Source organism: Columba livia, chromosome 4 (assembly GCF_036013475.1).
Source record: "Columba livia isolate bColLiv1 breed racing homer chromosome 4, bColLiv1.pat.W.v2, whole genome shotgun sequence".
NCBI classification, from domain to species: Eukaryota; Metazoa; Chordata; class Aves; order Columbiformes; family Columbidae; genus Columba; species Columba livia.
Genome location: NC_088605.1, coordinates 6,521,647 through 6,805,460, shown reverse-complemented (window position 1 = coordinate 6,805,460; position 283,814 = coordinate 6,521,647). Strand labels below are relative to the sequence as shown.

The 283,814-nt window shown below is 44.4% G+C and overlaps 6 protein-coding genes, 1 long non-coding RNA gene and 1 other non-coding gene across 28 annotated transcripts; 3 read left to right on the top strand and 5 right to left on the bottom strand.

The window, feature by feature from the left end:
- Positions 1-53,956: 53,956 nt before the first annotated feature.
- On the bottom strand, positions 53,957-78,201 carry ST3GAL5 (ST3 beta-galactoside alpha-2,3-sialyltransferase 5). 9 transcript variants are annotated; one of them, XM_065060280.1, is made up of 7 exons: positions 78,055-78,201; positions 65,358-65,469; positions 63,510-63,624; positions 61,322-61,665; positions 59,757-59,943; positions 57,837-57,995; positions 53,957-56,577 (listed from the first exon to the last, which is right to left on the bottom strand). In XM_065060280.1, the coding sequence occupies exons 1-7, from the start codon at positions 78,089-78,091 to the stop codon at positions 56,314-56,316; spliced, it is 1,218 nt and encodes a 405-aa protein (XP_064916352.1). In that variant the 5' UTR covers positions 78,092-78,201; the 3' UTR covers positions 53,957-56,313. The 9 variants fall into 9 exon arrangements, with proteins under 9 accessions (XP_064916352.1, XP_064916353.1, XP_064916355.1 ...); XM_065060281.1 differs by having other exon boundaries at positions 63,516-63,624; XM_065060283.1 differs by having other exon boundaries at positions 65,348-65,469; positions 78,055-78,183.
- Positions 78,202-98,771: 20,570 nt separating this feature from the next.
- LOC110364279 (uncharacterized) lies at positions 98,772-101,444 on the bottom strand. Its single transcript, XR_010472034.1, has 3 exons — positions 101,311-101,444; positions 100,500-100,586; positions 98,772-99,503 (listed from the first exon to the last, which is right to left on the bottom strand). It is a non-coding gene; the product is annotated as an uncharacterized LOC110364279 (long non-coding RNA).
- A 14,616-nt stretch (positions 101,445-116,060) lies between these two features.
- On the bottom strand, positions 116,061-155,010 carry POLR1A (RNA polymerase I subunit A). Its single transcript, XM_005509948.4, has 34 exons — positions 154,768-155,010; positions 153,588-153,792; positions 151,757-151,906; positions 151,555-151,662; positions 150,503-150,588; positions 150,284-150,393; positions 147,468-147,554; positions 146,697-146,799; positions 146,066-146,225; positions 144,807-144,980; positions 144,480-144,602; positions 143,076-143,303; positions 141,202-141,456; positions 140,436-140,627; positions 139,533-139,676; positions 138,912-139,095; positions 137,154-137,236; positions 136,881-137,039; positions 136,464-136,562; positions 134,671-134,823; positions 134,398-134,480; positions 132,845-133,010; positions 132,066-132,287; positions 129,965-130,179; positions 129,156-129,323; positions 128,143-128,278; positions 126,993-127,150; positions 125,971-126,085; positions 123,618-123,734; positions 122,550-122,825; positions 121,666-121,866; positions 120,774-120,891; positions 119,049-119,213; positions 116,061-117,038 (listed from the first exon to the last, which is right to left on the bottom strand). Exons 1-34 carry the CDS (start codon positions 154,842-154,844, stop codon positions 116,938-116,940), a joined length of 5,121 nt encoding a protein of 1,706 aa, XP_005510005.2. The 5' UTR covers positions 154,845-155,010; the 3' UTR covers positions 116,061-116,937.
- PTCD3 (pentatricopeptide repeat domain 3) lies at positions 154,979-179,125 on the top strand. The gene is made up of 24 exons (XM_065060265.1): positions 154,979-155,131; positions 156,451-156,500; positions 157,575-157,614; positions 158,589-158,634; positions 159,335-159,403; positions 160,707-160,811; positions 161,222-161,345; positions 162,350-162,468; positions 163,226-163,299; positions 163,592-163,679; positions 163,770-163,830; positions 164,113-164,195; positions 164,832-164,976; positions 166,479-166,529; positions 167,478-167,561; positions 170,406-170,434; positions 170,934-171,037; positions 172,127-172,205; positions 172,292-172,382; positions 173,396-173,481; positions 174,583-174,731; positions 175,530-175,571; positions 177,729-177,887; positions 178,549-179,125. Exons 1-24 carry the CDS (start codon positions 155,037-155,039, stop codon positions 178,616-178,618), a joined length of 2,043 nt encoding a protein of 680 aa, XP_064916337.1. The 5' UTR covers positions 154,979-155,036; the 3' UTR covers positions 178,619-179,125.
- Positions 163,907-164,048, top strand: LOC135579488 (small nucleolar RNA SNORD94). The gene has a single exon (XR_010472637.1). It is a non-coding gene; the product is annotated as a small nucleolar RNA SNORD94 (small nucleolar RNA).
- Positions 179,126-179,777: 652 nt separating the features above from the next.
- Positions 179,778-203,602, bottom strand: IMMT (inner membrane mitochondrial protein). 2 transcript variants are annotated; one of them, XM_065060263.1, is made up of 15 exons: positions 203,418-203,602; positions 196,602-196,678; positions 195,988-196,177; positions 193,788-193,908; positions 193,089-193,169; positions 191,913-192,014; positions 189,728-189,864; positions 188,709-188,812; positions 187,118-187,253; positions 186,163-186,292; positions 184,577-184,591; positions 182,882-183,105; positions 181,543-181,674; positions 181,053-181,182; positions 179,778-180,735 (listed from the first exon to the last, which is right to left on the bottom strand). In XM_065060263.1, the coding sequence occupies exons 1-15, from the start codon at positions 203,460-203,462 to the stop codon at positions 180,128-180,130; spliced, it is 2,232 nt and encodes a 743-aa protein (XP_064916335.1). In that variant the 5' UTR covers positions 203,463-203,602; the 3' UTR covers positions 179,778-180,127. The 2 variants fall into 2 exon arrangements, with proteins under 2 accessions (XP_064916335.1, XP_064916336.1); XM_065060264.1 differs by lacking the exon at positions 184,577-184,591.
- A 187-nt stretch (positions 203,603-203,789) lies between these two features.
- On the top strand, positions 203,790-206,554 carry MRPL35 (mitochondrial ribosomal protein L35). Its single transcript, XM_065060278.1, has 4 exons — positions 203,790-203,946; positions 204,059-204,236; positions 204,985-205,129; positions 205,891-206,554. The coding sequence occupies exons 1-4, from the start codon at positions 203,913-203,915 to the stop codon at positions 206,077-206,079; spliced, it is 546 nt and encodes a 181-aa protein (XP_064916350.1). The 5' UTR covers positions 203,790-203,912; the 3' UTR covers positions 206,080-206,554.
- A 437-nt stretch (positions 206,555-206,991) lies between these two features.
- On the bottom strand, positions 206,992-274,955 carry REEP1 (receptor accessory protein 1). 12 transcript variants are annotated; one of them, XM_065060266.1, is made up of 10 exons: positions 274,777-274,955; positions 247,853-247,925; positions 244,695-244,771; positions 242,540-242,660; positions 240,837-240,950; positions 233,327-233,377; positions 227,691-227,859; positions 221,389-221,424; positions 212,755-212,894; positions 208,469-210,675 (listed from the first exon to the last, which is right to left on the bottom strand). In XM_065060266.1, the coding sequence occupies exons 1-10, from the start codon at positions 274,806-274,808 to the stop codon at positions 210,604-210,606; spliced, it is 885 nt and encodes a 294-aa protein (XP_064916338.1). In that variant the 5' UTR covers positions 274,809-274,955; the 3' UTR covers positions 208,469-210,603. The 12 variants fall into 12 exon arrangements, with proteins under 12 accessions (XP_064916349.1, XP_064916338.1, XP_064916342.1 ...); XM_065060270.1 differs by having other exon boundaries at positions 212,755-212,828; XM_065060268.1 differs by lacking the exon at positions 233,327-233,377 and having other exon boundaries at positions 240,831-240,950.
- Positions 274,956-283,814: the final 8,859 nt, after the last annotated feature.

The window sequence follows — 283,814 nt, the reverse complement described above, 5'->3', positions numbered from 1 at the left end:
TAGCCGTTAAAAGTTTTAAAAACACTTTGTTTTGCTTGGTTTAAGTGAGCAAGGCTCTGCAAGAGGCTGCGTAGATGCTTTTGCATCACAGCATGAGGAGCATCAATGTGCACCCCTAATGCTGCCCTGTGCTTCCCGGCCTCGTGCCACCAAACAGCACTGGCAACAAGAAGGAGGATAATTTTTTACCAAAGGGTAGCAAACGCATGAGTTTGAACACTGTAGTGGAGGTGACACTCTGCTTTCTTGGTTGGGCACACAGCCAGGGTCAGGCAGAGCCAAAGCCTTTGCTCCTGGTTGTCACCAAGCTCCAGCTCCACATCTTGGATGGGAGGGCACAATAGCCCCGGTAACACAGCCCATATAGGGCAATTTGCAGGAGCTCAGCTGACCATGATCCATCACAAGACAAAGGGGAAACAATGCTTATTTTGTTTTTTATCCCCAGATCCTGAGTGCTGTATTAAACCAGAAATCACACACTAAACCAGTAACACCATAGCATTGTAGAATCATAGAATCACTTAGGTTAGAAAAGACCTTTAAGATTATCAAGCTCAACAATGAACCTAGCACTGCCAAGTCCACCTCTAAACCATGTCCATAAGTGCCAGATTGCCTGAACATAAAGCACTGCACCCCATTAATGCTCTTACTGCATCCACTCCTCGTATGCCAGCCTCATATCGCATCTCTGATCTATCAATTGCTGCAGTTTAGTGGCCAGGGAGATATCAAAGGTGAGGACCAAGGTGAGGATCATCTCATGAATGTGGCAACACCTCCAGACTTGTTCAAAATATTGCACAGGATTCATAGCAGCAGTCACCATTTACCTGCTTGTTCAGTAAATGTCCTCACAGCTGCCAAGTCCTTCTGGCATGAAGAGCCCTGCCCTGCACAGGTACCTCCCAATCCAAACATCTTCAAGTCAGGTTTCATATCGGCTAAAGTTGCCAGGGGTTGAAAGGCTGTCTACTGAGTCTCAAATATACCGTGTGTAATAATCTGCCCCATAAAGCCATATTCTTTCTCTCAAGGGTTTCCTGTTGCTTGTGGGTGGTGGGATCAGCAGAACAGCAGAGGAGCAGTAGGACCTTTCCTACCATTTCTACCCTTGAACACTGACCACAAAGTAGCTTTTGGTGTTGAAAGTAACCCTTCATAGACCAACACAGTGACATTTGCATGACAACTCCCACCAGGCTTAGCTGAGCGCCTCCATCTGCCCCACATGAACAGAAATGCTCCCACTTAGGCTGACCCATCAGTATGTCCATGACAGGCCAGTGTTGATCCCCATGGTTCCTGTTCATCATCCCTGTTCTAACTGGGCTATTGACATACTGAAATGGGATAGGCAAAGCTAAGACTTCTGCCCAAACCAAGCTGATTCAATGCAAGCCAAGTCCCATCGATAACTCCCAACCACGTACCCCGGAGGATATGCCTCAAGGCAGACCCCAGCCTACAGGTTGTTTCTCCTCATGTTGTCAGTTTGAGGTGCTCTGGAGAGGTGTACAAAATTCCCATTAACATGGATTAGGGTGGTCAACACTTATTCTGTTGCTGTGCAGAAAAGAGACTTGACATGACAAGTTAGTGCTGTTGAAGGTGCTGCTGGGATGCTGCAGACAGCCCAGAAAGCAGATTAACCTTTTGGTGAGGGAAACAGTTTTTCAGCCTAAACCATGCAGCAGATATAAATAGATAGATGTTGAAACAGAAATCACTGCCTGAAGTTTTTTGATACAGTGGTATCAGAAAAAAAGTCCTTGTTTCATCTGCCCTCCATGCCAAGGGCTGAGATGATGCACCTTGGAGTGTCGGGATGGCAATGCCTAAATCAACCTATTAGCCAACGTGTATCAACACAAATCACTCATAAAGGTGCTTGCAAAGGTCAGAACTAACTAGGAGATCCACCATCTAAACAAGACAATGTGGATCCCTCTCCTTAGATGGCTGCTTTGATGAATACAGTTGTCACATATATGCACATGCACACACACACGATATAGAGAGGGTTTCCACTTTGGTTTTCAGATGTAGTATTTCACAGACTAATGTATTTCAGTGGGAATTCCCCTATTTCTGCTATATATCATGGTGACACCAGTTACACTGCAGCTCTAAAATGTGTATTGTAATTATTAGTAATTGTATTCACTTACTCCATATAAAAATATCAGCACAGTAGCATGAATGATTTGTGTAATGATATATTTGCTGTTATTAGGACCTAATATGTTATGCCTGTAATTACATAGTATGTCCCATATAATAGGCTTGGAATTGCTGTGTAAATTTTGGGTAATTGCAGAAAACTATGCTACAAACAGGTCCCCCTAGACCGATTCAAGCATTCACTACCAGGAAATAACCATTATTAAAGGTTCTGCAGTAGACAAAGCGATAGAATGAAAGCCAAAAGCCATATGAATATACAGCAGTAATGATGGAGGAAAAGAAAGAACATGCACGTATGTTAGGGGGAGAAACCAGTGCAGGGGAGAAAGAGAAGTACCAGTCCAGGTAGTGTTAATCCCTGGGGAACATTTCTTCTAACTCTGATTTCAGCAATACTCTGGCAAAAATACAAGGAACCTCCAGTGGGTGCAACATAAGCTCCAAGTAGCACAAGCTCATTCAGATGGAACTGTTTCAAAGGATTTAGAAGCCATGCTCATCATTAAAAAAAGAAAGTTATAACACTTGCATCTAGATTAAAGTCTGCCAGAGGTCATTACAGCTTAATGCATAGTCAGGCTTTTCTAAATGGGCTGGAAACTTTGACATTGATTAAAATTTATCCCCTCCTTCCCAGATCCAAGAGCTTTTCCAAATTTCATTGCACTTTTTTTGTGTGTGTGAAGCTGATCCTTCCCCTCCTCACTGCAATACCTGCACATCTTCCATCTAAAATCAATAGCAATACCATGGTCCCCCATGGGCTTCTCATAGTCGTGAGTGTTTAGCCCAAGGATGGGACGTGATAGGAAGAAATGAGATCAACCATTTTTATGGCTGAGTGAATAGTTATGGGCTTTGAGGGCTTTCTCATGGTCATGAACCTCAGAACAACTTCTGATTATTTTAATTGCACTGCAGCCTTCCAGCTTTGTCATCTATGCTGCCAACTTCTATTAAGGTTCCATTAAAAGGCAATGAAACACAAGGCTTTTTACAATACCCTTGGCAGAACAATTTCCCTTTCTGGATACAGTAAAAAAAATCAGCCAAAAATACATCTTTTTGGTTAAAAAAAGAGAGATAATTTCAAGCAGATCAAAATATTTCATAAAATGTTGTCAGACTGTCTCAGCCAGAAGCAACGATCCAGAAAAGGCTAATTTTCAAAGCAAAACATTGATTTTTTCCTTTCTGTCTGTCATAGTCACATTTGTTTCCACTTGCTTATGAAAAGGCCTAGATAGCAGACAATATTTTACCTTGTGTAGAGCTAGGTGTTTTGTTCAGACACAAATGTTTTCCACAACACTTTGTCATTGATAGATGTTTGGTAATTGAATTTCACTGGTATTAGTTGTACCTTTTCTTTCAAGGATCCTGAGATCTCTTTTCTTTAAGTGTAACTAAACTTAGCAACAGAGAGAAGAACAAATCCTGCCCTCAGATATGACCAGGTGAATTCAAGCAAATCCTGATTGAAACAAAATATGTAGTAAAAGATAAGACCTGAAAGGAGAATAAAATTTAACCCTCAGTTACACGTAGAATAAGCTTGCCAAGACACTGTTTTAGAAGTTTCAACCCACAATACACCAATAACTTATAATTTGGGGGCATCCATGCCCGTGTTTGATCTTCCTGAAGTTTATGGGACTTCCTGTAGCATTAAGCACAAGTAATCAGTTTGGTTTCCCAGTGACCAAGTGTCAGGGATGGTTTTTGCGCAGTGAAATATCACATAGCTTCAAATATTGGTGGATATTAAAATTATAGTAAATTCCTGTTCTCAAGACTATGTTCCTTCTCATTTGGCATATTGCTCTAGAAAGAGATTACTAGGGCTGGTCCCCATCCTGAGCACATGAGAGAGCATAAAACATGGGCTTAAGTATAGGGGTCTTTGCAACAAAGAAGGTTCCATTGCTCTGCCCCTTTCCATGATACACATTACATTAGTATAACATATAACTCATGAAGTAGACCATAAATCACTCCTGGGGTGGCTGTGTTGAGGAAAGCAAGGGAGCTTTTTTGGAAGAAGCCTGAAAGGGCTGAAAGTGAGACAAGTTGGCAAGACCTATGGACAGGCTTGAGCCCCTGATTGAGGAGCTGGCAGAGTAGAGTGGGACTGCAGGGTGAGCAAGACCCCAAACAGCCAGGGCTGGTGTGGGGAGAGCTGTGATGGACTGAGATCTCCATCTCATCCATTGCACATGTGTTGGAGCAACCACAAGACTGACACAAAGTATTGAGTGAGCACTTCTTGCAAGAGTGATGCTCCCTGGGTGAGCTGAATAGAGAGGATCCTGCACAAAAACACTGTGTAATGGTCAGAGAGCACCATGAGACATAGGTTTGTGAAAGATAAATGAAGATGGGAGATAGAAACATAGAATCATTTTGGTTGGAAAATACCTTTAAGATCATCAAGTCCAACCATTAACTCAACACAGTCACTGAACCATGTCCCTAAGGACCTCATGTACACATCTTTTAGACACCTCTAGGGATGGTGACTCGACCACTTCCCTGGACAGATTGTTCCAATACCTGACAACCCTTTCCGTGAAGAATTTTTTCCTAATATCCAAACTAAACCTCTCTTGAAGAGAAAACCTCCATTCTTTCCTAACTCCTCCATGCAGGAGTTCATAGCCTCAGTGCAATTTATAGGCAAATATGCTACCTACACACTCTAACACTGACCTGAGTTTTACAGACTGCAAGTTTGCACGCCTACAACTCAAACCTAATTGCGATGACCTCACATAAAATAGTAATAATCAACTATCAATAATACTTTGAGAATTGGCCAGGGGATATAAAGAGAAAATGCTCATTCTTAATAAAAACTTGTCCTGAGGTCAGGAAATTGAACCTTCTGCTAGTATTAGTTGCAGGAGCCAAAAACATTGCTGCTGAATGTTTCTGGGGAGCATATGCTTTATATACTTGAAAGATACCCTTCAACATCAAGTCCTGGTAATTGCAGAGACATGGAAAATAAAGGCAGAAATCATAAAGTTTTCCTTCTCCTCTGGTAGCTAATAAGCCCAGGATGTATTTATGTACAAGCAGAGAGCTGTCTTCATCCCAGCCTCTCTCCTCCCTGTATCCCCAGGACGCAGCCCTGTGTGCAGTTAACTGACATTCCCCTAATGAATCAAACCATTTGCTCCAGAAACACAAGATGCAGGGCCAATATTTTCAAAAAGCTGCCTTTAAAGCTCTGGCAGCAATTTAGTGTGGTCATGTTTCCGAGTGTGAAGTTCTTCATGTATGAATGCTTGCACTCAGGATTTATTTGCTTGGACTGCACTCACATCCATGCAGGGAGCATGACCGTGAACTCAAAGTTTTCCATGTGCTGTCTACTAGATGGGGAAAAATGGGTTTAAAGGACTAAAAACCAGGTAAGGACTGGAAACCTGGTATGGATCTGCAGATCTGGGGTGATGCTTAGGGCTATAAAACAGGGAGTGAGTTAGAGAAAAAGAAAATGAAAACAAAACAAAACAAAACAAAAAACATTTACATGAAGCAAATCCAACAGCTTTGCTCCATTCAGTACAATCTTTGATTGCGCTTCACCAAGGGGGTGAGGAGTCTGTTTCTGTGCATGTCTGGGAGCACAGTGACACAAAGCATGGGGCACAGATCCCAGAGGTGGCCTCAGACATGGAAACAGCCTGACCCCATCAACATCATCCAAAATCAAGACTAATTAGCGCTTGTGGAAGAGTATCAACTCTGGTGCTGCCTTGTTAACATGGCATGAGACTGCGATCAGGACCTGAATGGGGACCTGCCGTTTGGATGTACTAATTCTTGCTGACCTTGCTTGGGGATCCCTAATATGTCCCTGCCTCACACCTCTGTTATCTGTTTAGAAGGGAAGGAACACAGATCAACCTGAGCAAGATGTTTGCAAGATGTATTTTTGAATTATTAGTGACATGAACTGTCTGGGATGTACAGGGCAGGACCATGCTCCATTGTGCACACTGTAGGTACAAATTAGAAAGATGCTCTTTGCCTCAGCCCACACACAAATCTCCCTCAGCTCTTCACCACCCCACCATCCCCACACACATATTCAGCATTTTCTACTTTAAAAGAAATGCCCAATTTAATACAGAAGCAAAACCACCAAGAGTCTTGCAGCTTTTATGGAGAAAAGTGTGCTTGCTCAGGAAGCGTGAAATTAAAAGCTCTCGAGCGTGCGTTTTGCCCGGCTCCACACCACATGCACCTCGCCAGCTCCGCAACGGGCTGGGAGCTCACTAATTCGCTCCATGGCCTCATCCTGCAAACATGCACCCCTGCAAAGCGAGGCTTACTCATGGAAACACTATGCCTGCATTCCCCTGAGCGAGCGGCTCGGGAGGAACCTGCTCCCTGGGCTGCCCTGGGGACATGGCTGGCACCGTCCGAGCCGTCAGCCTGGCACCGTCCGGAGGGCTCCAGCAGCACAGCGAGCCACCGAGCCTGGCCAAGAGTGAGGGATCTCACATGCTCTGAAGGACACCCTCTGGCCACGCTTGAGGCCACACTTACATGTTTTCTCACAACACAGGTATCAAAATCTCTTCTTGAAACAAAGTGGCTTCAAGCAGCTCTCAACAGGCTCCAGAGACTACCCAGGAGTTTTACTAAAAGCAGCTTGCCTTCCCATTCATCCCTGTGTTATCAGAGTTGACTTTGTGGTGTATTTTCCTTAGGAAAAATTGGATGTTATCATTTCCCAGCCCGCTCCAACAGCCGTCAAGTCCCCCTGACTGGGTGTGACACAGACAAAATGGGCTCCTGCCAGTTGACCCCGAATCACAATAGTGGTTGGGCTCCCACTCCTCAACTTCATGGGTGAGACATAGCAAGACAAGCAGGTCCCTGATCCACAGATCGCATTTTCTGGGGCAAGACAGGATCACACCAGGTCTGGAAGCTACATCACCTCCCAGGACTCCCAGCTCAGACAATCTCCATGGAGGTCATAACCACATGCTGTGACATACAGCCTTCTGTCCCTGCCTGTACACCCCCTCATCCCATGCTGGGAGGCTCAACACGTACAATCTCACACTTTGGAAGAGAAGAGACCTCAGAGCATGCCCTTCCTCGAGAGACGGGGCAGCAAAAAGTTGTTTGCTTGCATTTAAACCCAACAGGGTTTGAAAGGTTTATGTCCCCTGAGGACAAATCCCTCTGCGTTTGAGGTTTGTCCCCACAACAACAGAGGCTGAGGTACTCTCCAGGACCTCAGAAATCCCCTGAGGACCATGGTGTCTTTGCAGAGCTTTGGGGAGCTCCTGCTGTGACCCCCTCCCGCATGGCTACAGCTCTATTGCTAGCAGCGCACCAATGTGCATGTAATACATTCCAGACTCCTTTGGTTTGACTGATGCATATTTTGACATCTCAGAGAAAACATTTTGCAAGATGCACAGTCAAAGGCTCTTTCAAGCTGAGATGTTGTGGAAAGCCGCGTGAGCTCTCCAAGACACTATCTCTCTCTCTCTGCCAGCTGCTGTAATGAAAGCTCCCTGTGCAGGCCAGAAGATACAGCAGGGAATAACACATTCCTTTAAATAGCATCCTAGCTGGCTTGAGGAGGCCATGAACATTTTAACTCACTTATAATTTTCCTGTGGTTCAACCCTCTCTCCCTGCAGCAGTCTGCTCTGGGCACCAGGGCCAAGCAAAGACATGGGAAGCCTTTAAAATGGCATTAACTAACCCATGACAGCTCAGCAAAAACCCCTTTGATTGTAATCCTGCTCAATGTGACCACAGAAAGTAATTTGAAACCTTTTGTTCTAGTTCCTCCACTAATAATGATCTCTGTACACATTGTCAAGCCCATAACAGGTTGTCCAGAGAGATGGGGGATGCGCCATCCCTGGAGACATCCCAGGCCAGGCTGGACGGGGCTCTGAGCAACCTGAGCTGGTGAAGATGTCCCTGCTCACGGCAGGGGTGGCACTGGATGAGCTTTGAAGGTCTCTTCCAACCCAAACTAATCTATGATTCTACATCCTTTCACAAGCAATACTGCACTCCACACAATACCTAGCCTGTACCTTAATTATCTGGAGGTAATTAGCACTGAAGGCACAGTGCTGGGGTCAGCAGAGGAGATGTTGTTCCACCAGGGACTGATCTCAAAGAGGTGATCACTTCAATACTATGTGGCGCTGGCTAGAAAATGCTCGCCCAACATCTTCCACACGACATTTTTCCAGAGGCAAAGCCAGGTAAAGAGGTCCCTGAATGTCCTCCTCCTTAAGGCCCATGCAACCATCTGTAAACCAAGTCAGTGCAAGAAAATATTGAAGGTCAAGGGGCAAAATAGTCAGCTGAGATTTTTAAAAGTGCACAGACCCCACTTGCGGCACAATTTGCAAGCAATTGTTTTGGCACAGCAGCGGGACAACAAACTGCCAAGCAACAGCAGCAAAAATGTTTGGGGCTAACGAGAATTTGGATTATCTTAAAACAGCTTTGCTCAAGGAGAAGACTGAACAGGAGACTGTCTCCAGGATGACTGGAAGGAGCAGCATGACTGCAATGTTGAGAGGTGTAGAATTTCTATATAGAAAGAGTTATTTAGAAAAATTCCCAGTTTCCCACCCCACAGGAAATTTTAAATAAAAAACTGAGGATTCTGTGGCAACAGCAGCATGCAGCCTAAATACAAATCTAAAAGAGTAAAAACTGTTTTGGGGAAAAAATTTCAAAAAGATCATTTTCTCTGCTGAGAGCTGAAGTTCTTCCCCTCCCTCCCCAAACAAAACAAAACAAAACAGAAGTTATTTTTCCACTCCTCAGAAAACCTGAAAAAGTATTATCACTTTTCCATGGGTGATTTTTAATTGTGCCCATCAGCTCATGTACAGCCTCTCCAGGATGGGATGTGTTTCTCTCTCATACAGGTCACTGTGCACCCAGTGTCAGTGTTTTAGTCATATTATGTTCCTGATGGTAATATTCTGACACAGCTATAGCTTTGCAATGCTGAATGTCTGTGTTGCCAGAGCATGTCTAAGGTGCTGCGCTCTCTATCTGGTTTAATTTCTCTGCACTGTCCTGTGCTTCTTATCTTGCTTTGCCTCTGACCCAAAATACATCCACTTCTTATCCAAGAGGTTTGATATTATGGAAATAATTGGTGGCATTGTAATACTTTTCAACATTGTGAGGCAAATGGTGTCAAACAAGTGTCCCATGTTTTACAGGGGCATTTTAAGGACTGTGCCTAGATTTTATTAGGTGTTTTCCTTTGCTATGCAGCTCTACAAAGGATATTTTATGTCACCCATCTTGTCATGGGTTTATTTGCTGGTCTAAATTATTTGTGTTGCATAGGTCTACCAGCAATCTGTTCAAGTTTATCACAGAATATTAGAAAGAATGTTACAGCCTCATGGAAGGGTCAGCAGAACCAGATCTCTTAGCTGGGAAGATCTGGTTTCTTTATGAGCCTGTACCTTGAGAAAAGGAAGTTCTTTATATTTGCTCTATAGTGAGAAATTTGACCTCTTGGAGACCAGAATTACCTTTCCTCACTTATTCCCAGTGTTTGGGAATGGGTTAGTTTGCATTGAGCCAAACCACGGTCAAGGTTCTGAAAACCAAAAACACAAGTCATTTGCTAAAAATTCCTCTCCATGCAGCATTTTCAGCACAAGCAGAGGGCATCAAAACAGCTGCTTGTGGGAACAGAACCGCTTTCACACCTCCGGCTGCAGCTGTGTGAGAAAGGACTCTGGTTTTTAACTGTACTGTGATCTCTCATCTCTTCTGGTGATGGTGAGGACAGGTGGTCTTTCCCCTTTTCGCCGCTTCCCAAACCACAATTACAGCAGCTGCAGCTTTTCAGTTTGTAAAGCAGCTCTTTGGTGAGTTTCTAATGAGGGTGTACACCATGTCCTGTCACCACCCCAGCACAATGGGGACCAGGACACACTGACAGCACACTGCCTCTGGGAGAGGACCCACGTCCTACATGCACTGCCACTGAAACAGTGACAGCACCAGGCATGGACCTGCTGCGGTGGGGATCACCATCACCCACAGATATTTGGCCTTCAAAGCTCCCCCAGCGCCACCCCTGCCATGAGCAGGGACATCTTCACCAGATCAGGTTGCTCAGAGCCCCGTCCAGCCTGGCCTGGGATGTCTCCAGGGATGGTTCATCCACCACCTCTCTGGGCAACCTAGGCGGGGCTCTCACCACCCTCAGTGTAAAAAATTTCTTCTTCTAGCCTGGATCTCCCCTCATTTAGTTTAAAACCATCACCCCTTATCTTATGGAAACAGGCCCTACTAAAAAGTCTGTCCCCATCTTTCTTATTGGCTCCTTTTAAGCACTGAAAGGCCACAATAAGGTCTCCCTGGAGCCTTCTCTTCTCCAGGCTGAACAACCCCAGCCCTCTCAGCCTGTCCTCAGAGCAGAGCTGTTCCAGTCCCATGATCATTTTGCAGCCTCCTCTGGACACCCTCCAACAGGTCCAGGTCTCTCCTGTACAGAGGGTTCCAGAGTCGGATGCAGAGTTCCAGGATTTTTAAGGATTGTGAATGCCGAGGGTTTGAAGCAGATGCTTGGAGACATGCAAAGCAGCCAAATTAGGCACCAAATTTATTGTTTTGTGAACTTCCCATCTCAGGTGTCTCACACAAATGCTGACCAGAGGTGGTCACCTATCTTACTCTCCCCTGCCCCTTTCCCTAAAATTACACATAGCTCTCAACACCACACTTGCTCCGCTCCATGCCTTGTGCAGAAAAAGTCCATTGACTCCAAATCTTTCAGTTCTTTCTTCACCTTCCACATGACTTTCACCCAAGTTTTTCTCTCCCCATGCCACCATCACCCATGGGGCAGTTCAGTCTCTTTTCTTTTTTGTCTTCTGCCCAAGGAATGGAATGACAGAAGTTAAGTATCCAAGAAAAGGAGATTATTGTCGCAGTAAAGCCTGAAGCAGAGACATGTTCCTGCTCTGGGCTGAGTTCATACCATACTAGCGCACAGATAGTTTTGTTTAATTTGGGGATCTTCTGATCACACTGCATTCAGACCCACAGACAGTTTCACATATTAAGTGATGGCACCATTTTAAATGCATGCACAAGACAAATCACTGCAGAAACACCTGCAACATACTCCTTGCATGTCAGCCTATCAAACAAGGAGGCAGCTCGCTCATTTCTGGATGTGTCCTCTGTGGAGAGTACATCGTAGAGTATCTACCCTGTTTCCCCAAAAATAAGACAGGGTCAGTATCATTTTTTCCTCCATAAGATGCTTGCTTTTTTACATGTATAGCTGCCTGGACACTTTTTAAATTGACTTTTTTAAATTAACTGTAACTAGGGCTTATTTTTGGAGTAGGGGTTGTATTTTGAGCATCCTCAAAAATCCTGAAAAATCATGCTAGGGCTTATTTTCGGGGTAGGTCTTATTTTGGAAGAAACAGGGTAGTCTGATATTGGAGCTGTAGTGTGTTCTGCATTATCGCAATCATTTCACTGCCTGAAATTTCATTGCCTATGAATTATAAATCTACTTAACATGAGCACCCATACCCTATAGACTGGCCTTTTGCAACCTCTCTACACCAATCTTTCCCACCAGCTACCGCTCATGCCCTCAGTCCTTGCAAAGCCTCAACCAGCTTGTTCAACACAGAGACACCACTTTCCCCAGGACAGTGGGATGGAGAAGAGGAGCAGCCAGCCAGCCCTCAGAAGAAGGCTGGTACCTGTGGAGGTCCCAGCCAGGGACCCCCCCAGGGTTTGCCATCCCCCTGGGCAAAAAGGAGCAGCTACAAGCACATCCATCGCTCAGCTGCAGGAGCCTGAAGCCCAGCGAATTAAGTCTTCAGCAACCACTAAACTCACAAATAGACAGTAGGCGCCAGAATCCTCAGCTGTGGCTCTTTGGACTACACTGGATTTACGCTGATTTAAGCCAGCTGAGGATCCGCGCCACCGGGCCAAGTCCCGCTGGCCTACCTCAGGCTGATGGCTAGTTGACGTGACTGATGACTAAGATTTCCATTTAGCGTAACTCAAAGCATGAGCAGTGCCTATGTAGTGCTACCATTGTTGACTCCAGCCTTTTGTCTCGGGATGTAACCGATAGGCCTAATAACCGAAATCATACTGCATGCATTCATTCACCCTCTTCGCAAACAGCATGTTATTGAGCTCAGTGGTGAAAAGGCATGCACAAACACAATGGGGCTGGGATTAAGCCCAGCTGCATTACCAAAGTAAATACTTTTGCTGCTGACAGTTTGTCTGTAGGGATTTGGAGAAAAGTTTTGTGCATCTACTTAGGCAACATATGGTTTTATTTTCCCTGTTAACAAAAACAGTAGTGGTCAAAAGTCAACACCCTCTGATGACTGTTTGGTGGCCAATGTGGAATGGGCTTGGTGGTCTAAGTCCAGTTCCTTACATGTCCACATAAAAATGACCATTTTCCTGCATTCATCTCTCACTTGGCACTGAGGTTTATAGTCTCCGCAAGGAAGTCAAGGGGTTTTTGAGGTTAATCTCATCTGTCCTCCTTCCTGATTGAAAGCAATGGGTGACATGGTTTGGGTTAAGATACTTTGCTAGCTTCTTTAATTCCCCTTGTGATGAAAACCCCTCCACAATCTGTTTCCTTGAAGCCTGAAAAGGGTCAGAATTAATCCGCATTAACCAGCAGATGGAGCGTGCCAGCTAGTCAGACTTCTAAAGCAAACACAGAGCCGATGAGGACGAGCGTCATGCCAAGAACACAAATGTTCTGAATTTAGCCCTTCGTCTCCGAGCCGAAAGCATACTGTTCTCCAAAGATCTCTGCAACACTCAATCAACAGCTGGTCACCTTCACATCTGAAACTGAGAAGGAAATCCACAAGGGCCTGGCTTTATATTTGGCGATGACTTCAGTGTGGTGGTAAAGGGCAAAAAGTTGTCCGAGTTCCGCGGGTGCCCATCTCACATAACTCCAGTGAAGTAATTGGCAGATACTGGCACTCAGCATCACTGGGAAGAAAAGAAGCCAACCACCACCACCACCAACCCCTCCAGAGCTGATCACTCTAAAAGATTTTAGAGCTTTCAAGGTGCAAACAGGCCTTGTCTACACTGAGGTAATGAAATTAGAGCAGCTCGAGCACAACTGCTAACACTAAGCATCTGCAGCCTCAGAGGCAGCTCAAGAGCTGCAAAGGGGTGTTAACTCGACGCGCCACATGAAGTAATTGTTTTTAAGGGAGTGTATCCAAGCTGGAACACAGCAATGCATAACATGCACACTAAGACAGGTGTAATCCCAGGCATGGTGGGTGGGAAGCAAGGCTGGAAAATCACAACTAAGAAGCCAAGAGGTGTTGCATAATGCAGACTTCCCTGCCAAGACAAAGGTAGTTTTATTGAGAGCCAAATCCTGCACGATGCCCAGTTACTCCCACAATGCATTTGCCATCCTCAGATGCTACTGACATGCCTGGAAGCTGAAGGAGTGAAGTATTTGAGCAGGACCAGTTGTGATAGGACAAGGGGTGATGATTTTAAACTAAAAGAGGAGAGATCCAGGCTACACATGAGGAAGAAATTTTTTACATTGAGAGTGGTGAAACACTGGCCCAGGTTGCCCAGAGAGGTGGTGGATGCCCCATCCCTGGAGACACCCCAGGCCAGGCTGGATGGGGCTCTGAGCAACCTGATCTGGGTGAAGATGTCCCTGCTCATGGCAGGGGTTGGACTATATGAGCTTTGAAGGTCCCTCCAACCCAAACTATTCTGTGATTCTGTGATTTTGCAAGGGATGCTCAAACCTGCCAGTGATGGGCAGGCAGCCAGTGATGGTCAGGCAGCCAGGACTGGAGGAGCTGAGCCATGAAGAGAAAATGCTGCAGCTCAGGTTGACATGCAAACGGAGCTCAGGAACGGGCCACCACAGTCCCATAGTCGCACATGCATCCATCCATCCACAGAGGAAGAAGGTAAAGCCAGAAATTGTTTCTGTTCCTATGAAAGACAATTGCTGAAAACAAAAGCTCATCTTAACATTTTTCTTCAGAAGTTTGGGGGTTTTCATTCAAAAAGAAAAAACTGGGAAATGTTTGGTTTCTGGCAGTCAAAAACTGGAAACTTTCTGGCCACAAACCAAAATAATTTGGGGTTTCTGGGGTTTGGTTTTGTTTTGGGTTTTCGCCAAACTCCTTAGCTTACTTTTGCCAAAAAATCTGCACATTTTTCAAGCTTTTTCTTCCTCAATGAAAACCCTAAATTTATTGTTGAAATTGGACATTTCCCACAGAATTTTTTTCTTTTTTTTTTTTTTTTTTACAAGAGATTTTCATCAAAAAGAAGGTTTTGAATGAACAATTTCATCCTGCTTGGAGAGACTATCACACCCTCTACTTTTATCTCCTCTCCCCAGCTCACTTTTCTCACCCATGGGACCCAGGGCGGTGACCATGGTGTGGTTTTGACCACCATGTGGCCAAGCACTACAGCTATGGAGCAGCCATGCTGGCCTTCCCAGCAACAAACATCTCTAAGGTGGGAATAGGTTGAGCTTTTTCTATGAAATACCAAGTATCTCTGTGAAAATAAAGAAATATAGCAAAGGAAAATAAGCATCTGGAGTCTAGATTCAGTAGTTCTTGTACTTGGACCACGTTTAGGCCTATGGTTCTGGGAGATGAATGTGCTGTTACCTGTCCTCCGAAGTGCCCAAACATCATTTATCCACAGGTTCGTTAGAGCTGCTGGCCCTGTGTCCACCATAAGCTCCACAAAAATACACAATTCATACAGTCTGCATTGATTTTCAAGGTCTGGCACAGGGAAGGTGGACATGAAAAATGGACAGGAAATAATAGATATTATGGCCTCATGACACAAACACAATACTAGCAACTAAGAAGAAAATTTAAAACTTTAGTATTTTTGTACCACAAGCACCAAACTCAGAGATGGAGGTAAAGAGTGAACCCAGCTCAGAACTGAGAAGGTGTTTGCACCCAGTCTCCGAGAATAACTTTGATCTGACTGAACGCTGAAACCAGAAATTGCACTGAAGTGAGGGAAATTTGGACTGGAGTCTGAGTCACAGAGCTCAAGACTGCACTTTTATGAGGCAGAGCCAAACTACAATAACAAATCTCAGCTTCCTGAAGTTTTGTGAATGTGAATTTGGTCCGGGTTTTGAATTTCACTCTTCCAACCGATCTCCCATTAAATGGCCATTGAAAGAGCCATTCATTCCCCAGTTAAAACTAAGATATCTTGGAGTTTTTATAACAAAATAGATCCATTTCAATGGCTGCTTTTTTTTCCTGGAAATAATCTATTTTGTTGCTTCCAAGGTCTGTTTGGATGTTTTGTTTGATTGAACCGCTGAATTAGGTGTTTGATGACCCTACCAGAGCTGGGACTACTGTGAGGAAGGGCAGGAGAAGGAAGGCCAACACAGACAGGGCAACCATGCAGGTCAGTGGCAAGTGGGAGAACATGCCAGGAGGGACAGGGGAGGCGAAGAGTCTCAAATTTAGGCAAAAATGGGATTGCCACACAGAAAAAATGCCAGCTTGGAGGACTTTGAGCAGGATGTTTGGAGGGTTCAGTCAAGAAAAGAGCTGATGACAGGAAGAGATGGACTTGGGGTGGGTTGGAGAAGGGAAGGAATAAGGAATGTGTGGGTGAGGAGGAGGCAGGTCAGGGGCTGGCTATGAGGATGAAGTGATCTGTCAGGCATTGGGGACAGGTCAGGGATAAGGAGGAGGGTCTGAGAGGCTGGTAAGTTCTCACAGATCAGGTCAAGAGAAGGGGGTAATGAAGGATTAACAAGGCTGGGTGGTAGTGAGGAAGAGGAGCAGATGAGGACTCATCTTTTTTCTTTTCTTTTCTCCTCTTTTCTTTTCTCCTCTTTTCTTTTCTTTTCTTTTCTTTTCTTTTCTTTTCTTTTCTTTTCTTTTCTTTTCTTTTCTTTTCTTTTCTTTTCTTTTCTTTTCTTTCTTTTCTTTTCTCCTCTTTTCTTTTCTCCTCTTTTCTTTTCCTTTCTTTTATTTTCTTTTTTCTTTTCTTTTCTTTTCTTTTCTTTTCTTTTCTTTTCTTTTCTTTTCTTTTCTTTTCTTTTCTTTTCTTTTCTTTTCTCCTCTTTTCTTTTCTCTTCTTTTCTTTTCTCCTCTTTTATTTTATTTTATTTTATTTTATTTTCTCCTCTTTTCTTTTCTTTTCTTTTCTTTTCTTTTCTTTTCTTTATTTTATTTTCTCCTCTTTTCTTTTCTCGTCTTTTCTTTTCTCCTATTTTATTTTATTTTATTTTATTTTATTTTATCCTCTTTTCTTTTCTCTTCTTTTCTTTTCTCCTCTTTTCTTTTCTCCTCTTTTCTTTTCTCCTCTTTTCTTCTCTTTTCTCTTTTCTCTTATTTTCTCTTTGCTTTGCTTTCTTCTTCCTTTCCTTTCCTTTCCTTTCCTTTCCTTTCCTTTCCTTTCCTTTCCTTTCCTTTCCTTTCCTTTCCTTTCCTTTCCTTTCCTTTCCTTTCCTTTCCTTTCCTTTCCTTTCCTTTCCTTTCCTTTCCTTTCCTTTCCGTAGTAATAGTCCTCACACTGTTTTTTTATCTGATTTTCAGCAAAATTTACTTAAGCCTTGACATAGTGCAACGCTGCCTGTCAGCTGAGCCATGGCTAACAGTGCTGTCCCCTAAGCCCAAGACAAGCAAGGCAAGGAGAATAAATTAGTTTAAATCTCTGCAAAAGGTTTCCCAGTTGAAAGAGGGTGAAAGCATAGGCACAGTAAATTACTGCAACCCAGCTCAGTGTTAAGTCATGCATCCTGCACGTACAGAAGAGACTCTGTCATTAATGCAAACCTAGAAAGAAGCTAAAACATTAATACCAGCACAGGCTGGTTTTAGAGGCCCTTAAGCAGAGCAGTTGGCCTGGAAGGGGAGCTGGGGCTGCTTGTGATGAAAGCCTCACACATGGAGAGGTGGGGGAAATGCCAGACAGCCCTGGGAGAGAAGGAAATATTTATATTGATTTACTCTGACATTTGAACTGTAATGTCCTCATAATAAACCATGCCCCAGGAGTGGGTGATATTTGGATTGTCTCGACACCAGACATTGAGAAACTCAAGAAGGGGAAACTGAGGCAGGGTCAAGGTTTGACATCCAGCTGCGTAAGCTCCCTTCTTGGTCCTTTATCAGGACTGTTTTCACCCATCATGTAGTCACATAGTTAAGAGGATCTAGGAAGCTACAATTCCTTTGCTTTCCAAAGCCATTACTCAGGAAAAGACTAATTAAGTGGCAGTGTTATTACAGCAGGTCCTCGAGTCTCCGAACACAACCAACAGCGATTAAGCAGGCGTCAGCTACTGGGCAGGATTTCCCACTGCCCAGCTGTGTAATTATCACGGCAGCTAAGCCAAAATCATTTGACAAAGAAAACCAGCTGCAGGCTGCAGGTCTTGGAGATAGCACATGTCCAGTGGAGAGAGAAACAATAGCCACTTCTCCTCTGTATTTTTCCAAAAGAAAGACCAACAAAGACAAGCAGGCCACATTCCTAGAGGAGTAGAGAGCAATATTGATTTCTGGGGAGCACCTGGAATAAGAATCAGGGGTACAATACAGCTTACTGCCATTTTCTTGGAGAAATGAATGTTCACCGCTGCCTCACTCACTCAAGGACATGGAGCTGGTAAGGGGGGAGGATTTGTTGTACTGCTTTGAAATATGGACCCGTGCTGCAGCATCATCCCTGCAGAGAGGGGCTGAGGGCTGCCTTTAATATCCCAAATAAAGCACTGATGTGGACTTTGAGTGATGGAAAAGCTTTGGGTTTGTTTCCTGAATGGAGAAGCCTGTGACTGTACATAACCTACTGCCTCAGTTTCCCCATCTCTAAAATCATAGGATCATAGAAATAATTTTGGTTGGAAAAGACCTTTAAGATCAAGTCCAACTGTTAACCTAACACTGTCCAGTCCATCACTAAACCATGTCCCTAGAACTTCATCTACACATGTTTTAAACACCTCCAGGGATGGTGACTCCACCACTTCCCTGGGCAGCCTGTTCCAATGCTTCACAACCCCTTCCAGAAGGAAATTTTTCCAAATATCCAATCTAAACCTCCCCTGGCACAACCTGAGGCCATTTCCTCTCATCCTATTGCTTATTATTTGGGAAAAGAGACCAACACCCTCCATGCTCCAACCTCCTTTCAGGCAGTTGCAGACAGTGATAAGGTCTCCTTCAGCCTCCTTTTCTCCAGGCTGAACAGCCCCAGCTCCCTCAGCTGCTCCTCATCAGACTTTTACTCCAGGCCCAACTGACAGCACCTGTGTCAGCTGCCTCGCTGATTGTCTCTGCTACATGGCATGATGCCTTCAAACAAACTGTACAGAGCCAACCCCACAGCTTGGGGGCTTTCTCCTGCCTGTCTGTGCCACCAGGTGCACCTTCAAGAGATGTCTTCCCTCTCTGTGGTCACAAGGCTTTTGATTGCCTGGGAAATTGCTGTTAGCATCTCCAAAGCTGTTCTCCCCTCCAAGCCACAAGCTGTGTGCCATCAGGGGTGGCTAATGCACAGGGGGGAACAGAGAACCAAACACGGGAGAGACAAATTGGGCTGCCAGTGTGTGTGTGGGAGAGGAACTGGAGTTATTTGGAAGAGCATACGCAGCTCCTTGCCATGGATCAACAGAGTGTTTAGTGATGTAGCATGACCAATGCAGGTTAAGGGAAGATGTTGCAGCTAGGGAATGTGCCACTGCCACCATCACCAGCATAGTGACATCTCCACCCTGCAAGCTACCTGCCAGGCTCAGCTGACCCGTGTAGGTAGAGAGTCTTCCCCCAGTTGTTTCAGATAAGTAGGTGTCACAGCACATCGCAGCATGGTGTAGATCTGGCTGTGAGGATCTCAACGTGAGTCCCACATCCAGCACGTGATGATGGCCAGGACTGGACACAGGACTCACCTGGACCTCCTGGCATGAAGGATGGTGTGAGAGGCAAGGTCTTTTGAAAAGAAGAACAAGGACAAAAGACAACATTTTCTAGAGTAGCAGCACAAAGACATCTATCTCCATTTATATGTTTCCTACCCAAGTCCATTTTCATATCATCATCCAAAGCTCTCTCTTCGCTCCCATTTGAATTTATTTGGAGCAATTCTCTCCCTTCTTTCAAACAGCCTGACAGGACCTTTTCTATAGGTCGCTCATGAACACTGTTTGCTTGGTGGAGCCTGCAAGCAGGGACAGATCTCACTTCTGCTGCTGCACAGGGAACTCATCGCTTTCACGAAGGTCAGAGCCCCAGCCTCTAATTGCGTTCTCAGTGCCTGTGCAAATCTGCCAACCATTAGCAAATGCCTTCTCAGAGGGCTCTTCAGCCTGCAAATCCATTTGCACTTAAATTTCCGGCCACACAGCACTTGGCCTAAATGAGTAACGAAGTGTGTGACCTTCCAGCAATCAAGCATTGCTAATATCTCAACTATTTCAAATGTTTAATAACTTAATTTAATGCAGTGAGAATGATTTAATTGAATGCACAATATCTGTAGCAGCTAATTAACCACAGTAGCCCAAAGAGGTCTTGGACTTCATACAACCTTTCAATATAATTACAGATTTTTAACAGCGAAATGAATTTAAATCCAGTCTGACAGAGCAATCCATCTTCATCTCCAGATAAAAGGTAGCACACGCGGTATTAACATTTAAACAAAAGCCATGGGCAGTGGAGAGAGACGAGGAGCATTAGCAGATGTGCAGACTGAATTGCTAACAGCTCTGCGAGAGGGGAGGATGAGTGCGTTGGATTGTGCAGGTTGGACTTACAACACAGCCACTGACATTGCTTGCTCTGCCTGGAATCCATGAGTTCGGACTTCATGGCAAAGGTCCTTTAGGTCTACCTGTATCTCCTCTGGAGGACCAGGGGTGTTGTTACTGACTCAGCACGGCATACACCAGCAAGCACGGGTGATCACGTCCCTGCTGTTATTAGAGCTGTTTTCCACCAAAGTGGATCTGACCACAACAACCCCCTGACTCCTCTGTGCCTGTGTGGGGAAGAAAATGTCCCAATGGTCTTCTTGCACCCATCTTGCAGTGCCTTGTCCTCTACCACCCTCTGACCCATCCCTGGAGCTTCTCCTGGAGATTTCCTCCTCTCTCATCCTCCCGGAGATGGGTTATGTGCCATGGCTTTGCAGGGACATGCAGATTTGGGTACAGAGCTTGCAAGGTCAAAGTTTGACCACACTTGCTAGAGCCATGATGGGGATTAAACTGGACTTTAGGAAACAAGGTGTGATTCATGGCCCCTTAGTGCAGCATTACAAGGTGTGATTCATGGCCCCTTAGTGCAGCATTTCAAGTAATTCAGGGGAGCTGGAGGAGCCTGTTCCTGTCCGCTGGCTGTAAAACACGTCAGAGGTGATTCAGGAAAGGAATATGTTTGGGTCCATCCCACATCTCTGAGCACAAAACTGTTGTTGGCATTAATGGATGCAACAAATGTGGCATGGGGTCACTTCCTTGCAAAGCCCTGACATTCAGTAGTATCTGACCTGAAAACCCAACAGCCATGAGATACCTTCCCAGACACCTCCTGGGTAACAATAACAAGAGGGGAAGAACATATTTGGAGTTTTAATTGGCTTTCTTGGTTTGAGCCTCTCCTGAAAGCCATGAAGGTGAGAAGCGGACTTTAAGTGAAAGGTGAGATTCCTCCTTCAACAAGCAACCACCTGCCCTCAGCCACTCAGATGAGGCATTTTAAGCCTCTCTAGAACCTGTAGTACTGTAAAGCCAGAGCAGTTAATTTCCATGGAAGTGCTCCCAATTTACACTGGTGTAAATAAGAGCAGGACTAGACTGACAGTAAAACAGAAAATTAAAATTTAAAAAAAAAAAAGAAAATAAAACACAGATGTCCTACAATCGTGATAGTGAGTAGCATTAGTGGATATTAGTAGCTCAAAATAAATAGATAGGACATAAAGGAACTATTTGTTCTTGCTGTTAAGAACGTTTCAGATTCCTACTTAGCGTGAATCTGTCAAAGACATTTTTTCCCCCAAGAGTTTGTGAAACATTACCATAAATCTGTCCCATGTAGAATTTTAATTGCCGAGTTCAAAACTAGGCTAAGTCTGCCAAATGTGATAGCATCAGCTGGTGGCGTCATTTGTCATTGTTACAGGCAAATAAACCAGCGAGTTAATCAAAGGGGATGAAAAATGAGGTGGTTTCATTTTTTGGAGTCCTGAATCCAATTCTTTCTCCTTTCTTCTCACCAGTCTGCACCAAAACGCCAGCAGCACCAGCTGGCCAAAAGGCAGTCATTCAAAAATCTATTGTAGACAACACATAGGCACATTCTCAGCTGATAATATCAAGGACAACTGGGAGGAGATAATAGGGAGTAGGAGACAAAGAGAAAGAAAAAAACTATCTGGACGGTGCAGCTGAAAGAGATGAGCAGATAGGCAGTCACTGCTGCTCAAACAGCATTTCGGTCCAAGGTCCCTCCAGATCAAACTGACACAAGGTCTCTCTGGAAGGACAGAGTGGTGGAACATATTCTTTCAAGGGCCTTGGACTACTGCAGAAAACAAGCAGAGATCAAAATCTCAATGGGTCTGGGAGTTTGGGAATCCCATTTGTCAGCAATTTGCTGCCTGGAAGCTCAGATCTGGGCTTCTGCCAATCCTACACGGATCCCAGCCTTGAGGTGTTGATTGACCACACGATCACTGCCCTTGTCTTGCAGACAGAAACAGTTGCCTCTTAATCTTTGCTCTAAATATGCCAGTGCTGGCCTTTAGCAGACTCAAAGTAGACAATAAGATAACATTTTTTGGTCAAAAGGCACCCTGTTTATCTCTTTATTAGATCCCTTTGGTGAAAAGACAGGAATTACTAACCAGATGCAGACCTAATGTGTTTCATGTAGTACCAACTGATAGAGCAGGCTCCCTAACACTCAAGGGATTCAGTCGAAGGTTTCTCTTATCTCAGACTCCTGGTTTCCCTGAACCACTGTGAAGAAGTGATGCAGCCAGCACCACACTGGAAGTCTGTGCAGATGTACAGGCACTCACAAATGACCACAGCGGTGCGTTTAGCATTTGAAATGATAGTTGAGTGTACACAGTCCTAACCTGTTACAAATGCGAAGTAAATGTATGACTGGAACCTTTGCACTTTGTAATTGTCAACACATGCTTCATGGTTGACGCCAGGACAGAGCACAGGTCTTCGAAGTCCATGGCCAATACCAGGAAGAGCATCTCTCTTCATTCTGAATACTTTGAAGACATCTTCTCATACTTTCTTTTCCCAGTTTGTTCGTCCCCCACTACCTCTCCTAACAAACTTTACTATGAATCTAAACTCAATAGTCCTGATCTTACATTTGTGAAAAAAATGGAAGACTAAGAGCAAAACAGGGTATTCTGCACAGCTCCACCCTCATCCTCCACCCAGCTGCTCTTACCCCTGCCAAAAATGCCCCAAAATCTTGCACACGTAACTGTTTTCACTCCTGCCTTTTCTATTGCTTAGTTTTCCCTCTGTTTAATGAGAAAATCACACTTTACTTTCATCAATCTGAAGTTTGCTCAGGCAGGATCAGAACAGATAAAGGGTGAGGACCAGATGCTTCTCTACAACCCGCTGTGATTCCTTTTCACTCCATCTTCTTGGCAATTTCACATGCAAGGGTGGGCAGGTCTGGCCCTGCCCAGGTGCTGCTTTCCTGACTGGGGTGTCTGATGGGGCGAGGTGAGCTACTCAGCTTCACACTTCGAGACGTCAAAAGAAAAAAGCCATTTTCTTCCACCTTTTATATGGAATAGCTTCCTCAATAGATGTGGGAGAGAGGGAAGGAACAGTAACATTCCCTCTTCTCAGAACTCCCACAGTTTTTAGGACATTTAAAAATTCCCCAGAGAAATCAGTGCGGACTTAGCCCAGAACCCAACAGCATCTGTGAAAAGAACCAAAAGGGTAATTTGAAGAAAAACAAAGTTGCCTCTCCCAGGGCTTGATCTTATGTTCTCTGAATTTGACCTCCCATCCACTAATGTGTATGAAAAAACCCTCCACAATGAAATATTTCTTCATAGGCAATTATCTTAATTTTTATTACACAGGAATTCCTTTTCCTGTCAGACAGGGTTTGGGTGAGCTGAGCGTGGCTCATGGCATCTCTAGTTCCTCCCAACAGATATCTCGGCGGATGATCTCGCAGAATGTGCATTTCCCCTTCACACAAGTTTCAAAATGGGACCTGCAGATTTCCTACAGCCTAGAGGAGGGTGCATCTGATTTGTCCCTCCAGCTCAAAAAGAGCAGTGGACAGACATGCCACAAGTTTTCAGGAGGCAAAGGCTGAGAAAGAAGAGAGAAATGCCATTCTAATAAACAAGTGGCAAGCAAGTATATGCTAGAAAGAAGGAACAAACTGCAAGAAAGAAGCAACATGAAGGCAATTTGGCATAATAACTGGTACAGTAGCAAGCTTCTTCAAGTAGGACATATGACCAACGTGTCTTCTGTTTGCCTGAAATACAGCAAGTAGCACTCTAGTATAGTCCGTACAACAACAATTGGCCTCAGAGGTCAAATTATCCTATGAAACTTGAGATCATCTACTTTGCAACAAGTGGGAGATCCTACGGATTAATATCTTGAGCTTGTGTCTACTGAGGATAGTCTTTGTAGCCCCACTTCTGGCATCACAGAACATTGGTCATGGTCTCAGACCCCAGTGCCCTGTGGCAATGGCTCACTACTTCAACATGTTCCAGTTCTGAAAGCAGAAACCAAACCGAAAACATGTGTCATGTTGCCAAAACTCACAACTCCACTCCAAATCTCATGACCTTCGAACTCTCAGATCCTAGAAGCAAAGCTTTTACCTCTACCTGGAAATAATTGCTTGGTGGAGAGCATCCCATCCCATACAAAAAGAAAAATAGTGCATGTTTTCACTCAACCCTACCAATGAGCTCCCATCCCCACTGAAGAGAGCCATTGTGGAGCAACTGCATTGTACAAGATGCTAAGACCTCATCCAGACCATAAAATATGCAACAAAACAGATTGCCAAATACCAGTCCTTTCCATGGTCCAAGACAAAGAGCCGCCCTGCAAAGCATTAATCCCTGCAGCTGCCTTGAACTATTAATGTCTCTTGGCTTTACGTAAGGACCCGCTCCATTTTGGCTACCACTCTCACCGAAACAGAGATTTGCAGGGTCTTTAACACCATTAAAGGTCATTCTGTGAACAGAGAACCCAAAGATTTGAATGGGAGACTGATTTCTTAGCAGCGAAGGCCAGACTATTTATGTTAAGTGGAGAATAAATTTACCCAAAAATGCAGCTATGATTACACACATCAACAGCTCTTTCTTTTATCTAATAGCTTCATGGTTTGTACATGCACTTACACTACAAGGGACCCCACTTCAACTTCCTCCTCCTCCTGGGGCAATCTGAACATCGCACATCTTCCTGCCCCAAACCATCAAACCCCAGGACAGAGCTCCATAATTAAGCATTACCAAAGCCCAGCGAGTTGTCTCCTTGAGGTCAGCTCCACAGGAGAAGTGTGTTTTCCTGTGGGCCAGCTGGGGACCATGCACCACCTCCTACTGCTGGGGATGGCAGCACTCAGCTTCAGATGTCCCCCGAGAGAAGGTGACCTGTAGGAGACACAAAACCACCTGCAGAAACGTGGGAAGCATCATATTTTGTTGAGCTCTGGACAAAATATACTTACAGTCTAGATACAGGCTCCAGTGTGTCGTCTGAGTCACCATGTTATAGACCTTTGGTGGGGTTGGTCATCTTCTCTTACTGACAGTATTAAAATGTTCATATGTGAACATGAATATCAGGAAACCTGATCTACAAGCTAGAGAGAGAAAGCCATGGTCTCTCCTTCTGTGGCAGAAAGGATTTTTACGGTTTTGTCATACGAAGCTCTAAGGAGTCGATTTGAAGAACATCCCCTGCTGAATATCATGTAGTTTTGTGGTGGGGCTGATTGCCTGACAAGCTGAGTTTTGAAGGTGGACCTTCCACCAGTGGTGGAGGAAACTGCATCTAAGCTTCCTTCACTGTGAATAAATGCTCAAATAGATGTGCCTTTGCATATAAAGCAGTTACCACTTCCACATGGCTATTTGGTTCTTTGCTTTTCACACAAAGGCCTGAAAATAAAATGTTTTGCTTTAAACCAAAAGAACATTTGGCTCGACACAAGAATGTTTTTTAATGTGTTGGGTTATTGAAAGAAAGCTAAAAATTTTGAGCTTGGCTGGAGCAAACCCTAAACTTTATACAAATGTTTGGTTCTGTAACTAAGGCACACAAACAAACAAACAAAAATCTGTTTCTCACAGCTTAGCTTCTCATACCAATAAAAGGTCTTTCTCCAAACCACTAGTTTTCAGTGAGTACGAGATGCCACCTTTGGTGGTTTACTTATTTGGAGGCTAGGAGACCTCTGCTTAAAAGCAACTAGAAGGAATTCTGCCTAGTGACAAGAAGCCCATATTTCTGGCACAAAAAGCTGTTTTGCTCCTTCAGGTGGCAGTTAATGGCAAGATCAGTAGTAGTGAAAGTCATCATAGCAGCAGCCAGAACTAATCACATGTATTTTAAGTCAAAACCAGACAAAATGAGAGGCTGTGGTACTACCCTTCCACTGTCCATGTGGTAGATGAGAACTTCTGGCCCCAGGCAATGTCTTATGGGCGTAACTCTGAATAGGAAACTAAGATAAAGTTGTTTCATTAGCAAAGGGACTTATTTTCCCCACCACTCTGGTTCCTGGCTGTCCTGAAGCCCCTCATGGCTCTGCTGCCATTACTTGCAAGTGCTCTGATGAAGTACTACCAAATGCTGGCTCCCAAGCCCATCCCACACCATTTTATGTGACAGCGAACCCTCAGTGTTAGAGGCTCAAAGAAGTTTAATGTGCAGTGACTGAAATAACTTGTCTGTTTGGTGACCCAAAATGGCTTGGGCAATTACATATCCATTAGGATTCTTAGAGCTGTGGGGTGTATGGGAAGTAGTCTATATTGAGCCATCAGCTGTGAAAGCATTTTCGCTCCTAAACATGTGAATGAACTGGGGAAAAAAATCAGGTCGGTGTTTTTCCAATGATTATGGCATTTGCAAGCTGAATTTTTTGGTAAATCTGACAGCAAGCTGGGCACAACAGCAAAAATTGAGGTATGTTGGTGCAGGCTCATCCCTCATGCGTACCAGCTTCAGTGGGGTTAGAGAAGATGTTGCTCCAAACACCCAAAATAAGGGTTATGAAGTACAGGCTGCTTTATACAGTCATGTTTCGGTGTACGCAACTGTAGTGTATTAGGTAACCTGGTCTTAGAGGGGAGCCACAGATGGGGTTATACAGCAGCAATTGACAAAAACACCTTTTGGAGCCCTTCTCCAGCACAAAGGACTACTCAAAAGAGGACATGGAAAAGCAAAACAAACCCCCCAAACAGATATATTTTAAGGTACACTGAAATAATGGATTTTGAACTGTATGGATTAAAAAATTGAGGTGGCAGACCTAATGAAACCTGGTTTACTCAAAGGCTTTTTCCTTACAATTCCACCCTGTCCCAGGCCAGGAAAGGTGTAGCCAGTGGTGCCCTATGCAGCCATAATCCAGGTCCCTCCCATCAGTTTGCACAAATCCTTTAAAACCCAAATGATCTATGAGACCACCTTGCCTTGGTCAAATTTGGTTGCCCAAGTGATTCAGGTGAAGGTAACGACTGAATGGCAGAGAGGCTGCTGAGGAAAGGGGAAGGACCAAAGGGGGAACAAAAACATACCCAAGATACTTGGAAAGATCCCTGGGCTTTGAGCTGGCTACCAATTAAAAACCACAGGCAATGTGACTTAAGCCAGACTTGTGCAACAGGCTGCTTAGGAGTGTCCACAACTATTGAAATCCACAGGCAGGGACACATTTCACTAATATTTCACTGACTTGCACCAACCCTCCAAGATTGAACAGTGCTCAGCTACAAGCCCAAACCCAAACTCTGTTAGTGAAGGCACTAGAAATCAGGACCAGGTTTTGAAATTGTGGGTAGCATAGACTTCAGTTAGGCAGCTTCAAGCAGAGGTGCAAACCTCCCATGGAGGGTGGAGATGCCTCACTCGCTCTCTTCCCCAGGCTAATTCTCTGGATGCTGCAGAAATGCATCAAGCAAAGGCACTTTTAAAGCCTGTGCCAGAGGGTGAATCTACTATTTCCACAACCCAGCTCCTCTGGCCTTAAGGGTTTGCCAGGCAATTGAACACCTGTGGGCAAGAAACCACCCCATGCCACTGTGGGGAAAGCAGGACTTGAGCTATCCCTTGAAATATAAATGCTGATGCCCCAGGGTGGAACAAGCGAAGGTATAATCCCCATGAACTTCCACCCCGCCAGGAAACCACCTCCAAGGCAAAGTTCAGCCACCAAAGTTCAGAGTGGAAACGTTTCAGCCACTTGCTTTTCTTGGGATCCTGGGCTGGTTTTGCCTTTTGTTGGCTTTACCTTCTTGCTGCTTTCTTGTTCTCCCCTCTCCTTCTTCTCCCCTTTCCCAATCAAATCTTTCTTCCGCAGCTCCCATGCTGATCTCTCAGTTCAGTCTTTTTCATGGCATTTCTTCACCTGGGAGGGAAACAAAAGGCTTTATGCCCAGTCTCTGTGCTCATTCCTGCACGGCACATGGCAGCTGTTCCCACAAAACACACTGCTCTCGTCTCCAAAATCCCCATTCAGTCTCCTTCATAGCGGAAGACAGATCCATCCCAGCTCACAGCGTTCAGTGGGGTTGATATGAGCATCGTGGGGAAAACCCTGACCCAACACCACCCCGTTATTAAAATGTGCAGCAAACTCAGCCATAAAAGCCCTGTGGACTGATCGTTGATGTTGCTGCTGAGCGTTTTGCAAATATCCGATGATACGGCCCCTCTCCTACAGACACCATGATATAATTAGGCAAAAACCGATGGAAGGAAAGATAAAACGAAAATATGGGTAGATTTGGCACACAGCCTGCTGCTCTCTTCCTTTGTTTATAGTATGTACGAGGGAGAAAAAGCAGAGAAGAATGAAGGATTTTGTGCATTTGCAGTGCACTCAGGTCTTGCAGCATTATTAAAGGCTAGTTTGGCGATCTGCAGTTTTACATTCTGTTTTTCCCAAGATTTGTGAAAAAGTACATGGGATAGGCAAAAAACACAGTACGAGGGGACTCTAAATCTCCTTCCAAAGACAATTAACTGTTATGATTATTCACTAATAATGAATCTGTGTTCGCAAACTAGCCCGACTGCAGAGTATGCTAAACACGTTATCATCAGCTCCGAGCTCGGTGAAACCTGATAGTGCTTCAAAACACGTCGGGTTCCTCGCTGCGAGGAGCACTGCTTGCTTTTTTATCTCCTGCCTCCACATTTCAGTATTATTTTAAAGCTATAATTGAATTTCAATCGTGTGTGTGTGTGTGTGTGTGTGAAAAAAGGAAACGCTTCTCCCAAGATTTACTGCACGTCTGTTACTGTGTGGGCTGTTTTGACTCCGCAGCATAGCAGAGACCATGCAAACCGCGCACTATTGGAATCAGTTCAAACTTTTACAGTCCTTCAAATTGGGGCTGGAGCCGGAGAGGAAATACTAAAATCCTGTATATACAACTTCTGTCTGTGAGGGGGAGAGAAATTCCATGAAAATTAAGAACTCAATGATGTATAAATTTATATTCTGTTTAAAGGGTGGGTTGGGTTTTTTCTTTTTTCTTTTCTTTTTTCAGTCTTTCTTTTTTTTCTGTTGAAAAAACAATTGAACTCTTATATAAGGAAACCTAGGATCTTTAAATAACACTGTGCTCTGTGAGCTGGTAGTAGAATAGGGGCTCAATCTTTTTAAGCCAAGCCATCTAATTAGCATGTAAGCCAAGTTTTATGAAGGTGAGTCACTTCAGACCTGTTGCTCCTGAGAAAGCCAAGCCAATTTCTTTTAATGGCATGTGCTGTGAGTAATTAAACCGGATTCTGCAATCACCGTATTGTCCTTCCCACCCGCAAACAGCCGCCAGTAGGCTACAGTCAACTGGCACATCCAGAGCAGCTCCTGCCTGGCAGGGATCAGCAAACCCCATGGCCAAGACGGAAAGAGGAGAGGATTCAGGATGCATGTAGCACCCTCTGATGGCTGCACAGCTTTGCCCCAAAAAAGCCTTTAAGTACAAAAGAAAAACTAAATTAAACAACACCATATTGGGGTTCCTATTCCTCCAGCACGATGCCCAGTGCCTGGTACACAACTGGCCACTAGTATGGTCCTAGCACTGCACCGGTTTTGGAAACATGGACACTGTGACCCATCCTCGGTGGCTTTCCAAAGGGATCTCACAGCCTCGGCGCATGGTTCTCACCCAGAAGGAAGCTGCTCTAACCAGGACTATTCCCATATTGTTTCCATTATATTTTTATGATTGTCATGTGGACAGGGGAAAAGGGAAGGCGAGGGGAGACAAATAAAAGAGAAGCAGGATGTCAAGTTCTGCCTTTGAGGAGGGAGCTGACAAAAATGCAATGGTCAACTCCCTCTAGCACATATTTGCAGACACTGAAAATCTGAGTGAGCATTGGCAGCCCCCCGATGGGAAGGACAAAGTGCTTCCCTCAAATGCAGTTTTGCAGCCCTTCTTGCAAGCAAGAAGGTTACACCCTTAGTCCCCCTTTGGGTTTTTCTGGTAGTTTGGGGTTTTTTTTTGGCCTAGGCAATTTGCTCTCTATCATACAGGTCAGATAAAGGTAAGCATTACAGTTTGACAAATTGCTTTTTTCCTGGAAACCCTTGTGCAGCTCCAGCAGGACACAGCGCTCAACCCTTCCCCAGCCCATCCACCCATCCCTGGTGGTGACACCACACGACCCCGTGGGTCACAGCACCGCAATGGGCAGAGCACAGCACCCCTGGCTGTTTGCAGCTCACATCTGCAGGATCATGGACACCAACGTGTGTCTCCAGACCCTTGCTGGCTGCTGGAGTGGGCCAAGCCATCTTGTCCCCTGTTCCTGTGACAAACATCTGACCCTGCTGATCTCCATCTTGGAAAATGGGATCATTTTCTTTCGTCTGGGTTCCTCAACTGGCTTCCACTGGTGCTAATAGGTTAAAGTGCTGCAGCTTGGCTCTGGGTTGATGCTACTATGCTGGAGAAGGAGAGTTCATCTCTCCATCATTACACCACATGAGTGTCCACGTCACCGGGGTTTGGCTCTGCTGCACTGGTCTTTATCGGTCCCTGTCATCCCTCCACGTGCTAAAACAGTTCTGGAGTTTGTCCTGCTGCCAAAGAGGAGAAAAACACAAATCTTGCAGAACTGGTCAGTGGGAAAGAAGTTTGATAACCTGGTCAGGGCATGAAAGGCAGAACTGGAGACTTCTCTTTTGGTCAAGAAATGGGCAGCGATACTGGGACTGGCTATCAAACGAAGAGATGAGAGACAGAAGAAAAGGGGAAATCGTCTTCTCCAAGTACTTGTACTTTGTAAAAACCCTGCACTGTATGCCAGTTCTTTCTATAGCTGGCCCTCACTGTGATATTTGTTAGAGTTGTATGTGATCACCTACCTTATATCTCTAGTACTATATTCATACTGGGATACAGACAAGGCTCAAAGCAGCACATCACGTGCAAAGTGGTTGCATCCAATACTCTTGTCTCTTACAATATGACATGTACATAACTGGTGTGGATTATCTTGTCCACATATGGTCACATGTCCATCAATATTGGTTTCCCCAGAAAATGACATTTTCATCACAGAAAGTTTTCAGCCACAAGCAAATCATCAGACACAAAACACACATTGCAGGGTGTTATGGCAGCTGCAGTTCTTTCTTGGGGTTTCTAGCATCAGGAGGCACAGCCAAACCATCCCCACAAACACAACATGAGAACAGCTTGCGGTGAAAAAGGAAACATCAGGACAGGCAACCAGGTGGCAGAAACAAACCTGGACGGGAAAAGCAAATTACCACTTCCAGTTTTGGCTGCAACATTGTCAGTTCCTTTTTGACAAACCCGAAAAGATTTCCGTTTTCATCAAAAGTTTCTGCAAGAGAAAAATCACTTTCACTCAAGGACTAGTTTTTTCCTTCCTTTCTGCTGAGTGATGACATATCTCACAGAAGCCCCAAGCGTAGGTGAAGTAGGAGAACCACACAAATACAAGCTGAAATGCAGCTATACTTCCTTCCTGTGAAATACTGTCAACTCTTGCAAATTCTGCAACGTGAGCAGCCAGGGCAGAGGTGGCAGGGAACAATAAACAATGGAGGAAGCATTTGCCGGCACTGCTGGAGAAGCTCCTGGAAAGCCCAAGAGTGAGGTCTCCCATGGTGCTGTGTGCTGGGTCTATGTGGTCCCCAGGTGGGTTACGAGCCAAAGAGACCATGAAAAAGCAAAGAGAGCTGGAATAGCTGCCACAGGGTGACTTAACACATCCATGACAAAGCCATGCTCTCCATCCCTTGTCTGGAGACCTGTGTCTGAACACCAGAATGAGTTGAAGATGGGCAGCAACCTTTCACTCCCACAGCTTGTGCCTTTTTCTCCACCCACATGCTCCATGATGGCTGGAGGGAGCAGGTCAGGCTTCAGTACATCTTTTTAAAAGCTGCCCAGAGGTAAAGAGTGTATTATCTCTCCAGCTGAGCAACTTATGGTAGGAAGAGGCATCTCTAGACAGAAGTGTCACGTTCTGGTCTCATGCTTGCACCACTTCTTAAACTTCTCAGGGAAAAAGTAAAAAGATTTGCTTCAGGGTTTCTCAGTTGTTAGTAATTTCTCAGCATCCTTCTGAATGTAGCAAAAAGGCAGCATGACAGCACCACATAATGCCACATGGATTTGATCTTTTGGGCACCATGACACTCATGTGTTGTCACCTAGGATGTACCAACAGGAACAATGGCTGCCCAGGTTGCCCTGGAGCTCTTCGTTGGGACTGCTCAGCCCAACACCCTGAGGCTGCCATGGCCACCAACCACTGCCGGCCCAGCTGAAATGTGTCTCCACATCTCTGCTCCCTAGGTAATCATCTCCTTAAAAAGCTCATTTAGGCCGCAGAATGAAAGCTGAGAAGAGACACGGTTGCTGTCTATAAATACATCAGGGGCGAGCACCAGGGAGGCAGTTGAGCTATTGAAGCTAAAAGACAATGTTGGCACAGGAACAAAGGGGTACGAAGAGGCCAGGAATAAATTAGGCGAGAAATTAGAGAGACAAGACAACCCTCTGAGAAGCTCTCGCCTGGAACAGTCTTCCAATAAGGACTAGAAGACACAAAGCACTGTTCAGTCAGATGGATCTGACTAAACTAATGAAGATGTGGGCTAGACATGGGGTGGCTGTATGCCACTGCTGCCTGAAACACAAAGTGTCACTACGGGCATCCAGGTGTTCCTTTCTAGTCCCACATCCCACGTTCTTATGAATATGTAGGTACAACTATGTCAGACATATAGGCAAACAGAGATAGAGCTATAAATGCCAGATTTGATCTCAGCTGCTCCAGTGTCGCATCAAAGTATCCACATTTGTAAATGCATCTAAGAGAAAAGAAAGGCCACTATAACCTTTTTCATGAGTTTGAGCATTTTTGTTACCTCTTCTGTGCTGATGGCCACCACCACACTGTTGCAACGTGTGCTGATAAGGAACCATGGTCCCTGCTCCACAGACCTAGGCCAGATCTTCTCCAAAGTGCAGGTAAAATTGGAATTCACTGCCTTGATGAGGAAGGGGTAGAACTAGACTGCTCATCCTATGGAAAAAGGTAAGGAAACAGCCCGATCCATCCAGAAGACCAGATGGAGAAAACCAGTAAGACTCACTTTTCAAGAGCCATTAAGATAACACATCCTACCATCAGTGGTTGCCACCACCATGTCACATTTTACTCTAGGTAAGCCTGCTTTAGCAAGTGGGTTGGATTAGATGATCTCCAGAGATCCCTTCCAACCCCAACCGTTCTGTGATCCCCAGCCCTCCATGGACAAAGGTAGCAGGGAAACAAAGCCCTAAGGTGGAGCAAACAGAGAGCTGCTTCCCTTTGCACTGGGAGTGGAAGGAAAGTCACTGCACAGCCCTAACACAAAGCAGTACCAGGCATGGCCATGGTGTTGGAAACCCATGAAACCTTGCAGCCTGCTGCCCGATCTCACCCCCAGCATGGATAGTGCCTCCCTGAAACATCACTCCCTCACGCCTGGGTCTGATTTTCCCCCTCAGGAGATGCACACTGGTATCCTCGGGGCTTTAAACAGTTTTAAAAGGTCCATCCTACACAGATGGATTCTCCCTCAATATCATGCAGGGCTCCCCAAGGAGCCTTTTCAACCCATGTGCTGTAAAGTCAAGGAAGTGGGCAGAGATAGCTGCAGTTCTCTGCATTCTCCATGCACACAAATTGGGGATTTATGGCAGCTGAAAGGGGACATCTCACTTCCCACCAGCCCTCAATACCAACATAAGATTAAGTAATAACATCTGCTGGAGGAAAATTGTAGGTGCTCAAAAAGAAATATTCATTATATATATTTTTTTTCTACTCCTCATGCTATAAGGAAGCTCTGGTTTATCAGCTGGAGATTTGCCAAAAGCCGGCCCCCACTACAAAATGACACTTTTGAAAAGACTGCAGAAGTAGGTTTGTGCTTGAATACTTATAATACATAAGCTTATATGATATATAGGTTCCCTGACATCCCTGAGGTAACCTGAGTATAGCTTAGATATCTCAGGTACTGTTGCTCAGATTTATTCTGTAAACACTTTTGGGCTACATTATCTTTCACATCTGTTTTACTTAAGCTACATTATCACAATCATCTCAAACAAGAGCCAATAAACTCTTCCTACCACACCCCATATCATATATTCCCTTTATACCTCATATTTAACAAAGTTCACCAACAATGTTTTAATCCGATGCTTTTTAAAAAAATACATCTATAAAGCAAATTTAGGGCAGATGAGTAGGTGAAAGGTCTATTTATTAAGCTTAAAATTCATATATAGTTCTCAATTCCTCTATACATTTAGGTTCAATCCAGGGAATGCTGTTACCAAGGTTAGGGCTTGTTGCACATGTGTTTTTTTACAAAAATCAATGGCTGCTCTCACAGGCATAGAATCATCTTACATAAAACCCCACAAGCTCTTGTTCTAGCCCACTGTCTTCAAGTGTTTTTAGGATCTTTCTGACCATCAAAGACTCTGAAAATGTGAGCAATTATTTCTAAGAGATGCTGGATGGGGGAACAACAAGAGCAGGGCCATTTCGTGCAAGTCTCCTGACTCCCAGAGAACCCCAAAAGGCTCCACCACATCTACAAGTGCATCTAGAAGAAAACAAATGAATTTATTTCACTTTAACAACAGAGAGAAACACACTCTTGCAGCTGTGCAATGATCAGCGGTGCAACAGCCCATGTATTGCAAGCTTAATATTTATTCCAAAAACACATTCACCTCAGATGCACTTGGTTTGCAGACTTCAGGAATGTGGTGAAGGAAGGAGACATTTGAAAGTCCTCTCTATTCTGCATTGCCCAAAGATGTTCCCCCCTCAACCAGTGCCCTGAAGGAGAATACATGAGCCCAGGAACCAACCCCACACGTGTGAATTGAGACCATCTTCCCACTCCAGAACACGGCTCTTGCACATTTTTGTGTCAAAACAAAATGGTGTTAAGGAGGCCTTTGGGAAATGAAACAAAAATGGCTTTTTTTTTTTCTCTGTCCATCACTTCTCCTCAAGACCTGAAGTCCCAGGACATCCTGCCTGACACAATCCGAGCTGGCCCCTTCGGGCTCTAAATGAAGTCACAGCTTCAGGCTTTCCAGGCAGAAAGTTCACTGGAAATGCCATGGGAGGGGTTTTGTCCTTCCTAAGGAAGATGAGAAGTTGCAAGTGAAACCCGGATGCTGGTTGCAAAGGTAGAAACCAAACTTTGGCTTTTCAACTCTTTGAGGAGCAGGACAAACCCATGACAAATTTTTCTTCTTGTGTCCGTATTGATGGTGTTTTAACAAGGTATAGCTTAATTCAAAAGTGTTCACAGCAGCTCACAATAGTGACAACAGTAAAAGGGCCATGACGTTTCACTCCAGGAGAAGTAGATGGGGAATTCACAGATGGGAATCTATGAAACCTATGAATTCCCTGCAGCCTTCTCCTCTCTCTGTACTCATCTGAAACACTCATTTTTCAGTTCCCTGTTATAGCACAGGGACAGCTTTCCTTTGCTCACTGGGGAGTCACAAGAACATGAGATGCTTAAATATTCTTGCATGGGAACGTCTCCTATGTACCCGAAGAACATCCTTCCCTCCATGCCCTCCCACAGAGGACAAAGAGCCCCAGCTCTGCCAAAGCAACAGTCTCAAGAAGGAAGAAAGGAGGTGATACCTTCATGCTTTGTATACCCCATAAATAAAGGAACACAGGAGGGGCACACTCTGCGGCTAAATGCGCTTCTGGTTTTGGAGATATTTCTCCTTTTTATGATTATGTGTCACTTTGCTGCCACCGTGCAGGGACCTCAGTAGATGTATACGTTGTGTGTTCAAGCATAACTCTTGGAAGCTACATGGAGACTCAGAAGTCCCTAAATTTCAACCTCAGTTTCCTTGCTTTGTTTATCTTTCATATGCAGCAAGAAACAGGGATCTACCTCAAAAACCAATGACAGCAATTTAGCCCATTTCACCCCCACTCAAAGCAGACAGGAACATACAATCTGGAAATCGTCATTACCTTGCAAGTATGGCCACTTATTTTGAGGACTCAGTAAGTCAGAGTTTACCTCATCTGTGAAGCTTGGCACAGCTTTCCTCCCAACTTTCCTATACGAAATTTCAGGCTTAACACCTTTTTTTTTCTGCAAAATTTGCCTTTGAGCAGTCAACTGTTTTCCTGCTAAAGTATGTCTCATGCTGAGATATGAAAAGCATAGATTTTGGCTAAAAAATCTGTCACTGAGGTCAAAAAGCTTCTACAGACTTCATAAACTCCATAACCCTAAGTGATTTAAGGCTACAATCCTCAGGTTTCTTTTGGGCCAACCTTTGACTGCACCAGGAATTTGGTTGACTGCCTTTCAGTTCCCAGTGGAGACGGTCACTTTGTGAGGTATTTTACAATTTGAGATGGATTTTAAGATGGTGTCTCTGACAGAAACATCTATTGTGTTGAATGGACCACTTAGACAAAGTTTGTTGCAGCAACAGAGCTCTGATTGCCATCCACGAGATTAAGAGGTGCAAGAAGGGAGGAGGGATCCCTCCACAGGCCCCTCTCCTCGGTCTCTGCTCCTCAGCATCATAGGCTACTGGCTTTGCATGCCACGCTCATTATTGCTCCATCCCAGAGCACTGCAAGCTCATTTTTACAAACCTTTCACCATTTCCCTCTAAAACCCCCTCCTCTGCCCACTGAAAGGTGTCTCCCTCGCCTCCCACACTGGGATGCAGAGGGTTCACCCGCCCCAGCGCAGCCACCTGGGAGCCAGCGGGATGCCAGGGCCGCGGTTTCCAGCGCAACAAAAATAACATCAAGACTATCAACCTATTTCAGGACCGTTCCCTCATGCAGGGCCACCCAGCCAAACTATTCCAGGCTGCTACTGTACTTGCTGACGGCCGCGGCCTGCGTGTGCCTGGCATACTGTACGTTCCCTTGTAAGGGCTTGCCCCATTCCCTGCTGTGCTCCAAGTTGTCATCTGGCCATTTGCCCCACACCTGCTGACGGGAAGGTCCCTGCAACACCCACTCTTGAAAACTCACTCTCAAGGCTCTCCTGGGAGCTCCCTGGCAGGCTATGATGGCTTTGAATTGAAGGAGATGCTCCCAGGGCAGAGATGAGGTGATGCGTTGTGGTGGGACAAGGCACTGAAGTGGGATTAGGCACTGGACAAACTGGAGAACTGGGCAATCACCAACCACGTGAAGTTTAACAAGAGCAAATGCTGGATTTTGCACCTGGGACACGGCAACCCTGGCTGTACATACAGACTAGGAGACGAGATGCTGGAAAGCAGCTCCACAGAGAAGGATCTGGGGCTTCTGGTCAATAGCAAGTTGAACGTGAGTCAACAGTGTGACCTGACAGCCAAGAGGGCAACCGTGTCCTGGGTGCATCCAGCACAGCATGGTCAGCCGGGCAGGGAGGGGATTGTCCCCCTCTGCCCTGGTACATCCTCACCTGGAGCACTGTGTGCAGGTCTGGGGACACAGGATAAAAAAGATATTAAACTACTGGAGAGTGTCCAGAAGAGGCTATGAAGTTGGTGAAGGGTTTGGAGGGGAAGTCTTATGAGGAGCAGCTAAAGTCACTTGGTTTGTTCAGCCTGGAGAAGAGGAGACTTGAGAGGAGACCTCATCATGGTCTACAGCTTCCTCACAAGGGGAGCAGGAGGGACAGGTGCTGAACTCTTCTCCTTAGTGACCAATGACAGAACCTGAGGGAACGGCAGGAAGATGTTCCAGGGGAGGTTTAGGTTGGACATGAGGAAAAGGTTCTTCACCCACAGGGTGCTGGACACTGGAACAGGCTCCCCAGGGAGGTGTCACAGCCCCAAGCCTGACAGTGTTCAAGAAGATACTGGACAACGTCCTCAGACACGCAGTGTGAACTGTAGGGTCATCATATGCAGGGACAGGAACTGGGTTCAAAGATCATTGTGGGTCCCTTCCAACTCAGGAGATTCTATGGTTCTGTGGTCCTGCAGTGCAGGGTCATGGTGCTCTGGTCGTGCAGCAGACATGTGTCTCATCAGGAAATTGTTTTAAAAAACACTCCTCTTTTCTAGATCCTCTGCAGTCAGCTAAGGCCTGGGACTGGGGTGCAGGAGGAGGGAGGGGAATGCAATAGCTGCGTCCAACACAGGATCCCCAACTTGGGTCTACATCCAACAGACACTCTGTGGCTTTTTGGCAGCGACATGTCCCTTATGTCTCTGCAATGCTGCTTCCAGACATGCACCGCTTGACACTGAGCACCTTCAAAACATCACCCAGCAATCTCCAGCCAGCTCATTGCCCATCATCCCGTGCTCAGATGAACTGTTTTGCAAAATCTGGAAGCCATTCCCTTGATCCATCAGATAAGGCTGCTGCAGGAGCCAATTTCTCAGCAGCACTCCTGGCCCACAGCTGAAGCGATTCCTGCAGTAGCCCAGCCTGATAAAACCGCTGCTAGATTCCTCCCTTTTTGGCTGAAGATTTAATTTGAGATCTAGTATCCCACTGTGCACTCCCCCAGACTTCCAAAATGTTCTTCTCTAAACAGCTTTAGCGTCTCATGCTGCCAGGCTTTGAACATCTGGAGTCCAGACTTCATTGTCACTGACCCGGGACTCGCCATAGTTCTCCTCCTCCAGCTCAAAATTAAACACACACAGTCATCCTGATCTGAGCAGAACCCTTCTGCCAGGTGGTGTCAGAATCCCACAGCGCCAGGCCCAACAGCTCACATTTATTTTTAATACAAAACAGCCCCAGCTCAAGGCACCCACGCTGGATTTCTAGGAACCCCAAAAAACATCCATTGTGTCCTTAGAAATCACTACGACCTCTCCACCCACATCAGTCTGAGGGCAAAATAAGGGAAAATCTATTATCTGTCTTCTTATTTCTCCCTGAGGTGGGAAAAAACCCCAAATAATCTGTCCAAATGGACTGCAATGGTACCCCTGCAGAAGCATCGGCAGTCACTGGTAATGTTCCCACCGGTGGGAAACCTCTACTTGCAAACACACTGGTGGGTGCTATTTCCGTCCCCTGCCACATAAGCCCATGCACCATTTGGAGTCATCAGGATCAGGCCACAGAGGCCAGGCTGTCCCCAGCCCTATAGGAATTGCAATAACCATCCTCACCTCTGCTTCATGTATTTCTGAGAAAGTTACCCAGCTCCACGCCTGCCTTGTGCAGGGTGTCTTCTGCCAGTGTGTCGCCCCGCCCGGAGCCATCACATAGACGTCGAAGCTGTAGATCCTTGTCATGGCACAGGACCACAAGAAATAATAAAAAAAAAATCTACATTATATAGCCGCTTTGCACTAACATAAAAAACTTTCCCTGCTCCATATGCGACTGCGCATCCAGTTTTGAATTTGTCTTCAGCTTCTGGTGACTTTCAGGGTGTCACTGAAAACATTCAGGAGAGTAAACTTCTGGCAAATAAAAATCTTTCTTTTGCCTGACCAAGATGAATCCGTTTGCTTATGGAGCTTGTCCCCATCCAGACACCCAGCTTAATCAAAGAAACTCTCCAGCTCCTGATTGAGGAGAACATCCTCATCTTAGAACGACAGAATAGTTTGGGTTGTAAGGGACCTTCAAAGCTCATCCAGTGCCACCCCTGCCATGAGCAGGGACACCTTCACCAGCTCAGGTTGCTCAGAGCCCCGTCCAGCCTGGCCTGGGATGTCTCCAGGGATGGGGCATCCACCACCTCTCTGGGCAGCGTGGGCCAGGGTTTCACCACCCTCAGGGGCAAAAATCGCTTCCTCACATCCGGCCTGAATCTCCCCTCTTTTAGTTTTAAACCATCACCCCTTGTAGTATTGCAACAGGCCCTGCTAAAAAGTCTGTCTGCATCTTATCCACCTTCTGCTCTGAATCATCAAGTGTAAATTAGCAGCAATGTTGCCCACAAGTTAGAGTCTGGAGGAAACAGACTGGACAGATGTTCTGCTTTCAGAAGACTGCAAGTGATATATTTGCAAGAGCGATGGGCTCAGTGAGAGGAGTGAGACTGCTGTCTGGCAGCCCTTGGAGGAAAGGGTCAGGATCAGCTACTGTCAGACTGATGCTATCAAGCTAAACAGAGAAGCATAGGGAGCTCCAAATCCCTCCTTCAAAAACTCCTTCCTTTAGCATCACCTAACCTGACCTTTGATGTATTACAAATTTAATCATTTTTGCTCGATACTTGAATACTAAGGTCCCATCCATCACCGGTCAGCGGCGGGTGGCAGAACCTCATCCTGTGCATGTGTCTCTCCTCTTTAGCAAGCACCCAGAGTATCTCAGTGCATCTGATGCTGACTTTGGAGAGCTCCGGGGTACCAGAATGACAGGGCTGAAGAACAAGATCTGCTGCCAGAAGGGGTGCTAGTTCAACACTGACTCAAGAGAGGAAAATACCACTTACTGAACTTCCAACACTTGATTCTCAACAACAAAAGTTACTGGAGCTCTCCCATCTAAATGCAAACCTTGCCCATCGCTGCATGGATTTGAGACCTCACAAGAACAGGCACAGCATAAGGAAGACTGCGTTATTCAGGGCAAACCAGGAGATAGTTTATAGAAAGAGCCTCCTGGATTTTTAATAGACTAATACTGAATGTTTTATTTGAGCTTTACTGCTTCAAATTTCAGCTGTTGGTGGGTCGGTGTGTAAAATACGCAGATTTGTTTGTGTACCTTGGTGTCCAAGTGTGACGATTTGCGCCAGGGGGGTCTGTGAGCAGCAGGGAAACGAAAGGGAGGAGGAGAAGGAGGAGGCGGCTAGTCAAAGAAAAAGGGTATTATTACCTTTATGCAAATTTTAGGGTGATAGTTTTCTCCTGGCATCACCTCCCAAGGTCTCCATCTACAATTTGCTCTCAGTGTACTTGTTCACTTAAAATCAGTCAGAATGTGAGATTTCAGCTGTGTTCCCCCCCACCAACCCACCCTGACACACTCAAAATAAATTATGCCAAAGAAAAAGCCTCCCTAAGAACTGTGCAAGAATTGGCATCCTGCAGGGGCCTCTTTAACTCACCCTCATCCTACCAAAGACCCACACCGAGCTCAGGTTTTATGGACCAGAGCTGAAGACACTGCCATCAGTTGGGGAAAGGGGAGATGGTGCCTTGATCCCACCAACTCCTGGGCAGCCTGGCTTCGTCCAGCAGAGCTGCTAAGTGTGTGGCTTATCTACAGCTTAACTGCTTTGATATCTCTGGCTAAAAGGCCCTGGAGAAGAACAAAATAGCAGTTGGCATACCCTGTGCATCCGTCCGTCTGTCTGCCTGCCACTGCCCTCTGCCGGGGTTGCACAGGTCTGGAACACAGGTGGAGTGAGAGTTGGGCAATCTTGCTGATTGCTTCACCTGGTGGAAAAGGAGCTGGGATGTTGATGGACAGCCAGCTGAACATGAGCCAGCAGTGTGGCCAGGTGGCCGAAAAGGCCAACAGTATCCTGGCTTGTGTCAGGAATAGTGTGGCCAGCAGGACTAGGGAACTGATGTGTCACTGTACACAGCACTGGTGAGGCCCCACCTCAAATCCTGTGTTCAGTTTTGGGCCCCTCACTACAAGAAAGACATGAATGTCTCTGTGGATGGGACATCTCCCACCTCTAGTGCTTGTTTATGTACCAAACAACACCTCCCTTCTCCCTAGGGCAAAGCAACCACCCCAGGACTCAGGCAGGGGATGGCAGCCAGGGGCTGTACTCTCATCCACTGTCTGCAGATCCTTTCTTGTCCCCTTTGGTGGCTTTATTTGTTCCAGAGACCATGAGGAGCACAGCTAGTGACAGGGGGCCAAAATCACATGGTGACCATCAGAGGTAGTTGTCATTTACCTGCCTTGAGGAACCAGTGGCCCTGCACAGGTGCCTGATTCTGCTCCTTGTTCACAAGGGGTTTGGACTGTCACACACACCTTTCTTTGTAAAACAGGTTAGGGAGAAGAAGATGACAAATTTCCTCCCAAATGACATGAGAAGTTACGCCACATAGTCCAGCATCCAGCCTAGAATGGCTTCTCCTTCATTCTGAGAGTGGGACAAGCAGAGCATTTTTCAGAAGCATCTTGTTTATGATCCTTCAGCGAGTCCAAACACTGCGAATGGACAGCCCCAGCAAAGGAAACCCAGAACCGTCATGCTTCCTCCAGCAGACAGTGATGGGAAGGTACAAATAGCTATAAAAGAGGCAGATATTCATTAATTTCATGAACACGAGGGCACCCTCCTAAGCTCTAAGCCCTAGAGAGCAGATGAGGCCTGAAAGCAATATTCAGATCTGCTCCAAAACTTGTTAACCTGATCTTTTATGGGTTTGGACTAGCATTGTGATCCATACTAATATCCGACCTGCTTTCGAATTTTCCTGAGTGCCTGGGATTCAGCAACACGCCACAGTAACACACTCCAGAAAACAATTGTGCTTTCCATGAGAAAACTGTTCAGATACCCCTTGAATGAGGTGTGTGACATAACAAAATACAGTACAATCACATAAAACAGCGGGAGATCCTTACTTTGGAGAGTGTAGCAATAGCTGGATCATCCCAGAAAGGAAATTCTCGATGCTGAGGCCAGGTCCTCAGCATGGATTTTTCCTGAGCTCTGTGCTTACCTAACCACAGAGCCTAGGGAGAACTGTAACTGATAAAGAAGTGAAACCCACCACTTTTTAGCTCCTCAACCCTCCTTTTCATCTGGAAGAAGGCTATTTCAGCACTGAGCTCTAGGATGTAAAGGCCACAGAGTTGAGCAGCGATCAATGGAAAGTCTATCTGAGGGTGTGAAGGAGAAGAAATGCATTCACCCGGGGAAATCTGGCATCAGTAGGAGCAGCAAATGAGACAGAGAGAAAGGTTTCCTCTCTCTTGGGGGGTGAAAGAACTATCACAGCAACTTTTATGGATTACAGTCTTGCAGCCAAACCTGGAACCTCCTGGCTGCTGCAAAGAACTTTATAAGATTTCCCCAGTACATGCACTGAAGTAGCTGGTATCACACACACCACACACCTTTTGATTTACATCCCTCAGACTGTCTGCTGGAAGAAAAGCAGAGCCAGCGGCAGGGGAGGTACTTTGAGGAGAATATGACTGCCTTTTGGAAAGGGCTTTGGAGGAGCAAAGTTGTACAATCGCAGCAGCGAGAGCACAGGAGAGCATCCCATCACTTCTACAGAGCAAATGCAATGTGCAAGACAACAGAAAGCGAGCATGGTCCTTCCATCCCTGTCCAGCCCAACCTGGTGATGAGAGTGGGTTGTGTTTTCTGACTCTGACATGATTCCCTGCTTATTGTTAGCAAAGAAGCCATCAAATCAGATGATGCTCAGAGGGCTGGAACACCTCACTTATGGGAACAGGCTGAGAGAGTTGGGGTGTTCAGCCTGGAGAGGAGAAGCTCTAGGTAGGCCTTATTGTGGCCTTTCTGTACTTAAAAGGGGCCAATAAGAAAGATGGGGACAGACTTTTTAGCAGGGCCTGTCGCGACGGTCGTGACGGTTTAAAACTAAAAGAGGGGAGATTCAGGCTGGACATAGGGAAGAAATTTTTGACAGTGAGGGTGGTAAAGCACTGTCCCACGTTGCCCTCAGAGGCGGTGGATGAACCATCCCTGGAGACATCCCAGGCCAGGCTGGACGGGGCTCTGAGCAACCTGATCTGGTGAAGTTGTCCCTGCTCATGGCAGGGGTGGCACTGGATGAGCTTTGAAGGTCCTTTCCAAGCCAAATTATTTGGTGATTCTATGATTCCCTCTTACTTGCCCTGCCTGCCTGAAGGCACATCAGTAAAAAGGAAACTGCTCTCATATTGAAACTGGGACCCAACCTAAAGGGCTCACAGGGATCACGTAAAAGCAAAGTTTGACCTGCTAAAAGATCCATCAGTTTAACACTTCCCCTAGTGCTCCCCCTAAACAGTTGAAGGTAATTCCATGGCTCTCCTATGGAAACCCACCACTGGACTTATCTCCTAGAGTGACACCAGTACATGCATTCTGGATGAGGGACTTGAACAACCAAGTTGCCTCCTTGTTTCTGTATAAGAAAACACCTGCATGTCCTCTGCCTTTCCAGGGAGCCGGTAACACAAGGAGTGATTGCAGGCAATTTGGGCGATACCACAGGCTTTGGGTTTCAGCTGCTGTTAGCAGGTGGAACCATATGCCAAGGACGGCACGTTTTATCTCCTCTGTTGTTCCTATTCCTTCTTTCATTCCTTTCTTTCATTCAATGATGAATTGAGCATCATTTAGTTCTTGCCTAACAGCCAGTGCAGATGGGAAGAAAAGTCAGAGCCAGAATAAAACTGCTCCAGGTGTATTTTCTTCATTCCTGCATTTTGCAGCAGTATTCCTAGCACTGCTGGTTAAGAAATGATATGTTCTTGGCTTACACTTTTCATGGCAGCTTTACACTGGGAAACATCTCTGTCAAAGGATTGAATGCTGCACAGGAATGTATTTTAGTTGGAGCTCTGTGTGTTGATGATTGCCAGCTGCTGGGTCAAACACCGGGATCTCTTCACAGGTACATCAGAAGGTTGTTGTACTACCAGGTGTGACTGTTTTACATTGACTCTGTCTTTTGTGGACTGCAGAGAGAAATGACAGCAAAGCTCTGATTTGGAAATGCTGTTTGGAAGGAGAGCAGTGGGATTGTCCCTGTCTGGCCCACATCACGAGGAACCAGCGCAGGGTTAAAAAGAGTGAGACCTCCAAGCAGTGTCTGCTGGAACAAGAGCCAAAAAGATGTCATTGTGTTGCCATAACCCACTGCACCCATCACCAGCAGCAAGGAAACCGGTCCAGAGTGGGAGAGGAGACTTGGCTGTCACACATATTAGACCAGCGACAGGCTATGTCCTAATAACAGTCACAATAAGCTCACAAAATGAGTTATGGGCCAGAGTGTACACCAAGAATGGATAATATGGGGTCACACTTGCAAGTGTATCCCAAAACAAGAACATGAGTGGTATGTACACAACCCTTTTGTAGTCAAGGATTGGGACAATGGAAAAATGTGTGAGTTTTGCAGAACAGCACTTCAACCAGTTATGTTTTCCTCTCTTCTCCTCTCCCACAATAAATGCAGAAGTAACACAGTAATCAGAAAACGTTAAGTACCAAAAAGAGCAGAAGTCCTTCAAACACAAGGAAGAGATTCTCCAGGGACTTCAGACATGGCAGTCAGTATCAATGGGTAAACTCACACATCAATCACAGCGGCTCCCAGCTATGCAAAGAACCCACCCCTCACCTCACTTCGATGGCATTGTGTACAATGAGGCATATGTTGTACACAAACCGAACCCGTCCCCCGTGTCACCCCACCTCATCCATGCTGCAGGTTTCACACGGCAGCTCCTTCCGTTGCCACCGCGGCTGCAGGTGAGAGGAGCAGATGAAGCAAAATGCCAACTGAGCAAGCGATGAGCCGTGAAGGAAACCCTCCCTGGACGGGCCGCAGGCAGGATTGAGCAGGGAAGTGTTTTACAGTGTCAGGGTCCATTGCACCCCTTGGCTCCAGCTGGCTTCTCCAGGTTCCACACATTATTTCACAGGAGGGGAGTGAAGCTAAAGGGAAACGCGGGGACCAGGTTTCCTGCAGTTTTTGAGCTTCCCCTTTATTTCTGCACAATGTGGAAGTTCTTTTGTCCCCAGATCTCCTCTCCTAAGCTCACATTCCAAATCACCACCCAAGAAGAGAGCTAAGTTTGAGCCCCAGTGATCAAACATACCTGAAGATGCATCTCCAATGAAATAACAACCTCTGTATGTTGGTAAGGTGGTGGAGTTTTTTTCAAGACTGTACATTTTAAATCAGTCCAAGAGACACTCTAATTTTGGCCATGGTGGGGTTCAAGATGCAGCCCCTTCTGTATCAAGGACTTAGAATTCCCCTCCCTCTACCCCAGCAACACCTTTATCTACAGAAGAGTCCATTCCCATTTGTGTGGCTGGGCTTTGGTTTTTCACAACATGTCCTATAAGCAGAGCTAAAAATGCATCAGGCGGAAGGGTGAGTAACCGCAGCCCCAGCATCAGTGTCTGATATCATACATTGAGACGAAAGGGCAGCAAGAGGGAGGCTGGAAAGAACACTCCCTTCCTCCCTCCGGGGCAGCTCAATCCATCCCCTGCCCACGGTGGGATCAGCTGCAGCTGAGACAGCCCTGGCTGGAGCTCATCCAACACAGTCTTCAAACTTTCCAGTGCTGGAAGACCTCCCAGCACAATCCATGCCAATGCTTCTCCAATCTCATGTTATAAGAATCTTCTTGCTGAACCTAAGCCTTCCAGGATGCCATTTGCATCCATTACATCTTGTCCTTTCTCCAGGATGATGCAGAGGGAAGAAGGGAATCGCTCTCTCTTGCATTGACCCTTTGCACCATGTTCTCTGGATTAGTTGGTCTCTGTTTGCTCGTGTGTCCTGGCCGGGCATGTTTTCAGATGTCTCAGGATTTTTGTTGCCCTCCAAGTCTCTAGTGGAACAGGGGGCTGAGACAGGCTGGACAGACCTCCATGCACTAGTCCAACTAAGGGGAGACCTCATCGCTGTCTACAACTACCTGAAAGAAGGTTGTAGCACAGGGGGTGTTGGTCTTTTCTCCAAGTAGCAAGCGATAGGGCAAGAGAAAATGGCCTCAAGTTGCACCAGGGAAGGTTCTGATTGGATATTAGAAAACATTTCTTCACAGAAAGGGTTGTGAGGCATTGGAATAGGCTGACCAGGGAAGTGGTGGAGTCACCATTCCTGGAGGGGTTTAAAAGACACATAGATGAGGTTCTCAGGGACATGGTTTAGTGCCAGAGTTGGTTATGGTTGGACTCGATGATCCTGAGGGTCTTTTCCAACCAAAATAATTCTATGATTCTAACTCCCTGGGAGATGGAGCAACCTATAATGTATGTACCAACACGCCCTCTAGAGCCCTTTCCTGCCACATTTTCCCTGCAACCACCAGAGAAAGAAAAATAGAGAAGCAACAGACTTAAATACCTCTATGCAAAGACCCACAACCATTTTTCTCCTGGTGTGGGCAGTAGATCCAGGACCGGTGCTGTATTCTGATGACCTGAGTGTCACCAGCACTACAGGCAAGTGTGATGCTCTGCTCAGAGGAGGCACACTTGTGTCTGTGGGGACACAGAGAGCAGGGACATCAGGTCTCCTCCTCCCAGCCCAGGTAGTATAACTCACCTCTTCAGATGGCTTAGCTGCAGCTGTGCCTTTGGTCCCCACCTCGCTCACTCCAAGAACATGCGCCCCACCGACAGAAATATTTCTGTAGAGAAACGAGCTCATCTCTGGATGAGCTACCAAATATCACCCACAAACCCACTACAAGACAGGGAAAAAAATCCCATTATTGCATGCCTTGGTTGCCACTTTACATGCTTCATATTTAATAACTCTACCACCCACTTTGCACCTACCCTGCGCTCTCAGCTCCTCTTTGAATGCCTGATTTAGGCTGATTTGTCCCAGGCAAGGGACACACGGGTACAGAGTCAGACACCCAGGTCCATTAGCGCTCCCAGGTATCCCCACCTTGGTCCAGCTCTCAGACCATCAGTGGAGACTTTTACTCCAAAGAAAGGGAATTTAGAAATATTATTAGATACAGGTTTTGCTACATTCACACCTACACAGAAAAAATAAACTGAATTTGTAACCCAAAAAAGTACTTGGCCCCTCTTGGAGAGCACCAGGCATGGGTGCAGATTGATGTTTGCCACCAGGGTTTGCATCCATCACTGCACTGTGGCTGGGTTTAATATTCATCCATGGGATAAAAGCCCTGACCTTGAGCTTCACTTGTGTGCTGAGCAAGGAAAACAGTTTATTCCCGTGGTCTTCACTTCAGGCCTACCTTTCAGCACCCAGCCCACACGTGTTGCATTAGTGGTTAAAGGGTTATTTGATGCTCTGATACTCCGGAACAGTGCATGGCAGCTGGAGGGAGACCTTGGCTTGAGCGTGTCCTGGCTGAGCAGCACAATTCACACCAAAGCACTAGATGGGGCTACGCACCCGCTTCTCGTTTCCAGTCCTCCTGCAAATATAAAATGTTTCTCTGACACTCAGCTGCAAGAAAATCCCAGGCTGTGTTGATGGACCAGAGGGAGCTTCCTTGGTACTGCTTTCATGGACGGCTCCACCGCAGTGTAAAATTCAGCATCTGTTTCCTGTGAATGTCCAGCTCTGCTGTCAAGCATGAGGACGAATCTGTTAATACCCAGGTATTTAAAATCATTGATATTTCTAATGCAGCCTGAGTCTGAATTATTATAAGCAATGGCTGGGACTGTCCCTTTGCAGCAGGAGGTCCCAGCTCAAGACACTCCTAAGTGTCTCCCCAAGCTGCAGAGCTACAAACCTCATCCATCCATCCATCCATCCATTGCTGAGCAGTGGCCAGACCGGGAGACTAGTCAGCACAAACTGCTGGCTGGTGACATGAGGAGCAGCTGATGTGAGAAATCAAGCCTGGTAAAACTAGACAGGAGAAGCGGTGACAGGCTTCAGACCCTTGTGACCATGAGGAGGAAAAACCCTCAGGGTTTTGAGCTGAGCTATGATCTGTCCCTGTTAACTATTATCTCTATAAATAGGAAAGGACTTGTTTAAAAATAATGCCAGACATCTCTATCTGGCCATAAAACTGAAAATGATCGCAGTAATCATGAGACTTGGCTGCTGGAACAAACCAATGCTTCTTTCTTTTTGAAGATTTTTCCGTTAAAAAAGGCATGACACAACCAACTACGGTAAGCTGCAAACTTCTTTCACAAAATCACAGAATCACAGAATGTCAGGGGGTGGAAGGGACCTCAAAAGCTCATCCAGTCCAATCCCCCTGCTGGAGCAGGAACACCCAGATGAGGTTACACAGGAAGGTGTCCAGGCGGGTTTGAATGTCTGCAGAGACTCCACAACCTCCCTGGGCAGCCTGGGCCAGGCTCTGGCACCCTCACTGAGAAGAAGTTTCTTCTCATATTTAAGTGGAGCCTCCTGTGTTCCATTTTGAACCCATTACCCCTTGTCCTATCATTGGTTGTCACTGAGAAGAGCCTGGCTCCATCCTCCTGACACTCACCCTTTGTATATTTATAAACATTAATGAGGTCACCCCTCAGTCTTCTCCAAGCTAAAGAGACAAAGCAGCACAGAGAGGTCATAAAACTGCCATGAACCCAGCTCTTGATCATTTCCTGCAGCAACAGCAACACCAAGCCCTGAAAAAAAGGAAAAACAAAAATCATACCAGCTGCTTCTCACGAGCATCCGCCTCCCTCAGCAGAAAGGAAGTTGGCCAAAACATTTTGCTGAGCTGTTTTGTAGTCATTTACGTTGCAGCAGCATGAAAGGCCCAGGCATGCGGTGCTACAGGTTCAATCCTGGCAGTTGCTGTCCTGCTGCACTTGAACGTTCCAATGAGATGTGTGTATATTTCTGCCTTCTCCAGCCCACCACCAAGGCCCTGGTTTCTCTCCCCTCCAGGCCACCACGTCCCAACCCTCCTCACACAGAATCACAGAATGTCAGGGATTGGAAGAGACCTGGAAAGCTCATCCAGTCCAATCCCCCCATGGAGCAGGAACACCCAGATGAGGTTACACAGGAAGGTGTCCAGGCGGGTTTGAATGTCTGCAGAGTAGGAGACTCCACAACCCCCCTGGGCAGCCTGTTCCAGTGTTCTCCCCAAGTCCTCTTCTGAGGTTTCACTGCTGCAGCCTCTAAACTTTACAGAAAACACCTTTGTAGCCCTTGGGCACAAGCCATTTCCACCCAAACTTCTCCAGCTGGGCAGCCTCAAGAAGAGGCCAGGGAGACATTGCAGCCCTGGCACACAGGAGCACAACAGGGAGGCAGAGAAAGGAGAAAAACAGCGTGGAAAAGCATAAGACATATTGATGGCCCAAAATAAAGGAGACAGAATCAAAAGGGATGCAATGGGGAAAAAAAAATGAGCAACAATCCAGCTCTTGCAGAGCAAAAACCCCTTTGCAGCTTCTCTACCAGCTCACGTCCTCTCATCCTGAGCTCAGCCTGAAGCGGTGGGGAAATAACTCCACCTCATGCAAACTATGCTTGCTTTTGTTTTTTCAAGATCAGGTAGAAACAGGCTAGAGAAAGTCAGAGATTTGCAAGAAACCTTGTTCCTGTTCCCCTCTCAGGACCAGAAAGAAGTGCGGAACGCTCAGTGCTGCGGCGCCTGCTTGTATTTCTAGTTTCTCTTTGTCAGAAAGGTGGAGGGAAATAGTTTGTTTTTCTGTGTCTTGCCCATCATGTTCCTGCTGGCCCTTGGCAGCTCCATCGTGCCAAAGCCACCCCAGCAGCTCCATTGTGCCCAAGCCACCGCAGCAGCTCCATTGTGCCCAAGCCACCCCAGCAGCTCCTTGCTGCCAACGAGGAGGGAGCAGGAGAGGCTGCACCAAACAAGGAGGTTTTGTTCTCCTCAAAGGCAGATATAGGAGCTTGGAAACAAGTTGGTTTTGGCCCGAGCACAAGAGAGGGAGGCTGTGAAAGCTAATGACCAGGCAGATGACCCCAGAGGGAGGTAAAGCTCCTACATTCAGCCCTGCTCAACCCCTCAAGAGTCAGCAGCTCTAGTTCCAGTTCACAGGCTGGAAAATGCAAGTGCTAACAGGTATGAGAATTTCAAGCAAGATTCAATCACAGGTGGGATTTTTTTTGTTAAACCACAAAGAGGTGACGCACGAATGCCTGGGTGAGAAGAAAAGGGTAAACCAGGTGGAACAGGCAGGTCGCTGCGATTAACAGAATCTGCAGGCACTGGCTCTCCGCTCCACAGCCTGACTTTAATATAACCTACAGAAGGTGTCACAGCACATGCACTTAGTGCCTGTCACCCACCTTGACCACTGGAACTGCCACTGACAGTGTTGTGACCCTACAAGAGTCAGTCACACCTGACACAGTTTCAACTCCGGCTTGTGAGGAACTCACACCAGCTCACCACCAAAAGATCCCCCACCACATGCAAAGCAATGCATCGTACTGAGTTATTTTTAATTAAAAGAGCCTTGTTGCTTTTAGCACATTGGTACAATAAGCTTTATACAGCGAGGCGAAAGAGTAGGAGGATTCACTCATGGCAACATACAGATCCATCACAGACCAGCACAGAGCTATGAGCTACTGCGGCTCCTTCCCAGGCACAGTAGGGAGGATTATTTATGTATCGAATGTGGGATGTTTTGGTCAAATGATGGCTAGGAGACACCAAAATGTAACCAAACACTGCAGACTCAAGTTTATGATTCACACCCCTGATAGACACACGGGTGAGTGATTCAGTCCCCACTCGTAGGGCTGTTATAGGAAAAATAGAACAGCCAAAGAGACAGAGAATGCAGGAGACTCTGCTTGTAGCAAGAAAAGCACTTTCTGTGCCTCTGGAAGGTGATCAGACACACAGGGAGTTTTAGGTGTGGTGTGACCAAGCCCCTCAGGGACTGGTGGAGTGGGTCACCAACCTTCCAACACCTCGCAAGACGTGGGGCAAGGCTGATGCCCAACCGTTCAAACCTGTTGCAACCAGGATGTCCCCACGTTTGTCTACAAACATAACCGCTCGGGCTTCGGCAAGGCTCAGGTCAAGGTCTGCGATGCTGCAGGATGTGAAACGCGTCAGGAGCAAGGTGGCTGCAGAACAAAGAGCTTGCACTTCTCAGCAGGGTTCAGACATCGCTCTTCACACCCCTTCACCTTTTAATTCGTATTTGCATCTGGTCATCTGTCACTTCAGGCAATGGTTTCTTTGACAGCATCTGGCTTTTCATCAGTAGTATTTTTAAATATCAACATACTCTCCAGTTTTGCTGGAGCTGGTAATTATCTCGATTTTGCTGGGCTTTTTTTTGTAACATACAGGCAAGGTTGTTCTTTGCTGGGAAAAAAAATAAAGGCCTTAATTTTAAATGACAGCAACAAATATTACGTTTGTCACCATATATCTGATTTATTTAATAATGAAAGAGTAACGTGGGATACCATTGCTCTGGGCACATCTGGTATTAGGAAAGGTAAGAGGCAACAGAGATTTCAGAGGGCAAGATAAAGGTGCTGCTAAAACCAAGTATTTGTATAAAACCTTGCTGCTGGAAGGCTGGCAGAGGAAGTCACAGCATCACATCTGTGCCAGTCTTTATAGAAGCTCGTGAGTTCTTCCTTCAGCTGCCCTTGGCCACCAGAGATCACACTTGTGCTCCGCAGCTGCCTCCTCTGGTCCCCTCCCAGCTCCTGCTGGAGCTCCAACCACAGCACCAGAGCTGACGGTATGGGCACGCAACCAACCACCCGCTGAAGAGCTTGAACTGCTCTTCAGTTCTTTATCAGCATCTCAACCAACAACCCAACACACTGAACAGCCAGTTCCAATGTCAACCAGTCACCAGCCACAGACCACAAACCACCTGCTTCAGCACCTCCCTGCGCTGAACCCAACCGGCTCCATACGCCTCCTTCTGCAATTCTCGCATGTGTTCATGGCTTCATAAGAAACAAATTGTAACCTCACCCATGGTACTTCTCCAAGGGGATATCATAGAATCATAAAATCATTTCAGTTGGAAGAGACCCTCAGGATCATTAAGTCCAACCATAACCTAACTCTAGCACTAAACCATGTCCCTAAGAACCTCATCTGAATGCCTTTTAAACCCCTCCAGGGATGGTGACTCCACCACTGCCCTGGGCAGCCTGTTCCAATGCCCAGCTGCCATTTTCATGAAGAATTTTTTCCTAATTTCCAATCTAAACCTCCCCTGGAGCAACTTGAGGCCGTTTCCTCTCATTCTATCACTTGCTCTTTGGGAGAAGAGACCAACACCTTCCATACCACAACCTCCTTTCAGGTAGTTGTAGGCAGAGATGTCAGTTTGTCTCCAGCTGAAGATAAAACTACCTGGGTGCAGGATTCCCATAAATACTCAAAAAACAGCACTATAAACTCACACATGGCAGTTTTAAGTTCCGATATGCTTGAATGGATCAGACTTAGCCAAAATGGTGATCGCCGCGTTTGCTGTTCCATACGTGGCCATACTAATCTGAACATATTGAAAGCAAAAGAAAAAGCTTCCTAAATTATCTAAATCTTCAAAAGTGTTTCAGAACTGTTTAGTCCTAACAGAGAATTTCTACCTCTCCCACCTGAAACACTAAAGCTAAAAGATAATGCAAGTGCTTAACAACCACTCTAAACTCAAGGGAGGACAAAGCTGATGCTATTTCCCTGCACAGGAACCACAAAAAAATTTGGAAATCAGAATAGCGCAGACACACAGATAAGTGTCACAGCTCCTACAAAGAGAGAAATTCTGATGTGCAACACAACGGCTTTATCACAGCTCCCAAATCCTTTGTTGACTTTTTAAACAAAGACCACTAAAGCCAGTTTTTGCAAAGCGTAAGATCTGGGCGCAGCAGCACAGACACGCGGCTTTTGTTCTTATGTCACCTCCGGCAGGACTGCAGCACAGAGCAGAAGCTGCGGTCTGTCCCCAGCACCGAAGGGGACACATCCTTGAATTCAAGGCCAGTGATATAACCCCGTCTGAAATATTCTCATCCACGTTCGCTACAAAACCCCAGACACTTACAATCTGGTCGGTGTTAAGACGGATTCTCTCTTCCAGGCACCACGGAGGTGTAAATCCACTGACAGGTATTAAAAAAGGCATAAATGAAAGGAGAAAGAGTTATCACCAGCCACAAACTCCCCTCTCCTTGAGGGCCTGGGATGGCATCAAGACTTTCAACTGGATCAGTAAAACATGTGAAATCCTTAATAGAGGCAGCAGAACAAATTGCAAACTCGGAGACAAACACATACGTAGAAAGTGGTTTCATCAGTTTATTGCTTTTTGCCACCGGAACTTTGCTGCCATTTCACAGATGGTCAAGTCTGTGCAGTGTGTGCTACCCTGGAGAACAAGGTTTTATCACAAGCTATGAAACTGGTGGGAAAACAATCTAATAATCAACATAATTTGAGCATTTGACAGTAAATACAACACCTCAGAAAGTCATCAGCATTTACATTAATTTATAATATTTTTAAGTTACTGAGTAAAGGAAATCAGTAAGGGACCAAGTGCTTAGAAACACGTATTCCCAGTGTATCCAGGATGTTCTCCCACTACACACGTTCCAAAATCTTCCAGAATTTCACTAATACCAAATGAAATTAAGGTACTTTGCTTCCAGTTTTAATACCAGGAGAAAATAATTAGCACGTTTTAATATATTAACTAAAAGACTATCCATATAAAACTCTTCGCACATGAAATATTTTTAAATTAAACAATATCATTATTATACTTACAAGAAAAACGTAGACTAGAAATTTATTGCTAGTACAAAAATCAATGTGTTTCATGGAAAGTCAGATTAACATTATTGCTGTAAACACAAACAGTGCCAGAGACAAAAATGTGATTTTCAAATCCACTCACCATCCACAACTGGCTTTCAAGGCCGTGTAGGTCCACGTGTCTTAGGAAGGATGAGGCCCCCCCACCTTTCTTCAGAGTTCAGCTTTATGATCTGATGTCATTTTATTGCCTTTTAGTATTACGGCCAGAATCAGTCTGCTGCTTCTGCGTTCTAGCATTAAGTCTTTCTTCATGGAAAAACCACCCAAAAATAAAAACCCCGACCACCCTAATCTTGCTTTCCCATATCAGTAGTTTTACAATTTAAAACTATAGCCATATTCATATCTTCACCCATTAAAAAAAGGTGGGAACGTTCGCCATGTGGAGAGTTCCAAGACTATGAACATATTTCTAGGCCAACCTTTGATCAATTTGCTCAACAAGCTTTCATTCCCAAATAAAGCATTTTTCACATACTGTAGACTGAGTAACAACACTACTCAGGGCAAACACAGTCATAGCTACTACTCTACTTGTACCAAAATGAACACCCAAACCTTATAGATCTGCACAGTCCAGTTTCTTTGCAATGCACTGATTTCCAGTCACAAGAACATATATTTATACAGCATGCTGCTTTCAGCGTTAACCTTGCATGCTACTAGATCATATTACTTGCTCAAAGTGATTTTCTTCTTAACTTACACACACTCACCCCATTGCTGACTTAAACTCCACCTCTCCCTTCAATTAAAAAGCCAACACTAGAGCTCATAGGGGTTATCATTGTAAACTATTAAGGTTACAATATCTGTAATTCATTACATAAGGATCATAAAGTAAACCAATGGAAATTTTAGCTTAGTCATAGATTCTGTTATTGCTAAATGGAAGATTTATACAAACCAGTGTTTTATAGAACCAGAAATTGCCACGTCACTCAAAAAAAATGAAACAAAATGGGGAGGGGGCAGATTTGGAGTTAATGCCACTTCTTTAACTGGGGTCACTGAACTCTGCTGCAAATCAACTAGTTAGAAACATTTATCTGGGTCTCAAGGAACAGACGTGACAAAAGATTTGATTCAGGTGACAGCCTTCTACTGGCTAAATCCTCTCGTAATGTGCCCTCAGTGCAAACATGCCTCATAAAGCAGGATTCTAACCCAATATATTAACGCATCAATGATTTTAATATCAATTGTGAATATCAAAGTACTTACTACTTAGTTGTTGTCACAACAGTTCCTTTTTCTTCACCTCCACTCCCACATTTCTCCTCCACCTCCCAAAAAATATTACCACAAAACCAGAAGAATATAAATATTTGAGGGGGAAATGGAACGCTCAAGTTGTAAGAAATGAAAGACTTGAGAAGCATTCACCTTTCTTTCATGGCACGCATGAAAAGGAGTTATACACCAAGAAATGGATCGACAAAATCAGTAGTTCAGTGAAAAATAACTTGTATATCTTGTTAGACAACTCAGGCCAGCATTGTGCGTACAATATACACCTGAAAACAAAAACTCTGCTTTTCTTCAGACAACAAAAAACATTAAATATTTTAAATTGATCTCTTTCAACTCCAAGTTCTATTTACACAGGTATCCACAAAAATGTGCAAAGTAAAATCTGACACCAAAATCAATTTAAAAGTCCAACGAACTGAACTTGACGATAAAAATGGCAGCAGAGATTCCACGTCCGTTCTAGACACACTTTAAAGAACTACTGAAGACAGTGAAAACGTCGCTCCAGCTGAACCTCTGCAAATGGAACAAATCCAAACCAGAGCGCATTTCAGTCACTAGCTGTCTGTGCTGCAGAATTCACAATGTATCCCGCCCGTCAGGTCTTTGACAACTTTTTCTTTGATGAGTTTTTGCAGGAATTTTGTTTCGCTGGTCACGTTGTGCATGGTTTGTCTGTTCATGGCGGCCATGCAGAGGTTGTTGTAGTAGTGCAAAGGTGTGCTGGGCTGATCCAGGTCATAGCCAAACCCTGCTAAGCTCACTTCATCACACAAATGTGTGGCCAGGACAACTGCTGTGACCCCAATTGTAGGTACATTCTGAAAAGGGGGGAAAAAATAAGCCTGCTGAATTCAAATATATTCTCCTTTGCTAGTTTTTAGAAACACTTTACAAAACATAATGGCTTTATCTATTCCCTCTCCTCACTTAAAACTGAAATCAATTAAATAAGCCAGCAATTAAAACTTAATTCCAACTAAAACTAAAAATCAACTAAATGATCAAGTAAAACTAAAAACTTCAGGGCCAAATACTCATTCAACTTGAGCAGTTGCCTCTAACAAGACTTTTGGCTGTCAACACTAGATTTATTTTTTTCTGTGAAGGCAAGATGCCCGATTACTATGTAGTTAAACCACAAGCGAACCCTCACTCCAAACACTCAAATAAATCCTGATATGCAGTTAAACTTGACATTTCTTGATGTATTTTTACTTCAGTCTGGAGCAACAGGCTCTCTGACAGCATTCTTCAGAATATGACTTTTCACTGAAGAACATGTGAAGAAAGCCAGTATATCACAATACACAGCTGGGTATGTTACATTATTTTTATAAATGAATGTGAGAAGCTCCTTCAAACATTTGTGCAATAACACTATCATTAAATACTTTCATGCAAAAGGTGAAAAGATGATGGTTATTCAGTGTTTTTCATAGTTCAAGAGAACTAGTGACATCCAATTTCTCAAGCAAATAATTAAAATAACAAAAACGCAGCGTATCATCAAATTGAGCCACTCAGCACTCCATACTATTGCTGGTGAAGGATGTAGAGGGGGGATATACCCATCCAGTTGCTTTGAGCACGCTTGCAATTTCACCAGCTGGCAGGTTGCTTTACACTGGCCCAGTTTCCATATTCTGCTTTCCCTGCAGCTGGAGACACATCTGTCTACAGCTGACTACTGGTTTGACTTAACAGAGCTGCTCTTAACACACTTAAATATTCAAAACACACATTTGATGTATGTTAACACCAGTCACAATGATGTGTGAGTGAACACACTGCACTGGAATGAATTTATGTCTCACTGCATTCAAATGCTTTGGCAGACGGGCCATTTCATATCAGCATGCACAGACATAACACCTCATCTGAAAAGGTGAGCTGAAATCCTACTTTGATTTTGCACAAGAAAATACAGGAGTCTTCTAAGAAAGTGTTAATTTCACTATTACTTGAGACCAGCTCTGAAACTGCACACAGAAACTATACTGAAGGAAGAGCCACAATTTTTTTTGTTTCTTATTTTACTTTGTATTTTATCATCTCCTCCTAAAAGGAAACCTCTTACCTTATCCCAACCCCAGAATTTTGATCGAGGTTCAGGGAACTGTAAAATGTCCAAAGCCGTCTCTTTGATGATGACTGGATTCAGAATCCGAAACTGCTTTGACGTAAAAGGAATTTTCTCAGCAACCTCCTTCCAAAAGAAGAGTCGCATCCACAGAGGCTAAAAGAAGGAAATAAATAGTTCAGTGAGGGCAAACTCTGAGACTGCAAAGTGTATGGCAGACAGTACACAAGTCCTATAATACATCACTGATTCTGAGAAACTCAGGAAACAGATCACAGCTAAGGCAGTTTAGGAATTCCAGCGTACAGTTCAAGTGACTGACCTAGAAAAGGAAAACATCTTCAGAGTATTTGGAATTGCAGAGAGAAGGGAATTGCAGAAAAAGTTATTTATTCTGAGTATTTGACTGCACTTTGTGTTTAATTAGTCAACATAACCACCAGCGCCTCCAGGTTCTTTGGACCTTCCCCAGCACAACTGAGCAGGCAGCAGTAGCTAAAAAAGCACAAAAATGGAACTGCAGTTTTCCACAAACGTTAACCAGGCATTCTGAATCAAGCATTGGATTTAAAACAATTTTGCCTGGGCTTTGAAGTGAACAGCAGCTGCTCGACAGCATCCACCCAGTGATACATGTAACATTTCAGAAGAGGATTTGCACAGGACTCAGCAAACTAGATTCTCATTTCATGCCACTTGCAGTCACTTAGAAGCATACTAACAGGAAAACAACACTAAATCAGGCTCATTTTACAAATCTTTCCATAATAATGCATAACACTAAGCCACTAAGCAAATTATGAAATTTATACAGCTGCAACATAGACCTGCATTTTTAAAAAGGCTTATTGCTACGCTGACATACAACTCTACAGCATCTTAAACTGATCAAATCTAGGTTGTCACTGTACCACCTTCCCAACCTGTGATCTGAATGAGTTTACTAAAGTACTAATGCCTGCACAGAGAGCTGATCCAACCAACAGCCTCGTATTTGAAAGGAGAAGTATGTTCTCAGTTCACAGAATCACAGAGTGGGACTGGAAGGGATCTCTGGAGGTCATCTGGTCCAAACCCCCTGCTCAAGCAGAGGCACCTAGGGCTGGTTGCCCAGGTCCATGTCCAGGTGGCTTTTGAATAACTCCAAGGATGGAGACTCTATAACCTCTCTGGGCAACCTGTGCCAGGACTCACAGTCAAAAAGTGTTTCCTCACATTCAGAGGGACCCTCCTGTGCATCAATTTGTGCCCATTGCCGCTGGTCCCATCACCCAGTATGACAGAAAAGAGCCTGGCTCTGTCCTCTTTGCACCTTCTCCTCAGGTATTTATGTACATCAATAAAATTTCCCCTTGAGCCTTCTCTTCTCTAGGCTAAACAGTCCCAACCCTCTCAGCCTTTCCTCATAGGAGAGATGCTTTCATCCTTCAAGCACCTTCATGGCCCTTAAGTGGACTCTCCACTACACCCAGTCACAGATCAGTTCCCAGAACTGTGTCTCTGCACCAGCAAAAACACCAGAGCAAGGAAGGAGGTGGGAATGAGCAGTTCAGCTCCTAAGCCATGCAAAGCAAGAAAAAAAAAAAAAAAAGGGCTGGTATCAAGAAATCTCATCTCTATTTCAGGCTCTGCAGACTTGAACGAGTCACTTAAACCTAATGTAAAATGAATTCCACTTTAGTCAGCACTTGATATGTCATGTAGCTCGGTGCAAACCACTAATATCTGCAGAAAATATCTATCAGCATGAGGCCTCAACATGAATGCTGGTACCAATTATAACCACGAGACATAGCTAAAAAAACCACAAGGTTGCATAATAGAAGCAGAAGCAACAGATGAGCCAGCTTCTTAAGCATTAGAAAAGGAAAAACAAACAAAAAAATCACAGGTAGGTAACACTGCCACAGTACATACCAAGGTTTCATTTTTTACCATTGCTTGAAGCCAATTGAAGTCAACACTTTTAAACAAAACAGCCACAAACAAGCTAGCAGGAGGATACTCGTGTTCAGAAAGGGGGGCTCCCTCCGGGTAAGTCATCCGTATAGTAGTTTTGTTACCAACGTGATCTGTGTATCCCTGAACTGGTGCATCATTTAACCTACAAACAAACAAACAAACAAAAACACACAAAAGGGAGAGAAAGTGCATTTAATAAGCACAGGTTACAATCTCATTAAAACATCAGACACTAAGCAAAGTACTTGTATCTGGCTCACAGATTTTTAACAGAGCATGTTCTCAGTATCTCCATGTTCCTTGCCTCACAGGCTCATCCATCCCTTATCTTTGAGAGGAAGCCAATTCTATTTCTGGATTAACTGGCACAAGTTCAAAGCTTCAAAAAGAAAAGCTTGAATAGAAAAGTTATAACAGCGCTGCGGAATTTCACATTCAGCCCTTTGTGCCAACCCAGAGAGAATTAAAAGGGAGAGAAGACACACAGGACGTTTCCTGCATTATCTTTTTATATATAAATATATCTATACACACACAAGTATTACACACAGAAAGGCATTCAAATTATCCCTTCGATGCAATGTAATATAATCCCATGGGTTTATATCCTCCCAGATCATCAAAAATTTCAGGTTCTACCACACTGCTGACAAGAGCAGCATCATCCAGCTCCATCAAGTTCTGCAGAACAGCTTAAGTCCTGCAAACTTTTCTATATCAACACAAAATTGACCTTTACATTGCCATCCTAACTCCAGAGAAGTTCTCTGCCCCTCTACACGCTACCAGGTTTCTTTACCTTTGTATAAGATGTATCAACTCACTGCATCAAGTCATCCCTTTTTAAGAGGAGCAAGTCTTAGTTTACAAAGCAACTTGGGAAAAATGCTTGTATTAGTATTTGTGACTTTACATGACTCAAAATACAAAGAAGAGTTCACTCAGTAATGTTTAGAAGGCACGAATACAGAGTGTGTATTCATTTAATTCAGACAGAAAACATGAGTAGTCACTGAGGGCTCACACCAAGCTTGTAATGATAAGGAAAGATAAGCAAGCTATACAGTGTGTAAACCAACTCTATGCTGAAACACCAATTAATTTCTATTGTGTTTGACATAGCTGTTATAAAAAAAAGTCTTCAAATAAGCATCCCAACTAACCAAGAGGAAAAAGACATACTTGAGTCCTAAAGCCTACCTCTGAAAGCTTAAATATACGAATGGATAAAACCAGGATTGTCTACTTGGCTATGATTTCACTGGCTTCTCGCTCATTTCTGCCCATATTTTTTCAAATCTGAAGCCCACAAACAACTACACTGAATTCCTGTCTTGTGAAAAAGACAATTTATTTTGCTTCTAAAACTTCAAATTCCAAAGTCACGGGCAAACTTCCCAGAAGCCCTTTCAGAAATAGTCTTATAAGTTGCATAAATGTTGGCGATACTTTACTTTCCCCTTAAAAAACAAAGGCAGCTCATAATTGTAGTAGTTGGAATTAGTAATGGAAATACGTACCTTATGACAATATCAAACTGATTCAACAAGTGACCCAGCTCTGATCCATGAAGAATTCCACCACTGCCAACAACAACACAACGCTTACAGTGTTTTGACTTCAAATCTTCTGGTAAATCATGTTCAGGTAAGAGTTCAAGGAGATTTTTAAGCTTATCGAAGTACTTGTAAAATCCAAAAGGAGGCCCATATTTAAATAAAGCTTCATCTTCATTTATATTTTTTGTTACAAAGGGAGATATGTCCATGCTGTATTTCTCCGCAAATAACTTCCCCATCTCTTTCTTCACATAAGAAGGCCGGCACTGTTCCTGCAATGCAGCGCTGGCGTACTGTTGTGCTCTCTAAAACAAAACATATATGATTTCAGCCAGGAAAACCAGCTTCAGGAACATACAAAGCCCTCTTAATGCAACCCACCCGCTGACCACCGGCAGTTTAGCAAACACAGCAGTTTATAAAAAAAGCTGCCACATGGAAATACAAGATATTTAAAGCATTCACTCAAACACAGACACTAACTAATGCAGGGTGAAAACCTGAAAAGGAATATCTCCCCATCCAACCACTGAAATCTGGATAGGAGCTTTTCTAAAGAATAAGCTACTAAAAGAGATAAGTGCCAATGAGCCATTTGAGAGCATTCGGACTGTTACTTAAAACAACAGTTATAAAAAACATACTTCTATCCACCTAATTCAGCAGCAAACCAGCAAGTGCAATTCTACTCCCCTGCTCAAATGCATGACCCAAGTTCTGCCTGCGTGAGGATTTTACCAGAGACACGTCCACTGGGTAAAAATTCTGTGAAATGGCAGGCTGGACTTGCTTACTAACCAAAATGAAGCAACTTGTTCCAGAAGTATTGCTAAAGCAGTACTGCTAATGACTAAAACACGACTTCGAAAGGAATGCAAAGCGGTTGTGTTTCAGGTCTTCTTTCAAAGACAAGTCACCAAAATAAAAGTTTCATATTGCATGAAAAGATTAAGAAGTCAGATAAAACTACAAATTGATGTGTTTCAAAAAAACAAACAAACCAAACACAAACACACCACTAAATTATGCATGTATGTCTTTTAGAAATCTGTAGTGGGAGGCAGGTACTGAAGTAACAAAGAAAAGAAATAGTAAAGGTATTATTTTTATCAGTTAAAATAAAATCGTTTTGCATGTTCTTTTCCCTGATACAACTCTGCTCATCTTTCCCCCACTGTACTAAAAGAAACCATGAGGAAGCACAGGGTCACATAATCAAGACTGAAATCTAGTGGTCAGTTCCCCTTCTGTACTGTTAACAGAAGTGTGTATCTGGGTGCCTAAGGAGGGAAGTTGTGTTGCCTTTATTTTATATATATATATTTTTTTTAAACAAGATTGTTCTACATAACTGCCTCTGCCACCACTGTAACAGCCTCTGCAAATGTGGTCATAACCACCACACTTCTTTCTGGGCAAAACACAACTGAGCAACTTCAGGCTGTACTTTGTGAGCAAGAGTCAGTGCTTAATTAATTAATTAATGGCAATCACTTGACAGTTGCCCCAAACAACATGCAATCAGCTACTACCTAACTAGATAGAGAACAATGCTATTTCCTCATCCTGCATCTAACACAAACAAGATGAATCATGAGACAGAAATAAACAGAGCCCATGCAGTCTTTAGGTTTGCTCAGCTTAAGGTGGTCGTGTTCAGAAGCAAGGATACGTTATTGAGAGAAGAAAGCAGTCAGATAAGAAGGGGAGGCAAGGAGCCTCAGAAGGGGAAAAACATGCACTGAAGAAGGTGGGGGAGGATGGACATGCAGTGATGCTAAGATAAGACTATGTTAAATGAGGGCTTCTGCTCTAAATTGTGTCTTAGCATTGAGACATTCAGAGACAGAAATATAACAACTCTAAGCCAAGGTGAGTGTGGAGCAAACAGGTGAAGCAGCAAAGGCAGAGAAATGTCAACGAGAATGCAGAGACAGCTTTATTTGCATCTTACAGCAGTTTCTCTCTGTGCGTCTGTTGTCACTCCACAAGAACAAAAACCAGAAGTTCTATGGCATGAAATGAAGCAAAATGTATTTTCTTCCCACAGGATATTTTCAGCATCTAGTTCTTTGCTATAGACCCCTGTAACTCTTATATTGTCAACTGGAAACTTTAAAGCCAATTAAAAAAGCTAAAAAATACCAACCCTTACACGATCGAGGTCCACATACGGCATTTTTGTTCTGTCACATTCTTCAGGGCCAAAATGTAACTTGAGGATATAAAGGAAGCACCCTCCAACCACACACAGTGCAAGAAGTCTAAAACCAAACAGGAGGGTGTAGGGGTAGGAGAGCAAAAAATAAATCAATCATTATTTTTTTCCAGCAATCCATCAATTGTTAAATGAGTATTTTTTAAACAAACTGTAGGCAGTTGAAGAACATCAGGTGAATACCTATTGCTTTGTTCACTGTCTTTCATAATTCTTCAGAGCTATCCGTAGGGAAGTACAAGCATTTATAGATGCTTTGATAAGGAAAATGTCGCATATTGACACTGATTTATGCAGTTTTATGCCTGCATCATATAGGTTAAATGTATCTCTGATGGGTCAAACGCTCTCCACACACAAAGAAATCAAAAGTGACTTTTGTTTTCCTACTTTAAAGGGCAATGTTATTTTGAAATATGTCTTTTTCAGGCAAAGAGAACTTCAAATTGCAAGATTTTGGGCCAATGACCATCACTCATATGCAAAACTTTCACCTCACTGGCAGTCTAGAATGAAGAATTTAGGTTATCTGGTTTATCTTGAGAAGGCTAATTTAATTATTACATTCCCCAAACAAACAAAAGAAAAAAAGAAACACCTTTAAAACTGAGTAATACAGATTATCCATATTTTTGATCCACCCATTTGTCATTCCTAAGGAATCTCACAGTTGATCTTCAAGTATTCACATGGCTCATTTAATGTGTAAACTGTTTTGCAAAAATTACACCATTATTTGGTTAGAATTGTGGTTGTTGCTCAAGTATGCTGTTCAAGCTTTATTATTGATTTTAATTTCCTATGGCTTCCTAAAGACTGGACATTTGTTTAAATGTTTGAAAAAACAGACAACCTACTAAGCATTCAGTGTTTCTTGAAATTCTTTCAGATGAAGTTAACACAGGTTTCCAAGATTACTTCTTTTTAAGTTTGTACCATATGTGCTAATAGATGCAACCATGGCACTTAATTTGCAGTACGTGCTGCAAATAAGGCAGCCACTGGAAAAGCAGCACAGTTCTTAGATCTGATTTAACTAAATTATATTCTGCATTGATGGAGGGTCTAAAAACATTCATTAGCATGTTGGGCTTCAGCCCCTGGACATCAGCTGTGTGGCAGAAACAGGATTCACAGGGGATGAATGAGGCTGGTTTTCCTCTATAGAGGTTTATCAAGTATCTCTAGAATCATCTGGGCTGCACCACTCAGGTGCTCAAAACACCAGTGGATATAAGAGTTTGGCCTTGTGCTTTTTTAAGCTTTAAGACCTAAGATTCATATGGCAAAGAAACATCACAGTAGTGAGATGTTTTGGTTTAAAATATGGCTCTGGACGTACATGAGCAAACACACATTAATTCCAATTTGATGTTAACCTGCAAGCAATGGAGTAAAGAAGATTTTGTGATGGGGCATTCCAGGAGTCTTCATAAACAAATTAACTATGAGGGGACACCTCCCCAAAATACCCACTAAACACCCCCTGCTCTTCAATTTCTTCAATTATCAGACAAAAAGCCTCAACATTGTTACTTATCTGGATTAAAAAAAAAGACTGGAAATACTTGTGAGTGTAGTACTGGGATCTTACACTGGCTTGGAGAAACAGGCTTGGAGGCTTAGAGAGCCTCCTCAACATGTTTTAGGTGCCCCAGGGCACTGTCTAACCCTCCCTTCAGTTCCTGTGGCAATCTCAGCCCTTTATTTTTGCATCCTTTTTGTAACTGCCCAGGCTCAGGGACAGCAACTGCCATAATGACACTTACTTGCGAGTACCTTTTAAAAACCAGCTTCGTCTTCTCATCTTCACACGCAACCACCTTACACCATTGCACAGGAGGTGAGCAATCACTTTTCGGCTTCACAGAGTTACTGTCACTGAGCATTGCTGTAAAAAAAAAAAAAAAAAAAAGAAAAAAGAAATCATCATAACCTTTTCTGAATGGAAAAAAGTTCACAGAACATCCAATGACTGTTAATTTACTCTTTCCCAAAGAAGACGGTGATTCTTGGTGTTTGTGTCAGAAATACTGAAGCACTCCTGACCTCCTTGTGATCAAGATCATACTCATTTCAGATGCACTGCCAGGACGTGATTCTAAAAGTACATACATATTGCCAGGTATAGGTTTTTGTATTCTTCATCAGCATGAAGTCTAATAACTGCAACTACATCAGTTACTGTCAAACGCTAATGTTTGATCTTCAAACACCATTTTGTTTAAGCAATTATCAGACTCGAAATAAAATCTACACAGTATGCTCAGTGTATTCAGGATCCCTGAATCCAAGTGTCCAAATATGACACTACTTTGATCCCACCCTCAGAACTGGAGTCCACATCTTGAGTCAACTCCCTGGTTTCCCTGAAGCTAAGCAAACCTGTCTCATCATCAGTCTGAATCTAGTGCAGACCTTTTCAGAAGCCCCAACAACATTGTCAGCAACTTCAACAGCAAGTACCTAGGAAGAAGGGCAGGAAGTTTGGCCTGGTACACAGCAGGAGGCTGTAAGCACAAGGGCAGTTTCTGTGCACAGCAGCAGGTCCCTTCAACCAACACTGTCAACCCAGAAGGAGCTCAGAGTGCTCCCTCACAGATGGGCAAGTCACTTTATCAGCTAACAAGAAGCTGTCTCTCCACTTACCGTTTGTAAGCTCCCACAAGTTTCTATCACCATGTTTAAATTCTGATTTTGGAAAGAAAAATGAAGGTGGGCACATCAACTTCTCCCAGGCTGCTGCAGTTAACCAATGATGTGACCAAACACAGAAAGGCCATGCAAAGCCTACCAGGTTTGCTCTGAAAGGAGAAGGGATGTGGCCACGGGTATTTCCCGCCCTAGTGACCTCCAGGAGCAGCACTCCCTTTACTCCCTTTGAGCAGCCTACCGTGCAAAGACACAGCCCGGTCCTCCACCCTACTTGTTCCCTTTGATCTCGCTCTCTGCTCTCCACTGCAAAGACATTCACACTCTTCTGTTCTACTGCCAAGATCTCCATCTCAAGAACTTTAAAAAAGAAAAAAAGCAGAACTAAGGGAAGGCTTTTATCTAGGGACAATCTTCCACATTCTCTTTTCTGCTCAACTTCTTTTTATTTTATATGGCAATATGACCCATTTGAACTAGCCTCTATTGCCACTTCAAAACACTGCTTGTTTGGACAAACAATCCATGTTCTTCAATACGAGGATGAAGGAGCTGGTAAGATGGAAGCCCACTGAAATTTCAGGGCTATCTAATTCAGAAGATGACTCAAAGTCAACATCAGCCATCTCAAGTTCTGAGGTGCAAACAACAGTTAAGTGATGCTGCAAGTGGCCATAAGCACAAAACAGAGCAAGGCAAAAAATAATTATTAAAAAAAAGCCTAATGGTTTTTGCTAGCAGAAAACTTCACCACTTAACTCAAACGTGCATAACTTGGTTATGATATTAATAACCTCAAATTACCCACCTAGTTGTGTTTATTAATGGCACACTCTGAGCTGTCACACCTATTTCTAAGCCTTTGTCACAAAGAAGCAATACTCTAAAAACCTTTTAGTGAATCTGGAAGCACTGTACAAACCAGAGTCGGTACCACTACATTTGTCTTGGAACAGGGTAAGCCAAGACCCAAGGGGTGACACTACAAGGTCCCCCAGAATGCTAGAAGTTAAGCTGGAAACCAAATCCAGCTCCAGTCTTCCACACAAGCTGTCAGAACACAAGACAGCAGGTCACAGGGAACGTATCAAGTCTTACAAGCTCACGATTTCCTCAGAGCAGCATCTCACCTTCACTGGCTGCATCTATACCGCTGAATAAAAACAGCACTGAAGAGCAAAACTGGGTGTTGACACCACCACCCCAGTCATCTGCACTTCAAGTCCATTTTGCTCTCAGCCAAGATTTGCAGCAAATCAGTCAAGTCCACATGGGTAAACACCTAACGTGCATCAGCAAAATGTGTTACAAGGACCATACCCTAGTGCCAGTTATGGATAACCAAGGTGAACTGCTCCACCTTGACATGTCCAGTGCCAATCCAGCAGGGCTTAGACAATCACCTTACATTCCAGGTAGGACACTCCTGCCATACTACACAGACAAGACAACCAAGCACCTCTCATCATTACACATGATGACAAGTGGCACATGCAACAAGCGGCAATTAGAGGATGCTGCAGAGGAGAGTGAGAACAAGGTCTGCAGACCAGGTGGAAACTCCAGGATTACTGCACGTACCACAGAGAGTACCAATGGCAAGATCACCGCAGAGGAGACCGGCTCAGGCCAGCACAAACAAGGGACACAGCATGGTTTGGCAAAAGGGAAGGGGTTTGCTCACGGACATGGATGGCTTATAGCATGGATGTGACCGCTGAACACTGCATTTGCCTAAGCTATGACATACGTGAAAGCAATAATTACATCTGTCAGTTCCACAAATCTCCCCATACACAGCTGGGGAGAAGTATAAAATTGAACTTTTTCAAATAAGAAAAAGACAAACAAAAAGCAGGAAACAAGCTTCAACCATTTTCACTACAGAACAATGCAGGTAATAATTCTCTCTTGGGTAAACAACAAAAACAGGCAACTTGATCACGCTCTATAGGAACTTAGAATGGATTCTGCACAAAAGCACTGGTCAGACCAGGTACCAGAGGATTGTGCCACCACAAAATCATTGCAACAATGTCCCAAGTGACAACAGGAAGACTGGCCATTGTACTGGTAAAATTTATGAGTGAATACACTCCAGATTAAGCACATATTTTCCAGCAGTTTGAATCAAATCCATAATGTTTTACAGCCAGAATTACAAGGATATGGTTAAAGTCTCACTGCCTCTGCTTTGTTCAAAGCAGATTTTTAGTTCTTTGCAAATTAGTCTTTCCTGTGCTAGGACCTGGGTTCTGTAGTAATTTGACAGAAATGCTTGTGAAAGACTGCTCAAGGTATAGAAAATTGTTTATTGCCGAATGGCACTAACGTACTTCTGGAATCATCCTGCAGCATGGAACAACACAGCAAATCTCCTCCACTGCATGAAATGTCAAGAGTTCTGCTCTGTGAACAGCACTCTTTTAATCAGTTCCAAGGGTGAGAATTTCCTACTACAGAACTGTATGCAGAGATCCTACAACAGATGCACTTTTCCTGAAGCTTTTTGAAACAAAGGGGAAGCTGCAAGAGAACTGAAAGAGAGTAGGAACAGAGGTGGAGACTGATGAACACAGGAGATAAATGAGGAATTCGAGACTGCAAAAACGCAGTGCTACCTGAAAGCCTTCCCTGACTGTGAGCAAAATAAATCCCAGGCAGCCCCAAACAGTTGTCTAACTCATCCTGGATGTGCAAACAGGAAAAAGGAAACACCACAGATTTAATTAATCACCTCAGCACATCCTGAGTCCAGCTCTTATGATTTAGTACGCTCAATGGTTTTGTTAATTTTGTTTTCTTTATAACAGAAATAATGTCAGTTTTCATTTCATTTGCAACCTTCAGGTTGACTTTTGACAGTTGTTTACTTCAGATGATTCCTTGCTAGACCAAGTCTATATATATAAATAGGCAGACAGACAGACCAAGTCAAAATACATCCATCCAGCACAGCATTTGTTTCTAATGACTCAGGGTTTGATCCTGCACTCTTATCTGTGTCAATAAGCACCTTCCACTGGCTGGAATGGTTTAAGAGTGCTCAAAAGGGCAAGGTTGGTGCTAACAAGCATCTAAGAGCCCATCTGTCCCACAGTCTTCCTGAGCTTCAGAACAAACCTGCGAGTTTACAGAGAGAACCACAGCAGTTAAGAAACCAAGGACCAAAGACAGGCTGTGCCTACAGCATCCAAATTCTGTTGTTTGCATGCAAACACCACTGCCAAACACCACTACACCCTTTCAGAAAGGGGCAGCACTACAGTTGTTTTGGGAGCCATAAGTGCAAACGTCTCTATTTGCCTACAAAAGATGCCTCAGTAGTAATGCTGTATTACAATCACATTTTGCACTGACATTTCCATAGCTACTTATCATGGTGTAATTAGTGCAGACTCAAGGGATTTAAATTTGCTTTTCATCTACTGAACTTAAGTGATTTGTGTAAAGCTGCTGCTGGAGCAGTCCATCAGTAGGAATATGCTCCAAAGCTTTTTGTGCTGCTCTTCTATTCACCATAATTTACTTACGTCTCATTGTTATTCTTAAGTAGACAAAATTTCCACACTTGGAGTATTTCAGAAGCAATTAATTTAAGTCTTCAGGATGTCTTTTTATGTGAGAATGCAAAAAAACTAAAAAGCAGCATGTGTCACGTTGTACATGACCAGTGCCACGTCCTCAAAAATCATGTCTGCTTATGTACCGCACCTGAATTTACTCAAAGACAAGAACAAAACCCCCATTGTTTTGAGTGCCAACAGTGTCACCAGGCATGGAAACACGACCAGACCAGCCTGCGTACAAGTGCAGACTGACACACACATCTACAGCCCTCACCAGCCTCTAACACCCCAGAACCGTAATATCCCACGCAGGGGATGTTTCCACTTACCTCCATCACTCTACCAATTCAAGCACAATCCAGCCTCCCCACACACCAAGGGTCCAGTTAACAGCCTCCACAACTGAGCTCAGCATTTTACGTAGGCAGGTACTGGTCCAAATTAACTGCACAGGCAAGGACCAGAGCCACAGAGGAAATACTGGCAGGAACAGTTACTGTCAGTCGGTAACTCTTCATGCAGAAAGTTCTGTCTCAGATCTGCAGGAGCAGCTGCACGTGGGGCTGTTATCTGTCACCTGCAACTCGACAGGCTCTTAGACAGGTCCATGGGAAAGCCACCCTAGGCAGAGCACTGCTTAGAGCCCAGCAGGACAAGAGGAAGAAATTTTTGACACTGAGGGTGGTGAAACACTGTCCCAGGTTGCCCAGAGAGGTGGTGGATGAACCATCCCTGGAGACACCCCAGGCCAGGCTGGACGGGGCTCTGAGCAACCTGAGCTGGTGAAGATGTCCCTGCTCATGGCAGGGGTTGGACTGGATGAGCTTTGAAGGTCCCTTCAACCCAAACTATTCTAGCACCTTCTGTTCTACAGTTGTAGAGCATCTCGCACATGACCTCAGTGTACACCTGAAGCTCCAAGGAACTGAAAATACAAATTAACTGCCCCTCTCACAGTACCATCAGAAGCAGCAGGAACAGCCAGATTTACAAGTCATCCGCCAGGCAGCTCATTTCACAGTCTTGCTGCACAATGCAGCCTTTGTAGTTCACGTAACAAGATCAAGAAGCTTGCAGTGTAAAATCCACAGCAACCGAAACATGAAAGTCACACCTGTATAACGGAATTACTAATCAAATGCAATAGGGCTCAAGCAGGCAGTGAAACAGAAGGCAATACTAATGCAAAAATATCCAGAAACACTTGCTCATTTAATGTCCTCTCCTTTAAATCAAATTACTTAGGAAACGTATTTTTAGAAATGGTAAATGATATAACAAAAACCACTTGATTTTGAGCAACATTTGTGCTTCAAAAACAGAGACAAAGTTAAAAGGCACAGAAGATTTTTTTGCATGGAACAAACTCCAGCAAGATACTCTTCATTGAGATGTTGTGCACATTTTTAATATCGGTGATGAATTCTGCATGAACTTCCTGTTCCAAGGCTTTTTAAAACAACAGAAAAACTCACAGACATACCGCAAAACTTTATGCAAGGAGTAAAAAGAGTGTATTTAAGAAATCTTAAACCAATTACAGATTTGTTTCCTGGGACAAACTTGGGAAAAACAGATGACAAAAATTAAGTGATAACTACAACACTAATGTCTGTGATTACCTGTGAGAGTCGTGCCCATGAAATTACACATTTTAATCTATGCTCATTATTGACCAACTAGATATTAATTTCCATTAAGGTTTTCAAGACTGATAGAATATTTGAATAGAATATTATTCAATTTATGTAACAACATGAAAAATAGTTTGGTAAAATTTATAGTTAGGGCTAATTTTGCTTGCTTCTACAGTCTGAAACCCGTAGAGAGCAAACATAAGAGCTGAGGTGTAAAAAAAAAAAACGTTAGTGTAAAAAAAAAAAAAATGTTAAAAAAATAATGGTTAATTGGGTGGCAGTTTTTCTGATTTTTTTTGGTGGTGGTGGTGGTGGGTTTTTTTTGAAACAGAAGTTTCTAAGCTAAGCTTAAGCCAAACACTTCCCCTCCTCCTCCCTTCCTCGTCTCAAGTGCCCTTATTTTTGACAGAGGTTCCACGGAACCCGTCCCAGCTCCTCTGGGGAAGCCACAGGCGGTGCAGGAGTTTGGGGTCATGTGCACAATAGTTTGTGTCTGCAGATCCTGTGTTTTTCTCACTGGGTTTCCTCTGCCCCTCTGTGCTCACCAGCTTACCTGCCCTGGCACGGGTGGTCCCCAAGTCACCCAGGGTGTACCCCTCCAGGACTGTCCCTCCCAAATCTCCTTATCAACCCACAATACCTTCCTACGCTTTCAAACTTCATCATCGCTTCATTGGAAACAATAAATCACAACTAAATAAGTTTTGCAAATAATCTACCTTGTTTAAAAAAAATCACTATTTTTTTAAAAAACCAACAGTGGATCAAGATCCATCCCAATAATATTCATTATAATACAATAATATAATATTCATTATAATACAAAGAATAAAAAAGCTGAAGTTAAGGATAGTAAGCTGTGCAATCCACTATACATGGAGGATTCTGCAGTTGCAAGCATCCTTATAACTGCAGTACAGCAGAGGTATTTTTATCAACCCAAAACATGGAATATTTCTTAAAGAAAAACAACTTGAAAACCTACTCTCATAACTTAACAGATTTATTATTAAAAAAAACATAACATATGAGCTCCTCTAGCAAGAGGCACTCAAGAAACTGCACCACAGTGAAGGACTGCCTCAATTTCCAGTGACTTCCGCAGACAGGAAGCCAAATTTTTAAGCCAAATTTTAAACACAGGTTTTACAGACTAGGAAAGTCACTAGAAAAATTGCCCGGATGTTAAAATTTGGATTTCAAACCTACACAATGAAACTAAAAAGCCTTTCATCTGAGTGGGCCTATTTGCCCATAGTGACAAAATACTTAGGAAAAAGCAGGGAAAGAAGAACAGACAAGTTATCCCAAAGGAACAGTTTTCAATATGGAGATCTCTTTCTATAACACAATTAGCACTGAAATACCTTCTTTTAGACTCATGTTCAATGGCACATGACAAAAATCCCCCAAAACCACAAGCATGAGGAAAAATTCCAGAGCTACTGAAGATCTGAGGCAGACTTATCAGGGAAATGTGCAGCAATATATTAACTTTTGGGTATTTATCTTCAAATAATCCTTTGATCATCATCCTACCACTTCCTAGCAGAACTAGTCACAAGACATGGCAAGACAGCAGCCTAGGAGCTGTTGCAGATTAGACTAACAGCTTCTCAATGGAGGAATAACTGGAACTGAAGCTAAAAATTAGAGACTTCTGTCAGTTATTTCTTCTGTTGCAACTATCTAAACCCCACAGTAAAGTTGGTATTTAAATATATGTAGGTATTTGACAAACTTTTTAATATTAACTGCTTAGCACCTATTACTGTTAGATCAAAAAAGCAGACATGCCTGTTCTAATTAACAGTAGAGCCCATTGTTACCGTTTATTTAATAGTCAATAGAAAGATGATCACAGAAACAAGTTTAGCCTATAATAGGATTATAAGCAGCTACAACAGGACACTGATTGCATTAGCACCTAATGTGTCTTACAAAATGAACTTTGACTAGTAAGGCTTTTCTAATCAGACAATAAAAAGTAAAAACCAAACGTTTTCTGTACAAGCTACAACTTGGTCAAGATCCATCTCCTCAGAAAATGAGAACAGAACAGTGAATCCCACACATGTGGATGCAATTGGCAAAAAGTGAAACAAGGAAAAAATGATTTTCAGAACAGTTGACAGACACTCCCAAAGGTACCAACAGGACAGCAGGTGGAAATTATTTTGCCTGTAGCCAAGAATACCAGCAAGAAGCAGTCGTACCTTAGAGACATCAGCATTTTCCATTTTTTTGCCTTATGATGCTCTACTTGTACTTTCTTCTAATTTTTTAATGGCTCATTCCTACATGCTCTTTGCAAGATCAACCACCAACTCATGAAATCATTAATTAACTTACATTATTGTGTCTATTTGCCCTGTTCTTTCCTGTAGGAAGGATACACATGGCTAAGTTACAACTTGCTCTTAACCTCGAGTCAGCCAGACAGAACATAAAAAAAATGGTTCCAGCTCAAATCTGGTCCAACTATCAACTTAATTAGAGATATTCAGAGTGTAACATCATCACTTCCTTTCAGCAGCATTTACAAGAAGCTTTTTGGATATTAATAGTGCCTGCTAAAATAATATTATAGGCAAAGAACTCTTAGAAGGGTTCTGAATGTACAGGGATCCCTCTCTTGATTCCACTTCTACCTTGCCACCCCTTTCTCTAGTCAAGCTTTCCAAGCTTTTCTAAGCTTTCCTGTGAAACCTCTTTTAGTAAGGAACAGCTCTAAAGTGAAAAAGAGCAAAAACCCATCATGCATAAACACAAGAAATATCAACAAGCACCAACACTGAGGTCAACTGTATGCGGTTTAACAAGGCCGAATGCCAAGTCCTGTACTTGAGTCACAACAACCTCAGGCAGCTGCCTGGCAAAGAGGGATCTGGGGTGCTGATCAACAGGTGGATGAACATGAGCCACCATGTGCCCAGGTGGTCAAAAAGGCCAACAGCATCCTAGCTTTTATCAGGAATAGTGTGGCCAGCAGGACTAGGGAAGCGATTGTGCCACTGTACTCAGAACCGGTGAGCCCCACCTTGAATCCTGGGGTCAGTTTTGCACCCCTCATGATAAGACACTGAGGTACTAGAGAGAGTACAGAGACAGGCAATGAAGCTGGTGAGGGGTCTGGAGCACAGGTCTGATGGGGAGCGGCTGAGGGAACTGGGGCTGTTCAGCCTGGAGAAAAGGAGGCTGAGGAGAGGAGACCTTATCGCTGTCTACAACTACCTGAAAGGAGGCTGTAGCATGGAGGGGGTTGGTCTCTTCTCCCAAGTAACAAGTGATAGGACAAGAGGAAATGGCCTCAAGTTGTGCCAGGGGAGGTTTAGATTAGATATTAGGGAAAAATTATTCATGGAAAGAGTTGTCAGGCATTGGAATAGGCTGCCCAGGTAAGTGGTTGAGTCACCATCCCTGGAGGTGTTTAAAAGGCATTTAGACGAGGCTCTTAGGGACATGGTTTAGTGCTAGAGTCAGGTTAGGTTAGGGTTGGATTCTATGATCCTGAGGGTCTCTTCCAACTGAAGTGATTCTATAATTCTATGAAAACAGTACATGAAGTTGGGATTTTTCTGACTCCCAAATGAGTCACAGAAAATCAGTGCTCCAGCCAGGCAGGAAGGACCATGTGAGTTAACGCATTGCTCTTTTGAACAGCATGGTATTAAAAAGATAGGTTTATTTCTTGCAGAGGAAGCTTTTGAGGTTCCCTTTGTCCCCCTCCACCTTTTTTTTTTTATAAAAAATGCAAATCCCAGTCTTCCCTTTTAAGTTATTTGTGTCAGAAACAGTGGCCTGTCTGCTTGAGGTGTTCAGAACCTGAGGTCAGGCACTCCTCACAGAATCTGCACGAGCAAGCACGCAAGAAGAACAAATTGCAGCATAACAGCAGGCAGCTGCTCCTCAGAAACCCCTCCGGCACACATCTCGTGCACTCCTTTCTGCAGCGCATCCTCCTCCCCAAACTCACAGACCCCGCACATTTGGAAGTGGTGCTCCACTAGTTTGAGGAAGAGCCACCGCCAGGACAGGAGGAAGAGAGCACAGCGTATCAGCACATCACCCACCATGAGCTGGGTGAGTTCATCTAGCACAAAGTGGAAGATATTTCTGAGCCCCTGCAAGGACGTCAAAATGAATTAGGTCTTTCCCCTTACACGAGAAGTTTGAGGAATAAATCTTCCCTAAAAGAAATGGTCAGAAAAGATGAGGCATAGCATTAATCTTTACTGGGCTAAGGAAACATGCCAGAAGACTTACACAGCCAAGAGGTTTCATATTACATCTGAATTATGCAGCAGAATAGCACCGAACAACTGGTAATTATGGAACAATGTTAACAGTACAGCAGAATTTTTATCACAGGATCATCTAACACAACAAGAGACCACGGTAAAAATCACACTTGAGCCTAAGGAATCAAAAGAGGGGATGCCAAAAGCCTCCCATGAAGAAAAGGTTTAAAAATAAATTAAAATATAGTGGAGGATGTTGTTGAAACTAATTTTAGTGCTTAACTTCTGAAATCAAGACTTCAGGACCAAACAGGTTGCAGAGAGACCTAGTGGGTCAGGTGAAGGAAGAGCATCTCCCAAGGAGAACAGAGCTCAGCTTGTCTTCACAAAACAGGTTGAGAGTTTCTCCTTAGATACACCAAATACGTAAATATGAAAGCCGAAAGCAAACAATTCAAACAAAAGGACACACAGATGGAAAAAGCAGTCATCAATAAATATGGGCTACATGCAAAAGATTCCTGAGCAGCAAAGGAATTACTCCTTACCATAGGAGTAATGGAAAAATAACAGCCAACACAAGTTTCATGGAAAGTCGTTAGTAATTTATGAATGATGTTACAAGAGTTGCCTGCAACAGGGGAGACTCCCCTATGATCCAGATGTCCTATGTCCAAATTACCGTTGTGTTGTTTTGAAGCATTGGATGCACCCACTGCAGAAGCTTTGAGCTGTTGTGTTTGAGTTTCATTCAGACTTCCTTGCAATCTGAAAATCACTCCATGGCAAGTCTGAAGCATTGGCTGGGTCTTGTTGGGTAACATAGCCTTTATAAAAACTCAAGACCTACTTAAGTTTCCCAGGATCTCATACCTAAACAAAATAACCCACTCTCCAAACACCTCAACTCTGCAGCAATCTTGGTACGTTCTGCATCTATCACATAAACAGACATATGCAAAGCTAACAAAATTAAACATTCTTAGCTCATTTTCCTCAGTGAAAGGAAGCTTCTGCTATTGCACTTTGTCTTCCTACATCCTGCCTCTAACTGCCCATCAATCATTTGGTCAATTTAATCAAACAAAGGGAGAATGCGAAATCCGCAGAAGTTCCAGGAAACCAGAGACAGGACAAGTCCGTTTCTCATCAGCCCCTGAAGCAGCCAACACACCAAAAAGCTCCTGTGCACTAACTCTCAGCTGTATTTTGACCTTTCAATGAAACTCCCTGTGTTGGTTGCCTCTTATCGGGTTAGCAGAGGGCTTGGGAGACAGCTCAAGGTTTCCTGCTGCATGATCTAGGCAGGAGATAGTAACCTTGCTGCAGTAAAACAGATAGAATAACACAGTCCGCTGGACAGCTGCACACCACTTCTGAACCGCATCTGTACTGTCCTGTCACAAGCTGCATCTAGAAACATTTATCCACTTTAGACACATTGAGAACATTTATCTAAACAAGTTTTCCTTAAGAAAGTAAGAAATATATATGTTTATTTACCCTTTTTCTCAGAATGACGCAAAACCAGCCATTTACCTCAGGAAAGCTGTTTACCTACAGTAGTTTTATAAGCACTTCCCATTAATTTCCACAACTAAAGACAGCTGCAAAATAAACATCTTTCCTCCATCAGCTTTATATTTTGATTTTATCTACTGGGAAGAAAAACAAAACAAAAAAAAGCTCAGCACAAAACTCTTTTTCCTAAGTAGCGCTGAAGAAAACAAAAATCTTTTGGCAGCAACAGCACAAGTCCTATCTATCTTGCATTCATCACTCCCAAGCAGGAAAAAAAAAAAAAAAGGCTTTAAAAGGCTATCACAACCTGCAGACAAGCAGAAGCCTAGAAATTTTATTTCAGAATAACAACTCCAGACAGCCCCAACGACATTCCTCTCCCTCTCGGGGGAGGCCCGGCACAGATCTGACTCCCATCGCCCATCTGCTCCCGAACTCCCTCCCGCAGAGCCCCCTGGCCCGCCGGCTCCTCCGCTTCCCCGGGGCACCGGTGGCCACGTCCGAACCGCTCAGCCCCGCGGTGGGGTAGACATCGCCTTCCGAGTGACCCCGGAGGCCTCCGGCCGCCCCCGGCCCTCTGAGGGAGCGGCACGGAGATAGCCCCAGGACCCACCGCCCCCTCAGAAAATACCCCTGAACGGCGGCGCCTTCACGCCTCAGCTGCATCTTTTCAGCAGCGCTTCTGAGGGCGAGGCCCCCTCAGCACCAGCGCCCCCTCAGCACCAGCCCCCGCTCAGCACCCGCGCCTCCAAACCGCCCTCCCCACCGCTGGAATAACCACCCGCTCCCCCTCCTCGAATTACCCCACCCCGCGGGCGGGTCTCTGGTGGGTCTCCCCCGGCCCGCCGCCGCCAACCTGTTCGGGGCTCGGGCCGAGCGCTTCGCCTCCGCATGGGGCCGGGGGCGGCGCGGCCCCGCCGCAGGTAACGGCTCCACGGGGCTGACGGAGGGAGCGAGGGGGGTGGGGGCGGAGCCACACGTGACGGGGCGCAGCCAATGGGGGCCGAGCGCGGCTCCGCAGCGGGGTGGGGGGAGCGGGGCCTGCGCCAGGGTGGGCGCGGCGGCCTGAGGGAGGCCGAGCGCCTGCTGAAGTGCTGCGACCCATCCGGTCCGCAGCGTTTTGTGGTGTTTCCCGAAATAAACACAGAATCACAGAATGTCAGAGGTTGGAAGGGACCTCAAAACATCATCCGGTCCAATCCCACTGCCAGAGCAGGAACACCCAGATGAGGTTACACAGGAAGGTGTCCAGGCGGGTTTGAATGTCAGCAGAGAAAGAGACTCCACAACCCCCCTGGGCAGCCTGTTCCAGGCTCTGCCACCCTCACTGAGAAGAAGTTTCGTCTCATATTTAAGTGGAACCTCCTGTGTTCCAGTTTGTAGCCATTACCCCTTGTCCTATCATTGGCTGTCACCGAGAAGAGCCTGGCTCCATCCTCCTGACACTCACCCTTTACATATTTATAAACATTAATAAGGTCACCCCTCAGTCTCCTCCAAGCTCCAGAGCCCCATCTCCCTCAGCCTTTCCTCACACGGGAGATGCTCCACTCTATCATCTTTGTTGCCCTGCGCTGGACTCTCTCCAGCAGTTCCCTGTCCTGATGGAACTGAGGGGCCAGAACTGGACGCAATATTCCAGATGCGGTCTCACCAGGGCAGAGTAGAGGGGAAGGAGAACCTCTCTGTCCTACAATTCCCAGACCTTTCTCTCCTCAGTAATTAGTGGGTTTGGGTGGATTTTTTCCCCCCGCCACGGCCATGCTGGGGGAACCCGGCATCCCCCGTCCCCTCAGCTCAGCTTCACCACCTCATTTCCTCGCCTCCCCACCCTGTGGAAAAACAAGATCGCTCCCAAAATCATAGCGTTTGAGCTGCTTTTATTGCATCTTATGCTCCCAGGAGCTTGGTTGCGTGAGGGTTTTCAGGCCTCTCTGCAGCTGTCTCTGGAAACTCGGGGTGTTTTTCTGACAGGATGTGCCCAACACTATCACAATAAGCATAAGAAGAATGTATGACTTAGTGGTAGACTGGTGTAAATGACCAGTTGACTTGCAAGGGAGGAGAAATCACATTGTGGACCCACCTGACCATGGGTGTAGAAGTCGCAAGTTGAACGACCAAAACAAAAAGAGCTGAAAAACCACTGAAGCAGAGCTAGAAAGCCTGGGCGCTGGCTGTGGGAGAGAGCTGATTAAGCAAGAAAACAGATTAAGTCATTAAAAATTGTGCTAGCTAGGAATTTTTTAAAAATTTTAATATCTGGCTCATTGCTATGGCATCTAAAAATTGCTCTCTAACCTAAAAGGTTGCTCCAAAACAGGAACAGCAATTCCAGACAACTATGCAAAGAGATTTGAAAAGCACCATGATTTTCTGACAGATAAATAGATATATTCTCATACTGCAAAGATTATGTCCTAAAGAAGGGTGGTTCAGATGCTTTCAGTTTTTATATAAGATAAATGCAGATATGCTTTTTATCCATAGATTGGTCTTTTCTTCACATCTCTTGCCAAATTACACCTCTTAGTATCTACACGGATGATATATCGCTTTTGTGTTCTCTTGGCTGTTTGATGGTTTGAGTTATAGTCAGGGCAGATCCTTGATCACTTTTTAGTCCAATTCAAGAGAAAAAATATATATATCAAAACCAAATATTTCCTTCTCCAGTTTTTAAGCCATTAGCATAACTGAGGACATAAGATTAATTTAGAATTAGCTCTTAAATTGGGTCCTCCATGATTGCAAGCAAACATTCATCAGTTTGGACTTTCAGATGAAGCCAGAAGATGCAAATAGAGACACCAGTTTACAGCCAGATGTGCACCAGGGTGTCACAGAGCCCATCACATCGGCCTTTGCCCAGGACAGGCAGCTGTGAATCATAGAATCATTTTGGTTGGAAAAGACCTTTAAGAACATGGAGTCCAACTGTTAACCTAACACCTTCAAGTCCACCTCTAAAGCACATCTCTAAGAGCCACATCTATGGGTCTTTTAAACCCCTCCAGGGATGGTGACTCCACTACTTCCCTGTGCAGCCTGTTCCAATGCTTTACAACCCTTTCCGTGTAGAAATGTTTCCTAATATCCAAAGTCAACCTCCCCCGACACAACTTGAGGCCATTTCCTCTTGTCCAATCACTTGAAACTTGGGAGATGAGACAAGCACCCTCCATGCTCCAACCTCCTTTCAGGCAGTTGCAGACAGCAATAAGGTCTCCCCTCAGCCTCCTTTTCTCCAGGCTGAACAGCCCCAGCTCCCTCAGCCGCTCCCCATCACACTTGTGCTTCACACCCCTCGCCAGCTTCATTGCCCTTCTCTGAACTCTCTCCAGCACCTCAATGTCTTTCTTGTCATGAAGGGCCCAAACCTGAACACAGGTCACCACCTGCAACAAAGATGTGTTATATCCATTTATTTTAAAAAATGCAGGAGTGATATCAGTCAATCAGAAAGAAAACCTTCCTAGATCTGAGAAGAAACGTCATTCTAAGAGAAAAAAATGGCATCTATGGGAAACAACAACAACAAAAATAAATTGCAGGAAGCATTTCAGAATAAGTTCACTTCCAGTGTGCTGAAAAAGTGCTAGGAATAGATTCAAATTGGTTTTCAACTACTATATTTGCTGCTGAATGTGTGCCACTACGTCTGCTTTGACAATGGCAGCGTAAAGCATTGCGGCTGTAACTGTGTTTGGATTTGGGAGCTGGCAGAGGTGTGGAATGTCTGTGCTGGCTCCTGCCGCGGGATGGGGGCTCTGAAACACTGGCAGCTCTTCCCTGGAGCCGAGTGGTGGATGGAGGGTTTGGGGTTCGGATGCGGGGGGTACATGGGGATGTGCACATCGCTCACACCGCTGGGCAGTGCTGGAAGGATGGATGGGCAGAGAGGCAGCTTCTCATCATACAGTATATGAGGATAATTCTGATAATTCTCTGAGATTTGTGGTTATCGACTTAGTGATTCTCAGGGACATCTAGATGCTTATACATATAGTTAGGCATGGAAAGGATTTTTAAGTGCATCTGGGCACTTCTTTGCTGAATCAGCAGGAGTTAGGCACCAGAAAGCCTTGTGACATATTTATCGTTAATATCTTCATTTGAGCAAGCATATGCACCAGCTGCTAACAGAAAATTATTTATTTGGGTCTGGTTTTAGATTTGTGTACACATGTTATTTTCTAAGTTGACTTTTTAGAATTGCCTTCTTACTCCACCTGTATTATTATTATGATTTTAATTGTGAACTTGTGTCTGGCCATTTCCATAAACTTTTCTGTAGTGAAACTGGGACCCTGGCTGCCTCTCAGTTTTTATTGGTGAATTGGAGTGATCTGTTGCTGAATCTGAGACCCCAGAGATCTCAGCTCTGAGCATAATTAGGTCCACACAAGAAAAATGTTTTCAGGTTCAATCATCCTACTTTGATGGGGGGGTTAAGGTAAGTCATCACTTTAAAAGGATGCTCCATTTAAGTATTATAAATGGCTCTCATTACTAGTCTTTGTAATTATTTCTGTGGCACAGCTCTAATGGTTTTACTAAGCTGTGTTATGCATTAATGTTTATTCTGATTGATGAATGAATTACAGAATAGTGACATTGCTGTTGTACTGGAGAAGAAATGCTTGGACAGTCCTGCTGTAAGGGAAGGTTTTTCTCAACAGAGTGCTGTTGTAACTAGGTGTTTCTTGCTAAAAATACAGACTGTTTTCCACAGTAATTTTAAACAGTGAAGTTTCTCCTTGTGGTTATACATACATTGTGTATCTAGAACAGCGTATATAATGACATTACTCATCTGTATACATGGGACCTGCCCAAGTTGCGTGGAAGACAAAGTCAAAACCACATGGATATGTATGATCTTCATGTCCAGTCCCACTCTTCTCCCTGTCAGATGACTTCTTCTGGTGCTGGCCATGAAAGGTGCTTAGTGCCAGAACAGAGAAATCAAAATACATTCTAGAAACAGTTAAGGACAAAGTAACGGAGACAGGACTCCACTGTAGAGATCCATGCACCCCAGCTATGCTAATAGATGACCAATTACTGGTGTAATTATGCAGTATGCATATACCCCCTTGCCATGAACAGCCCATGAAACCATGACCTGCCCATCTTCTTTCAAAATGATACAGGAGCCACAACATTATTAATCCCAGTGGGAAGATAGCCGCAGCTTCTAAAAGCTAATAGGAAAAGTGAACAGACAAATTTGTTATGTATTATATTGTTGAGATGTAAAATATGAAGTCAGGATGAGGCGTGCCAGTGGATGAGTCATGCTATATTTTAAAGAAAGCTTAGAGGATCTTCCAATTACCAGTTAACTCTGTCAATAAATAAGAGTCTTAGTGGACAGAAGTCCCAGAAATAAATAGAAAAATCTTTGTCACCAGTCTAGATAACAAGGAGGGAAGATCTGACAGTCTGCAGGGCAGGAAACACACTCATAAGTGTCTTCAGTAATTCAAATGTAGGTTGGGTAAATGTCACAGGAGAGAATGATGCTGTATCTAACTGTTTAGAAACTGTCTGTGACCACTAGATGGGAAACCAGAAGAGGAAAAGAAATCCCTGGTTTCGTCCTAAACGGTGTCATTATATTACTGACGAAAAACCGACGCTGGAGCAGTAACTGTAACATCCTTGGATTCAACACCCTTGGATTCAACACCTTTGTAGCAGTAAGAAAATCAGTAGTATTCTGCTTTCTTCAAAAAAAACAAAACCAAACCCCAAACAAACAAGCGAACAAAAACCACCACCACCAACAAACAAAATATATAAAACAAGACAAACCTTTCATTTAAAGGTGCCTAAAAGACATATATAAAAGCGATAAGTCACCATGGGTGGCATGGAGAGTGTTTAATGCTGCTGTTCTGGCTGCAGAACAAACGCACCAGAAAAAAGAGAATTTCTGAAAGGAAGTCTGTGTAGGTAAAAACCATGGTAAGTTACATTACTAGATGAAGAAGACTTCCCTCAAGAAGCAGAAGGTGTATCCACATTAGGAAAAGACAAGACTGTAACCTATGATGGGCTAAATACAGAAGTGTGCTAAGCAGTCAGTAAAAGGAGTTTCAGGGTCAACTTGCGAAAAGCAAAACCATAAAAATGATAGCAAGTCTTTCTCAGAACAAATCAGGAAGCCTGCTGGAGTTTGGCTGCTATGCAAGTCAAATAGATAGTTTAAGATGCAGAAGGAATATCTGGAGAAGATACAGCCATAAAAGAAAAGCTGAATGGATTTTTGCATTTGTGAATGGTGTGGATGAGCTTGGGTAAACTGCAACACTGGGAAGATTTTTAAAGGGAGTAATTGGGAAATACGTGTCTTGGATTAAAATATAGGTATTAAAGAGGAAGGAACACGTTAACAAGACGAGAAGTAGCCAACTGCTGAGACCAGATGGTGTTCAACCAAGAGTTTTCAAGCAGCTCAGAGATTAAGTAGTTCAGGTACTAACTCCTGTCTCTTAACTTTTCGCTTAAAACCACCTTGGCATCAGGGCGGACTGGAACATTGCTCGTGTGACACCAGATTTTTGAAAGGATTTCAGAGAAGATTTTGGAAGCTGTACACCTGGAAGCCTGACATCCTTACTAGGCAAATAAATAGAAATTACGCTAAAGAACAGAAAAGACTTAGTGTGCACATGAAGATAACACACTAGTGGAATCATTATGGCTTTTGGTAAAGGGAATTAATGTCTCACAAATCTATCAGCTTTCTTTAAAGAAGTCAACAAGCTCACAGACCAAGGAAGATTCAATTAACCATCTATGGTGATTTCCAAAAGTACTCAGTAACATTCCTTCCCAAAGGAAGTGAAAAAAGTAGGCTGCTAATGGATATGAAACCTGCACAAATAACTGACAGAAATAGAGGTGAACAGTGATTTATGAAATTTGCTGATGATACTAAGCTATAAAGGGTAGGGGTAACTGAGGAAAACTGTGAATGACTTTATGTTACTAATGGACTCAGTGACAAAATGGCAGGTGCAATTAAAATCAGGTAAATATGAAAGGATAACATATGAGGGAAAAAATCCTAAATTTACATATATACTGGGGGATTTGTTTCGGCTTTTACCACTGAGGAAAAAGGCCTTAGGGTTATGAGAGGTGGTTCTGTGAAAACATCAGCTCAGGGCTCAGCAGTGATCAAAATGGAAATGAAGAACTGTTATGATTACTGTTAAAATTTATTGGGAGATAAACAAAGATCAGAAGAGAAAGAATAATTATGCCATTGTATAAACCCCCGTTGCACCTGCATGTTGAATTCACTGTGCAGTTCTAGTATCCCCATCTCAGAAATAACATGGTAGAACTACAAAATATTTTTTAAAGTCTCACTATTAGAAATAATAGGAGGGCTTCCAGATGTGGCAAGGCTTACTCGATTGGGTCTCTTCAGTCTGCAATATAGGGAGAATAATATCACAGTCTGTACAAAATATTCAGTGATCCAAATAAGGAGGAGGAATCAAGACTGTTCACTAACTTACAAGACACAAGAACTGTGGTGCATCAAATGAAAGTAGAACTTGGAAGGCTCAGAAGAAATGAAGGGAGATAATGCTTCCTACAATTTGTGGGTAAGCTATAAGAAGTCTTTTCTTCAGGTTATTGTGGGTACCAAAACTTTGCATGGGCTTAAAAAGCAACTGAAGAATCATCAAAGGCTCTTGATGTAGATCAGCAAGTTCCTGACTTGCAAGTTGCTGAAGCTGGGAAGGTATTTGTGGGAAATCCAGGACATGTTTGCCCTGTTCTTACACCCTTCCTGCTCATGTGCTATCAGCTGCTGTCAGAAACTGGAGCTTTTATCTGACCCAGTATTGTTTTTTATTAATTTATCATTATTTTAACATAGCCATCCTGATAATATTACTTCCCAACCAAGGTGTCATAGTCTCCCCAAACCATTTCAGGTCATTAAATAATTGTGTAGAGTTTCTGCACCCCTTTTTGTCTTTGCCTCAATTCCTTCACTGTTTTGTGTACTTCAATATTATATTTAAGCCCACGTGCATTTTTGGCACTGCCAACCGTTTTGACAAAACATTCTCATTGAAAGTCTTTAATGTCTCCTTCCCAGAAGCATTTAAAACAAATTAATGCCTTTAGGTGTACTAGGCAGTGCAGGTTGTCAGGGCAATCCTAAATCCGACCTAGGTGGAAGGAGTAATGTTATACGTAGTGTGCTGCTCTAGAGGAAAATAAAGCATTGTATTGCAGAGAAGTCAGTGGTCAAAATGAGTGGATGCGAAACAGTTTGCTATTCTTCAAGCATCTAAGTTGGCAGTTTGAATTAAGGGGAAACAGGACAGAAATATTCATACTTCACGTTTTAACTGGTGCAGATAGGCTTGGGACTATTGGAGTAAAGAAGTATCAATACAAATATGTAATTTATGATGATGATAGTCCAGATACGATCTGTGTCCTTGTGAGTTTCTTTTTTCCTAGAAGAAAATTCATGCAGTTCATATCATTTTAAGTCTATTAATAATTGTACAAAGCCTTAACAGCAGAGATTGTAACGTATATATTAATAATGCATTTGCAGAGAAAAATATACTAATGCTTTCCTAAATGCTCAATTAAACAATTACCTAATGCCACAAGGCATTAGTAATAGAGAACAAGTATAACCTTAAATCGTTTTACAAGATTGTAGATGTCTACATGTTTTTCTAAGATGTGTAAGAGAGAAGAGGGTGTGGAGTGAAGCAGCCTGAGAGGAGAAGAGCATCCAGCCGCTGTGACAAACAGCGTTGGGAGGCTGTCACAAGCTCTTTCTCCATGGCTCAGCTGGCCAGGAGATATAGATTGTCACTCCTGGGAATATTAAATATAATCACATCAGCCCGAGCCTAAAGGAAGACACTTCTGGCTTCTTTCTTCCCTTTCTTCCTCCCTCACTCCAGCCCATCCTGGAAATGTCCACATTAAAATGGAAACTGAATTACTCTATTATAAAACACCAAGCAAAAGCAGCAAGTCTGTAGATGTGTTCAGCAAGCTTTCTTTTGAACTCAGGTAAATCTGACCTTTTTTTTTTCCCCTAGAACATTTCTAATTCCGATGCAGCTCCTTTAGCAGTTATCTTTAAAACCCAATAAAAATCACTGATACAATTTGTTATGTTTCCTGAATTTTCTTTAGGCAGATTAGTAGATCTCTTCAGAGTAAAGTATAAGCGCTTATCACCTGCTGGTTTAAGTTTCAACACTGTGGTTTTGGTCAGCCTGTTTACTTAGTGTATCTGCAGTAACCTTTGGCGTATCTCTGAAGCAGGGACCTAAAAAAGGAGTTGTGTAACGAAAAGTATTTACACACCACAGACCACACAATTTTTGTGCCATTCTTTTATCAGTTAAGCAAACTTTCAAGTCACCTGCCTACCATTTTTAGATAAGTAACTCTGCAGATAAACTTAAATGACTTCTCTTAGGATCATAGGGCAATTTAGGTTAAAAAGAACCTCAGGAGGTGTCTTCTCCAATCTCCTCCCCAAAGCAGGGTCAGCTCTGATGTCAGACCAGGTTGCTCAAGACATTATCCAGTCAGGGCTTGAGAATCTCCAAGGGCGAGTTTACAACAGTGGGCAACCTGCTCCACTGTTTGGGTGTTGTCACAGTAAAAAAGTTCTTTCTTATACAGTCAAAACCTCTTGTGTTTCAACTGTTGCCTGTTGTCAATTCATCTTCCCACCATGGACTCCAGTGAGGAGCCTGGCTCCATCTTCTCAGTGACCTCTTCACGGGTACTGTGGGGCTTCTCGTATGACTCTCTTCTCCAGGCTGGACAAGTTTTCAGTTTCCTCAATCTCTCCTCACGGAGCATGTGTTTTAGCACTCAACCATGTTGGTGATCCCCTCCAGATGTCTAATTTAAAGTGCTAGGTGGAAGGGTATAATTGATCTACTGCTTATGATCCTGTTAATATTACCCAGGATGCTTTTTGACCTTCTTCGCTTCTAGGGCACACTGCTGGCTCGTGTGCAGCTTGCTGTCTACCAAGACCCCAGGTCCTTCTCAGCAGAGCTGCTCCCCACCTGGTCATTCCTCAGCCTGTGTCGTTGCCAGGGGTTTTTCCTTCCTTGGTCCAGGCCTTTCCATGTGTCCTTGCTGAATTTCATAAGGTTTCTGTTGTCCCATTCCTCCAGCCCATGTAGGTCCTCCTGAGTGGTAGCCCTGCCCTTAAGTATGTGGACTGGTCCTCCCAACCTGCTGTCACCTGCAGGGTTGGTGAGAGTGCACTATGTCCCCTCTTCCAGGTCATGGATAAAGGTGTTAAACAGGACTAGGTCATAGGATAGACCCCTGCAGTACTCCACATTTTAGCATCCTCCAAGAGGAGCACACCACATTAACTACTCTCTGAGCCTGATCATCCAACCAGGTGTTTACCCATCTCGTTGCCCACCTCTCCAGACCATAACATCCTAAGTTGGATGCAGGAATATTGTTGGAGACATCACTGAAAGCTTGATAAAGTCGAAGTAAATGACATCTGCTGCTCTCCCCTCATCCACAAATCCAGTCATTTTATGATGGAAGGGAATCAAGTTGCTCATTTACCCTTGGTAAATCCAGACCTTCTCCTTCAGATGCCCAGAAATATGCTCCAGGAGGACATGAAATCAAAGTCAATGGCTCTGCTGTGGTAGGAGGGGGATTTTTGCTTACGGGAGACACTGCAGAGTGACCATTAGCCTCCAACCAACCAAACACATCCAAACATTTCTGTTTCTATTGCCATGCGTTGTATTTTCTCTGCTTTCTGACCCCAAAGGAGTAAGGAGGAGGAGGAAAGAGCTGATTTAGCATTGCCTGACAGATGCAAGAGCAATTACCAGAACCCATCAAGGCTTTTCTCAGCTGCAGAGAGCGTGGAGAGCACATTTTGACAGCGTGCCACAGGCAGACAGGGTCCTGCTTTGTGTTATGTTGCAAATAAATAGCGCCTGGCCGTGTCAGGAGTTTATGCAGAGTTCTCAGCATCTGCTGAGGATCTGTCATTGAAGAGTTTCTTTTATTTTTCTGAACTGCAGAACAAATTAAATAAAGCGTGCTGTCCTCAACACACACTTTTACTGTGCCATAATAGGAATCAGAGCAGGACAAAACAATTAAAACACTTGAAAAAAAACAGGCAAGATGGAGGCCGTGCGAGGGGCAGATCTAAACATCCCATTTCCGTACAGTGGAGACGTGAGGCTGCTCTCTGGTGCAAGCTCTGAGACTGGGGAGTTATCCGGGCTACACGCATGGTTCTGACACATCTCATGGACTGAGCATAGAAATCCAACCACTGATTCATCCTCTCCAGAAAATCCACCCCAGCAAATGTCTTCGTTCCCCTTCCCTGTGTCAAACCCATCAGGGCAGCGTGGCCTGGGACCCACCACAGGTGATGTCCGCGTGCTTCTGTCTGCCATCATGTGTGGTCAGACGTGGAGCCCACGCATGACCAGAGCATCTTCTGAGCAGGTATAAACCCACCCTTCCTTCCTTCCTTCCTTCCTTCCTTCCTTCCTTCCTTCCTTCCTTCCTTCCTTCCTCCCTCCCTCCCTCCCTCACTTGCTACCTTCCTTCCTTCCCTCCCTCCTTTCCTTTCCTTCCCTTCCTTCCTTCCTTCCTTCCTTCCTTCCCTCCTTCCCTCCTTTCACCCATTGTCATGATCATGTTTGCGTTTGAAGAGCACTCATCAAAAAGAGGCCACTGCACCTCATTGTTAAGTCAGATTATTTTTTGTTCTACATCTCAGGTCAAAAAGAGCTGCATTCCTCTTGCCCTAATAATACAGAGGCAAGAGGCACGGGGTTGTGTTTAGATCTGGGGGCTCAGCAGTGCTTCTAGAACCCCCCTTTGGAGGGTGGACTCACCTGCCGACCTCTCCACTGCAGTAACACCACCACCAATTTCCGCGTGTGGAAGATCTCTCAACAGGAGAAATAAAGCTGCTCTTCCTAGAAAATGTACAAATGTTCAATCACAATCACTTGCTAATATTGCTGCAGTTGTGCCAGGGAACAAAGGAGATGCCTGGGCCAAGATATATCAACTCAGAAAACAGAGAAGAGCATTATTTGCCAGCTTGAAACCAAGTGCCCTGAGCCAACGCATGCCATTTTTACCCTTCCCGCAGCTGCCAAATGACTTGCTTAAGATGCGGCATTTCAGGTTGAGTAGCAGAAATAATGTGGTTTTGACATTGTAATACATTTATAGAGAATTCTCCCCGCAAAAAGCATGTAACCTGAACACCCAGTTACAGGATTGCTTGGAGACATCTTTGGACTGTCTCCATGCTCTGGATGCTCAGTGTGTTCTGACATGTCTTTACTTTGATTTAAATTTGCATTGTCTGTTCTTTCTATTTTTGTTTCTATTTTGTTTGTATTTCTGTGGAAAAAAAAAAAAAAATAATAGCATCTTTGGAATGCATGTTGGTTTCTGAACACTCTCTTCTTGCTGAAAGGTTTGTTCCTGAGAGACAGTGGCTAAAGCCCGCAAGCTCCTGGCTGAGAAGATGCTGCCCTAATGAACAAGAAGTATAAATTCAGCTCTGTAGCCAGACTGAGAGGTCTTTGCTTTTAAGAAGAGTGTTGAATAAGAAACTACAGAAACAATTCGTAGGAAGGATGCTGTTTTAAAACACAGTCAGAAACATATTTTGCTATTTTTGCAATGTTTGTTAGAAAAAAAGCTGCCATTCACCTTGCTTGAATATTATTCTTATTTTCAAGTCTCGCATAGTAACATGTATGATCTCCATGAGCTGACGACTACAGGATACGGCCATGCTGCTGCATCATTCCCTTCACCGGCATTGCTCTTTCCCTGCCAGATCCCTTTCTGCCCATTATCCCTTCTATCCAAACAGCCATTTCCATCCCTGTCCCCTGGCAAGCTGAGCCAAGCCAAGCCATTTCCTTCTCTGGGATGCAAGCCGAGGTTAACCTGAGCCTCTTTTGTTTTCAGCTGAGTCTTTAACTGCATGGGAATCTGTGTGCTGAGAATGCTAACAGAAAGAGACATCTTTCCAAAACCCATGGGAAATATTAAGGTGGAAGAGAGACTTGTTGTTTGAAAGCCCCTCTATAGACTTTGCTCTGACTGGAGATCAGTGAGCCCTTTCTTAGCCGTAAGGTTAGTTTTTATAAAGACTTAATCATAAAATACCAGGTTGGAAGGGATTTAAAGATCATCTGGTCCAACCTTTCTTAGCAAAGTACAGTCTAGACAAGATGGCCTAGCACCCTGTCCAGCTGAATCTTCAAAGTGTCCAGTGCTGGGGAATCCACCACTTCATTGGGGAGATTATTCCAATGGCTGATTGTTCTCATCAGGAAAAATTACCCTCTTGTGTCCAACTGGAATCTCCCCAGGAGTAACTTGTACCCATTACCCCTCATCTTTTCCATGTGATTCCCTGTAAAAAGGGAGTCTCCATCTTCTTTGTAGCCACTGGATGGTGATGAGGTCTCCCCTAAGATTTCTTTTCTCAAAGCTGAACAAACCCAGTTCTCTCAGCCTTTCCTCAAACTTCCCTTTTTAGGCCTAGGGCAGCGTTCAAAAATCCAAGCAGAGCAGCCAACAGCACGGAGCCAAGACAGTGCACATCGCTGCGGTGCCGGTACCGCGGCGCCGGAGCAGCCGATGACAGGGCGGTTCTTCCTCTTCACGTGGTTTCAATTCACTTGGCAGGAGGTTTTTCTGGCACCAGGGAAAACAAAGCGGCAGGCAGTGAGCTTTGTCGGTAGGACTGCGGGGATGTCAGTCTGGCCTTTGGTGTTGTAATCCCTTATAAAGATTAGAACTGTTTTAATTAGGGTTATGAACTTTTCTGTTTGCTTGGGGTTTTGTTTGTTTTGGTTTGTTCAGTTTGGGGGTTTTTTTGTTGTTTCACAGAGGCATCATACCAGGAAAAGCCACAAATATTTTACTATAAACATGCTCACATCGTTGTAGTTTATTGCCCTCCCCAAATGGAAATGCACTTATATCACTATTAAATACTTACTGCTTTAAAGTTTACCAGTTTAAAAGCTTTAGAGAGAGAGAAAGCAGTGCATTAACAAGTGCGGGGGTGAAGCGGCTTCAGAGGAAATACAGCATTTGTATATTATCTTGATTTTCTGTTCCATAATGAACAATGAGCGCTAAGGACATTCCCTGCCGCTGTGGCCGCAGGGGCCAGGCTCAGTCCTTTAGCTTGGCTAGTGAAACAATATTTTCTGTGACTTTCATAATTTGCCTGAAAAATTGATGGGACAACTCTCCCAGACCGTTTGCTGGAGTATCTTCTCCCAGCGGTAACTGCGCTTGCTGTGGTTATGTTAATAAATGTTTCTACCATAGCCTGTAATGAAAAGACCTTTTAGAATTAATTGCAAATGTCCCCCCTGATTTTAGGAGCTGCTTGATGGGGTCATGGATTTTTGTAGGGCTCCTACTTATGGCACAGAGCCTTCTCACTCTGCTGCAGCCCTTGCTATGTGAAGGAGAGTGAATCTGGCCTTAAACGTGCCAGTTTGGCTGCAAAAGCAAACCCGGTGTCCGGCTCAAATATCCACATCACTGTGCGAGGCTTGGAGGCTGGATCAGATGAACCTCAGGAGAAACCAGCCTCAAATTTCAGATAAACAACGTCAGGCAAGCAGATACACAGGACTTGCCTTAAGCAAGGTTGAATGGTATTAAAAGACTAGAGTGGAAAACAAAAAAAAGAAAAAGAAGCCCATTTAATTAGGCATTAGAGCCTCTGATGGATAGCAACAGGGATCTGCAGAGCTGGAGATGAAAACATGCGATGCTTCAGATGACTCACACAGGAGCCGTGAGTCACCTATTTGCATTTTTTCTTCAGCAGCAGCAGCAACAAGCAGAGGTATAAAAATTAATCTGAATTCTTAGGGAGTAGCCTGTTTGCAAACTACACAGAAGAACCATAGAATATGGCTATTTAAATCAAATTAGAGTCATAAAATGCTGATAATGTAATTGTATTCTCTAGTAGTTACAGTCATATCTATATTCTTCTGATCACTTACCTTGTGTTGGGGAGGGTAAGTGTTTTATTGCATCTGATTAAAGATATGAAGAGTAAGGTGGAGAGCTGTCTTAGAAAATAAGGTCGTCAACTTTCTTTTAAGTCAATATTGCTACTATTTAATTAGTGGCACGAAAACAGAGCTCAGTTTACTTGGATTTTTAATACAGCAGAAAAGCTACTAAAAATTCTGCTGAATATGTAGCCTAATCCAATTCAGGAACCTTTACTGTTTTCTGTCTTTGGAAATGATATAGTTTGACATTTCTGACGTGTGGAGATGAAGGTGGATGAAAAGGTTTTGGCCTAGAAGCCCTAGGACTCTCAGGCTGTAAGAGTTTCTTAGCGTCAGCTTCGTAAACCCCCATGTACAGCAGATACAGCGTGATGGGGACTTTATAGCACCTGAGAGCAACAACTTTTTTCTTTAACCACAAATGACTACAGTTTGTTTTGCAGTAAAACCTACCAAAGCTTCTCATTAGACAAATATCATCTAAAGAAAAGGCAATTTTAATTTTTAAGCCCCTTTTTCATCAGTAAGGCTCTAAAAATGATGTTTTCACATGTTCTTTTAAGGGCCATTTCTCCAACCATCCTGTAGCAAATTGTGGTAGAACCAGTGTGAAACAACACTGCCAAAAACACTTGCCACCACAAGACTTACCTGTGAGGCCAGTTTGACATCCAATTCTGGTCACTCCACTGGTTTAGATTTGCTTTTATCTGATGCTGTACATACAGCTGCTCAGATCCTTCTCTATTCCCCCGTTCTTAGGGCATGTGAGAGAGAGATGTTTCATCCCTGAGGGTGATAGGGCTCCTCATGAAATGCAGTTGCTCTTTTGCCTCCCTCTCCTCCCGACTGTACTTGGTTTTGCTATTAAAACAATACTAAAAAAGCAATTCAAGAATCAGACTTATCTTTATCCTGAAGGAAAGTTTGTTTTGTTCAGACCTGCCAGATAGGGCTTGTGCAGTTCTCTGATGTTTAATTTTTGGCTGGCATGCAGCCACTTTTCAAGTCTCTGGCAGCACAGGAAGAATGTGCATGGAGGTTTCAGTGCACGACCGAGACGAGAAACCTCACCTTCCCGTTGCTGTTTACTTCCTCAGCACATCTTGGCAGCGTCCCCCTGGTTTTCCTGCCATGTTTCATGGCTCCCACATTCATCATGCTGCTCCACAGCCAGCTCTGCTCCGCGCAGACCACCCTGCAAGCCTGGCCAGGACTCCAGGAGCTTTCTCAATGTGCCTTCTGTGGCCCTCCAGCCTGCTTTATTTGTCCTGCCATACAGCAGATGCAGAATGTAGGTCAGGCAGAAAGTGATTACTTTCTCCCATGCTTTGGTTGTAGACCAGGTGCATTGAGCAACCAGCCTTGCAGGGATGGTCTTGCTCCTTAAATCCTCCTTCCTCGGGCTACATTTCTAGGGCTACCACAGCAGCTGAGTGACTCGCTGCCGTCTCCACGTCCCCAGTTCCTTTTGTTCAGGAACAAGAACAGTGCTCTGCCAGAACCTGTTTAGTGATTGGCCCCCTGTACTGGGCACTGGTGAGGCTGCACCTCGAATCCTGTGTTCAGTTTTGGGCCCCTCATGACAAGAAAGACATGGAGGTGCTGGAGGGAGTTCAGAGAAGGACAACAAAGCTGTTGAGGGGCCTGGAGCACAAGTCTGATGAGGAGCGGTTGAGGGAACTGGAGCTGTTCATCCTGGAGAAAAGGAGGCTGAGGGGAGACCTTATCACTGTCTACAACTACCTGAAAGAAGGTTGTAGCATGGAGGGTGTTGGTCTCTTCTCCCAAATAACAAGGGACAGGACAAGAGCAAATGGCCTCAAGTTGCACCAGGGGAAGTTTAGATTGGATATAAGGAAAGATTTCTTCCCGGAAAGGGTTGTGAGGCATTGGAACAGGCTGCCCAGGGAAGTGGTGGAGTCACCATCCCTGGAGGGGTTTAACAGATGTGTAGATGAGGTTCTTAGGGACATGGTTTAGTGCCAATGTTAGGTCAATGGTTGGCCTCGATGATCTCAAAGGTCTCTTCCAACCAAAATGATTCTGTAATTCCCTGTACCAAGATCTCATTGATGGACTGTGTAATGCCCTGGCCCTGCTTCTGATGGCAGAATAGAAAAATGCTTGTCCTGATCTTCTCAACAGTGCTACGGTTTGTAAAAGGTGCTGCTGACTCTTAACATCCCTTAACACTGTCTCTCAAATAACCTTTGTCTTTCCTGGGTTCTATCACATTCACAAGGGTGAGAGTTCCCTTCTGCACCCAGCTGGCGATCATCTCACTCAACCTCTTCCTCTCTTCAGCTGGCTGGGCTATGATGCTCTGTCTGAGGTACCACTGATGTATTGACATGATGTTGGCCACGGTGCTTTCCTACCAAGACCAGCAGCAGATACCTGTCTGTTTTGAGTGCCCCCATGCCTGTTCCCGTCTCCTCCTTACTCATTCTCTACTTCTATTTCGCCCGGATGTTTATCTCCACATATTTGGCCTCCTAGCAAATACTTGCTGGATTTACCACTTCTCCTTCTCCCTTGGGTTTACGTTTATCTTCTTGTTTTCTGGAAGAAAGAGATGATACGTGTCTGGAGAGAGGACAGGAGGGGACTGGAGGTGGTGCCTTTATGTGCCAGCTGGAGGAGAATTCAGTCCACCAAAGGAACCAGGAGGCAATGAGCGATGGAGTTGCCCTTTTTGGAGGGGTGGAGTGACACAGCAAGGATTCCCCTGCCCCCTTCCACTTGAACTTCCAAAATTGCGATCTGCCCCTCTGAAAATGTGCTCAATTCCTAATTAACGAAGTCTTAGTTTGGAGAGCACCCAGCTATCCAGCCCACTCACTGCCATACACAGATAATTTTGGCTTTATTGATTTTCTTTAGCAATGGCAAATACTAGTCAGGCATGGCAATATCGCATTTAATGATAAAAAAGCTGACATGCCTTCATGGGGAGAAAAAAATAACAACGGCAAACCCCTTATTAAAGTGCTCTTTAGCACTTTAGTGCTAAAGAAAAGGCAGCAGAAGAGCCAGCAATTGTGAACTGAAGCTGGACTAACTCAAATGGGAAGCTCAGATGACAGTTGCAGCTGTAGCCATGGGTAGTTGGCACCAATGTGTTCCCTGTTCTTCCGAGATCTTCAGATTGAGACAGGTGCTCTCTGGAAGAGATGTTCTAATAATTTATCCATCCTGTGGCTTTCTGCTGCCCTCTTATTGCAGGGCCCAGTAGCTCCTCCCACATTTTGTGCCTTGTGGTACATCTATCACATGTTGTCACATCCTCACGATGGGGCATTCATGTTAGGTCACTCAACTGAAGGCCACGTGTGTTGTCCACATGGAATGGGAACACATCAGACCACAAGTTCTTCTAAAAGAGTTCAGCATGACCAGTTTATGTGAACATGAAGTAGTGGGTGCTGTATAGATGGAACAAAATGAGACGTCATGGTTCTTGATGGCCTGGCAGTCATTGGCATTTCTGGCCTTAATCGCTGGAGTTCATTAATTGATTAAGCGTATATTACTGGGTGACGTTGGCTGTGGTCTGGCTACATTACAACATGCACTAGGTAGCATTTAATTAGTCTAAAGTAACGCACACCTACACCACAAGGGTACTTAACCTGTCTTAACTCTTTCTTAAATTGCTTTAGCTTCTGCCTGGAAATTACTAAATTCTGTTGTAATTGATTTAAGGAAGGGTTAAATTGGGTTAAGTACCTCTCCATTACATGCTCTTACTGCTTTAATTAGGTCAATTTAAAATCAATTTAGAAAACTTGCACAGGCTGGTTTAGCTAATGTAGATCACAATGTAGATATGGTCAAAGAGCAAAATAATTCACTGAGTCATTAATCATTTTTTATGGCCAAATGTTAGATGGTCTCTGTGACCCAGACTTAAGCTTTTGGTAAGCCTGAGTCTGCTGCGGCTGAAATGGTATTAAATTGGAAACAACTGCTCCATCCATGCTGCCTTAGACTCAAGCCTGGTTGGGCTTGGTCTACTTGTTTGACACTAGAGGTGTTGCTAGCTACAAGGCAGTCGGCAACCTCAGCGTTACTCTGTGACCCTCAGGACAGCCTGCACCCACCTGGTCTGCTCCAGGACTCAGTTTTGCTCCACCAGGATGCTTGTTGAAGCAAGAACCACCATGTAGGTGTTTATTGACAATAAACAGATGGCACAGTTGGCAAAGGTTGGACCTGAAGCCCAAAGCACCCTCATGGCTGTAACACACGATGTAGAGGAGAGTACTTCCATAATCACCCACTTCTGCAGCTCCTCCCTGGCATCAAACTGGGATGCTGGTGGATCCAGAAACAGGGGGGACCACCAGGTAGCACTCAGTCTAGGTTCGCCTCCCCACTGCCGGTGACAACCCATGGACAATGAAACCTAAATGGGAAGAACCACAGGAGATGATCAGTCTGCAGGACTGAGAGAGATCATCCATTCTACCCCCTGCCTCCAGCCAGGACTGGCTATGGCAATGGCATTTATGACACAAGGCTGATCAGCTAGGGATCAACCTGCCAGGAAAGAGATGAAGGTGATGGGGAGGAGAAGCTGTGAGGACCACTGGGCAGAAACCCTGGGGCTCTTGTCCCACAGCCCAGTGGTTTGGACAAGAAAGTTGGGAAAATAATTGCAGGCTGTGCTGAACCCTGGGACAAGACAAAAACAAGATGAGCACCAAGGGACAAGCAGTTGTAAAACACTGCGGTAAAATCAGCCTGATATCTGAAATATATCTGAAACCCCTGAAATAGGCAGGGGTTCAAATAGTTGTGTATCGGACAGGTTCAAGCACAGTGACTTGATCTGGTGACTCCATGAAAGCACCAATGCTGGCTCAGGACAAAACTCTCCATAGGCCACTGTCACCCTCCAACAGTGCCATTAAACAAATAGAATGGGAAAGGTAGAGGGTGATCATTTCTCTGTTTTTCTTCCTCAGATCTTGGCAAGGAGCAATGTGAGAGTTTTCTGAAGCCATCGTGGCCCAGAGATGCCCAGGACCCTCTATCACTTGGACTAAGCTCTTCTTAAAGCTCTTCTTAAATCTCGCAGCAAGGAGTCCCATGGTTTAATGACTTCTGGGTATGAAACCATTTCCTTTCTTGCGGTTAAAGCTGTTTCCTGCCAACATCTCCCGTGGATCACCAGGGCGAGAGCTGCGGTGCTGCCACAGCGGTGGAGAATGCTCAAAGGGAAAGGATTGAGTCTCATGTGCTCGGAGGCTGTTTAAAAAGGCAATTCTTAGCCAAAAAGGAATGGGAATCTGGGAATTTTCATCCAGTACCTGGGCCAGAGGGTGAATGAGCAGGAGGGCGAGCGGCTGCAGGAGAAAATGCAGGTTGCCCCACAGTGCACCCATCCCTTTCTGGCTTCCAGGCTGTGCTTGGAGATGAATGTTTCACATCAAAGCTGAATTTGGGGGAAAGACAGAATTCCCCAGGTCAAATTTCACATTATTTTTCAGGTGTGCATTTCTCTACTGAAAGCAGATGGACTGGAGGAGAAGTCTTTCCTAATAGATAGTCAATAATTAATTTGCTCAACCCAGAACTATGGTGGTTTTGAATTCTCAGCCAAATAAGTGTTTGGGAAAAAGCACTGCTGTGTGATTTTTATCTGCTTGCGGTGGTTGGACCAGCTTGTTCTCCATCCCCAGCCAAACTTCCCAGCTGCAACATTTAAATCTCTTAATAAATCACGTTTCCCATGGCTTTCCATCACTGGGATGTGTCTTTTCCAACTCAAGGCTCTGGTTTTCCATCCTTAGAAGAGCCAGAAAAGCCGCAGCATTAGTTTTTCCAAGGAAATCCCTGCTCTGCCTGTTTGTCAAGCTGGATGTGAAGAGAATCACACGTTCGGAGCTGTGGGGACATTAGTCTCAGGTGCTTCACAACTGCTCATTCGCAGATTTGCAAAGGCACCACAAATATAACCATCTTGTTTCATACAGTCACAAAGCCATTGAACCTGCAGGTGTGCGTGCAATTTTCAAGGAGATTATTTGAATGAACAGTTATTCTTGCTCTGCAAAGAAACTGCTGCAATCAACTTCTGCACTACTGGGTGGGCTCATTTCTATTTATTTGTATTTATATACATAATTGTATGGACACTTACGCTGCACAGATTGTTTAAAGCTACATCAATGGGTCCAACCCTTGTGCTCTGATTCACTCATCAGGAATATTATTGGCATGTAAATCTTTCATGAATAGTCGAAGTGATGTATCAAAAAATATATATATTGCCACACACCTATATCATTACATACATATATATATATACATACATTCGAGATAGTGGTTTGGAGATAGCCCGTTATGTTTCTGCAAACAAAAAGTGACCATGTGATGAGTTTAAATCTACAAAAGAAATAAAAATGGAAGGATGTAGCAGAAAGCAATATCTTTTCTAATAGTCATAAGGAAAAAGGGGGTGTATTTCATCTTAGAGGTTGCACTTTTAAAAATACCACAGCACAGCACACATAGCACGTAATTACCCTTACTGTATTCCTAAGCCTGAGAGCTGACAGTCACAGCTACCTGCAAAGGTACCACCTGATGTTTCTGGGCTGGTACCTGGCAGAAGCCGACCATGAACTGTCACCGGAGATGTCCCCAGCTGCTCCCCACCAGTCCTACCTGCAGCTTGGACAAAAACATGGGAATGCAGCGTGATTGAGAGAGAGTAAACAGCTTGGAATGGGAAGGGGAAGCAAAGTCCTACTTCTCTGCAATCAGAGGCTGCTTCTGAGCGGAGAGAAGAGCTCCAAATTCTGCTCATTTGTAATATGTTGTCAGCTTTACATACAATATGTAATTACATGTCAGCCAATCACAGCGTCCCCATTTCATGAGCTGAAGGAGCAGATTTTATTTAAGACTGCAGAGTCCCTCTCCGAGACAGCTGGTCGTGCATGGGAATGTCCCACAGCCACCGTGGGGACACGGGGGACACTGTGGCCCTGCTGTTCTGCACACACGTACCCACGGAGACGACGAGAAAAAGTGACTCTTGTCATTCCCTCCTGCCCTTGTCTCCGCTCTGTGGGGCACACGCCACTTGCAGAGCGAGGTGATGGGTTTGGGCTGGCGCTGGTAACTCCCTGTCCATCACAGCTGGGTTCAGCAGAGTGAAATCCTGCCCAAAGCATACCTGGAAGTGTATTATTAAATAATATATGGATATATAAAGAACTATTATATATATATTATATGCATTAAAAAGTTAACACAGCTGCTTGTGTTGGGATCCAGCCCAGCAGCAGGGCAGTAGGAGCAGACAGCCCTTTCTAAAGGCACTTTCCTCCCCTCCATCTTCCCTTTCCTCCTCCCTGCTCAGCACCACCACCCACTTACAACTGGCATTTAAGCCCAGCATTGAGCCAGTATCAAATCCTCATCACTTCTTGGTGACTTTTTTTTAAAGCCCAGAGCTCTGGCACATTTGGGGTATAGGAGGTGATTTCAGTCAGCTCTGACAAAGGGGTGGAAAGACTTGGGGTTTGGGAGGTTTTAATTCATTTAAAGAAGCTATGGCCAAATTGGCAGTGAGTGAATCAGCTGCACATTTGCAGTAGCCTCAGCAAGTGTTGACTCGCAGCCCAAAAAAATGAGATGGGAACCATCAGGAGTGATGCCTGGGTCGTGGGTAACGTGCCGAGAGGTGGTGGGAAGGATGAGGATGCAGCCAGAAGTGTTTCAAGGTGAAGAGTAAAGAAGGAACAGAGGTCCCAGGGATGAAGGACACTGGGAATTCAGGACATCTCAGTTGGGGTCCTCTCTGGCCAGTGCTGTGCAGAACAGTGACAGAGCTATGTTGACCACCATCCCTCTCAGATGTTTCCAAACTAAATCTCATGTATTGCTTTTTCCTGGACAGTAAAAATCTCACCTCATGGTCTGACACTTTGTCCCCACAATTAATTATTTACTCTCTCCCCTCACACCAGGGTCCAAAGGCCTGGTCACCTCTGAGAGCGACATGGACCCAGTGCCCATGCAGCAAGTGAAGGGGAGGGCAGAGAGGGTGGGCATTGACCTCCTTCCCCCACAATGATGTACCCCAGAGCCCAGGTCTGGGGGATGCACCAGCATTTGCCATTCAAATATGTGCCAGTAGATTTTCCAAGCAGAAAACAAAAAGACATACCTGGGAAAAGCACTTTCCTGGCAGTCCCACCGAGCTGGGCAGGGGTGGCTTGAGAAGGCAACAGGCAGCAGAACGTCTTGATGAGCACTGTCAGCAGGAGGTTGGTGGTCACTACAGTGACCTGGGACATGCTCTAGCTCTGATACACCCCTGCTACAACCCAGCTTGCTGGTTTGATCTTTGATTTTTTTGAAAGCCTATGGTAACTCACAAATAGATTTCCATAATTTCTGTGAAAATAAAACCACTGAAACCCAAATCATTAATTCATTCTTCTTATTCATTCATCTATATATTTTTCCAGCTTTCAAGCTCTTTACTACTAAATACACAAAGTGTTTCTTTATTTTCAGCATTAGTGATCCCAAATATTCATAATCTCAGGGTACCTGATACCATAATATTTATTGAAAGTAACACTTCTGCAGTTTGCTTTGTTTTCTGCCTTTAATGATCTGAGCGAATATGCTGAAGTCCTTAACAGCAGCTGTCACAGTAAGAAACTTCCTCTTTCAAAAAAGAAAACAAACATTTTTAAGGAACCAGACCTCTGAGAGAAAGTACCCATTGCCACATGACATAACGTTATGTCAAGGGTTTTGATTGCGAGATGACAATAAAACTGTGGCAGATGTATTGTTAACCTCCTCTTCTCCCCCTTCCCTCTTTTGCCCCTCCCTCTCCTCCCTTCCCACTGCGGACAGGCGATCGGCAGGGAAAGAAGGACAGAGAGAAGAGAGTTGGAAAAATTAAAGATGTTTTACTAATGCTACTAATAAGAATAGAGAAAATAATACAAAATATACAAAACCAGTCTTGAAAGTCTCAGCAACTGCAGAGCCGGCACCCGAAGTCCTGGACTGGACTCTGCAGCCAACCGGAGCTGGATTCAATCTCTCACTGGCCTCAGTTCGCAGGGACGACTTGCAAGATCCTCTCCTAATGTCAGCCATAAGCAGAAGGGACAAAGGAAAAGGGAAGGGACGAGATCCTCGTGATCTCCCACTTTTATATGAAGTATTCACATGAATGGGATGTTATTGGTCACCTGTTTCTCGTTGCCCCTCTCACGAGATGTCCATCCATGCTTATCAATAACCTCGCATTCCATTGCTATGTTTACCAAAATATATATCTGGTTCTCCAGGAAAATGCAGCTAATATGAAGCTTTAGCTGACAGGCAAATTCACTAAAAGAGAAACTTGTTTTGTAACAAAACCAGGACACATTATTACTGTTATCACCACGGCAGCTTTTTAAAAGGAGGAACCTGCCACAGCTGGAAAATCAAACACAGATTTAGAAAATTTCAGTTCTGTCACTGTCCGGACATTTGGGACGAGCTGTGGTTTCATGGGGCTGCCTCTGTCCCGTGGATCCCCCCCGGTGAAGGGAACAGCCTGTTTGGAGCCCAGGGGTTTGTGGAATTGCACTGTTGGTGGGTAAAGCCACACAGCTCACATCTGTATCCAAATTCTCCCTAGGGTAATCAAAGAGGTGCTGGAAATACACGCTGGTTCACACTTGAGCATAGCATCTTCCCAATAGAAAACCCCCAAATCCCCAAAATCTTGTTTCTGGATGACCTCCAGCCATCAGTGTTCACATCTGCAGTATGTAGCCATCCCCAGGCCCCTCAGAGGGAGGATGAGGAGTGGTACTGGGGCTGCCCACAACCCCCCATCTCCTTACACACCCCAGAAGAAAGAGCAATCATTGGGCACTCAGCATTGCCAGGAGGGCATGGGACACGGCTGGGACTCGGCAGAGGTTTGGAGACCCATCCCTTGCCACACTGGAACTCTGCAGCGCCATCCTACCACAGCACAGCCACTAACAGCATCCATGTTGCTCATCACACAGCACCAGGAGAAACCGTGCACCTTCACAGCTTGTCCACATCAGCCCTGAAGAAGCTTCTTGTCACGTGCTACCACCTCAGTAAATCATCCGCTGGACCCTACTCCACAAAATACCCCAGCAGAGAAGGAAATGAAAAGGTGAGTGGGGAGTTTTTAGCACCTGCTGCACATCCAACAGCCGGCCAGCGAACACGCTTTGGTCCCTGTTGCTTTTCAAATGTGACTTGGCACTTGCATGCCCATGTGGGAGGTGACACCACTATGCCCAATGCATGTCTGGCTGAAAAGCCTTGAAAACCCTTTTACTAACTCATGTGCAAAAGCCTCGGGATGGTTTGGGCTCATGGTAGTGGTTGGTGCTATTACACAATATCACAGGAAGGCTGGGGTTGGAAGGGACCTCTGGAGATCATCCAGTCCAACCCACCTGCTAAAGCAGGTTCACCAGAGCAGATCACACAGGAATGTGTCCAGGCGGGTTTGAATGTCTCCAGAGAAAGAGACTCCACATATGATGAAAGACAATGAATAGATGTGATCTTGTCATCCCACCCCCCCTCCAAAAAAAACTGATTCTTGTGTTTCATGACAACAAGTATTTTTTCCTTTACCTAGTTGATTGTTTCCCTTCAGCGTGGGGACAGCTGCACAGTATTATAATATAAATAGCATGCATTTGTCCATATGAAATTGTTTCCTGCTCTTTTACAAACTATTTCTTCAGTTTGCTGGAAGTGTACTGAATGGAAATCCTGCCTTCTCATAAACTTACAGCCTTTCCAGTTTGGTGATCCTAAGCAAACTTAATAAGCTATTTTATCACCTAGATCATTAGCAAAAATACACTGAACCCTGGAGGAGTCCCATTTCTGAGTGCAGGCATCTGAGTCCAGTTTTCCAACTGGTTATGTACTCACACTATTTTTTCTAAACTATATGTTCCCTTTTGGTTTTAAATATGTTTTAAGAGAAAGTATTTAAGGTTTAACTTGTCTTAGAAAAGGTTGTAAGGAAACTTTGGGTATTTCTGGCATAACCTGCTTAAAACAGGCAACTTCAGTGTTAAATCAGGTTGTTCAGAGCCTTCACCTTTATCTATAATAGCTCTTGTTGTGTCCTAGAAAGAAATAGTGTTGCTTGGACTAAATTTATTTCATCGGGAAATGCTTGGACTCGGACACCTCTGCTTCTCCTAATAGCAAGAGGCCCCTGAAGTGTGAGAACAGGAACAAAACCTCTCCAAAAGTCACAGGAGAGAAAAAAAAAGCTCTGGGCTGGGTAAGACTGTGCCCTATGGATAGATGGGGAGAGGGACGAATGTGCCAGCAGTGACCTAGCAGAGCATGCGGGGTCTGTTCCAGGGGAAACTTGTTCCTGGGGACATGTTTACCGAGCCCACGTGCTCTCCATCTGCATCAGAGCCCACCCACCAACTATAAACCACCTCAAAATAAGTGTCCTTGCAGTGGTTTGGTTTCTGGAGGTAGGAACTTTCTGCCGCAGGGCTTTCCACACCATGCAGGAGTCATCTATTAGAGCTGAGAAAAAACAGAGAAGTCAGAGAAGTGGTCTAAGCCAGCGTCTTTCTAGGTGACACCAAGTCAACGCCGAGCCAGTGGTTGGACTCTATGATCTTGAGGGTGTCTTCCAACCAAAATGATCCTATGATTCTATAAGCCAAGCTTTAAGTGATGCAGTGATGGGTTTAGCCAGGCCTGGGAGCTCTGCTAGAAACCTAAGCTAGTGACTGATGCAATGTGAAAATATTCCCCTGGCCCTCTCCCTCCTGGGATTTGGCTGCTTCCTGGGTATTTTGCTTTCTGAAAGGTTTAGTGTGAGGAGTAATTGCCTGTAAAGTTCTAGTGAGACCAAGTGTTATTGATGTCTGGGAATTGAGTTAAATCTCTTCAGCGCATCATCGCACCTCTCTCTCCTGGCAGGGGGATTATCTGGCAGATGGAAACTGCATTCGGATGGGCTGTTTGCTTCCCAAACACACTGTTTCTCTCCTCAGAATAGAGCAGAAGGTGATCACAGTCTGCAGCATACGAATGTATGTACTGCCCAAAAATGCCTGAGTCCTCTGCCACGCTCCTAGGACTGGCAGAAACAGAATCACACATCCTCGAGACCTACTGAGCTGACCCAAAATTGAATGGCAAATGCCAGCAGCAAAGATGCAGGAGGACCCCAAGCTCTGGGTCTTCCTTCGATCCATCATCTTGGGGTCTGGATCATTTTTTATTATCCCATATGGCCAGAAGGTAGGAAAGCAGACTGGGAACCCCCGTGCTAAAAGTGCAGGTTGTCCCTACAGCTGACTCAAGAGCTTCTGTGCTAGGAAATGTTCTCTCTTCTTGGACCAGCACAGCAGAGGACTCGTGCATGATGAAAACAGAAACGTTTATAGCCTCTTTTGTCTTTGCTAGGACAATATAATAAGTACAGCTTGGACAGGCTGCTTCCTAAGCATAATTCTTTTCTTGCCACAGTGAGCAAAATTAAGGGTGGCTGTGGTTTGTGGGGTGCTAAAACAAGGACTGACTCAAAAGTGCCAGCAAGCTCTGCACGAGGCTTTCAGAGCTCACGAAAATAGCATTGCACATCTTTGAGGTGATCAGAACTGAAGCAAAGACAGACAGCTAATGCAGCCAGGAAAGAGGTTTATGAGCCTTTATTTAGGAGCAGTGGCTTCCGCTGGCAAATCTCACAGTGTGCTGCAAAGTGCCTCTATTAAAGAAGTATTAACTGTGTTGCTGACGAGGCCCCCCAGTGTCTGGAGGAGGGGTGTGATTTGTCTGAGATCATGAGACATCTGCATTTGAGCTGGGAACAGAGCCCAGATCCTGTGAGCGTTACAAACATTTGCTTTAATCACGTGGCGTTTTGCTTAACGGAAGCTTTGAGTTGCTCCAGCTTCATTGCGCTAAATCAGCCTGTAACAAGAACAACGTGGAACAGGTTTCCCAGAGAGGTGGTGGATGCCCCATCACTGGAGACATCCCAGGCCAGGCTGGACGGGGCTCTGAGCAACCTGAGCTGGTGAAGATGTCCCTGCTCATGGCAGGGGTGGCACTGGATGAGCTTTGAAGGTCCCTTCCCACCCAAACTGTTCTATGATTCCATGGAAGGGAAGGCAGAGATGCTCTGACCTGATGGTAGGGCACTGACAAGGTGATGCCAGCTCTTCCACTAACCAGAAGCAGACACTAAATACTTCAGCAAGAAAAATAGTGATATTTTTGCTACTGAGCCAGAAAAAAAAGAGAAGACAATGCAAACCATAGCAATGAGAACACCCACGATGGCCTAATGCTCCCTCTGGATGTTGCAGTGTGGTATATTTGTGTCACACACCGAGGTAATTAATCACTGGCTGGCAAGCAGTTGTATCACTGTGGAGATGCATAGTTAAGAAATCATTCTTTTCCCCAGCGCACATAAGGGTCAATGGCCGATGGATTTTTCTGACATAGGGGAAAAAGCTTGGCACTGACACACTAACCTTCACCCCACCTTAAAGATATTAGTACCAGCAGGCTTCACTTTAATGGGACTTTAGTCTTTAGACTTAGAATGGACTTTACTGGTCCTTTCCCCTCCTCTCTCGCCCCTTGGTACTGCTTAACTCAGTGTGTTTACCTAGGATTTCTCCGGCTGTCATCCCAAACAGCTACTGTAAATACACTCTTTGACAGATACCCATCTAAATTTGTATCAGTTTCAATCACACCAGGTCTGATGCGACTCTCAGATGATGCTTCTGACTCTGGGAAGGAAAATCAGCCACACACTGGGGGCGCTTTCCACGCCTACACATTCCCCAAACCCTCACTGATCCGAGGTGGTCCCCAAATAAATACAGAGGTGATGGCTCAAACGAGGCACTGGCAAGAGGTGGGTGCCTTGGGTGGGTGTTTGGCTCCAGCATCGGAGTTTTGACCAACCCTGACCAAAATGTTTTGTATTAATCTGCCAGGAGGGACTCTCAGTCTCAAGAAAGGCAAGTTGTATTTTGCGAAGCAGCTTAAGCTCTAGGAGCATACACCCATCACAAGTTTTCCTTATTTAATTCAGGTGGACATTTTTCACATGGTTTATCAGGCAGTGAATAAACGGTCTCTTATCCATAAGCCTCCTCCACTAATTTAAGCTAGATTCAGAAAACAATTTTGTGAAAAAACAAACTAGCAAGAGAACTGCAGATGTTGAAAGTGGCTGGGTTTATTTTATTCTGGAACAAACCTTTTCACACCTAAACCCACTTCAAACATTGTGGGTTATCAAATAACTTCTCTAAGCCAAGGCTCAGATTAAATCTTTTGGTTGACTGCAAACAAAATGTCAGGTTTCGTTATACCAGGAAAACTCTTATCTCTTAGTTTGATGTATCATGTTCTGGGGTTTGTTTGGGGTTTTTTTGGTGACCCAGCAAAGTGAAAAGCCAAAGTTAAGCCAACCCTTCAGGACACCCACGTTTCTAGTGTCAATGCTTCCAATTTCTCATCCATAAAACCTTATTTTAAAGGATCAGTTCTCGCACAGAAGACGTGGTACTCAGGAGTCCAAGTCCTACTGCATACCCCTTTCACCATGGTGGAGAGAGCTCTGCTTCCCTGGAATAACAGCTTTTCAAGAAAGAAAAGTCAATCCCATTTTAAACATTTCCTTTTAAAAAAACACCCACAAATCCCAGGAGGAGAAAACATTTGCCTTGTGTGGCTCTGTAGGGCTGTGTGGAACAAAGTCCCAGCCGCTGACTTAAATTCACAGTCAGAGAGGCCCTGGGAAATGCAGATCCTGTGGCACAGTCCCCGGGCTGTAATTCAGGATTTAGCTGCAATAGATGAATCCCAGTCTGGTTTTATGTTCCATGGCCTGGCCAGGTGGATGGGCTGTAGGTCAGATGCTCTCTGTGCTGGTCTCCCATTCGACTCTCAAAATGAACCTGCAGAGACTCATTCCCATAAATATCCTGGTGTGGAAACAGTTTGGGATGACAGATCTCAGCAGAAATGAGAGGGGAAAAAAAGAGAGAGAAGAAAAAACCCAATTAATTTCAGTTCATTGAATTTGAAACAAGGGGATTTTCCTGGACAGAAGGGAAAAGAAGCTGCTGCCAGCTCCGGCTTTTGTAACCATCCCACAGCCAAGAGGGAGCAGGGACCTTCCGTGGTCACAGGGTGCTCAGCCAAGGGACAGGCTTCAGTATTGATGGGGGGACACACGACCCGGGCAGGGGAGGCATTTGGGCAGAGTGCGGTCACCTCAGCACCGCATGAGGGGAAGGCAGCAGCAATCCCAGCCTGTCCCTGCCTCCCTCCCCATAGCACCAGCCTTATCAGCAACATGAACCATGGGGAAGATGAGCTGTAACTCCATCGTGAGCTTTTGGAAAGGATGATAATCAGAGAATAATTTTGGTTGGAAGAAACTATCAAGATCACTGAGTCCAACCATAACCTAAATTTAGCACTAAACCATGTCCCTAAGAGCCTCATCTATGTGTCTTTTAAACATCTCCAGGGATGGTGATTCAACCACTTATCTGGGGAGCCTGTTCCACTGCTTCACAAACTCTTCCATGAAGAAATGTTTCCTAATATCCAATCTGAACTTGAGGCCACAATCACCACCAAGCAAGGGGGAAGCTCTAAGGAAACCAGAACGGGGATTAGGATGTAGCTGGAGAACGCAGTTAAGCTGGGCACAGCTAGTTCTGGCTTTGCTGGAGCTTCAGCTACAAGAGCTGTTTGTGCAAGACGAAGCAATGCCTACAAAAACTCTGTAAGTGAAGGGTAAAGCCAAGAGCCTGGAAGAGCATTGCCTGGGAAGGACTTGGCTTCAAGGGGCCAACACAGAGACCTGGTGCCACTCACTGGCAAATATTTGGATCAACAAAACCCCACAGGTCAAGGTAAAAGGGGTAAATCCTGTCCATGCTCCCAACACATGCTTTGCATCACCAAGCTGCTGCTGGCCTGTTAAATTGGAGCACATGTGTGGGCATCAGCTCCATCTCAGAGGAAGGAAGATGATATTCATCAACCATCCCTCAAATTGTAGGGCTCTGGCTGTACCAGAGACAACTGAGCAGACCTGCAGCCCAATGGGTGGAGGAGCAGATGCACCATCAGCACCTTAAAAGAGCTGTTTCAGCAACACTCTCCTGCCCATAGCCCTGGCCCAGCCCCAAAACACGAGGCAAAGCATGAGAGCTGCTGTGGGAGCTTCAGTTACTGTAGAATTATGTCATGTTGTCTCCAGCACTGATGTTTGTGCAAAGAGGGGATGAAATGGGTGCTCCCTGCTGCTGCCCCTCACTGGGTACCAGGGGGGTCCAGCCTCAAACTCCTGCCCAGCTTGGCAAGAGCAGGAATTCAGACTCCGCTGTCTTTCCACTGGTAAAAATTCAGTTCTGTAGCTGTATCCAAAATTAAAGAATATTCACCAAGTCACAGTTGATCCCTGCAGGAGGCTGAGGGCACTGCTCTGGTTTGTAGCGCTGTTTACACTCACAAGGCTATCAAGGCTAGAACACCTCTCAAATTCTCCATCTTCCAGAACGAATCCAGGCTCCGGGCAGAGGAAATATGGTATAAAGGAAAGCAGAAGAACCCTGTAGTGAAGTGTTTTGCAGAGCATTGATTTTTTTCCAAGGTAGCGCCCTGGGATTTTTCTGCAGAGCTGTTGTACTGTCAGCATACAATTTGCTCTACTTGCCCTTTTGGTTTTAATGTCCCATTAATAATGCATCTCTGTATTTATTGCAGCTCGCGTTAATGTTCCAGTGTTACTTCTTGATCACCCGTTATTCTCTCTGTAGTGCTAGGCAAGGCTCCAAAACCCAAACAACAGCAGCAGTGTTACTACAGACCAAGCCACAGCCCCACCAGATCCGAGGCAGCGCTGCCAAGGGGGATCATTTATCTTGCCGATGCTGGCAGAGTGTGCGGCACCCAGGAAAACAGGAACAGCTCTGCATCCTCTCCGGCTCCGGGGTCAGACCTGAACTTTTCCAGAGCAATTGGACAGTCAGCTCTTTTGAGGGATCTAAGCCAGAAAACTGTAAAGCATCATTAATGAGCAGCTTGCTTAATCCTGACTCTAACAGGAGTTGGGAATGAGCTGTGGGGCTGGCTCTGGCCGACAGCTCAGCAACGCAGGCTTTGGTGGAGGATGTGCTGACGATGCCTACCTTGATCAACCTGGTGTTCCTGAACATGGCTGCTCCTTGACCCTTCAGCCAGCAGAGCCTTGATTTCTCACTCTCTGGGCACCACACTGTACCTCTGGCTCAGCATCCACGCTTGGCCATTGCTTGACCAGCATCCTCAAGCCTCACTGCACCAGTTCTGCACTGCAGAGCAAACCAGAAATGACAAGGGCAACGCTGAGGGAACTGGGTGGTTGCCTCACCAGGGGGTTACAGTGCTCATCCCTACCTCAGGGCTTTATTACTCTCCTTTGCCTGAGGGACATCCAACCCCCATCTTGCACATTGCAGGAAAATGCCTTAAATCCTGAAAAAGAGAGAGCCATGTTCCTGTTTTGAGGCAGATTTCTCTCCGCCCTTCTGGATGAGGCTGCACAAACACTAGGAGAAAGGTTTCTGTGGTCATCCAAGAAAGCCCTCATTTCCCTTCCCCGCCTCTGGGAACAGGGAACTCCCTCCTGCCTCCCTCGTCCCTACGAACAGCACATGACATCCAGCAGCAGCAAAGAGTTTCACAGCAGGAAAACTGCAGTTTCCCTGACCCAGGCTGGTGGTCAGGGCACTGGGGAGGTGGGTTTGAAGCCCCTCAGGGCACTGCAGAGAGCCCAAAGAAGGTCTCCTGTGTCCTCACTGCCTGCCCTCAACACCGGGCTCATGGGCACAACCAGACACGGTTCACCTCCTCTTCCCTGGCTGTATTTCAAAAGAAGCCACATTTTCTCTCTTTCAGTTATATTACTATTATGCATTTGTCTACCAAACTTGGAGTCTTTGAGAGTGAAGCATTATCCGTTCTGCTCTGCATAAACTGCAAGGAAAAGCATGGAATGAAGATGGGTGTTGGACTCTTCTCCCAAGTAGCGAGTGATAGGATGAGAGGAAACAGCCTCAAGTTGTGCCAGGGATGGTTCAGACTGGATATTGGGAAAAAATTCTTCCCCAAAAAGGTTGTTAGGCATTGGAACAGGCTGCCCTGGGCAGTGGTGGAATCACCATCCCTGGAGGGATTTAAAAGACGTGTAGATGATGCTCTCAGGGACATGGTCTAGTGCTCGAGGTTATGGTTGGATTTGATGATCTTGAGGGTCTTTTCCAGCCAAAATGATTCTATGATTTTCTGGTTCTACACACAAAGTTTCCTCCTCTCCCTCCTGGCTGAGGTAGCAGGTTGCCCAAGCTGGGGGAGGCAGATCTCACTCTCACCTACCACACAGTGGTCACCTACAGACCCCATCCTCCAACTCCACCCCAAAGATCAAGACAGCCATGTTCAGCACTGAAACCTTCTAGACACTTGTTTGGATCTCAGCCTTTATGGGCAACGTTCACAAGTTTCTCCTGTCTGGCCTAGTCCCAGAGAAGAGAAAGGGTTTTGCTTTGGCTTGATTCATAGAATCAGAGAATCATTTTGGTTGGAAGAAACCCTCAAGATCATGGAGTCCAACTATAACCTAAGTCTGGCACTAACCCATGTCCCAAAGAACCTAATCTGGGTATCTTCTGAACCCCTCCAGCGATGGTGACTCCACTACTTCCATGGGCAGTGCTTGATCGATCTGCCGCCAGCCAGGAGCACGGCCTGGTGACCACAATCTGACCTTGTGTGAAGTGTCCCCAAGGTGTCACATGCCCTTGTACTTGCCAAACCCCTCAGCAGATGAGGTGTCTTCCAGATTTCAGTACTTACTGGCAAGCTTCAAGTGGTTTGTCCAGAAAGGCTCTGTGTGTTTAAAGATCTCATGGAGCTGTTGTCACCAGTGCTTGGTTACTGACCTACACAAGCGTTAACAACACGGGAACCAAGGATCTGGCAAAACAAACTTTTCTTCTCCCTGTCTTCTAATATTTAGCTTTGCTTTTGAGATGAAAGAAGCACTAATTCCTATTTGTATCCATTCTCATTGCTTGATTTAGGATTTTTTAAACATTTACTGGCAAGACCAAGCTTTCTATTATGACTTCTTAAGCTTGAACGTAGCTCACTTTCCAAGCGCTGTGCAAATACAAGCTGATTTACTGTTACCAACACACCGAGAATATTTCTTGTCCCCTATCTTACAGGTAACAAATCTGGATCAAACAGTGTGTGTTTCGTACCACACAAGTAGGATAAAACCTGCTGTCACGGAGGCACCCCAAGGTTAGTTTAAGGGGCAACAGGGTCCAAAACAACTTTTATTAAACCAGTGAGAAACAAGGTTTTAGCACTCCAAAAGTGACTTAAATACAGGTTCGGATATCAGTTGAGGAAAATTATTAAGGGGCAGCAACTAATACAACAGGCGGTCCACAGAGTGCATGCACGTGGCTTCACCAAAACAATTCCGGAGCCGTCCCTGAGTCCCGGGGGAGTCCACACTTGCCTGAACACGGTGTGGGGTTATTTTAAAGAGATACACGTACTCGTATGGAGTACGGAAAGTGTGCACTCGCGATTGTGCGAGGGTAAATTTATAATACACTTGCAATCCTGCGAGGAGAGATACACGTGCAAACGTGCACGGAATATTACATGTGCTTATGTGCAAGCACGGGAGGAAAATACACCCACGATTATGCGAGGACTAATTTTAGACGTGTTCATATTGAGCAGGGAAAGTACGTGTGCATATGTGCACGGAAAGTAGAAATACACGTGCAAATGTGCACGGAAAGTAGATACACTCGCAATCCTGCGAGGGTTAATTTTACACATGCTTGTATTAAGCACGGAGTCTCGACTTGAGTCCCGTTTTTATAGGCTGATCAGATCTGACTGTAGGCATTCCAGAAGCTTCTCTGCACCCCCACACTGGCTGTGGGTGCCCCTGAAGCCTCCAAACATCCCCCACACTGGCCGCAGGTGCCCAGCGGCTCAGTGGTGCCTCGGCACTCCCTTCTCCTAATGGCCCTGGCCAGGGGGCTCTGGGGCCAAACAAAAGAAGCTGTTAGCCTCAAATAGCAGGGAGAGAGGGAGATGTGCCTGCTCCTTGCATATCGAAGGAGGGAGGAGGAGAGAGGGGGGTTTGCATCCTGCCACACCTGCAATATATCCCTTGCTTGCCAAAGCACGCTTGACCAGAAGCCGCTTAGATTTGTGAGGATCGCAGCCTCCCTTTCCAGCTGATTAACACCAAGTTCCTTCTCTTACAGCTTTAAAAAATCCTCTTCCCCCAGCTTTCATACCTGCAGGTGCTAACCAGCCCATTCCTGGACTGCACATTCAGTCATGCTCATCACTAAAGCTAAAGCTTTCCAGACAGATCGTTTGCTATTATTAACAAGAGACAGCACACAGAAAATATACAATTTTAGAAGCTACCATTTATTTTCTCACTCCTGCCACGTTTTTACAGCATGTCCTGGCACTCTATGGTGCAGCAGAGTGTTAAGGGATGGTTTCCAGGGAAGAAGAACGTGGCCAGTGCCAGCACTGCATCCGACTTCTAAATCGCCTGCAAATGGAAATGCAGCATCTGCACACAAACCAGAGGAAACCACCACAGGGTTTCACCATTTAGTATTAGGTTTGCATTATTTGTTTTTATCATTGCCAAGGATATTTGATGGAAGCTTTGTAAATAGTGTGCATTCAAAGGGATCCCGCAGAAAACAGTCAAAAATAGCACAAAGAGCTCTTGGTGCCACCTGATGTGGTTCCTCACCACTTCCTACTGCTCGAGCTTGGTCTGCCACAAGAGAGAACCAGGTTTCCTCAGCCGCAAAACATGCCACTGAATTCTGATTCAGAGCAGTAGGATGCTTAAGAGGAAAAAAGAAAGAGGAAATCCCAGTTATTAATTTGCCTCTTATTTATTTGCAAAACTCCACTGTCATACTCCAAAGGGGCATTTCTAGTCTATTCTTCTGGCATACCAGTCACAATGTCATCCTCTATGAAATCGCATCTGCCAGCTCTTTGGGGTTCCTCATGCCAAAATTGACTCAATTTGTCCATTTTATAGAATTACAAAGCAGCCAGAGCCCCATCCATTATTCCAGCCTCCTCCCAGACTGTGTTCGGGGTACGTAGTTCACAAAAAATTGCACAGCAACAAGAACTGTTGCAAGGAAACACAGAAAATTTAAAATACAGAAGGTCTAGGTGGATAGAGCTACACATTGTGTGAAAAGAAGAGCTACACGTTGTGTCTCTGAGCACAGGAAGAAGGATATTTCTTCCACCTCTGTTTTCTGCACACATGTGGATTTTTAACAAACCACAACTGCTCTCATCTCAGAAAAGAGCGGTTTAGATGACTCACAAGCCAACCTTCTCACCCTATGAATTAAAAGTAATCACTGCCTCAGCTGCCTTTTCTTCAGTCTAAATGAAGCCCATTTATATGCCAAAACACTCACTCTTCTCCAGTCTTGGACACACAGACTCTCATCTGCGGTCCTGTTATTCTCTCTCCTTTTTGTCCATGAATCAACAGCTACTTACTTTGATTTCCTAAGCAGACACTAGGTAAGATCTGAACTGTAATGTTAGGTGCTTTCCTATAGCATCAGTTATTTCAGGACAGATCAGAATAGTTTTTCTGATACTGGCCTGTGCCTAAATTTTAAAAGCAGCTCAAAACTGAAAGGGGAGGTTGTTCCATCCTGCCACGGTCAGAGCACGTTTTCCAAAAGGCTCTATTTTTAAAGAACTATCTATATTAGATAACCTGGGAGCAGGACTGACTACCCCCCTACTGAATTCATCACCATTTCCCATCCTGCAGGGAGCGAGAAACAGCAATTTGACACACAACGTGGTGTAAAACAAAGGATAGTCACTTCAGTACGTTTTCTCAAAATGAGACTATGTAATATTTAGAGGCACTTTCTTGTCCTGCTCATTTAGCATCCACCTTCTTTGTCCCCAAAAAGCATGTTGGCTGCCCCACAGCAGAACTTCTCACCACCAAAGCAGCACGGCAGCCTGGCAGGAGGACGGCTACAAGAACACCGGCCTCAGGAGCTTCAGACAGCAACAGAGAAACAAGCTGGTGCCTGGAAAAGAATGTCAAGTTGCTTCGGAAACTCAGTGTCTTTTCAGTTACAGAATCCCAGACTGGCTGGGGTTGAAGGGACCTCTGGAGATCATCCAGTCCAACCCACCTGCTAAAGCAGGTTCACCAGAGCAGATCACACAGGAATGTGTCCAGGCGGGTTTGAATGTCTGCAGAGAAGGAGACTCCACAACCTCTCTGGGCAGCCTGGGCCAGGGCTCTGGCACCTCAAAGTAAAGAAGTTTCTCCTCATATTCAGATGGAACCTCCTGTGTTTCAGTCTGTGCCCATTGCCCCTCATCCTATTGTTGGGCACCACTGAAAGGAGTCTGGTCCATCCTCTTGACACCCACCTTGAGATATTTATAAACATTGATGAGATCTCCTCTCAGCTTCTCTTTTCCAGGCTGAACAGACCCAGCTCTCTCAGTCTCTCCTCATAAGAAAGATGCTCCAGACCCCTCAGCATCTTTGCAGCACAGCATAATTTCACACACACACACACACACACATTTCAAGTACACAGAATTTTTATGTGGATGTATTAAGCCAAAACATAAGACTAGTGAGTTTTGCTGTATTTCATGATGCTGTAACTGCAAGGGTAATTCATTATCACAACACAATCAAAGCAATCTCTTAAGCCTCACAGAGAAGTGATGTGAACACTTGGATGAATGAGTTATTTGGGTCAAACTCTTTAGAGAATGAAAAGGTGCTGCATCTCCCGACAGAAAATGTGGCACAAATGCTCATGGCTGCAGGACTGTGAATATCTCTTACAGATCATTCTCAGCCCATGGTCTGTAACAATATAGACTGTAGCCTGAAATTACAAGTCTTTCTTTTACGACCTTTGTTCTTTCCCATCTAACCCTTTGTGAAACTGTATCTAACTAATACTTTCCCAGTTGTTTCCAGAATGGCATGTTTTTGAGACACACACAGCAGGTGCTAAGACTGGATAAAGACACAAATCTTTTCTAAAGATTTGCAAAGTGAAACCGGAGAGCTACCAGTCTAATGCATTTGTTAAGCTTCAGCACAACTTGCCGTACATTTGACACAGATTTAAGGGGCTGAGGCCGAATGGAATCCATCAAGTAACTCCACAGGGGCTCTGTCACAATCCCAAACCGTCTCTCACTACCTGATCCAATCCCAGTTAGTGCAGCCCCACTGGAAGCAGGAGCTCCTCAGCTGGCCAAGTGAGCTCTGGAACCTTTCCCCTGGCTTTAGAGGAACCACCGAGCACGATCAGGCGTTGAAATCTGTAAGAAAACTTGCCTATATGGTAGCGAGCAAACACCAAAGAATGTTAACTACTTGTGAGCGTTGCATTCTGATTAAAATCAAATGTATAAACAAGAAAATCTGATTTCTGAAGAGTGGCTAACAACTCTCATCGACGTGATTTTCAGCATCTGAGTCAAAATGCTGGCTGTTGACCTCATCACAAAATTCCCCTCGGTTACACAGCCACATAATAGGGCATTCAGGATATTTCTTTGCAATGTCCTTTATTAAATACCCTCTTTGATACAGAATGTTTCAGCAAAAATAGTTTAAAAAGTGTTTCAGTAATTCTTACAGGAATCTTTTGTGAAATCACTGTTACAGCAGCTCACACTGTCATTTAAGGAATAAATCCTTATCACATGTCAGGTTTCTCACTGTGCAGAGATCTGTTCCATGCAAAGAACTCCTAAGAGCAGGCATTGGAAAATGCCTATAGAAACCAGGAAAACTCTGAATTCTGGTCTTCAGCTAACAAAGAAATTTAACAATTGTGTCACAGACACATAATTCTTAGTAAATGAAGTAGCAGAACAGGAAAATGCATCCTCTAAAGCTTATAGAAATCATGGCAGTGCACATAAGTACAGCAAAGAAGAGGACGTGCCTCAAGCACAAACACTTCAATACAACGTTGAAATGCCAGCACAGAGCTGCCCAGTGACACCCGTGGGTCCCAGTGCTATTTTGACATGAAACAACCATGTGGCATCTGGCACAACCCACCCAGATGGGATTCTGCCACAAAAATCCAACAGCATCAACAGATTCTGCTTTGACTGTTGCACAGCCCGTTTGAGACCCAGATGGCCTCCTTCATTTCATTTTATTCTTTTCTATGTAAGCCAATAATCTCATTTTTCACATTAATGAACAGTAAATAAATGTTTCTTTGGATCAAAGCATAGCTCCTATAGGCGCAGATATTCTCGTTAAATTGATTAGGCTCATCGGGTGTCCAGATTAACAAACTTATTGGCACAGGGAAGGTGACAGAGTATGTGCCCTCATTGCACAGCTGTAGCACATACATATCTCCTATGATGAACATTTTAATCAGAATGCTGAAGTCATAACCAAAACACTACGTAAGGGGTTGCTTGAGGTCAAACAAACCGGTCCCTCCTTTCACAACTTTTCCGACCACAAGGCATGCAGAAGGGGATCGCAGCTCATCGTGGGCACCTGTAACAGAATACAAACAAAATCACATCGGGACGTTTCCAGCGGTTTCTCAAAGGTCACTGCTGCAAAGAAAACATTTTGGTTTACAGGCGAGAAGTCTGGGTCAGCCCCCCTGGTTTCAGAAAGGCTCTTCAGAGTGAATTTGTATTTGTGAGAGCAGGAGTCCCAAACTCTGACAGCCCCTCCCTCAACAACTATTATCTCATCCCAATCTTTTTACACAAGCAGGGAATTAAGCCACACATTACTAAAACTTTCCCTATTCAGCCTGTAAAGACAACACATTCCGAATTCTAAGACAACACAGACTTGCCCTTCCAATGAACACATTTTGCTGATTAAACAGATCACTAAAAAAAACCCCACATCAGTGAGGCAAACTCAAAGATTCCCTTTTCATTGCTGCCTTTTTCCTTTGTCAGACTGAATCCTTTTGATGTGGATTTTAAATCCTTCTGGCTAGACCCCAAGAGAACTTTTCACTGGAGAGACATTCCATGAATTCTTTTGATTTTGTGGTTACTCACTGCAGCAAAATAGTGTCACAGAGATTTGGAAGCTCTCCAGATGACATGTCTGGCTAGGACTGGTTTGCTTTCACTGTTTTTATAGGCGTTTTTCATTCATCCTAACTATCAGCAAGCGGGAATTCTGTCATTAGAGCGGCTGGAAGATTGGAAGTGAAAATTGTTACACTTTTGAGAAGTTTGGGTCATCTTTATTCTACTGAGCAAAACGTGCTGAACTCTGTGTGATACAGAGGACGGGGGGAGGAGCTGCCCCATCGCACAGTGTCCGCTGTGTGCTCGCGGTTCTGATCTCAACTACAGATGAATAATTAAATAGCTGCTCTCCTAAGTGTGTATCGGCTGAAGAGAATAAAAGCTCCTTTGTTACACCATCAAGCTAAACAGTCCTAAACGTCCAGTTTGTTCATGTGACATTAACAAAGAGCTGTTCTTCAAGCACGCAGCCCAAGGGGTGGCACTTCTCCAATGGCACTTCTTAGGGCAGCTCTGCACAGCGGTCACAACCTTCTTTTTCCCCTTCTTATTCATCGGGGCCATAAGCGAGCGCCCTTGTGGTAACTCTTTAAACGTACAGTCATCAGCTACATTAAGGCAAATTAGATCCAGACCGCTGCAATCCACATGATGACTTCCATTTTCATCCTGCTGAAATCAGTAACTCCCTCCAGTTGTAATCAGTGCAGCCTCCCTGCCAATTCGCCGTGCCCTTCTGTCAGTGTGCACTGTCTTCATTCATAATAAGATCCATAAATATAATTACATTTCATTTGGCAAAAAACTTATTTCCATGGCAATATGCGACATAATGTAAATCCAGACAGGGCACAACTGTGCAGGAAACATCCTCTTCTACTCACCCCGGGTTTACAATTTTCCTTTCTGATTTTCAGATTAATTTAAAGTCAATTGTAACATAATACTATTCATTAAAACCTACCATTAGACAAATGAATCTGACCCTTTGTCTGTGTTTGAGGAAAAAAAGCAAAGACAGCAAAGTGCTACAAAGCAGAAATAAAACCAGAATCAAAGTAACAACCAGGAGGACTGTTCTCACTACAAAATTCTGAATAGCGTGGTTACAGAAGAGATGAAAATACAAGAGTTATAATAAGAGACATGCAAACAAATCAGACATGACCATAGAGACAGAAAAAGGCAGATTTAGCAGTCTGTTATAAGGCTTTGCTATAACAATTCTTAAAAATCTTAAGGTTTGTTCTGAAATTGCCTATCTAGTCCTTAAAAAAAAGGAGTCACAGACCTCACAAATTATATGTGGGAGCTGACTTCATTTAAGCCGACAGAATTTTATTAGAAACATCTGGAACGTTTTCCTAGGCAAGGGCTTAATTAAAATTTTAGCCTCTGGCATTTTTTTCTAATACAACTATGCGTTACTCAAAATAGCAGAAAGTTACAATGAAAACAAAGCACACGCGAAATGCTGCAGTAATTTAGTGCAAACTAAACCATTTACCCATCATTGTTGCTTCCTTCAAGAATTTGTAGCTCGTTTCAAACGTCATCTGTTGCAGGGGGGAGGAATTGGACTGAATTCCAAAACGATTCAGCGGTTTATAAAATCCTTCGAAACACATGTAATCCGCCACCAGTGAAAGGTGCCGAGGGTCCACCTCAATGCCTAAGAACGTAAGAAAGAGCAGTCAAAGCATTCAAAGGCTAAGGTATTCTTTTAAGTAAGTGCCATCTAAGTTAAACCCCCTGAGTCAAATAAACATGGGGAACATCTCTATTAACATTCTCCTGGCAGTTGCAGCTCTTGGTGTGTAGATGGCTTAACTGCTCCCCTCAAACATCCAGGAGAGGAAGACCTCACTATAATATAAACTAATATCTCTCCAACGAAACTAAAATGTCAAGAATGCTGTAAGGTGGCAGTTGCTCTACATAAAATCAGGAAGGTCTGAATCATCTTTGTTTCTGCAGAAATGGATCACACATCTGAGAAGACCTTATTGCAGCCTTTCAGTACCTAAAAGGAGCCGATAAGAAAGATGGGGACAGACTTTTTAGCAGGGCCTGTTGTGACAGGACAAGGGGTGATGGTTTTAAACTAAAGGAGGGAGATTCAGGCTGGACATGAGGAAGAAACTTTTGACACTGAGGGTGGTGAGACACTGGCCCAGATTGCCCAGAGAGGTGGTGGATGAACCACCCCTGGAGACATCCCAGGCCAGGCTGGACGGGGCTCTGAGCAACCTGAGCTGGTGAAGATGTCCCTGCTCATGGCAGGGGTGGCACTGGATGAGCCTTGAAGGTCCCTTCCAACCCAAACTACTCTATGATTCAGTGATATGTTTGTGACAGGACAGAGCTCTGACCTCTCACTGGGTTGCCCACATTAGTTAGACACAGGAGTCAGAAAGTTCTGCTGTTTTCTATGAATTTAGGCATCCACACAAAACCCCATTTAATCTGAAGAGGAATGGCACTTACTTGTAAATAATACTTGGAGTTAGTGTAACGGGGGATCATTAACAGCTCTGTCAACATTTACCTAGTGGTTCTTGAACTTGAAGGTCAGACCACACTGGGCTGCCAGCCAGCAAACCTGTGATATAACTTGTTGCTAAAATTCCCACTGTATTAATCTTCCCTCTTTTCAATAGTTTAATTCATAGGAGGATTTAGCTCAGTTAAGGCAGATTCAACATGCCTGACTTTAGCAGCCTGTGAAGTCAGGCATCTTCCTTAATCTCTCTGACAAATCTGTGCAGAGGGCAGAACATCCAGGCAATGCCACACAGCTATTTTAGGAAGACATGAGCTCAACTACAAAGGGACTCCCGTCAGCAAAAAGCCAGAGCGAGGCAAGATTAATCCTGTTCTCAGGGCCACCATGCAAGTCTAACATAGTTAGGATCCTCAGCCAATAATAGTTAACTTGTCTGGACCTTCCAGCTTGCAAAATATAAATATACCAGAATAGAAAAGCTCTGTGAAGGGAAGATAAATTCAACCTTGTCTAACGGATATTCTACTGATTAAACAGAACCTCATAATTAACTAATGAAGTTTTCACAGAAAGCACTATAATGATTAAAGTGATGAATAAGTGCAACTAAAAAAATACATACAAATGTAAAGATGATGCAAAGACATAACTTTACAAGCACTGTGGCTGGGTTTTCCCACCTTAATGATAATAAAAACTGTATTTTAAAATACAAAGAAATCTTACCATATACAGCAAATACATCTTTTATTTCCTTTATAATCACCCTCAGGGCAGACTCAATACCATAATTCTTAGCCATGGCATGAATATCATTGGAATAAAGTCTGTTCAGGTCCAGAATCTGAAAGTAAAAATAATTATCAGAGACACAAGTCAGGACAGAAGTTACTTGTTATTTCCAAATAACTTAAGCTAAGCTAAAGTTATTTTTTCTCCATTTTTCATCAGCATAAGCAGCACCAACAGCTGCAGAACAACTAGGCAGCAGCTCAGAGTTAAACACAGACAAAAATGACTCTGGGGATTTACGTTTAAGCTACTGATCACAGCCTTTTATACATGAATGAGAATATTGGAACCAAAACTCACCACAGGGGAAAATGATCTGAAATTAGAAAAAGCAAACAAACCAACCCCAAGCAGCAAGGGAACATGTTAAACTCTTGCAAGCAACTTAATGTAATGCCCAGTCTGTCTCAGCCAGCCAGAACTTGTAGCAAGAGCAGTAAAGATGTAGCATAAAACAATCCTGTATTTCTAGAGTTATGGGCTAGATGGCACAACCGAACTATTCATCTCCACGTCCTGCAATTCATTTAGATAGAACAACTCCCTCAAGTAACATTTAGAGAGACAGTTGCAAACACGGTGTGGAATTATCTGTCATTAGACGCTGGGCTGCTGCACAAAAACTCATTTACAGGCTGCCCTGGAGAAAAGGCTCTGCCGAGCTCTCAACACCTCTGAGGGGAAAAAGGAGGAGAAAGAGAGTTTAAGAGTTAAAAAGGCCACATATCACCCCTGAGAAATGTAAATGGCACCCAGAATCCATCACCTCTCCTTAGAATACTAAAGAAAGATCATTCAAGTGCAGGGTTATAAATAGGTTACGTACATCAGAGTATCTGAACAGCTCTGCAAGGTTTATCCCTTCGGTATGCAGAACAAGTTCCTTTTCTCCGTGCTTGTTGGTACTTTCATTCAACAAGCACCGTGTGATTCCCTTCACTTCATGGATGACGGTGTTTCGCGCGACAGAGACAAGCAAGGAGGAGACGTCGAAATACACTTTCATTAGTGGAAGTGTCAGTGAAACCTAAGAGGAAAAAACAAACCAACAACGTAGGGTTGTTCTGTAAAAAAAGCTTGAATGTTGGGCCCCATAACCAGGTCACTGCTTTTTAGGCAAGAAGTAGACAACCTGACTTACCCAAGTTGTGTCTTTAGGAACATAAACGCTTGATGAGAATTAGAGCAGAACAATGCTAGTACGAACATCCCATCCCATCCCATCCCAGGACCGTTCATCCACATTGCTTTCAAGATCTCTGAACTTACAATGACTGTTGTTTTTTGAGTGGCTTTCTTTGGGGAGTGGGGTATGTCTGTGTTGGGTTTTTTGGCTGGTTGGTTGTTTAAGATCACAGAATCACAGAATGTTAGGGATTGGAAGGGACCTCGAAGGATGTTTAGACTTTTTCAACAGTCAAGTCATTGCTTTTATTCATCAAGAGCTACCCAGTGGTGGACCAAATATTTAAAGATTAAACCCCAATAAACCTCTCAAGACCCTGTTTTTTAAAATAACATTTCAGGCATTGTGAAAGTTAGAGGTCACTAAAATTTACGTCAAGAAGTACATTTGTACTGTCGCTTTTTTTGTACTAATATAGCAGTGCTGAGACAAAACTGTAGCACTGAAAAGATCCGTTTGTTATGGGAGTTACACGCAACCATTGCACAAGCGCACACCGATGTTTCCACGCACCACCATCTTACCTCACACCAAAGCTCATTTTCGGTGTCAAACAGGTAATCCTGTATCGATGGGTGGCTGTCCAGAACGGCATTTATTCGCACGTCTGCTGACTGAAGTAATCGATCTTTTTTAGTTTGAGACACAAAGGAAAGATTTTGAGAACCATCACCATCTGCTTCTTTCTTATCTCCTTCAGCACTGGGAGTCCCTTCTTCTTTTTCCGAGTCGGCCTCTTCATCTTCTACATTCTCACCAACGTCTTCTTCCCCGTTTTCTTCTTCACTCTCATAATCAACCTACAAAGAAATTACATTGTCCTTATCTGAGCCAGAACATGTAGAGAAACAAAGTGCATGATGAAACACTATTATTAATTAATATTCTTGACAGCTGAGGAAAATGCAACTCTGTTATAAAGAAAATAATACAACAGATTCAATTCAGTCTCTATTTCTTTATAATCTTGCCATTATTCCTCAGTATAGTCAGGGATGCTACAAACTTTTTGTGACTGTAGCAGAATTCAGTCTTTCCCCCAGAAAAACTCTTCCCATAGTCCAACTCTGATGCAGGGATTCCCTCAGGATTATACATTACTCTGCCCTCTTGCTGACACTACAGAAACCCACCTTTTAAGCAGTAATTTTGAAGTAATGAGCATGGCAATAGATGCAGCACCAGGGAGGCTATTGATTAAGAACCACAGTAAAGTTTTTAAAACATGAACTACGGCACAGACAACCAGACTGCCAAACACATCTACCCAATGGCTGAAGAACAAGCCTTCAAACAAACCCCAGAAGATCTCTTCCATCTCTAACCTCCATGGTTCTGTATTGCTCTTAAAGGCCACAAGTGATGAGGCTCAGTGATGATGACCATGGTCATCAGAAGTCCCATCCCGCACTGCTGGAGATTTCCTGCCCATCCACATCAAAACCCACCAGCACAAACAGTCCTTTCTATCCCCATCCAAGTCTTTTTTTAAGCCATTTGTTTCAGTGGCAGTTTTCCTTCCCAACTCAAACCGAAGCAGAGGAAATTGGGAATTAAAGCACAGTGTCGAGCACCTATAATAAAACCATTACCTCTTCTTCCTGGTTCTTCCTCCGTTTTGCTTCTGTGGCATCCCCATCCCCTTCATCAGCTTCTGCATCAACAATGACCTCTTCTTCCTCTGCTGGAGCTTCTTGACTGTCCTGTATCTGGAAAGCCAGGACAGACCAGATCATCAGGCTGACTGCCAGGAAGCACCAACTGCACCAAAAGGCTTTACAGTATCACAGTATCACAGTATGTTTGGGATTGGAAGGGACCTCAAAAGATCATCTAGTCCAATCCCCCTGCTGGAGCAGGAACGCCCAGGTGAGGTCACACAGGAACATGTCCAGGCGGGTTTTGAATGTCTCCAGAGAAGGAGACTCCACAACCTCCCTGGGCAGCCTGGGCCAGTGTCTGTCACCCTCACTGGGAAGAAGTTTTTTCTCAAACTTAAGCGGAACCTCTTGTGTTCCAGCTTGATCCCATTACCCCTTGTCCTATCGTTGTTTGCCACCGAGAAGAGCCTGGCTCCATCCTCATGGCACTCACCCTTTATATATTTATAAACATTAATAAGGTCCCCCCTTAGTCTCCTCTTCTCCAAACTAAAGAGACCCAGCTCCCTCAGCCTTTCTTCATAAGGGAGATGCTCCACTCCCTTAATCATCTTCATTGCCCTGCACTGGACTCTCTCCAGCAGTTCCCTGTCCTGCTGGAACTGAGGGGCCCAGAACTAGACACAATATTCCAGATGTGGTCTCACCAGGGTGGAGTAGAGGGGAAGGAGGACCTCTCTCGATCTACTAACCACCCCCCTTGTAATACACCCGAGGATGCCATTGGCCTTCCTGGCCACAAGGGCACAGTGCTGGCTCATGGTCATCCTGCTGTCCACCAGGACCCCCAGGTCCCTTTCCCCTACACTGCTCTCTAATATGTAATTTCCCAACCTATACTGGAACCTGGGGTTGTTCCTGCCCAGATGCAAGACTCTACACTTTCCCTTGTTATATTTCATTAGGTTATTCCCCGCCCAACTCTCCAGCCTGAACATTTAGCCCAACATTTGGAATTTAACAATCCTTGTTCAGTGTTCTGCTTTCAAGGACAAAGTAATGTCTGTAAGCCTGCTACTATAAAGAGATAATGAACTTACGCTCATGATAACTTTAACATTAAACAAGATGAGTATCTACAAGATAGATAAGCTATCTGCCTGCTTATGTGACAGTCTTTGATGGGACAGGAGTGGCAGAAAGAACATGAGAAAGCCTTTCAATGAGAAAAGCATCTTCCCCAAAGTTTTGACAAGCGCTGCTACTACAGTGCTACTACAGGACATTGATCTGGGTGCAAACGGAGAGTAATATGCTTTTGTCTCACTGAAGCTAAAATGAACAGGCATTATCAGAGTACAGTCTGAAGTAAACTCAGATTTAACACACAATAGCTATGACTGCCAATTCCACTACAAATGGGATCTCTAGGAAGTAGAAATATTAAAGAAATACTATTTTGGAGTGAATATAGTAATTAACAAGTACTACTACCTATGCTATCATGGTTATAAATTATCTAGTTTAGTACTAAATGATAAAAATTATATTGATATTCTAAATTTTAACAGCAAGAAAAAATACTAATGCAATTGTATAAGAGGTGAAGTAAACAGGGAGGAAAAAAATACATTTCCATATAAATTTTGTTTGAAAGAGCAAGCATTTAAAGAAATTATATTTAAACAAACCATTTTGTGGAAGAAAACAGAAAAGATAGACAGGGTAATGCAGTGGCAGTGTTCCAAGCCATGTTACTAAAATTTAGGATAAAAAAAATTAATGAAGTGGAGGTACTTGTGAAATGCTAAATTAATGTGACAAATAGAATATATGAGCTCCAGGAGAGGCTACATGAGTATAGACAAATAGCAGAAGGATACATCTATGAGGTGACAGAGACAGGAAAGATACAGGACTTTTATAAATTGATATTCATTTTTTTATTTGCAAAATTTCTCAGAACCCTCCACTCCTTTTGTTCTTTAAAAATATTTGTCACTTGTAAGAAGTACCGTGCAGGAATATGGCCACATTTTTACACAGTGTTGCTACTGAGGATGGCAGCTCTACAGGGGTTTCCTCAGAGGACTGTCTCACTGAAGCTAAAATGAACAGGCATTATCAGAGTTCAGTCTTCAGTAAACTCAGATTTAATACACAATAACTTTAATTTCCTTGTCAATTTTATGAGAATGCAAAGACAGTTTATGTATAAAGAACATATTTAAGAAATAATTTAGTATTTTGTGTTCACAACGAAACACGCTATGCTTTTCCAAATTCTGGTTCTTAAAAGCAGGTAAAACAAGTGAGGCATTTTTCAAGAAATGTTTTTCTGTACCTTGTCTTGGTCCCCATCTAAATCTTTCCGAGTGGCTTTCCGGGCGCTGACTTCAGTAAAAGATGCCATCTTTGCACTCTTCCTTTTAATTGCTTCCAGAAAAATCTTAAAGAACCTGAAAGAAGCAGCAACACAGAACATCAAAGCTCAGCAGCACTGCACTCGATCTCAAGTTGTCAGAGAATTCATTTATTTCTTTTAATAAATTGCTTCATGACAGGACACATTCACTGGTGGATACAAAGGTACTTCTAGGATAAGGCAAATAAATTTTCTTCTCGTCCCTTTCCCATTCCTTTAGGAATCAAAAGGTTAGTATCATCTCTCTTACAAACAGATGCAGCCATGCATCCAAAACTTAAAATTATAAGCTTATCTGGACATAAAATCTGCACATAAATTGAGCTTCAGAAGAGCTGGCTTAGTATTGGGCTTTCTTTTTTAAAATCAACAAGCACCTGCAAAATCGTTAAATAAAGGAACCCAGCATGAACTCATGTGGCCTGAAGAAATCAATGAAGTCTTTTTGCAAAACAAAAATAGCTTTCAATACGCCCTTATCATTAAAGGTTCTACTTTTAACTACACCAATTTGGCCAGACATGAGGAAGGAAGCAGGGGGAAAAAAAAGCACCTTCTCTGATTGATTTTCTAAATAATAATTTAGGTAAAAAAGGTTTAGTTCTGTTCAATGAGAGCACCAAGAGATACCTGAAGCATTCAAACATTTTTGAGGCTAATAAATACTTAAGCATCCAAAGATAAGGAATGAGATGCTGCTTATATGGCTCCTCACTGGAAACATGTGAAAGATCTGCCTTTGATACAATTCTGCACTGTCAAAATGACACAGACTTAACAGTCTTATTCAAGACGTAAAAAGCAACTGCGTAGACGCTTCTGCAAGCACCTCTGCAGGAGCTGCTGCTCTGAAAGCTGCAGTAATAAACATGCAGTGACCCGCAGAGCACGTGGAAAGGCAACAGAGGAGCAAATATTAACATGTTTGAAAGGAAACTCACCTTGTTTCCATGAAGTGCAAGATGTCCCTGGGCTTCACACACTTCTCCTCTTGGTAATATTCACGGGGCAAGAAATGGAATCTGATTTTGTAGAGGCGATGTTTGTTCTGCTTGCACTTCACACGCAGGGATTCCTCAATCTCAATTTTCTGCAACACCTACAAAAGCCCCAAGCAGGAACATTACTTCTTTGGTGAAGACACTTCATTTACTTCCTGCAACTCCAAAGCTTTCCATACCAGACCAGAATTACACAAGACTAACTGGCAGACTTTGTGGCAGCTCCTGGTCAAAAGAACTCAACCCTATTGCACTCTTTGTGGCTTAAACTCCTCCTAACAATTAACTTGAACAATACTGGGAGAGGCCTCACTCCCCAACCCACTCCTACACCAAAGGCCACACTTCTTGGTGGACCAACAGCTTCATTTTACTGACCCATGCTCATCCAGCATGACAGTATATAAGGGCAGAGCTGAGTCTTAACTCTATCCTTGCTGCTTTCAACTTGACAGAGTAAGACAGGAGAGGGTAGGGTGTGCAGGAGAGCACAGGAAAGACTGAGCTCCTAGGAAGAGACGGAGCACAGAATACATCAGACTCATTCTGAATCAGATTTTGATATATTCACTGTCCAAGGAGCCACAAGTTTTGCTTGTATTGAGCACGGCAACTTGCATGAGGTTAGAAAGGGGTGGAGGACAAACAAAAACATCCCCTATGATAGTCACAGCCAGATTAGCTTGTCTCTTAAAGACAAAACTCCTCCAACTCTAGAGACTGACAAAAATGAGCTTAAAAAAAAGGCTATGGCAGTAAACATAAATCCTTGCCATTATGCTACTGCTATGTATGAACTATTACCTTCCCACTTTACATTTTATAGTTTGTAGCCTGTGACAACACTCTACAAGTTAAATTGAACTTAAGTCTCAGCCAGCCACAGTAACTGCAATTATTTTCAATTCTCCTCTTCCAAGCAGATATTACAGGTTCAATATGCAAGAGGTGAAAAGAAAGGACCCTCTCACCTTGTGCCCACAGATAAGCCTTTAAAACCAGAAACTGCTACAAGGCCAGACTAAGCAATGAGCTCAAAGAGGAAATTGTTTTGCAGGGTCTCAAAGGATACACTGAACAGGAGGCTCACCTCAGCTAAGCACACTCTTGTGAGCTGCTTCTTAAGCTGTTTCACCTTCTTGAGAGCTTTCTTGGTATTGAACACAGGAACACTCATTGTTGGCGTTTTAATATTTGCACTGGCCACCATCAGTATTTCCCGCAACCTTTAAATAAAGAATTAATCTTTTTAATTAAGTGATACAAGCACTATATAATCAAATAAATATCCAGTTCATTCTATTAGGCAGCAACTGCCAGTTCTACCAAAGCCATACGCATGACGAGCTGTGGTTACCACTGCTCTGCTCCTTTTCCATTTTCTCCTTCCTCACCAGGCACAGCACAGCAGCATCTCTACTGCCTCAATTAGATTATCGTCCCAATTACAGGAAGAGACAAGAGATGATATTAAGTTTTTCCAAGAACAGAGGAACTAATGAAGCCTGTTCCCTACAGATGCACAATGTACGCTCCTCATACTTTCTTCCCCTTCTCTGCTTCTCTGAAGTAACAAAACCACCTCCCACCCAAGGCACCAGCACCCACATTCTTCACAACAGGCTGATGATGTTGTAAACACGTGTGTGCTGATTAAAGTCACTGTCACCATGCAGAAGAGTCAGAGGAAACCTGGCTGCTATGAAACAGATCTCTAATAATACTAAACATGCCAGATTTCATAGTTGCAGTGAGATTTTGTGTGTGAAAGAAACAGGTTTAAAAGTTAGTAGGATGATGAAGGGGGCAAACTCACAGAGCACCACTTCTTTAGGCTGTACCGAATAAAATACATAAAGACACAAGCTATTTGCTATGCATCAGACAAGAGTAAGCGGCCTTCATAGATATTTTGTATCTGGAAAATTAATCAAAACATCCATAAAATTGGAAAGCGCTGAAATAGTTCTGAACAGGCACAATTTACAATTAAACTGAAGTATTATTTGCTCTTAAGATTACACATATACTTGCCAGTGAGATTGCGCACTATTACATGAAAACCAAAAATGGCAAAGGACCCATTGAGAGCAGTTTTCTCACCTCGGAATACCCAACGTGACATTCATTTCACCTCTGCCAGCAAAGTGGAAGGTGTTCAGAGTCATCTGTGTGGAAGGTTCCCCAATACTCTGAGCTGCAAGAAGACCCACAGCTTCTCCTGGGTCACAAAGAGATCGCTGCCACTTCAGGTACAACAGATCCTTTAATCTGTTAGGAAATAAGAGGTTTAGCTCAATGCAGTACAAAATAAAGAACTCGGGAGACACAGCAACACTGCTCAGTTCAGTCAAGTTACTTCTTTCAGCCAATTTCTCCTGGTAGTTTATGGATAAATACACTCCAGACGCTGTAAAACTGTCTATCCCAATGTGATTTGACAATCATGGCCCATTAACACAGAACTGGGGCCTGGGCCAAACTGTATTTCAGTTCAGCTGCTAATTCCCAGAATGTCAGAAGAGAGTACATTTACTCCTACTTGTTCATCTTATCCGCCTCACTAACTCCAAGGTGTGGCAAGAGCGTATTTTGTTTTTAACTGTTACTGTAAAATGTTATTTTATATATAGTGGAACAGCAATACACTGCTGCTATTCCATAAAACCTTTGCCAAAGCCTTTGGCAGCACGGAAAATTCATGTTGGGAAGAAACAGATCACCAGGGCCTCTCCACTGCACATTAAATACACACTTTCTGGGAATCTTTCTGAAACCCATTACGTTGTTTTACAAAGGTCACAATGAAAACCAAGTGTTGATACACACTTTTCATCTTTAGCAATCTCAGTCCAAAAACAGATATATTTTCTCGTGTCAGTGCAAAGAAATAAAGACAGAGAAGTTACTACCTATCAGAAGAAAGTGTTGGACACGTGTAACCTTGTCTGTTCTCAGATTCCCATCTGTTGATATAAGCTTCAACTCCATTTTCAAATGTTTCTGAAACAGATGCAAAATAAGTATCTGGACGCCAAACACCAAGGCTTGGGTCAGGACACTTATTTGCCTTCTTCAGATACTTTCTTCGCTTCTTCTCGTCTAGTTCATACCACATCTTCAGTAACTGAAAATAAGAGGGGATTTTTAAGCAGGCTGGTTTATCTGCAGTAAAACCAAAACTAAATAACACAGCAATCAAGCAAAGGAGGAGGGAAAGATTACCTGCGTAAAACTTAAGGGTGTATGTAACACACAGCAAACAACTCAGCTACAAATATGATATTCTCCATTTTCTGATGCTTAAACTTCTGATCCCCAATGATTTCAAGGCTCTTAACATGCTTGAAATAGTCAGTTAACTCTCCATAGTAACTAATCCAGATACCAGTGAAAAACAGTCATATAAGAATGATTTTACTTAAGGACTGAACCCCCTAAGCAGTCTTAAATCTTTCCTTCTAGCTGCCTATCACCTCGCCTGTCTAACGTTGGCACAACAAAGGAGCTTCTCTGATTGTGAGCTGTTGACACTGAAGTCAAACAGTCCAGAGACCATAAACATAGCTTGCATCCTATACGTGCTAATCCATTTTATTTTTCTTCTTCAGTGTGCATTCAAGTAACATTTCAAATGTTGCATTTAATAAAGGAAAAAGTTATTACCTACTTAAAAAACAGAAATGAGCTACATCTATCTTTTACATGCTTTGTTGTTTGATGAAGGAGGAATTGGCTTGTGACATGAAGTCTGCCCACTGAGCTTTTGTCCTGGTTTTGTTAAAAAACAAGTTTCTCTTTTAGTGAATTTGCCTGTCAGCTAAAGCTTCATATTAGCTGCATTTTCCTGGAGAACCAGATACATGTTTTGGTAAACATAGCAATGGAATGCAGTTATCAATAAGCACGGATGGACATCTCGCAAGAGGGGCAACGAGAAACAGGTGACCAAGAATCTGACCAACTGTGTATAACATCCCATTCACGTGAATACTTCATATAAAAGTGGGAGACCGCAAGGATCTTGTCCCTTCCCTTTTCCTTTGTCCCTTCTGCCTATGGCCGACATTAGGAGAGGACCTTGCGAGTCGTCCCTGTGAACTGAGGCCTAGTGAGAGACTGAATCCAGCTCCGGTTGGCTGCAGAGTCCAGTCCAGGACTTCGGGTGCCAGCTCTGCAGTTGCTGAGACTTTCAAGATTGGTTTTGTATATTTTGTATTATTTTCTCTATTCTTATTAGTAGCATTAGTAAAACAGTTTTAATTTTTCCAACTCTCTTCTCTCTGTCCTTCTTTCCCTCCCGATCGCCTGTCCGCAGTGGGAAGTGGGGAGAGGGAGGGATAAAAGGGGGAAGGGGGCAAGGAGGTTAACAATACATCTGCCAGGGTTTTATTGTCACCCTACAATCAAAACCCTTGACAGCTTTATAATATAGATGATACATGTTTGTCTCAGTATATCTATCTACTGAAAAAAATAAAACCAAACAAATAAACAGTGAACAAATCCACAGGCCAGATTGTTTTGAACGTTATCAAAAGTGCCCACAGCAACGCAAATTCAGCATAGCTGAACAAATGAAGCAGTGATTAGGCACAACATTAGCAGAATTATATATCTCAACACCTTCAACATGGAGTTTCACGCTAATTGTCCAGGTTCTACCAGGGTAAATTCCTTGTGAAAGCAAGGTTGTGAAGCAGCATCCATTTGCATTTTGTGTCCATACGTACAACCGTCATAGAAGTCACAACATATAGATTAGTGCCCTGATGTACAAGAAGCTGAAGCAAGAGTACTTTTCTGAAACACTAGAGGCTGGGCTGGCTCGGCCCTCTGATCTTCGCATTTAAACAAGTTCTCATCCACTAGCAGATACCTGTCCGTGCAAGAGAAACCTACTCTGGGTACATGAAAAACCAAAACAAACAACCCAGCAATAAACAAACAAAAAGAATGCCCCAAAATCACCCACAAACGAGCTGTTTTCTAAAACCAGTGCTTCTGTGTTACCTGCAATGTGGCAGCATCTCTTCCATATTTGACTTCTCCTTCTGGAGTCTGTGCTTTAACACTTGCCATTTTCTTTTGGGCAAACAGCAGAAAACCTCCTTCTCTTTGTACAGAGTTTTGGTGCCTGGCTCGCCACTTTTTGATGGCTTTGAACTGCTGGTTGGCTTGGCGAGACTCCATCCTTGTTAAAGCTTCATCCAGATGATTTGTCTTCTGGATTACCTATTAGAAAGTTACCTGTATGATTATCATTATTCTATTATTTTATGATTCTACGATTATTCTTCTCTCTATGCTCACTGTAGCAGAAAAGGCAAAGCAAACTGAAAAGGTCATCTGCTGCCACTCAAAATGTTCAGCTGCCATAAAACAATTTTCCAAATGGGTTTTCAACCCAGCTGAGATTAAACTCCTTGTATCTTTAAATGACTAGCACCATTCTTTAATAACCAGTGATGATACTGGTAAAAGGAAGTTACTAAACTCAAGAGACTGAACAGTCAAGTCATCTGTGCTGAATCCAACTGCAGAGTTAGAACAGAAGACAAAAAGGAGAGCGCTTGGTGTGCTGTTGAAATTAAGACTGCTTAAATCATGCCACAGAATTAAGATTCATTTCCTTATTTTGAATATAACTGCAAAAAAAAAGAAAGTAGGTTAGCCTGAGACTGAGAGAAACCATTATGCCACCAGATCCCTATCAGATATGACAGATGTTAACTGTGCATTTCAGTCTCCCCCTTCACTCCATATAAATACTTATGATTTATGTGTTTTACCTCGTAGTTTTCTGCAATGAAAGGAAACTGTTCGGGTTGCAAGAACTGAGTTTTAGGGATATCGAGCCCATCTTCTCCGTACAGAAACTGCACCACACTGCCATCGCTATCTCGTACAGTCAGGTCGTACTGAACTACCAGTCCTTCCAAATGTTTTATGACACATCTGATCCAAAGGAAAAAAAAAGATGCTGTTAAGAGCTTACAAAGCAACAAGGATGATATAACTCTACCATGAAAAATACTGTTTTCATATCTTAAATGCACATAAGGGCTCATCAGGCATTTTGGAAGCCAAAAGTCACATAGACAAGGCACACAAATGAAATGTGCAATGATATTGCAAAGCTTTCTGCATGTTGCCCCTTCAGTTTCCTTGGACCGGAGTGACTTTGAACAAAATAGCAAATCACTCGCTATTTCTGCTGTCACTCTTCAAACAGTTGTCTCAAAAAACACGGGCGTCCTTCCCTTTAGAACCCCTCACTACCCTCAGAAACAAAAAAGTTCCATCTTCTGTATACTGGAGGTGTTGCTTGAATAAAGACAAGGGCCACACGATGTGGTCAAGAAAAACCAGAGTTGCTTGGAATTTGTACATCTTTACTTGTCACATGAAAAAAAGATTTCTCATTGCTGCTGCTATGTGCTGGAGATAACATAGATGAAGTTCCATTTGATGTAGTCCTCCAAGAAACCTTAGAACAAACATTAATTACTCTGACAGTAAACACTTTTCTAAAAAGCAAGTACACTGAAGTTAACCTAAGCAATACAGGTGCTTCTTACAGTGCTCTTACAAAAACACAGTATCACAGTATCACAGTATATTTGGGATTGGAAGGGACCTCAAAAGATCATCTAGTCCAATCCCCCTGCTGGAGCAGGAACGCCTAGGTGAGGTCGCACAGGAACATGTCCAGGCGGGTTTTGAATGTCTCCAGAGAAGGAGACTCCACAACCTCCCTGGGCAGCCTGGGCCAGTGTCTGTCACCCTTACTGAGAAGAAGTTTTTTCTCAAATTTAAGCGGAACCTCTTGTGTTCCAGCTTGATCCCATTACCCCTTGTCCTATCATTGTTTGCCACCGAGAAGAGCCTGGCTCCATCCTCATGGCACTCACCCTTTATATATTTATAAACATTAATAAGGTCCCCCCTTAGTCTCCTCTTCTCCAAACTAAAGAGACCCAGCTCCCTCAGCCTTTCTTCATAAGGGAGATGCTCCACTCCCTTAATCATCTTTGTTGCCCTACGCTGGACCCTCTCCAGCAGTTCCCTGTCCTTCTGGAACTGAGGGGCCCAGAACTGGACACAATATTCCAGATGGGGTCTCACCAGGGCGGAGTAGAGGTGAAGGAGAACCTCTCTGACCTACTGACCACCCCCCTTCTAATACACCCCAGGTACCATTGGCCTTCCTGGCCACAAGGGCACAGTGCTGGCTCAAACAAACAAACAAAACCCCAAAACAACAACAATACCACAAACCAACAAATTCAGCCCCAACCAACAGGACCTTTTAAAGGCTCAAATTCTGTAAGAAGCCTCCTACCTTTGTAGGTACCCGGAACGGCTGGTTTTGACAGCTGTATCCACGAGACCTTCCCTGCCAGCCATGCAGTGAAAGAAGAATTCCTGAACACAAGCACAATATCATCAGTGTTCTACCGAGAAGCACACCCAGATCGGTGATTTATGTTCTTCCTCAAAAGCTACATATAAATGTAGGGTGAACAAAGCTAATTTATCTATAATCGCAGACACTGTATTAAAATAGCGAGATTTAAATAAACTTCAGTATAAGCACAAGGAGTATTAAGCTTACAGAAGGTTTGATCCCAGTGAGAAATCTGCCCGTCACAAATCCTCCCGAGCTAGGGGAAAAATCGTAAGGCTGGAAACATGGCAGCGATTTGCCAGATGCCATCAGTGGGGGCCTTCGACCTTCCAGCTCTATCTGGCCCAGCAAACAAGAAATCTAAATGTAGACAGAAAAAAATGAAACATCAATTTTCCATCCAGCTTTTTCGTCACATGACTTTAACAATTTTTCTTGAAAAACATAGTAAAAAAAATAAAATATCCACTAAATCCTCTTAACTAAAGGTCAACATGTTCATGAAATGCTCCTGCTACTGATGGGCAGAAAAGGCATACAAATCTCATCTAGGGGTTTTTTTAAGTTCTTCCAGCTCATTGACCCATCCTTAACATAAACAAGTGTAGAGTCCTGCATCTGGGCAGGAACAACCCCAGGTTCCAGTATAGGTTGGGAAATTATATATTAGAGAGCAGTGTAGAGGAAAGGGACCTGGGGGTCCTGGTGGACAGCAGGATGACCATGAGCCAGCACTGTGCCCTTGTGGCCAGGAAGGCCAATGGTACCTGGGGTGGATTAGAAGGGGGGTGGTCAGTAGATCGAGAGAGGTTCTCCTGCCCCTCTGCTCTGCCCTGGTGAGACCACACCTGGAATATTGTGTCCAGTTCTGGGCCCCTCAGTTCCAGAAGGACAGGGAACTGCTGGAGAGAGTCCAGCGTAGGGCAATGAAGATGATTAAGGGAGTGGAGCACCTTCCTTATGAAGAAAGGCTGAGGGAGCTGGGTCTCTTTAGTTTGGAGAAGAGGAGACTAAGGGGGGACCTTATTAACGTTTATAAATATATAAAGGGTGAGTGCCATGAGGATGGAGCCAGGCTCTTCTTGGTGACAACCAATGATAGGACAAGGGGTAATGGGATCAAGCTGGAACACAAGAGGTTCCACTTAAATTTGAGAAGAAACTTCTTCTCAGTGAGGGTGACAGAGCCTGGCCCAGGCTGCCCAGGGAGGTTGTGGAGTCTCCTTCTCTGGAGACATTCAAACCCGCCTGGACATGTTCCTGTGCGACCTCATCTGGGTGTTCCTGCTCCAGCAGGGGGATTGGACTGGATGATCTTTTGAGGTCCCTTCCAATCCCAAACATACTGTGATACTGTGATACAGAATGAGAATGGAAATTTTAATACAAAGAGATGTGACACTTAAACTATTGTATTTTTAGGTCCCTACATTACCCTCGTCACCTCTCAGCAGTGTTCTAAGACCAGAACAACAAAAAAACCCAAAACAAACTCCCCTCTCTCTTGAGCTTTGGTCATTCTTTTCCACAGACAGATTTTTAGATGGCCTTTAATACAGCACTTGTTTCTCAGTGTCCATATTACAAAAGGCAAAATTAAAAAAGCTGCTTTGCCATCTCTACCAAAACCAAGGTAAGACTTAGGTGCTCCTCATCAGTTGTGGAAGAAGTAAACAGAAGGGTCAGTCTCCAACAGAGACCAGGAAACGTTCTCTTTTTCCTGCAGAAGGTTTGAATGACCTGCTGCATTCCTGCTAACAAAGTCTGCTGTGTCTATAAATCGCAATTACTAAGAATTGATGCAAAACAGAAGATTACAATAGAGATGGACTCTCCCCCATCACCCACTGAGGTCTTCATTACATCCTTCTATAATTTTTCTACACCAAAAGCCTCCATTCCCAAAGCTCAGAATAAAAATCCACACAAGAGCTTCTCATTAGCTTCCATTCTAGGAAAAAATCCCACGTGTAGCTGGTAAGTATTCCAGCTGGCATTACCTGCATTGTATTTACAGTGGATCCTTTGGCTCCTGACTGTACCATCAACTGCAAATTGTTCTCTGGAAAGCTCCTGTGGAGACCGAGGGGCATACAAACCTAAAGAGACACGAAGGGAACAAAACCAAACTATTATTAAGACAATAAACCAAAGCAACTCCTGTTGAAGGCTTTAAAAAAGCCAAAGCGTGAGTAACCATGAACATTCCTATTCGTAATTTTAAAAGCATCTTGAATATTACGCCATCAAGTTCCAAGAGGACAAGGCTGACGTGCACTGGTGAAGCAGGACGCAAAGCCTCACGCTGAGGGCAGATGGAAATCTTCAGCCTCCAGAACAGCCCTCATCAACATTAAATTAACTTAATAACCAAGTCTCCAAACGAGATTAGTATACACAGATGCCTCGATGCCAACCTTGTTAACTTCATTGCTGTAATTGTTTACTTCCTCCTTGAATTTCAGATCAACCATGTTAAAATCCCTCTGGTCTTTGCAGAGATGGGCATCCTGCCATTTCCCTTGCACCTCCTCACAGGATGCTGTTTCTGGCAAATTAAGAGCAGCTCTAACAGCCTGAAAGTAAAATATGGGGGATTTTAGGTGCTAAGCAGACATGATTAAACAGGGCAGGATTTCAAAAAGTTTTAATTATAGGGAGAAAAAAATAATTCTGCAAGAAAGACTTACTTCAATACCACCTTTTTTTGACTTTTCAATGATTTTCTGTCTTTTGTGGTCTGCTTTAGGTTTAACCAAAATATCTTCGATCCCTGTTAAAAGAGAGTAACAGATCACATCATGATCTAAACTGAATAAGAGTCAGGAAGGAATCACATCTGGTGTCAGGGATTTTGAGAAAAGGAAGCGGGAAAAGAAAGTCACAATGAAAGATATAATAATCGTTAAAGATCAGATTAACTGCAGTTTGACGAGAAAAATCATATGAATGCCTTCTTGAGGATGAGTGCATAGGCTGTCAACAAAACATGCAGCATCAGCTGTAATGGAAGTCAAACATTTACCACAAAATTTACAGTAGAATGAGATAAGCAGGACTTGACTAACAACAGAGTCCAGTTGGAGGCCAGTATCTAGTGCAGTGCCTCAGGGGTCAGTACTGGGGCCTATATTATTCTATATATTCATCAGTGATTTGGACGAGGGAACAGAGTGTACTATCAGCAGGTTTGCTGATGACACCAAGCTGGGAGGAGTGGCTGACACGCCAGAGGCTGTGCTGCCATCCAGAGACCTGGAAAGGCTGGAGAGTTGGGCAGGGAAACATTTAATGAAATATAACAAGGGCAAGTGTAGAGTCTTGCATCTGGGCAGGAACAACCCCAGGTTCCAGTATAAGTTGGGGAATGACCTATTAGAGAGCAGCGTAGGGGAAAGGGACCTGGGGGTCCTGGTGGACAGCAGGATGACCATGAGCCAGCACTGGGCCCTTGTGGCCAGGAAGGCCAATGGCATCCTGGGGTGGATTAGAAGGGGGTTGGTCAGTAGGTCAGAGAGGTTCTCCTGCCCCTCTACTCTGCCCTGGTGAGACCACACCTGGAATATTGTGTCCAGTTGTGGCCCCTCAGTTCCAGCAGGACAGGGAACTGCTGGAGAGAGTCCAGCGCAGGGCAACAAAGATGCTGAAGGGAGTGGAGCATCTCCTGTGTGAGGAAAGGCTGAGGGAGCTGGGGCTCTTGAGTTTTGAGAAGAAGAGACTGAGGGGTGACCTCATTAATGTTTACAGATATATAAAGGGTGAGTGTCAGGAGGATGGAGCCAGGCTCTTCTTGGTGACAACCAGTGATAGGACAAGGGGTACTGGGTTCAAACTGGAACACAAAAGGTTCCACTTAAATTTGCGAAGAAACTTCTTCATAGTGAGGGTGACAGAACACTGGCCCAGGCTGCCCAGGGGGGTTGTGGAGTCTCCTTCTCTGCAGACATTCAAACCCACCTGGACACCTTCCTGTGTAACCTCATCTGGGTGTTCCTGCTCTGGCAGAGAGATTGGACTGGATGAGCTTTCCAGGTCCCTTCCAATCCCTGACATTCTGTGATTCTCTAACCCCATAAAGTTCTTCCACCTCACTTTATCAGTTGTTCTGGTTTCTACACAACAGTTCCTTTTCAAAAAAGTAAAAATAACAGAAATTCTAGACAGAATTTCAACACAAGACGTTTAGACTCTGTACACTTTGATTAGGCAGGATAGAGAACTTGATGCACATATTCAAGATTATCCTTTCCCTTTATGCTTAGAAGGCCGGCTGTGCACCAACCAGAACAAAAAAAAGACCCCAAAAAAGGCTGCAAACAGCTATCCTACACTAGGACAGCCTTGCAAAACTCTATTTACAGAACTTTTAGCATGTATTACACCCAACAATTTCTGTTTTCTACCTCTCTGCACTATAGCACTAGAGCATTAATCCTTGTTTTACTCACCCATTGTAAATCCCCTGTAGAGCTGCAGATAAGCAGTGAAGAGGCGTCCCAGACACGTTAGCACCTTCCCACTGGTTTTACCCCCATAGATTTCATAACAACAGTGGACCAGGCCATAGGCAGAGCTGCCAAAGTGAGCTTTGTCCAAAACTCCACACAATAATTCCCCATTTCTAATAATAACCTGAAAAGAAAACACAGTTATTCAGAAAACAACCCAGAAATTTGGATCTTTTGATGAACTTTCACGTTTTTTTCTGTGTAATCTATATGAAAATGAGTTTAAGCAAAAAGTTTTAAAAGCCCACATATCTGTGAACGGTTAAATATGGTCAGATTACCTACACTTCCAGAATCTATAGCAGAAATGAAACTTCTGACACCTTCTGTATTTCCCCACCTATAAAGTCAAACAATGTAGACACATGGTCTAAGAAAAACAGACGGAATCTGTATCAGTCAGGATCAGAACAAGAGTTTTTCCTCATCCCCGTGCCTGCCCTCTAATCACCACCTTCTGGCAGTAACTCTTGCTCAATATCTGGTTTTAACTTTGTCATCCACCTGCTCCACTTCCCATTCCTCTGCTCGATACACAGTTTTATGACGCCCCCAGCATACCTGAGATTCACACATGGAATCCAGACTGAGACATCTGTTTGCAGGTCCCTTCACCCAGGCTCTTCCACCAATCTTGGCTTTCCCAGACAAATTCAGTGGGACATGATCTTCTGGAATGATGTTTATTAACAAGGTAGAAACAACCTATACAGAAGGAGGAAGAGTCGCAGGAACTATTTATTTCCTATATTCCTTTCTCAACATAAAGAATTTGGCATGGAGGAGAAAAGCATCCTATATGTATTTTTTCCACTGAAAGCAAAGCTTTAAAAGCTCAGAAATCTCAAGCTTATGGGACAGGAATATCCTCTTGCTACTCCAGCTTTTGAAATATCAACAACACAATTATCCAGAAACATATGGCACCAAAGATTTTGCCAATAATTAGATAGATAATTTTAAAGTTGTCTGTTGAGTTTTACAGGAAAAACTGGCAAAGAATTTCCCCTACTTTGCTATGAGACGCAACACTTGAATGGTAAACTCTCCCACTCACTTGGGCTTCCCAGATATTACATCAGCCTAATGATGATCTCAACCAAAAAGTCAAATAACAGAATATTTACCTCCAACCCTTAAGTTCAGAGATTTAAAAGCACTGACTGGCATAGCCTGTTTACTTTAATGAACAAATTCCTTTTCTGCTCCTGTTCCTGTGAACCGCATCGTGATACTTCAGTCTGTAACACTGTTTAGAGCAGCAAGTAAAAGTACTTTTCTAATACTGTCATTTTAAATGAAAGATGAGGCTTATAGCTCAATAACACACATCAACATCTATGTGGTGTTAATTAGACAATGGGATCTGGCTTTTCAGCACCCTCAGCAGTACTGGTTTTAACATTAGCATTCGGCTTACTTTGGAACAACCAGCATTCTTTAACGCAAGAAATTATAAACTACCTGCTTTCCTGTCCATAATCGCTGCGGTTTCATAATGGCAGGAGGAAAGGTTTTAATTCTTCCTTTTTTGTCTGTTAGTCCTCGGTAAACGAGCTCCATATATTGCTCCCTGGTGAAAAAGCAGCCCCGGATTGTCATGCTGACTCCAGAAATCATGTGATCCTGGATCAAGCCGGGAAGTGGTTTCCCATCCTAAAGAGACAACAAGAAAAAGAGTTGGGGGGAGTAATAAGTCATGTGCTAGCAGCTCCCAAAATTATTCCAGCTGGATAAAAGCACTAAAGTCATTTGTAAAGAATGTGTCATCACAGCACAAGTCTCTAATAAATTTCTTCTGGGCACTGATATTAAAAAGAAAGAGATTGTTTGGATGTGCTAAGCCTTGATGAAGAGAACAACAAGTGGAGACAGAATAGAAACCAGGAGTGAAGTTCAAAAATAGATTTTAAAAAAACAACCAAACAAAAAACAACAAAAAAACAAATACAATTTAAAAAAAGAACTCAATCTCATTCCTCAAACTCATGCCCCATCCCTGGAGACATCCCAGGCCAGGCTGGACGGGGCTCTGAGCAACCTGATCTGGATGAAGATGTCCCTGCTCATGGCAGGGGTGGCACTGGATGAGCTTTGAAGGTCCCTTCCAAGCCAATCTATTCTACGATTCCATGATTCTATGATTCATTTATCATTAGACAAAACAAACAAAAAATTTCAAACAAAGTGATCTCACGCAGGAATGAATTTATCTGACAGTTTTATTTACCTTTGGAACAAGATACTGCTCATCAGTAAAGGCCAAGGTGTAGGCTTCTGCTCTACCCAGCTCGCTCTGTGGAAAATGCGCATTCATTTCATCGCCATCAAAATCTGCGTTGTAAGCCTTGCAGTTTGCGTAGTGAAGCCTCAGCACTTTTTCTCCAGGCAGGATTCGGGCCCGGTGAGCTTGGATGGAGGGTCTGTGAAGAGTGGGCTGGCGGTTCAGCAAAAGGACATCTCCGTTTTTAATGTGTCGACATACCTGCAAGAGAATTTTGGTTGCTGCCTATAAGGCATTTCCACGCACGCCTCTGAAAAGACCGCATCTTAAAATATACGCACATCCAAGACGTTTTCTTTCTAGTATTAGCAATCTGCACAAATGTTATAAGAGAATCAAGACTACTTGCCCCTGAACACCCTCTGCTCCCCAACAAACCACACTCCAAGGCTGCATATCCTCCATTAATTCCCACAAACCACAGCAATCAAACCGAGTTAATGGCATGCAAGCCCTGCTCTACCAATCTCTCCTCTCCCCTGGCAATACAGGGATCAAAGACTGTAGAAGAAAGAAAATTATGCCATTGGTAAATAAGAAATAAACTATTTATCCAAAGCCCACTGGGCTGAATTGATAATACCTGTCACTGTATGCGCAGCACTGGACATCCTAAAATAAGGTAATAAATAATATGACCCAGTAGCTGAAGCAGAAGCCAGTGATCTCTGAGTTCTACTTTCAGCTTTGAGTACAACACAATTATTCTAAACTAGAAGAGTCTCTCAAAACATTCTCATTTTAATTTCTCTGTCAGTAACACCCATATATCAATTTAAGTGATTATCAGCAGGAGTACAATAAAGCTGTTTGTACACTCTTAAAACTGTTATGTTTACCTCTGTGACAGGCTCTGAGAGAACTGATACCACAGAAATAGTCTTAAATATTAAATCTCTACCATGCCTCTACATGAGACTGGGGTATACCTAGCACACACGGTGAAAAGATTATTAATCACCAAAACTTTGCCCTAGCAGCTAAATTACAAGTTCTCAACTCTTGCAAGGGATGGAGATACAATTACTACAAAGCTGCAAAGGTTGATTAAGCTGCATCTCTGAAGAAACAACTGAGAAAAGCACTAAGCATTTCAGAATGTTGATGTCTCTACAAACAGGTGGGTATCGCTGTGGCCATTTCTTGTTTTGTCATCTGTAAAATGAGATGGTGACGGGAAGATGGACCCCAGGTTACAGTAGTCAGGGCTAAAACATGGACCACTCCTCCCCTGGTCGGTGCCACTAACCAGCACGGCTTACACAGAATGGAGGAAACTACTTTGTACATATTTACGGGCATCCCACTCCTGGAAGATCCGTCACACCTACTCCACAAGTAAACTGAATTTCAGCCTTCCAAGCTACCAGCAAAAAAACTGCTTCAAATACAGAACCTATTTAATATTTCAGAAGGAGAGGAAGAGAAGACAATTTGCTGAGAAGGATGGGGAGGCAGGGGAACATAAAAGCATAAAATGAAAGCAATATTTTATCTTCCATAGAGCTAAGACTTTCCAAGAATAGTCAGCTGCAAAAGAAAGACTACTGCACATCTTGGCAAGGTGTATGCCACACACTGCATATTAAGAGAAAAGTAAAATCAGGATGGAAAAACGATTTTTAGAAGTTGAGTATCAAGCTTGTCTTCCTACACCCCCTCCAACTTTTCCTTAGCCACCTACTAAAAGACAAGATAACCCCATCCTGGAAGTATTTGTGAGTGGGGCCGCTTGAATCACTAGCAAGGACAGCAGTATTATTATTTAAGAAAAGCATCGCAGGTGTGGGACGGCTCTGAGAGCCCTTTATCACACTCACAATCTTCAGTCCTGTCTGGGGCGCTCCTGACGAAGGGGTGAGGAGCTGCTTGGCGATGGCCTCGCGCTGGGTCAGGCTGCTGGCGCTCAACACTGTCCGAGATCCATCTTCGTTGACCACCATGGAGGCCCCTGGGTGAACCTTGGGGCCGTTGATGACCGCCTGCCTCAGCTCTTTGACATTCCAGGGAGTGACCGGCTGAGGGTAAGTCAGTTTGGTCGCAAATACCTGGACAGGAGGGGAAAGAGGCAAGAAAAAAACAAGTTGTTGAACTTGGGCTTCAAACAGCAATAAGTCACTGAGAAAATAGTGTCAAGTGTTAACTCAAACAATGTAAATGTTAATTACTTGAAGCTCTTGGAGGCACCTTGTCCTCAATCTGCTGTCATGCGAGGTCAATAGATTTCTGTTTTAAAATCCTCTACCATAAAAATAGAAACAATGTCCTTTTTACAATTTTCTATTGCAGTAGAAAAGGAAAACTCAGCAATTAAGCAAAGGAAAGCATGATTTTAGATTCCGCAAACAAATCAAAAAATAGGAGGTGGGGCTCTTTAGCTTGGAGGAGACTGAGCGACAACCTCAGCAATGTTTATAAATATATAAAGGGTGAGTGTCAGGAGGATGGAGCCAGGCTCTTCTGGGTGACAACCAATGGTAGGACAAGGGGTAATGGGTACAAACTGGAACACAGGAGGTTCCATTTAAATTTGAGAAGAAACAACTTCTCAGTGAGGGTGACAGAGCCTGAACAGGCTGCCCAGGGGGGTTGTGGAGTCTCCTTCTCTGCAGACATTCAAACCCGCCTGGACACCTTCCTGTGTAACCTCATCCGGGTGTTCCTGCTCCATGGGGGGATTGGACTCGATGATCATTTGAGGTCCCTTCCAATCCCTGACATTCTGTGATTATGTGATCATTAGGTCTACTATTTGCAGATAGGCAAGCAGAAGAGACAATACAATGAAAAACTCAAATTCAGGGCTGGTGGCACCTCTGTGTGGCTAAAAATCATTAAGGATGAAGCTGGTGACGTTATTACGGCTTTTTCTAATGGCTGCTGTAGCTGTTACAAGATGCATTGTACAAAGGCAATGGGAGAAACAGGATCTACTTATACAGTTTGCACCAATTCATAATCCCAGGAAGCAAGTACAGCTCTTTTTTTTTGTCTTTTTAACTCTCCCAGATGTGTTGTTCAGTGTAACACTAAGAATTTCCTGCTCTTCAATGCTCCTTTATTAACACACAGTGGTAACATACAATGACACACTGGGGAGGAAAGAGTCCAGATGAGTCAGAAAAATCTCTACATTTTAAGCTGCTTGCTGTGTAGCTGAAAGTGTTACATCTAGTTCAGTCCCCGGCTTCACCAAAAACAACCACTCCTTTATTTCTCCTTACCATAGGAATGCCAATCTCATTCGTACCAATGTACATATCAGGGCAAATGACTGATCGAGCGGCAAAATCCACACGCTTTCCCATCATGTGCTTGCGGAACAGTCCTTCCTTTTTCTCTAATAGCTTTGAAAACAGAAGTTAATGATTAAAATGTGAAAGAATGAAACATCAGACAGATTCTCCAGATATTACAGTGATGAGTAGCATGAAAATGCCTACATGCTAACCACAAATATGTCACTTTTTTCTTATTCTATCGATTTATCTTATTTTAACTGTCTGTGACACACAAAGTCCAGAGTCTCTAAGACTCTGCCTGCCACCCACCTGACGAATACCAGGGTATTTTTCTGTCATTAATTTGTCCATGTCACTATCAAATACAATGTTGACGTGGCTCTGGAGACGAATCCAAGCGTTGTACAACTTATCTGCAATACTCTGTCCCGGAATCATTGTCAGGACAGAATGGTCCAGAGGTGCATTATACTCTTCCGTCTCCTACAGAAACAGAAAATAGAAACTTGGTTTTAGAAAAAAAAAACACCATCTATTTACTAGGCTGAAGTTATAGTATTAAATAGCAAATGAAACACAGGCCATTATTTTGCACCTCATTTCTTTTTTAAGCATTAATGATGGAAACTTAACTTTCCAGTTATTACAACCAAGTGCCTCAGACAGCTCTGCGTCAAGCTTTAGAAACTGAATTGGATGGGGGATCTCCAGACACCACAGCCACATATACCAGTGGGATTTTAAGTGATAATTGCTAATCAATCATCTCCTGGTGATTGTCCTCCTTCCAGATTACATGTTACTGGTTAGTCACATCATGCTACACATCACCGTGCTACCAGAAAGTCCTATTCTTAGATAAAAATAATGTAAATCCAAGAGCTTTTTGCAGTTATTATCAGTCACATCTGAAACGCATTCACCGTCTGTCACCTCAAACGTTTTAAGAACACATCTCCACCTAGTGGGTAAATTCTGAGCAACTAAAAATGTTTTACGCTGAAGATGTAAATCAAGTTCAGCTGAAAATAAATCCAGTATCAAAGAACTCGCAGTAATACAATTCACGAGCAAATATGAAAAGAGGTACGGTGACATACATTGTTATTCACTGCTATATGACCACATGGACTGGTTGGTAGCAAACAAGCATTCTTACTAATTAATGTTATTGGTGAATATTTTGGATCTATTTAGACATCAGTGTTCAAAAATAACCACAGTCACAACTGGTTTTAACATGCTCAGAAGAGAAAGTGGCTTTTTTCCCCATCATTTTTCATTCCATGAGATGCTGGCAAAATTCTGTTGTGAACTGTGCTGTCCATATTTCATTCTCCAGCAACAGGAGCCTGTTATGTCTCAGGTAGAGTAATTCAACACAAACACCATGACTATAGGAGTCTGTGTAAAACATTTTTGCCTTTGCACCAGGTGGGTGAGTAGAAACAGAGATGAGCAAAAACAAATTCCAAAATAGAAAGCTATGGAGCACATCTCCAACAGTCTAAGCAGGAGCCTACCTGAACTCAACCCACATATCCAAAAAGATAACCAGCAAATCTTACCGTTTGGATTTCTTCTGTAATTTTTATTGGCTGACCTTCTTCTTTTGCCATGAAAACCAAGAGCTTCCGGATTATTTGGGCATCTTTCATGACAGCCTGCAGGTTCACGGTCTGACCGTTCGTAAACAGTCGGTCTCCAACACGATTTACGGGACGATACCTACGGCAGATCAAAATTACTTTAGAAGATTAAAGTCACCAAAGGGTCGCATGATAAACTTCAAACATTCTAAGCTACATCTTCAACGCACAAAAAATAATCCCTATGAACTGTCAGTGAGCATTTAAAAATTCTTATATTGTACTGCAACAGTAATAAAAGAGGAATGATTCCTTAAAAAGAAATTCTACTGGTACTATACAGTTATAATATTCTACAATAATTTAAAATACTAATACTAAAATACATTTTTTCATAGTTAGTATTTCAGTCCTTTAACAGGCTAATTTGAAATTATAATAAAACTTATCATCAGCTACCGCTGTGATTTTTGTTATTATTTTTCTTAAACAGTCCACTGACACTTTAGCAGAGCAGTGTCTGTACTACAGGTGTTTGTATCTCCAACTCCTGCAAAAGTTTCCGCTACAGTCTGTGATTTCTACAACAGTTTTTAGGTGGAAATTTTACCTCGAAGGTGGAACCACAAGCAGATCTAAAAAAAACATGTCTGGGCTGAATTCTGAATTCTCGTGGGGATTCATCCCAGGGAAGAGATAACGCAAAAAGAAACCTAAGAAGATGCAACAGAAAAGATAAACTCATTATCACTGCTATCGTTTGGGAATCCAAACGCCGAGACGCACTTGGTCAATCAAGCCAAAAGCATCTCCTAAGTTAAATAATAGCGAGCTTGTTTAAAATGAAACCATTTAGGCATACTTTAGAAAAAACTCCCATTGTTCATTTTGGTCACATATGTGATTTTTTAGAAACAACGCTGAAGAGAAACAGAGAGTATAGCAAAAGAAAAAGGCAAAATAGGAGCAGTTTCCAGCAACCAGCTGTGACTGACACCTGAAACCGCTTTGGTTTTTGTTGGTAGATGCAGGCAGGTTCAGAGTACATGGAACTCAAGAAAAAGAGATGGCTAAATACATTTGCAGCCTTTAACTGTGTAACTGTGGGGAATATTAGCTGTAGCACCATCTGAACAGGAAATTCTCTGTAAACAACAACTGTGATTTGTGGGGAGCCACAATTTGAGAAGAGCTGATCAAACTTATTCATTGAATTCAGCTCTGTGATCACCAGCTACCAGTCACAAAAATCTACCTTGCAGCCAGGAGCCCTAAAGGCAAAAGGCAAAGATTTGACAGGGAGTTCGTATGGGAACATTTGCAGACTTTGTACAGTAAATGATACAGAAAACAAGGTAATGCTGCTCTTAACAACCACTACCTTCATTCTTCCACAGAGCCAAGATGTATTCCTTGGCAGCCATCGGTGTCAGGTATCCTCTCTTCCCTAATTGGCTTTCATCAATAGCTGAAAAATAAAAATAAAATTATAATTAAAATAAAATAAAATAAAATAAAATAAAATAAAATATTTATTTAAAAAAAATCACAGGAGGTTACTTTGAAAGGTTTTTTCTTTGCTCACAATGCTAAGTGCTGGAAGTGCTCAGAAAAGGAATGGAAATACCTAAGAAACACACTGGCTGACACCTACATTAAAATTATCATTAAAATGTTTGCTTTCGGAATATGAAATTACCTAAAGAAAGCCTTCGCCATATGGGAAAAATAAGCCATTTCTGTGACTAATGGATATCAATATAAGTAACTGAAACAGAACTCAACTTTAACATCTGAAGCGTATGCTTTATTTGCTCAATGTCGAGCTGGACCTCTTCTTCAAATTGTCTCATCCACCAACCAAAACACACATGAAGGGTCACCCTGCAGCTGGGGAACACAGAACTGGGATTCAAGCATCACCAGTGAGCTTAAGGTTCCCATGAAATACCCAGCTGGATGAGACAATAGTGACAGTCAGCAATCCATCGACGTTATGAGTCCAGGCTGGCTGTGTTTTGGTGGAAAAGGAAAATACATGGGTTTCAATCTCCACTTCTCTTGCAGGCCAGCCCCTTGTGACCCAGAGAAGCCAGAGCACACGACTCAATGAAAAGCAATTACCCCACAACCTCAGATAAAGTTTCCTACTTTTCTTTTAGCTAAGGTCCAGAAATCCAGATTTTTCCACCCTGAAACTTCAGTTCCCCATTCCTTCAGCTTGAAAACCTTTCCATTCCTAAAACACGAACGCATCAACACCAAGGTTAAAAGCGCTGCCTCCAAGGCCAATACAACAAGCAACCGTGACACAGGCTGTGCACAATGTACATAACTGTACAGTCCATCCCATTTCAGAAGATATAATTCTTCACTTTAAAGAAAGCATTCAAGGGTATATCTCAAGGGTGTGTTGCATCTGGGCAGGAACAACCCCAGGTTCCAGTATAAGTTGGGGAATGACCTATTAGAGAGGGACCGGGGGTCCTGGTGGACAGCAGGATGACCATGAGCCAGCACTGGGCCCTTGTGGCCAGGAAGGCCAATGGCATCCTGGGGTGGATTAGAAGGGGGGTGGTCAGTAGGTCAGAGAGGTTCTCCTGCCCCTCTACTCTGCCCTGGTGAGACCACACCTGGAATATTGTGTCCAGTTCTGGGCCCCTCAGTTCCAGAAGGACAGGGAACTGCTGGAGAGAGTCCAGCGCAGGGCAACTAAGATGATGGAGGGAATGGAGCATCTCCTGTGTGAGGAAAGGCTGCGGGAGCTGGGGCTCTGGAGCTGGAGAAGAGGAGACTGAGGGGTGACCTCATTAATGTTTACAGATATATAAAGGGTGAGTGTCACGAGGATGGAGCCAGGCTCTTCTCAGTGACAACCAATGACAGGACAAGGGGCAATGGGCACAAACTGGAACACAAAAGGTTCCACCTAAATTTGAGAAGAAACTTCTTCTCAGTGAGGGTGGCAGAGCCTGGCCCAGGCTGCCCAGGGGGGTTGTGGAGTCTCCTTCTCTGCAGACATTCCAACCCGCCTGGACACCTTCCTGTGTAACCTCATCTGGGTGTTCCTGCTCCAAAGGGGGAATTGGACTGGATGAGCTTTCGAGGTCCCTTCCAACCCCTGACATCCTGTGATTCTGTGTTACAGCCTTTGAACACTGACAGGAGGAAGATATTTCTTAGCTGTACTTCAGCTGTGAATGTTAACAGAACTGGCAAGAATATGGCTAGTTTTCGAGCTTTCTGTGGCAAGGGAAGGTATTCTAAATCTGGCAACTCACCAGACCTACCAGAACGATGATTTTCTTCACTAGTATAAAACACACTCAGAGACTTTGGACTTCAAGGGGCTCAAAGAAAAGCCCCGAAGTAGCATCCTACAATGTGATGAGTGAAATCATAATTGTCACTCAGAAACAGTAACACTGGGATACTCAACCTTTCCTGCCTTTGTTGAATGTGTGACAGTCAGAATGTTAAATGTGTGATGGACAGGATGTTAAATGTGTTACAGACAGGATGTTAAAGCCAAGATCTGACCTTTCTGCTTTAAATCACTGACATTGCGCTTCTTCAGCCACAATTCCAGAGATTTAGTCTAGTATTTAAACCACAGACTAGCAAACGGCTTAAACTCTCTCTATAAGCCTTTTATAAGGATTAAATAACTCACATAAATTCACTTAAATTCTAACTGGCTGTGTAAAGGATCAAGGATACAACAAGAGGAGAAAAGTAAGTTTAAAGCAATTCAAACAGGTTAATTAAATCTGGAAAGTGTCACCTACTTTCTTTTCTGTCTTTCCCCTTTAAAAGGAAATTCTTTCGTAAGAGTTAGGATTACCTGATTTATTCTCTGAAGCGAGGTTGCTCATCTTTGTCCCAGTTAATTTTTTATCTGGTTTCTTTATTTTAAATATCTAGCAAAAAAATATACCTGCCAAAAATGAAATGTCCCAAAACCACAGTGGAGTTGGCATAGGTTCTGCTTTTGTACTTTTATTCCCGACATACACTCAATGCTGCAAAAGCACAGAAGGCTTGCAAATAAAAACAATTAATGGAGTTAGGTAGTCCCCTACTGTTTTAAGTTCTTTATAAATGAGTCACAAGTGTACAGCCACTGCCAGGAATCTGTGCACATTAAACACAGGAAAATAAGTGCAAACATATTTGAGTAGAGGAGAAATACGTCACCTGCTGGCTCATCCAGAACGCCTTCCCCTCCTGCCTTATGGTACACTGCAGAAGGATAAGTTACTGTCAGCTTGCTATTATGTTCTTTTCGCACTAGTGATCTCCTGGCTCTTAAAGGGAAAAAAAATAAAACCAGGAAAGGCAGATGAAAGTTAATACAAATGTTCACAACATTTAACTTTACACCAGCTATTTACTTTGCCAGGTAGTTACACTCACTTGCAGTTCGGGCATCTCTTTGAACTCGTATGGACTTTCCAGAACTGTGCTATCAGTTTATTTCTACACTCACATACATTTTTGACCTGATAAATAAATAAATAAATAAATTAATTAATTAATTTTAAAAATACTTAAGAATAATGAAAATAATAAAAATAAATGAAAACATTTGATATGAAGAAGTTATTAAACAATTAATGTTAACTATCAACATGAACATTATTGGTATAAATGCACATACACATGCCCTTGCATTGATTTAATGCCTTTATCTCTCGTGTTCATTCCATCATCTTCACATATTTGTTGGAAACAATGCTCACCACCCTCCTTTTTAAATTTATTTCAGAAATAGCCTTTATTTTTCAAGTCAGTGCAGAATTCAAAAGCTTTTCTCTAATGATGAGTTAAGAAGGTAGAAGACTGATTAAAACATCACTTATTTGGACTGCTCATACATATAAAAATTACTTATAAAGTACTTAAAGTTAGTTTTCAAAAAAACTTATTAGAAAGTAAACTCGCTTTATATACAAATCTGCTCAAGGATGTTAGACCTCTAAATATCTTCTGCACTAACCTTTTCCCTTAAATAACAATGTACGTTAAACTGCATTTAAATGGAAATGAGAATGCAATTACATAACTCTTTCTAAAAATTTCACTGTAATTCTGCAAATTTGCTGGATGTGTGAGTTCTCAAAATAGTCTGCAGCTCAAAACAGTTGGAGCATCATACAGAGAAGTATCAATATATATAGGTAATGTAGTGACAGCAGCACCAGATTATTTTCATACGATATTTACACCATCAAAACATTTCCCTATGTAAAGTGCATTTTCCAGAAACCTAATAGTTATAATAACAGGCAAGAGAATCTTTCTGTGCCCAATTTCAGACATTTCGCCCAGAGCGCCCCCTAAATATAACACAGTTCAGAACCTGAGGACAAAATGTGAAGTCTGCCCAAAGACAGACTTTCTTCTGCATGTTATTGTTTTAAGAGGATGAAACCTGAGATCTCAGGAGAAGCACTGATTGTACTTACATTTGAACACTGATCTGCTACTTCATAATTCTGTAATATTTCCTGAACGTGGTTATTCAACTCTTCTTCAATTTCTGCGCCTGTTGCGTCTGCACATTGCTCTAAAAACTAGAAAAAAAAACACAATAAAAGAAGTTGGGATAGTTCTATAGTTACAGGAGCATCAACACAAGGAGGAAAGGGAGAAATACAAGGTACTTGCCCTGTTCAGAATGACTTCGAGCTCATGGACAGCATGTAGCAACCCTTTCTCCAGAACCTTCAGCTGACTCAGCAGTAAGTGAACCACAGCTCGAGTACACGTCAGCATGTGACAATTTAAACAAGAACCTCGAATTAGAAGGTATAATTTCTGAAAAGAAGAGAGAGGAAAGAAAGCTATTCTGGTAGATTTATTAGTTCGCACAGTAAGCAAGTAGACTGGTTTGAACTTAAAGAGAGTGCTACTATAATTGAGAAATTAGACTAATTGTTAAATTTCATCATAAAGAAATAGACTGAAAAAAACCTTATTTCAACCACATATGTAAAGCATGATCTGTAGACAAACTATCTGCAGACAGTCTACATAAAAGCTATAGAAAAAGCCCGTCATATCTACAGCAACTCTGGGACCGAGGCTGCTCGTACATTGTACTGTGACTACAGTTTCCAACAGCTTGTCCCATACAGGACCCAAAACTCCACACTAGTTAAATGAAATGTTCTGGTCACAAGCAGTATCAGCATCCCTTAAGATTCTTCATTGTCCTCAAGCTTTGGGAAAATATCAGTGGGTTTTATAATTCAGCACAGCACCGGTGGACTGAGAGCCTGGAGTTACTGCTCCGTGGTTTTGTTCCTTCATCAAATACAAGTGTTTTACTTCAAAGCTGGGATAAGACTACAAGTGGGATGGAGCTCATCTAACTTCAGTCACCTGAAAGTGAGGTTTTTAGTGCCATTTAGTAGCCTATGCAGGAGCCAGCTACTGTAAATGGGGAGATCAGCACCTCTGAAGGGAAATTCATCCCAGTTCAGGTTCCTCTTACAGGCTACATAAATCTTGCCCTGCATATAGACCCACTCCTCAATATCCAGAAGGAGCTAAAAAGTACAATCGGATTACACATCTAACTTTCAGAAGACCAAAATAAGGCAAATCCTGCCCTTACAGCCAGGAATCCTTTCATATTTAAAAGATGATCCTTTTTAAAAACATCCATATGAAGCACTTGGGAGAAATGTGCAGTTTGACCATCACTCGTTGCTTTCAAAACAAGCTTCTAATACCTGTCCTATAAGATGCACACCAAGTCAAATCTCTGCTTTACATCAGGTATCCTGCATATCATGTAAATGCATCAGCTATAAAGATATTAGAAGTACATCTCTGACTTCCAGATAACAGGCTGATGGATTTCTATCCAGCTTAGCATTTTTCAACTCCCTGCTGCCACCAAACTTACACCACTATATCCTTCCATCTACTTGGCAAACAAATTATGTCGCTCAGTGTATTACTGGATAGGTTGTTGGGTTCTATGCATGTTGACCCCGTTTTCTAGAATAAATTACTCTGGAATACGAGGACCTATTGGGCAGAATGTACAACACAGCTACTAGGAGCAAAAACAAGCCCTGAATTCCATAAAGCACTTGGAGATCCCAGATTAAAAGTAGGTAGCTGTTCATGTAGGTTTATACTAGTTGTTTAAAGGAAACAATGAACAACTTTTATTGTGCTGTTCATTTAATTAAGGCATGAGACCCTACAATTGGTTATACAGTTTAGTGATCAACATTCCCCCTCTCTTGCTCATCAACATTGAGTAAAACAATAGTTAAAACAAAGTGCATATTTTGCAAAAGTCTAAGGAGTCTATTTGTATTGAACTATCATAGACAAAAAACCTTTTCTACTACATTTGCTGTTATTAAACTCAGAGAGAAAACAGATCTTGGCAACTTTACTATTTCCAAGGACTACAAACTATGACAGCTTGAGCACCATCACCCATTTCACCAGCAAGACAATAATTAAGCATACATACATCAAAAAACAGAGGGTTGTAGACAGGCAGAGGCAGCTCTATATGGCCAAAATGACCGGGGCAGTTGCTGAAGTTCTGTATGCAAGTCGCACACACTTCTTTGGAGTCTGGAGGTCCCAAAGCCAAGTCGTACAGTCCATTAAGGGCTGGATTCCCCATGTTATCCAAATACTGAGGATTTGTTATGGGTTTTACACTCAGTTTCCTGGAGTTGAAGGAAAAGAACAAAAATCAGTACTAGCCAACAGCCACGTGACATCTACTTGAATGGGACAACTAATTTTATATCTACAGAGGTTTTTTTACTGATAAAAACACGTTATAGAGGGCACTTTGTGCATATAATGGGAATTTCTGTACCATTAACTTCATTGTGGGTACAATCATTCATACCACAGTAAATATTTCCTTTATATCTTTAGCCATTAGATTAAGAAGTCAAGTAATTTTGTCGGTATGTCCTGTCAAGAAGTGGGAGAGGTACGAAAAAGAATAAAAACACCTGGACAATGACAGCTGCACACCCTTGACTACACACAGAACCAGCATCCCACTAACACTAAAGAAAGCAACCTGATCTGGGTGAAGATGTCCCTGCTCATGGCAGGGGATGGACCAGATGAGCTTTGAAGGTCCCTTCAACCCAAACTATTCTGATTCTATGAAATGCTGACAGCCCCCTAGATCTCCTGGAGAGACAACCTGGTGGAAAAAGCCACAAAAAAAACAAAACCTCGGCAACAAAAGCTCAGCTCTGCAATAGTTACACTGGTGCTAAGCTATCTGAACAACTTCCCCTCGCTGAAACTTCCCAGGTCTTCTCGGTGCTGGACACTCAGGACCAGAGCCCAGGCCCAGTCGCCAGGAGTGTCGCCCCCCGCCCCATCCTTTCCCTATTCTTTCAAGCCCTCCAGCGGCCTCAGGCAATGGGTCTGAGAGCCCCCCAAAGCCCTGCAACTCCCCCAATCCTCAAAAACCAAGGGGGAAACTCAAGCGCCGCTATGCCAGTGGCTGGTACGGGCCAGGGCGCAGCAGGACTACATGTCCCAGCAGGCAGCGCGCCAAGAGACGAAGAGGCCTGCCGGCGTTCTGGCGCAAGGCACGCCGGGAGTTGTAGTCCTCAACAGCACACACCACGCGGAAAAACACCACAACCCACCGCCTTGCCTTGGATCCTCACCTGATCTCCTCGGCCGTGTACATCCCGAAGGAGACCCCAACCAGCCGCCGCCACGGCACCACTTTCGGCGGCCTCATGGTGAACGAGCGAGTCTTTCCCAGCCGACGATTCACCTGTCCCTGCAGCCAGGCTGCTGCGCCGCGGGAAGCACCACGCGGTTCCGGCAGCTGGGGGCAGGCGGAGCCGGGCGCTACCACCGCGGCGGAGGGGCGGTCTCCCCCCTACTCTGCCGGAGTGGTACCGCCCCCCTTCCCGGCGCGCACTGCGGCATGGCGGCGGGCCGGCTCGGGGGCAGCTCCTGGCTGCGGGCGGTATCGCTGAGCGGGCGGTGCTGCTTAACGGGAGGAAGGCGAGAGCGCTACCGGTAAGGCTCTGCCGTTCCCTCAGCGGAGGGAAGAGAAGGACTCGGCGGCGGTGGCACCGCGGAGGAATGAACGGGACGGTGGGGGGGGTGGTCTGAGGAGTTGCGGCGCGAAAGGCCGCGCATGCCCGGCGCGGTTCGAAGCCCTGTGGGGCGCTCTGCGCATGCGCGGTGGTGCCTTGGGCCGCTGGTGGGCAAGGGCGGCTTGGCGTGGTCTGGGGCAGGCGAGCGACTCCTTTGGGTTTTTCCTTACTTTTGGTGGGTTCTGCGGCTCGGAGTCGCCCGGGAGTGCGTTTGAGCTGTTAAGTGATTCCTAGAGCTGCATCTCTACGAAAAAGCAGGCGGAAGGTTGCTTTCAGGGTGTGCATCGAGTGAAAAGGCCCCACTCGCCTGGATACTCTTCATAGGCAAAATTATCTCACGCCTGAGATGGCAAAATCATACCTAATAAGTTTATGTGACATAGGAACAGCTTGGTAAAGTACAGAGATATACATTCATGTTAATATTGTCTCCCTCAGGGTCAAGGTCAGTGTAGAAGCACATGCAAATGCCAGGGTTACAGTAAGGCTTAGTGTTAGATTGATTCTTGAGGAAAAAAAAAAGTATGTTCGTGCAATTTTTAATTCGTATTAAAAGCGGTAAAATATGAGCAATTGCAGCAATCACATTTTGATTGGAAAAAGCTCTCGAGATCATCAAGTCCAACTGTTAACCTGGCACTAAACCATGTCCCTAAGAATCTCTGTCCTGTGGCTGATCTGAGCACAAAGCAGCTGCTTTGTGATACAGCACAAGCAAGTTGATGTGGATGTGCCTTCTACATCTGCGATTACACGAGTGCTGTCTGCAGCTCTGGAAGGACTGGGCACCTGGAACTAAACAGTCCTCGTTTCCCTGCTCCCCCTGCTCAGGGTCTTCTGCTTGTATAAACACTATTACAGTCTAAAATAGTTTGGAAAAGCTACTGCTTCCAGCTAGATCCTGACTGTGTAAAATAAATTGTCTTTTCTGATTTATGTTTCTTTCTAAGATGAAGTAATTTCTGAAAACTACTTTTAAAGCCATGGTAGCCCCAAAACTAAAGAATTACAAATTTTATGTAACATTATTTTCTTCATATAACTTCTTGTCTCTTGAAACTAAGGCTTTAAGAGAAGCATCAAGTATGACTTCTATGGTAATAATTTGGAGTTAGTGCAGCATTTCCAGTTACTTTTCCCCATGAATGTTTAATTAATTCTGTAGTACAGAATTGTGTTAATGTACTTTTGCTGTACTAATGTGACTGCTATAAATTCCAAACTCTTTCTGGTTTCTAGGTGCTCTTCTAGTAGTACGGCTCTTGGGAAGACTGTGGAAAATTCAGAAGGTATGATGTCTTAATTACTAGTTCCTTGCCTTTGTCTTTTTATTCTGCATACAGCATAGTGTGTCAGGAGATAAAGAACACACAAATGCCCTCTTTCCCCTTTTTGGATTTTCTTTTGCCCCTCTCTTCATTGTGCAGAGATTTCTTGGCTTGACAACCCTCACCACCAACCAGCTCTGTGCTCTGAGAGCATGGGCTGAGTTGTCCAGTTCCACGAGCTGCCCTTTGAAATAGAAAAACTATAAAAGAAAAATAAGGAGTTTTCCACCTTGATCCTGACAGCTTCCTTCATGTTCTTGCTTCTTCTCTGTACTCCTTGCCATATTTCTGCTATGAGTTTTGTGAGAAGCATATATTGGGATGCTTGGAGTCATGTTGCACGTAAGAACAAGTTCCTGCTGGTCAGTAACAGCTCATGGAAGGGCCACACAGAGGCAGTGGGAAAAGTGCCTGTGCAAACCCTGGCTCTGGGGCTTGGAATCGGGATGTCCCGCATGCTCCTCTGTGCAGGAATTTGCTAAGATGCTTTACTAACAACCTTCAGCTGCTTCTTTTGGTATTGTTCTTTTTTGCCTCTTTGGGAAAACTGGGAAAGTTGGTCCTTGGGATGGAAGGAACTGAGCAATTGATGTCAGGCTGGTGGAGCAGAAACGTGAGAGGCCACTTTGCTGCAATATTCAGCAGCTGAACTGCAGAAGCCACATGGGCAGAGATGGTAAACTTTGAACTGGGGGACTGAGAGTAGGAAAGCAAGGGACTGGGAAAGGCTGGGGCTCAAGTGAGAAGACACAGGATAAGGGATGACTGAAGAAGCTTGAGTGGGTAAATTGGTACAATCTCTTTGACATTTGTTTACCACGGGCCCCTGATCCTGTCTTTATACAAGACACATAAGCTTCCCACCAGCCTTTTCTATTATCATTGCAATAAATTGTGGCCTATATTAGATTATGGTTTTAAAATCCCCACTTTAGTACTTTCAGCTGGATCAGCTTACATCAGTTTTCACAAGGTCACCATTTTCTTTGGGCTTCTATTTCTTTCTAATAAGAACTTTAATATTATTTTTCACAGTTACTCAAGAGGAAATTGTGCTCCCCCGAAAGAAAACCTGGTGAGTGTTTATTGCTGTGGAACATCTCTTGACCTGGGAGAAAATAATTGTTAGAAAGCTAAATGTAGTCTGTCCACAAAAGTTGAAAAAGAAGTTTCAGATTGCTGTATTCCTGGATTTAATGTCCCACTAGTGGCTTTCCTGCTGACTGGGAGCTCTGGGAATATTCTTATCTCTTTCTGTGCAGAATATGTACACTCCATTCCTGACCTTTCTTTTAACAACAGTTATAAGGATTGAATTTTTAAGCATTGTTCTGTTTCCTTGTAAAAGAACCCATTCACTAAAAATCTCTAAAATCAAGTTCATTTGGCTGTCTGCACATGGGTGTGTTTCTTTCAGCAAAATAAACTTGACCATTGATAACTGGCTGAATAAATCCTGTTTAGAAATTATGCAGCTGAACAAAATCTGTTTTGTTGGAAGCACCTAAGATTAAATTGCGTGACTGTACAGCAAAAATTAAGTTTATAGCCAAATGGTGTGTGCAGGTAAACCTAAAATAAGCCCACCTTCACCTAAACAATTTCATGGGCCTTTCCTTAAAACACAACCGATGTCTAAAGGATCCACAGGCACAGGAGTCTCCAAGAATTGTGTCCGAGAGGGATTCATGTATCCATCCCTCAGAGATGGAGGGCTCTGAGACGAGCATTCCAGGGAATTTTTTCTGTCCCTTCCCTGTGTTCTTTCTTTCTTTCATAATGTATAATAATGGCAGGAATGATAGCAGGAAACACACATGCTTTTCTGTTTTTCCCCAAGGTCTTGTTTTTTTACTGTTGTTGTTGCAGAACTGAGACCATTTTGGCAATTTTCCCTCCCTTTGCACAAAGTGCTATTTTCTAAGTGCATTGTTTCCTAGAACTAGAAATCCTTATGAGCCAGGATAACTATGCTTGTTCTGCCTGCAGTGTAATGTATAACATTCAAAGTCTGCAACCGAATATTAAGCAAAGCTTCTTTATATTTAGGGATAAGCTAGCAGTTCTTCAGACATTGGCTTCTACTGTGAACAGGGTGAGTAGTTCCGTTCATCATGGAAACAAGTCGAGTTGCCCATCTCAAGTAATTGCCTTGCATACTGGAGGCTCTTCTACTTTGGCCATAAATGAAGGATGGGACTTTTACATCTGTTTTTAATAAGGCTTTCTCTTTTACTCAACACATTTTGCGTCATTCTAATGCTAAGGGAGGGCTGTGGTATTTTGATTAGGGTTTTTCTAGCATCAGGAGCAAGTTCTTTTACCATTTGAGCTTCCCATTCCAGGCTGCCTCTTCCTAATCTCAGTCCAGAAAGCGAGGCTCCAGCAATGAGGGGCTGCTCTTGCTAGGCCACAACTGTAAACGCTGTGATGCCATTCTTTAATCCTATGTTTCTCGAGTTCTGGCAATTGAATCTGATCCTGCAAGTCCCCTCAGTCCCGCAAGACTTTTACAGTTGGGGTCCCACTTGCTTTGCAGGGCACTTATTGCTTGGTGTAAGGACCCTCTTGTTGTCACTGTGTTAATCTGTGTCTGTAATGGAAATGCTTTTTAAACAATTTCTGAACAGGCTGAACCCTTTGGAACAAGATGAACTTTTGTAAAATGAGCATCGTGAGGTGGTTATGGTGGAAGTGTTCATTTGCCTTAAATTCCATGAGACAGCGTGATATGACTACAGCACACCTGTGTGTTTAACCATAGACATTTCAATGCTGGGTTCTCCTTTCTGCAGGATCCTACTGCTGCTCATTATGCGTTCCATGATGACCCTTTCCTTATGCCAAAAAATGCAGCCAATGCTGTAAGTATTTCCTTTCAAACCCTTGATAGTTTTCCCTCTCCCCCCTTCATCTAGGCTATGAAAACTCTAATTGGAGCCTAGTTTCGATTACAAAAGAAAATGAAGTGTCACATTTTCTTTCAGAATTTTTTCCTCTGTGTATTTCTGAATGCATAAAGACTGTGGGATTTCTGTGGACAAATCCACCCTGTGCACACGAATTTCTCTCTTCTTCCTGCCCCTGTAGGGACATTCCAGCTGACACAGCTCTGTTAATATTAGTTCAAGTTAGTGCCTTACCTGCTGAGTTGTTCTGTTTCTCCATGTTCTTAGTCAGTTAAATAACTCCCAACAGTAATTCTTTAGATAAGGTATTTAACCTATTGAAACTATTTACATACCTTGGATATAGACTGTGATTATGTGGTATTGCAAGCGTTGAGATTTTATGCTTACAGTTTAGTTGAATTTGAATTAAATCTATGACTTAAAACACACAAGGTCACTAGTGTGTGTGTGTTACTACATAAACTACATGTTGTCATCTAGCTGTCCTGACCAAGCCCCAGGAATTTTAGTTTTATCACAGAGCAACTGCTTGGTAGGTTTGGCTTATGGAAGTTGCAGTATTGAGATGATAACAGAAAGGAAGAAGGAAAGGAGTATTCTCCTGATGTTATCTTTGTGTAAGATTGAAGATCGTAAGGCTGAGGCAGGAGAAAGCAGAACTGGAGATGAGGGCAAGGAGGAAGTGCTGTGTGTGATGTTAATTAAGGCATAACGAGAAAGGACTGGGAGCTGAGAGATGTCATGGCAGATCCATGGTATGGCTACGAGAGAACTTCAGTTCTGTGTGCCAGAGGTAAAGCCATTGAGAAGGCCAAAGGCAGCTGTTGAATGTGAAGAGTTTTAAATGAAACTGAAAAGGAAGGTCTGACTTTAGAATTGAGGAAAAGAGGTGAATGGGAATCAGGTGATGCTCTTGGAAATGACAGAGAAACATCTGAGTGCTGTAATTTGAAAAAGTTGCTTTCAAGCTTGAGGTAGTAGTGCAGCATTTCACATATGTGGTACAGAACTTTGTCCCTTGACTAAGTGACAGAAAAGTAAATTAAAGTCTCATTTAAAGAGCAGGTGTTCTTGTATTGGCCTAAATACTATAATGTTTTATCTGGAATGTTGTCTCACTCCTGTGTTTTTATTAAGAGGTGAAAAGGACGCATGACTTTAATTTGATTCCATCAGAACACTCAGCTTTGTGGAAAAATATTTTGCTCAGCCTTTTAATTGTGTTTCTTCATCTTGTTCTCTCATTCCTATGCAGCGTCTATTTTTATTGTCAAAGGAGTCTGGGAGAAATGCTGCAAAATACATTATTAAGCAATTTCCTCAATATTTTGACAAGACTTTTGCAGAGCCCAACATACCGGTAAGCTTCTTGCTTTTCATTTTTGTTGTATTTGTGCATTATCAGGTAGTGAAATCAATTGTAAGCCTTGTCCAAAACTAATACAAAAGGGTAATTTTGTTAACTGTTTTGCAGACTGTTGTGAAAGCAGTGCTGTATTTCAATTGTTTTTCTGAAGCAAACATTTTTCCTGAGGAATCCTGTATCATATCAGATTCTTTAGATAACAATAAGAAAAGAAATGTTGTTTAGGTGTTGACTTCCTAACATGAAAGTGGGAGATCAGGATACGTGGTCCTTCATCACCAGGACTGCTGCTGTTAGACTGGGAGGGTTGGGAAATTATCAAAGCAGTGTATTGGGTGAAAAGTAAGCATGTTTGCTTTAGAGAGGATTTGAGCTTGTGTCTAACTTGCACTCTTTCCTTTTAGTGCTTGATGCCTGAGATTCTTACGCCTCAGATTGAAGGAGTGAGTGAGGAAGCTCTAAAAGAGCGTATCCACCTCCGAAAGGTGAAAGAGTCTGTGGACCTGTATGATCAGCTTGTACAAGCAGGTATGTGATCACCTGCCAGATTCTGTGGTCGAACTCTACTTCAAATTGTGGCAAAAATATTTTAGTAGATGGCATGGACTGTGGGAACAATTTCATTATTATATTTCTGCATTTCACAACTAACTCCGCTATGGTGAAACGGTTCTCCAGAATTATTGGGCCCTCACTATCCACTGCTTGTCTGACATGTCACTTTGGTGATAAGGAGAACGAATGATTTCTTAGTCAAAGAGCAGGTGATCTGGTGTTGAGGTTTTTTCATTCTCTTCCAAAGTGGAAGAATTTCTGATGCAGTAGAGTAGGGCCTGTGGCTGGGCGATACCGTTCTGCCCACAAAGGTTCTCGTGCAGTTGCATATTGGTTGGTATAACTACTTCTGTGCCGTGCACTTTGCTGCTGTGTTGAACTGGTAGAGCGTACCAGCTGGGTGCCCCTTCTGTGGACCTGCCCTCAATAAACGAGGAGGAAACGAGAAAACTGTAACTGCCACAGCCTCTGAAGGAGCAAAACTTACTGGGAAGATGAGACCTTCTCATATCTGCTCCAAGATGGAAAGGAGATGATTCCATCAAATAGTTCTTGCATCAGTTTTAAATCTGCATCGTAGAAAGTGAAACACAAAGTAGTCTTCACAGCAGGGTGTGTGTGTCCTAGAAGTAGTTATGAAAAGCACTAGAAATTTCAGATGTCTTCTTGGGCTTGTGCTGCTTCACAGTTTTGACTGCCAGCTGCCTCTTTCCTCTCCCACTTGGTCAAGAAAACTCTACCTTTTCAGTGGCTTCAACAGAGAATCAGATACTCTAATTAAGTGTTAAAATTGGCTCCTGCTGTGGGTGGGTTTGTGGAAGTATTAGTGTCACACCCAGGTTTTACAGACTGTCTAGAGAACGCTTTTGTTGAAAGAGAACGAAGTGGTGTAACTGGATGTTCAAAAGTTTTCAGATATGACAGCGGAATGGTGTGTTCTTTGCTCTGCTACTGTTGTATGTCCTCATTTTCTATAGGTACTCCTGTATCTCTGGAGACCACAAACAGCCTTTTAGATTTGTTATGCTTCTATGGAGATGGAGAATTTACTCCAGAAAAAGAAGAAGAAGAAATTGAGGATTTGGAAGAACCAGAGGTATGAAAAACCTGTTGATGTCTATTTTTATTTCTTTCATATGTAGTGGGAGTGTATCAAGTTGATGTCAAGATTCTTGTACTGTGACTGCCTTCTGAGGAGATGGTGTGAGGTGGGTCAGATGCAGTCAACCTTCCCAAGAGATAGGGCAGTTATAAAATCCTGTGTCTGATGTAGTAGCAAAACTAGTTTCTGTAAAGCTGAACTTAGTAGCTGGAACCCTAGTCTTGTCTAAGTTCTGCTGAACTGCCTTTAAATAACTGTTTCTCACTTGCAGCCTTGTTTTTATAGTTGCCTGTAAAGAAGAACTCTAGTACCTTTAGTGTAAAATCAGCTGGCTAATTTAACTTCCATATTAACTGCATTTCAATGAAGTTGAGGGCTCCTTGTGTGACCTCAGAGTAGCTGGTTGTGCGGTACAGTAGTAGGTGTGTTGCACAATACTTGTCCCTGAGAAGACTGTTGAGGGAGAAGGAGTTTTACAGAGTATTTACTATAGTCTAATGATTCCCGCCAACTCCACAAATACATATAATTTGTCTTGTTAGTATGTTTAATAATATAAACGGTGTTCTTAATCTAGTTATTGCTTCCTGAACATTATAAAAGAAATTTATTTTAATGTAACCCATTCCAAAACACATTTGGTAGCATGTAAATTGCTGCCAATCTCCTGTGTTGTTACCAAATCGCATCATTTGCTGTTTAATCGTAAATTCAAACTCTGAGAAACTTATTTCTGCAAAAATCTCTCCAGGGGAACGCTTCAGAGCAGAAAGCTCCAAAGAGGCCATTCCAAAGAGGTTCACAGTCATCTGGCTCTAGATGGAGGTACAGAAAATGTTGCCAATATTCCTGTATTCAGTGGGTTATGCATTGGTGTTATGAAACAGACTTAAGACCTTTCAGCAGCCCACACTTGCAGGTGTTACTTGTTAAAAACCTCTGGGTTTGTTAATCTTTTATTAAAGTGGTTGTAGAAGATCTCAGAGTATCACAAGTAGTATATTTGAATATCAGTCCTTGGGAGTACAGCCCATTATTTGGTTATGTGTGTTGAATCTTTTTCCTAAAGGTGTCTTATACTTTGTTCTTTAACATTCAGCTTGTTCATTGATTCTAGGGAGAACAACAATGCTGAAAGAATATTTAAGATAATGCCAGAGAAGAATGCACACTCCTATTGCACAATGATCCGTGGGATGGTGAAGGTACAATTATCCTTCAGTGCTGTGAGGACTTTTTTCACCTTCTGAAGTCTCACACAGTCATAGAGATTATTTTTCTTGTTTGTTTTGCAGCATGGGGCTTCTGCTAAAGCTTATGACATGTACATAGACTTGCTGAATGAAAGACACAAAGGTAAGCGTCTCCTTGTGTTGCTTTGTGGTTGTCCAAGTAACAGGCACCCATTGTAGGGTACGTGAATGTTTCTCTCATGGCAGTGATGATTGGCGCAGGGGTACGGACCTCAGCTGGATCATGGGAGCTGAATGCAAACTGGTTCTTTCAGCGCAGCTGGCGTGTGGCTGGCTCGCTGGAAACAGGTTTGCATGAGACTTTGCCAAAATCTGAGCCATGTTAGAAGAAACTTTCCCGTAAAATGCAATCGTCAGTTAATATGAATTATCTTTCCTTTTCCAGCTGATGTACACACCTTCAATGCACTGATTGCAGTAGTCCCGTATCTAAAGGAGAGGTTCTTGGAGAGATGGGAATTAGCCAAGGTAAGGAGGTTGAGCAGAAGTGGTGAGGAAAGGGTAAGGGTGTAGGGGCTGGCTCTGCTCTGCCAGTAGAATTTTGCAGTTGTTAGAAGACTAAAATCGAGAGCTTTGTACAAAGATATTAATACCAGCTACAAAGGAAGTACACTGGCTTAAACATAGAAACTAACTATTGAGGAGTAGAAAATGTAGAACATACCTGATGCAAGAACTGCCTGGACAGAAAGTAATTGGGTAATTATGCTGGGAGATAAAAACAAACAATTTTACATAAAAACTCTTGGAACTGTAATTTACAATTGTATGATAGAAATGGAATTTTGAAGGGTAGCATTATAGGCTCTGGTTTTAATGACATAACATCAATAAAGAAAAATAGTGTGTAAATTTAAGAATTTCCTTGATGTTCTAAACACAGATCTCCAAGATCTAATCTGATGTAATTTTGTAGTCTTGGTTTTGGGGCAAATTAATTAAAAATTATATAGCACTCCCTTAATAAATGATCAGTTGTGGTACAGTTGTTCACTTGCAGACGGTGAGAAGGATTAGATTGAGGAAATGCATGTCTGCCTACCTGAAAGCTGAACTGTCGTCCATAACATGTGAAGCACTAAGGATTTGGGCCTTTTGTTTAAGGTCTTCCTGAATCACATGGCTCAACAGAAAGTGCAACCAAATCTGCTCACTTTTAATGCTTTACTGAAGACTCTGAGAAGATGTGGTGGTGTAGGCAGAAGTATGTCTTTATCGGTAATAAAGGAAATGGAAGCACTTGATATAGGTAAGAGAACCAGAATGGTTATTATATTCCAGTACCACCTCCAGAATAGTTAAGCATTCAGCAGTAAACAAAACAGTGTTCCTTAGTTGCAGGGAAGAAATCTAGGGCTTGTGGAATAAAAGCATTTCTCAACTTCACTATTTGTTTATTTTTACAAGAGAACTGAGAAATAAAAATGTGCAAGTACTAAGCTGTGGCCACTCAGCAAGCCCATGCCTGTGAACTCCAAATCTAATCATCATCTTCAGTCTTTGTTGAGTGTTGATTACTAGTTAGAATATGGTGTGTGCACTTAATCCCTTAGGTGAAATAATGAAGAATTTTGATGCTGTAGTTGGGATTAGGAGCAGGATTATCATTATATTTTTAGCTCTACTTACCTCTAGCTACTCAAGGACAGGTGTGTGTATGCAGTGGGAGAGCGTGTCCTGGCACATAGGCTCTTTCTCAACTGCATCCTTATTGTAGTGTTGCTGTAGAAATAGTGAATAATAATAATGAATAGTGAAGAATAATAATAGTGAATAATAATTCACTATTTCTACAGCAACACTACAATAAGGATGCAGTTATTTTGCAGCAGTTGGCTGAGTCTGTTGGCTTCCCATAGATCAAGGAGTTTTACTTCCCAAGCCAGTTCAGGTCCATATATCTACATCTCTGCAGAAAGAAAGCTTTTGATCTAAAGATTTTTATCAGCAAGTTTGCTGATGACACCAAGCTGGGAGGAGTGGCTGACACACCAGAGGCTGTGCTGCCATCCAGAGACCTGGACAGGCTGGAGAGTTGGGCGGGGAAACATTTAATGAAATATAACAAGGGCAAGTGTAGAGTCTTGCATCTGGGTAGGAACAACCCCAGGTTCCAGTATAAGTTGGGGAATGAGCTATTAGAGAGCAGCATAGAGAGAAGGGACCTGGGGGTTCTGGTAGACAGCAGGATGACCGTGAGCCAGCATTGTGCCTTTGTGTCCAGAAAGGCCAATGGTACCTGGGGTGGATTAGAAGAGGGGTGGTTAGTAGGTCGAGAGCGGTTCTCTTTCCCCTCTGTCCTGGTGAGAAAGCACCTGGAATATTGTGTCCAGTTCTGGGCCCCTCAGTTCCAGCAGGACAGGGAACTGCTGGAGAGAGTCCAGCGCAGAGCAACAAAGATGCTGAAGGGAGTGGAGCATCTCCTGTGTGAAGAAAGGCTGAGGGAGCTGGGGCTCTTGAGTTTGGAGAAGAGGAGACTGAGGAGTGACCTCATTAATGTTTGTAAATATCTAAAGGGTGAGTGTCATGAGGATGAAGCCAGGCTCTTCTTGGCGACAGCCAGTGATTGGACAAGGGGTAATGGGTTCAAACTGAAACACAAGAGGTTACACTTAAATTTGAGAAGGGGAGAGAAACTATAGGATAAATTTATGTATGCTGTCTGGTTGGTGGGGCTGGAGACTGAATTAGTGCTCAGGCATAAAGTTCAGCCAAGAATGTCAAAGTAACTTCAATGTTTTTGCTTTTCAGAGCCCAGCCTTGCAACGTATAATCATCTTCTCTCTATATTGTATAAAGGCGGTATGTGCAATATCAACTTGTTCTGTTTAACACTTGCTTTAAATGCTTCTCAAATGTGATGGGTGAAGGTGGTTGATTAGTAGATTAAAACACAACGTCTTATGTGTGCAATCCTAATGTTATCTGAGCAGTTTGATTCTATTTAGGTGAAGAAAAAACTAGAGGATCATAACCTCTTATAGGGATGGAAGAGTCCTTGTGGTTTTGGAACTGGCAGAACTGGAAAGAAAGCCCATTTCCTTTCCTTTTGTGGCCACGAGTTGATAAAGCCAAAGAGCAAATGTTACTAAGTCTCTGAGGAGGCTGGATCTGATGACAACGCTGGTGATTTGATAGACTGTGCCACTCACAGGGAAGAAATTGCACAGGGATTCTGTTACTCTGCAACAGCTCTGTGCATTGGAGCTGTCTTGAAATACAGCTGTGTTGGAAGGCAGGAGCCCAACTGTTGGAGATCCTTTAGCTGCAAATCTGTAGGCACAGGAAGAGAGTAGACATGATAGTCATAACTGCAGTCCTTGTGTTTTAACAAATATGGAGGAACTGCTCTGGAATCTCTCTGGGTTTTGTTGTTGGTTTATTTCTTAATTGTTTCCCTTTTTAGTTTCTTTTTTTTTGTTTATGAAATGCCTTGCTTTTTGCAGTACAGTGTTCTAACAGACAAACTTCCAGGCCTGTTGGATTCCCTGCTAGAAAGTACTTTTGTCGTTCTGAATCTGCCCTGTTGTGCTGTGGAAATCTGGCAACAGTGGGGCAAATTTTAGAATAAACAAAACTGTAACTGGTGTGGAGCACCACAAGTAGGGACACAGATAAGAGAATTGTGACGCTTATTTGAAATCACGTTGCTGTTTCCATATCCATATTAAATTTACAGACTGACACTGATCACTAATGAAGTGCTTAGCATAACTGAGCTGTGACGTTGCTTGTCTGTTTGTCCCGCAGTTGATCTTCACTCATCAGGCATCATCTCTGAAGTGATAGATGACGTTGGAAAGAGAAGTTTCACTCCCCAGGACCCTGATGATGGTACGGACTTCTTCTTGTGATCCACATTGTTTAAGCTTGGGTGAAAAGGTACCTGGGAAGGATGCATGCACCTTGCTTGTGTCAGTTCCTTCTGAGACTGTTTGGAGATAAAACAAAAAGAACAAATCCTAGTGCTGGGAGGTTGTGCTGTGCATTGCTGCACTGCCTTCTGTGCAGAAGTAGGAGTGTAGCCCGTGTGAGCGTTTGAGCCCCACACAGTAGAAAACACGAGGCTGTATACAAGACCAATTTAAGGAGGAACACCTGGTAGCAGCTTCATGAAATGATAAATGTCTGGTGAACAGCAGGTTTTTGTTGTAGTGTGGTGTGAGTTCCTGCTCTAGTTCTTCCCAATCCTTTTCAGAAAACTGCGTGAAATAAAACCTCATGCAAAACTGAAGCTTGGGTCTGTAGAAAGGGATAGATTCTGAACATGCCACATCTCACCAGCTCTTTCTGCCATGTGACTTTGTCCTTGGATGTTCATAGCCTTTCTGTACATACAGAAGTAGATGCAGCTTCAATCTGAAGACAAATGTGGCCAAGAGGGGTCTGTAGCCGTGCTGTGTACAACATGGTGTTAACAAAGTATTGAAAGCCACTCTTTAGCAGCGGACAGTTGTACATACAATAGGATGAAAAAGCTTCAGGAAACCAGCGATAAGTTGATATATTTTTTGACCATTCAAAGGACAAAGATTATGAGATTGTGTTGAAGTAGCATGGTAGGTCATCCTACCAGCATTTTTTTTTTTATCCACAGAAAGAGGCCTGGCATTATTGTACACCTCTCATTTCCTTCTGCCCTGCTGTGTGCGTTATACCATTTCTTGCTCTGGCTCTAAGCTGCTGCCAGAAGCGCAGACAGTGACTGTACCTGCTCTGCTCCCTCACGCTCGTTATAGAAATACCACCGTTAGCGAAGGCAGTGACGATGGGCACAGAGCTACAGGCCTTGCCCGGGCCCTGGTTGTTGAATGAGCATTTCTACACAGTGATGTAAAAAATAAAGAAAGAGATTGATTATATATGACTATATCAAAGCTACTTTGTCTGAGCAAGGTGGCTGGAGAGCAGTCAGACAGAAAGGGACCTGGGGGTACTAATTGACAGGAAGCTCAACATGAGCCAACAGTGTGCCCAGGTGGCCAAGAAGGCCAACGGTATCCTGTCCTGTATCCAAAATAGCGTGGTCAGCAGGACAAGGGCAGTGATCCTTCCCCTGTACTCTGCATTGGTGAGGCCACACCTGGAGTATTGTGTTCAGTTCTGGGCCCCTCAGTTCAGGAAAGAGATTGAAGTGCTGGAGCAGGTCCAGAGAAGAGCAACACGACTGGTGAAGGGACTTGAACATAAGACCTATGGGGAGAGGCTGAGGGAGCTGGGGTTGTTTAGTCTGGAGAAGAGGAGGCTTAGAGGTGACCTCATCACTCTCTAGAACTACCTGAAGGGAAGTTGTAGCCAGGTGGGGATTGGTCTCTTCTCCCAGGCAGTCAGCAATAGGACAAGGGGGCATGGGCTTCAACTCTACCAGCGGAAATTTAGGCTGGATATTAGAAAGAAATTCTTTACAGAGAGAGTGGTCAGGCATTGGAATGGCTGCCCAGGGAGGTGCTGGACTCGCCGTCCCTGGAGGTTTTTAAACTGAGATTGGACATGGCACTTAGTGCCATGATCTAGTAAATGGACTAGAGTTGGACCAAGGGTTGGACTCGATGATCTCTGAGGTCTTTTCCAACCCAGTCGATTCTGTGATTCTGTGTGATTCTGTATGTAGACGTTTTCGGCTATCCTTCGGTGCAGGATCCTTGTGTTCTTTTGTTAATTGCTTTTGGAGAATTCAGGTTGACACTTTGAACAAAACTGAGGCTTCTTTTTCCTTAGTGTGTTGTTATATGTGACCTGACTCTTTCCTTCAGGAACCTCGGTGTTCTCTGCAAGGCCTTTCCTTGGCACAGAGGATTCTGTAGACCGTACCTGAAGTGCATACTGAACACCCAAGTAACACAAAAATGTTTTTTCACACTTATAAGCATTGGTTAATTTATTAGGTTTTGCAAGGGAAAGGAGGGTGTGCTGTATCTAGTGGTTTTAAGTAAATTACCTTACAGGTCTTCCCACCATTTTGCTACTGACAACTAGCCATTGTTTCAGTCTCTGGTAGCATCTGGTGCCCTTACATATCCTCCAGAAAACCAAAACCAGCTATCCCAAATTCTCAGCACACAAATGAAATGAGCTACTGAGCGGAACACTTTCTGTCCTTTGTCCCTCTGTGGCTTTCTTTGCCTCCCTCAGGCAGCATCAGTCCTTGTGCTGCTTTGAAACATCAGTCACAGAAAACAGAGTCAAAGCCTCACAGAACTGGCAGGAGACATTTTCAGGGGGAGATGGTGTGTTCTTGGGCAGCTCTGGGTACACTCAAGTGCTGGGCAACCTGCCTGAACACCCATCTCTGTCATACGTGTTCTCTTGCACTAGAGTTAATAGAGAAGGTGAGTGACGTGGCTGCCTTTTTTTGTAGCCTGCCTGTTACACACAAAATGCTGCCCTGCATCAAACAAGAGAATATAGTTTTTGTAAAACTACCTAAAGTCAAACAGATCATCTGCATAATTGTCTCCAAAAGCACAGCAGTAGAGTTGCCTCCAGAACACTGGCTGGTGAAACTAACACACCAAAGTGCCTACGTATTGTGTGAATATCCCTGCTATGTTGTCACTGAGCTACAGATGCAGCTTTCTAATTGGACGTGTCTCATCCGTCCCCTGGGAGGCTGGGTTAATGAGCTGCTGGATGGCTCCTTGAAGGTTTGAAGCTAACAGACTGTTGTTTCCTTTTCAGCCAACTTTTTCCCCACTGCTATGCAAGCGGTAAGTACCTCTTCCCTGCAATCAGAATTCCTGTGAGCCCTCCAGCTGTTTCAGAGCTGCCTGCAAGTTTTCCAACCTGCCCTACAAGGTTTAACTCTCAATATCTTTCCCTTTTCACCCGTGTCCATCACCTCCTGTAAATTTACTCCATAATTCTTCAGTTCTTTGCTTGATACCTCCTAAATTGGTAACGTCCGTGCCTGTGATATGTGCATCCCTTGCTAGAGATGGCTGCATAAATCCCTGTCTGCTCTAACCTACCTCCTGCTTGTAATACTGCAGTGGTCAGACGATCTCTGCACCGGAAGGTGTCGGTTTAGGTTAGAAAGCTCTTGCCCACATGTCACATATTTGTCTCAAAATGCCAAGACAGTAACTGCACTGAACTGCATCCCCTCAAAAATGTTTGTCAGCTCGTTACTCTTCATGACAGTGGGTCTCGGAGGGATATATTAAGTATTATATTCGGGAGCTTTAAAATCAGACTGGTTTATTGCAGTGCTGTGATCTTAAGGATATCAAGCTTGCCTATAAGTTAAATAAGGCGCTGGAGAAGGGAGACAACTGGAAATTCTTGGACATGGATCGGTTAAACACCTACTGGTGAGTGAAGTGCAGGCTCCCTTCAGTGTCTCCCGTGTTTTTGTCTATTTGAGTATGAACTGGAATTCGAACGTTACGCAGAAGGGTGTTGCTTTGAACATCAGCTGGTTGTTGTATGCACAGTTTTGGAATTAAGTGACAAAGTCCCTCTTAAGAACAGTAGTAGCTTAGGATTTATTTTTAGTTTGTGGCCTTGCCTGAACTCAAATATAGTGTCTTAGAGCATCAGTTTAGCTTAATACCCACGAACTAGTTGTATTTTCTATAATCCTGTTGTCCATTTAGGATGGCAGCTTAGGAGGTGACACCAAACCAGTGTCCAGATCACATCTGGTGCTCTGCACAGTGTTGCAGAGGTTGCAGTGCGGCAGGTGTGTTCAGGCACCAAACTGCCATGTAATTCCACCATGTGACACTGCGATCGTAGCATCTGCAACATCTTTACCAGCGTCATTAAGTGCTGCAGTCACTAAATGGAATTAAGTACTTGGAGCATACGGATTTGAAGAACAGCACTTCTAGGCATTGGAACTAGAGATGTTCCATTAAATTCATGAAAAATAATTATAATCAAAATAAGATGTGTTTTCAGGGGTGGGGTGATTCCTGTGATCTGACAAATAATTTGTAAATAAATGAAGGGAAGTTAATGGCAATTAATGTCATCTTGTACAGACATTTTTCCTGTTCAGTGCCCCGGATCAAGGTTCCAGGTTTGTATTGCGAACCTGCACAAGTAACCAGGTTAATTTAGTTCACTTCTAAAAGTGGTTCTGAACCCCAGGTTGCATTTGAGAGGAAGTCAAGATACCTCAAGCCTGCTGGCAGGCAGGCGGTTTGCATGGTTTAGAGATTTTTAAAAGGCTGTGGTCCAATTCTTACTAATTCTACCAATTACTTAGTGTCAGCATGAAGTTCTATCATAAAAAACGCTACTGCTTTTTTTATTATATGGAGTTTTGCAATCACACAGTGAAATTTCCCTGATCTGTGGTAGAAATCTGATCATAGCACCATCATTTGCTCTTGTTTCTGTATGGTTTGGTTGATCTAATCATTACTGAATTAGAACATTTTCCCCCCCTGTAGGTCAAAATTCTTTTCATTGTTGTGTATGATGGAACAAATCGATGTTGTGTTGAAATGGTACAAGGAAATGTCCTGTTCGGTAAGTGCATCTTAGGGTAAGCAAGCTTCACAGCTTTAGTGTGTAGCAGTTACAGTTTACTGAAGTGATTTTTTTTCCTTTATCAGCTCTTCTATCCAACTCCAAAAAATATATTGGACCTTCTTCAAGCACTGGATGCAGCCAACCACTTGGAAGTCATCCCTTCAGTGTGGGAAGGTCAGTGATGGCCACATGGATACATCAGCAGTTCAATAAAAGTCAGGAGCAATGAGTAGGGAGGTAGTTGGGAAACTTCCCGGTGCTCAGAACATCCACAACCCCGATTTGATTTATTGAAATTAGTTGCCTGTTCTTTGCCCCTTAAGAAGAGGAGACAAGAAAGCAGCTACAGGCTTTAGCACACAGCAAATATCGTACTGTCACCCAGCACTGAGGGGACAGACAGGTTTTTTTTAGGGGTCCTTGGCAAAATAATGACAGCACCAAGTTGTAGTTACAATTAAAGCTTTATTTTCTTCACAGGATTTTATGGTTAGCATAGCATGGAATTTATAATCAGAACAGCACAGGATTTCTGTAAGCAGAATCTGTCTGGTACAATTCTATAAGTAGCATAGTACAGCATTTTATAGCACTACTGAGCTTGTGGGTTCTCATCATCTGGACCCTCTGCAGCTCGAGTCAAATCTTAGTACTTGGTTTGCTGTATCAGCGTGAAAATCATCATGTAGCTTTGAAAAACATAAAAGAATATGAGTCTCTGCTCCATCCTCAGAGGAAGCAGATGGCAGTGGAGGTGTCTCTGGCTGCTGGGGGATCATGGGTCTCACTGTCCAGCAGTGGTTTGGGTCCAGGTTCCCACTTAGGGCCTGGAACTGCTTGATTTTGGAGACAGTGCTGTGTGGTTCCTTCCCTGTTCTGTGACGGGGTCACCACCACAGGGTGCCGGGGAGCTTGTGGGCCATTCAGGGGGCAGTAGTCGACCTGGCACCCAGGAATCTTCAGGTCGGCAGGGAGGGGAAGAAGAAATCTGTTAGATTCATCTGCTTGGTGCACAGGACCTTTACGGCCTGGTAATGAGGGGAAAGGGAATTAATATGAGAGCTGCTCAGTCACAGGGAGTTGTTGTTTGCCTTACAAAATGGCATTAGTTACGCTGACCGTATTACCAGGGGTTGGGAGCAGGGGTTGCTGGTCACACCTGCTAACTACTGCCTTTCTCTGCACAGATGTGAAACATTTGGGGTTTAATAGGAGACATGACGTGTTGGAAGAGCTCTTGTCTTTGATGAGCAGGGATCAGCACCCCAAGGAGGTGAGGAAGCTGTCCTGGTTTAACCCTGAGGAGCGGCTGAGCACCACGCAGCCGCTCGCTCGCTCCCTCCCCAGTGGGGTGAGGGAGAGAATTTGAATGGTTAAAGTGCAAAAACTCGTGGGCTGAGATAGACAGTTTAATAAGCAAAACAAAATCAGGAATTGGTTCAGCGCTTCCCATGGGCAGGCGGGTGTTCAGCCAGCTCCAGAAAAGCCGGGTTCCATCATGTCTAAAGGTTACTTGGGAATAGAAACACCATGTTTCCAAATGTCCCCACTTCCTCCTTTTTCCACCAGCTTTATAAACTAAGCATGATGTCATATGGTGTGGGACATCCCTGGAGTCAGCTGTCCCCACTGTGTCCCCTCCCAGTGTCTCGTGCCCCCCCAGCCCACTCGCTGGTGGGGTGTGAGGAGCGGGAAAGGCCTTGGCTCTGTGTAAGTGCTGCTCAGTGATAACTAAAACACCCCTGCGGTATCAACGCTGTTTGCAGCACAAATCCAGAACACAGCCCCTACCAGCTGCTATGAAGAAAATTAACTCCGTCCCAGCCAAAATCAGTGCAGAAGCTCGGAGAAAAGAGCTGTCTCCCCATTTCTGTGTGCAGCACACAGACTATTTGTCACATCAGTCTCGGAGGTCTAGTTCCGGCACATAAACCATTACAAATTTCCAGATCTCTGTGAGCTTATCCAGGTCTGCTAAACCCTTCAGATTGTCTTCAACCTATAGAGAAACCTCATGTTAATACAGACCAAGATCTCTTCATTAACAGGGTTTGGAAGAATAATCCAGCCACATCACGTGGCAGAACTCAGGGATTTTTGGCAAAGGTGTCATCGCGGTAACTGGCTCCTCAAGCTGAGGAGGGTTCAGGGCTCACGCCTGTTGCAGGGGTCTCAAATACAGGTGGTCCTGCAAAGCTGCCTAGTGGGGACATTTGTCCTGACAGAAGTGATTTTTCTGCCAGGAGTAACCACTGTTGATTCACAAATTTAAATCGCACATGGGACAGACCTGTAGGATCCAGAGGGGGAATTGTACTGGAAAGGATATGTTAATTCTGGAGGTTTTGGCATTAGTAGCACGATCTTTTCACAGATTCAAGTGGCGTTTGCCAGCTGTGCTGAAGACATCAAAGCTGTCCACGAGCAAAGCGGGAGGGAGCAGTTCCCCTTGGAATGGACCAGCAGCACGCTGGGCCACGTCGCTGTCTTGTTTTCCAGGGCTGGGAGAACCCAGGACGCTTGGTACGTGCCTGCCGTCAGCTCTTGGCTCAATCACAACAATCAAAAGCTAAGGCTGATTGCCTTGGAACGCGAGTGCAGACAAAGGGAGGGGTTAAGTCCTGCTGGGAACGTGATGGGGTTTTTCTTAATTTATTGTGCATTCTCAGCACAGTTTTGTATCTTAAAAAGAGCTTAGAACATGGTACAGCTGCTTCTGGCAAGGTGGAGTTTGATCCTAGCTAAGCACTGCTGATTGCCTGCAGCTTCCGCTTCTCTAATTGTTAGACCTCTTTGGAATTCAAACTGCTCAAGAGATTAATTAGAGTTTAATTAAAGTTTTAATTAGAATTAACCCTGATTAAAAATGTAAAGAGAATATTTTTAGAACTCGTAGCTAAACATGCGTGGAGCTTGAAATACTGGATAAAATATCTACCTTCCAATTTAAGGTTCTGATCTATTTTCTATTAAATACAGATTTTCTCTTTGCACTGTTTCCTTTGAAACAAAGAAGTAGCAAGTGCCCTTCTAAAAACATGTAGTATTTTAAAGTAAATATGCCACCAGCTACACTTCTAGGTTTTTTTACCACTAGTTAAGGTATTCTGTGTTAAACTAATCAATGATATAGCTGGTATACATTGCATCTGCCAGAATACAGCACAGGGTCTGTTTCAGATCTGTGGGGAAGATCATCTCAGGGAATTGAGCTTGTCCGTGTTTCAGGGGGCTTATCCAAGACATTTAATACCTGTCTGTTCCTGTGCTTTGTGGTGGGATTTGGTTTTTAAGGGGTTTGTTTGTTTTCTTTTCGAACAGGAATATGATGGAGCGTTTCCAGCAAATCAATAGGATTCCCACGTGAGTACTTGTGGGTTCTGAGTCTCCCCTTTGGCTGTGATTTTGTATTTCTGTTATAACCGACAATAGTGGTCCATAACTTACTGTTACCTGTGAAGCATGTGCGTGTCTGTCCCTGTGAGCACGAGTATGTTCATCCAAATGGTTTGTTTCAACACCTGTCTCAAGAAATAGCAGAAATGCAAAGAGGAGGTTTAAGTGTTTGACCCTCAATGTCATTGAGTGAAGCTCTGGGACACGGGTAACGGAGCCATTGAGTGACTCAGCATTAGAAATTGAAACTAGAGCATCTCATTTCCTCTCTGTTCAGAAAAATTCTAATATGCTGTTAACCAAGCGTGGGTGCTTCAAAGGTGTCTGGATTTCTGAAGATAAGTTTATCAGGTCAAATCCTGAATCCTGTGTGGCAACCTATAAGCCTGTAACATTAAGCTTTTCCCTGGATTTTGGAGGAAAAAAATTAGTTTGAAGTTTGAAAGGCTGAGGGAGCTGGGGCTCTTCAGTTTGGAGAAGAGAAGACTGAGGGGTGACCTCATTAATGTTTATAAATATGTAAAGGGTGAGTGTCAGGAGGATGGAGCCAGGCTCTTCTTGGTGACAACAAGGGGTAATGGGTACAAACTGGAACACGAGAGGTTCCACTTAAATTTGAGAAGAAACTTCTTCTCAGTGAGGGTGGCAGAGCCTGGCCCAGGCTGCCCAGGGGGGTTGTGGAGTCTCCTTCTCTGCAGACATTCAAACCCGCCTGGACACCTTCCTGTGTAACCTCATCTGGGTGTTCCTGCTCCATGGGGGATTGGACTGGATGAGCTTTCGAGGTCCCTTCCAATCCCTGACATTCTGTGATTCTGTAATCCTGTGAAGTAGAAAACAACTTCTAAGGCACAGTAATGCAGTTGAAAGAAACAGACAAACAAACCCAAGCAGCTGCTTGGTGCTCATGGAAATGAGCACCTTAAACGTGATGTTGGAGACGGCAATGTCACCAGGACACAGGATATTCTCTGGGGCTGCCTGCACCAGGACGGTGTGCGGTGCCCAGAGCAGCTGGTGTGTGGCCCAAGGAAGCCTTGAGGCTGCCAAGCCACGTCAGAGCCCGAATCCACTTGGGGAACAAGGAAAGGAGAATTCTGAACTCATGGTGGAGCTGATGGTTTGCGGATCTCGTGCATTACAAATGTGAAGGAATATGAAGTCTTTTCTCTGCTGTTCCCAAATGGATCAGAGGTTCTTGTGGTTGAACTGTCCCCTCCTTTCTCTGCCAAGCTCCCTGTGGCACCAGCTGCAAACACCTTCTTGTTTCCCTGCATGAAAGTGAGAGCGGTGTCCCCAGCTGTGTCACAGGTGACACAGGGGCAGAGCCAGCGCTTGGGTGTGAAATGGAGCTGGCAGAGCAGAGCTGGCTGTCAGCAGCTCCCCGTGCCCGCGGCCAGCACGGCAAGGAGACACCTGCCTTGGGTTTAAAAGCTGTTACGGGGCTCCTTGCAGCTGGTGAGGGGTCTGGAGCACAAGTGTGATGGGGAGCGGCTGAGGGAACTGGGGCTGTTCAGCCTGGAGAACAGGAGGCTGAGGAGAGACCTTATCGCTGTCTGCAACTGCCTGAAAGGAGGTTGTAGCATGGAGGGTGTTGGTCTCTTCTCCCAAGTAACAAGTGGTAGGACAAGAGGTAATGGCCTCAAGTTGTGCCAGGCGGGGTTTAGATTGGATATTGGGAAAAATTTCTGCACAGAAAGGGTTGTCAGGCATTGGAACAGGCTGCCCAGGGCAGTGGTTGAATCACCATGGAGGTGTTTTCCAGCCAAAGCGATTCTATGATTCTGTGCTGCCAGCCACGTCAAAGAGGCTGAGGGCCTGATCTGGGGATTGTAAAGAGGGGAAGGTTATTTAGGCTGTTGCTGAGGTGAGGTCCCTGTCCTGGGCAGTGAGCTGCTGCCCTCTGGTTTTATGCAAGGGCAAGTATTGTTTTCTGCCAGGAGTTCCCATGCACATCATATCGGTATGAGGTGAAAGATGAGGTGAAACTCCTGGCAGGAGCAGAATGGGGCTGGTTGAGTGATCTGACAACATCCTCTCCCTCTCTAAAGCATCTGCTTGTAAGTTTGTGGCCACCTCATCCGGAGCCCCATGAACGGCCACTCTTTGCCTTTGCTTTTGCAGTGACCAGGTGATGGATGAGTTCTTGAACTGTGCTAAACAAACCAATTGCCCAGATGAGGCGATTAAGCTGGTGAAGCTGGCAGCGGCCCTCGGTCTGCCTTCATCTCAACGTCTTAAAAGCAGAACGGAGAAGGAATTTGAACTCTCTGAAAAGCAGAGGTAAGTCGGGGAACTTCATGTTGCTGCTGGAGGGGTAGACAGGGTGTGGGAGGGGTAACTCCTGCAGAAAGGCGTCTCCACCATAGGCGGCAGAGCACAGGCTTCAGAATGGCGTGCTTTGGTGTTTATTGGTCGCTTCACACCCCCAAAATGGTCCCTCAGTTTTCAGTGCCACACTGTATCCATCCCACCTAGGAGGGAAAGTGACTTTCCACCATGGGGTCACCCTTATCCACTGCTCAGATCTTGGCCTAGCTGGGTCTGGCCACTTAAAATACATAATTTCGGGTTAGTAAATCAGGGAATTGGTTCGGAACGGCCCTGCGTGTGGTGCAGAGCCACAGTCAGTCACAGTCACAGTCAGTCTTCAGTACATCCCACCAGCCACCAGTGTTGGTTGCTGAGCTGCTGCAGCCACGCTCAGATGATGGGATGAGCCTGAGGGACCACAGTTTGGAACCAAGTCCTGCACCCTTGACATCTGTCCCACCCTTGTCTGTGTTTCCAAAAGGAGATGGGGGGCCCTGGCCTGGCCTGTGAGGGCAGTAGTCACCAGACAGCCCATAATGTTCTCTTTGTTGGGGTTTACCCTGTGTTCTGGATTTCTTTCAAGCAAGAGTCACAAGAGGTGACTGATGACCGGGCTGTTTTCCATCTGCAGGAAGACATTGGAGAGTATCGAGTCAGACAGCGACAGCAGTGACAGTGACAGCGACAGTGACCGCGACTGACTGCGCCTCCTGCCTCCCTCGCGGCAGAACGGGAGCAGCGGCTGCCGGGAGGTGTCTGAGGAGCGAGATCACCCGTGGGCTGGCACTGCCGAGCGCTGCAGGAGCTGCTTGGCAAGAGTACGTTGTCCTTGGTGGAGCAAGGCACAGGCTGTCCTGTTGTATCTTGGTAACTACAAACACAGCGTGGGCTGCACCAACACAGCCCGGCTGAGGTGCTGCGGGAACGCTGCTGCCACAGGCTGCTCAGCACCTTCCAGGATTTGACACCTTGAGCAAGACTTCCTGGGACTTAAACCTGCGCCGGATTTAATTCCTTTCCAGCCAACTTTCATGAACTACTTAAATATCAAGTTTACTCTGTATGTAAACACTGTAAGTAATGCAGTACTCATCACCTGTGGGTATTCCTCATCCTTTTTGGTGTTTCAGGACAGGCTTTGGACTGTAAATGTTAAAAAGCTACAATTTGTACAGCTGGAGACTATTTAATAAACAGCTGACACTAAATACTACTGTGCTCTGATCATCCCTGCGCAAAAACTGTCAATGACGAAGTGTTGCTGTTGCTGCTCTGTGAGAAAGGTCAAGTTGATGCAGAAGGCAGCAGCAAAGCTCATTGATGGTGATATTTGCTCCAGAGAGCAAACCTGCCTGTTAAGGACTGGGTGAGTAGTACAGTTTATGGGGTAGATGAAGGATGAGGGACTGAGGGGCAGTGAGATGCTCTTTGCCTTATTGTACTGACAACTTAAAACTAGTTCAGTAAGGAGAAAAAGCCCCAGTTACTCAGTTCAGCAAGTGGGTATTGAGTGTGTTTGATCATCTGTCCTCACTGGTGCTGAGAATGACGGGAACAGTGGGAGAAGGAAGGAGGTTGGTCTTTACGCGAGTTCTCGTGGGTGAACCAAAGAAGAAACATACAGGGGTAGGAAGCCACTAGAACAGCCTAAATTATGTCTACTTAAACTTGGACGCATGCCTAGATTTCTTTTTTTACAGCTGTACAAATTAACGAATAGACACATTGATCACAGCAATGAATTCTTGCTCCTTGAAAGGAGTAAACCAGAAGTTTTGTCTTCCTCAGGTCCTGGAGAAACACTGTTCCTCTACTGCTCAGCTGTGTTTGATTTTTGTAAACGAGACAGAACAGGAGAAAGTGGTTGAAGTCTTGTTTTATTCAGCTGACAAAGTGGCAAATGATTAATGGTAGGTTACAAACGTTATTTTGGTTGGATCACAAGCCCGCTTGGTAAGATGGGGAAACAAAAACGTTACACAAATTGTAGAGAAGCTTCCTGAAGTTGGTTGTCAGGATAACTCAAACCCAACACAAATACAACAAGGTGGTGAAGTTAAATACAGTGCAAGGAAACAAGACGGTACCCGTGCTTGGATGGAACGCTTCCCGCCCCGCCAAGAGCTTGCTTTGCAACCCTCGGGAAATCCAAGGATTTTTCTTTCCAGCACAAGTGATTGTGGAACTGCCTCCGAAACTACAGCCCTACCTCACTGCACCTGAGTTGTTCCCAACCCCACGGCGCTGGCGTACGCTGTCAGGATATCCACAATTTGTTTTGTTTCCAGGGTCATTCGCGCTTCGGTCAGCCAGTCGTGTGCCACGCGCCTCGACTCTCCTCTTAACTGGTTGACAAATTTAGCCGCCAGCTCCAGATCTCCGTGTTCGATGCAATAGGACGCGTAAGACAGTAATTTAAACGTATCGAGGTCGTCGGCGCTGAGCTCGGCCGGTGGCTTCAGCTGTTGAGGGTGAAACACAAGCAGGGACTGCAGGTAGGACAGGAAATATTGGTACAAGCTGTTTCTGGTTTCGTCGATCATAGCCACTCTTTTGGCCAGTTTTTGGACTGTGTAGAACCGCGCTCTGAGCGCCTCCTCGCTGTACACTCCCCGCGTCAGGGACTCCGGTGGCAGAGCTGCTGTTAAGGCTTCTGTGAAGGCGTTGTCGGAGCAGCTGGCTTGGATGGCCTTCACCGCGCTCTCCAGCGGCTCCGTCGGACTATCCCCAGAGGCTGTTTTCATGCAATATTTAAGCGCTTCTACAGAAAGCCAGAGCTGATGGGCCTTTCTGGCTTCCTCTTCTGCTACTGCGTGACCTGCAAAAATAAGGCGAGAAGGGGAATCTCAGCTGGGGGCGCACAGAGTTTAGAACAGAAGCAGCAAAAGCCTCCCCGCGTCAAAACTGCTTTCAGAAGCAGCCGCCCCCTCAGCACTTGACCTCAAATTAAATCTGCTCTACAGTTTAGGAGCAGATCAAGAGAACAGCTTTGGACTCGTGCAGCTGGGATTTGCTGGCAAACCCAGGCCCATGTGCCTACATGACTAAGCCTGGGTTTAGGCACCCAGGTCTGGGCAAGGGGCCTCTGGGGAATCGCGACTTCAGTCCTTAAGGAAAAGGGAGTTCAGTGCTCACTCTCCACCGCCTGCTCGATTCCTTTCAGCCGGGCGTACGCCGTGTTTATATCCAGCGTGAAGTTGTCGAGCTGTTCCTGAGTAAGGCGTCTGAACTGCATTTCTTGTTCGCTGAGCTTCTCCGATAAGTTCTGAAAAAACAAGATAAATACATCAGACCAGAAACGGCTGTTTAATTGTGTTTACCTTATTTTTAATACATGTGTCTGTAAATCTTGTTATTGCAGATACTAAATACAATATACCAGTATTAAGCCTTATTAGGGTGAATTTCACTGTTACGGCACTTAGAACTGTCAAAAATTCCTTGCCTATAGCAAAAGCTTTTAAGAGAAGTCTGAAGAAAACCTACGATGTTTAGGTGTTTTATTTCATCTCTCAAAGAGGAGCAGCCCCCATTTCAGTCTTCTGTTAGATGGCTCGGGACTCGCCTCTTGCTTTGCGAGGGTTTAAACATCCCCCAAATTCCCCTGGGGGCGTTTCTCATGTACCTGCTCAAATTCCACCTTCAGTTCCTGCTCCTGGATCTTCAGGACGTCCCTCAGGTGGTCGGTGTGGGCAGCAGCCTGGCGCCGGAGCTGGGTCCGCATTTCCCCCTCCATCACCTCTCGCACTTCTTCCACCTACACACACCAGCGGTTGTTATTACACCTCTATCGTCCAACTGTTTGTCGCAACACTGATTCCGTCATCCATCAGCCAGCACCTCAGGGCACATTTCATCAAAGAGCCCATGTTTCATTTTAAAGAGCTGTTACAACTGAGCCTGCTCCTAAAGACTTGAGAAAAGCAGCGTCACAACCCCCAGCACCAGAATCTTGTGGTTACATTCACTGGGCACTTGGTACATTTATCAAAATACTATAGAAAAGATACAGTAATACGACAAACGGATCACGGTGGTGTTTATAAACCAGCTTTCAAACAAAACGTACTTCACCTTTTCCCTACATGCTGTGATAGTGTCTGAGTTGGGCGCAGTAACAAAACAGTAATATCCTTTTTAACCTGATCTTGTCTAAAACAGCCACTTGGGAGAGCGCAGGTTAGCGCAAGGGAGCACAGCGCAGGTTTATTTAAGAGCAATTGAACAGCTTTTTGGTTTTATGAGTTTTTTTAGAGGATTGTGTCATTTCTGACCTTTCACTAAATGCACAGATGACGGTTCAGACAACTTTTTCAAAGAGCTCTAAATTAACACCTGTTACTGAAATGCTTTGAACTAACAGGCTATAGGTGAAATCCTTAGTTTCCCCCATGTCAATACAACTTTCTCAACTAACAGCCAGTGTTTAAATCTCCTTTTCAGAGGTACGTATGTGAAAAAGGCAGCGCTGTTTGGCACGAGTGTCTGCCTGCAATACGGTATCTCAAAAGAGAAAATCTCCAGTGCCCAAATTCCACCATTTTTAAGTTATATTTGGCTTCACGTCCAACACAGCATTAAAAGCCCGAGTTTTCCTGGTCCTTTTGAAAGAAATAAATCCCAAACCCCTCGCAAAGTGGAAGAACACAGAGATAGCTCCTGGAGGGGCTGCATAACCTTCAGGTGGCCACACTGGGTCAGGTCAAACATTTCCTTTGACCCAGGAATCCCAGCAGACAGGCACCATCAAAAAGTCATTCCTCTTTAGCTGGATGATATTACCATTCTAACTCTGCAGAAGTTTCTTTGCCCAACATCTCCTTCCCACCGTTAGCCTGGGAGTCACCCCATTGAACTCTCCCATCGCTCCGAACATCCCAGTTGCTCTCCTGTGTACTTCCCTCTAACTCTCCTGCCTCCTTTTTGAGCCAGAGATTCAACCAGGTCTGTTACCACCACTTTACCTTCTTCTCCTGTTCTGTTTCAATCTCACTTCTGTGATGCTCCAGCGCTTTGGCCACGGCTGCCTCAAATGCCTTTTTATCTTCAAGCTTCTGCTTCTCCAGGGCCGTCTCGATGTGCTGCTGTTCCCTCACTCGCTGCTCCGCCAGCTCCTTGTTTAACTGGTCGATGCGACGATGGGCGTGTGCGATGAGGGAATTTAAGTCGTCCGTCGATAACTGGTCGGCTACAGAAAACATGGGGTGTCAGGGAGGGCTGCAGGGAAATGCCGCCGCGCCGCTCGCCCGCCTCCCACTCGAGCACCCCAAGGCTCCTCGTGCGTGACCAACAAGCATGTTTTACGGACAGTTTCTCAGCACTTCAAGCTCTGCAGCTGTGCTAACGCTCACCCAGTATCGCTTTCTGAGCCACACCAACAAGCAAGCGCTTTCTATCGCTGTAAGAGGAATTATCTTAGTGTCTCTGAAGCGATTCGCAGCTCTTATTTACACTCCTGTATCCACATTACGCTCAATTAGAGGAGACTTGCGACAACTTGGTCCATCTTTTTCTTTACACCTCTACGTATTTTCCCCTGTGACAGCAGACAGAGCAGCAGGACACATAAAACCCCGGGGCTGACCGATACCTCCTGCTGGGTACTCGCTTACGGAAACCTGATCCCAAAAACACCGAAGTCACCGTGAGACCCAGCCAGAATTACCTTCTCTCTCCAACAGTCCTCCAGAGCAACAGTCACATTTCTTACACCAATTTGTACCTTGCGGGTTTGGCTACTCCCAAGAGCAGCAGGGGTCACAACTACATCTGTGTCTGCCGAGAACTTTTGCTATTGTTCTGCCGGGAGAGAAGGACACACGCTACGCCTGCAGCGCTTGGTGACCTGAGAACGGCACAGACTCTGTGAAATGCTGCAGCTCGTTTTGCTCTGGCTGCCGGCGAACTCGGAAAACCAGGGTCTAAATAAAGCAAGTGCAGTTCCACAGCCCTTCAGCCGTCCTGCTGGTGAGCACTGGAGAAAGGGCTGGGCAGGAGGGCTCGGAGCAGCGGGACGCGTGTCCAGCACCACTAAGCTCAGCTGTTCAGCTTAACACTGTTACAAACAGAATGGGGTTTTACTGCACTCCAGCTTTAGTAGGTTTCTTTGATCAGAAGGGAAAAAATAAATAATAACCTCAGAATCAAATTGATAATCAATATTGCTAGAATCAATCATGAAGATCAAATTTGGAGAGGTGTGACAAGTTCAAATTAAACTAATCTGGTTTTGGTTTCAAGCAGAGGTTTCAGCGGCATCAGCAGGAGCTGGCGCTTCCAGCACCGCTCTGGAGCCAGGACTGTGGGTCTGCGTGGGGACAAACGTCCTCACACGGCATAACTGGAACCAGGCAAAGCTTCTGTTTCTCACTGGAACCTCAGCAGCAGGTATCGACCAGCTTAAATTCACAAAGAAGATTTAAACCTGGCTTTCTCAAGCCAGCAATCACACTCAGCTGGGAAGTGCTGCTAGACAAGTAGTTTGTGGTTTAAGCTAGACATGCAAAACAAGTGGAAAGGATCCCAGAGTGTTTTAGGAATGCAGCACTTCACCCCTTTGTTGATACTGCTGGTAATTTAAAGTGATGTACCAGACGAACATCAAAAAGAACAGAGAAGAGATGACATTCACAAGAGCAGAACAAGTGACAGGAACTCACCTAAGTCAGTTACCTCTGCAACACAAAGAGAAGAGGTTGGAAAAGTTAATGCACGTTCACTACAGCAAGTCAGTCATGCAAAAGTGAAATAGAAACCTCAGAGCTTGTTATAGAAATATAGAAAATAGAAACAGAAAAAGAAAACTAAGAGCTTGTTATCTACAGTGCCTTAAACATGAGCCCAAGTCTTTAGGAATTTAGGAAGAACAGAACGTCACACCTAAGTGTCTCTTTATGTTATAGGCAAGATGTAGCGCAGAACATCCCAACCTCTTAAAATCACCGCTGGAAGCCCATGGGTTGATGTTGAAGTTTAGCCAGAGCAAGGAGTACAAGCTTGAGGTAGAAAAGTACAACAGGACACAGGAAATTTTAGTCTGACATTTCTAGATTCTTCTAAATCAGAAGCAGCTGGTTAAGAAACAAATTCCCAAGAGGCAGCCAAAGTCACAGACTAACAGGTCAGGCCCGCGTGCCTCAGTACATCACACCACTAGGAAACCGAGTGTGCGGAAGCTACCGGGGGATTCCCGTCCCTCCCTCGAAAGCACAGTGGGCACAAACCCCAAGATGTTCTCCCTTTATCCTGCCCACGGAAAAGCAGCTCATGAGATTTCAGATCTCAGGCAAAGAATTGCATGAACAAAACATAAGATGCCGATTTGCTGCTTTTTTGTGCAGCATCCTGTATTGTTTGAGGTAAGTTACTGTGTTGATTTGATTTAGAAATAACATACACTGGGGTAGGTAAGGTATGAACAATTAATTCTTTCAGTGTATCTGCCACAGAATCACAGAATCGACTGGGTTGGAAAAGACCTCAGAGATCATCGAGTCCAACCCTTGGTCCAACTCTAGTCTGTTTACTAGATCATGGCACTAAGTGCCATGTCCAATCTCAGTTTAAAAACCTCCAGGGACGGTGAGTCCAGCACCTCCCTGGGCAGCCATTCCAATGCCTGACCACTCTCTCTGGAAATAATTTCTTTCTAATATCCAGCCTAAATTTCCCCTGGCAGAGTTGAAGCCCATGCCCCCTTGTCCTATTGCTGACTGCCTGGGAGAAGAGACCAATCCCCACCTGGCTAGAACTGCCCTTCAGGTAGTTATAGAGAGTGCTGAGCTCACCTCTAAGCCTCCTCTTCTCCAGACTAAACAAGCCCAGCTCCCTCAGCCTCTCCCCATAGGTCTTATGTTCTTTATCACTCTGTAATAAAGGTTTATGATAATCCCTATAATCAGAGAGCCAACCAGACAAGTACTTGATTTGAACCAAAGCTGGAGTGACCTGGCTGGCTGCTGGCAACACCAGGGGAGGGAAGAGATGTTTAAACAACCATATGATACTTGAACAACATTTTCTGAAACTCCCAAGACAGCACAAGCAGTTTCCAGAATTAAGCCTCTTCGTAACACGTGCTTTTAGGTTACTTATTTTCAATGGGAATTAATTTTCACTTCAAACCAACCAAACAATACATCAGGACGCTGGATGTGCAATTTGGTGGCTGTGGTTACAGGAACACCACAAACCAAAGTGAGTGATGTGTCACAGGCACCAAGTGACCCTGAAATTGGAGACTTACTGAGCCCCTTCCAGCCGGGCTGCACGTCGGGGGTGATGCTGTCGAGCTCTCGCTGAAACTCTTCTCTAGCTGTAGCCACAAGCTCATGATACTGAGCTACAATCTTGGCCTCAGTTTGCGCTGCCTGAACCTGCAACAAACCAAAACGACATTGGTTTATTTTTGAGGACAGGCCCTGACTTAACGGCAGATAATGTAACCCCCCCGGACCAACCAAATCAAACTCGCTTGGGGGAGAAAAAGACCCACCCTGTGATATCAAACCTCTCGTATAGAATAATTATTTGCTGGAACTACCACTAATCCATTTTGCCTCATCCACAGACTGTAATAGATAGTCTGTAGCCTAGATAGGACCAAAAGAGTATCTTAAATTCAGTTAATATCTTTGAAGATCTCTAGCTCTTTTTCTCTGCCTGCAGCTGTCACATAGGCCTAATAACTCATCTTGTGGCAGCTGCCCCTCCTCTCAGTAAGTTCTGATTTTCTCATTATTAGGCTAAATTCACTCAAAAGGCTCCTGGTGAATTATCACCTGTCCTGCCAAGAGAGAGAAATTTCATCTTTACAGTTCTTCCCCCGTCTTCTGAGCTGTAAAGTGATTTACGCAGCAAGCCACTAGTACACATTGCTCCTGCTCCTCCCTGACCTCGTGCTAAACTCCGCGTGGCGTTACCCGTCGCGCACAGAAGGACAGACGCCAGTCAAGCTGCCCAGAGACACTTTCATGGCAGAGTTCAAGTTCTCACAAAGATCTTGGCATGTCTGATTATTGGTAGCATAATCAGCTCAAAGACTGAGTCTAACTAAAAAGGCACAGAATTTACACTTGAAATATATTTAACCTGCCACAAAGAGCTTAGAAACAGGAGGTCTGCGCGGGCTGCCGGGTTCTCCTTACTCTAAGGGCAACTATTTGTACAAATACTATACAAACACTCCGTGGAAGTGTCACCTTTTTCACAACGTTGTCCAAGTCAACTATCAAATGATGAAGATTTTCTTCTGCAGTGACAATGTGAGATTTGGCTCCTGTGATCTGAGACTTCTTGGCATTCTCGATTACGCCTTTCATCTTCTCTAACTCTTCTCTGAAAAGAGAAGAAGCTGCTGATTATAACTCACAATAGGTCTTACGACATCACCCCAAATAAATATTTACTTTATGCCATCTGCATTTATAGGAAGAACTACTGGATAACTCTACAGGTGCTTCCCATCTTCCAGTTCTATGGCTAAGGTGCTTGAAATCTAAAGATGTCAGTGGGTCTATTCCATGTAAAATGAGAATTATTTACAGTACGATTAGTACTCAAGGCTTAGCTAGAAGGGGAAGATGAAAGAAAGGAGTTAGTATTAGTAAAGCTAAGTTAGCGTCAGAAGGCAGAATTTCTATCACGCAACAGAATATCCACAAAACATTTTTAATACAAGTGGTTTACACTTGCAGAGAGTTTTGGACATGGTGACTGGTGGAGATAAGTGAGGATGGGAGAAAATTTACAGAGCTCTGTAAAGACAGATTTATAATTTCTTTGTAATTGAGAAAGAACTGATCTCCCCGAGCATAACTGGAAATCAAAGAAAAAGCGGACAAGCATTCGTTTTCCAAATCCATTCAAGCCAGTGTAGGTTTCTAATGACCTCATTGGAATAAGGAGCAAGTTTTAAAACAAATAAGGCAAAGGCATCCAATAGAGCAGCAGAGAATGAAAGCTGGCGCATCTGGGGTTTGCATTACCTTTGGTTTACTCTTTGAAACCTCAGTTACACCTCTGAACCATTTTCAGTCAGCACAGCAACTTCATAGGTAATAGAAGTTTATAATTTAAATGGCAACCATGCAACTCCGAGGAGGCTGCTGCCCCCTCAGCCTCAGCAGCATCAAAGGTTTCCAAATTTACTTCTACCCTCATTAACAAGGGCATCTCGGAGATATTTGTCTGTCATCTTATAGTTGCTGCTCTAACCCCTCCGCAATGAGTCTGCACATCCACGCGGTTCATGCGGAACCTTGGGCCATGAGCAGTGCTCCTCTTCAGAATTCAGCTTTTTCTTACACGTGCTTAGTAAGAATCCAACCTTAAAAGCAACTCTGCTGACAGAACTGCCAAACGATGCTGTAAGGTTTTTCATTACAAGTAAAATAAGTTGCTGATGTTACCGACTTAATACACACAGAGTGTAGTCATGGTGTCCTTACAACAAGTCTAATAGTGACAATATTATCCAAAAATAATACTAAAAATGGATTCTTTTTAACTCTTGCTTAAACTTACCAACGCTATATACAAATACTACAGAGATAAACAAGTTCTTAAAAACAGGATTGTTTCAGACTCTTTGGTACAGCACCTAAGGCACTTAAGATGTACACGCTACAAATTAAAATATCCATTAGTATATGTGACTTCTTTCGATGTGGCACAAACACTTCAGTTTCGTGTGAACACAGGCGACTGCACGCGTTCTAGAAACTCCTGTGTGTCTGCCAGCCCTCGCGTGGGCGATATTCATCCAATAAACCCTCACAACAAGCAGCTCACTTGGCTTTCAGAAGGGCATCGGCTGCTTCATCCACCGCTCTCCTCCGATCCTTCAGCGCCTCCTCCACCGTGCGCCACTGGGATGACTTTTTCTCCCCAGCAGCCTAAGAAACACAGGTGCCTAATTAGGGTCATCACAATCAGGAAATACAAATAAAACAAAGCCTGTAAAGACTAAGAAGTTGCTACATTCACTTCACTCAAACTGAGCAACGTTTGTGTTTTACCAACAGCACGGCTGGAAGCTTTATGAGTTATTTTTCTCTTCCAATATTTTGGTTTTGTTTGGTTCTTAATCTTAATGGCAACAGCCATTTGTCCACGCAGAAGAGCTTGAGGATCACTGTATGGTGCCACAAAATTTGGAAGGAAATCTCTACATGTATTTAAGTAGCACTTTAAGTATTAAGCTTACAAGCAATTTTAAAGTACCGTAATACTTTAATGTTGCTTAATTTTAAATAAGCTTATTACTTAAGCTTAAAATCCCAAGTGTTTGTTTAGTTGCCCATATGCCCCTGTTCGTTTGATTAACCACTAGATTATATTCTCTGCTCCAAAACTGAATAGGAAGCAGTGGTTCCACACAAACTCCAATATTAACACACTAGAAGCACAAGCTGGTATTGCTTGTGCTTGCCTTGTTTTTTTCCAGACACAAAATGAACAATCCAGCCAGAAGATTTTGACAAAGGGAATGTTTCAAAGAAATTATAGGGTGGGCAGTATGATACCCTAACTAGATCTAGGTTAAAAAATGGGCTTGGGAATTGAAATACAATGTGAAGACTGTCAATGTATTAACTTCCTGCAAAAGAGAAATAAAGGAGTTGGGGAAAAAAGAACAAAATTCAAAAGCAAACCCACTGTGTTATTCAACTACACAACATTTCACAAGGGGAAAGATTAGTTGTGATAAAAGCAAAGCCACCGCAAGAAAAGCTTCCGGCTTTAATTGTGAAATGAAAAGTTTTGCCGAACACAATAATTTTTTAAAAGTCCCTATTTGTCCAGATTACCTCAGAATTGTCCATGGCCTCCTTGAGTATTTGCGAATGGGCGTTCACTGCTTGCACAGCAGATTCCTGGGCAGTGATCGCCTGAAGGGTCACACGAGTTGCTGTGCTCAGGGCTGCTTCTAGAGCTGCTGCAAGGGCTGGAAAAAAAATGAATTAACCCAATTAAACTAGAAAGAGCCTTAGAGTCAGTAAAACGACACGTTATATCCTCTGCATCTCCTGATGTTATTTTTTACGACCCAGAAGAGTTGGTTGGTTTGGGAGCGACGCTGCAGCCAACAGAAGAAGAAAGTCAGCACAACACGCTCCTGTTGAGTCTGCACTCACAGCAGTAAAGCGACTCAGTGAAGCCCTTTGCTGCATTTCTGCAGGGGGATGCAGTTAAACCAACAGGCATTTTCCATCTTCATTTGTTACAACGGTTATTAAGAGGAAACAAGGAAATTTTCCTATTTACCACAAGAAAGATAAATTCCAAATGCAGAGTTATCCTTCCTAGCCTAGAAGGTGGTGGACTCAACCACCTATTCCTGTTGGTACAGAAGCACAAATGAGCTATTAATTATTCAAGCAGGAACCAAACCAGAATGGTTAATCAGAGTGAGCAATGTCTGCTTTTCTGGAGTCAGGCATTTAAGTTACCACCTTTCCAGGAAATATTCCCCTGGATATTTCAGTGTAACATTTCAACTTCTTCACTTGCACAAAAGTCGTTGTACGAAGCAAACGGCTAATGCCAAACCTCTCGCTTCTGTTCATGTTGGTCTTCCACACCACACAAAGCTCGGGGCAGAAGAGGCAGCAGAGCACAACCAGTCTGCTCCGAGCCCATTAAGTTCAGGCTTGTACATCCTTCTCATCCCTCCTGTGCAACAACAGCCGAGGGCTCGGGCTTTGGCTGAGGACCAAGGTGCTCAGAGGAAAGTCTGTGTGTGGTTGACACATCTGCCAAGATCTCATTTGAAATGCACAGCGGTGGGAAAGGTCAGATCAGAAGCAGCACCCTGCACCAGCGCTACTTCCACCATCAGCCCTTGCCATGCACAAAGACAATCATTTCAGTTAGAAGAGACCCTCAGGATCATGGAGTCCAACCATAACCTTACTCTGGCACTAAACCATGTCCCTAAGAACCTCATCTACAGGCCTTTTAAACCCCTCCAGGGATGGTGACTCAGCCACTTCCATGGACAGCCTGTTCCAATGCCTCAAACCCTTTCTGTTAAATGTTTTCTCATGTCCAATCTAAACTTCACCTGGTGCAACTTGAGGCCGTTTTCTCTTGTCCCATCACTTGTCACTCAGGAGAAGAGTGAGGGGGGAGGCAAAGCTCATTTTTTTGGCAAGACACACAAGGATTATATGAGTTTTGGGACACAGGAAAAGCCAGACCACCTCTCAGTAATGCAGCTGGATTAACAAACTCAAGTTAGAAACCAAGCAAGGAATTGTCATAGTTCCCAACCCAGAACCTACAGGCAACTCTTCACAGTTGTCTTGACACACCATCCCCAAGCCACCACCCAACATGTTGAGGCAGCATCTCTGCAGCCAAGGAGCTGGGGATCGCCGAAGATGGCAACCCAAGCAACAAGTCAACAGCACATTGCCACAGATCAAGTGAAGGAACAGCTTCCCTCTGATCGGCATCTACAAGATGATATCTGGAATATGGCATCTCTTTTTGAGAGCCTCAAGGTAAGAAAGATAAAAAAAAAACAGGGAGTGAATGCTGGAAAAGCACGAAGATGGTTGTGGGGATGGGAGCACATGACAGAGGTGAGAGGCTGAGGGATCTGGGCTTGTTCTGACCTAAAGAAGAAAAGCCAAAGGGATATTCACAGAGTGTTAGAGACTGATCCAGGCTTCTCAGAGGTGCCCAGAACAAGGGCAAGAGGCAGCAGATCCAAGTGCCAAGAGAAATTAATAGGATGTATCCAGTTCTCCACCATAAGATGCAATGGGTAGACTACAGACCTTTGGCATCCATTCCAGTCCCAAATTTTCCATCATTCTCTGACTATCAGTTATTTCTTAGTGGGTTGAAAAAGCTTCAACACCAGTTATTGTGCCAATACAACATAAGGACAACAACAAAGAGACGTGTAGGCAACTTACAACTCCAAAGCCAATACAGTCCAACAATTCTTCTGCCATGTATAGGAAACCATCAATCCGGACTTACCCGATATCTTCTCTTGCTCCTCTTTGTCTTGCTGGGCAAGCCGGGCTGCAACCTCTTCTGGTGACCGTTCTTTTATAGCATGGGAACCTTCGTGTTCTTTACCTATTCAGTAAAAAGAGTTAAAATGTTGTAGCAGAAAGTCCAAATTAATACAGAGATTACTTGTAGGGAAGTAACTCTCTTTTCAAAACTGATTTTTATAGTTGATATTACTTTATAAGACCTAACTTCTGTATGAAGCCATGCTGAAACCGCCTCAAGGTTTTTTTATACCCATAACAACCAGTCTCAAACCTTCTTAAAATTAAAAACAGTAGCATGGATACCTCACATGCATCTGTAGACTTTATGTTGTGTAATAACAAAAATATACAAAATTCAGAAGTGAAAGGCAAAGCAAGAACCGGAAAACACTTATGGAGCCAAGTTAAAATTTTAAGTGAATGTCTGTTCTTATTTTTTTGTGGTTCTCTTTTGGCATGCTTGGAAAGTCCAGCCAAAGTGAAGAAAAATTAGGGAGGGAGCTGCAGTGATTCCCAATTATACTCTATTCCATACCCTAAGGCTGCTTAAAACGCTTGTAAGAGTGACTATTGACCGCAGCAATTCTCTCAAGACCAACAGCAAGTCTGCATATGAACTGAGATCTCTCAGCTCTCATACTCATGCTGCAACAAAACCCATTAGGTTACCTTTTAACAAAGCTGATGCTAACTCAGAATAACGTATTTACTTACTGCTGGCATTCTTTTTATGAAATGTGTGCATACATAAAGAAATGAATAGAATCTCATCTGAAAGAAACTATCATAAAGAAGTGTTTCTTGTTGAGTTAAACAATAAATGCAGTTTCTTCACTTGGGCCTGGGCAGACAGGTTTTTAAGAACAGCAACCAGAAAGCTGCAAAGAGCAGAGGCAAACCGGACTGTGCAAGCTCCAGTCCAGCCCCAAGTCAGGCTTTCCTCTTGGGCTCACCCTGTACCTGCCCCAGGCATCAATCTCAACTTCTTCCTATGTTAAAAACCTACTTACAGACAATGGAAGTTTTCTTCTGCAAAAGGCACAAAGAATCACGCGTTTAAAAACTGACAAATACCAACACAGAAGTAAGAATTTATGCACTCAAAGCTACAGGATTTTGTTTTAATTAATCGTGTTCATATGATCTTTTTCACCTTCTCCAGTCTGTATCCCCGGCGCTGGCACCGACACAGCTACACCTGTTGCAGAGATGATCTGTGCTGCAGCCTTGCCCGCTGGTAAGTACAGTTATAGAATAAAACCAGTTAGTATATATGAGCTATAATGTAAGAACAGGGATAAAAGACTTAATTATTTTCCTCTGTAGAAACATATTATTTGGACATGGAAATTATTATCTCCAGAAAAATATAGTTTCCTGGATAAACACATAGACACACAGCTATGAGAGATAAATGTCAAAAGATGTCACAACCACTCCTCTCTAAACCAGTTCCATTTGATCTGGCTTTACAGTAGGCCAGTAATTATCCAAAATTAAGCTTCTTGCGCTTGCACAAAGAAGAGGTAAATGGCTTCAGAGTGCAGCACCTAAAGTGCTCTTCCTGCTGAGTCTCATATCTCAATTGCGCAGGATAATCATTGTTTGTGTCAGATGTCAAATATTCTAGAAGGTAAATACGTTTCCAAAAATAATAGCCAAAAAAAAAATAGCTAAAGCTATTTTAGACAAATTTTCTCACGACTGAAAATAAAATTACATTAATTCTAAGAAATTATAACATTCTCATCCTCAACCACTCCACAGGACTATGTTAATCTACCCTAGGATGGACGATGTCAGAGGTCACTAAGCCTTTTACTTCTCTCTGCGTGACATTCTGTAAAGTTACCTTCTTTTTCCTCTGAAGGAGGAACAGCTTCTGTTTTGCTCATCTGGGATTTGGTAACGGGCTGTTTGGACTCCTTCATTACTTCTGCTACAGACGAGATCTTCAGCGGACCTTGCTGTATCTTCAAAAAATAAGAAATAGCATCAGTTTTCCAAACAGCCTGTGTCTCACTGATTCCGTTGTAACAGAAAAGAACATTTTCACAACCAGATGACTGTATAAATCTAAACTTCAAGGTACACATGAAAACAGTAGCAAAGTCACATAATCTCTTACCTTGATTTTTAATTTAGAAGGCATCTTCACAATATTCACCTCTCCAAAACCAAAGGTATAGTAGTGGCATTTTCACTACAAATATTCATTAAGGTATGCATAAAAAGCAAATAATTTAATGCCCCAAACATTCCAGACACTTCTGAGTGTTTTGAAAGATAACACAGAAACTATAAAACCCACAAGTACATAAAGGTCTGAAACAATTCCAGAAAGCAGATTTCAATTATTTCCCCTTGGACATTATTTAGTCCATACAGGGGTATCTTAAATTCATTCAGTTGACACTTTTTATTTCAAACCTCTTGAGGATTTATTGTCAAACCAAGTTAGGCCATCGGTTTTCTCTACCCAGCTTCAGTTTTTTGGGTAACTGCTCCAAAAACTGGCTCTCCCAATGGTAATTTTTTGTTCAGCAGCACTTAGGGGAGTCACTCCTCCCACCCAGTTTCTAGGCAACTCCTTTTCAAGTTGTAGTTGAAAAAATATATAATTGTTTTAAAGACATGTGAATGCATAAAGATATGGTTTTTAAAGAAAAAGAACAACATGATTTTCTTACAGTTATCAGTGTGCAGAGGATGCTACAGGCATGGTGAGGGGTTGACAGGCATGGAAGAATCAGTTACGTGGTTTCCCTTTGAAAGGATTCAGATGCTGGTGTTTGGGGCAGACAAACACCTACTCGAGTGCAGAGTATTGTGAGGTTTTCTGTTATCAATCCTTTCATATCCATCATGCAAAGGCACACGAGTTAGAGCCATGACTGGGCAGGAGATAATTTAACTTTGCTGTCTGACTGGTCTGTTTTGCAAAATTCACTTGTGCCAGGGAGGCAGTAAGAACTTAGATGGTGACAAGTCAAGTGAAGCGAAAACCAGAAGAGAAACAGTTTTGGTTAATTGACATTCTCCCATTCATTAAGAACAGCTTGCTTAAATTCCAAATAAAAATATTTTGGGTTTCTTGAAGGTCAAATGGCTCCTGAAAGCTCAGGACAACCACAGCCATATAGCAGCTTTTCAGCATTCTTGGATAACTGGGAAGCGTTTGCTTTCAGATGCAGGAAGAGAGGAACTTCCAGATTCCATTTCCAGAGCTGTGCTGAAGGCTGTATCGGGTTTTCCCTTCTGCAGGGTTGTGCCGTTAAGATTCAATGTCTGAGGATTGTGCATTCAAATCTTCATTCATTCAAAAACATTCTTGGTCCTCTTCAAAATAGCTTCATCTTAGACTAACCATTTTCTAATCCTGCTACATCACTAATTATGCCCTGGTAAAATAGTTAAACTCTACCATGTCACCTCTCTCCCCAGTTTATTTCCGACTATAAGCAGAGCAGCTATTTATTTAGGATCCTAGTAGATGATTTTACTGTAAATAAGTTTTACAACCCACAGACCACAATCACAAGATGATAATGGGAAATGTACACGAACACTGTTACGCAGCACCAAGTAGTACCTCCGTTCATAATTCTTAAACATTCTTAATTTAAGAATTCTTTAAAATTCTTAGCGCACAGCAAAATTAATCAGAATTTGGAAACTAAGAGCAGATGCTCTCTTAAGAAAAGGGGAAGGGAAGGGAAGGGAAGGGAAGGGAAGGGAAGGGAAGGGAAGGGAAGGGAAGGGAAGGGAAGGGAAGGGAAGGGAAGGGAAGGGAAGGGAAGGGAAGGGAAGGGAAGGGAAGGGAAGGGAAGGGAAGGGAAGGGAAGGGAAGGGAAGGGAAGGGAAGGGAAGGGAAGGGAAGGGAAGGGAAGGGAAGGGAAGGGAAGGGAAGGGAAGGGAAGGGAAGGGAAGGGAAGGGAAGGGAAGGGAAGGGAAGGGAAGGGAAGGGAAGGGAAGGGAAGGGAAGGGAAGGGAAGGGAAGGGAAGGGAAGGGAAGAAAAATGAAAGAGTGGGGTTGAACGGGAAGCGCTTACCGGTTTCTTTGGCATCGGTGCGCTATAAGGTGCAGGACCAAGTGCCATCTCAAAGAGTTTATCTGAGTAGGGCACGGCCTTCTCCACGCTCTCCCGGAATTGTGGATCATAGCTGGCATACAGGACGGTTCCACCTACTCCTCCCCCCACAAACAGGACACTTGCACCGATGATTTTGCCTACAGAAACGCTAAGGGAGGAAAGAAGAGTGAAAATTATATAAATTGTATTATATAACAAACATCTAAGGGTTTGCGAGGCTTTATACAGCTGGGGAGAACCACTGTGTTCCAGAAGCTTCCCAACAAACCCAGCACCCACTTTAAATCACTTTCAGCACCAGTGAAGCTCTGGTGCTGTACTGGTTCATGAGTGACCCAAAGATAAAATGGCAACACACAACCTTCCTTCTAAATACTGACCATCTTGATTAGCCTCATTTAAATCTGACTGAATAAAGCATGGAACACACAAACCCATGAGAATAAGAGTTACTCAACAACAAAAAGAATCCCACCATTACTGATTTGCTCTCATGTGGAACCAAGGAGCAGATTCCCCTCTCGCTTAACCAACAGAAGAACCAATTCCACCCTCCAACAACTCCTACGCACCCAGGCTCTCCCGAGGGGGTGGCATATCCCCGGCACAGTCGTAAGGGACGGAGTGACGCTCTCCCACACCGGCTGTTCTGCAAGGGGAGGAGAAGGCGAGAGTTAAGCAGTGAGCATATGGAAACATCTCTTCATCTCAGCAGCACAGGACAGGTTTGCTCCATCGCCACGTCTTGCACGCCCGACAAAGAGAAGCACCCAGCACTAACGCTGCAGCGCTGGACTCTGTTTTTCCTAAACAAAGAAGAGTTTTCTCACATGCAGCTTGCAGGTTAAGGACATTTTAAGAAATAATTATTTAAGCATTTTGAAAAATTATTTTAAAAAACCCCCAAACCTGCTTATTTCTGCATTTATTTTGCCTATTTCTGGTCCCTATCTCCCGGCCGGGCAGGATAAATGGGTTAGTTCAGAGCCTCTTCAACAATCTCGTGCGCTAGAACAGCCCAGCTGGGAGCAGAGCAAAAGACAACAACAGCTGTTTAAACACTTAAAACTTCTCATTTCTGACAACATACAAGCAGTTCTCCTTGAGCTTCCAGCCCAAGAGACATAGGATTATAATATAAATTAAATTACTACATGAAGAGTGATATTTCATTATATCCTACTTAACAAAAACCACATTACCCAAGATTTTTATCATCTTTATATTTTAGCTGAAAATTAAGATTTACAAGAAAGACAGGTTGAGCAACTCCAGCCCACAGAATCCAAAACTCCGTCCCTCTCAGGTATTTTTTTCTCCCACACATAAATTGCCAACAGAGGAATACAGGACACACGAGAAATCAGAGTGCAAGGCACAAAAGGATCTTTTCCCAGAGCTGAGATATTTTGGGCAACTACAATTTTTTCTGTAAAGAAGAAAAAAGAAAATTGGAAGATGCTTCACCACAGCATAATCCCCAAAAGACAAGTTTTCTATTTCCTTTGGCATATGGCAATAAGTAACAAGCACAAATCCTGTGGTTTAGGTCCCATCTTTGTCCAACAGCGTAAAGAGGAAAGGCAGGAACACCGAATTCTTATTCTTTCCAGAACAGCAGCCAAAATATGTAATTAGTAACAGGAGCACGTGTGCAGCAACAGGAAACGTGCTCTTCTTACCCCTGAGACCTTCGCGAGCTCTCACTGTGCTCCGTGGTTGATTTTCTGGTTCATGATGGACAGAACAAGAGACAAAATGATAAATACAGAATCATCAAACAGTCTGGGTTGGAAGGGACCTTCAAAGCTCATCCAGTGCCACCCCTGCCATGAGCAGGGACATCTTCACCAGATCAGGTTGCTCAGAGCCCCGTCCAGCCTGGCCTGGGATGTATATTCTGTGATGTTTTTGACGATTAGACTTTATTGCCCCAGAAGCATATGCTGAGGTTTCACTGGCCATTTCAAGGGGAACTTCACTAATAAAAGCCTCTTAAATAATTTCATAATTGACTGCTGGACACACTTCTGTGCCTTGACAAGACGCTATTACACCACGAAGCACAGGATCAGCAAAATATTTGAGCATTATGCGTACAGCTCAACCCAATAAAATGAGGGAGGGAAAAAAATAAAGTTACTTTGTGTTGAGATCAGCTCAGTTTCAGTCCCTTTCAACACTCTGGGTGTATGTTATTTTGCCTAACACTCCCCTGGAAATAAGCCCTCGCCCCCAAGGCCCTCGCCAGGGTTTATGGAGGTTGTTCCACCCCACACCACGGCAAGAGGGAGCTTACAGCAACTGACTCGCCCGTGCTCAGGCTGGACTTGCCTTCAAGGCGATGTTGGTGGCTGCCACAACTGTAACCTCGGTACCTGGGCTGGTACTTTCCTTTTCTTATCGGCTACAGACCCTCCTCACGCCTACCGATGGCAAATAACACTGTACACAAAGAGTTTTCCCACCTTCAGTAAACACATGTGCTCTGGCACTCGGAAACAGGCAGCTGGTGGGTTCTGAAAGAAAACTTCTTCTTATTGTTCAGCATTTGTGCTTTGTACATCAGGAGGGGGTTTTTGTGGGATTTTTGGTTTTGGTCTAGATGCTCTGTGGATCAGATTATCTGTTGCAGAGGGTCCACAGGAGGTCAACAAGATGATCTGAGGCTGGAACAGCTCTGCTGGGGGGACAGGCTGAGAGAATTGGGGTGTTCAGCCTGGAGAAGAGAAGGCTCTGTGGAGACCTTACTGTGGCCTTTTTGTAATTAAAACAGGCCAATAAAAAGATGAGGACAGACTTTTTAGCAGGGCCTGTTGCGAAAGGGCAAGGGGTGATGGTTTTAACCTAGAAGGGGGAAGATTTAGGAATAAATTTTTGCCCCGGAGGGTGGTGAAACCCTGTCCCAGGTTGCCCAGAGAGGTGGTGGATGAACCATCCCTGGAGACATCCCAGGCCAGGCTGGACGGGGCTCTGAGCAACCTGAGCTGGTGAAGATGTCCCTGCTCATGGCAGGGGTGGCACTGGATGAGCTTTGAAGGTCCCTTCAACCCAAACTGTTCTATGATTCTATGATCTTTCGAGGTCCCATCCAAGCTGGGCTGCTCTAGGATTAGCCAAATCCTCGTTTTTGTTCATCAAGATGAGAGTAACCCAAACACGGGCACTCAGCCTACACTGTCAGACTCACACTAGTGCACACACAGCAACGACAGCAATGACCAAAACCAAAACAAATCCCCACCAACTCGTTCCTTCATGGTGCTGCAACAAACCGACACTCTCACTGTTGGCCAGGGGAACAACAACCACAAATCTTTAGGTATTAATGTCTTATGAATCACAGAAGCCCAAGTCTGATTTTCCTCCTTCACATCCAAATACACTACTACCTCCAAAAATCACTGATTTCTTTAAAATATATTTTTTTTAAAGAAGCGTTGCTGTCTTTTGGCTGTCATAACAATCTTGCTTGTATTTGCTGTATCACTGTAACTTTGGAAACCTACAGGTAGTTTCTAATCTCCCCTTTGCATAACTTCCAGGAGCTGATCATTGTTTTAGACCCCTGTTATTTACAATAATGCCTCACAGGATTCGGAAGAAATAGATCACACAGATGTCACTACACCCTGTAAAAGGCAGAAATAAACCACTTGCTGACCTGCAGAGGAGAAGACAGAGAAAATCCTTGGGGTAAAGTGTCACAGGTCACTGTGGTCAGGGCAGAGCAGCTGTTGCTGTTCCTACCTCCTCCTCCCACAGTTCCATGTGCTATTTATTTCACCTAACTTCTTAAATCATTATTTTACATTCATTATCTACTATTATACACTTTGCAGGACACACCATGCCTTCGCTCTGGTTAATATTAAGAGCCCAAATACAGTGTTTGATGTTCTCCATAAGAGCGGGCAAAGAGCTCAGGTAGAACACAGCATGGCAGAACATCATTAAAACAATAAACTCTGCCTTGCAGGCATATAATTCATGGGTGACTTCAAACAACCAGACCCAGGACACGCCATCCTAGGCCTTCACGCTGCCCTAGCTCATCCTCTCCTCATCACCAGGCATTTTGACCCAGAATTTGCACAGAACGAAGCTTGCGAGACATGTCCGGCTTTCTGCAAATTGGGATGTGTGTATTTAAACAGAAAGAGCAAAGCAGAAGTGCCAGGGGAAGCTCATCTTCATTATGATGGAGGTTAGGTGTAACGAGGATATCTGAGCACAGAACACTAATTTGCCATAATTCAAGGCTTCTGCCAAATATTGTAACTTTTTATTAAAAGCCCTGTTTCTTTTCAAACTACAGAAATACTCCCAATAAGGGAAGTAACTTTCCTGCAGTGCACAGGTAGCTGAAAACATTTATGAAATCGCTGTGATGAAGGCCCACTTTTCCCACAGGCACAACTTCATTTTACTCGTTAATAAACTCGCTGATCCCCCACACGCAGAGTTCACAGTAAGAGGGAAGGTTAAAACTTCTCCAGGCTTCTCCCAGTCTCCACCATGAGCTCTCTGCTGGGATTTTCCACACTTAGACCTCCACGCTGCTCCAGCTTTGGGGAGCAGCAGTTCCCTTGCTGTCCCCAAACCTGGACACGTTCTGGCTCTCTCAGCCCACTCAGGCAACCCAGTACCATCATGGACCTGTCACCCCATGGGCCTGACCAGCTCCAGCTCTGCTGAGACAACCGGATTCTTTTCAACCTGTAAAGGAGCATCTTAACACCAAAAAAAATAGAAGCAGACTTGCCTCACTGCCAGCTTCTGTACATCATATAGGTAAAAAGGGTTTATTTCCATTCTTAAAAAATAAACTGTTGAAATTTGCCACTCCTAATATTAAAAAAACAAACACACACATATATTTTTTGGCTCTATCAAAGCAAAACAATCAGATTTTACTAGCTGAACAGCAAGGCAACAGCGAGGTGCTGTCACTCACTCTTTGATAATGCCACGGTCAGGTCTTTAGCAAACGGAGCAGGGCGAGAGAAACTCCTAAACAAGACATGAGACACACCGAGTCTCATGTCAAAAAAGAAGGACTACAGTGCAGACGGTGTAGTAAAGAGAAGAAAACAGAAGATGGATAATAAGATGTGAAAATCACGTCATTGTGGCTGCCTGGGCACCACCGCAGCCAGAGCAGAGAATAAACCAACACGGCTGCTCCGGCAGGTACGGGTCTGTTAACATGCTCCCTAAGCAGCAAGGACACTTTCCCAAGGCAGCATGGCCAGAGGGGACATCCTGGTGTCACCACCTTGGTGTCCCTTACAGGCCTGGCAGTATTCAAGTTTTAGTTGCTGAAAGTCCATGGGAACAGCAACTGTTTTCACATATATACACACCACAGTACAAGACAAAGCTTCCCTGTAATGTGAATAAAAAGAAGCAAAATGCAGAAAAAACTGTTTCACTACCAATGCACTTTTGCTGTCCACATTACACCTCTGTTGTACTTGGTCTCACTAGGAAATGAAGAAAAATAAAAAAATAAGTTATTTTTTGAAGGAAGGAAACAACCAGGAAAGGTACAGAAAACAACCTCGAGTGCTGTGGCACCTCTGTGTTTGGACAGTTCTTGCACCAAGTGTTTATAGACCGCAGGCACATTTCCGAGCTGCAAAGCACGAAGTGGCTCTTCCAGCACTGCGCAGCCATTCCACCCACGTTCTTTTCAAGACTGAATACACGCACAGAGCCCGGAGTGATAAACATCTGTGAACGCCTGGGGTTTGTCTTCTCAGCTCCAGCCTTCCTGTAAACCCAGAGCCCTATTTCCATGGGCATCAGATGACTTGGCTTGGAGAATCCTCCAGCCTTATTAAGCAGCAAAGACCAGCTGCTGTGGTGGAAAAGGCTGGTGGTGATGGAATCAGATGTTGTTACTGTTAAGCAGACACCTCAGTTGGGCCCTTCAGTTCCAGAAGGACAGGGAACTGCTCGAGAGAGTCCAGCGCAGGGCAACGAAGATGATGAAGAGCACGAGGAGAGGCTGAGGGAGCCGGGTCTCTTTAGCTCAGAGGAGACTGAGGCATGACCTCATTAATGTTTATAAATATGTAAAGAGTGAGTGTCATGAGGATGGAGCCAGGCTCTTCTCGGTGACAACCAGTGATAGGACAAGGAGCAATGGTTATAAACAGGAGGTTCCACTTAAATTTGAGAAGAAACTTCTTCTCAGTGAGGGTGGCAGAGCCTGGCCCAGGCTGCCCAGGGGGGTTGTGGAGTCTCCTTCTCTGCAGACATTCCAACCCGCCTGGACACCTTCCTGTGTAACCTCATCTGGGTGTTCCTGCTCCATGGGGGGATTGGGCTGGATGAGCTCTCGAGGTCCCTTCCAATCCCTGACATTCTGTGATTCTGTGACCTGATCTACAAACTGGGGCCTCAGTAGAGGAGCCACCCTCATCTGCAAACCCTTGTAGCTTCTTAAAGTTGTCTGACTGCTTTACACAGGCTCTGCGGTGTCTCATCACCCTCGTCTCTGCTGCTGAGGAAGGGCAAAGGTCTTTTGTATATTCTCTCCTCGTGTGCCTGGCTGTGAGGACAGAGGGATCCCTGTGACAGGCACTGGGTGCCACAGGCCCCACACACCTGGTGGGTGACACTGCTCGTCACGCTGGGCACGAAGCCCCCTTGTCAAGAACGGCACGGCCGGGGGCAGAGCGGAGAAGGGCTGTGAGGGACCGGGGCGGTGAGGGACCGCGGGAGGCCGCGGCGGGTAAGACAAGGTCACGTCCTTCCCACCGGTGAGTGGGCCCGCCCTCCCCGCCGCCGAGGAGCCGGCCGACCGTGTGGCACCGCCGGACCCTGCCGCGCCTCGGGGCTGCGGCCGCCGCTCCCCGGCGCTGCCCCAAGGCCGGGACGGGCGGGAGAGGCGGCAGCGGGCCCGGTGCGGCAATGGCGACGGGGAGACTACCGCCCCCAGCATGCACCGCGGCGCGCCCCGCCCGCTCCCGCTGGGGCCACCGCACCCGGCGAGACCCGACAAGGACTACAAGCCCCAGCGTGCCTTGCGGGCGACGCGCCCCTGCGCTCCGCACGGGGCTGCCGCGCTGCACGCCGGGACTCGTAGTACACGCGGCCCACTGGCGGACAGCCCCCGCCCGCCCGAGCGACCCGTTGGCGCTCGCGGCTGCCCCTCAACAGCGCAGCAGCCAATCGCGGCCCGCGCGTGCAGAGTCATTCAGAAAAGCCGGAGCCGCGATCAGAGGACGCGCCGCGCCCCGCAGCCCCTGCCCGCCCCCGCAGCCCCTGCCCGCCCCGCCAGCAGGCCCGGCCCGGCGCGGCCTCACCAGCCAGAGAACAGGCGACAGTGGGGCCGGCCCGAGGGGTCTCCCCCCGGGGCTGCGCGCCGCCCCGCTCACCTGCACGGCCACAGCGAGCCCCGCTCGGTGGCACGCCCGCAGCATGGCCTCGGACCGGCGGCCGGGCGGGCTGCAGGAAGGCGCCGTGCGCGGTAACTCCCAACGCCGCCCGCCTCCGCCCCCTCCCGGCGCGAGTAAAGCACAACGCGCATGCGCGCGGCCGCCAGCGCTTCCGTTACGCAGAGTGACGGGCGACGCGTCCAATCAGAGGACGGGGAGCGGGGCGTATGCAAATGTCACATCCCGGCGTGTGTCCCTGACAGGAGGCGGCCCCGGTGGCACATGCGCCCGGACGGGTCCCGGGGCCGCCCCGCTGGGGCCGTGCAGAGCTCCCTGGGAAGCGGTTGCCAGGGGTTATCACCGGCGATGAGGCGGGCCCGGCCGCGAGGACGCGGCTGCCCGAAGCGGCCACAAGCAGCGCTCCGCTGGGCGGGGCCCGGCGCCGCTCCGCCCTCAGTGCAGCGTGACCTTCGCCGGCCGCCGTAGCGTGGGGACATGGCGGCGGCGGCGGCGCGCGGGGCTGTGGCGGGTCGGTGCGCGGGGGGCGCGGGCGCCATGTCGGGCCGGGGGTGCTGCCCGCGAAATGGCGGCACCGGGCGGTGCCGCGGGCGCCCCCTCAGGCTCTGCCGGTTTCTCCGCAGGGATCCTGGGCCGCTGGGCCCCCTGGGCCGCCCGCAGCCCCGCCGCGGGACGCGCTCTCTCCGGTCTCGCCGCCCGGGCCGTCGGCCAAGTGCGGGCACCAGCGGCGGCCCCGCTGTGGAAACCGCGGCTGCTCCCGGGGAACCCGCCTGGGGGAGGCGGCACCTCCATCCTCAGCAGGTACCGGCTGCGCCGCTTCTCCGGGTAGAAAAAGAGCTTAAAAGGCGATTTGCGCAGGAGGTTCTATCTAAACATGAGGAGAAGCTTCTTTACTGTGAGGTGCCAGAGCCCTGGCCCAGGCTGCCCAGAGAGGTTGTGGAGTCTCCTTCTCTGGAGACATTCAAACCCACCTGGACACCTTCCTGTGTGATCTGCTCTGGTGAACCTGCTTTAGCAGGTGGGTTGGACTGGATGATCTCCAGATCTTCAACCCCAACCAGTCTGTGATTTATATAAACCACATCACCTGAGAAACCTCTCAGGCTGCTTTTTACCCTGTGTTAGCCCTGAGTTTCCCAATTCTGTCAGTAATGCCTGACGCAGGAGGCAAAATGGAACATACTTTGGTGAAATAAGCTCTACGAAAAGCCGTGTTGTTAACAATCAGCACTGTTTCTCTTGCTGGGCATCAGTATCTTTAAAGTAATTTCTGAATGCTGGTGAGAGCGAGTGTTGTCCTTGAGCGTTTAACTTCTTTTACGAGATGAAAAGCTGGTTTGTGTGGAATAATAGCATGGAGATTAATTTTGACTGGAATTCAGCACTGCGTTTAAGTGGAGTCCTTCGTGTCAGATGAGCTCTTGACAACCTTCTGACAACTCACAGCCACTTCTGATTCCTGTTTACGTGACAAACCCAGTGATTACTTTGAGAAAAAGATGTTTCTCTCCTATTTTTTCCCCTTTTTCGGGGATTCTTCTTTCCTTAGTGTCACGTCTCTGCTCCCAAACCTACTGCAGCAGCCAGCGAGGACTCTCACGTACTGCAGCTTACGGAAAGGGAAGAGGAAAACCGTGAAAGCCGTCACCAAGCGGTTTCTGCGCCTGCACAACGGCCTTTGGGTTAGGAGACAGGTGAGGTTGGTTTGGGTTTTGTGCTGGTTTTTGTAATAAAAGCATCTTTACGGCCAGTGGGCTAAATGGTTTTCTTCCATTAGAGGGCAGCAGCTAGTGTGGAAATTAACAAAAGCTTCAGAGCCTCCTGTTTTCCTCAAAGTGGGGAATGTTTTGCTGAGCAGTGTTGCTGTATCTTTCACAGTATCACAGTATCACAGTATGTTTGGGATTGGAAGGGACCTCAAAAGCTCATCCAGTCCAATCCCCCCATGGAGCAGGAACACCCAGATGAGGTTACACAGGAAGGTGTCCAGGCGGGTTGGAATGTCTGCAGAGAAGGAGACTCCACAACCCCCCTGGGCAGCCTGTTCCAGGCTCTGGCACCCTCACTGGGAAGAAGTTTCGTCTCATATTTAAGTGGAACCTCTTGTGTTCCAGTTTGAACCCGTTACCCCTTGTCCTATCATTGGTTGTCACCGAGAAGAGCCTGGCTCCATCCTCCTGACACTCACCCTTTATATATCTGTAAACATTAATGAGGTCACCCCTCAGTCTCCTCTTCTCCAAGCTCCAGAGCCCCAGCTCCCTCAGCCTTTCCTCACACGGGAGATGCTCCACTCTATCATCTTTGTTGCCCTGTGCTGGACTCTCTCCAGCAGTTCCCTGTCCTGCTGGAACTGAGGGGCCACAACTGGACACAATATTCCAGGTGTGGTCTCCCCAGGGCAGAGCAGAGGGGCAGGAGAACCTCTCTCGATCTTTGTATTTTCTCCTGCCAGTCTGGTTACAAGAAGAAGCTGTGGAAGAAGTCGGCGTCGCAGAAGAAGCGTTTGAGGGAGCTGGTGCTGTGCACTAGAACGCAGTGTAAACTCCTTGATAAAATGACGACTTCTTTCTGGAAAAGGAGGAATTGGTACGTCGATGATCCCTACCAGAAATATCACGATCGCACGAATCTTCGTTTGTAGAGGTGGTGGTACGTGTGGTATGGGCTGGATTTTAGAACGTAAATATGTAATACCTGTTACTTATCTAAATAAACATATACTTGTAATCTGGTCAGAATTATGGGGATCAACGCCCAAAATAAAGAAACACTCAAGATTATCTTGATCTGCAGTTCATATTTTACTCAGCAGAGGCCAAGCTGGTCACCTACATGTTCTGAGATCTGTTGGTTTCCTGCAATCATTATGTACATGGATGAATGTAACGTCAACATCACTAAAGGTGAACAATTCAGCATATTTCAGATTAAAATGTTTAAAATAAACATGTTTAAATAACCCCAGGGTGCATTTTGCTGTGTCCGTACTTATGGATGGCTCACTGAATAGAGCACCTTGGGGAAAGGGAGGAAGAGCAGAGTCCAGTTTGGTATTGTCACCTGTCCCAGTACCGGATAAACTGTTGCCATGTCTCCATTAAAAAGAAAGAACAGTTTCATGTCTATATGTGGTTTTTTATAACTGATTTAAAAATGCATTAGCCACCAATTTCATTACAGGACTCACATTCTGTGTCCTGTGTTGGGTTTTGTGTAGCTGAATATATATTCTTTGGGTCCTACGCTATATCCTCAAGCAGTCACTTCTTGTTGATTTTTAAGCCTAATTCTACCTCACACTTTATATCTCTGATCACACGTATCTATGGAACAAAACCAAGGATATTTCTGGATTGTCCAGTGCAACGAGGCTCTGGTTTTGCTAACGGCTGGATCGCAGGTTTTCTCTACAAATCTGATACTCCAAGTGTATGAACAGCAGTAGCTTCAAAACATTCACTAGTAATTAACCCATAATTAAGCTGATAGTCCCCGGTAGCAAGAGGTGGTTTGCTGTACAAGGCCGCAGCGTTTCAATGAATTCACTAATTACTCAGAGTGTTCAGTAGCTGTATTTGTTTTTCCAGTTCATAATACAGAAAGAAGTTCTGAAGGACATGCAGCACTTAGTGAATACATCTATATACAGTCAGCCAGAATTGAGATAAAAATAATACAGCCATCAAAGTAATTATTCTGGCCTGCCAGATACATTGAACAGACTAAAGATGATTTTCTTTTTTCTTTTTTTTTTTTTTTTTGAAAAAAAAAAAGATTAAGACTTTATTCAAGATGTATATCAAGCAGAATAACAAAACGTCAACCTTTGGAATCCTGGTGTAACAGCCATCCTCGCGAGGTGTTGAATGTACCATGTCATCGCAGGTCTTTTCTACCCATCACAGGAAAGAAATCACACCAAGTGCACAATTACGACCCTTAAACAGTTGGTCTAAACGCAAATCCCAACACGGTGTCCTCCGCTATTTCGAATACGGTGCTAGATGCAAAACAGGTACCCGAAACAAAGAGTGAAAAAGGAGAGTGTGATTAACGAGTCACAGGTCATCGCTAATGAGAACTGCTAATGAGAGCAGTCGGGGCAGCAGGTTGTTTACGTGAGGTGAAGGAGCATCGTCTCTCCCCGAGCGGTTTCTCCCTTCTGACAGGAATAAATAACCCGATTCTCTTTCTGTCTGCGCTGGGTTTGTACTTAACACAATTTAGATCAGCGTGGGATTAATTCCGAGGTGACAGCAACAGACACGAAATCGCTCTTGTCTCTATTTGATGTGATCCTGATTCAGCAGGTGGTGGCTGCAGCTGTGCTGACCCTGGCGGATGCGCTGGGCGCTCACGCTTATTCTCTTCATAGCTGAGGTGAGTTTATGGTAATTATGGAAATTATGGGTGAGGTAAGTGACAAGCCTGTTTTCCACAGAGCACCTTCAGCTGCAGTTTCCTTCCCCTCAGCCTCAATTTTACTCGTTTCAAATAATGCAGGTTTCACTTGAGCCTTGTGCTGGTTTAAAGCCAGATTTTCCAGGGCTGGCCTGTTCCTTTCTAGTTACGTGCTCCCGACTGTCTCTGAGACGCCAGGAGGTGCCTGCCTGCCCTGTAGAGCCTGAAATAGCCCTGTAACTGGGCTCTTCTTACTTAATCCAGATCTTTTGCCAGTTTAAACCATCAGCTCAAGTCCTCCAAACAACCTCTCGGTTGCAAGGAGGGGTCAGGATCAGCGCAGGAAGGCGACTCGCTGAATCGGGCTTGTTCCTTGCCAGAGACACGCTCAAAACTGGAACAAAAATCTTCATGCCTGGTATTAATTCTAAATAAATAGCCAAAAAGTTGAAATGACAAGACTTGGGGCAGCCCCTGTAAACAACCTGCGTGTGGAAGATGAGGAATCAAAAGCAAACGACCGTTCTCTTCCGCGTACAGAACACGACAGCACTAATGGACGTGGTTGGGCATTCACATTTCTTGTCTATCTATACACAAATATACAGCTCCGTTGATAAATTAATACATTTTTGCCAGAGATACGAAAAGGTTTATTTTTCTCCTTTATACAGTGAATGTTTTGAGAGATATAAGGCAACTCCCTTGTCAACAATTTCGCCTCAGCACTTAAAAACTGCTAAACAGTCAAGTTTACAGTAAAACAGCAGATTAGACGCACGTTTAATAGTTTTAATGAGAATCAACGTTAATACAGCGTGTCTGAGAATTTGTCAGGTGTTATGTAGCTCTATGTTGTTGGGGTTTTTGGCATAATTGAGTGCAAACTTGTCAGCTATTTTATTTTATGGCAGCCCATTGCATAGCAGGGAAACTTTGCTTGCAACAGGATTTTATTTTCTGCTAACACTACAGGCAGCTTTTCTATTCCTTTTTAATGTTTGCCAAAAGAAATCAAATAAGCTCTAAAGCTACTTAAAAATAAAACACACAAGCTTAGCTCCTCAAAGCTTCTGCTGAGTATGTTTCCAAGGACTGACTCTTCTTTAACTGCTATTTAGACAGGTTTGTTGGGTTTTTTCTGTTTACTTTCTGAAGACTTTTTCCTTCTTACCCATTGCAGAACATGATTGAATTAGCACATGTAAAGGAAATAAAATTCTCAGGTAACGAGGCCAAATATTGTGGCAGACACAGGAAATACCTGCTTTGCTTTTTCCACTTCTCGGCCAGGTCAGATGAACGTTTGTGTGTGCGCGTAGGTTATTTCTCTCTTCCCCACGTATGTAGGAAGCTCTGGGGGAAGCCTCAGGGATCCATCACAGGGACAGCAGGGACATCGATGCATCTCCAGCAGGGAAAAGGTTTCAAAGGCCACTTCAGATTTATCTCTGAGCCCGATGGCTCCAGCCGGCTGTTGGCATCCTGCACCTGAGCTGGGTTAACGGTGCTGTCCACCATCCCTGTGCTCATAATCAGTGACGGCACGTTCTACGTAACGCTAAACGTTTTTCTAGTCTATGTGACAGGTCCAAGAGCAAACACAAAGGGCCACGTAATTAACTTATGCGTGAATCTCACATGCTCAACACTTACAAGAGACACCAACTTGAAGCACAAATACACAAACCCTACCACGTCTTCCTCTTCTTTTGTATTTCTCATTTATATAGGGATACAAATACACCGCTCCTTCCGGTTCCTGTGGTTCTAACCAAACTCCAGGCTTCAGAAAGCAGCTCAGACCCAGCGCCCTGCTCTGCTTGCGCAATAATCCAGCAGCACGTCACCGGGAAAGCCGAGCGCTGGGACTGATGCCGTTGCAGACACAGGAGAAAGATGCGTTTTCCCCTGGAAGTGCGTCACTACAGTAAGTTTAACTTCTCTCACTGCAGCTAGGACAAGCCTGGCTTGCTCACACTTTAAAACTGACAGCACAACATTTGCCACAAGCGATACAATCTAGTTCTAGCCACTGTTGTTTTCCACACAATACTCTCCTGGCTCAGGCTGATCAAAATTTTAAGACTCCCCCTTCATTACATGGTTGAAACCATTTATCTTCTCTTGCACATCTCTTCCTCGTCCTCCGTAAGTGGTTCTGTCTCTGTGTTTTTTAGCACAATGATTTTCTCAGAATACATGTGATCTACTTGCAGAAAGAGAAATAGAGTTGCAGCTCAGCTTTTGCTAAGGAATCTTACACATTTTGTACAGTCAAAGTACTTTGACATTTGTTACATCATTCACAGTCTTGAGGAGGAAGGGAGGAAAGAGAAATCCATGGCTTCCGCAAATCCACTTCATTAATGATAAAGCCATAAATAAATACACTGTCAATGCATCATCATGAGTAACTGATTATTTTCGTTTCCGCTATGCATTCACAGAGCTAGAGCTGTGCAGACACAAATGGGAATGGTAAATGTCCAGTGTTACAGGATCAGCGTGAGCGAGCGTACACTCTGCAAATGAAACCAGGACTCTCAACCCACAGGTGTCTGCCAGACCGTCCTACCCACGTCACGGACAAACGCGAGCAGGGTGTAACAGGAGACAGGGAGAGGAGAGAGAAAGGCCATGTCTACAATGCTGTACATCAAAGCACATCCATCCCGCTGCTGTTTCCTATGTTATGAACGAGTAGCTCTTTAAGGCAGAAGAGAGACATTCTGTGGATCTTGGTGCTATTGGCTCATTGCACTCACATTGTTTCAGTGGCAGAGGACGAGGTACTTTTCTTCCTGAAGCGAGGTCTAAGGGTCCTAGGCGGTGCCTGCAGAAAAGCAAAAGATAAACTTCAGTGGCATAATAGGAAATGTTTTTTCTTTGCCTTAAAACTCACCCATCTTTGTGGCACCTCTGTGGCAACAATCCCGTTCCAGGCATGAATCATCTTGGCCCTGGAGGTTATTAATGAATGACCAGCTGAAGACTGAACTCCTTTAAGAAACTGGTTGGTTTAACTTACGGTAGCTCTGGGATCAAGAGAGCAAACTGGTGGCAGAAAGGCAGCTCTGGTGTGTCCCAGCCCACCCTGCACTGTCCAACCCAGCCACAGCTCCTCCATTAACATCCCACAGAGCTGAAACACGCTGGGTCTGCGATTCTCACAAGGCAGAGCTCAAAAGAGGATCCTTTTTAAAAAAAGGATCGCTTGGGAGACAGGCCATACCCAATCCGTTGAAATTATTTTAGAAGCCAGCTATTGCCATTCTGCCTTGCAGTTGGCTGATGCAGAGAGCTTTAAAAAGGAGCCCTGAATGCCCAGGAGGAGCCAAACCAACTCCATGAAATCAGTTTACTGTGGTTAACCCTGTTCTTCAGACTGAGACAGAAATTAGTTAGACTAGCAAACAAACAACCCCAAAACTTAAACTGCAGGACATACTTCTCTCAGAAGAGCTTTGGCATAGCGTTGTGTCTTGTAAGCTTCACAACAAGAAATAGTGACCAGATGTTGCAGAGGAGCACAAATGCTCCATGTGGAGAACTGTCACATCACCATGTAACACTGCAAGGCTCGGTAAGCTCTTCTACTCCATTTACATAAATGTCCAAAGCTTTATTTTCTTTAATAGCATCAACCTGTTTATCTGTAAGACTATGACAAGGTCTTGCCCTCCATTAAGACTTTGTAATTTCATAGGACTTTCCAACCCAAGATCATGCTGTATTTCCACATTCCTGTGATGCAGCAAGGTATAAATATTCATATAGATTAGAACTGCAGTGCAGTGAGGTTTTGTTTAGACTGTAAATCTCCATCTCTTTCAGTTTCCCCACAAAGCAAGGCAGATTTTTGCAGAGATTGGATTAATCCAACACCCCACCCCAGCTTCCAAGCCTGAGTTTTTATGCCACGTCCACACTGTGAATCCCCAAAAGCACGACAGAGCTGGATGGGACGGCTGCATCCAGAAGGACACAGCTGGAGGAGAAAAGCTGAAGAAGAAGCTGCTGTGTAGGGATCCCACACCAGCCCAGACTCCATAGCTGCTGTCTCTGAGTCGCTGTCTGTAAAGCAGGAGCTTGGGGACACAACCTGTCAATGCCAGCAGCATCTCCTGCAGCGTGGGAGAAGGCTGCTCTTGGGGAAGCCAGGTGGCTCTGAAAGCAAATCAGCCATTAACTGCACAGTAAAGACTGTGAAATCAGGAATTAATAGCTCTGCTTTCTCTGAGAGGCCACTTGACAGCTCTGAGAGTAGCTACGGAGGCTGCACCTTTCCACGCTAAGAACAGAGCAGCACAGCTTTTGGTGAGGTCCTGCCAGAGGTAGGACAACCCACCACAGGGTCACACAACCGCTGACCGAACCACACTGCTCCAGCTGCCTCACGCTGGGCCAAGGGGAGGGTGGAACAAACCCGCTCCCCGCAGTAGAGATCTCCCGGTTCGGATCCCAGAGCTGCTGGTGGTGGCTCCAACCTCCCTGCCCAGAACTGGAAGGAGTCTTTGCCTACAGCATCTCCCACAGAGGTTTTCTTTCCTCCACAAGAAAATGTTGCTAAAATTTATTTTGGCAAACCACAGTTTGAGATCTCAGTCTCCTTTAGTTTTTGTTTCCATGACACAACTCAAAACACACTTGTTAATACAGTGCCTGATTCAAACTAGATCCAAGTTTTGCAATTCAGATCCAACTCCAAAGCCTTGTATAATTATTATCTCCACAGGCACTAATTCAGACTTCTTTGAGGAAACCACACATACAGAAAAGTGAGTGATCCCATAGCAAGACCCAACCCTAAAAGACCAGAAGTACATTGTTTGGACTCAGTGTTTTTAGACCAAAAATGTTAATTCCCTGGAAGATCCACATCGAAGGAGGAGCCTTGAAAATATGGAAGTACCTCAAGGGGTTGATCCTTTTTTTTGGGCCTTTTGTTCATGGATGCGCAATCCAATGAATCGTTCTCTTCATCATCTGAGAACACAGAGCCTTTTGTTTCACAGTTTGCCTCAGGTGGCTTTTCATACTTATTGTCCACACCTGTTTAACATGACCATTTACAGTCTAAATGTGAAGACAAAGGACGAGGAAATCAGTGATGGTTTGATTCACACCCCCCCAAATGGCACCTCACTGCAAAGCCATGCACCTTCCAAGGATTAACAGACAGCAGGTTCACACATCACAATCTAGTAATAGCAGCTGTGGGGTTAGAAAGCAAAGGTTCTTGTTTATGAAGCCATCATAAACTCCACTTGGGTTATTTACATAGAATGTAGACTAAATTCACAGCCTCTGATGTTCTGGAAATTGATTCTTGAAAGATTTTTGCTTTTTTGGTTCAGGCGTATATAAAATAGCCAATTTCTTGAATCGCTGATTCCATCCATAGTTCCTGCATCTACTGCATCCAGAAGGAGTGTCCTCTAGAGGCCACCAAATGAGCATTAAAATCCTCTAGACAGTAGAGACAGCAGCCTGGGATGCAGAAACATGAAGCACAGCGGCACTAATAGACTCAAAGCTGAGAGCACTCAAGCCCAGCACCCAGTCTAAGATCCACCGAAGTCAACCAAAAGCTTCAAGAGACCTTGAACAGACCCTCCTCAGGGGGTGTGTTGCTGCGAGACCAGAGCCAGGAAACATCTCTGTGTGTCACTGTGGAGTAAATCTTACAGAGCACCCACTGATGGATCCGAAGGCAGAGTGTGACCACTAACGCCTGCTCGGTGGTTCTTATCCTTACGGCAAGATCCTTGAGGGACTCGTGATGACACACAACGCTATTTACTGCCTTAAGTCCAGACAGGGAAGCCAGACGGTATTTTTAATGGACAGTGCAAAGCAAGAGGTACAGAAAAGGACACTCAAGGTGACCAAGCTTTCTGATTCCTCACAGAGAATTTCTTATCAGCAAGGCTGGAGCTTCCTTGGACTGACAGTTCAGCTTTTTTCATTCTGAAACATGTAAGGAGTGGAAGTGTTTGCTGTCTAGATAGCATTAACTACAATTAATGGTCTATGCTTAAACCATTGTTATAGACATAAACAGAAATAATGCTCCGTGCTTCTTGTCTCAGCCTGACTGTAAGACTGCTGGACCAAAGACTAAAACCAAAGAGGATTCTTAAACATCTAATACTTATGAATCAACTTAGATCCTTAAAGCACAAAAGAATTGAGTTCTCCAACAGCTCTTTCAGCTGGGTAACAGAGAGACCGAGGCAAATTGCTTTGGCTACAGCAACACCACAAGTGAGGAGCAGGTCACCAGGGCTCTCTCCAGTGCCAAATTCAAGTCAGCAGCTAAATTCTCTCAGCCCACAGGATGCAGCTGCTGCTCGAGCGAGCGGTGAGCATCATCCTCTGGCCACTGACCCAGCATTTCTACCCCTTCATCACCATTTGCATGGAAGACACCATCACAAGTTTCCTTCCAGGAAGACCCAGGAGTCATCTTTTTTCCAGCTGTACTGAAAATGCTGATAGTCAAGTTGCAGTAATGCTGAATTGGGTTTTCTCTATATATGATTGTAGTGTGAAGACACATGGCAAAATCAGTTCAGGAACATTTTATTTTAATTACTATTTTATCCGTCCACTTGGGAAGTGAGAAATTCAGGAGGTGCCCAGCTTGGGTCATCTTGGATGTGGGAGCTGGTCTTTGCTTCTCTCTAAACCAATGAAGAATGGAGACAAGTTTGGTTTTAATGCCATTTGTTCAGAGCTTGAGCAAAGCCTGAACCAAACATGCCCAAATTTGCAGCCTGGAGGCCAAGTACTGCCCCTAATATCAATTCATATGACTGCTCCCAGCCGCCCTCTTCCCCAGAGGTCCCTCAGGTGTGGGTTGCGGGCTGGTCCAAAAACACATCCCCAGCCATGTGCTGCTGCGAGGAGACAACGGCTTTGCCCAGGCAAAAGAGGATTTCGAAAGGGCACAGAATGGATGTTGGAGAACCAGAATTAGAGCATGCAGTGGCCAAACTGCAGAGATACTGGCCGATGAAGCTGAGAGCGTACATGATCAAGCAAATGTGCCATGGTCCCTTTCTCCTACTACCAGCTGCTCTGCAGCAAAAGGACACAGAAGGAACTGTCAGCCCTGATAACACTCCTGGCAATCCCATGTTTTTCTAGCATACATTGCTTTCTACAATATTGTTCCCCCTCTCAAACTGTGTTCTGGGTGAAAAAGATAGCCAGGCAGCTATGTCACATATGTCACAGCAGAGGCGCAGCTTCCTGCTGGCTCCTCCGTTCCCTCCATCAGCCTGAGCATCATATCCATGTCCTGGAGCTGCTGCTGTGAAGATCAAGAGGAGAAATGGCACACACAGGTTTGGCGCCACAGCAGAGAGGTCTGGAAAATCCACTGGAATTTGGGCTGAGGGCCTCTTCTCCTCTGCTCCATCTCGTTGTGAATGAGGCACTGAAAACCAGTGAATCAAGCACCAGTTTTGCTTCAGCCTCACTGAACTGGAAAAGGACAGAAGGGGATCTATCCCAGACCTTCCCACTATGTTTCTGACCATTGATTTTGAATACACAGGGCTCTTTTTTTTAAGGCCTGGAATGAGAAAGGAGGATTCCCTGCCCATCCTGCCTTGGGAAGGACATCTGTACTGTGGGCAATCCCAAACTCCTATTGCTCTGGGGTGCCAGACTTTGTGCCACGTTTGTGGAAGCATCACACTCTTCTAGGACTGGGGGCAACTCATCTCTGAAGGGCTGCTGCTACTTGACTGCCAACTCCAAAGTTGGGGTTGTTTTTGTGAACAGAGTGACAACAGGATAAAAAGCTAATTATCCTACACCAAGAGAGTGAGGCCTCTGCAGGAGAAAGCGTAAAGCAGGGGATTAATCGGAATAATTATCACACATGTTAGGAATTAGTGAGAAAGGAGATAAAGGCTTAAAGTGAACGTTTGAGTTCTGGGACACCAAGGTGAAGACTGAGGAGCAAAACATGTTGTCAGGGCTGGCACAGGCTTCTCGAGGACAGCACTTGGCCTCAGGTGACCTCCTGTGTGTTTCTAAGAGCCGTCTTTAGGGTCTGTGACTGTGGGGCCTCAGTGCGCTATCAGATGTCCCCAAAGTGGCAGAGCCAGCAGTGTGTGCTGCTTTAGGAAGCAGGTGACAGCCCCAGGGTCCGTGTCACAGCCAGGGTTGTGTAAAAGCATGGACCGTCAACCAGACATCTGCTCTGTTTCTCTCATCTTCGGGAGACTCTTACTCCCCATCTCAGAGCAGGCTGCATTTTGGGTGTCTCCACCTCTTATACCTTTGTGTGGAGGGGCAGAATTGCTGCAGAAATGGGAAACCGGCTGGTGTGCCAGGGCAAAAGCTGCTGATGCCTTTTGCAAAGATCTTTGCAGTATCCCGACCAGATAAGGCTCCTCTTTTCATTAAAGCAAGACAGAATCTGACTGTGAACAGGCTAAGGAAACGGACCCCTTAATTCCAGTTAGTATCGTCTTAATTCCTTCAAAGGGAACCGATAAAACCAACACACTGTGTGGGAAGCCCTGAAGCTGGGCACGTTCCAAGTTGAAGTAGACATGGTTGGGATTTAAACTATGAAATTCACCACAGGCAACAACCCAACACAGACATGCGAATGTGGGGCCAGATCGTTGTCATCTTTAATCTCTGTGATTCTACATGGGATAAAAAAATATCTCCCTTGCAAAACTCTTTCTACAGCAACAAATGGGATTCAGCAGCAAGTTGGTTTTTCAGCAATCACTTTGGTTCAGGCTCTGATCTATACTGCTGTTTAAATCCAGAGTGACTCCTATGGATTTTCATGAGTACAACAGATGCCAGGGCTTGGCCCAGTCTAATTACAGAGGAACAAAGGACTTTGATCTAGAGCAGGATTAGTCGGAGTAGTTACATTTATACAGTCCTAAAATTCCATCCGGCCCTTTGAAGGCAACCGTGAGGCTGATGTGTGCTCCGGTGAAAATGAGTTTGACACCCCTGATCTAGATACTCTGAAAAATGTGGACACTTTAAAAGAATTCCAGTGGGAATCAGGTACCCCAATACCTTTGAGAGAAGCTGGACCCCCTTTACTTCCCAGGCAATAGCTCTTTCTCCTGACACTGTCATTATTTGGGAGCAATAGGGAAATCCACAGCCATAGACTACACGAACCAGGAGCAAGGTATTGTATCAGGGTAGTGGAAGATAAAGTCACTCCAGAGCTAAGCCTTTCCAAGGGATAATTAATATAAGGAAGTTTGCACACCACTTAGTAAGAGGAAGAGAACAGATATTTATTATACGATGGCGATCAGCTTCTTTTCCCTGCAACAAAGACAAATTTGCCATCATTTCCAAAAGACATTGACCCAAGTCATGTACTTCCCCAACAGTTTTCATAGCCAAACCAAGAAGTTAGGAGCAGCCAACTCCAGCAGCACACACTGCCCAGGAGCCACAAAACAGAGGCAGACAGTCCTTTCCAAAGCTGAAGTCGAACGCAATTGAAGCAAACAAGTCTAATAACATCAACAAAGTCATCCGTTAATGAAAACGCATCCCACAAATGATTAAGTTGTTAAGTGCTAGTCTATTCCAAACACCTCAGAAGAAAACTCATGCAATCCATAACACTTACATCAGAGTCCCATAATATTTACATAGAGAAAAGAAAAGAATAAATTGTTAGGGGAAAACATTTGGGTGTAGAGAGGGAAGGAACATTGTTTCAGAACATAGAAATCTTCATCTTTGCTTTCATAATAGCTGCGGTTCAACTGGAGTTTATTAAACAATGTTTTAACTTTCTATTGGTAAAATGCAAATGTACTTAAAAGACCTACTGATTTTCTATGATGTTTTTTCCTTCCTTGAAATAACCAAAATAACGATGACAGTATTTTTAAATACCCAGAGAAAATTGCCATTCAGAGGTAGTGTTGCAGAGTGATGCAAATCCTCCCTGTAAAAATTTGATTCAACATTTAGTAAAGGGAAGTTCTATGGAATAAAATGCCTAGAGCAAAGAAAAGTTGTCATTTGTTCTCAAAGCCCAATGACAGAAAGGTTAAAAAAAACCCTTAAAACAAACAACCACCTGCAAATTCTCAACACAAGAGCTGGAAGCAAAACTGGTTAAGAACAAAAATGAAACCACCTACAGCATTTAATTGAATTAGTTCAGAGATATATGAACAGCCCCCTTGATGTAAAGTCAATTAGTTTTTTAAGCGTACTTTCTACTGTAATTAGCTCATGTGCAATTTGTAGCATATGACAAAGAACGGGCTGGATACATCAAATATACCAATTAGGTGATTTGTTTACATGACAATTAAGTGAATGTCCCACTAAGGTCCTTGCTGATCTGCACTCCTGGTTGTGTGTGATCTGTCACCCTGTCTTCAGGGTGACAATCACATGGAGGAAGAGATCCAACATAATTTCATTGGAAAGGCTCCAGGGACTGGCTTTGCGTGGCTGGGCTGACTGTCAGTCACTGCTGAGCTGTGGTTTTTAAGGTGTTTGTTGCTGTATCAGTCACCACTACGGAGCACAACCCTTTCGAGCATGCTCAAAAAAACGGTCCCACTCATCACTACTGTCCTTGCACATTTCTTATATTGCCTAATGCTCCTGATCAGCATTTTAGCATCAAATACCCCCTCAAATACATGCAGCCACAACAGTTCTCCTGATATACAGCTGATTCTTCAATATCTGCTAGATGTATTAGTTCTCCGTGAGGATTAAAATTGTTCCTCCCTCTCAACCATGCCACAAGTCTTTGCAACAGCACCTAAGAGATGTTAGTTGAGCGAATACCGTGGAACATAATATTTATTACTTCTTAAATGCCAGTTCCAAGCAAGCTTGTTTAACATTGACCCAGCGTTTAAGCATTTTCCAGGCACTGCCAAAAGACAAACAGATATCCCTGGAGATTTTCACTCCGTCCTTCCTGAAGGGGAAAAAAGAGCTCTTGTGTAATTGTGCCGTTGTTTGTTAACACTGCAGCCTCACCTTCCACAGGCCGTGACCATAGAAGAGATAAATCAGAAACCTGCATAAAGCCCTGGGAGGAGTTTTGCCAGCAAAGGCACTGAACGAGAGCAAGAAGAGCTGGCACAGAAGCTGTCAAGAAGACATGCTGCGGCGTATATAGAGGAACACGCTCGCATTTAGTGATGCTGCCCTTCACAAAGGAGGATGAATGTCCTGAAATGCGTCAACACTTGGTCATATGCAGAGCATAAGGCCGGCTGGAGTAAAGCAGCTGGGCAGGGAAGAGCTTTTCTGGGAAGCAAACAGCTCCAGCGGCAGAAGAACCCACCACGGCGGACAGTGATGGATCTGCTCTCGCACAGGGCGAGCTCAGGCTGCTTCAGCCTGGCCTTCACTTTCTGCATAAATTCACATTTCACGGCACCTGCAGGCCACATCCTCAAGAAACCACCACGTTTCAGTCCAAACTATTTTCATCTTGTCTAGTGCTTCTCCCAGGGTATCATCTAAGGAGCAGGATGGGCAGATTTTTGCTCCCGCCAGCCTGTGCTCTCCTAAGAGCTGTTGGGGGTTTCTATGAGTCACCCAGGGAGAGAAACAACCAAGTTTCACCCACAAGAGCATTAATGCAACTGCTCCTGCCAAACTAAACTTTAATACCTCTGCTTGAGGTAAGACTTGAATATCTGCCCAATTAGACTGTAAACTCTTTGGAAATGAGTACTGTTAAAACTGGCTACATAAAAGTATGCACTAAGGAAAGATGAGTGACAATAGTTTAGGACAACTGAGTCCCACCTAAACCAACTTAGCTTCTTTCTTCTCTCTGCTTTTTGTGGCGTTGAGAAAATGTGTTCACGTGACATAATCGGCTCTCTAGGCCACCAAAGCTGCACTTACAAAGGAGCATTTTAAACGGCGGGCTGTTGTCTGAGAGTGCATTAATGCATCTATTGCCTTGGAGACAGAGAAAGGGCAGCCTGTGGAGACAAAATGAACCCTCTATGAGAGAGAGCCTCAGCATACCCCTATTGACATGGTCCAAGGGACTGGACTACGTTGCAGAGGGTAGAAATAGTAAACCAAGCCAATCTGAAAGGCAGGGCACTCAATTTAAACCAGATCAACATGACTTTGAGCCCAATTTGTAAACACATTGGACTGATTACTGCTTCAGCGTCATTAAATGACTTTCCTAAGATTAACTCATGTCTATTAAGCACTTAGGGATTCAGTGATTCATTTTATAAATAACACTTTGAAGTCAAATCCATAAAATTGGTTTAGGCTAAAATTAGAATGGTGCTAATAAACTGCACTGTGAATACAGTATTATGTGATTGCTTAAACAGATCCCACCTTAAAGAGGCTTCGTTCTCTTGCAGTGGCACACTCACCCCAAATGGCCTAGCGCAAAGAACCAGAAAAGGATAACAGAGAGTGTGACAAACTGAATATGAAGGTTGGTTTGTCACCTACGCAGTTTTCAAGAAGTCAGTGTTAGGATGGAATCACCGGCCTCCCAGCACTAACGCTGCGCGGGGCTGCGTGACACGTCAGGTGCAGGGCAGTGGGAAGGCACAGCCCAGCACCCGGCAAGTGACACAGCCAGCAGCAATGACCGCAGGACGGTGGCAGCACCACGACCCTTCAGTCCCTCTGCTGCTGTCCCCAGGTGGATGTGTGCAAAGTAAACAAAACGCACACGGGACAAGAAGTAAAGGAGTTACAAAGGTCTTTTGCTTCCACCAACAAAAGATGCTGCCAGCCTGCATTTCTTCTTTCTCCCTAGACAAGCTGCTTGGCATCCTCTGGCATGCCTGAATCTGAGGCCTCCGTCTCCTTTCATCTGCCACCGGGATGAAATGCAGAAGTGATTCGGCTCAGCTCTTAGCAACCAAGACACAGCACTGAAAACACCACTGGCAGCTGAACCGCTCACTGCACTCCCAAGTTTGTAAACAGAAGCAACACTGAGGACAGTGGGACTTTTTTTGCAAAAATGGCTCTAAACTGAAGCAAGGAGAGTCTGTTCAACCCTGTTTCATCATACCAGGGTCTGCTGCTGGGCTTTGTTAATTACCCTGCCTATCCCAAATACCAGTGTCATCTCCACCAACAGAGAAACACATGCCAGTCCTTAGTGAATAGCACAAAACAGGGTTAGGACTGAGGAAGGTTTGCTTTTGCTGCTTTCCTTGTGGTTTTACAGTGGCACTGGGGGATAAGGAACAGGAGTTACATTGGGGCAACAAGAACAGTGGTACATCCTCTGGAACAGAAAGGACTGAGATTTTTCTCCAGAGAAACACTCCCCAGCCTTGGTAACAGAGGTCAGTAAGGTGAGAAGCACTGCAACACTCGCCATCAGCACACACACAGCTCACCAACTCGCTCGCAGCCTGGCATCCCACTGGTTTGTTCCCTTGGTGTTAGGAAACTCGGTGAGTAGGAGCGGCAGGAGCAAGCCAGGCTTGGGGGCACTGCCATGCCCAAAAGGGATGCGTGGGTATCGGGGTGCAGGAGATCCAGCACTCACCTCTGAGGAGCCGGCACACCGAGCAACACGTGCACACTGAAAGAGGAGCTGAGCATTAGGAACTCATCAGGCTGAGCTGCTATCTCAGAAAACACTTGGCATCGTTTTGAGGTGGACTTCGTGACCCCGGCGTGCGCTAAGAGACCATCGTCTCTACTCAGCAGCACGGAGCGCAGCCCCAGGAACGCGCCTCAGCCCAGGCTGTGTGCCCAGCGGGTGTTAGGGCTGGGATTACGTACAGCACCCTGGCTCTGTTCTCAGGTCACTAAACAGAAATAACTCCTGAGCAGAGGGGTCTGGGAGCACAGATAAGCAATGGGTAACATAGTGCAAAAAGCTGTATGATAATAAACACAGGGTGCAATACTGGGACTTGTATTGCTACATGCCTGGATTTTTTTCAGTCTGTTTGGACTTCTGCAAGCACTGATGCAGCCATTCACCCAGCTTCTGAAGGAAAACTCCACAGATCCCTGATTTTTGTAAATCAGGAATGTGCCGAGGAGTCCTGCAGGAATTATATTTTGGTGAAATTGCTGTAAGAATGAAAGGAACCAAGGGAATTGCATTGCATCCTTCAGTGCAAATGCAGGTGATTCACAGCTGTTCATAAAAGCGTGACCTTTGCAGCTTCATCTTGTGGCTAGCTTGTGTTCCAGGAAAAAAACTAGAAATAATTTCCAGTTTGAGCCTTCAAGTTTAACCCTCACAGTGGCATCAATGACTCCAGATTAAAAAAGGTTTGGAGAAAACAAAAAAAAATAATAAAAAGGATTGAACTATGCATTATTTCTTTCATCACAATTATCCAGCACTGCCGATACTTAAAGTTCTTCCATAGTTTCACAGTCATTTTAAACCAGCATAAACCAGCACTGCTGCTAAAAGCAAATGTCTCATTGCCCCTCAGGCTCTGGCCTCCACCTTCCTTATCCCATTGCTGATCCCTGTGCTTCTGCTCTCTACTGGCTCGAGGATCTGACTCAGCCAAGAGCAACCTGAAAGCAAGAAACAACATGTAACTTGAACCAACTCCCTGGCTGGGGTCAAGGGGTTGGACTGGATGAGTTTTGAAGGTCCTTTCCAACCCAAACTATCCTATGATTCTATGAATGAGATTTAACCATGTCCAAAGGAAGGGACAGTGTGGGGCAGAAGCAAGCAGGTGGGTCACACCATTTCAATGGGAGTGCTGGCTACCTTGGCTGGATGCTGCCGTGAAACTGTGGCCTTTGTATGAGAGATGAGTCTCAATCAGCCTCTAGATATCTGCTGCCCTTGAATTGCACAGAAGGTAGCTGATCAGAGTCTTATGATGGTTTATTCTCTGAGAGCTCATACGACATAAGTTGTTCTCACACATCTTTCTGGAGCTTTTATGGTTGGTGGGGACTGAACTACCCAGATGTATCCCAAATGCTGATGTTCCCCCACCTTTGTTCCGTCCTGCAAAGCCTTCAGCGCTAAAATGTAAAACCAAAAAACAGCCTTGAGTCTCCCCTGCACAGAGGAGTGGTGAGTATCAGACAGCGCACTGCACTTTCCTGCTTTGAAATCATTCCAGCTGTGAATGATCTCTGCCTGGGGTAAGCTCCAGCAGAAAGGGCACTCGCTCTGGGCAATACAGAGGCTGGCTCTGTAATTTGTGATGCTCTGGCCCAGACAGCATCACCTCTGGCCACCAACCATCCTGTGATACAACACAAATCTCCTGCTGCTGCACTACATCCCCCTGACTCACCCAAAAGCGAGGCTGGCCTCCAGCGCCCAGCCCACGCTGGAGGATTCTGCTGGCATCAGCAACCCTGAGGCATGTTTGCATCAACTAGGGGATTGAGCTGTGTGACACAGCGGCCAATATCCCACTCCTCAAGTCACATGCATCACTCACCAGCCATCACAAGGGAAAAAGTTTTATCTGCACTGTCCAGGATGCTTTTAAGGGAATACTATAAGGTTAAGAAGTGCAAACTGTTAACAGAATCATTTCAGTTGGAAGAGACCCACAAGATCATCGATTCCAACCATAACCTACCTCCGGCACTAAACTGTGTCCCTAAGAACCTCATCTATGTGTATTTTAAACCCCTCCAGGGATGGTGACTCCACCACTGCCCTGGGCAGCCTGTTCCAATGTCTGACAACCCTTTCCATGAAGAATTTTTTCCTAATATTCAATCTAAACCTCCCATGGTGCAACTTGAGGTCATTTCCTCTCGTCCTGTCACTTGCTACTTGGGAGAAGAGACCAACACCCTCCATGCTACAACCTCCTTTCAGCTACTTGTAGACAGTGATACGGTCTCCCCTCAGCCTCCTTTTCTCAATAAAGACATGTCTGTATATGGATGGTTACTGCACATTTGTCAAAACAAAAGGATTGCCTTGAAAAATATTTGGAAATACTGTTCTGGAGCTTCCAGTTCTCTGTAATGACAAGTAGCCATATGACATTTACAGTTCTGCCTGTGGAAGAAGCACAGGTCGGAACATGCATTGAAGCTGAAATATCACAGGCTATCAGCAGGCTGCCAGAACACTAAATTGAGAAATGCTGAACTAAGAGCAAAGTGAAGGATTGGATTAGGAGGACAGGTGGTGGGGCTGTTACATGCAATGAGGGCAATGATCATGTATTCTCGGTGTGCACGTGCTTCACAGGGGCAGCAATGATGCCTCATGTACTGTGCTGTGTGTGGGGTCAGCAGCTGTACATAAATCACAGCAAAAGCCGCTTTTGCCGTTTTGTGTTGTCTGTGTGGAGCTTTTGATGGGGTGAGAGGAGGAGAAAAAGAGTCTTTCTGATGGATGGGTGTGAATTCACCTGGAGCTGCCATATGCTGAGCAGTCTCACTGCTGCGGACGGCCACTTCCACAAATGGGACTGTTCAGCTTATAGCAGGCACCATTGAAAAGACAGAAAAGACAGAAAAAGACAGAGGAGAAGAAAGGTTAATTTCCCTTGTCTCAAAAGCAACTCTTGCATACTCTATTTCTTGGCCTCATAAGACACTTCAACAAGCAAAAAGGCTGGATGGGGCTCTGAGCAACTTGATCTGGGTGAAGATGTCCCTGCTCATGGCAGGGGGTTGGACTGGATGAGCTTTGAAGGTCCCTTCCAACCCAAACTATGCTACAATTCTATGAAAATAAACCTTTGCCGTGTCTGCATGTGGTCATTACTAACTAAATGCCAAGCTCTTCACACAGTGGTTTGTGTCAAGAGGGGATTCAGAGAGTCACAAATCCATCCAACCAGCACCAGTCACATTATAAAATAACAACAATGGAAATGAAACAAGCTGAGTGGTTATTTAACATAGCCCAAGCACAGCGTGGTCCTGCAGCCAGCTTTTGGCTACAGCCAAAGCCCACTGGTGTCAGGAGAGTCTTCGTGGGTTTCAGTGGGCTTGGAAGCCACTGTCACATCAGATCTGGCTGTGTTTTTATTGATCAGGGAATGGGACTCATCTAAACTACTGTAACCTCAACTTGGAGTGCCATCTCTTGTCTTTGCCTCACTGTCCTAAGCGAGACTGTGTTGCCATGCACCAGCGAAGGTAGTTCAAGGAGCTTTTAATCCCTGTCCCCTTGTTCCCATAACATACCTACCCAAAGCTCTCCCAAAATACTTATTTTGGAGGCTCCCAATAAGGTGGATCATCAAATTGGTCTGAGTTTAAAATAATCCCTCAAAAACAGTAACAATAAGAATTTTTAATCTGAACCAAACACTAATTTACTGTAGGTCCCACAAGTCCCCTTAAGCTGATTTAATCAACAAGAAAACAACATAAGCTTGTGAACATAAAAGTGACCACTCAAGAAATGAAGAACAGCAGTGCCAGATCAGATGAAAGGTCTGGTCCAATCTGTCACCTGTCACCAGCAGCTGCGGTGGGCAGCGTATAATAAGAGGGTGAGCAACAGCAGTGCTTTCCCTGGCCATCCTCCCACCATCCACTGATTCACAGCTTGGGGACTGCTGTGACCTGAGACCCAGGGCAGCAGGACAGGTCCCCACAAAGCAGCAGGTTTTGCTGTGAAAACCCATAAATATGAGAGAATAACTCCTGTTTTTTCCAAGATGTGTTTGCTGCCTTAGGAGAACGGCTACACCATTTTCAGGACTTCTTCATGAGTCCACAGCTCTTTGCTACTGGACAGCTTGAGCAACCATAGCTAGGCTGTTCCATCACCTGAGGGTAGCACTTGACATCTTGTTGTCATCAGGCTACTGTCCTTCCTCTCTTTGACATGGCTGTTGAGAAAATTAAGAGCCTGTGCTAGACGGAAAACACGTTCTTCAGTCATTATGCATTCCTGACAGCCGTATGAAAGAAATAATGATATATGGGACCATATCTGGGCTCAGTGGGCCAGAACAGTGTTGTTTCACCCCAAATATGGCCCTCAGGATGTGATACAGTCTGGCTGATAGATCACACTCTTCCACACACACGCATACAGGATAGTTATGTCTCTGATCACCTCATCCCTCATTCCGACTACATATCCAATTGTTCCCACACAAAACAGTACAAGGACTAGAGAGACCAGAACCACACCTTTCACTTAATCTGATTAAAAGTGAGAGGAAAGCTGTGGCCATAGTCTTCTACATGGCATGATGCCATGACCTGTGAGTGAAATCACCTGCTGATTAGCTATTTCAGCTTACCTGTAAAGAGAATTTATTCAACAGATGACATTAAAAAACAAAGAAACAGAGAAGTCTGCAAGCTACTGTTCTCAGAATTTGCAGAGAACTTGAAGGATACTCTTTGGGGGGCACAAGACATTTCTAATACATTCCAAGACTAAGGCAAGTAGAAGGGGTAGCAATCTACACAGGCTTGAAACACAGAATCACACAGAATCACAGAATGTCAGGGGTTGGAAGGGACCTCAAAAGATCATCTACTCCAATCCCCCTGCCAGAGCAGGAACACCCAGATGAGGTTACACAGGAAGGTGTCCAGGCCGGTTTGAATGTCTGCAGAGAAGGAGACTCCACAATTCCCCTGGGCAGCCTGTTCCAGGCTCTGTTACCCTTGAAGAGAAGAAGTTTCTTCTCAAATTTACGCAGAACCTCTTGTGTTCCAGTTTGAACCCATTACCCCTTGTCCTATCACTGGTTGTCACTGAGAAGAGCCTGGCTCCATCCTCCTGACACTCACCCTTTATATATCTGTAAACATTAATGAGGTCACGCCCCAGTCTCCTTTTCTCCAAGCTAAAGAGCCCCAGCTCCCTCAGCCTTTCCTCACACGGGAGATGAACGTTTGCACAGATCTCAACACACACAAGCCAAAACTGCTAAATTTTAGACTCGCCAGCATATGTTTCACAAGCTACCAAGTGCAACACGCCTGCAAGTTTCTGTGTTTTCTCATCACAGCAGTTGAGTTGTATGAACTTTGGTGGTGTTTGGGAATCCCAGAAGCCATCTGGAACCCCCTGCTTGGGATAACCCTCCACGTCTCATTTTTTTGAGATGTAGTTTGCAAAGCTATCTCCAGTTAAATGTTTCGGATGTGGGCTCACAAAGATTTCTTTGACCAAGTCTGAGATAAGTTTTTGTAACTAAATCCTCAGGAATGGATCTTGTTCGCACTGTGATGTTTCTTTGTTCTTTCAGAATCTGAAAACAAACCACTGCCCTTCAGAATGACTTGTTCTCCATAACAGCGCTTATGAAGGCATCCTTCACATCATAAACAGCTGTCAGACCTTGGTTTCTGCTTCTAGGAGTGCTTTATATGGGTTTGATTTCTCAGTTGGCTTTATCAGTGATAAAGTTCTGCAAGTACAACTGTCAAGTCTTGTAACAGCTCCTGTAGAGTTTAGAAGAAGCACAAGTGGGCCTAATTCAAACAGACATGCATTATAACTCACAGTTATGTTCAGATGACATAAGGCTATATCACCATATGGGGGCTTTGATGACAATAATGACCCTTGCCCACTAATGTGCATATCTTATTTTTGCACTTCCATTACCCCTCTCATTGAAAAGCCACCACAGTTTCCAGCCCCCAGCCCAAAGCCTGACTTTTCAGCTCAAGTTGCAAGGACTGGTACTGACTGCCTTGGTACCAGCCAGGAATAGTAACCACCAAACGATGATACTGTTTTCTCTCTCAAGCGCCAAGAGACTCAACAAGCATGTCTGTGTCCTGCAAATTCTGGTATGTGCTGCCTGAAATGCCTGTTTCTATATATTCCTGCCAACGGCATGACTTCATTCGACTGTGCGATATTCCAGACAACACGACGCTGAAAATAACGCTGGCGCTTACCTGAGCTGCCGGTGCCTTCCGATGCACTTCGGGATGTTTTTGGCTGGCTCTGTTTGCTACTTGTTCGTACAGTGACTGAAGGAGGGACAGCGCTGCTGCTGTCTCCACGAATCGTTGACAGGTCCTGCATGCTAAAGCTCCTTAGTCTCTCCGACAGGGCCCCCTGTCCCTAGTTAAACAAGCAAATAACACAAAAGGTAAGATTCCACAGTGTATTTTGAGCCTTTCTACCTCCTTGCTCATTAACGTGCAATGGGAAGAGAAAAAATTGCCTGGTCCAGTAACCTAGAGAGGACAAAAATGAGTTGTTAAAAGCATCATTTCCTTCTCTTTGCTCTTTCTTTTGGAGTGGTTTTGTGTATAAATCCATTCACAATTTGATAGCGAGCATCTCAGATTCTTCAGTGAAGTCACTGGAGCTCGGAGTAGCCTTGGCCACATCTAAAGGAGCAGGATGTTGTTTTATCTTTCTGGTAGGTACTTTTCTTCACTAGGATCCAAGTCAAATAGGTGCTTGGCTTCGGAAACACAATTAAATAGTCTGCATCAAAATAACTCCATTTTAAAGTTATTCATCTATGATTATAGTGACCCAGCCATTCTCCGTCATATACAGAATTTTCAGAGCACAGAAAACCTGAAATTTCAAAGTAACAAAATGTTATTGTTAAATGCAAACAAATATTGCAGTGCTTTTTCCATGCAGCTTAAAGAAGAAATCAACTAATACAATATTTTTTATTCTTTTTAGACTAGCTCTCAGTGAGACAACAAACATATTCCTCGGTGAAAGGAATGTAGTTGTTCTTTGTAAAAGATGGGTCGGTTAAAAGAAACTTTTCATTAAAACTACATCCCATCAAGAAGTTGACTATAAGTATTCCTCGTTCTGAATTCTGCAACCTTCGTACTACACCACTGCCATAAAAGAACAATACAATCAATACAAACCCTATCTATCCTTCTCTGTTGGCTACATTAAGTGATATTCAGAATATAAGCAGCATTACTGATCAAAAGTGTATCTATGTTTTGACATTTTGTTGGTGGGGAGAGGGTCTGAAAGATAATTCATAGTATATAGTCTTGAAAAAAAATCCTGAAATAAATATATAGGGCCTGATTCTAAAATTATTTCTGCTACTGTAAATTAGGACAAATTCAATGGATGCTTTGACTGAGGCAAAATGGCAAACAACAGTAAATATTGCCCTGTTTAATGACGTAGTTAAGGTACATCATAGCGATTCAGACACCATCTTCATTTAGATTCGTATTTGTCAAAGCAGCACACAAGTGGAACACGGCCAGAGGGCTCAAGGTTGGGGCTGGACCAGAATCCATCACTGCTCCCTTCTGGGCTGCAGATTTCAGTATCCTGTCCCCAAACTCAACTCCAGAGCACATCCATTTAACCACCGGCAGGCTGTACATCCTGGACCACAGCACCTTCTGCATCAGCAAGAAGCAAACAGCACACGACGAGAACTTCTTCAATGCTGTCCCGATGCATCAGCAGTAGAAATATGCATCACCTAAGAAAAATAAAACTGAACTGTCCTTTGTAGGGCAGAGTTACTCAAAAAGCTGCACTGGGATTTTTTTCTTCATTTTAGTGAACCTTTGGTTTCTTAAGATCTTTCTATGTATGTTTTGTTTGGCAGCATTTTACATTCAGTTTACCTGCAGACTCACAGAGAAGTCTCCACACACCCACCATGCTCTACCTGCAGATTTACTTTCTCATTAGCCTGTTCTGTTTTTTAAAGTATTTTAAATGAATTGGTCTTTCTCTCTTGTATTCCAAGACATTTCATTTTGCTGATTTTATATACTTGATAGCGGAGTTTCTGGAGCTGAGGTTTTGTTAAAATCTCATCTCTGCCATCTCACTCTCCAACTGGCCACAAGAATTGATGCCTGAACTTTGGCTCCTCCTGCCAGTGGCTGAGCCACTCTTGGGACATGTTCTCTCTCCAAGAGGCATCTCGAGTTATCCCTCTTAGGCCAGCCTAAGACAGATTTACTCTACAGTCTATGTCTGCAACTGTCACTGGGCTGACAACCCAAATACCATTTCATTCTAGCAAGCAATTTATGTATATGGACACGAGTCAGATTAGAGATGAGATTCATACGTCAGACCCACCTGGCAGGGAAGATGACGCTAACACACCCCTTTGCATAGAAAATGAAGAAGATATGTTAATATTCTTGCATTGCAACTCATGATATAGCGGCATATAATGATCAAAAGTCCCAGAGACAGCTTTGAAACAACAAGGGCTCAATAAGTGCCTGCCATCTGTGGGTCTATACATATAATATGTACAAACACAGTTCTAAACACACAGTCACTGCACTTGTGCTAAACAACTTGGACTTCATCCAGGAAAGAAAAGACATTGTCTTAATCTTTGTTTTAATTTCACCTGAGTTTGTAACAGCAAAGATAAAGGTTGCTCAATCCATAAATAGGAAAATATTACTGTTCCTACCATTCTATGAAACAGTTTGTCCAAATCTCAGAAAGGCTCATGCTGAGTGAGGACACTGAACACATGTGAAAACCTGCTGACTTCTCTTTCACTTCTTTTCTTTCAAATTTTTGCACCTTTGGTCTTTGTAGGTATAGACTCGATTTAATTGTTCCTAGGGCACAACATCACACAATTCTTTCCCCATCACCACATTTCCACCTGACCCCAAATAGAAACACAACAGAAATTATGATTACAGCAGAATCAGAATGATTTCAGAGTAAAATGGAAAACGTTGTTACCAGCCTTAATTTCCCTGACAGATAAGTAGCTGCTGTATATGAAATCACAAGCATTTGAAAAGCCAGCACTGTGAGGGTTTGCCCTGCTGTACTTACATGTTTCAGCAATAAAGACTTTTTCCAGCTGTAATGCTTATTGTTCCACAACAAGACTTATAATTTATTAACAAAAGAAAAAACCAAGTCAATAGCTTTATTTCACAACAGAATAGACTTAGCACACATCTTGGGCTGTGTTTGGGTAAAATAATCATGTGGAAGAGCAGCTGTTTTGGGGAATTTTGTTTACCATCTTGGCTACAATCACACAGATGCTCTTGTAACTGCTCCAGACATGGGAGGTGTCCCAGGAATTTCAGCACAGCGTGTGTCTGTACAGAAAGGAGATCTGGGTCCTGAGGCTACATGTACACTGCAGGCCAGAGGCACGTTTGCAGCGTGTCCACACAGTTCTGGGCTAGTTTTATCCCAGAGAGTGTGACAGTAGTTATAGTGTGACAGTAGTCACGGTAACATTTCACTGTGTCAAGAGCAAAACAGCACAATGATGTTATACAACCTTTGAAAAGGGGACTGGAAGGGCTGTGGGACTATGGATGATACCACCTCTCTCTCCCCTCACTGAAAAGCAGCTGCCCTGTCAGGATGATTGTGCTGGCAGTGTGGGACTTGTATTTCGGGGACTTCATCCCCTGGTAGAGGACACAAGTATGAAGTGGTGCTGGAAGACTGAGCTTTACTCTCCCTGAGCACAAGACTGCCTGACTAGACTCAACTTCTAGCCCACCCAGCTTCTCTCAGGACACAGACTGTCCCCATAAGCATGGAAATTCTGATCCACTAGTCAAGGATTTTGCTAGAGGGTGAGGTTTGGGTGGCAACAAGTGACAGCAGGTGTGTCTCTGTTCCCTGCTCCCTATCATGTACATGCTCTCAAATTCATCTGATCTTGTCCCTAGGAAAGTTCACCCCATAGATAAGGCACGGCACAAGCTGAGAGCACATCTCTTCAGGCTTCAATCATCTCTTCTTCTCCCAGGACGCATCAGCCTCGCTGGGTACACACATGGGGCAGTTTTCTCTCTACAGGGGCACAGAATGGCCAGGCTGGGGCAGGGCTCAGTGCTACTAAATAGGACAGAAGATAAATACTAAAAAGGACACAGTAATATCACCCCCCAGTAACTGCTATCACTTGTTATCAACCTTATTTAGATTCATGACAAACCCAATGGTATTATGGCATCTCCCATCAAGACACGGATATTTAAGCTGCAGAAGCTTGTCTGTGATTCTATGGGAAGTTAAAGCTCCCATCCATGCAGCACAGTAATTAATGTAAAACTAATTTAGGTACATCTCTACCAGCTTTGGTCAAAATTGCAACTGTAGCAAAGGTGTACCTTACTTCCCCACATCTAGCACATTCTCTCCTTATTTTTGCTTTAAAAAACGGTATCAAAATCCCGAGCTTTCAAAGCCCGCTAACCTGCGTGCTGCCTTCCTCTAAATGTTGCAGACATCATCATTCCCAGAAACAAACGTCAACCTCTGTGGGCCCAGAGCACAAACACCGATGCAACCGATATTTGCTTGGAAGGATCAGAAATCTTGGTCCTTTCCAAAACCTGAAGTCATCTTTGTGTCAGGCAGTCTGAAAGGCACTCCATCAGAAATAGCTGCAACTGTCTTAATTGCTTCGCCTCTCTATAATTAATCTCTGCATTCACATTTGAAGTAAAACTTTTAAGATGGAGATGGATTTAGGAGTCTGGAAAAACTGGGTTTACATCAATTAATTACAAACATTCCACATATGCAGGTAGCTTTATGTAGGCTCTAGGTAAATAAAATCAGGCAAATAATTTAAAAATCTGCAATTTATATAGCAAAGTCCCATTAAATGATCCAAATATAAACAAATAATAGCGTCTAGATTTTATCATACCTTCAGTCTGACAATCTGAAAAAATTCTGTAGACATTATTTAGGCTTCAAAACGCTTATAATACCTATAAACTCCATTTTTGCAGCTGTGGAAACTACAACACAGCACAGTGAAGTGACACAAATCAGGAACAAAAAAATATCAGGTCATAAAATAGAAGCTTTTAATTTGGTGGTTGTTAATACAGGATGGCACTGTCTGGTCTTTTGCGTCTTAAGATCAGCAGTTAATGGACAGGCAAGGGAAGACTAAGTCACACTCGCTTCCAGCACAATACTAAACCTGTTAACGTTCTCCTCTCTTTTTGCTGGAATTTTGGTTAGCAGTTCTCCTCCACGCCAGCAGACACATCTGCATGCACGTCACAGCCTCCATCCTGCAGATATTCATTTGCTACGAGGTGTGGTGCATGTTCCTAGGTCATGAGTTATTGCTGTGGCATCAGCAGGACTTTCCCAACCACACCAGTCTGAAAATGCTTGCTGGGATGCATCTTCACTTGGTGAGCCAAGTCCTGGCCTCACCAGCTTCACTGCAACCCCAAACCATCCAAATGGGATCCCAGTGGTGGAAGAGATGCTCCCTTTAGCCATTAGCGAGACAAACCAAAGGCAAATGCAGCAGTTTGGCCAATGCAGTAGCAACAACCTGAGTTAGACAGGTTTTCCACATACAAAGCTCCCTGCCTGGCTGCTGGAGTCTCTCTGATTGCCAGCAGAGGACTTGGAAGGCATTTTGTTGATGAGATCAAAGACAGGCTTTTAAAGCTCAGCACGCGGGATCTACCCACTGGAAGCGGAGCAGACAGCATCTGGTCTCAGCTCAATCTCAGCTGAAAACAGTTCGACTAGTCTAATGGGGAGCCAGATGTTAGTTAGTGGTTAGTGTAGGCACTCAGCAAATTACCTGCCCTTTTTTGTGGTCCAAAAACAAGTGTAAATGAAGCAGCTGAGAGACCTAGCAAGGGAAAAGAGAGAGCCATTGTGGCAACACATATAAAAGCTTTGAGAATAAGGTCTATTTGAAGCATAAGTAATCGAGGCGAGACACGAGCACGACGCTGGGCACCATGTACAGGCACTCACATACACATCAAAAGCAGGGACACCCACATGTGAACTACACCTTTGAACGCAGGTTCTCCCTCAGCTTTCCCAGAGAGATGAAGAAACCACTCCATAACCCCATCTGACAAGGTGTTGCCTCATAAGTGCATTTAAAGAGTAAAGCAAATCATAAACACAACAGGCTGCCACTCCAGTCCTTGCACTTGATTGATGCTTCCCGCTGGAGAAACCCTCAGTGTGTGGCCACCTCTGTAATCCAGACTTAAGATCATTAAGAACAGAGTGCATTTACGACTAATTTAGGCACAGGATTATGTGAGGGACACGTGGCAGTCATTTTAGCCCTGGTGACTGACAGGGCTTCTGAGAAGTTGGGTAACGCCGGGGAATTACAGCAACGAGTGGGAGTTTGCACACAGAAGCATTATCACGTCTGGCTGCGGGCAGGTCCTGCTAAGAGCAAAGCCAGTGGCTTTATGCTCTGAGCACAGGCCTGAGGGCGGGAGGAAACTGCTTCTGCCACCATATCAACACAAATATCCTACAAACAATATCCTTATGGCCAGGGCCTGTGTGCTGTGCCCAGCCTGAGACAGCTCCATGGCTTGGAGATGCCAGACAGTATTCCAGACTCAAAGGGAAACCAGCTGACGTTAATATTGATGGTGGAAACTTAATTTCATCCACCCTTTTTGTTTGTGCAGTTCATTTCCTCTCCAGGGAACTGTTTGTTATTGTATCTCCCAGCCTGGTCTCTCCATATAAATTTATTGTTTGATTCTGCTGTCCTGTGCATTCACTGGCTGTTGTTTGATTCTTGGAGACACGAACCGAAGAGCCAACAAGAGAGAGAAAGTGGAAACAGCACCGGGTTTCTATTGATTTGGGGGAAAAAAACCCAAACAGATTCTCGAAGACTTAAGAGTGAAGACACCACAAGCTGTCACACCACCACAGGAACAGTCCACAAAATTCTGTGAGCAATGACATGCTAACATATGTTTCAAGAAAGCCATTTGGTATAGCATTGCACAGCCATGAGATCTTTGATTTTAGATCCCAAATGGACATCCTTTACAGGAAACTACTTTCAAAAGCAGCACGCTCAGCCCTCCTCGATAAAACTAATGTGTCCTCAAAGGTTTATCAAACTGCGTTATTTTATATCACTCCTGGCTTCTGCAACTCTTGGCCATGTCAGAGATCAGGGGACATAGTGTGGCCATTACAGATGTGGTACTAAGCAGAGACAGAGCTGTTCACTGATACCTTTGGTAAGCAGAGAAACACTCTCCCGCCAAGCAGCGGGATCTCATTGTTACAAAGAGGCTTTATCCAAGCCTATTAAAGGGAAGGATGCTCCCCACCCCATGCCTCCCTCTTTCCAATTCAAGTAAAATTGTGATTCTCCACCATCATGCCACAAAAGGCGGCATCTCTCTCTTACACAAGTTTGGGCTCCAAACTCCCACAGTAAACACGTCTCAATTTTCATGGAAAATTAGGGATCAACATATTGACTTTCAGGCAGTTGCACTGGCTATACCAGCCAGATGACAGAAATGAAGGAAAAGATACTGTTTGACTGATAAAATCTAAATGACCTCCAGTGTTTCCCTTCCAGTGCCCTGGTTTAAAAAACAGCCAACACAATGGGAAACTTCCCAATAAATTCCCTGGGCTAAGGGACCCTAAAGTAGCAGAGCTGCGACTCCTCAGGGGCTGGTGAGCCCAAAGGTGGAAATGGAAGTGATGATGTTGGACCAGAGAGGTGGTTGTGAGCTGAAGCAATTTGGAAACCGCTGATGCTGCACTCCTGAACACTAAGGAGGTGGATGCACATCCTGTAATCCTCCTGCTTTCATCTGCATGTCTGATTCTTTTAAGCAACAACCAGAGTGATTGCCAGCTCTGGCAGCACCACAAGCCATATTTCCCCACGCATGAAAGGCTCCTGGACTGTTTCTCAGACTTATTAGGCACAAACAAGCCTTTCATCGATACCAATCATGCGTGCCTGCTCACTCCACCTCATTTATCATCTCCTGCCAAGGCACTGTGCCCACTGCCAGCAGCATATGTGACCCACTCCCCTTCTAAAGGCAGGGGTACTGAGGGGCACACAATGGGCCACAGCACCAGCTGCTGTGCAAACAGTCCCTGCCCTATGCACAGGAGGGCAGAAAGAGGGCAGAAAAAGGTCCACTATCAGAAACTTCTGGGTTACGATGAGCTGTTGGTTGTGAGATGTTTTCTGCAGGTATCCTTTGAAGAGCAGAGTTGAGGCTGCAGCTTGGGGATGGTTAAGTGGTTGAGAGGAGGATTTGTCTTGAGGGTGGGGAAAGATATTGACCTGTTTGGCAGAACTGGTTTGTTCGGGGCAAGGCATAAGGATACATGCAAATAGGATCTGGGAAACCCAGGAGCTTGAAGCAGAGAGTCGGAGAGCTGGGGGAGAGTGTAAAATTGGTTGTAGATACAGGGGAGGCAACAGCGGGGCTGGGCAGGGTCTTGGGAAGAGAAGCAGGGAGTAAAAGGGTGGGGGATTGGGGACAGGGCAAGGCAGCAGTGGTGGAAGCCCCAGGGTGACAGATGGAGGATGAGAAAGTGCTGGGAGCATGGAGACAGCAAGGGAGGACACATGGGCGTGCTGGGGGAGGCTGCTGCTGCCTCCACACCATCGGTCCCTCTCCTCACTGCAGCCACACACGTGTCCCAGCCGCTCACACCAAAACCTGACTGGTGCCAATGAAAAGCCCAGTTATGCCCAGGCCTCCATCTGACAGCTCCACTGCTGGAAAGAAGGTGGTGGACAGTGCCCAGGGCCCTTTGGAAGCAGGAAAGGCTGAACTAGTTGGAACTAATTGAAAGCACACAAAAAGTAGCAGGATTTACTGTCTGGTCATCTAATCCTGCCATTTAGGCCAGACCCTCTTGAAGTCACAGCGTGTGACAGAATGACCAAGCAATAAGGACAGGATTACAGAGCCCCAAATGAGATTATGCTCCTTGGTGGGGACACAAGCTGCTGAGAGCAGGGAAAAGATTGGTGTTGAGCATCTAGGAGGGGTAATAAGACCAGATATCCAATGCCCTCTCTGCTTAGAGAGAGTCAAAAATAGACTCTCTGGAGAGAGAGAAAACACCCAAGCGAGCCAGCTGGGCAGACTCAGGGTGCTTGGGACACTGACAGCTCCCCAGCCTGTAAAATGAATTGGCACACGTTTGTGCCAGCGCTAGCACAACTGTGGCTTCAAAACAAAACAGAGCAGGGGAAAGGAGCAGGAGGAAGGGAGACAAGCCTGCACTTGGCTAACTAAAACTGCAGGCTATTTAAGATAGAAAGGGGAAAGGGTCAGGGGATCAGAGATAAGGAAAGTGTGGGTGTGCACAGCTTGCAGCGTCTTAGTGATAAGTATATAAGTAGCAGCTTGTGACACACAAATCAGAGAGGAGCAGATTGTGCTGCTCAGTGGGTAAGTAGAATGAAGAGAAGGGCCTTGCCCAAATCTTATCACAAAAGAAAAAAGATCATGACAGATCTTGTGCAACACAAGAAGATCTATTGCCGCAGCTCGGAAAGAAATGAGAGGACAGGATTGTGCACAGTGGGAGACATGTCTCCAAGTACAGGAGATTTTAGATTAAAGCTAATTTATTGAAAACAGGTCTGTACACAATGCACTTTCAGCCCAGCCTCTCTCTTTGCCACCAGAAGATGCTGACTTGCAAAGTCAGAGGGTCCATTTCTTAATACAAAACCATCTTTTTCTCACCCATCAATCCAAGTGAAGCAGGAAATAGGACAGATCCTCACATTCACTTGCCGGTAGGAGCCACGTTTTCCATGAGAGCTGCAGGAGCTCAGTGCTCCTGAATATGTGGTCATCTCTATAGGTTCCAATTATAATACGATCCATTAAAGGCTGATACCCAAAGAACCTGTTCAGGGCTCACTTTCCCACCTACACGCAACACTTATCAGAAGCTAACCTTGGCATTGGGGAAAGCCAGGATAAGCCTTAGAAATTGTATTCTCTTTCCTCCCTTCCTGGAAACTTCCCCCCAAGGACAGGACCAGAGTCTTGTCTGGCATCTGTCAGCTCAAAGTGTTTTGCAGATAATTAGTCACTTAAACTTCTCTCATGCAGGATAATCTAGCTCTGTTATAATTCCTTCTCAAGTGAGCAAGTCAGGGTGTTGACATATATTTAACAGCAGCTGAAAACCAGGGCAACAGAAGCTGTTACCAGCTGTACCTGCTCGTATCACTGTTCTCCTGGAATGGCTCCCTTCACAGCAGCAGGGACAGCTGAATGCAGACACGTCCACACCTGAGCCATCACATTTCACACCCCAAATATCTGAGGAACCCCAGCTCAGCACTCCTGCACTGCAACACATTGGGCTGTAAATCACAGCCATTCAGCTCTCCCTGCCCAAAAGGCAATAAATTCAGTTCGAGAAGGGCAGGGACAGAAGCTGCTTTACCCATTCTTGAACATTATACCATGAAGAGTGTAAATGTATTACGGGTGTGGTCCCATGAGCAGCAGAGTTAAGCTGTCTCCTTCTCGCCACCAGGAAGGGAAGATCTTGCTTTTCATTCCTTCAACCACACTCTTCACTCCGGTTCTGTCCCTTCCCTTGTGCTGGCTCAGGCACTCACAACACATTTCTGGGCTCAAAAAACAGTATTCCCATTTTTCCCATTTCTGGATTAGCTTTCTGATAGATTAGAGGTATCCTGAGGAGGACCAAAGAGCTGATGCATAGTAACGCACCAGGAGCATTACACCATTTTGGAGGAGAAGAGCTGTAAAATCAGCTCACGCCGTCTCTTGGACCTGCACCCTGAGGCACACAGAAGCAAACAACTCGCTGGAGGCCACAGGCCAAAGTGGTGAAGGAAGCCAGGAGTCCTATTTTGCCTCACATATTCAGAGTAATTTACATGTCAAGGTTGAACCAAAGACAGGAAGAGTCCTTGCTTTGTTTTGAAAAAATCAGTCAATCCAATAACAACGTCTCAAGCTTATCAATAGATCATTTTCACCTCCCCAATGGAAGACACAGGTCCATTTATAGGTTGCTATACCTTATCTGTTTTCTCTCAAGTTCAGCTGGCAGATGTACCATACAACAATATTACATAAGTCACAGAGTTGCTTTCTTCCAGCACTGAATGGGCAGCTTCATTAACTCACGCAAAACAACAGCTTCCTTGTACCCTGGAGACTCTTCTCCCTTCTATTCAGCTTCCCACCGCCACTGGAGCCACAGCTCAAGGCACTGAGATTCTTAAGCAAAACACCAGAAAAACAGAACAGTGAAAAGAAAAGCTGTGGTGCTGAGTATTTATTCAGGTTGAAAAGCTGATGAAGACACTGTTGCAGGGCTGAGATGTGAACTGTTTGCACTGTGGGTCTGGGCTACTGTTGAGCTTCTCATATTCAGGAGCTCCCCAAACAGGACTCTGAGTTTATTTGGGGTTCACAAGTAGCTTTTCACTCTGTCCTAAAAACAGCTCTAGCACAGACAGTTTGCAGCACCTTGTAGGAAGGAGTTCAGAACACAAGCAGTGCTACAAAACAGGCATTCCCAGAGCCTATTTATGTCTGTGGTGCGACTTCTTCAGGCTTACACAGAAGCAGTAAAAGTGTCATGGAGGCATCACACAAATGTTGTTTTGTTGGGCATATAAAACACAGCTTCGCCTTAGCTCCACATTTACCCCAGGTTTCAGTGCAGGTTTGGCTTAGCCAGCAGTCCCTGGGTTAGCAGAGCCTATCCACTGCAGAGCAACAGTTCAGGAGAAGAACTGAGCCAGGCCTGACAGTCACAGCCTCCACAATGCTTGGCAGGGAAAAAGGAGGGAATTTTTGGTTTTTCTTTGGAACAGGATTTAGCTTTTGCATATATTTGTGATCCTACATGTGCATGGCACATCCCAGGGGCTCTGCACTTCTATAATACCTTGCATCCAACGTACTTTATAGACTTTATAGTATTTGGCCTCCAAAGGATGTATTATGCATTTTTACAAAAGGTAATGCCCAGACATACTAAAATGATGTGCCTGAGGTCATAGGAAAAGCATTTGAGAGAGGAAAAGAATTTCCTTCAACTTCCATTCACACGTTTTTCCTAATACCAGTACCCACCTTGCCCATATGTTTCTATTATCCTTTTGCAAGGGGAACTGTGTCTGACCGCATGAAAGCTGTATATTTTATACAAGTCTTGCCTCCAGAATGCAAGGGTATAGTCACTGTGTGCATCTACCCTAAGCCATGATAATCCATGGCCAGAGAGCAGGACCACAAAATGCAGTTATCAGGTCCTTGCAGCTTTTATGCAAGCAAAGGAACAGAGATAACAGCTATTTTCTAGTTCTGGCTCTAAGCCAGGAAGACAGTACACGATACACCTCCTCAGATGAGACCATTCACCCAGTATCTACTCACACTCCAAATGCACCTAATGCCACTTCCTGTTCACTCTTAAATAAACACATCTTCAGAGAACTAGGCACCAGGTATGTTATGTGTAAGTCTTGCAGATGAACTTTTAGCCTTCATGACCTTCAGATCATGTCCACTTTCTGTGAGTACCCAAATTATAGATCATTAGATCCTCCAGACTTCTCAACAACTCAGCACAACGACTGAAAAACTGGGGTGCAGATGGCCCTTCCCTTCACCATGGAAGGTGCTGACCAAAAAAAAAAAACGTTTCCCTGATAGAGTGTTAACTGTGTTCACCTAACGTCAGCATCTTTCAAGGAAGCATGCTTCTATTTTGACAGTAAAAATGAAGATTATAGGTTGTGGTCAACAGAATTGCTAATGCTGTCATCCAGGTACTGATGGAAAATGTAACGTTCAGAGGCCTGAGGCAGACCCTAGTCTTAATCCGTCATTTCCAGCCTCCTGTGGGTTCACTATGTACCACACAGAATCACAGAATGGCTGGGGTTGGAAGGGACATCTGGAGATCATCCAGTCCAACCCACCTGCTAAAGCAGGTTCACCAGAGCAGATCACACAGGAAGATGTCCAGGCGGGTTTGAATGTCTCCAGAGAAGGAGACTCCACAGCCTCTCTGGGCAGCCTGGTCCAGGGCTCTGGCACCTCACAGGAATCAAGTTTCTCATGTTTACGTGGACACATACTGTTTTCATCCCAAGAGGGACCTGTGTGTCTGGTGAATGAGACATCAGGGGGCATGACAAAAAAATCATGGAGAGAATCCCTGCCCTCACCATCTCTCCCTCTCCACACTGTGGCTGCTGTTGGCAATGGATGCAGATGAGATGCCAATGTCACCATCCTGACCCGCACCTTTACCTTTGAAGCTGCCATGACGGCTGCTGTGGCTGCGACGTTCAGGCCGCGCTTCCCGAAGTGCACAAGGGCATCGTAGCTCCGGTCTTTTGCCTGGACGAGGCAGTCATCGATCTCCTGTCACAGCAGACGACAACAACAACAAAAAAAAGAAAGGACAAGAAGAACAAATTCAGAGTGCTCCCAGCCTCAAACTCTTGGCATGGCCAGGTCATCTTCTATGGAGGCAGACATCCTCCGTTTCCTCCACCTTGGCTGAAGAGAAGTTCACAGCCAATGTCTGCAGAAAGGAAAGGTTTGCAGGGGAGCAGTAACTCCCACTGCAGGCTTTGGGAACTCTTTATTCTGTGAGCGGCAGATTGGGACCCAAAGTTGGGATACACTTGCACAGCGCAACCACCACCAATAGGTCCTGGGAGCAAGACAGACACATCCACCTGGGAAAGAATGCACCAGGGTGTGTCAGGAGCCACTGGCAATCTATGGACCCTAAAGACAAACTGCATTGCCCCATAATTGAAAAGAATCAGATTATGACACTGGGCAGCTGCAGCTCTGCTGCCCTGGGTCCAGGACTAGTGGTCTCAGAAGCATCCAAGATATCTCTGCACATCACTGCAGTGTCCAGCTTCAACATGCCTATGGAACTGGTAGGTCCAGAGATTCTGGACTTTGCTGTTCTAATATACAGTGAAATCATTACAAAAATCCCTGCCCTCACCCACCCTCCCTCAAGACACAGGGATCTGGATGATGATGGATGACAGCTTCTAGTACACAGCTACTGGATGTGCTGGGTTAGTAGGGACTGGAAGCTGTAAATAAGAGGTGGCAATCCAAAATGCACAAGCACTAGTGAGAAGTGTAAGCAGAAGTTCACAGGAAGCAGAGAGATGGGACTGATCCCCACTGTCCTTCTCGGACAGGACTGAGATACAACTGTTCATGCACTGCCTGTGGCTAAACATCTTTCATTTCCACAGCTGTCAATGTGGGAAACAGTTATTAACTTCTTGGTAGTTTGCGTGTTGATACATGACTGACAGTTATCCCTGGCCCACGCATTCCCATGAGCCAAATGGATCCACCTGACAACATCCCATTCATAGCCACATGCATCTCCTAGGCAGGCAAGTGATCCAAGCTGTAACGTCTCTCCTCAAAATTAGCATCATGAATTTGAGCAAGACATTTCTGAAGCTAGGACCTCACATGCTACATACCTTACTTCAGCATGCTGTGCATCTCCCAGCCAGGTAAATGTTTACTAAGTGCCTTTCAGACAGGCTGGGTTACTTGTCTCATTGCTGCACCACATTTTAGGCAGAGCTAGGGACAAAGTTAAGGAGCCCTGGCTGCCAGACTCTGTTTCTCTAATTGTTATATCCAGCCACAACACAGCACTCCAGCTATATTCAGTCTGTATGTGCAAAGCAGCTCTAGGAGGTATTTTTAATCCCCCTCCCTCCCAACTTCTCAAGTGCACAAAGATGAGTTAATACATGTGAGTGCGCTGAACAGATGCCAGTATTTAAAAACACAACAACCACAAAGAACAAAAACACCCATCAAAAGGAGATGATCAAATGACAGAGGAAGAGAATCAGCAACTCCCAGTCCCTCAATGAAAATGAGTGATACGAAGACTGGAGTAAACACACTGTAGATCTGCTCCACCCAGAGAGGACCCGGACACCTGTGATTACCTTTTCTTTTGAAGACAGCGTTGGATGAACAAATTTCCTGTAGAGAAGGCTGGAGCCTTTTGTATATGGAGACAGCAGCCAAGCTACAAAAGCTATTTTGAGTTCATAGTAGAATGGAAACCTAGAAGAAAAAGAGCTGTTAATGTCTGCTCCCAGTTTAACCACTGCCCTTAATTAGAGATGCTCGGCACAGGAAGGGACTGGCCAGTCTAGCTTAGGGCAGCTTTCGCTTAGCAAGGAACTCAAAGACCAAACCACATTCACTTTCCTTGGCACACATCTCAATGGGTAAATCTTTACTCGGGTATCAGGCCCATTATTTAATGGTCTGGAAGAAACTCTGCTGTGTGATAAGAGGAGCTTTCTACATGCAAAGAGCACAGATGCTGCCTTCAGAGCATTTCCAGTCATTACAAAGGAGCAAATCAATATTTCATTGATACATTTATGCACTTTTCATCTCTCTGCCTTTCTGCTTTTAAGATAACAACCAATAATACCCTTTGTAGGCAGAGGCAAGCAAGAGTAGTGCAGAGACCCCATGGTGGCTGTGCACCAGCCCAGCCAGACCCCTGCTGTGACAGCACAGCACTGCCACCAAGCCTGCAAGGCCACGCTGCACCCACGTCTGACTCTATGGGCCTCTGTAATGCTCTACTCTGAGCATGGATTTGCCAGGTTGGTCTTCCACCTCACTGAGGATCTCTACAGCATACTTGATTTCACGGGCTGGACAAACCCTTTGTCATTCCTCCTGAGAGACCCACATAATACATCCTCCAAAAAAACAAAGCTTCAGATGAACACAGTGGAGGTAGATCCGCATGCAAATTAGACAGAGAGACAATAATGTCTTTAATCTCATTTTCAATGGATCTGACATGCTGCCAAGTAGTCCAGATTCCCTTTGTCTGGAGGACTCACCAGAGGCATGCAGTGCTACGGTGAATCAGGCTTTAGGTGAGGGTCATGCACTACCATTAAATTTTCATCCTGAAGTCTACTGATCTCACTGGTTTCCACTAGAAACCCCTTACTAAAAAGGGCAACCAAGTAACAAACATTTCCAAACGTGAGCATTCAAATTCAGAATCACAGAATCATAAAATCATTTCAGTTGGAAGAGAACGTCAAGATCATAGAGTCCAACCATAACCTAACCTAACTCTAGCACTAAACCATGTCCCTAAGAACCTTGTCTAAATGCCTTTAAAAGCCCTCTATGGATGGTAACTCCATCACTTCCTTGGGAAGCCTGTTCCAATGCCTGACAACCCTTTCTGCAAAGAATTTTTTTCCCAATATCCAATCTAAACCCTCCCTGGTGCAACTTGAGGCCATTTCCTCTTGTCCTGTCAACAGTTACTCGGGGGAAGAGACCAACACCATCCATGCTACAACCTCCTACTACCTGAAGGTAGTTGCAGACAGCGATAAGGTCTCCCCTCAGCCTCCTTTTCTCCAGGCTGAAAACCCCTGTTTCCTCAGCCGCTCCTCATAATACTCGTGCTCCAGGCTCCTCACCAGCTTTGTTGCCCTCTGAATCTGATAATTGGGCATTTACGTGCTCTCATCCTGACAGAGGTCACCAGGAATCCTTCCACTGGCACCAGAGAGCCCCCATCACTATGGGCTATCACTGTCCTCCATCAAACCATAAACCCAGACTACCTAGGTATAAGCTGGGCAAAACATCCCAGGAACAACCACCCACGCAGTAACCTACAAACAAAATCCTGTGCGGCAGGGCTGTTTCTGCCTGTTCCCCAGAGAGCGGGTATTTACTGCAGGAGACAGCCAGGCAAGTCTAGAACTGTGCCTGCAGCTAAAGCTGCTGTTGTTTACGCGAGGATCTCTGCAAGCATCCAGCTCCACAATCAGCTTCGCCTCTCTCTGCCAGGCAGGGGGCTGAGATTCCTCTAATGATTTCTCACTAATGAGATACCACTCAGCAGTTCTATCCTCTTTCTTGCTTTTCCTACGACAGTACCGAGAAAGGAAACATGGTTCCTCCAGACGAAACACCTCTGTGCACCTGAAGCTGCTAACCCCATGCTCAGGTGGCAGCGCACCATTGTGTCCCTTTTTTCCCCTTGCAAACATTTCCATTTGCTTTCCATTTCATGCCAAAAACCCTCTCCCATCTGGTGCTCACCAGCAAAGAAAGATATCCGTGAATGTCTCTGCTGTCGTGAAGAGCGCGAATATGATCCAGTACATCATCCATTTGACCTGGTAAACAAAAACAGTAGCCGGGTCATTTTTCCCCAAGGGCCTTGAACTATCTCTTGCAGGAACAAGTGCACAGAATCACTCTCACAGATTAAAAAAAAGGTTATTTTTTCCCCCCACTGCGTACTTTACAGTTACTACAGACTTAAAGATGCCAGAGCTTCCCCCACCTCAGCACATAACACATCAGAATTCCACAGAGGCCCTTGGGAAGGAAGATTGTGGCCTTTAGGACTGGTCTCACGCAAAGAAGAGCAGCCTGATTCTGTCCCTACAGAGGAAGCTCCAGTGGCCAGCGGAAGACCATTGCATTAAAAATCTCACTTATCTCCTCTTAATAGCAAAGGTTAATATTTGGGTGTTGGCCACACTGCAATTGAGACAAAATGGAGTTATTACACTTACATAATATCCACAGGCAGGGGAAAGTAGCCCGGCAGAGATAGAAGAGGTAAATGCCCATCCCATGACCCAGGGCTCAGGAGGAAAATCAACTCACTGCAATTTATTGAATTAGTGTGCGTGGGTTGAGTGGAGGTGCCTTCTCACATCCCCACCCTGAGGCCATTGCAGTGACAAGGGCAAGTCCATCAGCTTCAATCCCGTCCCTGAGGCTTAGGTGAGTGCGTTTTACCTCATATTGGCAGTGAAAGCACGCGCTGTGCTGTCACTGTGTTCAACTGCGGTAACTCCACCGTGGGGTGGGTGATTTATGGACAGTCTCCTTTGTGGTGACAGCGACATACACAGAGAGAACCTTTGGGGATCGTGACTTGGTCAGGGAAACTGTAGTATAAGTAATTCAGGAATCGGGAGATTTTTGTGACTGAGCACTAAACGGCATTTAAAAGCACAGCTAAATGCAGTATTGGTTCTTCTTGGGCTGGAAGTAAACAACATATTTGTCACACACCATCAGCGCTTGCAGTGATTTTTATCAAGTGATGTGGTGCTCCTCTTTTGCGGTGCTGTCACCATAAAGATGATGTAAGGAATAATTTCCAAGTACTAGAGACGAGAGAGAAACCTTTTATTCCCCCTCAGTTTTTTTTTCCAATGTAAAACTTGAAGTTCAAACAGTTTTAAGAATGCCTCTCCAAAGGGAAAGAGATGGTGAGAAAAAAGCTGGTAATTTAACTGAAAACTCTTGTTTAATTAACTATATTTGAAAATGGAGATCCCTAAGCAGCTTTGCTGGAATATTAGAAAGCTTAAGGAAGTAAAATCCATGAAAATCCCAGAATTAGAGAATTGGACCATGTTACCTATGGCAGGGATAACTGCTAGAGAACAAGGGAGGGCTGGAAAGAAGGCAGCACAAGACAGACACCTACACCAGGTGCTGCTCTGGGGAAGGGAGGAAGGCGAGGCAATAAATCTGGATCTCACCAGCTCTGACATGGCTTGTTCCACCTTCTCCCCGATGCAGAGGGGACAGTCCCTGTAGTCTCCCTCCATCTCCCTGTGAGTACTGAAATTATTCCCTGAACGCCTGTCACCCACCTATATAACTGCTCCCCTGGGATTTATATTTATAGGTATATTTTTATTTAGTGTTTCAGCAGTAGAATGGCACTGCCAAACACCCGAGTGTGTTTTCTTCCCAGGGCAGCTTCTGCCAGACTTTTTACACAGGGGCGACTCCCTCAAAGCCTCACTGCCAGCACAGTTCTCTCACTTAGACATTACTGATGGAAAAACTTCTAGGCATAAACCAAGATCTGGTGCAGATGGGCATGGATCAGTCCAATACACCATTTATCAAAATGACTATTAGCAAGAAAAAGAAAAATAAACTACAGTGACAAAAGTTTTCACTAGTAAATGAAGGTTTGTACCGTGTCAGTGTAAATGACTTTTATTTTCCCCCAATCAGATCCCTAATGGATGTATTACCACAACTGGTGTATTCAAGTGAAAAACAATCATAAGTGCAGACCACGTCTTAGATCAGCTGTTCCCATATTTGGGTCATGACCCCATGTGTCTGATGCGAGCTGCTCTTTTGCAGTTGAATTGCCAACAGGAACTGGACCCTTCAACAACATATTTTCCAGAAAGGGACTACGGAAATGTTAAATATCAGTGGCAGACACCGTTTGGGGATGCTAACGCACATCCTCAGCATTTCCAAGCAAAGGGTGTGTTCATACAAATCTTGAGAAGCACAGCTGTGCAAGGGCTGCAGGGACATTTTGCCTTAAGATGTGTTCTGTAATCCTTATGATTCTTGAAATATCCAAAATCATTATCTGAAGGAGGGGACTGGTAAAAAGGAAAAATATCAGAAGCCACAGTGAGTCCCAGTTTGAGCGTGCACCGAGGACTTGATGGTACAGCCACCTACGCTGTTACCTGGAGGGGAACAGGGCCTTGTTATCCCTGGGATCTTGAGGGGATTGAAGAGTCGAGATCTGGAGGCTGAGTCGGGTTCAGTGAAGTTAACAGAGCTCAGGCTGTGAAGGGCGCTACAAATCCCACAGGACCCCAATGGCACCCAAGTGGTTTTGATTCTCCCACATTTCACTTTCCCTGATGACCCCACACACCTTTAGAAACTGGGGACCAGGGAAGATTTTTCCACAAAAGGACAAGCCAGCACACCCAGCTGCCAGACCTGCCTGTAAATAGGTCACTCCATGGGACAGGATGTTTCCATCTGAGGATTCAGTCATATGTGCTTCCAGATGCCTCCTCTGATCCTTGGTTTGAATGAGCAGCTAAACCTTCAAGGCTTTTTGAAAAGGCTTTGATTTATGCTGCTCTTCAGAAACAAAGGAAAACACATAAAGCTCTGGATGCCAAACACCTTTAAAGTTGGCTGTATATAGCTCACACCACCAGAGAAACAGCAGACATTTGTCAAGGTGCACATCAACTCTGACGAGGAGCCAGAAGCACAAACCTGAGTCTCCTTATTTTAGACTCATGCCCAGTGATCACCCAGCCCACCTTCGGGCCAGGCTTCCCCTTGCACGGCTTTACAAGCTTTCCCAGGATACAGGTGACACCTTTACAACATGGTGAGGAGTAATCTCAGAAAACAAACCCTGCAGCACAGCCACAAACCTCATTACTCACATATTCTTTGATGTCCTTTGATTTCACGGCTTTGTAAGAATAATACGCGGGGTAAAGAGTGCCAAATATAAGCCTGCAAAAAAAGCAAACAAACAAAAAATGGATTAAATTGATTTTCCATCACAGAGAAAGATTTTTTTTTTTCCTGTCTGGTAAACGTGTTTCTTGCACTAGCAAAAAGTGTTAGGATTTAATTTAAGCTTGAGTGCACTAAGTACAGTACAGGAGTGATTTTGCATCACTGAATTCAGACAAACTATTGCCAGTGACATGAATGAAGAGCAGGAATTCAGGCTGACTTTTCTTTTTGCAACGGTTTCCATAGCTGTGCCTTGTGAGTTACACACAAAACAAAAACTAAAGAGGCCACTACATTTTTAAAAGGAAATTAAAAATCCAATTTTAAGATCATATGATGTGACACCAGGAATATACAAACATTGCTTTCAGAGGCGTGATGAAATGAGAATCATTTATACAAAATCCATTCCACCTCTATTCAATACTGTGAAAAAGTGTCAGAGGGTAAAGCAGCATCCACCTTCTACCCACGAGAGGGTTTGAATGCTGTGGCCTTATATTAAATGGGCTAAAGGGAAGAGCCCTGCGCTGTTCAGTCAAGTCCATTTGGGCTCATCAAAGGAGAAGGAATTTGCCCACCAAGATATACCAACAGGATCAGGCCTAAAAATCCCAGCTCTACTGTTCTTTCACACAGTTCCTTTTCATTTTCAAGTCTGAAAAGGATGCTGTCAGCTTCAAGATTTCATGTCAGAAAGAAATAAGGATCTGTAAGTTAAAAATAGCACTACTCAGAAAAAATCCAAGACTTTTTTATACTAAATCCTCTCTGCATCACTGCCTAGCTGCTCATTCACTTCAATTATTCTGGACATAAGCGTAGGCTTGTCAAAACCACTTTGCCCTGCCCAGGTTTCAGTCAGTTTTATGCAATGCAGTAGGATGATGCTGCAAAGTCTGAATTTAATAGATTGCAGGGGGGTGTTTATTGGCTTGCAACCTATAAAACAGCTGTTTTCGCCGCTCTTGGGAATGGAAGTGATCCATGTTTCACTCCCTAATTGTGGAGCCACATGGACCCGCAGTCATCTTTTCCATCCTGACAGTAGAAACTGTGTGCCGTGGGACTCATAATGACATTTGAGTCCATTACGTACGTAAGACATTAAAAATTAACACTCTGGGATGCACTGTACCATCGCACTTCCCGTAGCTCAAGAAGATATTTGTGAAAGAATGGGGTGAGCCGCCACACATCCTGATTTCCAAAGCAGTGACCAAAGACAATTTGCCTGCTATTCATGGTGCTTACTGTAGCATGGCTTAGCAAAACCTGAAGCACAATGCAGACTTCAGAAAAACAGATTTTACAGAGGCTTCACGTCGGCTTCAAAAAGCTTTGCTGGAAACAGTCATTTCCAAACCTCTTTCACCCACAGGGGCTGTGCTATATGCAGGGATTAGATACAAATGCTCAGAAAGGTTCTGAGAAATCAAATGCTTTTTTGTCCCTTGCAGTATCTTAACAAACAGCAACACCGGTAATGGCAAGGAAGAAAACACAGATGCTGTTCTCACTGAAGCTAATAACAAATATTCCCTCAGAGTTCAATGGTAGCAGGACCTAATTCAAAGAAGTTTGAGCTCACAAAAGGAAGAAAGCACCACAATATTCAGAAACTAACAGCCAAGCACATGAGTAACATTTTTGGCTCTGCTTATAAAAAGTACTGCATTTCTGTCCTTCCTTCTTGGCCCAGGCTGCTTGCTATCTCACGCTTTTATTTCCTGCAAATAATCACTAAATGATTGATGTTCATTTCCTCAGTTTGTGCTAGTAACAGAAAGTAACTGGATCCTGAAGAAGAAAAGAGTTTACAGGATCACTGGAAAATAATAAGTTGCAGGCACTAAACACTTGAAAAAAATTCCTGTGAAGGAAGGAAACTGTGCAACTGAGACAATTAATAAGGTGATGTGCTCTCCCTAATTTGGAGATTGAGAGTTTCACTGATTTGCCTTGTAGTGTGTTGTGTGCATATATGGACATTTATTACTGCTATGGTTTACCCGACCAAAAACTGGTTTAAGGAATGTTGGATCCCAGTCTTGTCACGGCTGTAGCTGACTATGTGGCTTGGAGTCACTTAATCTCTGGGTACACCCTACAAACGGAAGATAAAAGATGTTCCAGGCATTTCTATAAAGCATATTCAGGGTTTTGGGCATATTCCAGTCTTCACTGGGCTTTGGATCAGGCTTGAATACAATTGATTTAATTTGAACATACACATCAATTCTCTATCTCTTCCCTCAGTTCCTCTCCCCAGCTAAAGACAATACATCTCTCTTCCCCCTCATCTATGCTTCCTGTGTAATTAAAGTTATTGTTGATTCCTGCCTTCCTTCATCCCCACGTTCAGACTCCTTCTGCACACTATACATAAACTCAAGGTTGATTCTTTGTCCCTCTGCCCAAGCCACTAAGTCATTCCTTGTCTAAGTCTCCTTCCCAGCCTCCCTTGTGTGCTTTACTGATCTCTGCCCCACCTGGATGTACCAGTATTTAAAACTCTTCCCCCTGCCTCTTACACACACAGGGGCTACACCCCTGCCTATCAAGTTGAAGTAATATTCTTTGCCTTGCCTTCTAGTGCCTGAAAAACTTTGCTCCAAACTACTGTTGGTTTGCTTTTGTCTTACATCCCACCTCAGTCGCTTCTCTCCTTCAATGACCGTACAGCCACCAGCTTCTTCCTCTGCTGTTCCTTGCACGTCTTCTCCCACACCCTGGAGCTTCTGCGCTCCTTGCTTCTCCATTGCATATCAGCCCATCACCTCTAAAACAAGCTCTTCCCTGACAGTTATCCTGACACCCCATAGTTTGAGGGGCAGCAGCCCAAACCATACAAATTCCACCCATGCCACTCCCCAGTTTCTCCTCATCTCTCTCATCTTCTTCTGCAACACTCCAGTTTTCCCTGATGTTCTCTGAATCACACCACAGAACTTTAGCTTTCCTCCACATATCCCCAAAAATCACAGACTCAGTTCCCTCCCACGCTCATCAGCTGACCTGGGAACCACATGTGCTGTGACTCCTTCCATGGTACGTGCAACCAGTGCCCACCAGTTGGCAAGCTAAATTAACAACCTACCTGTGGAGTTAACGCAACAGCTTTTACCTCCTGGCAGACACTGCTACGAGATAATCTCCCATCCAGCAGCTAATTCATATAAATAATAGAATAGAAACTTAATATTTGAGATCTCTCTGACCCATCTATTTTGGTCACAATCACTTTCCGGATCCAAAAGCTAGCAGCAGTGGAAAAAGAGACTGCTTAAGCCTCATTTCCTTAGGAAACCAGGCTACAAATACAGAGTCAAACCCACTCCCCACCCATTTCCATCTGTCAAGGCTCCTTTGAATAAGCTACATACCCTGGAAAGCCTTGGCTCTTTTACCCTCTGTGAAGAAGCAGAAATCCTGATCAGCAAAGCAGGGACTCCCAGAGCTTGATGGAGTAGTTGGTACGTTTAAAGCTACAGAGATGTGTTCCCACAGCCTGGGCTAAAACGAACACACACCCTCAGGGTACAGAGAAAGGCAAGGAAGCGGTGACATTCACCAGTGAGTTGGGAAATCTCACTGGCAGCACTAAACAAATAACAACAACAGTCTAAGAATTCTTACGCTGCTCCACACTGGAGATCTACATCAACTACAATCGCCTTGAAAAAGGACAAAACAGCAGCTGTAAAGAAATCATTGAAGAGTCAACTAATTGTGCAACAAGAGGCAAAAATCTAAGTAAAAGGTTAGTCTTCCTAAAGAATAGGATAAGGATTAAACCTGAAAATCTTATAATCCTATTAGGGACATCAGCAGCAGCAATCCCCGGTCTGGACCGATACATGTGCTTCTGGTCATTCTTTGTCGAAAGGGACACAGCAGAGGCAGAAGGGGAAAGAATAAGGGCAATGAAAGTGGTGTGGGAGCACACTGGGGATGATCTATAAGAGCGACTTTAAATGTTGCTTTTGCACAGACCAATAACCGAAGTTATTTGTTCCTAATACTGATGCAGCACAAGGTGATGTTCAACTGAATGAAGAAAACAAAGTCAAAAAGGAGAGGAGAAACCCTCACTATCACCAGGAGGTAATCTATGGAACCAAGTAACTGTATTTATTTGTACAATTACATTGCATAGGATTGGGGTTTGGTTTTTGTTTTCATTATTCAAGTTTACCACTAAATGAGACAGTAAAGGATGAAGCTTCCCATATTGTGGAGTTTCCTGATTATCAGGGTAATATTAAAGCAACTGTTGGCTCCTCTTTAGTAAATCTCTGTCATGTTCCAAGGGAGCAGCTGTGCCAGCACCAAACCTCCTTCTGTCTCCACTTACCAGCACAGCCACAGCCAGCCCTGGCTATTGTATCTTTCTATTCCTTCTCCATATCTGCTGACACAACGATCTGACCCTCACAAAACACGAGCTGCCTCAGACGTGATAATATTCCTAATCCATCTGGATTATAGCCTGGGGATGAGCATCGGAGCTGGTACCAGGTCCTGGGAGGGTCTCACATGACGTCTCAAGTTCTGATGATTTGGTGATGCTGTTTTCCTCATGAGGGGCCTGGTCCTACAGCCATTTACCTGTAAAATTAACCCACACATTCTGTACAGCAGCCACTGAAATAAATGGAACTACTCTCAGCAGTTCTCAGCAGTACTGGCCAGGATGCAGGTTACCTCCAGAAATGCCTGCATATCCATTCTCTTGAGTATTTTTAACCACACAGGTATTTTTTTTATATGGTAACCTGCTGTTACAAATATACCAGCACGGTGCTGTCCATGTCCCAAGCCATCCCAGTTTTGCTCATCTAGTTACCATGTCACCAGCAGTGTTTGGGATGCTCAAACATTTAGAACATTGTACTACTACAACACAAATAGAACAGCCCTTATTTTGCCCATAAATAACCAACATTTCCACATCATCGACACGCAGCAGCCAAGATGGCAAACTTCTGCTCAAAACAGCGATGGACACGTTTAGGAATCATGGAAATATTTCCTATTTCCTCAACGTGTTCACTGGCTTGTGTGCGCTTCTTCCACACGGAGCAGCAGCTGAGCTGTCACCATGCCAGCGTTCCTCACTGAAACCACTGAGAAGGGTGCCAATAGGTTTGCATTCCTTATTACCAGTCCTAACTAATGTTCACACGGTGCCACAGATTAAAAATAAACACAACTGTCTTTGCATCAAAGGTTCCCAGTTTAAATCCAACAGCTGTCAAAGTGAAAATGAGCAGTGCACAAGGTCAAGGAAAGGGTTAATGTGAGCCTCTTGACAAGCCAAATGCCTGATATCCAAGAAGGGACTGGGGTGGAAGAAGCACCAGCTGCAGAGGAGGAGGCTTCAGACTGGTATTCCCTGGGAGTCAGCTCCTGTAGATGCTTTGTGGTCATTTTGCAGCAGAATAGGTCCTGCACGGTGGCTCCAGGGCAGTCGGAAACTTGCCTGGTCACCCTCATGGCAACAGCTGATGCCATCCCCACCCTGGGACCCAGGAGATGTGGATACCCAGCCATGCCAACCTGACACCCTGATACACTGTCAGAATACCAAAGGCACATGGTGCCTCAGTGACAAAAACACAAAAACATCCCCCAGGGAAAGCACCGGGCCCTGACACCCCTGAAACAGATCAGGCTCACCTCAAACTCCATTTGCAACTGAAGCGAAACAAGTTTGCAGGGTTATAGAATCATAGAATGTCCTGAGTTGGAAGGGACCCACAAGGACCATCGAGTCCAACTCCTGTCCCTGCATGTGACAACCCCAAAATTCACACCATGTGTCTGAGGGTGTTGTCCAATCACTTCTTGAATACTGTCAGGCTTGGGGCTGTGACACCTCCCTGGGGAGCCTGTTCCAGTGTCCAGCACCTCTGGGTGAGGAACCTTTTCCTAATGTCCAACCTAAACCCATGCTGCCAAGGACAACTGTGCTGCTGTGCCCATGTCACTTGTCCAGTCACGCACCGTCTCTGTGGGTATTAACAAGGTGTAAAGCTCCACTTGAATGGTCATCCAGCACGTTCCTCTGCTTTAGGAAACATTCCTCCCCACCTCCTTGGTGTGTGACCTGCTTAGCTCCTCTGGGCTGACGAGACCTTGTCCTCCTGAATACATCTGCAGCACCAGGCACACCCACAGCGCCGAGGAAACAGAGGGCAGGCCCAGGAGAGCTCAGTGTCTAACAGCTCCACTTTGCATCCAGATCCACCTCCAGCTTCTCAGCCAGGCTACTACAGAACAGACTGCACACTTTGCCTTGGTTCACATAACCTAACGGCAGGCGAAACCTAATCTCTCCTCTTGGTGAAACCGCAGGGTGAAGGGATGCCTGACTGTCCTTCTAGCAGAAATAGCAGGAGCAAGGGCTGTCCTTGATACTTCTAATTTGAGCAGCCTTGATCCTCCCAAAGCAGCGCACACTCGTCTCCAGTTGACACCACCTTTTTTTTCCCCGCAGCCAGGGCACTCCTGACATGGGAGCTGGAAGACAGCCAGGCACAAACAGGTGAAGAGATGTGGCGAGGAGGATGGGTGGAGAAAGCGGCCTTGGCCAGCCTGGAGCTATCACACAACTATTGTGTTCACTCACGTTGAGATCCTACACCCAGATTTGTCTAAAGAAGGCAAACATGGTTTCCTTTTCCCCACTTGTTATAAACAGAAAATAGAAATGCTAAAATAACAACGCTACTGATGGGGAGACCTTGGGAAATATTTGGATTGTAAGATAATGCACCTGATGACTACTAAAACCAGCAGCAATGAAGGGTCTCACAGGGCTGATATTTACACTGATGCCCTTGAGTATCATATTTAAAGCCCAACCAAGATTAAGCGGGTGCTTCACCCTTCGCAGATTTATTGTTCCACGCTGTCACCAAACTCAGGCAGAACTGCATCAGTTGACACACGAGCTAACGCTTCTTTCAGAGCAGAAAAGGCTTGTGTAGCTGCTATAAAAACACCCCATGGCTCCGCAGCTATTTTAGGAAGCAAATTTATTGCAGGTAGATGACTTACTAAGCTGTTCTCTTCTACTTCACGCTGTGTTTGGTGGAGCTGCCTGACCCAGCAGAGCTGGGCGGCTGATGAGCAAGGGGAATTTGTTTGCCCCCCAAGCACAGAGAGCGTGTAGGGCTGGTGGGGGGCCCCGATCCATCAGTGAGAAGCTGTGGATTGCTACGAACGTTGTGCCTGGCAAATGCCACCAGGCTCCCAGCAGCTGCCTGCAAGAGATAGTGTTTCGTCGGCCACATCGGAGGCATTTGGCCTGCTGCTGCTCCTCCCTTCTCTGCGCTGTGGCTCAGCGGGACCGCAGCAGAGAGCCATCCACAGCACCGAGCTTCCTCCCATCCAGACCCTTTCAGGGGAGAACAAATAATTAATCAAAGCATGGCACTGAGGGGAATAAAATCTGTGCCTTTTAGAGAAGAAAACATTCTCTGCTATGTGACCGGGTCAGATCTTCACTGGTCCACAAAGGCAGGGCTTAGCATCTGCGTGCCCTTTGTGTTTTCCCTACCCGGTACTGACCATATAGTCTCTGCTTTGAGAGCTCTGTCTTTTTTTCCAAGACAAATAAATGGCAATTTGAAAACTAAATGGTATGTTTTAGATGGGAAGGGCTGCTTTTCCTGACTCTGGAGAGGGGTATGTTTATGTGGAAAAAGGCTTTTTTAGAAGCACTGACATTATATTCCAGAGATGACAGATGGCTGAAAATCTGTATTGTGAGTTAGCCTACAGATTTATAGTAGGCTCATGATACAAAAAGGCACAGAATGAGACATATAACCTAACCAAACTAATTTCTAGGCTAAAAGAGGTATAAAAAATGGATTGCAAATCAACAAAGACACTCTGCTTGATTTTCATACAAAACCACGATGATTGTGCTACAAGTATTATGTTGGAGTTATTTTAACTGATGCTATGTGGATCAACTTTTAGGAAGTGTAAACACATACAGGAATCCCAATTTAGAGCATAATCCTACAGCGTGTGTATCCTAAAACTCAGTTCAGGTCATGCGAGTCTTTCACCACCAAACCGCAAGTGCTACCACTGGCTGAAGAGACAGAGAGAAATACAAGAGCTCCTGTTTGCCTGTTCCTCACAGAAAGGCAGCTTGAGATCTCTAGTGTTGTATTCACAGCACAGAAAACAGGAATAAAAACTAAATTAAACTAAAGCTCATCCAAATCAATTGCAACATGGGACCCCCTTAATGTTACTTCAGCTTCCCAGGGACAGAATATTACTAGAAGCGCTTAACTAAGTGCAAGGAATATTTTAATTCGCTGATATAATTTAAAAATCAAGCCAGTAAGTTAACAATAAATAGCATAACCATCTGTGACCAACATGAACTTCTTGCATCTCTGAGGACTCTGCAACTTCAACTTGAAAAACTAGATGACCAAATATTTGGAGGGATCAGCCACATCGAAAATACGTGGGACCCAACTCAGTCATTAGTTCTGTGTTCCAGAGCTGGTATTTAACTCCTAGTTAAGTGCAGGGGGGAAAAGGAAAAACAAGCAAACCAAACCTCTTAAAACATCTCTTCTCATTTTGATAACTCATTTCAAAGTGCACTGTAAATATTAGTAACCTGCATCAAAGCCAATTGCACTTCCATTGATTTCTGATTATTTCTTTTTCATTAGTGTTTTATTTCTATTTTAACTTATAAGGCCAGTGAGATCCAGTTGAAATTATACAGGAAGCTCATGTCAGAGACATCAACACAACCCAGTTTCCAACTCCAAATTTAAAGCAAGAGCGTAGGAAAACTAAGGCAAGATGTTTCTACAGGTAATTTCAGAATATTCAGACCATCTTAATGCTTTCGTTGGTCCGGGTATCAGAATGCCACATGCTATATATAACAGCTGCGACATTGCAGGGAGTTCACAGGCCATGCAAACCACATTTCTCTTTATGTCCCACAGACACAGACCGGTATTTATCCTGGATACTAACAGCATTTTAGGGAGGGGCTGAGCACCTGCTTTTTTTTTACTAGGACCTGCATAATTCTTTTAAAAAAGGAAAGCAAGGAAAATAAGATACTGCCATACAGTATGAAAAAGACAGACTTCTAGTCTCTTCTCATACACATTTGACAAAGATTTCTAGTGCAAATTTAATAGAATTCTTTCCTCCGGGGTCTTTTCTCATTTCATTCATCCATTTTAATCCCTCCATTTTATACTGGTAATAAAAGCATCTCACTGAAATGCATGGTACAACTGCGATAACCAAGGAAGGAGAGATCTCCAGCTGGAGCTAAACTGATAGACACCAGCCTCCAGTCTAACCTAGACACAAAGGAAAGGAGATCAGAGGGACACAAAGCTCTGGAGTGAAGCCATGGATCACTAATCACAGCTTCTGGCTGCACCTCTGAATTCAGCTCCAACTACCAGTAATAATATTTGTCTCTAATTAAAATAAATTAGAAGAAAAATGAGCATTTAGTGGATAATTCTAAATCACAGTGTTAGGATAAGTGATAAAAAACAGTATGTAGGAAAGCCTAAATAACACCCTGAAGTTCTCCTGAAGGCCATAGGGGACAGGCAGCACTTTGGCTTCTGTGCCAAGGAACCTTGTCACTGAGAGTAAGAGAACATCCTGCAGGGCTGACTCCAGAGGAACCAGACTCACCCAGCACCTAAGAAGCAGCACCCATCTCCTGCCAGGTGTAAATCTTCAGCTCATATTTGCCTGTATCAAAAAACAGCACCTTAGATATTAAAAAAGCCCATCAACACTAAACCAAACCACTGTGAACACCTTTCTTCCCCACACTCTCCCATCAGAAAAGCAAAAGAATAAAACCTATGTGACATATCATTTAGTGTGTTACTGGACACTGTGCAAGTCAAAGAATGGTGAATGTAATATAAGAAATAGAAACGTGTCCTTTAGACTAGAATGACAGAGTAATTTAGGTAGGAAGAGATCTCTATGAGTCTTTAATCCAAAACAGAACAACTTTGAGTTTATATCAAATTGCTCTAGGCTCTGTCTGGTCAAGCTTTTAGTACCTCTGCCTCTGGACCCATTTGCTTACCCTTCCATTGGACTTACTGGACTTTGCTGGTGTCCTCCTCACACCAGGGAGACCCAAACGGGACACACTGCTCCTGCCAGACACTGTCTCACACTCGCCAAACACAGGGGAACAACCACATTCCTCAACCTGCTGGTGAACCCTCTTAGTAAATGCATCCTCTGTTGAGACCTAAAAGAAAACAGCACTGCACACACTTGGAGGTGCAGAACAGGCAAGGAGACTTTTTCTTGCTGTTTGGAGAACCTTCTTGCTCAGCCACACCACCCCCTAGCCTTTGCAAGTGGTGTCCTGCCCTCCAGGAGCTAAGCTGGGGTCATGGTATGACAATAATAGATGTCACACTACAGCAGGATTCTGAAGATGCTCCTTTTAGCCTGCGCCAAATGAATCACAGAATGACATAATGTTAGGGATTGGAAGGGACCTCGAAAGCTCATCCAGTCCAATCCCCCTGCCAGAGCAGGAACACCCAGATGAGGTTACACAGGAAGGTGTCCAGGCGGGTTTGAATGTCTGCAGAGAAGGAGACTCCACAACCTCCCTGGGCAGCCTGGGCCAGGCTCTGCCACCCTCACTAAGAAGAAGTTTCTTCTCAAATTTAAGTGGAACCTCTTGTGTTCCAGTTTGAACCCATTACCCCTTGTCCTATCATTGGTTGTCACCAAGAAGAGCCTGGCTCCATCCTCCTGACACTCACCCTTTATATATCTGTAAACATTAATGAGGTCACCCCTCAGTCTCCTCTTCTCCAGCTCCAGAGCCCCAGCTCCCTCAGCCTTTCCTCACACGGGAGATGCTCCACTCCCTTCAGCATCTTTGTTGCCCTGCGCTGGACTCTCTCCAGCAGTTCCCTGTCCTTCTGGAACTGAGGGGCCACAACTGGACACAATATTCCAGATGCGGTCTCACCAGGGCAGAGTAGAGGGGAAGGAGAACCTCTCTCAACCTACTAACCACTCCTCTTCTAATACACCCCAGGATGTATGAGCTGTTGCAGTAGCACAAACCTCACTGAGCCACCTGCGAAACAAAATTTGAGTGTCAAGGGAAGTGAAGAACTGTACCACATTGGTACAACTCTGGGACTTAACACGGACGGGGTTGCCATTAGCAAAGAGCTTTAAAAAACAGGGGTTAGGGAGATGAAAACAATATTTACAAACACTTATTGCTTTGATTCTCTTGCATAGCTATTTTTAGTGAGCTAGAAGAAGAACAGCAAGATTCCCCTTATCTCTACAGTCACATATTCACAGCATAAGGCTTTGTGTCATTGTTAACCGTGTGGCATCACTGCAAAATGTAATGGTTTTATGGTAATGCTATTGCATGATCTATTCTTACATAAAACCACTAGCAGGGAAGTCATTAACAGCTTATTTACTTCTGTGCCAAACGGCATAGCCCACGGCACATATTTGGAGATAAAATGACACGTCCTTTCTTTTGCTGGAGCTGGGAACCTCACAGAGAAAATAAATTACCCATACACACAGCTAATAGTCACGCTATGATCATTTTTAAAAGGATCAGAGGCTGCAACGTCCAGCAAAGCTTTGACGGAGCTAAAACATATTTAAATGGCTTCCTTAAATGACAATCTCCACCTCAGTGTCTAAATTCATCCTTCAGAAGTTGGAGAATAGTATTTTCAGGTTAAATGAAGAAAGATTAAATCAAACTGATTCTAACAAGTTATATTCAGCACTTTCAAAGAGTTCGCCTGTGTTAGTGACAGGACAAATACACACCCCAGGATTTGGGAAGCTTTAAATTCTCTGATCAACTAATTCTAAGAGGTTTTTCAGGACTATAACTGAGTGCATTGCAGGACGCTGGGCACAGAAAAATCAGCATCTCTGTAAGTCTTGCCATTCTCAATTAGTTCCCTCCAAGCCCTTGGGAAATAGTTACTTTTTGTCCTCCCTATTTACAGACTGGTTTCTCACAGGCCCAGCTGAGTTATCCCCTGGTTGGACATTCGTCACCTAGTCCTGACATGAAAAGCCACATCTGTTGTGCCTTTAACTTGCTTGGGTTGGGCAGAATATTGTCACTGTTTCTGGCTTGGAGCACAGCAGCGCACAGCGTGGGTGTGCTGATAGACTCTCAGGAGGAGATGTAGCTGTGCAGCCTCTCAAATTCCTGCCATTCCCTCGGTACCGTTTGCATGTTGCCCACAACCACAGCCTGAGTTCAAAATTTCTGACTTGCAATTCACTTTTGCAGGTGAGTGTGACAGATAGAACTCCTGCAGTTTACAGAGGATTCTAAAATATCTTTGTTCTTTGCTCAGCAGAGTTCATATGTACAAATATACACATCAAGTCTGAAATACTGGAATACAGACACATTTCCTCAGCGCATTTCTTAAAATGCAAGGTTTCTCTGCTGAACTTTGGAATCTCTTTGCATCTATTTAAATTTCCTACATCACAATCCATCCCCATAAGTGAATATTCTTCTGCTACAAAAAGACCATTCTTTCCCTGCTCCTCCCAAATCATTTTATCTCACTAAGTATCTCCAGGTTTTGCATTTCTTGACCAACACCTGATTCCTCTGTTTAATTTCTGGTGGTTTCCTATCTTTCCATAGCTTCTCCCTGAAGTTTAACAAGTTAAACGCTTTCCTATTACTCCAAGGACTCTAGACTTGAGTCCCTGTAGTGTTTAAGTAAGTGAACTTTGGGTTTTTAACTAAAGATAAAACAGAGGAAGGAGTTTATTTTAGCTTCCGCCAATTTTCATAGCACCACTACTACTCATCTGCATTAGTTTTTAACAACTTGCTATTAGTTGAAGTGCAGAAGAGACTTAATAGCAAGGACAGGTATCTATTGAAGCATCCCACGGTACAGCATTTCATACTGAGAGCTTCACCACATTAACTGGAAATCATAGCTTTTGGATGGAGAGATTCTTAAAGAAAGAATCTTTAAAGAAACCTGAGACAACAGTCAGCTTTCTGAGATGATGAATATCTTCATTGACTGTGCTGAAAATTAAATGGTTTTCAGCACTGGAAATCAGCAGCTGGGTCACAGCCCAGGTAGAACCCGTGTGAGATGTGGAAAGAGAAATGACAATTTCCAGGCTACGCTTCTGGGCCAGCCTTTCTCACCTCCATCATCACACGTAGATGATCTCACCCTGTGAGCCCAGCTTAGTGCTGCAGTTCTGCCAATTCTCACATTTGACCATTTAATCTCACCAGGTGATTTCTTGGAAGTGCTTATAGGACCAATTCCATTCAAAATAAATTCTCGGACTTGATGTTTTCTCAGAAAAGAGCAGGCAAACAACCTTGCAGGTTCAGAGTACAAATTAAAGGATCTGATGCACATTTATATGTGCACATTTTATAAAAGTCAGAATTTCAAATCCAGCCTCACAGTTTGAAGAGGTGAATGGGCTAGATTCAAGGTTTTTTAATTCCTCCAGACAGCATTATTGCTACCCAGATACTCAATCTTCATCCCGACAGAAGATGTCACGTTCCCATTTGCATTCAATTTTGATCTCTCCCAGACTTCTCCTATCTTTCTGAATTTCAGGCTTTGGCTGAGAGCATTACAGAGCTAAAAGGATAAAGCCACATCAGCCTCTTCTATTCTGGAATTCCCCAAGCACAAATGTGTTGAGATCAAAGCCCGTGACACAGACATATCTCCATTCTTACACTGTGAGGAATACCTCTTTGTTTCAGGCTTGGATAAAAAACCAGCATATTGCACAATTCAGAACAGTAAAGGCTTTGCCTCCTTCTTCTGGCTTAATGACTTCATCTCTTTTTCCTTCTCACCTTCTCTTACACACATATACCTTGCACCTGGCAGCTGCTCAACATATAAAATGAAATATAAACTGAGGTTTAGGAGCCAGATGGGGACTTTACAGAAATAACCTTAGAGTAAAGCAAAGGGAACAACAGCCAATGCGTCCAAGTCCATTGCAGAGATTTCTAAGCAGGCAGCTGCTTGAGAAGGCAGTTTGTACTTTTTGTGGAAACGCCCACACTGCCTGCTATCTTATGTATGCTTTCCCATCATTTATTCATTACACTACTGCTGGTTTAAATGCCACAGTCCAGCATTTGTTCTCCTTTCCAGGCAAGAAGATTCACACAGAAAGATGACAGTGCTGGAAGTGCCACTCTCCAGAAACAAAGCATTGCTATTTGCAAAGTGAAATGCTTAACTGTTTCAAACACAACACGTAGCTGTATAACACATGCCTCGAGAACTATGTCTTCACCGACTTCAGCCATTTATGGACTGACTGCCCAGAGTGATGTTTCTTGGTTTAAAGAATATATCTAAAACACAATAGTCTTTGAATAGGGATCCGATTTGTTACAGCCAAGTATCTGCAAACCTCAGCAGAATAATAATTGAAAAAGAATGCTGAGCTATTCCAGTGGCTGTACAGCACATCTGAGTGCAAAAAACTCAGGACACACTACAGCAAAAAGAGGAAACGTATCTAATCTGTAAGTACATCCTAGAGAGAGAAGTGGACAAAGGAGAGAGAGATTTTAGAGCGTGAATTTATGTGCGATTAACTACGACTTGTACACAAACCATAAGGAAAGCAGACTGGTTCATTTGCCAGCACCGTGCTAAATCCAGCGTAGTATTTATGTACTTAAAATGCATATCCTGCCTCATGGATAGCAGGCAAGATCTTTCACTCTGGCTGTATGCAGTTTCTTAATCAGCTCTACCCATTCTGCAGTGATCTAGGAATAATCTGTAGAAATAGGCAAAGGGTCTATATCATCAGTCACATATGTCACATCCCCTTGGGCCCTGGAAATGGCTGTCAGGGAGACCTTGGGATTCACAGTTCTGGGTGGTCTGCAAAGCAGCACTGAAAGGAATTTAAAACAGCCTGGCCCAGGGATGCAGCAAACAGTGATTGGCCTGCACGCCGCACCCTGCAGCACCCTCTGTAACAGGTATTCAAAGTTACAGGGATGCAGTATGAGACACTGAGTTTCTCCCCGTACGACACAAAGTAGCTTTTAAAGTATACATGCTTGAGTGGAGTGCTATAGGGCGTTAAGATTCTTTTGGCTGAATCTAAAGAGAGTGGGGTCATGCTCTTCATTCTCAGTCTTCAGTGAGTATTCACATTCACTACAGAGAAGCTCAATAGTGGAGCTCAACAGACAGCTCAGATCTGAGGTCAGAGATATCTTGATTACAGGCTTCAGGACAGCCCATTTGACCGGTTTTGGTTGGTGAAGTACACGTGAAGCCATATGCCAACCTAGTGACGAAATACCCAACAACAAAATGCCAGAAAGGATAAAATAACTGTCCTGACAGAATCATGTATTTGGGAGTCTTCTATCCTCAACCTGTCACCACTCAAAGGGCACTTTAATTAAGGAAAAAAGTGTTATTTTATCTTGAACTGGCCCATTTCCATCCTATAATATTCAATTTCCTAGGATCCAGCTGGCACCTTCTACAAGGCCCTCACCATTCTGGGCTTCAAACACAACCTTGGGATTCTGACCTGGGTAGATTTACACCACTCACTGACTTTAGTAGAGCTGCACCAGTTAATTTGAGGCCCTGGTATTGCCTTAGGGATTAGAAAATTATTGAGGTTTGCATTGAATCAGCATTTTCCAGCTATTTATTGCCTCTGTTTGCAGAACGTCCACCCTTGGACCTTCAGGTTTACCACAAGCTAGGACTGGGAATTTTTTTGGCAATTCTTGTTAGAATTTGGCAGTGCAGCACTCAGCCTACTTCCACTGACAGAACACAGAAGCTGCAGTTATCCAGATATTAACCAGGGGGTTTTGTTGCTGTTGGTTTCCCCCTTCCACCCTGCCCCATATACTGTGGGGTTTTTTTGTTAGAAGGTTACATTGAGAACTCTTCTACTAAATTCCATCTTTTCTGTTTGGATGATGACTTTGACTTTCACAAGGATTCTGTAACTCTGATCATGTGCCTGTAAGGCTTTTTTGAGCATATAAAATGATGTAATTCTTCCATTGCTACATTAGAGAAAAGAGTCAGTGCAATTCCTGATGGATCCAAGAATCTCCACATCTTCCAGGTGAATGTGTGGTTACTCAACTATCTCTAAGTGTTCAGGTGCTAGACTGCCATTGCAAATTCCGGTGTAACAGTCAGCTTTAACACAGCACACCATGTACAAGGATCTCAAAATGCTACCCAAATACTGATGAAACAAGTTTTATCTAATGCTGTGAGATGGAAGACAATTAGCACAGACACAGGTATAGGCAGCAAGGCACAGAGACTCTAGTAGGTCTGTTCAAAATAACCACAATGTTACATGTTAGAGACGTTCTATTTCCTAACATACAGATTCACAACAGTTATAGCTATATATATATATATATATATATATATATATATATATATATACATCCGCAGATATGGATATATCTAAGAAAGAGAGGCACACCCTGAACAAAGATCATTAGATCACAGTTTCTCACTAAATCATCATCAGCAGGGGATTGGTTTGACTGATCGCAGTCTCACAACTATGGAAAGAGGCTAGCACAATATAACAAACATGAGAAAATTCCAACATTTATGCAGTAAACTATTCACTCTTATTTCATTGCCTGTGTTTTTAAGGTATCTGTTTCAAATAACAGCTTTCTCCGTGCATTTGATCCTACAAGAAAGACCCATTCTGTATATAGGACAGCAGAGTCTGTTGCCATGGAAATTATTATGATCTACTTACATTGCACAAACCCAGCCTTATGGGGTATATTCCCTTAAGTATCTCAATTTAATTATTAATGTTCTTTCTAAATGGCAACATATTTCTGTTTTGGCTGAAATCCTTATAAGCAGAGTGAAAACACTAAGCCTGGAACGTCGAATCTTTTGTTCAGCTGCAAGACAGGTGCAATTAAGTCAAAGAAGACACGAATGGCCTCCAAGCTGCCCTGCCAATGTGCTTTAACTCAGACCTACATGGAACATCTGGAAAGGAGAAAATCCCATTCGGTGCCTCTGTCCATTATGTCCCTGGCACCTCTGCTGTGATTTCCAGAAAACAATACAAGCTAGGATAGTGGGGTTTTATTGGCAGAGGCACATGTTCAGTGGAATCTGAACACCAACCACCAATTCATTTCCATATAGTCACCAGTCTTGTACTCATTCTCCAGCCATGCAAGCCCAGTGAAACCATTCAGTCTTTTCCCATGAAATATATCACTAAACCCAAAGCTGTTTAGCCTCAGCTCCAGCATCCATCTTTGTCTTTCAAGCATCACCTTGAATTCAACAGGCAGATTTTAGGAGCCACACGGTGTTATTCAGGCTGATCTAACATAGGATAGTTTCTTGTGGGTCACATACTATGGGTGGTTCATAGGTCTAATTTTAGACATGCACAGACACACGTTCTCCTCAGGTTCCCAGCGGAAGAGGCAGCAGGACAAGCAGAAACTTTCCACAAGCAGGATGAGGCTCAAGAGCCTTGAACTGCTCATCCACAGAAGGGCCCAATGCAGAGTAGAGCCCAGAGCAGCTCGGTGGGAACAGAGCAGCAAGTTTATCACCGTGGCTGCTTAATGTGACCTGCAGGTTGGGCAACCTGCTGTCCCCACGTGCTCACAGCAAGTGTTAGAGCATTTGTGCCTAAGGCATCAAGACGAAGGTGGCCATGAAATGTTGTGATGAGAGGAGAACGTCTTCCTGGGATTGCTCTGCTCTTCATCTTGACCAGGTGCATCCCATCCAGCCCTCCTTAGAACGGTATTCCTCATTAAATGCCATCTAAAGTTCCTGGTTTGACTTCTCCATGAGTGCTTCTCAGGGGCTGACCCTCAGGAGAACTTTGCCACAACAGAGACCAATCTACGCAAAACATCCCAGAGCACACCCGAACTTTTGCTAGCTCAGAAATTTCAACTTAAAATTCATATTTACATTGCCCTTTCAATTCTACTCCAGCAAGTGGAACTCGTGCCCACGTCAGGGTCTATCACATGTAAAGCAGAACTAGAAGTTTAGATGGACAGAAGTTAGCACTAAACCTATTTTGCAGGTACCAAATTAAGAAAGAATATATAACTTGCCCTCTTCCCACAAAGAGACTGCATGACCGCTGAATCCAGGCTCTTGGTATTCTCACACACAATCTGCAGCACAAATCCTTCCCTCCTCTCTCACACAAGGCTGGTTATTGGCCATGGGCCTCCCTCGAAAACATGAGGCAAGATACGCCTGTCAGCTTTTGGCCTTCCTCTAAAAACACATACTTAGAGGCTGGAGACAAGAAACAGAATAAATTAGCTCAACTGAGCTGAATGAAAAGAAGCAACAGTATGAACTCAGCAGAACAGAAATGCTTCTTGAACAGGAGCTGCAACTGTTTGTTGATGCTGACAGCACTGAATGGCTCAGTAGATGCAAAGGCAGGCTACACACATTGCCCTGGCATCCCTGGGACCCGTCCAAAACGGCACAAAATTCCAGACATGAGGGGCATTCTTTCTAGCTCCTCACAAACAGGTTCTTCTGTACTGGTTTTGTTGTCCTGTAAAATTTGTCATTTTGGAAAGCAGAAGATTACTGTTGGCTCCACGAGAGAGAAGGGGGAAAGATGGACTGCGGCTTTATTGACCAGTTGATTGATTCCTTCTCTGGAATTGGTTCGTTGTTTATTTGCAATCAGTGCATTAGCAGTAAGGGACACAGCAAGCAAGACAGCAGCATTTGAAGAAACAAACCTTCACTAAGTGTGACGCCACACCAGCGTTCCCAGCTGTCGCTTCCAAGATTCAGTCTCCAACTTGACACCTAATCCTCTGCCTCCATATAAATGTGTCTCTCTCCTGAAACATAATCTTCACTCGTCATTTCTACTTACTGTACAAACAACTTCTTCACCACCAGCCTTGCCCTTCTTCTGGCTGGAGCAGCTTTTGCTTGCCTGCAGGTCATTGCAAAATGTGTCTACGAGAAACAAAAAGAACCTACTAAGGAGATACTGCTGCTCTCACCTTCATATCAAAAGATGGAGTGATTCTATATATGAAGCTTGGGAAAGTACCACCCATGTCCCTATTTCAGCAAGTGACAGGACAAGAGGAAATGGCCTCGAGTTGTGCCAGGGGAGGTTTAGATTGGAAATTAGGAAACATTTCTTCATGGAGAGAGTTGTCAGGCATTGGAACAGGCTGCCCAGGGCAGTGGTGGAGTCACCATCCCTGGAGAGGTTTAAAAGATGTATAGATGAGGTTCTTAGGGACATGGTTTAGTGCTAGAGTTAGGTTATGGTTGGACTTGATGATCCTGAGGGTCTCTTCGAACCCAAGTGATTCAGTGATTCTATTATTCTATGATTCTGGCATGTCACTGCAGGTCTGGAGGGCCTTCCTGGGTCCTGCCTGCAGAAAGAGCAGGCGTGTCCCGTTATCTCATCCTTCTCTCCAGAAGCACATGAGTCACGGAAAGATAAATCACAGTTTTCATTTTGTCACTTCTTCTAGTTCATTCTCACCTCTCTGCTCACCATGTGTTTTGCTTGTGTTTCATCAGTTTAAATTAGGAGCTCCTCAGAGCAGGAATCTTGTCTTACTACATGCATGTGAAATGCCAAACCAGAATGTGAACACTCTACCAGTAATAGCGTCACAAAGAAATTACCAAGGAACACAGGATCAGTCTCATAAATGATTCACCTAGAAGGCAGAGTTGCATTTATTCACACATCATTTATTTTTATATTACTACAGAACTTAGGAGAACTAAATAGAGACTAAAGTCCACTGTCTAGGGTGCTGTAAAAACAAAAATACTAAATAAGACTTCCTGCTCTAAAGAGTTTACAATCTAAACAACATACAAATGATAACATAGACACCTTCCTCTGCAAAAAGCAGCATGTGATTAACTTCAACAACACAGGTGATTTAAGCGGTATTTTGCCATATAAGTGTTTTGCATGTGAAGAGCCTGATTACATGGATTCATCCCTCCCTCAAGCCATTTCACCTCACAAGACCTACCTGAAATCTGCTGACTGGCCCTGATAAGACAAGCGGACAAGCCAACAAAAGGAAATCTAGACTCAGATCCTACCTGCCTAATGAGGACACAAAAGCAATTTTGATATATGAAGGTTCTACAGCAATCCAAACTGGCCATTACTTCTGCAGCACTCAAGTCCTCACCTGGCCTTATGATCAGCCTGAAAGTTCCCAAGATACCATCTCTGGCTGCTGAAAGCATGGGAGCGGAAAGGCAAATGCAGTGCTCAGAAAAAACTGCTTAAGAAGTATTAGGCATGATTACACGCCCCCCTTTGTCCTCTCTGCAACCAAGTATTTCCTCTTGATCAAACAGCTCTCGAGGCCACACATTAACGGAAGCTCCTTGGAGATGTCTCTCTCCCTCTGTTAACTGCAATAAGAGCATGGAAGAGTGTTTCTCAGCCTTTCCTATTCACTGGACCATCTGACCCTTTAAAAGAAACATACAGCTCATTTTGTATCCCACTGTTGCTTAAGGACAGATGACAAATAATAAGTCACATGGTACAACGTCAAAGTGTTAGTATTTAACAAAACTGTAATCCAGTAGACATAATTACAAAACCTGTAACTAAAAATGTAAAAAGCGGTTATCACCTGATTAAACCAGTTAGCACTTAACTGATGACTGCCTGGACGAGGGGGTTTGGTTTAGAGAGGAAACATTTTCATGGACTGTCCGATTTTTGTGGACATCCAGCCACCTGCGGACCACAGGTTGAGTAACTTGTCTCTAAACCTCCCTGCTGGGACTAAGTAACCAATTTTAAGTAATAAAATAAGGCAATTTGGCTGTTGCATTCTGCTGCCTATGGCATTGAGGATGGCACTGAGGATCTGAAAGGCAATGGGTCATTATTCCAAATATTTAAGTCTTTGGTTGTTTGACTGCTTCAAGTAGCATATATTTAAGTCTGTAGTTTTGTTCTATCCCTCTCACAACCCATCATGAATCCATAAAACAAATGACAAACAGAATGCCCAGTTCCCTTGATCAGATCCCCTTTCATTAATGTATTGATCAAGGAGCCTGGAGGAAATATATTACCTGTTATCACAAGTTTTCTGTGCAATATTGGACACCTCACTTGATCTCCCTGTGCCTCAGTGCCCTTACCAGTACAACGGCAGTAAGAATCATTTCAATGACACAATACTTACTAAATTAATGCTTCAATATGCTTTAATACAGTAAAATGGAAAGGGTCCCACAGAGGTAAAAATACTGTATTAAGGCAGCTGTGAAGGCCAAGCCCCTTAGCTACATTCCATAACCTCTGGTTTGGTAAAGCATCCTTCCTAACCAAACCAGGACTAGTAACATCTGCGATGTGCATGCAAGAAAACCTTCCCCATTGGGGCTGAGAGCATTTCCAGCACATCTGTGCTCGTGCAGGAAAATCTGGGTCATGGCTGACAAAGCAGCCGGCAGCGTTATCCCCTGCAGCGGGACCAGCGCGGTCACATTTCACGTGAAGGGCAAAGCAAATGTCACACCTGCGCTGGACGCTCCCCTGTCACTTACTGTCACCAACAGGTTCTGCCCCCTCAGCGGAGCCCTAAAGGCTGCAGCAGAGATGCACGTGGTGGGCGCTGGGCTGAGCTGGGGGCCACAGAGACCACTTGCTCTTCGTGCAAGGGAGAGCAGCTGTGCAAGACCGCAAGATCTGTTTCAGAGGGATGACACCACCTTATTGTATAGGTAACGCCTCTTAGCACATTCTGCATATATGGCAGGTGGTCTGTCCTTCTCACTTCCCAGCTTCAGAGTCTCCTGCAAACTCATCCCACAGCCCTGGCTGAGAGCTCAAGCCACACCAGGTCCGCTGCTTTATTTTCAGATAATTCTGCATCACTGTTGTTGAGGCCTGTACAAAGCAATAAATACGAGAACCCTTCCCATCACCTGCCAGCACCAATTAAATCATGTAGAGTGTGAAGAAGGACCTTCACATACGTGATATGTATTAACTGAAAGGCTAATCAATAAGCAAAAGCATGGGGCCACGTTCTGCCTCCATGAGAACAGCCCTCCCGCACCTGAGCAGATCCTGTCTGTAGTAAAGCAGATACAAGTTATCATTTACATCATATAATATCTCCTATATGACTTTTTTTTTCCCATTCATAAATCTCTTCAGGTTTCCCATATACATGAAAAGCTGGAGGAGGAAAGACTTGCTAAGTATCTCTAAAATGGAAATTCTTTGCTGATGTAAGCAGTGTCTTTTGATTAAATCAGTGTCTGACTCAGTAGCACTATGGATTTACACCAGCTCAGGATGGGGGTGGCCAATCTCACATACCCTCACTAAAATGGCATCACGCTAACCAAGAAAGAGAAAGCTGACAAATTGTGACGGGGAAGGAAATTTCACTCATCAGTTTAAAAACTATATTGGTTCCTCTTTGGTTTAGTTCAGACCTACATATTTCCAGTGACAGCTGCAAGAAATTATGTATCTGATAAATCCCCACTCCCTGTTACTTCTACACAGGGCCAGAAACTCCCATATCTGAGACTGCCACCCTATTTCACATCAAAACGTAAGAGATCAGACAGGCCATTACTGATATTTTGATTTAAAAGAAAACAAATACAGGCAAAAAAACATAAGTAAGGTTGTGGGTTTTGACCATGAAGAACCTATTTAACCACTTTGTAATAATTTGTACTGCACTCCTGAGCTCCTCACCGCAGGAATTAAAGTGCTTAAGTCACCCAGTATCAGCACAGCTATTGATGACCTGTCTGATCCAACCTCATTTCCACTGACATCTCCTTCCTCTACCATGTGTTCCAGATTGAAAGGCTTTCAACAGGCAGTGCAAAGTGCCTGACATTCCAAATTGGAGCCAACGCCTGTACTTCTGTTCTGCATGATCCCAAGCACAGAAAGCAGTTCCCATGGTTCTGGGAAGAGGATTTCCACGCAAACACGATAGGCTGCATTTATATATATCACTTTTAACTTCAAAATGCTTTTAGACAACAGCCAAAAGATACAGCAGACCGGTAATCACCTCGGATTGCCAGTGCTGTGCCCTGTAGCTGAACCAGAGTGCAACAACAAAGACAGATCCCAAGTCCTTCTGCTAGAGTGGCCTCTACCACTTGAAGCAAAAAAGAATCTCCATCAAAATGAATAGCCATAAACTGTGGATGGTAGGACCTGCCACTGCTCCCTTCTGGTCTGTCTCAGCGAAGATAAATTCAGCACAGTTCATTACGCTTCACAGATGAGGAAACTGAGATACAGGTGTTCCAGGATGTCCTTTGAGATGTACTCAGAGATGATGAATTAAAAAGGGGCTGTAATTAACCCACAAATAATAACGCTATGCCATTCCAGTTATTTTGAGAGACAAAGTAACCAATAACTCCAAAATGCAACACTTGTGATCACAGTGATCCCAGACATGCCTTGGTGGAAAAGTCACCTGTAATCTACTACCATGAGGAAATGAACATGACTTTGTTCATGTTGAAGTGAGTGAAAAAACTACCCAGACCACAAGAGGATGAAAATTGAGCTCTTAATGGAAAAAGATACCTAGGGACAGGATTATCTTTTTATTTTGCATTTGTACACTACCTAGTGCAGATCCTGACAATAATGAAGCCTTTAACATGCAGCGATGGCAGTAGAAGATGCTGCTCTGAAGTTTTTATGTGTTCTCTTCTGGGGGTCACAGCACACCGCTCTGCAGGCAGAACAGAACAAGCCAGCACTCTGGACCAGCGTTAACACGAAGTCCAAACACTAAAGTTGAAATGATGAAAGAGGTTTGCAATAAACTGCCTGCCTTCCCACTGAAGTGGGTGAGAAGTGCTCACAGACTCTTCTCCTTCAGCAACATTTTGGAAATAGAAACTGTCAGGTAAGAGATTGTAACAACCACATCAGAGACAGTGGAAGTGACAAAGCACCCAAGAGCCACAGCAAAGGTTTGCTTTCCATTTTAAAGCCCTTCTTAGCTGAGTCATATCAGATATAACCTACACAGAGATCAGCAGAAGTTTTAAGAGCACAAAGCAATAATCCCAGTGTGACTAAACCACACCACACCGCTTTCCTCATATTCCTTATCAGCTGGAAAGATCTGATGAAAAAAACAACTAAATAGGCACAAGCAGGGGAAAAAAAAGCCCAGCAAAGTAGCCATGCTACCTAACAGCACAGCTCTCTGTACTGATGGATCAGCTACTCATAATGAGATGGAGAAACCAGATTAAATAGATTAAATCTTTGTCATGATCCTAATCTGAAGACCACTGTAGGCTGAGGAGTCAGGATCCACCCAACAGCGAAGCTGAGCGAGCGCAGGCCTGCGCTGTACATAGAGCTCGGCCTTCTGGCCCATGTGGTGCTGCACACACCCCTGGGCTGAAGAATCAGCTCAGCTCATAAGAAGCTCACAGTGGTCACCAGCAATTAAGCCACCTGCATATCCTTGTTTGTTTTCGCCTAAAAGTGCAGCAACAAGTTCTCTTGTGAACATCCTTTTCATTTGACAGTTGAAATGATTAATAGAACTGCCTTTGTTTTTTTTTTTTTCTCTGAAAAATAAAATAATAGAAGGGCTTAAAAGGCCAAAATGACAGATCTGCATGGTGTGCTGCATCCAGACTGCAGGGTTGTTCCATGTTAGGCAGCTCAAGGTTTCCAGCATCTGAAGGGAGGTAAGATTATTTATACTCTCCTCTATTTCTCTATAATGGCAGCTCTAGGAAATGGTGTTTTACGCAATACTCCACAGAGCCCGAGTTTCATGCTGGTATCATAACAAACCAGCACTTCCTGGTGCAAAACATTCTTAAAGGATGGATGTATACTAAACAGCAATGCAAAGAAAGTGGTGATCAAGCTTGGCTTGCCCCGGGTTTCCTTGCAAAATTATTTTTTAAATTATTACTGTGATTACAAAATTATTAATACGTACACTGTGTATTCCAATTGTTATTTAGTGTTGGAAATCTAGTATAACAAATAATTGGTACCACTCCCTCCACAGTTGATTTCATGCTGTGACATGCTATTCAGATAAATGAAGCTGAAGAGAACGGGAAGGTCTGTATGTTCAGCTAATCACCCGGCTGCAGATGTCAACTCCTCTATGTCCTGCCCCTGTCCTATTTTAACCCAGCCCATGTGTCTTAGATGGAATCACTCATGTATATGTGCATGTACAGAGGCAAGTAAGTTAAACTACCATCTCCCTGTGGACATTCTTTGTTCTTGAGGATTAGCTGGGTTACACGACGACAGGTTTTTTCAAAGTGGAAATTAGCCAGTAGAGAAGAAAGAGAAGCAGCCTTGGACAATACATGTTATATCTCACATTGCTGTCAGAGATATCTGCACAGTTATACTGTTCAAATTAAATCATTTAAATACTTAGCATGCTTTCGCAAAATGAAGTGCAAATGGCTAGCAACAGCTGCAGCTGAATCCTGACCATATACCTCCAGGGGTTAAATTCAACTCTGGAACCCCCAAAAATCTTGATACCTGACAGCTACCCAATGTCTCAGCGATACAGAGAGATAGCTAAGGTCAAGGTGAGTTTTCCTTTTGATATTTCATCTCATACGGCAAAAGAGGAGACCTTGAAAAAATGCCTTCCTGGAACTATCCTGATGGTGCAACATCATGGCACGTTTCTTTCAGACAAAGAAAGTGACAGGCCCTTGCAGACCCTCTAGAATAACTTAAGAACCCAACAGATGTTTTCCTGAGTCTGCAGCTATATGTACCAGACAGAGAAAACTGGCAAATTGTTCATCTGATTCACTGTACTAACCTTGACCAGCCACATTTCCAGAAGGGAGATGGATCAGCCATCCCGCTGCCCCACCTTAAGCCTAAACTGCTCCCCCAGGGATTTTCCAAGTGGCATCAAAAATGCCCTTTTCTTACTTAATCTCTTCTCAGGTGGGGCAGATGAGCATATATCTTGAGCTTGCTCCATTCTCCCCTGATACCTGGGAAGAATTTCCAGGGAATTTCTACATGTCTTCCCACCTACACCACTTGCAGCCATGGAAAAGCTGTAGGGCAAGTGGAAAGAGCCACATGCTTCTCCTCGGGGGCTGACAGATTAAAGGCAAAACGAGAACATCTTTTGAGACGGTAGGCGGCAAGTTGCAAGGAAGAAAGAAATATTTGATATTTATTTTATAGAAAAAAAAAGAGAGAGAAGAAAGCAGCGGTAGCGGCCGGGAGAGCCCAGCGCCCTCTCGCGAGTCCCAGCCCGCCGAGCCCCGCTTAACAAAGCGCCGCTGCCCGAACCCACGTCCATTTTCCCACCCGTTGATGCTCGATTCCCCCTCCAGACCCCGAGCCCGTTTGTCGCCGAGCAGCGGTCGATGCCACCCGCTCTCCTCCTCCGCTGTCACCTTGCGCCGTACAGCATTACGCCCTCCACCCGCTGATAATTTTCCCACGTTGGAAAATACCGTTGGACCCCACCTATATTTTCCCTCACTCATCAAGCAGCCGAACGCCCCAGCCCTAACAACCGCCCGCTAAATTTAGCCGAGTCGCCGCCACCGCGTCTTTACAGCAGAGGCGAGCGGGACGGGCAGCCGGCACGGCACGGACAGACGCACGGACATCCAGATACACGGCCGTCGCAGGTGCCCGAGCGGTAGCTACTCACACCACCAGCCTGGAGATGATCCATGAGACCATGGCGTTGCCTGCCGCAGGGCTGGCTCTCCCGGCAGGGAGGGCTCACCCCGGCTCCTCGCCCGCCGCCGGCCGCCGCCCGAGTGAGCGGGGCGGGCGGCTCGGCCATCCGGCCCCGCAGCCTCAGCGCAGCCTCACTGGCGGCGCCGCCGGCAGCCAACGCGCAGCCGGGCCCGGGCGCGGAGATTGGGCAGAGCCCACGGCCGCCCCCCGCCCCGCTCGGTGCTGTGGGAGGGGGAGGAGGAGCAGGACCCCCCTCTCCGCTCTCACCGGGAGACCCCCGGGTGTGGGGGGGGTGGTTTCGGGGCTGGGAGAGGGTGGTGGCTGCACCAGACGGGTCCCTTCCCCACGCTGCGGCAACGGGCGGGCAGGCGGGCGCCTCTGGAGCACCGCAGCCCAGCGGGACGCGAAGCGAACGCTATCGAGTGTTCATATCAAACTAAGGGTACCAATGGTGGTGTTGGGCTTCTTGGATATAAAGGAAGAGACGGATCCCCCTCCACACCCCAAAGTTTGTAGGCACAACCGACAAACATGTTAGCTGCAAGGTCCAGGTGGATCCCCATCTTGCCACGTTAGTTTTCATTAGGGGGTCTCACAGGTATAAAATGCAATTTCCACAAGGAACATTTGCCAATGTGCAGAGCAGATATTGGCTTGACCTGCAGGTTTTTCTTCCCTAAGTTTCCTTTGGGTTCTTCTTTTCCTTTGTTACATTGACACATGTCAAATATTATTAGACTGTCAGAAATAATCTTCATAGAATCATGGAATCATTTGCTTGGAAGCGACCCTTAAGATCATCTAATCCAACCATAACTTAAATCTAGCACTAAATCATGAACCTCATCTATACGTCTTTTAAACATCTCCAGGGATGGTGACTTCCACTGCTTTGGGGTTTTTTTCTTCTACCAGAAGCACACACGCCATAGGAATTCATGATGTGGTTTAGTCTCATGGCAATCCTTAGGCCTCAAAGCTGTCACCAGGAGACGAGCCCCAAGCTTCCCTGGGAGGCTGCTCTGTGGAGTGGTTGCCCTGGCTGCAGGTGCTAGGGCCAAGGCCCTGGCCACCCTGGCTGCACCATGAAATCCCAGACTTCATCCCTGACACGTTATTTTCTAGGACTGTACATACGCAGCAAAATTTCCCTGTCATTCTGAGACAGCATAGCTGAAAGAGGCTGAAATTCCCTAATATATAATGAGTAACCTGTAAGGAAATCCTCTAGGGAGAGGCTGAACACTTCAAGGCAGAGGTAGCAGAGCTAGGAGGTGATCACAGACCTCTCCAGCCCCAGCTGGCCACGGCCACCCTTGCACTCCATCTCCACAGGGGGACGAGCATCACACGATACCCAGCCCTTACCTAACACCTTTCTTCTGCTCAGCTAAAAGTCCTCTGATATGGGATAATCTTTTGTCAGCTTTCTGGACCTGGTCCTCAGAAAACCTAGAGCACCCACAGTCTTCAGCTAAAGCTGCAAGTATAGACATACATGTAGTTAAAGTTCAACACCTCTAAAAATTATCTTCTGGGAGGAGCATGTCAATCGCCACATTGCTCCTCTCTCTGTAGTGGGTCCGTTCCTCCACCAGAGGGAACTTCCACCCCACGGTGAGACCTGGAAGGAGCTGCCACTTCCTCACCCACTGCCAGCAGCTCTGCTACAAACACCACTGTTTTCTGGGTACAGCTGGAGGTACGGGGCTACCACCAAACATTCCTGTCCCAAGGACTCCAAGTCCTTACGGCGGCAACACTTTGCTATACAAGCACCACAAAGACAGGACTGGGTGGTCTGCTGCAATAAACAAGTGTAAATTAGTGTCTTCTCCAGACATGACTGTTCTCTGGAAGAGCTGCGTTCTCTCCAAAATAAGCCATTAGGCCATTTTAGCCCAAGCTCTAAGGCAATGAGTCATCCTGTGGCTGTCTTGCTTGTGTATCACAGCCAAATAAGTACTTCAAAATCTGTTATCAAAGACTTTTCATGTATCGGGACTATTTAGTGTGAGACTTTAGAGTGTATGTTGGCAGACGCTGCACTACATTATTACAGTAAATGATGTGTTATTATCAAGTATAAGACACAGATCTCTGCACAAAAATTTGTGCAATCACCACAGTGCAGTCACTTAATACTTGCTGTATATTTCAAGCACAGAAAAAATGGGCCAACAGAAGAAGATACCAGATCTTAAAGAGAGACAACACAGAGGACAACATGCAAAGCTGCAGCAAAACATTTTAGTGCCCAGAGCATAACTCAGCCTCATTTCCTCTTGGCTCCTTCCAGCCTCTTCCAGCTCAACATGTTCCCTGCAACTCCTGCCAGTTGCCATCACGGCTGACCTGCCACTCTCTGGGCAACAACCCTCAGCAAGGCTTGAAGATCTTTTCTTCTGCTCAGCAGCAATCTTTGACAGCACATCTTTGTGCTGCTGCTTTGTACACAACCACCACCAGACCATTGTTGACTGATCTTAAGCCTCAAATGTACACAGATAGTTCAGTGATGGAAAACCTAAGGAGCCTGTTTATTCGAATACAGGCAGCTTTACTTAAGTAGCTATTTGGTAAACGGAAGGTGAAGAGGAGAAATTCAGCTCTACTGAGTCATTAGTGCAAGAGTGACAATGGCCCCTACCTGCTCTTTATGGGCTGGGTCTTAGCTGCATATGTAAGCTCAACATATGATATCCCAAGCATCCTGGAAAGAGGCTTTGCTTGAAGAAAGCCCTTCTGCCTGCCCAAGCCTATAAAGAAATAACAGACATATAAGAAGAGTTGAAGGTGTAGGGACATATATAATTTACACAGCCCATTCAGCAGAGAAGACGCTCAATTCTAGTGGAACATTTTGGAATGGTTTCAGCAGTGGAGGAAGATCAGGCAGTGCAAAGTCCTATACAGATTGTACCTTAGATGGTTTCATCTCTGTCTCCCAAACAACAAAATAAACCAGCTTTGTTAATGAGGGCAGAACCACCTACCTTGCCCTGATTACTGTGCAGACTTCTCCTAGCAACTGCTCTTCCTGAGCAGTTCACAGCCATGGAAAGTCTGATCCCCCAAAACCTCTGCCATAATCAGACTCATTCCTCTTTGGCCACAGGCAGAGGGGATGTCAGCCGCACAGCTGAACAACAACTGCCAAACCAAGACTTTTTAGAACAGGAAGAGTGACTGATACATTTGTACAGGGCACTCTGCTATCAAATCTAGAAAAGGTTAGGAAGTAGCAAGTGGAGATGACTCTTATCAAGAAGGCACATCCTCCAACAGAGTGAACCTACACGAGAGGCATTTCAGAACAGCTTGAGAAGAACAGACAACCTGGCTAAGAAATGTCTCTAAGTATAGTGAAAAATGTCAGACAGGAAACCTGCAGTGATGTTTAGGTGCTGAAGTTCAAGTGGGGGAAACAAAATAACAAAATCAACATAAAAATAAATTAAATACACATTCAATAGCAACAGTGCACCCATATATTCTGTAGTATTGTTACAGTACCTAAAAAGTATCAGGAGAAGAAATATAGTTTAATCAGGAAATAATCTGCATCTCATCAAGGAACATATATACACACACATACATACATATATAGGTACATATGCTCAGCCTCTTGGAAGAGAAATGTTTGGTCTTCTATTCAATGGAAAAGAATGGGTGACCTATTGCATATACCTCCTGACTTCTGCTTGGGAAGCAAAAGAATAAACAAATGAACCAAAACTTAGAAAGACAACATGAACATTTAGAGCAAAAATCCAAGACGAATGCAGCTCCTGAATACAGTAATAAAAAATGTGCATTTCTAAACCTACAGCTTTACTAACGGATACGGGCTAGATACAAAAAGGTTGATCCTACTCTATGGGGAGTATTGTTAAAGCATGTGGAGACAGTCAGCATTTTCTGGCTGCCATTTCCATCTTTATTATTGAATTACTTGCTTTAGATCCATGGCCATTAGCAAAGAGAGATTAAGAAATGCCTATTTTGACTCAAAAGTGGTGTGGAACTGTGACTGCTGAGAAACACTGTTCATTCTCAATGACTCACTACAAGAGCTTGGGGAAAACACAGAGAACAGCACGCTTAAATGTATCATTTGGATTTGGGCAAACTAAATGGCATAGCTTGGTACCAAATATCCTAACACAAACTCTACAGCACAAAGATCGGTCACCGGTACTCAACATCTCCAAATATTAAGTTCGGAATACCTAAAGTTGTGCATAAAAGTGTCTTCTGAGAAGTCTGTTCTTTGTTTCCCATATTCCCCTTCTGTAACTTACATGATACAAGACACCTCTGCCTTGGAATAAATCCATGCATCTTAGATTAATTCAGTAGTGGCTGTGAGGCATCTGCAGACCCTCCAGCTCCATGGGAAGTTATCCCAATTCAGCATGTTTTCCATTCTACTATTTCAGAACAAAGAAAATGCTTGGGTTACAGCATTTTATAAACTGATAAAAAAAGACTGTATCTCACACTGGAACTTATTTTTTCAGCCTTAAATGAAGACATTAATAAATTACCACTATTATTACAGTACTTCTGACACTTAGATTAGTTTTCTCGTCCTTCGTAACCTGCTACCATCTTTCCAACTCAGCCTAGTCATGCACAATCATCAGGTCTATTTGATGTCCCCAAATGATCTGCCCGTCTCTGTTTATGTCCTAAACACCCTGCTACAGACAGCTTACAACAAACATGGAAAAAGAAAGGAAACAGTTCAATGAAAAAATTACATATGAGCAAAGCAAATGGTGATCAGAAACTATTGGAAGAGAGATCTTCTGGATCAAATTTTACAGCCTCCTGCTACAGCAGGTAAGAAGAGCCACTGCCTCCTCTTAGGGATATGACATACACCTCCCTTATTTTTGTGAATTGCTTCTTCCTGTCCTTGCCAGACAAGAACCTGCCCACATATTTGATAAAGACTGCAATCAGAGCGGAAGACGGGCTGCTCAGATAATCTTGGTTGGATGCCTGGAGAATTTCAGCTTGGGATTTCCCCATAGCAGGTTCAGATTCTCACCATCTTCCTCCTGAGGCTTTTATTCTCCATGAACACCAGCTCTCTGCATGTCTGCTGCAGTGAGAAGACAAGCATGACAGACACGTTCCCCCTGTTAAGGAAACTTCTAAAAGAACAACTGCAAGAGTGACTTCTAATATTAAGGAATACCCTCAAGACTAGAAACCAGCAGCAAGACCAAGCCTATTCCAGCTTTAAAACAGGACATTTGAACATTCTGAAAAAGTAAAGGGAAAAAGTAACTTTCTGGGCAAACTGCTGTGGAGGATGCACAATGCACTCTTTAAATTTTCTGCCGTGTGCCTCTCTGAGCCCTAAATATCAGCTGCTGCCAGACAGGAGATACTAAGACACATAGAGCTTTGTTCTGATCCATTGTATCTGTTCTTACATTCCTGCATTGGAAGGATGGGCTTTTTGGAATTTTTTTACTGTATAGTGTTTAATGATGACTACAATACAACAGTAAAGGTACTGAAGGATGACTCAGCCATGTTCTTGCCCTTAAAGCAGAGGCAGAGAGAAAGGAGGGAGTTAATTAAGTGCTAGTGTGAACATTACACTTGCTAAAGTGGGATGTTGAGAGAAATATGGTCAGTGCACGGCCTTGAGGTTTCACTGAGGCAGCATGCAGATGGGAAAGCTAAAGATAATGAGAAGCTGTAAATAATGAGTAAAAGGGGCTTCTCTCATGAGCAGAAGAGAGGAGGTTTCCTTCAAGGAAACAGAGAAGAAATGTGTGGGAGGCTGTGGACAGCCCTAATTATGTTAGGAGAAAGCTGAAGGACCACTGCAGATGGGACTTGGCAGTTTCTGGAGACAGGCTGTCTTCACGGACTGATGTAATACAAAAATTGAAGGCAACAGAGAGGAAAGCAAAGTGGGCTTCTGCACCATCCTCTGCTGAATCACCTTTAACCAACCAATTTGGTATCTCAGGCATTGCTCTGTTTAGCAGTATCCTGTACACTGGCAAAATTACTAAGCAATTACTAGCTTTGTAAAAACATGCTTTAATAATTGTATAAATGCTACTTCATGGTAAGTTTTAATAAAAAGCTGCTATTGACCTTCAGGATCCATTGAAATCCCAGCACAAACCAGGATGTGGCACGTACAGATTTCAGTTTCGTGCAGAGGCCCAAGGGAGGCAGGAGGGAACTGGCTGTGCTGGCGCACCCGGCAGAGACGCCTTCCCAGAGGAGCTGCTCGGTACTTGCAGGTGAGCAGCAACCGCACTGTGAACATACTCACTGCTCCAGGGGTTTTCTCATACTTTACCAGGGCTTTCCTCCTCCTCCCGTACACCACAATGCACCTGCCTCTCCCATACGTGTCCTGTTCTGTTCTTTTCAAGGTGTGTAAACCATCCACCGCTTTCTCCTCAGCTATAAATGCAAAGAGAAGTGCTGAGTGTCAAAGCACAGGGTATATTAAAGACACTGACTCTCATACCATGTATAGTCATGAACATGAAATTCCACCACACTAAGCTAGTTCTATTTCTATTTAATTTTGCTAAAAGTAAAAAGGATGTCAGGAAATATATGCCTCTTTATCTGGACACATTATATAACTAGATTTTTTCTCTGCAGTCAGGGTATATAAAAACTTGCGGTATCATCCTGCTTCTCTCATGATGTGGCAGTAAGAACATGAATTGTCTTCCCATGGAGAGAAAAAAGCCAAGCTCCAAAATTGAAATGGAAAATAATGAAAACAAAAAACCAAACCAGGATCCAAACAAACAACTTAGAGGCTTCCACAAAAATGCAAAGGAAAAATACACTCACTGTGATAAGATTTTTCAAGTTACCTTCTATAGGCTATTTATAGAGGACCCCATCTCTATGAACATTGCCCCCTTTTGAAGACTGATGATATTTCACTTTAATGTCACTATTAATGAGACGAGATAAGAGTTTCTTTGCTAGTGTCTGTTTACAGCTTCCAAAGGTCAGAGTGAGTGCTGTGGGAACAGCATATAGAGTACTCCCTATATTTGGTACTGGGAAGTGATAATATTCCGACACATTTCTAAATTACACGTGTCTGATCGAGGAAAGCTCCAGTACTTTTTCCTCACAGTGATCCAGTCCGACCGCTTAGCAAAAGATCTGAAAAGGCTACAGCAGAAAATGGAATTTGAGCTACTAGAAGTTTATAGTGTGGTACCATAAACTACTCTACAACAGTAATGAAGAGGAATAAAAAAAGATAACAGCCAACTGCTAAAAAAAAAAGAAGTGCATTTGTGCTCCATCTTGATTTGCCATATCAGTCTCCAGCCAGAAAATGGCAAGTTCCAACCTCTCGAGCTAACAGAAGCATTTGCAAGCACATGTTCTCCCCCTCACTCCCTCCATCCATGCTCTGATAAGACTCTTAATTGCAATGTCTGCAGGTGATGGAGTGTTTTCTGTACTCTCTTCTCCCTCAGACCCCATCTCAGCCATCCTCTGTTGAAAATACTTCCAATGTCTGTTACAGCTCAGATTATCCAAGCACCACTGAAACGAAATGGAGAAAACAAAGGCAGTGAGCAGGAGCGTGACAGTGTACCTGTGTGTCAGCAAATCACACGGTCTGCCCAGAATCACCCTGAAACCAGCCAGGGCACTGATAAAGGTCTTGCTGTAGTAACACAGAGTTTAGTGGGAGTAGTCAGGGTGATTTTCAGTTCATGCTGAGCTCCATACCTGACTTTGTAGAGTAACTGAATAATTCAGGTTGCAAGTAGCCTGTGGAGGTCATCTGGTCCAACCTCTAGCTTAAACCAGAGCCAGCTTTGAAGCTGTGTTACACTGGGGAGGACTTTATCTCCAGCTAATATTTTATAAGGTAGTCTAGACATGACTTTGTGAACTGCAGCTCTTACAACGCAGTAGGACATGAGCTATTTTAACCTTACAACAAGTCTGCAGAACTGGTGTGGTAGGCAGAGCCCCGGAGCTGTCTTAGCACCGAGGATGTCTTCCCCCAGCACAGCAGCTATTGGACCACTGTGCAATAGGCTGTGTTACAAACCTCTTACTGGTAACGACTAGGTCAAGACATTGTTCTTTTGACTTGGAAACTGGGTCTGTAGAAGTCAAGCACATCCTTCTATTCGCAACAGGCAAGAGAATTTCAAACCCTGGTTTTGGCTATAATAAACACACACGGTGGGCAGCTGCAGCCATTACTTAGGAGTTAATCCCTGTAATATGCTTTGTTAATCTAACTACAATGATCAAGCGGTATGGAACATATTCAGCATACCCATAGGGTGCATGTTAGATTAACAGATTAAAATGTTAGATTAACCTGCTGCTGATGTTAATACTACCCTGTATTTATTCAGCACTTCTCTGTAGAACATTAAGTACTTATAAAAAGTAGGTAAATATTTGTTAATCCCAGAGAGGAAAATGTGAGTGTAAAGAGGTTAAGTAACAACACCAGTTCTACACAGCAAACCAGTAGCAACATCCCTGGGCACATGATCTAACACAGCATTTCTTAAGCCATCGGTTGATACAACCTGCTCATAAAGTCCTAACAATTACAGCACATCCTGGTTTCTCACGCTGACAGTCTGCTTATAAAGCAACATTTCTCTTACTAGTTAAGCTTCTATTCTCACTACTCACTTTTTGCTAACTTTGAAAGAGCCTACACAAAATCTATTTGGAGAGCAAGTATATAGGTTACGATGGTAAACCTAGCAAAGGGATCACCTTTTCCTTTGTGCTGTAGCACATGTAACACACTGTGCTATGGAATAGCCATATGCAAGCATTCTGAGCCATTTAAAATGTATTTGGTGTCTTTTCTAGCCTGTGTCCATAAATTCTTATTTTGCATTCCTTGTACAAACACTAGCACTCTGATAAAATAATGAACTTTAAGAACAAAGTGCTTCTTTTCTTTAAAAGATCCTTTCTGGCCACAACCAAATCCTGTGA

What these genes read in the sequence shown, in the direction of transcription:
- MRPL35 (XM_065060278.1), top strand. Translation starts at nt 203,913, where the DNA reads ATGGCGGCGGCGGCGGCGCGCGGGGCTGTGGCGG. An exon ending in GGCACCTCCATCCTCAGCAG is followed by an intron (nt 204,237 to 204,984) that starts GTACCGGCTGCG and finishes TTCTTTCCTTAG; the next exon opens with TGTCACGTCTCTGCTCCCAA. An exon ending in GCCTTTGGGTTAGGAGACAG is followed by an intron (nt 205,130 to 205,890) that starts GTGAGGTTGGTT and finishes TTCTCCTGCCAG; the next exon opens with TCTGGTTACAAGAAGAAGCT.
- ST3GAL5 (XM_065060280.1), bottom strand. Translation starts at nt 78,091, where the DNA reads ATGCGGAGGCGAAGCGCTCGGCCCGAGCCCCGAACAG. An exon ending in ACGAAGCTGGTTTTTAAAAG is followed by an intron (nt 63,625 to 65,357) that starts GTACTCGCAAGT and finishes GTTTGGTTTTAG; the next exon opens with ACTTCTTGCACTGTGTGTGG. An exon ending in AATTCTGGGGTTGGGATAAG is followed by an intron (nt 56,578 to 57,836) that starts GTAAGAGGTTTC and finishes CCCCCTTTTCAG; the next exon opens with AATGTACCTACAATTGGGGT.
- POLR1A (XM_005509948.4), bottom strand. Translation starts at nt 154,844, where the DNA reads ATGAGGCCGCCGAAAGTGGTGCCGTGGCGGCGGCTGGTTGGGGTCTCC. An exon ending in GGCTCTGTGGAAGAATGAAG is followed by an intron (nt 146,800 to 147,467) that starts GTAGTGGTTGTT and finishes GCATCTTCTTAG; the next exon opens with GTTTCTTTTTGCGTTATCTC. An exon ending in AGCAGTATCTTGTTCCAAAG is followed by an intron (nt 140,628 to 141,201) that starts GTAAATAAAACT and finishes TTGTCTCTTTAG; the next exon opens with GATGGGAAACCACTTCCCGG.
- PTCD3 (XM_065060265.1), top strand. Translation starts at nt 155,037, where the DNA reads ATGGCGGCGGGCCGGCTCGGGGGCAGCTCCTGGCTGCGGGCGGTATCG. An exon ending in CTCCCCCGAAAGAAAACCTG is followed by an intron (nt 157,615 to 158,588) that starts GTGAGTGTTTAT and finishes CTTTATATTTAG; the next exon opens with GGATAAGCTAGCAGTTCTTC. An exon ending in GAACTCTCTGAAAAGCAGAG is followed by an intron (nt 177,888 to 178,548) that starts GTAAGTCGGGGA and finishes TTCCATCTGCAG; the next exon opens with GAAGACATTGGAGAGTATCG.
- REEP1 (XM_065060266.1), bottom strand. Translation starts at nt 274,808, where the DNA reads ATGGTCTCATGGATCATCTCCAGGCTGGTGGT. An exon ending in CAAAGGACATCAAAGAATAT is followed by an intron (nt 244,772 to 247,852) that starts GTGAGTAATGAG and finishes TTTGTTTACCAG; the next exon opens with GTCAAATGGATGATGTACTG. An exon ending in ACGGATATCTTTCTTTGCTG is followed by an intron (nt 242,661 to 244,694) that starts GTGAGCACCAGA and finishes TTTTTCTTCTAG; the next exon opens with GTTTCCATTCTACTATGAAC.
- IMMT (XM_065060263.1), bottom strand. Translation starts at nt 203,462, where the DNA reads ATGCTGCGGGCGTGCCACCGAGCGGGGCTCGCTGTGGCCGTGCAG. An exon ending in TGGACAACGTTGTGAAAAAG is followed by an intron (nt 186,293 to 187,117) that starts GTGACACTTCCA and finishes GGTTTGTTGCAG; the next exon opens with GTTCAGGCAGCGCAAACTGA. An exon ending in TGAAGGTGGAATTTGAGCAG is followed by an intron (nt 181,183 to 181,542) that starts GTACATGAGAAA and finishes TTGTTTTTTCAG; the next exon opens with AACTTATCGGAGAAGCTCAG.